Source organism: Stigmatopora argus, chromosome 7, assembly GCF_051989625.1.
Source record: "Stigmatopora argus isolate UIUO_Sarg chromosome 7, RoL_Sarg_1.0, whole genome shotgun sequence".
Taxonomy (NCBI): Eukaryota; Metazoa; Chordata; class Actinopteri; order Syngnathiformes; family Syngnathidae; genus Stigmatopora; species Stigmatopora argus.
This window is the reverse complement of record NC_135393.1, coordinates 17,964,819-18,253,176: the sequence shown is the minus strand read 5'-3', so window position 1 is coordinate 18,253,176 and position 288,358 is coordinate 17,964,819. Positions and strand designations below refer to the sequence as shown.

General features: G+C 40.6%; 9 protein-coding genes across 32 annotated transcripts in view; 4 read left to right on the top strand and 5 right to left on the bottom strand.

Moving 5' to 3' along the window:
• LOC144077528 (uncharacterized) overlaps positions 1–109,681 on the top strand; it is a 178,492-nt gene extending 68,811 nt beyond the window's left edge. For 6 of the 14 annotated variants that reach the window (XM_077605330.1, XM_077605331.1, XM_077605327.1 and 3 more), the window contains 15 exons: positions 6,917–7,050; positions 10,428–10,510; positions 15,059–15,244; positions 24,485–24,611; positions 56,011–56,105; positions 64,815–64,981; positions 92,164–92,222; positions 93,470–93,590; positions 103,531–103,683; positions 106,689–106,744; positions 107,703–107,829; positions 107,894–107,977; positions 108,037–108,108; positions 108,295–108,444; positions 109,208–109,681. In XM_077605330.1, the coding sequence (XP_077461456.1) occupies positions 24,521–24,611; positions 56,011–56,105; positions 64,815–64,981; positions 92,164–92,194 (384 nt within the window). In that variant the 5' untranslated portion in view covers positions 6,917–7,050; positions 10,428–10,510; positions 15,059–15,244; positions 24,485–24,520 and the 3' untranslated portion in view covers positions 92,195–92,222; positions 93,470–93,590; positions 103,531–103,683; ... (4 more) ...; positions 108,295–108,444; positions 109,208–109,681. Of the gene's footprint in view, positions 1–6,916; positions 7,051–10,427; positions 10,511–15,058; positions 15,245–24,484; positions 24,612–53,480; positions 53,704–56,010; positions 56,106–64,814; positions 64,982–92,163; positions 92,223–93,469; positions 93,591–103,530; positions 103,684–106,688; positions 106,745–107,683; positions 107,830–107,881; positions 108,109–108,294; positions 108,445–108,629; positions 108,784–109,090 lie in introns of those variants that run through there. The other 8 variants (XR_013301034.1, XM_077605332.1, XR_013301033.1 and 5 more) reach the window with 8 other exon arrangements.
• Positions 7,153–10,272, bottom strand: pou4f2 (POU class 4 homeobox 2). 2 transcript variants are annotated; one of them, XM_077605322.1, is made up of 2 exons: positions 9,570–10,272; positions 7,153–9,409 (listed from the first exon to the last, which is right to left on the bottom strand). In XM_077605322.1, the coding sequence occupies exons 1-2, from the start codon at positions 9,834–9,836 to the stop codon at positions 8,363–8,365; spliced, it is 1,314 nt and encodes a 437-aa protein (XP_077461448.1). In that variant the 5' UTR covers positions 9,837–10,272; the 3' UTR covers positions 7,153–8,362. The 2 variants fall into 2 exon arrangements, with proteins under 2 accessions (XP_077461448.1, XP_077461449.1); XM_077605323.1 differs by having other exon boundaries at positions 9,576–10,272.
• On the bottom strand, positions 107,440–116,780 carry LOC144077527 (uncharacterized). Of its 3 annotated transcripts, none has more exons than XR_013301031.1 (10): positions 116,748–116,780; positions 116,143–116,214; positions 115,045–115,124; positions 113,985–114,046; positions 113,345–113,431; positions 111,096–111,158; positions 110,956–110,986; positions 109,819–109,887; positions 109,546–109,646; positions 107,440–109,444 (listed from the first exon to the last, which is right to left on the bottom strand). XR_013301031.1 is itself a non-coding variant. In XM_077605324.1 (10 exons), exons 1-10 carry the CDS (start codon positions 116,768–116,770, stop codon positions 109,642–109,644), a joined length of 582 nt encoding a protein of 193 aa, XP_077461450.1. In that variant the 5' UTR covers positions 116,771–116,780; the 3' UTR covers positions 107,440–109,641. The 3 variants fall into 3 exon arrangements, 1 of the variants encoding a protein (XP_077461450.1); XM_077605324.1 differs by adding an exon at positions 112,193–112,288 and having other exon boundaries at positions 107,440–109,646; positions 110,956–111,017; positions 111,133–111,158; XR_013301032.1 differs by lacking the exons at positions 110,956–110,986; positions 111,096–111,158 and having other exon boundaries at positions 113,990–114,046.
• A 2,092-nt stretch (positions 116,781–118,872) lies between these two features.
• lsm6 (LSM6 homolog, U6 small nuclear RNA and mRNA degradation associated) lies at positions 118,873–120,703 on the bottom strand. The gene is made up of 4 exons (XM_077605338.1): positions 120,594–120,703; positions 119,306–119,404; positions 119,132–119,245; positions 118,873–119,016 (listed from the first exon to the last, which is right to left on the bottom strand). Exons 2-4 carry the CDS (start codon positions 119,397–119,399, stop codon positions 118,982–118,984), a joined length of 243 nt encoding a protein of 80 aa, XP_077461464.1. The 5' UTR covers positions 119,400–119,404; positions 120,594–120,703; the 3' UTR covers positions 118,873–118,981.
• A 12,670-nt stretch (positions 120,704–133,373) lies between these two features.
• znf827 (zinc finger protein 827) lies at positions 133,374–192,801 on the top strand. Of its 3 annotated transcripts, none has more exons than XR_013300853.1 (15): positions 133,374–133,881; positions 154,945–156,156; positions 160,756–160,928; positions 162,218–162,671; positions 170,208–170,453; positions 180,121–180,372; positions 182,805–182,859; positions 182,945–183,045; positions 184,373–184,510; positions 186,275–186,449; positions 186,796–186,962; positions 187,063–187,245; positions 188,130–188,316; positions 189,252–189,304; positions 189,444–189,507. XR_013300853.1 is itself a non-coding variant. In XM_077604439.1 (15 exons), exons 1-14 carry the CDS (start codon positions 133,839–133,841, stop codon positions 189,298–189,300), a joined length of 3,426 nt encoding a protein of 1,141 aa, XP_077460565.1. In that variant the 5' UTR covers positions 133,374–133,838; the 3' UTR covers positions 189,301–189,304; positions 189,444–189,592. The 3 variants fall into 3 exon arrangements, 2 of the variants coding, with proteins under 2 accessions (XP_077460565.1, XP_077460564.1); XM_077604439.1 differs by having other exon boundaries at positions 188,130–188,307; positions 189,444–189,592; XM_077604438.1 differs by lacking the exon at positions 189,252–189,304 and having other exon boundaries at positions 188,130–188,307; positions 189,444–192,801.
• Positions 190,323–212,539, top strand: smarca5 (SNF2 related chromatin remodeling ATPase 5). Its single transcript, XM_077604440.1, has 26 exons — positions 190,323–190,459; positions 192,813–192,831; positions 200,430–200,624; positions 201,569–201,688; positions 201,773–201,939; positions 202,736–202,836; positions 202,916–203,016; positions 203,100–203,279; positions 204,200–204,355; positions 204,871–205,002; positions 205,080–205,148; positions 205,225–205,334; positions 206,148–206,374; positions 206,469–206,590; positions 207,582–207,734; positions 207,816–207,948; positions 208,337–208,485; positions 208,574–208,696; positions 208,776–208,883; positions 208,970–209,083; positions 209,709–209,831; positions 209,929–210,061; positions 210,143–210,261; positions 210,526–210,738; positions 210,802–210,912; positions 212,189–212,539. Exons 3-26 carry the CDS (start codon positions 200,550–200,552, stop codon positions 212,252–212,254), a joined length of 3,105 nt encoding a protein of 1,034 aa, XP_077460566.1. The 5' UTR covers positions 190,323–190,459; positions 192,813–192,831; positions 200,430–200,549; the 3' UTR covers positions 212,255–212,539.
• Positions 212,540–213,610: 1,071 nt separating this feature from the next.
• Positions 213,611–241,040, bottom strand: frem3 (Fras1 related extracellular matrix 3). The gene is made up of 24 exons (XM_077606179.1): positions 236,057–241,040; positions 234,761–234,850; positions 227,074–227,220; positions 226,771–227,001; positions 226,542–226,667; positions 226,224–226,475; positions 223,903–224,052; positions 223,628–223,837; positions 223,350–223,547; positions 223,082–223,246; positions 222,816–222,998; positions 221,414–221,544; positions 219,942–220,100; positions 219,562–219,865; positions 219,360–219,491; positions 218,943–219,274; positions 218,601–218,793; positions 218,433–218,537; positions 217,652–217,779; positions 217,425–217,559; positions 216,602–216,728; positions 216,349–216,536; positions 215,440–215,586; positions 213,611–214,212 (listed from the first exon to the last, which is right to left on the bottom strand). Exons 1-24 carry the CDS (start codon positions 241,038–241,040, stop codon positions 213,697–213,699), a joined length of 9,333 nt encoding a protein of 3,110 aa, XP_077462305.1. The 3' UTR covers positions 213,611–213,696.
• Positions 241,041–244,264: 3,224 nt separating this feature from the next.
• On the bottom strand, positions 244,265–253,047 carry LOC144078014 (uncharacterized). Of its 3 annotated transcripts, none has more exons than XM_077606188.1 (10): positions 252,887–253,047; positions 252,089–252,256; positions 250,995–251,084; positions 250,877–250,924; positions 250,709–250,788; positions 249,468–249,564; positions 249,272–249,358; positions 247,564–247,692; positions 246,763–246,850; positions 244,265–244,755 (listed from the first exon to the last, which is right to left on the bottom strand). In XM_077606188.1, exons 1-9 carry the CDS (start codon positions 252,918–252,920, stop codon positions 246,795–246,797), a joined length of 789 nt encoding a protein of 262 aa, XP_077462314.1. In that variant the 5' UTR covers positions 252,921–253,047; the 3' UTR covers positions 244,265–244,755; positions 246,763–246,794. The 3 variants fall into 3 exon arrangements, with proteins under 3 accessions (XP_077462314.1, XP_077462315.1, XP_077462316.1); XM_077606189.1 differs by having other exon boundaries at positions 246,763–246,847; XM_077606190.1 differs by having other exon boundaries at positions 246,763–246,821.
• Positions 253,048–276,142: 23,095 nt separating this feature from the next.
• hhip (hedgehog interacting protein) overlaps positions 276,143–288,358 on the top strand; it is a 38,520-nt gene continuing 26,304 nt past the window's right edge. For 3 of the 4 annotated variants that reach the window (XR_013301144.1, XR_013301145.1, XR_013301143.1), the window contains exons 1-4: positions 276,143–276,903; positions 280,807–280,999; positions 284,515–284,659; positions 285,878–286,079. Coding sequence is in view for 1 of the 4 variants with exons in the window: in XM_077606181.1 (XP_077462307.1) it covers positions 276,574–276,903; positions 280,807–280,999; positions 284,515–284,659; positions 285,878–286,079 (870 nt within the window). In the remaining 3 variants the exon portion in view is untranslated. The remainder of the gene's footprint in view (positions 276,904–280,806; positions 281,000–284,514; positions 284,660–285,877; positions 286,080–288,358) is intronic. The other variant, XM_077606181.1, reaches the window with a different exon arrangement.

Below are 288,358 nucleotides of genomic sequence, written 5' to 3'. Positions count from 1 at the left end.
ATTGACCTAAAAAAGTGTTTAAAAAAATGTACTTTTGTTATTCTGTTCTTAAGGAATCATCCAAAAAGTCAGTTTTCACCAAAATGGCATATTTTGCAGCGGGGAAAAAAAACTATCAGTGCATTGCGATTCCTCGCCGAGGATGTACGCCGTTTAACTTGTCGTTTACGAACGTCCCGCCTCGTTAAATGTGACCGCGCGCTCTTCAGTGATGTATTTTTAATCGTGCTAATATTTTAATTAGCCCCAGATCCCCCCACCCCCTCCCTCAAACCGCTCCCGCTGCGCGTGTAATCTCAAGAGTATGGATGATATTTCATGTGACATACTCATACACAAACTTGCGTCTTTTTCCACATTGAGAATATTATCTTTTTTTCTAACAAAAAATAATGGTGGTAATTTTAAATAATTTAAAAAAATGGATGAATACATCATAATTACTTGCAAAACAAAATGATTAATCAAAACAAATACATTAGAATTAAAAATAAAAATGACAAGATGAAAAAAAGGGGTGAAAATTAATAAATATGTCAATAATAATAGATCAAATGAACAGTCAATATAAAAGAAGAATACAAAAATCCAATCTTACGTTTATTATTATAATAAAAATGATTGGTGTAAAATATATGTTTCAATATAAATCTTTGGCTCTAATAGGAAATCTGAAAATAACCACCAAATAAAAATCTGTAACAACCCAAATTAAAATCTGTGACGTTCTGGGGTCGCTTTGCTGCTTCTGCTACTGGCCGACTCGACTTTTTACAGCGTGAACCAAACTCTTGAACTCATCGTCTTCCATTGAAGGCCATGAAAGTCAAATCCTTAAAGCAAACCTAACCCGCCCTCCCTTCGTCAAAATAGATTGGACATCTATCGCCGTCAGTAGCTGCCAATGAGTGGAACTGCCGAGCATTCTAGAGTAATGATTTATTTTTCTTCTTTTTGGAGAATAAAACGTGGAGGGTGTGTGACCTCGGCGCCCCATCCCTCACCACTGTCTCATTCTCTTTATTTACATCTGTCTTTAGCATTCTAATTACTGCCTTTATTGCTTTGGCCCGGAGGAAGCCGTTACACGGAGGCGAGGGGGAGGGGCACGTGGGGGAATCGAGGCGGGGAGGGCGGGATCGAGTCGAGGGGGCCGAGGACGCTGTCCTGGCACAAAAATTGGAATAGAATACCTTAAAAATACTAAAAATAAATGTAGATCATCTGAAAAATGCTGTAGTTTTTGACCTTTTGACCCCTTAGTATTAAATTGTGTTCTGAATGATCGCGTCGAACCAAAAATTTGACTTTTCCGGCTTTTAGTGACATGAAATCAGCAACTACGTCATCAGAAATTTGCTAGAGTGAAACAAAGGTTGGATTTTGCTTTGGTTTTAAATAGTTTCTCTTTGATTAGACTATTTTGGGGGTCGAAAACTTTTGGGGGGGGTGGGGGACCCCATTCCAAAGACCAAATCTGTTAGTTGGCCTTAACCTCTATTGTATTTAATAACGTTTAGGCCCAAATATTTCACTGTAATCTCATTTTTGCTCATTTTTGGTGCACATGGTTTTGCCGAAAATTGCCGAAATTTAATTTTAGGAACTTCTTACAGCAAGTTGATTTCTTTGCTAGAATTTTAAAGCAAAAATGGATTTCAGGACCATTTTTCTTCCCCATACCTGCAAACGTCAACCTTTTCTCACCTTGTTTTATTTGCATATTTGACTATTTACTGTCCAAAATGCCTTTATCAAGTTAATTTAATTTAATTTTAGGAACTTCTTATAGCGAGTTGATTTCTTTGCTAGAATTTTAAAGCAAAAATGGATTTCAGGCCCATTTTTTCTTCCCCATACCTGCAAACGTCAACCTTTTTCTCACCTTGTTTTATTTGCATATTTGACTATTTATTATCCAAAATGCCTATATCATCCAATCCACTTTAACTTTGCACCCAACGTGACACTTCATTTGCGCTAACCTTCTTGAAATATTCCCCTAACTGTGTTTACCTCCATTTTTAAGCCCAATATTGAGTCATTTTCTCCAACCTGGTAACCTCGTGCACCCCCAAAGTTAAACAACAACTTTAGAAGACATTGTCCTCTCTCTCCATGGCAAAATACTTAACACCCCCCCCCCCCCCCCCCCCTGAAATGACGCTGGGAAGGGAGCGCCGCAGCCTTTTTTAATGAGCTCTCAACTTTAAAGACTTGAAGGATATTAACAAGCCGCTTGACAAATGGCACTTAGAAGCACATTAAAGACACGGCTAATGGCGCGCATAATGACGGCTAATTTTCCATCAGATATAAATTAGAGCCCCCAACAGTTATTTGCCTTAAGGACTTTATGTAAATGATCCCGCTCTGGATAAACTGGGTGTGTGCGCACACACTCGCTTGTGTGAAAAGCAGAGAGAGCGCCACTCACCCTTTCACTCACCCTTTTACTCACCCTCTCACTCACTCACTCACTCACTCACCCACTCACTCACTGATGATTAATTGAGCCGCAATAGAACATTGAACATTCAGCGTGAGGCCTATTTTTACTGGAATCAGGGGTGTCAAATGTGCGGACCCTCGGGCCATAAACTGGTCCGCTAGGGGGTCCGATATGGCCCGTTTGGGTTATTTTGCCGTACAGATTTTTTTTAGAGGGGGACAAGAGGTCCAAAAAAAATGGAAGTTTGTGAGTCGTGTGATCAAGTGCAGCAGAAATTGACAAACGGACAAGAAAGTCGCTTAAAAATAATAGGAATTGAGACAAAATTTACCGTAAGTACCCTAAAATGACAAAGAAGTGACACAAAAATTGTCTACCTGCCTGCTATTGACATTGATAGATGTCCATCAATGAGTTCATTATTATAATTATATTAATAAGTGGGTTTTTGGGGGTTACAGTGTGCAAGTTTTGTCACCTAAATGTCTTTTTTTAAAGTTAGCATTTCAAATTTTGAGCATAAGTGAAAATGAATGAATTGTAAATTTTGTGCAGTGACTGTCAATCAAGTTGTTTTCACATCAAATTACATAATTAGAATATTGCGATCACAACCGTTATTCAAAATACATTTTTTAAAATAAATTAAGACATTCAAAATGGCGTTTGTTGCATTAAAAAAAAATAGCACAAAGAAAAAAATATATATACACTGATGTTTTTCTTAAAATGTCTTGTTTTATTGCATTTTTAAAAAGAGGCCTTAATTACGGCGGAAATTATTTTTACATGAAAATATCAAATTTCCTCAATAGAGCCAAAAAATGTACACGTCACGTTGTCATTATTTTCGCGATCACGTGTTAATAGTGACGTCACTGGTTTTATAAACCGTCTAATCTCGCCCTCGGGCTATTTTATTTATTACTATACTAGGGTATATTCATTCCGTTTCACACAATTTAATAATTATAATATGTGAAGTAGTAGTAGTAATAATGTTATTCAGTTTATCCTGCTTTTTTAAATTTGGGAAATCCTCCTTTCTTTCATGTCTTTAAAAGCATCGAACTCATTCATTTTTAATGTCGACGAGTCAGGACTCGTCTGCGCCTGCGCGAGCAGGTGGTCACACGCGACGATTGTTTTTGAAAAATGTTTGGGGGGGATTTCCCAATCGAAATTAATATTAATAATTAATTACACACTTTTCTTTCTCCGCTGTCAAACGCCATTTCGAAATCTGCGGCAGATAAATAATTTCTAATATCAAGAAATCACGTTTGAAAATAAAACGGGAATGGGGCGGAATTAAAGGTATTTGGAGGCCCGTTCGTTTACTTCCGCTATAGCGGTGTGTGTGTGTGTGTGTGTGTGTGTGTGTGTGTTTGTGTTTGTGTGTGTTTGGTGAGGAGGGGTAAACACTTAACACACTAACTGATACATTAATATTTAGGCGGTTATTAATATTTTACTAGAAAATGCTAACAACGAGCGTGGAGGCCACGTGTTCGCGATGACAAATCAGCTTGATATTTTTTTTTTGGGCTACGTCTAATTCCTGCGACGGCTCTTTTCTTCTTCGCCTCCGTTTGAAAGGAGGACACTTGGCGTAAATGTACAGTTAAAATATTCCACTCGTGCCTCCCCAAGGCAGTCCCTCACTTCATTAAAATTTCATCACTAGCCCCTGCGAGAGAGTGTGTGTGTGTGTGTGCGTGTGTGTGTGTGTGTGTGTGTGTGTGTGTGTGTGTGTGTGTGTGTGTGTTTGAAGGAGGGGTGATGTTGTGGTAGAAATAGTACAAATACAATTTTAAAAAAAATAAGGCGTAATTATGACCGAGGGAAAAACGGCTGGGTTTTTATTTCCTGTTGTACGTTAAGTCGGTTGCGTTTGCGTGACGTGCGCATGCGTGCTGGTCAAATTGCGGGAGGGGGAGGGGCCTGCGCTTGTCTTGAAATTCTAAAAAAAAATGTTTGTTAATAATTTATGAAATGAGATAAGTAAAATTATTGTTTGCTGGATAATAATAACACCACTTCTTTAGGACTAAATAATTTTACTAGATTTCTACAGCACAATTTGTTTATTAGGTTTACGTGTAATCATGTTTTGTTAAGAACATATTTTTTAACAACGCATCATGTTATTTTCTTCTGTTTGACAATTGTTACATTATATAATTTTTCTGAAACGTGCACAGCTATAGAAACTATCTACAATATTACTATTCTATCATTTATTCAGCAAGTGTACATCGGATTATCTTCTTTTGTTAAGAACATATTTAAAACACCAATGAATTTTCTTCAATTTGGCATTTATTACACCAATAATATATTGTCTTTTTTTCTGAAAAGTGCACTGCTATAGAAGGATTTTTACTAGATTGCTATATCATATATTATTTTGCATCCAATTTTTTAAAGAAAATTTGTAAAACATCCATTTCCTCTTTTTTTGGCAATTTTTACCCCAGAAAATTAATCTTCAGTTTTCAGTAACATGCACGACCATAAAAACTTATTTTACAAAATTACAACACTATCATTAATTTCCCAGATATCCATGGGATTATCTTTCTTTAAAAAAAAAAAAAAACATCTTTTTCCATTTTAGATAAGTGCAACTTCAGCCCTTATTTTGAAAATCTCTACCTTTTCGCTAACATCCGGCAAATTGATTTCTTTTCTAAATTCATACAACATCATCAGTTTCTTCTTTTTTTTTTAACAAAATACAACACCACTACTTTTTCCTTTCCTTTATTCATTTTTTTCAGAATACTATCATTTTGAAAACCCCACTTCATACCTGTCAACCTCTGCCGATAACTGCCCTTATAAATGATTATGATTCCCCTTACAAACCCCCCAAAAAACCTTACAAACACCGTACGACTCGTCGTACGGTGTTTGTAAGGTTTTTTGGGGGGTTTGTAAGGGGAATCATAATCATTTATAAGGGCAGTTATCGGCAGAGGTTGACAGGTATGCCACTTGGATCCCTTAGTTCCTTTCTTTTGAAGAATTTGGTATGCTAGCATTTTTTTTTCAGCAAAATAGCCCATTTCCTTCCATCTTTGAAAATGTGTATTCCGGCGTTTCCCATTCGTCAGACGACCGCCAAAGCAGAAAGCGTGCCGCTTGTCATCATTGTTAATTTGCCGTCCCGATGAGACACACACACACTCAACACACACTTAACACACACACACACACTTAACACACACACACACACACACTCCTAAACCCTCCCTGACCAGCAGTAATTAAGCTTTGTCGCTAATGACTCCTTAAGTGGCGCTTCATAATGATCTTCTTTTCATAATTTCTTGTGTAATTGAATAATTCCCCCCTTATTAGCTAGCGTATTAATAAGCCAATGGATCGTTTAGGGAGGACCAGAAGCGTCTTTTCATTGACGGCTATCTCTTTCTCCATCAAATCACTCAATGTGTCTATTAGGAAGATGACATATCAAAAAATTTTAATTATGTGGGAGGTTTTTTTAAGTGTTTTGACGATGCATTGTGGGTATTGAGTTTAAATATTTCAGGATTGACCTTTTAAAGGTGAAATGTTTTGTCAGATTGCCATGGAATGCTCAGTTTTTAGTTAAAAGTGGGTGTAAATGTTTGTTCTCTTGTTTTAGGTTGTGTTAAACAGGTTTAAAGAAAAAAAATGGCATTGGATTTGTAAAAGTTACATTTTTTTTAGGGTTAGTATATACATTTGGGATTGGTAATAGGGAAAAAAATCTAAATATGTTTGATTTGATTTTAGGTTTACATTTGATTTCTTTTCTAACTGGTGTTACGTGTTTTTTTTTAATTATAATTAGCCTAACAATGTATTGTGTGAGATTGCATTCATATTTTACAGCACCATTTTTTTGTTTTTTCAATTCTTAATGAAAACTGCAATTTGATCTCTTTTTCTATGCCAAATACTAAATAATATGCTAATGTGTATGTTATATATAAACACATATATGCACTTTCCAGGCCTTAAATATTCTTGTATTTCCACAAATCCACAAAGTAACATTTCACCCAATAACTATTTTTTGGTTCTCCGTTAATCAAAATAAAAGGCAAATTCCATTCTACAAAATACATATGTACAGTAAATAACTTTAATAGCACAGACCAATCAATCACCAATTTCCCCTTAAAACTCATTTTTCTAGAAATTCATTTTTTTGTGTGAAAAATCGACATTTTTTTCCACGCTAAAAAAAATGTGTTCCCGAGTGGCGAATTTGCACTAAAATCTGGACTCCGCCTCCCAAAAAAAAAATCAACTAACATCTCGTCAGGTGTCCCCAAATAAATGTCCCAGCATGCAAAGCGCTTGTAACGACTTCCTTAGGCCGCAAACTCCTTCTTAATCCTCGTGTAGATCCTTCAAAGTGTGCAAAAGGTTGACAAATTTTTTTCTCTCTTTTTTTTTTTCTGGCAGGCGAGCTGTTTTTCTGGCGTGGTGACATCTGGCACCCCCCCCACCCCCCGCGTACCTCCCCCCCCGAAGCGCTCCGGGGAGCCTCCCAGGCCTCCTGATTAAGCCTCTAATAGAATATTAGCATTTGCTCTCAGGTAAGCACGAACTAAGGGCGTCAATCACCCCATTTTTTTGTGGTTATTGCAAAGGGGGCGGGGCAAAAATATGAACAAAAAAAAAATCCAAAAAGCAGCGTATGATGGAGCCCAGTGATAAATTTATTGATTTTTTTTTATTGTAGGAGTTTGAGCATGCACACTGCTGTGTTGCCGTAAAGCGTTTTCTCCTCCTACTTTATCAATAAATAAACAGATGAATTCATAATCAAAAATAACATTAGCATGTCTGGAGGGATTTTTTTTTAATTTTTTTTTTTTTTTTGGTCCTCCGTTTGTTCTTTAATGAAACACACATGACGGAATTTTTAAAGAAAATCCATAAAGCAATGATTAAAAATAAGTTAAAAGTCATTTTTTTTTTAGGGTTTGGAAATGAATCAACGTTACATCATACATAAAAATACTGGCGCTAAAACAGCAAATACAGAAATGGGCAAAAAATGACCAATCATTGTGCCATCGAGGACATTTTTGTTATTTACATCGCTCGCTCGATTTGAAAGTAATCAAAGAAGGTGATTGGTACAAGCAAAAAAAACGACGCATCTATTTATACAAATCAATCCATAAATAACAAGGGGGTGAAATAATAATATCTCTCTATATATTATATCGATTGTATCACCTTAAAATGTTTGGGGGAGGGGGAGGGGGGGGGGCGATAAATATGTAATGAAGTAAACATGGCCTGGCTCCATTAATAGTTCATAAAGGGGGGCAAGACCATAGATTGTAAACAGTGGGGGTCACAAAACAGTTCATCAAAACGTGGGGATCCCTGCTGACTTTCAGTCAAAGTCATTAAAAGCCCCCCCCCACGGACCCCCCCGAAAAAAGTGGATTTCATACCAATAAATTGCACGTTTAGACACGAAAACGAAAGTGTAAATGAGGCATTTACAAAGAATATTTGGCAGTCACGCGACGATCAAGTGCTGTTTTTATTTTTGTTTGTTATTCTCAACCTCTCCCGTAGCCCCCCCCCCCCCAAATCCCCCCGCTTCAAAGCCCCCACCAGACCACTTTGGGTAAAATTGCAAATCGAATGGAAAGTCTTACTTGCACGCTCCTTCCCGTCCGTCCAAGTGGAGTCCATTTTTTTTCCTTCATCTTCTTCATATTTACAACAGGAGGGAAAGTAGCGCCTTCTTCTTCGTATATACAACAGGAGGGAATAGCGTTTTTATTTATTTTTTATTTTTTTGGGGAGGGGCGGCCGTTTTTTTGTGTTGTTTTTTAGTTTTTTGTTTGTTTGTTTTTTTTTCCTCATGGGCAAAGTTGGACAAGTTCAAATGCAGGCCGAGTACTTCATCCGTTTCTGTTTCTGCCGCTGGTTGCAAAACCAGACGCGCACCACGTTCTTCTTGAGGTCCAACTTCTCGGCGATGGCGGCGATCTTCTCCGACGACGGCCGCGGCTGGATGGCGAAGTAAGCCTCCAGCGAGCGCTTCTCGGGCGCGGCGATGGACGTGCGCTTGCGCTTCTTCTCGGCGCCGTTGAAGAGCTCGGGCTTGCTCAGCTTCTCCCGGTGCGACTTCTCCGCCTCCTCCAGCCACGCCTGCAGGATGGGCTTGAGCGCGATCATGTTGTTGTGCGACAGCGTCAGCGACTCGAAACGGCAGATGGTGCTCTGGCTCAGCGAGCCCACGCCGGGGATCTTCAGCGAGGCCAGCGCCGAGCCCACGTCGGCCTGCGTCACGCCCAGCTTGATGCGCCGCTGCTTGAAGCGCTCGGCGAAGGCCTCCAGGTCGCGGGGGTCGGCGTCCACGTCGCTCATGCCGCCCATGTGCGGCGGCAGCCCGTGCGCGTGCGCGTGTGCCTGCGCTTGCGCCTGCGCGTGGGCCTGCGCCATGCTCAACGCCGCCTGGTGCATGTGGTTCATGCCGGCCATGTGCGCCCCGGGCGTGGACACGTCCGGTCCGGCCATGGCACCCAGCGACAGGCCCGGCGTGATGTGATCCAGGAGGTCGCCCTCCAGCGACTGGTGCGGCTGGTGGTGGTGGTGGTGATGGTGGTGGTGGTGGCCACCGCCGCCGTGGCTCCCGCCGTGGTTCCCGCCGCCTCCCCCGCCGCCGCCGCCTCCTCCGCCGCCGCCCCCCAACGCCGACGGGTGCGAGATGGGCACCGACGACGACGTGGCGGCGGACGACGACGTGCAGGGCAGCGTGTTCATGGTGTGATAGGTGGCGTCCGGCTTGAAGGGGCTGTGGTGCGGCGGCGGGTGGTGATGGTGGTGGTGGTGCAGGTGGCTCTTGCTCTGCGAAACGATGTCCACCGCCGCCAGCGCCTCAGCCCGGGCCAGAAGACTCTCGTCCAAGCCGCCGAATATATTGCTCTGCAACGGCAAACGGAAGGCGCACATCGCGGCGGACCGTCAGTTGGGAATTGGACCAAGAGAAAAAGAAACAAGCCAAAAAAAAAAAAAAAAAAAAACAAGGTCATCAAAATTCACGAGGGGGGGCGGGGAAGAAGAAGGAGAAGAAGCGAGCGCTTACACGTACCGGTGGCGTGGGGAGGCACGCACGCCGCATCGCCTCGGCGCTGGTGCTGATGATGCTGCTGTGCCGGGAGGAGGCCGAAGAGGAGGACACCGAGGAGGAGGACGAGGAGGAGGAAGACGCCGAGCTGGAGGTGGCCGAAGACGAGGAGGACGACGAAGGGCCGCCCGAGTTCGAGTGCAGCGACGAGTACTTGGCTTCCGCCAGGCCGGCGTGCGCCATGGCGGAGAAGGGCTGCTTGCTGCTCAGAGACATCATCATCATGGTGGCGGCGGCGGCGTCCGAGCCAGGCGAGCGTGCGCCCCCCGCTTTTTAACAACAACAAATTGGGGGGTGGAAAAAAGCCTCGGCTCCGCCTCCCCGAGATGCTTTCTGGGGACTTGGATCAATGAGGAAGAGGAGGGAAAAAAAAAATTAAAAAAAAGTTAGCGAGTTATATACTTAGTTTCTAGATCGGCTTCCCATGCGTGGAAAAAAAAATTGAGAAAAAAAAATCCAAATTGGACTCCTGGTTGGGGGGAAAATGCGAAAAGGAAAATTGCAGCCAAAAAAAAGAGTCGTTTCCGTTCGTTCGCCAGGATTGAATCTTTTTTTTTTTTTTTTTTTTTACGAACGGAATATAAAGTTTCCAAGTGAGGTTCGGTTCCGAGGCTCCGCCACGATGCCGAATGCTGCTGGGACCCCGAGTGCATGGCGACGCTCTGAGGCGGAGGGCAAACTGACTCGCTAGTCCCCGCCCACTTTTTTTTTGCTCGCCCCTTTCTCTCGCTCTCTCTCTCTCTCTCTCTTTCTCACACACACATGCGCATAAACACACACCTGCTCCCTTTTTCATGATTTATTATTCTTCATTAGGCGCCGCATCGTTGACGCCGCGGGGAGGATTCTGCGCATGCGCGGGGTGCCGTGACCGAGGCTCGACGTTGTGCTCGCTCGAGGTATGACGTTTGGATCCGTTTGGATTTTTGTACATTGTTGTTGTTGTTGTCACTCAATGTAATACATTTCGTTTCGAAATATTACTTGAGTGACAAAATACATATTTTTTTAGTCATGTGTATGATTCAACCCCCACTGATATTTAGTTTTATCTCATTAAATAAGGAATTATTACCCAAGTGTGTTACAGGGAAATATTATTGTTGATTTGGCAATGCTTAATCAGAGCTGATTATGAATATGATTTTAAAATGGAAATGTCATACCATAATATTCTACTGCAGTGGGAGTTGAATTATTTTCATTTTTCATATTATTGTGTTTAATTTCTATTACATTGAGGTGATTGGCTGTGAGAGTTTAGTTCTTAATTGTTTGTAAAATGATAATACAATATCATTTTTGTATTTTAATTCTAATTTAATACCAATTTTAATTCTAATTTAATACAAAATATTTTTAAAAAAATTACAGGCACTATATATAATGCAAAATATTTTTTAAAGATATTTACAGGCTCAAAATATAAGTTTCAGGCATATTTTAGGACAGCAAAATCAAAACGATTCTTCAACCATCATCATAGTCATCTATATGTGACAGTTTAGTTCTCAATTGTTTGTGAAATGATAATATAAAATCATTTTTGTATTTTATTCTAATTTAATATAGAATTTAAAAAAATACAGGCACAAAATATAATACAAAATATTTTTTTTAAGATATTTCCAGGCTCAAAATTAAAGTTTCAGGCATATTTTAGGACAGCAAAGTCAAAATGATTCATCAACCTTCAAAATAGTAATGTATATAAGTTGATAAATATTTATTGCAATCATAAAAACAGATTTTTCACATCCTTGACAGCAATGGACGTCCTATCTTTTTTTGACTGGGAGGGTTGGCAGCGACCATTAACATATTTCATATCATATATTGAAAAAAAACACCCTGATGAAATTATGAAACACATTTTTTGGGATCTAATTATGTCATAATTTTGCGACAGCATGACAAAAATACAAAATAATCTCCAATCATCCTATTTATTAGTATTAAATTGCTCTCTTATGCATAAATCTACAAAGTAATCTAGTCAACCGACGTGTAAAAATGAAAAAAATAAAAAAGAGCAAATGGAATCATCAAAAAATCATGACAGCAGGTTGTCATTTTATATTAAAACATCAAATAATGATGTCATTAGCCCGCAGCTCATTTGTGTAATTTATGCATCATATATGTGGAAGGGCGGCATGGATGCAAATACACAGGAGGTGCGTGCCTCCCCCAGTGAGACAGGGGGCGCTGCAGGCGTGCCCCCGCCCGCTTTTGACGTATATTTACGCCCGGCCGGCTCATAAAACTTGAAAGAACGCATTTATTTTTCACCGCCGCTAAATCACCCGTATGAAATTTTCATTAGCGATGGAAAAATGATACAAATGTACACCTGCGTGTGGCGCTTTTAAAGTAGTATTTATATATCACTTATTCTTTCTTTGTGTTTGTGTGTGTAGAAGTTTCACAAATTGCACAAAAAATATTCTCAAAAGGATTGAGTTCGTAAAAATATGTTTTTGTAGGAATGATATTGTAAATTGTGATTTTTTTCGAATTGGCCCAAAAATTAGGTTGTTAAAAATGTACAGTAATCCCTCAAATATCGCGGTTAATGTGGACAAAACATGGCCGCGATAATTGATTTTTTTAATTATATTAATTATTATATAAATAAAAAATATTATAACTTTTTTTCTTCAGTGCTGAATCCTCGTAAATGTTTTATGAATTTAAAAAAAATATTATTTTGTAGGAATGATATTGTAAATTGCGGCTGATTATGCGATTTTGGGGGGGAATTGGCCAAAAAATCGGTTATTAAAAGTACAGTAATCCCTCGAATATCGCGATTAATGTAGACCAAACATGGCTGGGATCATTGATTTTTTTTAATCATATTAATTAATTATTATGTAAATAAAAACTACTATAATTTGTTTTTTCTTTAGTGCGGAATCCTAGTAAAAATTTTATGAATTTAAAAAAATATTATTATTTTGTAGGAATGATATTATAAATTGCGGCTGATTGTGATTTTTTTGGAATTGGCAAAAAATCCGGTTATTAAAAATGTACAGTAATCCCTCGAATTTCGCGGTTAATGTAGACCAAACATGGCCGGGATAATGTTTTTTTTTTTTTAATGTAAATAAACACTTATAATTTGTTTTTTTTTGTGCGGAATCCTAGTAAAAAAAAAATGAATTCAAAAAGTGATTATTATTATTATTTTTTAATAATTAATAGCGGAGAAAAATCGCTAGGTTGTGAATTTGCGATAAATTAAGACGTCATAATCGAGTGTATTTATTTTTAAGGATGCCTTTGACGGAGATAGCCGTCCAATCCGTTTTGATTAGTGGAATTGAAGTTTGCTGCCAGACCTCCCATCCAAAATAAATTGGACGTCAATGGCACTGGAACATTACGGTTCACTACCAGTAATGAATAACTAGTCTTTAATTGTCAATCATTTTTATTTTTTATTTCAATTGGAGGGAAAAACTGATGGGCCCGCCCCCTTTTTGGCTAGGCAAAAATAAGTCCGCAATTAATTAATCAAATCTGAGACCAAAAATGCAGGATAAAATGCTTAAATGCTTTGGTGTTTATTTCAAATCGATTGGACGTCTATTCCCGCCAATGGCACTGATTTATAAGCGTTCCCGTTTCATCCCTCCCAGTTTAGCCATTTATTTTTTTGGGGCAAAAAGGGCCTCTTTGTTTTCTTAAAACGCATCTTTGGGTGACAAATAAATGTGAAGACTTAATACAGTTAGTTGTTGAATAATACATTGCGCTTTTGCGTAAGGATTCCCGCGAGGATTGACTCGGATTTTGCACAAAACAAAAGGGATTCGTAGAAAACAGACTTGAAAACACAGAATCTTCTAATATGGGGCGTTATTGGATCGACGGTTCGGTGGTCTCCGGAGGATTTTGGGGGATTTTGCGGTAAAGCAACCAAAAAAAATGGATTCATGGAAAACTAACTTTTTACAGCCATTTAAACATTGGATTTTTTTATAATGTAACGTTTGCGTGGAACCTTTTTGTAACTCTACTGATTCATTTTGGGGCATTTTCGGGTCAGGTCTCGTATTGGCTGCCATTGATAATGATAGTCGTCCAATCGGGTGTCAGACTCGGGTTGGTTGGCGGGCCGCTTTAACGTCAACTCGGTTTCGTGTGGACCATTTTAGATATAATATTTAGATTTTTTTTTATAAATGGAGTAAAAGAACTGGATCAAAAGCCCTGAATATTCAGTTTTTTTATAGATCTAAAACAATGTTTATTTTAGCTTTTTTAAAATATATTTTTAGATTTTACAAAATGATTCTTGAACTAAAAACACAGAAAAAAATGAGTTTTTTTATAGATCTAAAAGAATGTTTATTTGAGTTTTTTTTCTTAGTAAGGCAAAATCTCTTTTAATCATTATGTTCCATATTAAAGTGGAAAACAGAAAATATTTTTATATTTTTTTAGATTTTACAAAATGATTTTTGAACGAAATGGAAAAAATTGATTAAAAAATGACAATTATTGATTTAAAAGTGGGAAAATCAGGAAATGTAATATACATCTATACTCTTCATTTGAATTTGATCCTAAAAAAGAAAGTCGGCACTCATCATTTACTTTCCCGGGCCACACAAAATGATGCGGCGGGCCAGATTTGGCCCCCGGGGCGCCACTTTGACACCAGTGTCTTAAGGCGTTATTTCGATTAACGTTCATTCATTTTCCAACCGTCTATCTTCACAATGGTCGCAGGGGGGTGCTGGAGCCTATCCCGGCTGATCCCAGCCAATCACCGGGCATAATGAGGCAAACAACCAATCATAGCTAGACACAATTTAGAGTTTTCAACCTGCTAGCTTAGCATGCATGCTTTTGTGATGTGGGAGGAAAGCGTAGTACCCATAGAAAACCTACACAAGCCCGGTTTGTTTTTTTCTAAACAGCGACTCCGCTTAAGACGTTATTTCAATTAACATTCATTCATTTTCCAATCACTTATCTTCACAATGGTCACGGGGGGTGCTGGAGCCTATCCCAACTGACTACTGGCACCCCCAACCAATCACAGGACACAATGAGGCAACAACAACCAATCATAGCTAGACACAATTTAGACTTTTCAACCTGCTAGCTTAGCATACATGTTTTTTGTGATGTTGGAGGAAAGCGGAGTACCCCTAGAAAACCCACACAAGCCCCGAGGACAAAACGCAAACTCCTCACAGTTAAGACCGACCTGGGATCGAACCCTCGACCCCAGAACCACGAGCCCGACGCTCTAAACTTTCCCCCCACCTATCGATAACTTCACCATTTATCCCAATTTCAATATATTGTGGTCCCAGCACTACTTATCGTCCTTTCCATGCAAAAAAAAAAATCCTGCGTGTGCGTTCACCACCTCCAGTAATTGCGACTTCCCCGTTTTTATTTATTTCTTTTTTTTTTTGCTGCAGGTGCATCATCTTTCTTCAAAAAAAAAAGCTTTTTTTCAAGTCAAGCCTCTGTGGAATTCTCTGGGTAAAAAGACAAAAACGACACAGCGCTGACTTCAAGGCTCCCCGGCAGCGGAAAAGTGCAGCGCGTGGAAATAAAAGTCAAACGCAACGAACGCGCGAACCAACGGCGCTCCGACAACTCAGGTGACTTGTTTGCTTTTTTTTCTTTTTTTTTTTTCTCCGCTTCCCTCTCTCACTTTTGGCTCGCCGCTGTATGCTTTACACAAAAGAAGCTCGCTCGCTCGTTCGCTCGCCCGCCGCCGCCGTCGTCATCGGCGCGTCCCCCAGGAGCTCTCCGTGTTAACAATCCCAATTACACGCGAGACCACCAGAGACGGCTGTTTTTTTTTCTTTCTTACCGAATCGAAGCGTGTTGAGTTTCTCGTCTGCTTTCCGGTTCTTTCTCACGAGCAGGGGGGTCAGGAAGTAGAGTCGTTATTTGGATTGGACCGTCTTCGCCGTACCGGAGACCCCCGCCGGCCCTCAACGCGTTATTTAAAGTCCCAACATCGTCTTATTTCAAGGGAGTCAGACTCGGGTTGGTTCGCGGGCCGCTTTAACGTCAACTCGGTTTTATGTGGACCATTTTAGATAAAATATTTAGATTTTCCACCCAATGAGAACTGACCTGCGATCGAACCCTCGACCCCAGAACTGCGAGCCCAACAGCAGGGCACAACTTGACAAACAACCAATCATAGCTCAGGGCTATTTACAAACAACCAATCATAGCTAGGGGCAATTTAGTGCTCAACCAGCTAGCCTAGCATGCATGTTTTCGGGATGTGGGACAAAACCGGAGTACCCGGAGAAAACCCACGCAAGCCCTGGGACAACACGCAAACTCCACACAATGAGAACTGACCTGGGATCGAACGCTTGACCCCAGAACTGCGAGCCCAATAGCAGGGCACAATTTGACAAACAACCAATCCTAGCTCTGGGCGATTTACAAACAACCAATCATAGCTAGGGGCAATTTATAGTGTTCAACCAGCTAGCCTAACATGCATGTTTTCAGGACATGGGACAAAACCGGAGTACCCGGAGAAAACCCATGCAAGCCCTGGGACAACACGCAAACTCCACACAATGAGAACTGACCTGGGATTTAACGCTTGACCCCAGAACTGCGAGCCCAACAGCAGGGCACAATTTGACAAACAACCAATCATAGTTCTGGGCGATTTACAAACAACCAATCATAGCTAGGGGCAATTTAGAGTGTTCAACCAGCTAGCCTAGCATGCATGTTTTCAGGACATGGGACAAAACCGGAGTACCCAGAGAAAACCCATGCAAGCCCGGGGACAACATGCAAACTCCACCAGGCAGAGCATAATTTGACAAACAACCAATCATAGCTAGGGGCAATTTAGTGTTCAACTGGCTAGCCTAGCATGCATGTTTTTGGGATATGGGACGAAACCGGAGTACCCGGAGAAAACCCACGCAACATGCAAACTCGGTGAAGAAGAATAATTAATAAAATCAAAATCGAAAAACTGGTCCGTTTTACCGATACCCATTGCGACGGGTACCCAGGATCGAACCCTCGACCTCAGGACTGCGAGCCCGACACTCTAACCACATACCAAATTTACGCATTTTCACGTAAATTTCGACATCGCCGGTCTAGGATGGGAAGTCTGTTGTTAATTGGAGGATTCCCCGAATACGGACCAGTTGTTTGATTTTTATTGTTATTTTATTTTTAATTTTTTCATAGCGCCCGCCATTTGAGTCCACATGCCGCATGGCCACGGGCTGCTAGGACAGCGGATGATAAGGTCAAGTCTCATAATAGCGTCACATGGCTGGAGGTAGTACGGATCAATATGGAAGGGAGAGAGGGAGGGAGAGGGAGAAGGAGAATACCTGACGGACCATCAAATAAAATCCTCTCTGGTGGGGGAACCAAAAAAAAATGAAATGAAATCTTTTCTTTCACTCACAATGCTTTTGGCAGCCGTCATATTGCCTTTGTGAGAAATGGCCTCTGTAGTAGAAAACACCAAAATTGGCAGCTCTATGTTGGGAGCATCATCTAAATAAGCAAAGAATACGTATGTTTTGGGGTGTGTGACTATGATGCAAGAGTTATTTGGAAATTGTTTTGTGGATTGATAGCGGCATTGCGTTTTGGGTTTAAAAATTCAGCCCCGAAGCTGTTTTCACCTTGGATTAGAAAACGGGAAAGGTGGATTCGTTGGGATAGAACTAGAAAAAATAGGTGGAAAAAAGCCGTGATCAGAAAAAAAGGAAGTCTGCTATAGTGTTTTTTTGTTTTGTTTTTTTACTGGTGTTTTCTGGAGTGTTTTAATAATTCGGCCCCTTAAAATACTAGTCTTGGGTGGCAACATGAAGTTTGGTAGGATAAAAAAATATAGAAAAAAATTGCTGTTGTGGTTTTAAGTTGTCATTTTACAGTGTTTTTCTAGCATTTTTTTTTAAATTCAGCTCCTAAAAACCCGTTTTAGTCAGGAACATGAAATTTGGTCTAAAAAAACATGAAAAATATAGAGGAATTTGTTTAAAAGTGGTCATGTACGTATGTTTTAAATTAAATATTAAATTGAATTTTAAAAAATTAAATTAAATTAGGTAGGGATGGGAGTAGCCCTGCAAAAAAGTAAAAAAAAAAAAACATAATATAAAATATAGAGGAATTTTTGTTAAAAGTGGTCTTTTTACATACGTTTTTAATTAAATTAAAAATAACATTTAATTATTTTTTTAATTATTTGGTAGTGATGGGAGTAGCCCTGCAAAAAAAGTTTAAAAAAAAAACAATATAAAATATAGAGGAATTTGGTTAAGTTGTCATTTTCTGTACGTTTTTAATTAAATTAAAAATTAAATTAAATTTAAAAAAAAAAATTAAATTTGGTAGGGATGGGAGTAGCCCTGCAAAAAAAGTTTAAAAAAAATATAAAATATAGAGGAATTTGGTTAAAATGGTCATTTTACTTATGTTTTAAATTAAACTAAAAATTAAATTAAATTTAAAAAAAAAATTAGTAGGGATGGGAGTAGCCCTGCAAAAAATAAAAAATAAACACTAAAAAATATACAGGAATTTGGTTAAAAGTGGTCATTTTAGGTACGTTTTTACTTAAATTAAAAATTAAATTACATTAAAAATTAAATTTGGTACAAAAGTTCAGCCTCTAAAACCAGACTTGCATAGCAACATGAAATTTGTGAAGACCCACAAAAAAGTCTGTGAACACAGGAAATATGCTATTGTGCTTTAAAGTGGTCATTTTAGAATCTTTTCCAGCGTCGTTTTCTAAAATTACTCCCCAAAACCCGTCTTTTGCAGCAACATGAAATTTAGCATCAAGCACGGACCCCCAAAAAAGCCCAAAAATCACAGAAAGTCTGCTACTGTGATTAAAGTGGTCATTTTTTGGTCAAATTCAGTCAATAATAATGACCAACAATTCCTTATAAACCAAACGGAGCTGTTACATTTCTCTCAAACGCACGCTGAAAAAAATGTCCTCAAATTTTCTTTTCCTGTAGAAAATCTCGGCACCTTTGACAGTCGATAAACAAACGCGGCAAAGCACGCTAGTTGGCGTTCGCTAGCGGCGGAAGCCAAAATGATCATTATAGCTGATAAGGTGGCGATGACAGCGTGACAGGCGAGAGCTTTTTAATTTGTCGGATCACATGGTGACACGCGCCATCACAGGGCGGAGGAAATCTTTTCATTTGTGTAGAAGAAAGGGGGAAAGGAGGTCAATTAGCATCAAGCCGCTGACAAGCAATGTATTACCGCGCGGGACAGTCAAGCTAATGAGGGACGTTGGCCCGACGCCTACGCGACTGCAGTTAATCACTTTGCGCGCCTCTTGACGTACGCTTGGAACGCCGAGTGAGCCAGGTCCGAGGCCCTACTTCCGCCGTCGCGTTCCATCCAATCCGTGGAAAATTTCGTTTTGCAACCCGCAACGTGACTAATTTTGAAAAGATGTTTTCATACCTGTTAACCTCGGCCAATTGCTCCTCTTGTTAAGTTTTGCAATTCCCCTTATTAAGCGATATTAAACCGTACAAATGCAACGCGGCACATATTTACTCATTTAAAAGGCTAAAAATGTTACAGAAGTGGACGTTGCGCCCAATTACTCGGTGCGCCTTGTGTATGCATTTAATTCAAGATTCTTTAGATTGGATTGGATAACTTTATTCATCCCGTATTCGGGAAATTTCATTGTCACAGTAGCAAGAGGGTGAGAATACAGACACAGGCATTTTAGACATAAATAGATTGGTAATAAATAAGTTAATAAATAAATAAATGCATAAATAAATAAATAAATACACGTGTTGCTGAAATATATATATATATACATATATATATATATGTGTGTGTGTATATATGTGTATATATGTATACATATGTGTATATATGTATACATATATGTATATAAGTATATATATGTGTATATATGTATGTATATAAGTACATGTATGTGTATATATGTATACATGTGTGTATATATATATATATATGTGTGTGTGTATATATGTATGTATATGTGTATATATATATGTATACGTTTATATTTGTATATATGTATGTTTATGTATATATATATATATATATATATATATATATATATATATATATATATATATACATATATATATACATATACATATACATATATATATCAATATATATATATATATACATACATATATATCTCTATATATACATACATACACATAGACTTACATGTATACATCCGGTGTCTGTCGCTGACAGCTTGACTGTCATTGAACATTGGTACATTGCTTGTTGACGCGCTATATTTATATAGTGAAAACGATCCGGATTAGAGCTCGGTTTTACAAAAAAACATACTTCAAAATATATATTTTATCCCGTAAGGAAAGTTGTTATACGGCGTACACAATTCGAAGCGATCAAAAAAACCTATAACATAAATTGACAGGTAGGTGTTTGCACATGCTACTTTTTTCTCGGTATCGAATCGGGACAAAATGTCAAATCGAGTGACTCGGACTGTCGTGTAAAAATACGCTATCGGGACGTTCTTGTCGTGAACATATTGAGACAAGCAGGTTAGCGCCCTCCCTTTAGTGTGTGTGTGTGTGTGTGAGTGTGAGACCACACCCTTAACCGTGCCCGCCTTTCTAAGCAGAATCCCAGCGGGACCTGCCACGCTCTCTTCCCAGTCATTAATTCCTGCTTTGCATCTCCACACCATGTAATATTTATGGGTCACCGCGGCTGCGTATTCACAAATGGAAACGCCGGGAGAGCAAGGAGGAGGAGGAGGAGGAAAGGGGGAGGGAAAGGGGGAGGGAAAGCACACGGATACCTCAATCCGTCCCGCAAATAAGCTCCGCCACGGCTGCTTAGGCGCCGTACTCGCTCGGCTCTGACCTCCAAACAAGTGTTTTGGAGGAGGGGGCGGCGGCCTTTGAGGGGGAAGCGCCGCTTTAAAACGGCAGCGATGGGATGGAGTGATGATGGCGGCGGAATTTGGGGGACGGAAAAAGTGGGGAAAAAAAATGGAGACCGTGTCGAGAGGAATGGAAGTTAAAATTCTGGAATGGTCCGCCATCTAAACTGTTTTTGGGGAGTTAGCCATGGAGTTAGCTTTTCATGCTAGTAGAGTTAGTGCATCGGCATTTTTTGTGATTGTAATGGTCAGATTTACAAAGTGTCGCCATTTTTGTAGAAAGGATTGATTAAGGTTTATCTCGTAAAAGATTCAAATGGTTATTGACGATTCAAAATTAAGATTAATCGTGTTTGGTTAGTGATGAGATTCATTGGGATTAATTAAAGGAATAAATGTGTTTTTTTTAACTATATAACTCAGTTAAAACTGCGGCAAATTGTTATGATAGACACTGATTAATAATTAGCTCATATATTTAATATTATATTACTATGTAGGATTGTTTTCTAATGTGTTATTTTGAAATGAGTTTTTTAAAAAAGCAAAAAAAGATATTTTGTAGTTTGACTATTTTGATAAATATTTGTAAAAATAATATATATAAATAAATATGCACTGATTCATAATTAGCTCATATATTTAATGTTATATTACTATGTACAAATGTTTTCTAATGTGTTATTTTGAAATATCAGTATTTAGTTTTTCTATTTAATTTTAAAAAAAGCTATAAAAATATTTTGTAGTTTGACTATTTTGATAAATATTTTTAAAACGATTATATATAAATAAATAGTCACTGATTAATAATTAGCTCATACAGTTAATGTTACATCACTATGCATGATTGTTTTCTAATGTGTTGTTTTGAAATATGAGTATTTAGGTTTTCTATTTAATTTAAAAAAGCTAAAAAAAATATTTAGTTGTTTGACTATTTGGAGAAAAAAATTAAAATGATTATATATATAAATATAAATAGATATTTAGAATATTTTTCCTAATTAAATGACAAATACAATAATGAAAAATTAACAATAGTCCAATACAATACATTAATAAGTAAATAGCTTTATTAAAATAATATGTGCTATACCAAAATACTACACGATTAATTCAACATGGATTAGTCGATTAATCGTGCCAATGAAGAAAAAAAATCGGTGATCAACAAGCCCCCCCAAAGAGTCGCCGCGGACGTACCCGTCCAATCGGCCCAATCGGAGCCCCGTCAAACCCACGGGGGCGTCGCCTTAGAGCCCGGAGGAACTCCCGGCCGAGCTCCTCCCCCCCCCCCCGGCCCTCCTTTGGAAATGTACGATTCCGCTTAGGAGCCGAGCGGGGGTCCCGTGCCAGGAACCCGCCGTGTCACCAGAACGCTCTCCCGGGACCTCCGTCAGCCAATGACAACAAAGTAGCCAGATGTCTGACGCTGGCATGGTCCCAGCAGCCGAGCGAGTCGCCGCGGGCCGCACATCAAAGCTACCTGAGAATCGAATCCCGGCCGCCAAAAGCGGTTGGAAAAAAATGTGCCTTGCTTACTCCACACTTCCCATTAATAACAATCTGGGAGAATTTGTATTTCTAATTAAGTCCTTTCTCCGTAGCACGCGGGCTAACAGGAAGTCGGATGGGGCTCTGAAGGAGCAGCATCAGCTTTAAACACCTCCTGACTTAAGCACCCCCCCACCACCCTCGTAAACAAACAAACACGGGGAAGATGTCAGCACATTTTCCTTTGATCGGGACTTTTTACCATTTTTTCCAAAGCTTTTTATGCCTTGACCTCCTCTAAAAGGTAATAAAGGACGGAAAAAAATGTTATCGAGATAGGTTAACATATGTGCTAACTTTTTTTCTCTGAGGGACAAAAATAGGCTGCAACATGAAATCATCCTCCTTCCATTTGGGATCTCAATTGGGTAATTGTTCCCCCCAAATGGTTTATTTTTATTTGATGAGACAAACAACCAATCACGCTCAATTTGGAGCGTTCAACCAGGTAGCTTAGCATGCATGTTTTTGGGATGTGGGAGGAAACTGGAGTACTTGTAAAAAAACCACAATAGAATAGGTCAGAACTCCACATGGGAACCCACCTGGGATTGAGCCCTCGATTTCAAAACTGCGAAGCGGGCACGATAACCACTTATCCACCGTACTGTCCCAAATGAACACAATTACGAAACAGGAAAAATCTGTCAAAAACAACTGTATTCCTACTTTTACATAGTATCTAAAATAAAATATGAATGACTACTGGAGCAAATATGCTAAAATGCTAACCACAAGACCTGCTAGCATACTTTTGCTAACCTTTCATTGCTTAGCCTTGCTTTGTTTCCCCACCGCTTTTGTTAGTTTGACTTTTTTGCCCTCTTTTCTCTCCATTTTCTATCATGTTTCCCACACAAATGACAAAAAACGACAAATCAGTCAAAAAAAAACAACTGCATTCCTACTTTTACCAACTAAATAAAATAAAATATGAACGACTACTCGAGCTAATATCCCAAAACGCTAGCCACAGCCGCTATTAGCATACTTTTGCTAACCTTTCATTGCATAACCATTCTTTGTCTTCCTACCGCTTTTGTTTGTTTGCAATTTTTTCCCCGTTTTTCTCTCCCTCCATTTTCTGTGACGTTTCCCACGCAAATATTAAAAGTTAAATCGCCCACTTGAGTTTTTCCATCTGACATTCCAGCGCACTTAGAAATCACCAACACAATGGACGCATGATATGCAGCCATGCTGTATTATATTAATTATTAAGTAGAGAAAGTGTTGCTTCCCCCTCCCCAGCTCTCCAATTATGTATATTACCTTTCCTGGCGCACAGTTCACGCTAATGCTCATTTGCATTGGTCTTTTTTGGAGCGCACCGTCTCTTTAAGGCCATAGTTAACATCGCAAATCCCGGCTGACCTTTTCTCTCTATTTTTTAATGAATTTCTTTTATTTTTTGCGCCGATAAAGATATCGATTTCAACGCCGACGTATGTTTTTCGTGTCGTGGAAAGACTGGATTTTCTTTGCCTGAGCGAAATTCCCAGACTCTGAGACTGTTATTAATGTGTGCTGAATTATTGAACAGGGTAAAATTACCATGCTCTTTTTGAACAAAAAAAACTATTTTTTTACTCCTTCTTTGCTATGTTATTAAAGAGATTTTTCTTTTTTACTAGAGTGAGTAGTAACTATAGAAGATGCCACACATTTTATTTTTGGATAATATTTTGGCAGTCAGTTGACTAATTAAATGTTATATACTCTAATAACGTATGACTTCAGGTGTTAGATTTTGGCTGAAATATGATGAGAAAAATTGGACTGCTTTCAATGCAAAAGGATATTTCCAAATATCTTATTTGCGTTTAAAAGAGGACTAAAAAAAATCTGTTTTTCCTTTTTTTTACATGAATAAAAATAAAATCAATAAATATTTGAAGCAAATCCTTAAGGGCTTTTGTGTTTTCGCTTTTTGCCTAAAAATACAAATGAAATTTAAAAAAAATCTATTTTTAATTGAATATTTCCTTTTCACAATTCAATAAATTAAAATTATATTTCGTTTAAAATTAATTATGACCACAATGACAACAATATCACCTATCAAAATGGCTGCCCATGAATTAATATTATAAAATGTATTTTTTACTGTTGGTGTTTTCTCTTAAAAAAATATTTTTAATACAGACATTAGAAATAGACTACAGTATGTTTTTATTGTATTTTTATTTTTTAAAGGCAAAATATCCAACCCAAAAAAAAGTGTGGATTCCTATTACAGTCTTTAAAAATCTACCTAGCAACAAGTGATCATCCATCCCCAAAATACATTTGAGTCTTTTTACTTTACTTGAATAAATTCTAAATGTTTGTTCACCCCTAGCTCTCCATTCCCAGCCAATGACACCCCAATTGTTTTTTTTAGGTCCTTTCATGAAAAAAACTTTGATCTGGGGATGTCATGAATGAATTTCCCAGTGGCCGCTGTCCCGATCAAGACGTGGCCATTTCTCCGCCGACCTCCGCCAGGATCCCGGCGCTCCCAAACGCGGGTGAGTGGGGATTTCTCCCAGCTAATGCGCCACGTGGCCGCGGGGTTCGGCTCAGATGATTATGCTAATGCGGGCGCCTCCTGCCCTCTGCCGGGTCCCAGCTGGCCCGGCCGTCGTTAGGAAGTGCTTTGCTCTGACAGACCAGTAATATGCTCCGTGATTGAGGGGGGGGGGGGGCAAAAGATCCAGTCGCCGATAAGTGTAGGATAAAAGTGCCATTGTGGCGGGTGACCCGGCAATTCCGATGGATTTGGCGGAGGAGGGATTCTTTTTATTTGCCTTTGGTTGTACATGCTAGCGGTACCGCTACGGTAAGTGGAGTTTGTATTTGAATTGAATTGAATGCTTTTATGGTCAATGTCCAAGTAGAATGAGATTTAAAGCTTGTGCACAAGTACATAATCAATAAATAGGTCATAAATAAAATTAGTTGTCAACAACATAGATAGGTAGTCAACAACATAGATAGGTAGTCAACAACATAGATAGGTAGTCAACAACATAAATAGGTAGTCAACAACATAAATAAGAAGTCAATAACACAAATTAGTCAACAACATGTAGTCAACAACACAAATAAGTAGTTAAAAACACAATTGAGCCAACAACACAAATTAGTGAACAACACTAGTAGTCAACAACACTAGTAGTCAACAACACTAGTAGTCAACAACACAAATTAGTCAACAACACAAATTAGTCAACAACACAATTAAGTAGTTAACAACACAAATTAGTGAACAACACTAGTAGTCAACAACACAAATTAGTCAACAACATAAATAATTAGTCAACAACACAAGTAGTCAACAACACAAATTAGTAAACAACACAAATTAGTCAACAACACAAATTAGTCAACAACTCAAATTAGTCAACAACACAAATTAGTCAACAACACAAATAAGTAGTTAACAACACAAATAAGTAGTTAACAACACAAATTAGCCAACAACTCTAGTAGTCAACAACACACGTAGTAAACAAAACAAATAAGTAGCCAACAACACAAATTAGTTAACAACTCAAATTAGTCAAAAACACAAGTAGTCAACAACACAAGTAGTAAACAACACAAATAAGTAATCAACAACACAAATTAGTCAACAACACAAATTAGTCAACAACACCAAGTAGTCAACAACACAAATAAGTGGTCTACAAGATAGATAACGGCTCTTGGGTAGAAACTGTCTTTGAGTCTGTTTGTTTTGGTTGTTATGGTTCTGTAGCGCCTGCCAGAGGGCAGCAGTTGGAAGAGGTGGAAGTGTCGCGATGTCTTTTGGCCTGTATGATGGATGATGCTCTTTGCCCTTCCTAGGCTTTTCCGGGATTTGTAGATGATGGACAGCTGATGATCTTTTGTTTGTTTGGTTGGTTTCACTAGTACTGGGGAAAAAAAATGTCATTTGGTGGATATGTTTGGAGTGTGTAACAGAAGAGGTCATTCCATTTGGGGTGATAAGGTCAAAGGTCATGGCACCCAGTTGAAATTGTTTGGATTCAAAGATAACTCAAGAAGGAAGAATGTGTGTGTGGCATAAATGTTGGATACATGTATCTTATATATATATATATATGTTTGGCGTACATAACTAATTATACACTTTGGGGTGGTGGGGTCAAAGGTCATAATGTTGTTCTATCCAACACAAATGTATTGCTTTGCACATGCAATCTTACATTTGTTTTTTTATACACCTTACCATCTTTACTGATGAATTTAGGGTTAGGGCTAATATATTATTAGTAAATTTGTACCACAATTAACCTGACATACAAGTTGAATAATGTGGCGTATTAAACTCGTTTCTCAAGGCAACACTCCGTATCAACTAACAGGCGTGACATACTTGTTTGTTTGTTTTTTTACATAAACGATCTATAGTTAAAAGCCGCGTCGTGAGAACTCGGCATAAAAACAACCCCGGCAGTTTAAAGACTCTTTCTTTTTCTTTTCTTTTTTCTTCTTTCTCACCTTCAATTCCAACAAAACAACACCCGCGTTGCTCTCCGATGTGGAGTTTTACTATTTACCTTCCAATTTAGAGCTTGGCAGAGAGTCAAGAAAGCCTAGCAAAACACTCCACATCTTAATCGGGTTGGACGTAAAAACGCGGCTTGACGGAGGTGGAATTGAACAAGATGACAACCCAAACAAAACCCACCAACGCAGGTCGTGAACGGAGATAAAAACGTTTTTTTGACATGTTTGCACACAAACATAAGAAGTCAATCGAGACCGAAAACTGTCAAAGTGGCGGCCCGGGGGCCAAATCTGGCCCGCCGCATCATTTTTTTGCGGCCCGAGAAAGTAAATGATGAGTGCCGACTTTCTGTTTTAGGATCAAATTAAAATGAAGAGTATACATGTATATTACATTTCCTGATTTTCCCCCTTTTAAATCTATAATTGTCATTTTTAATATTTTTTTTCTGTTTTTAGTTCAAAAATCATTTTGTATAATTAAAACATATATGAAAAAAGCTAAAATAAACATTGTTTTAGATCTATAAAAAATGGAATATTCAGGGCTTTTAATCCACTTCTTTTAATCCATTTATTTAAAAAAAATCTAAATATTATATCTAAAATAGGTGAAATCACGTTGACGTTAAAGCGGCCCGCGAAACAGCCACATGTTAGCCATTGGTTAGCCCACAAATTTTAGTAGGCGATAGGTCACATGTGTCAAAGTGGCGGCCCGGGGGCCAAATCTGGCCCGCCGCATCATTTTGAGTGCCGACTTTCTGTTTTAGGATCATATTCAAATGAAGAGTATAGATGTATATTAAATGTCCTGATTTTCCCCCTTTTAAATCAATAATTGTCATTTTTTAATCCATTTTTTCTGTGTTTTTAGTTCAAAAATCATTTTGTAAAATCTAAAAATATATTTTAAAAAACTAAAATAAACATTGTTTTAGATCTATAAAAAAACTGAATATTCAGGGCTTTTAATCCAGTTCTTTTAATCCATTTATAAATAAAAAAATAATAATATATCTGAAATGGTCCGGCCCACGTGAAATCGAGTTGACGTTAACGCGGCCCGCGAACTAACCCGAATCTGACACCCCTGTTCTAAACGTTCACTGTCTTCCCGCGTAAAAGCCACCTGGTGAAGTCCATCTGAGTTGCTCCGCCCTCGCCGTTCACGCCAGGCCTCGAATACGACAAAAGCGGGCCTTTCTAATGAGCCAGGCGAAGAAAAAAAATGTGGTGATATGATTCTGTCAAGCAGGTGACAGAAGCACCCCCATTTTGCAACCCGCTTTCCCCCCCTTCCCGCGCAAACCGGGGGTGTAAATATGCCAGCTCTGCCGTTTTCCGTGGCGCTAACGCTCCCAGTTCAAACAATGTCTCGGGGAGATAAGTGTGACAGCTCGGCAAAATTCCCAACAAAATCTCCGCAGCGACCAGGAATAGCGATGATAGCGAGGATAAGCGCCTTCATCCACACATGAAGGCGGAAAAGATGCCGCTGTTCTTTTAAGGGAGGGAGGCTGAAACTTGCGCCACTCGCGGGGGTTTTGTTTTCCATGTTTTCGCTCGCGATGAGGCCGCGGTTTCGTCTAGGTTTTTTTTTATATTTTGCGCTGCCTTGCGGAGGAAAAAGGGCGCTGACTAGCTAGTTTAGCCAAATTAGCATCGCTTCATCCCGAAGGAGTTACGAAAAAAATACAGCGTGAAACTACCTTGATTTTATAATCGTTAGTGTGGGGAATTTTTTAATCATAAGATAACATCAAGGCTTTTTTTCTGGTAGTATTGCGACTTTAAAATATTAAAACAAATAAAAAAAATAGAATAAAATAATTAATTGATAAAATAAAATAAAATAATTAGTTGATAAAATAAAATAAAAAATAATTGATAAGATAAAATAATAATTGATATGATAAAATACAATAAATAATTTATAAAATATAATAATTAATTGATAAAATAAAATTTAAAAAATAATTAATTGATAAAATAAAATAATTAATTGATAAAATAAAATAATTAATTGATAAAATAAAATAGTTAATTGATAAAATAAAATAGTGAATTGATAAAATAAAATAAGAAATTTAATTGATAAAATAAAAAATAATAATTGATAAAATAAAATAAAAAATAATTGATAAAATAAAATAACAAATTAAATGATAAAAAAAATGATAAAATAAAATAACAAAATATGAAAACAACAAAAACTAAAAAAAATCTTATTATGTAATATTTTGTCTTTTTATGGCTTTTTATAGTATTGGGACTTATTCTCATATTATCATGATTTTAATCTTATGACATTATGTAAACATGACTTTTTATTGTATTGTTATGTAATATTTAATCCCTTTCCTCTTTTTGTAATATTATGACTTATGGTTATCTCATAATCTTGTAAAATGACCTAAAATTAAATGGCATTATGATTGTTTTTTGTTTATATGAAGTGAGATTAATTTGTAACATTACATTTTTCACAAGATATTACGGCTTTATCGTTCGAGGATCACTATTTTATTACCATAGTAACACTGCATTATTTGAATATTATGTAAAGTTAATTAACATTACACTTTTTTTTCGTAGTACGCAATTTAGGACATGCTCCGGCACCCCCCATGACCCTTGTGAGGATAAACAGTACGAAAAATAATGACTTTATTCCCGTAGCATTACCACATCTGACTTAATTCTCGCCCTATTACAACATCAAAACCACAATATCACAACTTTATTAGTTTTTATGGTCGTAATGTATCATTAAATTCCCCAATTCTCCACGGTAGACCCGGCCCAAAAAAAAAGTTTTGAAAGCAACTGCAACCCTCTTAAACTCTTTAAAGCGGCAGCGGTAAATTGCTAGCGCCGGAATCAGGAAGTAACATTTGTGCTCAGGGCGGACGTCCGTTTTTTTGAGTCGGCGGTCACTCACGTATGCTTTTTAAAGTCGTGCGGTTGCGCGAGCGTGTCGGCATCAGTAGTCCTGCCTGCCCCTCGCATCTGACTGCCGATGAATAATTGACCCCGCGCTGGTCCGGGCACCGGCTCATTACGTGGGAAGTGTCCACCCGCTTTCGCCAACGCCGCCCCCCCCCCCTCCTCCTCGCCGTCTCCTCGGTTTCTTTCCCCCTGCCCGTCCTTCATCTTTAATGGCCTCGGCTGTGATCCCACCTCTCGGCCTCTCCACGCCATCCTCGCTTCATCTGGCAGATCTGCCCGGCGATAGGCAGGAAGCGTCCGCTTGCTTGCCAGGGAGGGCTTCTTTAAGGATTCTCTTGTGCATCAAAGTCGGGGAAGGCGGGAGGGTGAATTGTGACAAGCAGGGGAAAGTTGCACTCCAACTAGAGCAACACGCCTTGACTTGACGACGTTTTTGTTGCCCAAGTCCAGGCCTGAGAAAAGTTGGACCGGGTAGGTCAGAAACTAGCACACCAAGTCCGATATTGTGGATTTAAAAGGGTTTTATTGCTGGTGGGCGTCCGATCCGTTTGACGCGGGAGGGTTGGAGGCCGATGCCATCCCTCCTATGTCAAACGGATGGGACGTCTATTGCTGTCAGTTCGGGCCTCCAGACAAAAAAAGATGCTAATTTTAAAATAAATTTGATTTTAGGAATTAATCTCAATAATTTGGGGTCAGTGTGAGTCTTGGAAATTATTTTTTTGAATAGTCTTTGTGTAATAATTCATCCATTTTCTGAACCGCTTATCCTGCATGTGTCAAAGTGGCAGCCCGGGGGCCAAATCTGGCCCGCTGCATCATTTTGTGTGGCCCGGGAAAGTAAATCATGAGTGCCGACTTTCTGTTTTAGGATCAAATTCAAATGAAGAGTGTTTGATGTATATTAAATTTTCAGATTTTCCCCCTTTTAATCAATAATTGTCATTTTTTAATCATTTTTTGTTTTTATTGCAAAAATCATTTTGTAAAATCTAAAAATATATCAAAAAAGCTAAAATAAACATTGTTTTAGCTCTATAAGAAATGAATATTCAGGGATTTTAATCCAGTTCTTTTAATCCATTTATAAAAATAAAAAAATCTAAATATTATATCTAAAATGGTCCGAGCCACGTGAAATTGAGTTGACGTTAAAGCAGCCCGCGAACCAACCCGAGTCTGACACCCCTGGCTTATCCTCACAGGGGTTGCGGGGGTGCTGGAGTCTATGCTAGTCAACTATGGGCAGTAGGTGGGAGACGACACCCTGAATCGGTGGCCAGCCAATAGCGGGGCACGAGGAGACAAAAGACAACCCATCATAGCTAAGGTTAGGCAATTTGTAGTCTTTTATTAGCTTAGCATGCATGTTTTGGGGTGTGGGTCAAAACCAGAGTACCCAGGGAAAACCCAACCAAGCCCGGGGAGAACATGCAAACCGACCTGGGATTGAACCCACGGCCTTAGAACTGTGAGGCCGACACGCTAACCGCTATCGCTAACCGCCCGCCTGTAAATATGACCATCATTTATTATACATTTGCTTTTAAAAGGACAAACATGTTGCTTAAATTATTAAGATATATAAAATTAAAATAATGTTTACGGTCAATCACAAGGAATTTGAAAACAAGGACATTATTAACTTAGATATTTTGATCACTCAATGTTTTCTTGTTCTTAGTCCGTTTTCAGTCTTTTTTTTCCCGTCCGCCAAACTATCAATTATCGGCCAAAGTCGAGATCAAAACAGAGATTCCCGTTCTATCCCCCAATTGCAAGCCCCTCCCTGTGATCATAGACCATAAACATCCATCAACATCCCATAATAGCCTCCGCCAAGAGTGAAAACACACGTCGAGAAGATGCCCCCTGTTTATTATCTGGCAACATTCCCCAGGAAGGGACGGGCAAATAAATGGCCGCCGCCCCCTCGGGGCAAGAAGCGCTTCCCCTTTTCGAGGGTCTCGGGGATGAAAAATCATCCCCGGCGTGAATGCAGATCCGACCTGGGCCGTCATTCGTCACTGTCGGCGAGGCCGCCTCTCATTAAGTGAGCGAGATCCAGCCGCAACTTAATTTCCTTAAGAGGAGCGGACACCTGATTCAATTGTGGGGCTATTACGCACTTGTTTTGCGCCCGGGCCGCCAGACCCTCACGCCACCCGACAAAAACGCCGCGCAGCTAGATTAAATGCGGCCGACATAATTCCCAGACACATGATTCATGTCTGGCCCACGGCGGCCATCGCTCACCGGACGGGGGCCGCGTCCGGGGTCTCGTGTCATCGCGCTCTTCTCGCGCCGACGGCCTATTCTTGCCGACGTTTTGACGTCAGGTCGCGGCGCTCCGCGATGGAAGTCGTCGATTGATTGGTTCGTTCAGTCCAGTGATCGGCCAGTGGGTCGTGGGAGATGTAAAAGTATTTATGAGCTAGTCAGGAGCGGGTAATCGCTACGCTATGCTAGCAGATCCAGTTCATGTGCTAGGTACCTTTCTGAATGCTAAATGCACATTTAGTTATGGCAATGTGCTTATTTTTTTGGCATGATGGGGTTATACCATCATTCTTGAGTCAATATCATGCTAATAAGTGATTAGCACAAGTTTAGCGCTAGTTGTGAGCGGTTAATCGCTACGCTAGCAGATCCAGTTCATGCGCTAGGTACCTTTCTGAATGCTAAATGCACATTTAGTTATGGCAATGTGCTTATTTTTTTGGCATGATGGGGTTATACCATGATTCTTGAGTCAATACCATGCTAATTAGCAATTAGCACAAGTTTAGCGCTAGTGGTGAGTGGTTAATCGCTACGCTAGCAGATCCAGTTCATGCGCTAGGTACCTTTCTGAATGCTAAATGTGCATTTAGTTGTGGAAATTTGCTTAATTTTGGCATACTGGGGTTATACCATCATTTTTGAGTCAATATTATGCTAATTTGCGATTAGCACAAGTCTAGCGCTAGTTGTGAGTGGCTAATCGCTATGCTATCAGATCAAGTTCATGCACTAGGTACCTTTCTGAATGCTAAATGTGCATTTAGCTATGGAAATTTGTTTATTTTTGATATGCTGGTGTTATACCATCATTCTTGAGTCAATATCATGCAATTCAAAAGATGTGAACATGGCTACTATTAATGCAGTTTTTGGTGAAATGGAATTGGACTTTGCTTAGAAATTGTTCCAAGCTGCCATTCAAAATGGATTGGACGTCTTGCGCCGTCAGTAGCAGACCACAAGAATGGGATTAGAGAAAATAGGTATAGTTTTTCCGCAGTTTTTTGGGATCAAACTCGGAGATGTCCCTAGCCACGGTTGTCACTCCAGCGCGTAGATTAATGCCAAAAGCGATTTAGCAAGCTAACATCCGCCGTCGCTCGTCTCGTCTTTGCGAGGATCACAAGACTTAAGATGTTTTCCTTTTGTCCGTTTGACGGCAGGTCTCCGCGGTTCGTTTTCACTCACCTGCCAGTCGAGTCGTTGCCGTTGGAGACGGCTAACTGATAGCTCGAGTCATTCTTTTGTCGCAGCTTTAGCGGATTTTGATGCCAAAAAGATTCACATTTTTGTCTTAGGAGTCAAATGACATCTTTAACCCTTAGCATTGAATAAACAGTATTGGGGAAGACACAAAGTATTTAAATATAACCATTTAAACCGCTTATCCTCACAAAGGTTGCAGGGGTGCCGTAGCCTACCCCAGCTAACTTCAAGGGACACCCTAAATCGGCGGCCAGCCAATCGCAGGGCACCTGGAGACAAAGGACAACCCATTTAGGCCATTTCTAGCCTTTAATTAGCTTAGCATGCATGTTTTGGCGATCTGGGTGGAAAAGGAGTATCCGAAGAAAACCCACCCAAGGCCAGGGAGAAACTCCAAACTCCACAGAGTGATGACCAACCTTGGATTCAACCCACGACCCCAGAATGACGAGGCCGACATGCTAAACCAAGGGTGTCAGACTCTGGTTGGTTCGCGGGCCGTGTTAACGTCAACTCGATTTCCATTTTAGATATAATATTTAGATTTTTTTTAAATAATTGGATTAAAAGAACTGGATTAAAAGCCCTGAATATTCCGTTTTTTAATAGATCCAAAACAATGTTTATTTTAGCTTTTTTTATATATTTTTAGATTTTACAAAATGATTTTTGAACTAAAAACACAGAAAAAATGGATTAAAAAATGACAATGATTGATTTAAAAGGGGGAAAATCAGGAAATTTAATATACATCTATACTCTTCTTTTTAATTTGATCCTAAAACAGAAAGTCGGCACTCATGATTTACTTTCCCGAGCCACCCAAAATGATGCGGCGGGCCAGATTTGGCCCCCGGGCCGCCACTTTGACACGTCTGCTAAACACTTGCATACCGCGCCACAAAAATGGGCTATTCAAATGTATAGTTAGGCTTTCCCACGATGGCACCATGGCCAAATGTTCCTCTCGGAACGCGGCCTTGTAGGGAGCGAAAGGTCGCCGACCAAACAGGAAGCGGAAGATTGGTCGAGGAACGACAATACGCGGGCGGCGGCTACAAAAGCAGATGAGAAGGCATCTCCTCCCGCCTGCGTGGAGGCGGCTGGCTTTCCAGCATCTGCCGCTTCACCACCCATCGGGGAGCCTCGGTGGGCTCTTCAAACACCCCGTGTGGCTCCTCCTCCTTTTGATGCTCCTGGAGAGGGAAGAGGACGAGCCGGGGCGGAGGGTGGGGGACTCCTCCGACGGAACAGATGGATATCAAAAAAAAAATATGCCGAAAAGAAACGGCAAGACGGGGAAATAGGAACAAAAACATCGGATGGGAAAGAAAAAAGCGCCATTGTGATGGAGCGAAGACGACAGCAAGTGACCCAAATCCAAATGTTGATGATGTTGTTCTCCCTGGGCTTGGGTGGGTTTTCTCCGGGTACTCCTGTTTCCAGGCAGATCCCCAAAACATGCATGCTAAGCTAATTAAAGACGACAAATGCGGACCAAATAGGACGTTTCCACGGACAAAATGGTCAAAATGCATCTCGTCCGCCATTTTCTTTTTGGTCTTTTTGACCTAAACGTACCAAAAATCGGCGAATTGAAAGCATACAAAGCAGCATTCATTTCCAAAAACGTTTAAAATTTGGTAATGTATCTTTTGCTGTTCTTTTTTAAATCCAGTTCATGTAATTTAACATCCAAAAATTCAGGAGAGAGTGAGTGTGTGAAAATGTGAGAGAAACTGAGAGTGAGTTTGTGCGTGTGCGTGTAAGAGAAACAATTATGCTAATTAGAGCTGCCAAATAGTACAAATTTTCCATAGTTTATTATGTCACTCATTACCAAACTAAATCGGAAAATTCTATTTACTCACTCCGAAATAAGATTTTTGACATTTGACAGTTCTGGTGCAAATTCATTGTCAAATATGTCTGTACTTGAGGAAAAATCCAATTTCATCATTTATTTATTTATTTTATATCACTTTATTTTCAATGGCCCCATTCATTTCCACCCCTCAAACAAAATAAGAGAAAAAAATGAATTGATATCAACAGGAAGTGACATAAAAAAGGCCTAAAATCAACAGGAAGTGACATAAAAAGCCCTTAAATCAACAGGAAGTGACATATTAAAACCCTAAAATCAACAGGAAGTGACATAAAAAGCCCTAAAATCAACAGGAAATGACCCTAAAAAGCACTAAAATTAAAAGTAAGTGACATATTAAAAAGGCCCTAAAATCAACAGTAAGTGACATAACAGCCCTAAAATCAACAGGAAGTGACATAACAGCCCTAAAATCAACAGGAAGTGACATAACAGCCCTAAAATCAACAGGAAGTGACCCAGAAAATTCCTAAAAAAATCAACAGGGAATTATCCAAGTAAAAGTCATCCAAAATGAACTTAAACCCCAAATTCCTTTAAACTCTCTGTGAAAGTTCATCTTTAACCACTAAGAGTAAAACTCCACAACCCGAATAGTCTTGTTATAATGCCAGTTATGACCTATTTTTACGCGAATAAAGCAACATTTGACACATTTGTTTCCCCCGCCGCACGCCATCGCACGCAGGGATGGCCCTGGCGTTTATTTGTGAAGTCTCAATTAAAGGCGGCCTGAAGCTCCGCCCACCCTCCCCGATCTGGCTTCCCTCCATTTTGCTGATTAAATAGCAGCGTTTCACGCGCGGACACAATGCTATTAATTAAATCATTAGACGAGCGCTGGGCTTATGAGCGTTGGGAGCAGCGAGGAGGCACATGAGAAGCTCGCTGCAATAACTACTGAAATATTCATTAATAATGGAAAAAAAAGCCTAAAATCGTCGACAAGGATTACATGTGTAGAGACTTTGACGGGGGTCGCTTTCAAATGGCGACGTGAGGGGGATCGAACCCGCAAAAAAACTACAATATTAACGTTGTTGAATTTTAAACTAAACTTGTTAAATTCTACAATGCCTGCGTTTACATTTAATAAATGTACATAAAGCATTAGAGGGATACGAGTACATAATTAAAGTGGTAAATACAAAAAATAGTAAGTATAAAAAATTTGAATGTAAAATACAGGTGAAAAGTAGAAAAACCTTGAATTAAAAAAAAAAAAATTACCATCAAAAAATAAGACCCTACATTGAGATAAATATTAAATTGAGATACATATTAAATACTCTAAATACATCACAATAAATATAGATGTAAATGGCAAAATATAGTTAAAAATGTCAAAATGCTAGTGAAAAATAATAAATAAAAATTGTAAATTAAATAGTACAGATTATATGATATAGATACATTTATTGTCAATAAAAATAACATGAAAATTACCACCAAAAAATAAGACCCTACATTGAGATAAATAATAAATATTCTAAATAAATCACAATAAATATAGATGTAAATAGCAAAATATAGTTAAAAATGTCAAAATGATAGTGAAAAACAAATAAAAATCGTAAATTAAATAATATAGACGGATATATTTATTGTCAATAAAAATATCATCAAATATATATATATATATATATATATATATATATATATAGCTGTAAATAGCAAAATATAGTTGAAAATGTCAAAATGCTAAAGTGAAAAATAAATAAAAAGTGTAAATTAAATAATATAGACGGATACATTTATTGTCAATAAAAATAACATGAAAATTACCCCGCCCCCCAAAAAAATATAAATATATTTAGATAAATATTAAATACTCTGAATAAATAACGTAAATAGCAAAATATAGTTAAAAATGTCAAAATGCTAAAGTGAAAAATAAATCAAAATTATGAATTAAATAATATAGACGCGAACATTTATTGTCAATAAAAAAACATGAAAATTAGCGCCAACAATATCATCCTACATTGAAGAAAAAAAATCCTTCAACCTGACCTTTGATGACCTATGACGCAATCGGTCCGAGTTAAGTAAAGAAGTGCCAAAACAAAACAAAAAGTGGTAAATGAGGCCTGTTTTCGACTTTTCGGCTGAAGTCACGAACTAGAAAAAGAGATGAAAGATAAAAAAAGGTGCATATACTTTTTTATTTTTTTAATTGAGAATAGAATCCAATGGCAGGTCGTACTTTTTTTTTTTTATGTGGACGTGATGAGAGCGCATGGCTAATGAGTCGGCGGGCGCTCCACTCTTGACTCCGCAGAGAGATCCCCTGCCTTTTTTTATTCCCATTCATCATTAATTCACCAACGTTGATCATTTCATTAGCTCTTCTTCTTCGTCTTTTTCTTCTTTTACCATTTTTTTTTACTTTACGCCGCGTTTTCCACAGGGCCGTCATCAATAAATTAATGGCCGACGGACGGAGGGCCGCCCCAGCTTAACTAAACATCAGCTCTTAACTCTTTTGATTCGGGCTAATGTGACCGTGTGTGTGGGTGTAAATGGAAAACACTTGACCAAAAATGTGAGACTATTTTATTTTTTAAAGCAGGGGTGTCAAACTCAGTTAGCTTGGTGGGCCAGCTAGCTAATATGGGCTGCTCTAGTTTATTTTTAGCCATAAAAAGGTAACTTTTGATGGCGCTAGATGTCTTATCCATTTAGAACTTGCTTCGTTTTGTAGCCGCAAACACTTAGCTTTATTTTGCCGTCAAAACAGGGCCTTCAATGGCAGCCAATGGGTTAATAATGAACCCTAAAAGCTCCCAAAAATCAATAATGAACCCTAAAAGGTCCCAAAAAACAAGAATGAACCCTAAAAGGTCCCAAAAAACAATAATGGACCCTAAAAAACCCAAAAACCAAGAGGAAGTGACCTGGAAATGCCCAACAGGGACCAACAAATGAACAAAAACCATCCCGGAAAGTCAAAATCAACAGGAAATGATCTGAAATTTACAGGAAGTGACCTGTAAGTTCCCCAAAATGACAAGGAAGTGACACAAAATGGCCACCATTGACTTCCATAGAGGTCCAATTCGCTTAAACTGCTCCTTTTTCGGAGCTAGAACGAACGTCCATTCGCCCCTTATCCTCGCAAGGGTCGCGGGGGGTGCTGGAGCTCATCCCCACTGACTGACACCCTGAATCGGTGGCCAGCCAATCACGGGGCAATGATACCAATCATACCTAGTGGCAATTTAGAGTCCAATCAGCCGTGACCGGACGATTCGCCGAAAGATGTTTTGCCGACGGACGTTTCACCGACGGACAGTTCACCGAACGGACGTTTCGCCGAAACGGCATTCGCGTGCTCGCCCCGCCCCCGGATCGAGTGTGTGTATATGTTTTTCAACCTCGGCACAAAAAACGACACAATGAGAAACATCCCCACTTTTATTTGTTTAATAAAATAATAAATTAAACACTTTAATTTTTTCGACGAAACGTCCATTCGTTGAACTGTCCGTCGGCGAAACGTCTTTCGCCGAATCGTCCGAGTACCCCAATCAGCTAGCCTAGCGTGAATGTTTTTGGAGAAAACCCACGCAAGCCCGGGAACAACATGCAAACTCCAGGACCAACATGGGATCGAACCCTCGACCCCAGAACTGTGAGGCGGACGCACTAACCACTAACCCCTCCCAGTCAAAATGGATTGGACGACCAGCCCCGTCAATGGGGGCCTTTTTACGACCTAAAATAATCCTTTCACCCGCGTGGCAAATGTCCGGGTGTGGGTGGAGAATCGCATTTAATATTTGAAATGACTTTATCGTCAATGGAAAAGCCCCCTTGACATGATAATCTGATTTGAGGGGGGGTCCATTATTTACTGGGGCGCTTTTCCAGCAAATTGTCGACCGTGGTCACAGGTGCCTGTCGGACCCCCGCTTTTCCCCCCCCCCCCCTGTCCTCAATTGATCCTCACCCAAATTAGGTGCGTCCTCCAAGGGTTGCGTCAATACATTGACTCCTTTTATGAGGGTCATCAAACAGCCATTAGCAGGGTGGCGAGTGTGTGGGTGTGTGTGTGGGGGGTAGTGATATGCCGCCGGAGGTGACTGATGAGCCGGGGGGGCGGGGTCGGGGCGCTCATCTGAGGGGGAGGTCAATTATTGAGTGTCCAGGTCATTAGTTAAGCAAATCGCGGCTAATTTGCGGGTGAACTGAGCGACTTGGTTCTAAAAATAACCCTGTGTCTATTATAGGGAGGGGAGGAGGATGCTGGGTATACTTGGATGTATTCATTGCGTTCTTATGTTCAATTTCTTGGTTAATATGTTTTATATGTCTTGACTATAAATGAATGATAGCAATTATTTTACAGGCAAATTTTACAGACAATAAGTCACACTTTTTTATAGGTTGGCTAGGCCTGTAACTCAAGTGAAATTTGTCCTCTTTTTTTTTAACGCCGGCCGCTAACGGCTGGATATGCTATATCATTTTTAGGCTATAGTTATATAAAAAAAACTCTTAATATATGACATTAACAGATGCTTATTTTGACTGTTGTTCCCTATTTTTCTATTACTTAAGCGTTCTATAACTTATACTCCAGTGCAACTCATTTAACTCTTGAGTAGCATTAGCGCTAGCCACAATCCAAAAGTAATCCGGTAATTTCAGGGATGTATCTGAATCGGAACATTATCCATTTTAGGCTAAGCGGCTAATTTATTCACCCAAATTCTTCCCGAATAAATCTAACATTTGTAACTTTGGCCTAAAAAACTAACTCTCAGATATTCCATTAGCGATAGCCATAATCGAAAAATAATCCGGTATCTTTATGGATACATTTGAAACGAAACGTTAGCCATTTTCAGCTAAACTGACAATTTGTTCACCCAATCGTTCCCGAATAAGGCCACAATATTTATAACTTTGCTCTTTTCTTTAAAAAAACCTCTAAAATATTCTATTAGCCATAGTCAAAAAATAATCCGGCATCTTTACGGACACATTTGAATCGAAACATTAGCCATTTTCAGCTAGGCGGCCATTTTTTTCACCCAATCGTCCCCAAATAAAGCCACAATATTTCTTAACTTTCCTCTTTTCTTAAAAAAAACAAACTCTAAGCTATTCCATTAGCGCTAGCCACAATCGAAAACAAACCGAATTCGGACGATTCCCCCTGCCTACTCGATTGTCCCTGTTATTAAAGCACCCCCTCAATCCCCACAACAAAACGCGCTTGAAACGAAAAAGAACAAACAAAAAAAAAACATACCAAATACCAACAACAGGCAGACGATAGCGAAAAAGGCCCCGGGAGAATTCCCGGCGGTATCTGGCAGGTAATCGCGAGCGAAGCTTTTTGAAAAAGCCACGGCAACGCGCACGGCAACGCGCACGGCAACGCGGCGGGGGTGCAAACAAAGCGTCAGCCACTTGTCAACAGTTCACTCTCTGTCAATTACCTTTCCCATCGCGCATCCCGGGCCTGATTAACATGCGGCGTTTTAAGTCTAATTGTTGCGCAAAAGCGTGTTTTATGTTGCCGCAGTGGTAATAGGCCGCCATAGACGCATCCAATTTGCATACATTTTCCCCCGGACCGAAATGGTTGCGCCACAGAGAATTGCTCCAAGTTAGTGGAAGTTAATTTCATTACCTCCTCCTCCTCCTCCTCCTCCTCTTCCTCGTCTTCCTCCCCGTCGTCGTTTAAAAGCCTCGCCACTTTGCAATAATTGCAAAACAGAATAAAAGATTAGCCGGGGACGGCGTGACGGGCGTTAATAAAGTGTGATGGAATGTGAGCCTTCCAGAGCGGGAAGCAATTACGCCCAGACCGTCTCTGGCGAGGGAGAGGAGACGCCTTGATGAAGATGCCGGTTCGATTTCGGGCTAACGGGAGCGTGCTAATTGTACCTGAGAGGACGGCACACCTGAGCCACTTGTTGTCCCCAAAAGAAGGCAAACTAAAGATGTTGAACTTTTTCCAAAATTCTTAACCCAAGGGTGTCGGACTCGGGTTGGTTCGCGGGCCGCTTTAACGTCAACTTGATTTCACGTGGGCCGGACCATTTTAGATATTTTTTCATAAATGGATTAAAAGAACAGGATTAAAAGCCCTGAATATTCAGTTTTTTATAGATCTAAAGCAATGTTTATTTTAGCTTTTTTTTAAATATATTTTTAGATTTTACAAAATGATTTTTGAACTCAAAACACAGAAAAAATGGATTAAAAAATGACAATGATTGCTTGAAAAGGTGGAAAATCAGGAAATTTAATATACATCTATACTCTTCATTTGAATTTGTTCGCGGGCCGCTTTAACGTCAACTCGATTTCACGTGGGCCGGACCATTTTAGATATAATATTTAGATTTTTTTTATAAATGGATTAAAAGAACTTAATTAAAAGCCCTGAATATTCAGTTTTTTTATAGATCTAAAACAATGTTTATTTTAGCTTTTTTTATATATATTTTTAGATTTTACAAAATGATTTTTGAACTAAAAACGCAGAAAAAATGGATTTAAAAAATGACAATTATTGATTTAAAAGGGGGGAAATCAGGAATTTTAATATACATCTATACTCTTCGTTTTAATTTGATCCTAAAACAGAAGGTCGGCACTCATGGTTTACTTTCCCGGGCCACACAAAATGATGCGGCGGGCCAGATTTGGCCCCCGGCCCGCCACTTTGACACGTGTCTTAACCGAATTTGTTGGCCTGCGGAGTCGAACCCAGATCCAAAAAAAAAGTCATTCTTGGGGCCCCCCTTATTTTAAAAAAATAAAAAATATATATATATATATATATATATATATATATATATATATATATATATATATATATATATATATATATATATTTTTTAAAGTCATTCTTGGTTCCCCAAAAACAAGACCTGTTAATATGACACTTTCCTAAAGAAAAAGAACATACTTGACAATTGGGCGCAGTTTGATGACATCACTTCCTTATTTTAAAAAAAATAATTCATTCTTGGGCCCCCAAAAACAAAACCTGTTAATATGACACTTTCCTAAAGAAAAAGAACAGTTGACAATTTGGCGCAGTTTGATGACATCACTTCCTTATTAAAAAAAAAAAGTCATTCTTGGGCCCCCAAAAACAAAACCTGTTAATATGACACTTTCCTAAAGAAAAAGAACAGACTTGACAATCAGGCGCAGTTTGATGACATCACTCCATCGAGACAGGTCCTTTCCAAAAACAAACAAATAAATCCTTCTCATCGGAAATCCCTCCGTTAATTCCGACAATTCTCTGCGCAATGAATGAAAACCGTCGCCGGCCCTCCCGCTTGGAAAGCGCGGTTTGGTTTCCCGATGCGCGTCCGTGGCAGCCAACGAGTTAATTGGACATGATGACACATGTAAGTAGGTTAGAAAGGTAGAAAGCTGGCAACGTGGCCTCATCAAAAACAATGCGCCGCTTCCTTTGTTGTCAAACTCTTCATGGCGTCATTGCATATTCATGCGGGTGTATTTAAGCCATTTTTGCTGGCATAAGCATGCAAGCGCAGCGGCTCGGCTGTCGCTGCTTCCCGCGTTTCGTGCCACTTAACCTAGCTTTTTAGTTTGAGAACATGGCATTTTTTTTCGTCTGGGGGGGCCCAGGTACCCATCCCCCCCATCCGGGAAGTTTTCATGCTAGTTTGCAGGCCCGGAAAGGCACTAAAAGCTTCGTTGTTGCTTTGGGGGAGTGACTGACGCTATTGGAGATGCTAGCTGTAAATTGAAAAGTGGGACTTTAGCGGCTAGCTAAATTGGTCGGATTCCGAGATTGGTATTTTTTCTGTTAAATGTTTTATGAGTATTTTTTTTATTGGGTTTGTAGTTTCGTTATCACGAAATAATCATGTGCAACCAGTACAGTAATCCTTCGATTATCGCGAATTCACTACTGTTCTATTTTTCTTTTTTCTGATATTAATTATTATTATTATTATTTTTAAAGTTCATAAAAATGTGAAAATACATGCTGTAACTATCTTGCTACTAGGACTCAGCACTGAAGTAAAAAAAGAAAGAAAATAATAATTTTTTAATGCAGGTGACACCACTTTGCAATTTTTCAATTATCACTGCCATGTTTGGTCTCCAATAACCGCAATATTCGAGGGATTTGACATCAGTCATAGTGAATTATCTATTGATTTTTGGTTTGTTTTTATCTGTGCACTTTATGGCGAAGCTTTAAATCTCATTATACTTGTATAATGAAAATAAAAGCACTTGGCCGCGTTAACGTCAACTCGATTTCATGTGGGCCGGACCATTTTAGATATAATATTTAGATTTTTTTTTTATAAATGGATTAAAAGAACTGGATTAAAATCCCTGAATATTCCGTTTTTTATAGATCTAAAACAATATTTATTTTAGCTTTTTTAAATTGATTTTTAGATTTTACAAAATGATTTTTGAACTAAAAACACAAAAAAATGGATTAAAAAAAATGACAATTATTGATTTAAAAGGAGGAAAATCAGGAAATTTAATACACTTCTATACTCTTCATTTTAATTTGATCCGAAAACAGAAAGTCGGCACTCATGATTTACTTTCCCGGGCCACACAAAATGATGCGGCGGGCCAGATTTGGCCCCCGGCCCGCCACTTTGACACCTGTGTTCTAGAAGGACTTTGAAACGCGTTGTTTGTTGTACATTTCTGAAATAGCCGCAACCCGAACCCCGATACATCACCGTACGTATAATTGTCGCACCCCTACTTTGACGTAATAGCATTTAGCCTAGCCGCCCCGCCATGAATTACCTTAATTAAAAACATCCCCCGCAGCCGTTTCTATCGATCCCGCGCCACGGGAACGCAAAAGTAACGTAACGGACAGTTAGCGACGACCGCCGAACACGTCGCCCCCCCCACCAAAGGGGGTCCTGCCATCCATCCCCGTCTTCCTTTCAAGCCTGACGTTTTTTTGTATTTTTAATCGGGTATTTTTTTCTCGTCTTTCTTCTCCCTTAGAGCTTTATTTGATGTTTTGTAACTTTTTCATGCTTTGCCAAAGACGGCCCCCGTTGCAAAAAAAAAAAAAAAGGAGACGTTTCCCGTCTCGGGGTGGCGAGGGCGCATCGGAATATTTTCCGATTGATGAACGCCCGCTTTGATAAGTCCTGAGTGATGTCATAATGGCGGGACGCCGGCCGACCCCGGGCAAAACATCCCAAGCCGCAACGGTGGGGAGTAAAGTTGTTTTTATTTATTTTTTTTGGAAGGTTTTCGGCATTGCCTGTGTTCAATATTACAAGGATGTTTATAAAGCTAGTTTGGATGTTGAGGGAGGGGGGCGGGGCCCCACGGGGGTCGAGGTTTGTGGTCAAGATGTGGCGTCTGTCGAGCTAGTTAAGTCGGGATTTTTGATCACTTGTTGTTTTGACTGCCGTTTTCATTCCTGGCCAAGACTTTATAATGTATGAAGACATTACGCAGTGATGAAGAAGCTTGGCAGGCGGGTGGAGAGGCTCGCAAGAACTTTCCGGGGTGAAACTTGGCGCTTTTTCAGAGACCGTCTGGTAGAGTTTCACGGTTTTTCGCGGGGTGGAAGTTGGGGGGTTTGTGAGTGGTAAATAGGAGGTGATGATCGGGATTTGGAGAGATTGTTGTGGGTCAGGATGGAGGTTTTTGGGTGTCGGGTTGAGGACGATGGTGTAAAAATGTTGTCAAATTTGGGCATTTTGGACACAGTGGTCTTGTTTGTTTGAATGTTTTAATTAATTGTTTTACTTTAGTTGTAATTTACATTGGTTTTTTAAAAAAAGGGGGTCTACTGTTATGATTTTGTTGGGGGTATTTGCATGTAAAGTGCAACTCTACTTACAAAAAAAATTAATCATGCTGTGAAACTGCGGGTCGCCGCACAAGTGGTTAGCGCGTCAGCGTCGCAGTTCTGGGGTCGTGGGTTTGATCACAAGTTGGTCTCCCATTGTGTGAAGTTTGCCTGTTCTCCCGGGCTAGGCTAACTGGCTAAATGTCTAGGTCAAGGCTGTCAGACTCGGGTTGGTTCGCGGGCCGCTTTAACGTCAACTCGATTTCATGTGGGCCGGACTATTTTAGATATAATATTTAGATTTTGTTTTATAAATGTATTAAAAGAACTGGATTAAAAGTTCTGAATATTCAGTTTTTTTATAGATCTAAAACAATGTTTATTTGAGCTTTTTATATATATTTTTAGATTTTACAAAATGATTTTTGAACTAAATACACAGAAAAAATGGATTAAAAAATGACAATCAAATTAAAATGAAGAGTATAGATGTATATTAAATTTCCTGATTTTCCCCCTTTTAAATCAATCATTGTCATTTTTTAATCCATTTTTTCTGTGTTTTTAGTTCAAAAATCATTTTGTAAAATCTAAAAATATATATTAAAAAAAACTCTAAAATAAACAGTTTTAAATCTATAAAAAACTGAATATTCAGGGCTTTTAATACAATTCTTTTAATCCATTTACCAAAAAAATCTAAATATTATTGTATTTTTTTAATAAAAAAAATCTGTGTTTTTAGTTCAAAAAACATTTTGTAAAATCTAAAAATATATTTTAAAAAAAGCTAAAATAAACATTGTTTTAGATCTATAAAAAACTGAATATTCAGGGATTTTAATCCAGTTATTTTAATCCATTTATAAATAAAAAAAAATCTAAATATTATATCTAAAATGGTCCCACGTGAAATCAAGTTGACATTAAAGCGGCCCGTGAACCAACCCGAATCTGACACCCTTGCGCTAGGTTGTGTTAGCGCAAATGGTTGTCCCCTAGCTATGATTGGTTGTCTTTTGTCACCTCGTGCCCTGCGGTTGGCTGGCCACCAATTCGGGGTCCCCGATAGGCTCCAGCACCCCCCACGACCCTTGTCAAGATAAGCAGATCAGAAAATGAATGATGCGAAACGACTTCAGGAATGAATTATTCTTAAAAAGGTAACATTTGCCTTAAGCTAAGTTGTCACCACTTTTAACCTACGTGTCATTGGTCGCATATCTCACACGGGTCGGCCATTTTTATCCGTTTGAAAGTCAACCTTTGGCGTTTCCTGTTGCGGGTACTAACTCGACGGAACAAAAGGTTAAGAAGGAAAAGAGGAAAACTTGTGTCCTGGTTTCCCGACTCGATAATGATGACTTGAAAGTGTATTTTTTCTTTCTTTTTTTTTTTTTCCTCCTTTGCTCCCCGCTAACGGCACGCAGGAGATGAAAGGTAGTTCCGGGGCTAGCGCACCGTCGGCGCGCATCTGACTGAGGCAGGTGTTAGAAATGGAGATGGCTGGCGGAGACTAAAGACAATACAAATTTGAAGTGAAACGCTACCGGCACGCCTCCTCTGTTCTTAACGCGTGGAGCCCCGGGCCCATCCATTATTCATGGCTTTTGTGCGTGTTTCGTCGCCGAGGTGGAGGTGTCTGTTGCACTTAAAGAGGCGAGCGCCACCACCTCGTTCGTAGACCTTCCGAAAAAAGGAAAAAATAAAAAAAGAAAGACCCCCCGTCCCCCTTACTCTTGTCTGCCCGAGTCTTTTTTTTAATGATGGGATCAGGGGGCGAGAATTGGTGGCTCAAGAGGAGGGAAAAGTGAGGATGAGGAGGATGAGGATGATGAGGATGGGCCGGGTGAAGAGGTGGTGGTCGGGGGAGGCGGGGGTTGGTTGTACACTGGGGGTATTTTTCAAAGCAGCGCCGAGTTGAAGCCATTGGGAGACTCCTTTGACTTTAATCTTGGGCTTTGCTTCTTTGAAAATTACGACCGAGGACCACGGTTGCTTCATTAAAAGACACACTGGCTTTCTTGTGTAGTTTCAGCCAGATTTTTTTTTACGCGTTTCTTTTTTTTTTTTTTTTTTTTTTTTTGATAGATATATATATTTATATATTATTTTTGTGCACGCGCTGCTGATTTCGGCTTTCCGACTCGGCTTAAGGAGACTCCGTTTCGGGAAAAAATCGGGGCCCGGATGCTAATTGTCAGCTTTTTGGTGGAGATGGCCATGTTTCGTTAGCGCTAAAAATAGAAGCTGGATTTTATGAACTTTTTTGGAGTTGTGCAATGTTTTGAACTAAGTTGAGGTTTTTCTGAGTAGGTTGCGTGAATAGGAAGAAGAAAAAATATGTGGTGTGTAATTTGTGAGCTTGTAGTTTAAAAACTAAAAATCTTGAGTTGCCAAATACTATCAAAATTCGTTTTTTTTTTTTTACTAAACCAGTTTTTATATAAATTTGACCAAAAAAAATCCTGAATATGGGATGAAATACATTTCTAATCTAATCTAAATACACATCAAAACGACCCCACAAAAATTCAGCAGTCTAATTTTTTACTAAACCAGTTTTTATCTAAATTTGACCAAAAAAAATCCCAAATACGGGATGAAATAACATTCTAATCTAATCTAAATGCGCATCAAAATGACCCCAAAAATTCAGCAGTCTCATTTTTTTTTACTCAACCAGTTTTTATCTTAAATTGACCAAGAAATTCGTATCGCTTGTCAATGTCGCTTGGAAAATGGCTCACAAAATCTGAAAAATTATTCTTACCCACTACGAAATATGATTTTTGACATTTGGCAGCTCCATGAAAGTCCAGAAGTTCCTTAAACACCAAGAAAAGTGCATATTTTTATGTAATTCTTGAGCGTGTAGTTGTAAATAAAATATTCTGGGGTCGGCAATCCGTCATAGATTTCTAGTTAATACACTGCTTTGACATTTTGCTTTGTACGGAAAAGATCATCAGGTCGGAAAAACAAGCGTTGTTGCGACGGAGTAAATTGATTATTAATTGTCGATGGTGTTGCGTTTGAGTTAAATTAAAAGGAGCGCTGACTTTTAAAAAGTGACAGGCAAGACTTATGGCAGGAAAAGGTTACTCTCTCAATTCCCTTCGTTCAAGTCGTGTTATGTGCGCTTTTATACTGTCAAGGGAAAGTACTGTACTTTATATAAAAATGTACAAAAATATGAGGGTTAGCAGCGCTAACTAACTGACACACCCACGTAGTTTCCAAGTGCAGCGATGGGAAACGACGGCGTCTTTTAACGAGAGTAAATGGTCTCCCAAATGTTGCGTTTTGACTACGCGGGCTGAAAATGGCAGTTTTTTGTTGTTCTTTTTGGTATTTCCAGGCTGCCGCTTCATAAAAGAAGGCGAGAGTGGCTGGCGTTCGCACATGAAACAAACAAAGAGACACGCCGAGCACTTTGATCAGGCGATCCATAAACAAAGCCTCGCTTCGCCTCGCCTCGCCTCGCCTCGCTTGGCGCAAAGGCCCGGCAATGCTCGCTCTTTGGCTCTGTGTGCACATCAAACTGCGTCCAATCATCAATAATACGCTGCCGTTCCTCTGAAAGCCGGCTGTCGCAAGGTGAACGTCGTTCGGTCTCCCAGTCGTGCTTTTAATTTCTTCTCGATTGAATCGAATGCCTTGATTGTCATGATAGAAGTCCAGCGATTTTCCCCACAAATGCCCGAAAATCAACAAGTTGAATGCGATTGACTAAAAATCAACAGGAATTGACTGAAAATCAGCGGGGAAATACCCTGGCATGCCTTCAAAATCAACAGGAATTGACTAAAAATCAACAGGAATTGACTTAATCAGTGGGAAATAACCCAACATGCCTTCAAAATCAACAATAATTGACTAAAAATCAACATGAATTGACTAAAATCAACAGGAAATGACTAAACATCTACAGGAATTGACTTAAAATCTATAGGAATTGACTAAAAGTCTACAGGAATTGACTTGAAATTGACAGGAATTGACTTAATCAGTGGGAAATAACCCAACATGCCTTCAAAATCAACAATAATTGACTAAAAATCAACATGAATTGACTAAAATCAACAGGAAATGACTAAACATCTACAGGAATTGACTTAAAATCTACAGGAATTGACTTAAAATCTACAGGAATTGACTAAAAGTCTACAGGAATTGAGTTGAAATTGACAGGAATTGACTTAAAATCAATGGGAAATGACAAAATCTACAGGAATTGACTGAAAATCTACAGGAATTGACTAAAAGTCTACAGGAACTGACTAAAAATCTACATTAATTGACTAAAAATCTACAGGAATTGACTAAAAATCTATGGGAAATGACTAAAAATCTACAGGAATTGACTGAAAATCTACAGGAATTGACTAAAAATCAACAGGAAATAACCCATCATGCCTTAAAAATCAACAGGAATTGCCTAGATATCAACAGGATTTCATTTAAAATCAGCGGGAAATAATCCAACATCCCTTCAAAATCAACAAGAATTGACTTCAACTCAGCAGGAAATGACCCGACATGTCCGAAAATGAACAGGAAGTGCCACGGCCTTCCACTGACAGCCATTGACGTTCGAAGTGGGGACGGATGGCAGAACGCTAGAACGTATCGCTAACTATTCCACCGTAGCGTGAGCTACTCTGAGGTCACCACCCTCGCCGTAAAGCGCAACCGCCTTAGCCCACCTCCGTCCATTCATCACGACGATCGGTCGCCAGGTTTGGATGATTGAGAACGGTGGTCCGTTGAAGAAGTTTTCAACGTTTCCCCCCTCCTCGAGCGAGCGAGCGAGTCTGTTCGTTCTTGTTAGCGAACGCCTCACTCTGTGCACCAGAGTATTAGCCTCAAACAAGTCTGTCCTCTTTGTTTGGAGCTCTTTTGGGACCCCTGCGCGCCCCCCTCCTCGAATTAAGAAACAAAAAAAACTGTTTTGGAAAGGCGCGCGTGCGGGGGAGCGCCCGGAATCAATACGGGCTTCTTCTTCTTCTTTTTCTGACTTGATTTAAATGAGGGGCTACCGGCTCTGAAGTTGCTCCTCGCCACGCTCATCATGAAAAGAAAAGTATTTTTTTTTTATTTTTTTGCGCCGACTCCAAAGCCCAGCTCGGTTGCCATGTGCATATTAATAATTTAATGCAAATAATCATTGCCTATGCGCTTTGACGCTCGGCTTTTTGGAGCCGGGAAGACAAAAGTAGGAAAGTCGGCGGCGGAAAATAAAACCAGACGTTACGACGGGCCTCTTTTGCGGCGCCGCTGTGGGGCCCGTTCATAATTTTAAAAAAGCCCCGCCCCCTAGGGCTTATCTCATTTTTTTTTGACGTTAGGCCTGTCGCGATAACAAATTTTAGTAGGCGATAGGTCACAGGTGTCAAAGTGGCGGCCCGGGGGCCAAATCTGGACCGCTGCATGCTTTTGTGCGGCCCGAGAAAGTAAATCATGAGTGCCGACTTTCTGTTTTAGGATCAAATTCAAATGAAGATTATAGATGTATATTATATTTCCTGATTTTCCCCTTTTTAAATCAATAATTGCAATTTTTATCCATTTTTTTCTTTTGGTGTTTTTAGGTCACAAGGCATTTTGTAAAATCTAAAAATAAATGAATAAAAATATTTTCCGTTTTCCACTTTAAAATTGAATATAATTTTTTTTTTAAATTGTTTCCATTTGAAATGAAAAACAAATGACTAGTAGATGTTTTCCCTTACTAAGAAAAAAAGTTCAAATAAACTGTTTTATATTTTTCTAGGCTACGCTAGCTGGTTAAACACTCTTGCAGCGACAGTATCTCAAGCCGAGCGGTTCGCGCATCGGCCTCGCAGTCTCGGGGTCGAGGGTTCGATCCCAGGTGAGTCCTCACCGTGTAGCGTTTGCATGTCCTCCCTGGGCTTGTGTGGCTTTTCTCCGAGTACTGCAGTTCTCTCCCACCTCCCAAAAAACATGCTAATTGAAGACTCTAAATTGCCCTCGAGCTATGATTGGTTGTTTGTGGCCTGCGATTGGCCGGCCAATCAGAGTCCCCGAAGCCGTAGCTTCTTACGTGGTCTACCAAATCACAGTTTGATTGACGGCTCGTCACTTGAGCCCGGAAATAAGAAAAAAAATGATATGAAAGGCGTCGTCCGTCCCCCGGGTGCTTTGGTGATGGGAGCGCTCTGCCGACTCTCCCGGTCCCCCTCCGCCGCCTCAATAATTCAGGAGGGGGATTGAGCGGATACTTTTGTCCAAATGGACGGAGAATTGCTTTTATTTACAGGAGGCTTATGGCCGTCTTTGCGCTCACAATGGCGGCTAATTTCGGGGACAAGCTGTCATTCTTTCTTCACCCGCTCGCTCATAGCTTAACACGTGTCCAAACAGGTCAAGAGATGTTATTTGAAAATGTTGTTTTTTGTGCAACTGAAGGCGGTCGGCATCAGAAAAATTGGAGTTGGGGGTTATTAAACATTTTCAGTTTTTTTGTAGAATTTAAAGTGTAAAGATTTTTTTTGTCACAAATTCCAGGCAAAAGACTGTTTTAAATCCTATTTTTGTTTTAAAAATGCTTAAAATTGTAACTTTTTTATATTTGGTGGTGCAATTTTTAGATTGGTTGTCTCATTTGTTTTGTTTGATTTAATGAATTTTCGTTTGTACCAAAATCTAATTTTTTTTGAAACTATTTTGGAAAATAATTGAAAAAAAAAATTAACTGAATGTCACTCTTTTCCTTTTTTATTTTTAATGTAAATAATCAAATATAATTTACAAAAAAATATTTAATATGAATCTTCAGCAGTTACTACAACAGTTTTTACCAAACTACTAAATACACTTTTTGGATGAAAACTACAAAAAATCAAGCAATTTACCTTAAAAAAATGCTGAAAATTTTGTTATTTTGGTTCCCATGACGATTCATTTTGAAATTTTGCATTTAACACAATGTCAAAACATTCCATTATTTTGAAAGTCCGTGCACACTTCCTTCTCATCAGTTATTTCAATCAGCGTGGACGTGTTACCTGAAACCAAAAAGTAACATAGTTAATTTTTTTTTCTTTGCAAAAAAATAGAAACTATTTAAAAATAAGATAACACCAAGCTTTATTTTTGTACCCGTCGCCGGTCAATGCCCCACAAAATCTAAAACCCATCCTTACCCCCCCCCCCCCCCCAAATCCGACTTTAAACATTTTGCATCTGCGCTAACATCTCCCCACTAGCTCGCGCGCCCTTACCATCGAGCTAAACCCCCCTCCAGCGAGTCCGAGGTCTATCTCGACGTAAAAACAGTCGTAAAAACCCTCCCAATGAGCAATTTAAATACAATATGCAAAGTACACCCACTCGCTAATGCCAAATGAATCAGCCCGCGCCCGTGGACATTGTCGCACGGACGCATTAGCGCCACCTTGAAACCCCTCTCTTGTTTTATGTGGATCGTTTGGCACCCCCAAATCGGGATATTTAGCGTGTGCGCGTATTTGCGCGATGGAGAGAAATGGACGGTGCGCTAAAGAGAGAAAAAAAACGAGGAAAAAAAGGTGATGTGGAAGGATGAGGGGAGGCCCAGACAGGAGAGAGCTGCCCCCAGTAATGAGGCCCTTTTATGGGCTTTAATTTGTCCCGCTCCCCTGGGAGACTGATGGATGGCTCTCTTTATGCCCCCACCTCACACACATCTGTGATACAGAGGATTTATTTATACCCTGATATTACCTCTCTCTAACAAGTGCCGCCTTGCCATTAAGACCCCCCTCCCCACCCCGACGGATAAACTGGGGGAAAGGAAGAAATATATATATATATTTTTTGTTGTTGGGTTTTTTTTTTTGCTTGTTTGTTTGTGGCTTGTGCGTCTGAATGAAACCATTTTGTCTCGGGGCAATTCGGCGCAAATTCCGGGGAGGGGAAATTCCAAGCAAGTTGAGCAGTAGTTGTTGGCGGTGGGTGAGAAAATGGCCGGCAGGAAGTGGCGCGGCGGCGTGATGGCTTTTGTTGTGTTGTCGTTTTGAAGGAAATGTTTTGCCAACTTGGGATTCAATGTACATACATACTTGTTGCATAGGTGATCGCTCATTCATGTTGGCTACTACTTATTTAATATGTTAACTACTACTTATTTATTATGTTGACTACTTATTTATTGATTATTTATCTGTTTATTTGTTTTTGTTATTTGTGCTCTTCACTACCAATTTATGTTGTTGACGACTTATCTATGTTGACTACGACTTATTTAGTATGTTGACTACAACTTATTTATTATGTTGACTACTACTTATTTATTATGTTGACTACTTATTTATTGATTATTTATGTTTGTTTGTTGTTATTATTTGTGGAGGTCCCTACTTATTTATGTTGTTGACCACTTATCTATGTTGACTACGACTTATTTAGTATGTTGACTACAACTTATTTATTATGTTGACTACTACTTATTTATTATGTTGACTACTACTTATTTATTATGTTGACTACTTATTTATTGATTATTTATGTTTGTTTGTTGTTATTGTTTGTGGAGGTCCCTACTTATTTATGTTGTTGACCACTTATCTATGTTGACTACTACAGATGCTCCCCTACTTACGAACAACGGTACATACGAACATGTCTGCAAATTGCGTTTAAGTCCAAAAATGTTCGCAAGTCCAATTTTGTATTTCGCGCCTTTTTCGGAGTAGTACTTCTTTCCGCCGCTAATACCGACGCCTGGCGCTGTGAGAGCTCAGCTCACCCAGCATCTACCTTCTTCGTTGCAATGCGGAAGTGCGTGAATGTATCTCCAGTGTGCAGAGAACCTTTTTCATTTGTATCATTAAATATCTCATGCATCCAATATTGAATATGGTTGGTAAAAAGCTAAAGGCTTCTATTGAGGGAGTTGCAATGAAGAGGCAAGCCATTTCATTTGAAACGAGTGGCAATAATAACGAAGCTTGATGCGCGTCAGAAAGTGGTAAGCGTTTCACGGGCATTGAATCGTTCGACCGTCAGTACCATTTATAAACAGAAAGATCGAGCAGCAGGACCCAAATATTGAACGTTGCACAAAGTTTGCAAATCAATTGAATGATGCCATACAGTGCTACTGCATCATTTATGATGAAAAAAAGAAGAAAACTGTGCAATCGTCATTAGGTCGCTTCTTTTGGCCAGTTTCTAATACAAAAATCTCTCTCTCTCTCTCTACAGTACTGTACATATTCTCTCCATTTTATTAAATGTTTTTTTTTTCAGTACAAACCAATGCGTGTTACTTATACAAGCCTTAAACATACAAATGCACTTATATAAACCTTCAATATACTTATATCGGCCTTAAATATAAATTATAATACAAAATATAGCACTGAATCAACTTACAAACAAATTCAACTTATGAACAATCGCTCGGAACCAATTGCGTTCGTAAGTACTTATTTAGTATGTTGACTACTACTAATTTAGTATCTTGACTACTACTTATTTATTATGTTGACTACTTATTTATTGATTATTTATCTGTTCGTTTGTTGTTATTTGTTGACTACTTATCTATCTTGACTACTACTTATTTAGTATGTTGACTACTAATTTAGTATGTTGACTACTAATTTAGTATGTTGACTACTAATTTAGTATGTTGACTACTAATTTAGTATGTTGACGACTTATTTATTTATTGATTGTTTATCTGTTCCTTTGTTGTTATTTGTTGACTACTTATCTATCTTGACTACTACTTATTTAGTATGTTGACTACTAATTTAGTATGTTGACTACTAATTTAGTATGTTGACTACTAATTTAGTATGTTCACTACTACTTATTTAGTGTGTTGACTACTTATTTATTTACTACGTATTTATTGTTTATTTATCTATTTGTTTCTTATTCATTGTGCACTTTGTGGTGAGGCTTTAAATCTCATTTTACTTTTATAATGACAATAAAGTCATTCAATTCCATTCAATACTATGTCATGTACTACAACAGGGGTGCCGAACACGCAGCTCTAGAGCCACATGTGGCTCCAGGCCAAAATGAATGCGGCGGCTCTTTTGTATATACGGTGACTCTTTGCCTCGTTTCATGTTTTAATATTTTTTTTTATACTCTCTTAAAACACACCCAAATTCATCAGGGCCCATTAAAAACAAATAATACATAATATTTAAAAAACACTTTGCCAGATTGAAACTTTGTTGGCTCTTTGTTTCTAACTTGTTGGCCAACCCTGTACTACGAGCCGCCATTTTGGATCTTTGCTGGGTGCGTTTTTAAGCTTTTTGACACGGAAGTAAGCACCATTTCAATCACATTTTAGAAACATTAACTCTTTTTGTTCCCATTTTTCATGTATTTTGCGACTATTGACATCAACACCAGATAAATTATTTAAAATGGAGCCACTTTTTGCTAATGAAAACTTTTAAATGGAGACACTTTTTGCTAACGAAAAATTTTAAATGGAGCCACTTTTGCTCACGAAAAATTTTAAATGGAGCCACTTTTTGCTAACAAAATGAGCCACTTATCGCTAACAAAAATGCTTACCGCCACAATTTGGGCCTAATTTAACTTTTGACTGAAACGTGATCAAAGTAACAATTATGCCAGTTTACGATGACATTTATCGGCGTCAATGGCACTGAAATACGATTCAATGACTTTTGGTCTCGGACAAAAGCAATCGAACAAAGCAAAGCGCACACATCCACTCCAATCAAAAAAAAAAACCACCCAACAACCCCCGCCCCAATATTAAAACCCCGTCTCGGCTCTCATATGAAGCCCGCAAACAATATCTATGTATTTCTTTATGCAATATGCCTTTAATAAACAGAGGGAAACCAAATCACGGGCGGCTCCGAGTATGTAAAAAAATCAATTAAAACGAAGTCAGCGAGCTGGCTGCCCAATTGTCTCTGGCACTTATTTGATATAATATGGTTAATACTACTGGCTGGCTAAATTAACACAATTTCACCATGGTGTGTGTCTGCCTATTTTTGTCGGGGTGAGGGGGGGAGGGCACTTGGCTGCAAGGGGACCTCTGGGAGGGAGGGAGATGAATACACGGCACTCCCAGGCAACAATAAGGCTGACCGTAGAGAAAATCAGATGGACCGAAAGCCCATTTGGGGCGTCCTTAAATCACAAAAAGAGGCGGATTTGAAGCTTCAAAAGTGGCTTTAATGAACTGGAATGAGTTGCGAGGAAGCAAATGGTTGATCGTTGGGCCTAAAAAATGTTAAATTGTTGGCTTTTCATTGGGTTTCAGGTCACCAGATTGGAAGTCGAATGGTGAAACGGCACGGCGGAAGAGTGGTTAGCGCACCAGGCCTCACAGTTCGAGGGTCGAGGATCCAATCTCAGGTCAGTCCTCACTTATGTTCTTTCCGGGCTTGCGTGGATTTTCTACGGGTGTTCCAGTTTACCCCCCCCCCCATACCAAAAACATGCTAGGCTAGCTAGTTGAACACTCTAAAACACTTAACAGTCCCAGGGTCGAGGGTTTGATTCTAAGTTGGTCCGATCCCATGTTCTTCCTGGGCTTCTGTGTTTTTTTCCGGGTACTCCAGTTTTCCCCCCACATCTCAAAAACATGCTAGGCTAGCTAGTTGAACACTCTAAAACACAGTCCCAGGGTTAAGGGTTTGATTCTAAGTGTGTCTGATCCCATGTTCTTCCCGGGTTTGTGCGGCTTTTCTCCAGGTACTTCAGTTTTCCACCCATATCCTAAAAACACGGATGCTTGGCTAGCTAGTTGAACACTGTAAAACACAGTCCTGTGGTCGAGGGTTCGATTCTATGTGGGTCTGATCCCATGTTATTCCCGGGTTTGTGCGGCTTTTCTCCAGGTGCTTCAGTTTTCCACCCATATCCTAAAAACACGGATGCTAGGCTAGCTAGTTTAACACTCTAAAACAGTCCTGGGGTCGAGGGTTCGATTCTAAGTGGGTCCGATCCCATGTTCTTCTCCGGGTACTCCGGTTCCCTCCCACTTCTCAAAAACATGCACGCTAAGCTAATTGAAGACTAAATTGTTCTTTGTCTCCTCGTGCCTTGCGATTGGCTGGCCACTGATTCACCGCGCCCCCCGCCTGGTGCCCGTAGTTAGCTGGGATAGGCTCCAGCACCCCCTGCGACCCTGCGGTTCACAAAATGAACGAATAGTGAAACTAGTAAATAGTTTTTGAGATGTTGTCGTTGGTTACATCGGGAAAATTTGACGTGGATTGATGAAACGGTTAACGACTAATGATGGCTTTTGCTTGGGTTTTTTCGGCACGAGTCCCTTTACCCGCACTCTGGAGTCACATGACTGGTCATTGTTGGTGGCGCCGCGTGTGTAGTGATGCATGGGTTCCACCGGATCGTTTGTATGGCGTCGCAGAGCAATTGATTCAAAGGGAAGGGGGCGGGGCCACCGCCGCCAGAAGGCCTGCTGGGAGTTGGAGCTGCGGGGTGTTACCGTCCAGGGTCACCAGGCATTGTTCACCGCCCCCGCCCCGACCCGCCCCGCTCCTCTAATGCCGTCTGGAAACTGTCACCAGTGTGTAATAGATGGTGAAAAAAACACCATGAGGGGGAGAGAACAAAAAAAAATAGGTGAGGTTTTTTGGGGTGTTTCCGATTGGTTGACTTTGACGGATGGGACGGAAAAATAGCAACTAACGGAATTAAATGAGGCCCTAGAATTATTGTGGTTGCCGTATTTAAGACACCGATGGACGTCCATTGTCGTCAATGGCGGTCATTGCTTGGGTGAAAGGTTGGGAAAGTATTATTTTATTTATTTTTATTGTTTTATAAAAGTAAAAAGCATTCTGGAATGTACTTTTCATCCCCACAAAAAAAACTAAGTCTTATTGTGTTATTGTCCCAAAAAGAAAAAAAATAATTTGTAGTACGCTCCTAAAATAAAAGGAAAATAAAAAAATAAAAATAACGACCAATCATAGGGGTTAATTTTTCTCAAAAACAAACATTGATGTTGTTATTTCCTTAAAAATAGACACTTGTAGTTGGACTTCTCTTTTAAAAAATGAGAATTTTGATGTCCAACTTTTGTAAATAGACGACAAACAATTAAAGTTTTAATTAAGTTAATTAAATTAGTTAAAATATTTTTTTTCTAGTACTTAAAACTTGTCACATGCATATTCCTAAAAAAAATACACACATTTTCAGAGAGAAGAGAAAAAAACGTCACTGTATTTTCCCAAAAAAAGACAAACTACTAAAGTACTTTTTCATCAAAAAATACTTTTCCTAAGAAACCTTCCTAAAATGAAGACAATTTGGCCCCTTCCAAAAAAGAAGCATGCTTTAATGTTCCTTAAAATATAATATAATAACCTTATCCAAGAATAAAATGCAACAATAATTGAATGTTTAGTTTCATTTCAACATATAAAAATGAATGACTCATTATGCAAATCTTTAGTTTCGACTCACATATCCGTTTATTCCGATTTCTTTCATTCCATTAGCGCTTTAACACTTGCCATTTTATTTCATTACTCTTCCAAATATGAACTAAGTTCATCCATAGACCGTACATAGTACATTATAATACATCCATTATTCATCTATTTTAAACAGGCGCTTTTGCTGTCTTTTCGGTCTCCAAAACGTTGTTGCCGCTGGCCAAAATCTGCTTTTATTCGCTAAAAAACGCGTCTTTTTGGCCCCCTCTCGCGTAAAAAAATCAAACGCACCCCAGACGGAACCGAGCCGGCTTAATGAAGACGCTTAAGCGGGCGATCACAGCGGGCACTTGGCTTTTGGTGGCGCGCCTGGCCGACTTGAAAGGAAGCGCCAAAGGCGGCGCCGCCAGTGGCCTTCCATCGAGGGCGGAGGGTCAGCGGCGAGCCGAGCCGGGCCGGGCCCCGCCAATCAAAAGAACTCGGGGAAAACGCGCACCCGCGTCTTGTCGGACGGGATGGAAACGCGGGGAAAGCTTTAGAAGACGGGCGGGCGGCCTTGGGATCAGAGGATTATGTAAACCGGAGGCGGCCGGCGGCGAGGAGCCACTCCAAGGTGCCGTTTGACAACGTACGTGTCAAAGCCCGACCGCCACCGCCGACGCTACCGTATCCGGAGGGGGCGGCGACAGTGAAAAGCCATATTTTTTTCTTGTTTTCGCGGACTCACTGTGTTTTTTTTTTGCTTTTTCAATTGGACAGAGACAGAAAGACATGAAACTGGATTTTTTTTTCACAGGCATTCGTGGGGCCAAATAACCAAAATACATTAATCCCTCGAATATCGCGGCGTCACGACATGGCAGATTTTTTTCGGGGGGAAATTTTTTTTTTAATTAATTATTTTTTGTAAGATCATAAAAATTGAAAACTCATGAAAGTAAATGATGAGTGCTGACTTTCTGTTTTAGGATCAAATTAAAATGAAGAGTACAGATGTATATTAAATTTCCTGATTTTCCCCCTTTTAAATCAATAATTGTATTTTTTCATCCATTTTTTCTATGTTTTTAGTTCAAAAATCATTTTGTAAAATCTAAAAATATATTTTAAAAAGCTAAAATAACCATTGTTTTAGATCTATAAAAAACTGAATATTCAGGACTTTTAATACAGTTCTTTCAATCCATTTATAAAAAAATATCTAAATATTATATCTAAAATGGACCGGCCCACGTAAAATCAAGTTGACATTAATGCGGCCCGCGAACAAATTAAAAGTGAGTAGTATAGATGTATATTATATTTCCTGATATTCCTCCTTTTAAATCGATAATTGTCATTTTTTTATCCATTTTCTTCTGTGTTTTTAGTTCAAAAATCATTTTGTAAAACCTAAAAATATATTTAAAAAAAGCTAAAATAAACATTGTTTTAGATCTATTAAAAAAGGGATTATTCAGGGATTTTAATCCAGTTCTTTTAATCCATTTATTAAAAAAAAAATCTAAATATTATATCTAAAATGGTCCTGCCCACGTGAAATCAACTTGACGTTAAAGCGCCCACGAACCAACCCGAGTCTGACACCCTTGGTCTAGATGGTCTTGTCGTGAGCAATGTCCCCGCAAAGGTTAAGCATCTCTTATCGCAACAATTTTCCTTGGCAATCCACGTCAAACGGTTCCTTCCCTAGACAAATCTGTCCTCTTCTCTTCGGGCTTATTGGTCCAATTTCCTGCCAGTGTATAATGTCCCTTTCTTCTGGAACATCTTTTACCAGCTGTCTGGGTCTTAAAGGCATGCTGTTCAGCTCAGGAGAAAATCCCCCTTAATCATCTTTTTGTGTTCAAGAGGCACAATATGCTGAAGCAGGCAAACATACACACACACACACACACACACACACACACTCGTATATAGATATATACGAGGGCTGCCAGCTCGTCGCCGCCCTCCCCGAGGGCGAAACGGAGGCGGGGTAGCGCCGAGTGTTGGCGGTAATCACTTGTTAGAAGGTCTGTCAGACGGCTCTGCCAAACACGCCGCCGATTGACTGACAGTTCCTCGACCCTTCGGTTAGCCGATAAAATTTCGTTTCGTTGTTTAGCGTCGCACCGATACGTTTTTTTTCATATGAAATGCCTTCACTCTCGTTGGACCCTAATTGTACCTACATGGCCCTTAAATTAGCTAATAAATTGGTATTGGTGCTATCAAAATGCTCCTCTATCTCTATCCTCATGTAGCATTAGCATTAGCATGCATTCAAGACATTACGCTACTACATCGACCAATGGGAGCGTCGCGTTTTTCTTCTTCGTTAGACTCCCTTTCTATCAAAATGTACAATTTGATCATACTAATTTCGAACTGGGTGATACGGCGGATGAGTGGTTTCCGTGTCTGCTTCGCAGTGCCGGACTTGGGTTCAAATCCAGAGTTTGCATGTTCTCCCGGGCCCTGCGTGGGTTTTCTCCGGGTACTCCAGTTTCCTCCCACAGTCCAAAAACATGCATGCTAAGCTAATTGAAGACTCTAAATTGCCCCTAGCTGTGCTTGGTTGTTTGGCTCATTGTGCCCTGCGATTGGCTGGCCACCAATTCAGGGTGTATTGAATTGTATGCATGAAAATATATATTTTTTATTTTATACAAAATAAAATTTTAATAATAATGGGAAAACTAAGAAATCGATAGCGACGCTAAAATGTCATCATTATGGGAGAGTGCTAACATACATAACATGCCAATCTGGTGCAACTGTCGGTCGTCCTCCCCAAGATGGCCGCCAACTAGGCACACCGCCGTCAAAATCATGGGTTAAGTCAAGGGTGTCAGACTCTGTCGGGTTGGTTCGCGGGCCGCTTTAACGTCAACTTGATTTCACGTGGGCCGGACCATTTTAGATATAATATTTAGATTTTTTTTTAATAAATAGATTAAAAGAACTGGATTAAAAGCCCTGAATATTCCATTTTTTTATAGATCTAAAACAATGTTTATTTTAGCTTTTTTATATACATTTGTAGATTTTGCAAAATGATTTTTGAACTAAAAACACAGAAAAAATGGATTAAAGAATGACAATTATTGATTTAAAAGGGGGAAAATCAGGAAATTTAATATACATCTATACTCTTCATTTTAATTGGATCCTAAAACAGAAAGTTGGCACTCATCATTTACTTTCTCGGGCCACACAAAATGATGCGGCGGGCCAGATTTGGCCCCCGGGCCGCCACTTTGACACCTGTGTGTTAACCAATCATCCTTGGGTTGTGAATTTCAATAATTTCAACACTAGTCGACCTTTTATCCCTTTCAGCTGGGCGCGCTGACATATTTTTTTTAGGTAGTGTACGTAGATGTCGGCCATCTTGGCTCGAGCCACCAGGTGGAAACTGGTTCTTAAAAAATAAGATTTCTTAGCATCAGCAATTTATTTCTAGCCTTTTTAGTGCGTATCGGTAGCCACGCTAGTACTTTTCGGGTCAATTCTTGGATTAAATGTTTTGTAAAAATACTAAAAAGTATAATAAGACAACATAGCAGAAAGCTCAGGTACCGACGTTTGGACAGGTTCGTCATCTCGCCGTATTATTTTCATCCTTTGCATCGCGGCGGGAATGAAAACTGGCATGGGTATGTTGTTACCCCGTGTTCTCTCTCCCGGGCTGTATATCACATCATAAAGAATACATAAAGCTCCTAGAAAAGAAAAAGAAGGCGCAAAAAAAGAGGGAAAAAAAACACGGCGGTCTCCAAGGCATCGGCGCTGAGCTGCAAGCCCGCGTTCTCAAACTCTGAACAGAAACAAAAGAAGTTTCCTCGTAAGGAATGGGGGTAAAAACACCAAAAAAAAATCTTGTGGTGCTGTGAGGGGAAAAGAAAGACTATGTTGATGCTTATAATCCTAATAATAAATCGAAAAGAACATGGAAATTGCTGACAATTGCATGGGAAGGATTTCTTAATGTGCGCAGAAACTGATTATGATATGGATTCACTTTTAAGTGATTTTATTTTTATTTTTTAGGGGGGACTTCCTGTTTTTATCTGTTCCCGTTCTGTTCATTTTATTCCAGATTAATTAAGGAGCTAATCCGAGTCCGTTCCGGAATTTATGAGGGGATTCTTACGGCAATTACTTGGTAGTTTCGAGTTTTTTTTTTTCATTTTTTGTTATTTTTGCAGCCATTCTGGATCACTTCTTGTCTATTTTATTTGAATTTAAGGTCATTTTAGGCAATTTTAGGTCACTTTCATTTGATTTTTGCTGTTGCTTTTTTATTTTAGGCTAATTACAATGCTAATTGGTATCATCATCATCATCATAAGAGTAACAAATTGAAACTTAAGTCCAATAATATAAAGATAAGACGTGAGAATGAAGTTGGAAGGTTCAGAATGAACAATTTATTGTCATAAATGTGTCATTTTTTGGACTATAACTCGCACAATGAAGAGAAAAAAAATATTATTTAAGTCGCATTTTTGGGAGGGCATTTTTTTAAACTTTATCGCAGACCAAAAACTGCCATATGCCTAAAAAACAATAATAAAAATAAAGAACAGCAAGCTAAATCTTAACAAAACTATTTTTCCACATAACTTTAGCCTAAAAATAAAATATAACAAGCAATCAGAGAGAGAAAAAATACGTATATAAGTCGCAGGCCCCGTCAAACTGACCAAAAAGTGCGACTTATAGTCCGGGATATACGGTAGCTGTGATATAAATGTTGAAAACGAGACGTAGAATGTTTGGAAATTGGTGCAGAAGTGTGGAAATAGAGCATAAAAGTGTGTTTTCAGCATTCCCCGACATATTTGCAAATGCGCCGAGAGGCGACCCCCCCCAAAACAAAAGATGCGGCGGACAGGAGGTGCTTTTGCCTGCCAAGCCCGGCCGGCCGGCGCGGCGCTCTGGCCGCCCGCGGCACGCCCCGAGCTCGCCTTTGACTCAAAGCCCACGATTGGCTTCTTTTAGCCTCAATGGCATGTGGCGCATCCGCAGGTGAATGTTTATCATGCCGGCTAATCGCAATTTGGAATGAAAATGGCCTTTGGTGTCTACTGAAAAAGTCTTAGATCTGGATTTTGTTGCGCTAAAGTGCCATCTTTGAATCAAAGTTAAATTTGGGATATTATTTTTATGCTATGCAAGTATTTCATTTGATTTGACTTTGTTTTGATGAGGTTTCAGAAGCCGATATTTTGGAAAAATGTATTGATGCTTGGTCATTAAGTTGCTCCTCTATCCTCATGTAGCATTAGCATTAGCATGCTTTTAAGACACTGAGCCGCTACATCGACCAATGGGAGCGTCGCGTTTTTTTTCCGTTAGACTCTCTTACGCGTGTAGCCTGTACTCATTGATTAGCAACAGCGTATCAATGTTATTAAAAGAATTTAGATACTTATTGTGCTTTAAATGACGCGTTTGTTTTGGCTTTTAAATTCTGGGCATGGCTCTTAAAGAATGATTTTTAAAAATGGGCGGAGTGTTGATTTTAGTACTATTAAACGCATTTTAGTAGTATTAAATCACTATTTATTTGTTACTTTGTTTTTAGATGGCCAATTAGTACAAAAAAATGTTTTTTCCAATCGAATATCCTGTTTTTGGTGTTTTTTCAGAGGGTTGGAACGATTTCATTTGTTTTTAGTTCATTTGTATGGGAAACCTTCATTTGAGTTATGAGTAAATCGACATACGAGCTCAGTCCCGGAAAGAATTAAGTTCGTATCTTGAGGTACCACTGTATTTTGAAGGAAAGACAAAAGCAAACAACCCTCGATAGGTTGCATCTGAAATTCAGGGTGGAGGCGGGGCCAATAGAGCCAAGAAAAGTATCAAATTTTAAACCAAAATTAGAATTAAGTTTAGTGTAAGGTTAGATTAAAGTTATTTTTGAGTGTGTCTCCATCATAATCCAAGTTCATTTCAATTTGTTTATGTTATGTTACGAGCGCGTTGCCGTGCAAAAAAGTCTGATTTTAGTACTGTTAAACACATTTTAGTAGTATTAAACCACTAGTTATTTGTTACTTTGTTAATAGATGGCGAATTAGAACAAATAAAAATGTTTTTCCAATACAACATCCAGTTTTTGGTGTTTTTTCAGTTCATTTCAATTTATTTATGTTATGTTACAAGCACGTTTCCATGCAAAAAAGTCTGATTTTAGTACTATTAAACACATTTTAGTAGTATTAAAGCACTAGTTATTTGCTACTTGCGCCAGGACCGGGACCGCCCACCGTCCGAGGGGGGACGATCTGAAATCTATCTTTAGTGACAGCGATGCCGGGACTTTTTCCAAACACCTCGTATTTAACGTCCCCTCGACGCCGAGGTCGGGGGACCTATAGGCCGTCCTCTGGCCGCCGCCGCCGCCGCCAGCCGAGCGGAAGCCGAGGAGGTCGCTTTGAACGTAATGGCTTTTGACTGACGCGCGACACACGCTCGGGCGCGTCATCGATCGTGCGTGGGCTCGGTTCCGGCGGAAAAAGCGGGACGGCGAGCGATCCGATGGGCTTTGAATCGCGGCGGTGGCGGCGTCGTCTTAGCGCTTTGCAGTTTTTTTTTTGCCCTCCGCGGACACTTGGCCTAACACCCTTCCTCCCCCCCTTTTTATCTCCCCCAACAGGCACTCGCCGGTGTTCCAGACATGCTTTTTACAGCTCGGAGAACGTGGGAGATCTCGCTGTCACGGGTCAATGTCACTCAAGCAGATGTTTGCTGGGGCACACGCACAAACGAGGACGGCGGAGACGGACGGAACGGCCAGATGTTCTCCTGCGGCGACCTTTCCAAGTAAGTTGATTGGTTTAAAAAGCCCGCTCAGAATAAGAATGATCCGAGAAAACGTGGGTTGGGATTTGGGTTGGTGGGAAAATGCCGGAAATTGAGGTCATTGGCTGGAATTGAAGGCCAGGGGTGTCCAATTTGTTTTGACTAGAAGGGCTGAAGGGATCATGTTTATTGTGTAGAAGTTGGACGTCAATAGAAATTCGGGTTTTTAAAATCCAGAACAAATTTAAAAAAAAAAAATAGGGGTAAAATGTCAACACATTTTTAGAGAAGCATTGAAATTTGGTATGAATTTTAAAAAAAATAACAACCAAGCAATGGTTTTTTTTTGGGTCAAAAAATTAAAATATGCTCTAAAATATTTAGCATTCATATTTCAACATCATAATTATCAAAGTTTACTTCATGTTTTTCTATTTACAGCAAGTACTAGTTTTTCTCAATTGAAGTTGGACGTCAATTGCCGTCAATAGAAATCAATTAATTAAAAAAAAAAAATTTAAAACTTGGAATTTTAGGGCTAAAATGTCAACACGTTTTTATATTTGGGGTATATATATAAAAAAAATAACCAAATTAGTCCAAAATTAAAATACGCTCTAAAATGTTTAGTATTCATATTTCAACATCATAATTATCAAAATGTACTTCATGTTTTTCTATTTACAGCAAGTACTACTTTTGCAATTTTTTTTCATCCCCCAAATCCTTCATTTTCTCAATCGCTTATCCTCACAAGGTTCTCGGGGGGTGCTGGAGCCCGAATTGGTCACCAGCCAATCACAGGGCACAATGAGCCAAACAACCAATCATAGCTCGGGGCTATTTAGAGCATTCAACCAGCTAGCCTAGCATATTTTGGTAATGTAGGAAGAAACCGGAGTACCCAGAAAAAAACATGCAAACTCCACACAGGTGGACCGACCAGGAATCAAACCCACGACCCCAGAACTGCGAGCCCAACACCCCAAACACTTTATCCGACAGTTCCCAAAATAATAATAATTGTATTTAAACTGCATACATAATATTTCATAAATTTCCCCTTTCTTTTAACCCATCTTATACCCATACGTAGCATCTCTGTTCTTATTTTAAGGCCATATTATATGATATCATATTATTATATTAAGGCCCACGACAGCTGGGATTCATCATTATTATTTTGATCATTTATTTTATTCCGGGTGCTTATTCCTCTTGACAATGGCGAGTAAACAAAAGCGCGTCTCTCCGCAATGAGGTGAGCGATCACACTTTGATCTGATATTGATCCCCCCCCCCCCCCCAAGCCCCCCGGCCCCCCTTCTTCAATCACTCCCCTGTTAAAACATTGGTGACGGCCCGAGGCGTTGTAACATAACGCTCGGGTTAATTGATACCCTCACCGCGCTCTACAAAAAAAGGGGGGAAAAAAACATCATAAACAGTATGCTAGCCTGGACTCCATTGGACTCGCTAACAAGGTACGCTTAAACTTTTTGTTGGGAAAGCGAATGTGCGCCTGTTTAAGGGGACTTATTCCCGTTGGGAAATGGAAAGGTTGATTTATTAGGATTTCCGTGGGGGGTTTTCTGAATTTTTTAAGTCTTGCGTGTCCAAAAATAGTTTTAAAATGGAATTAAATTGTCCAAAAAATGTCCCTTGCTCAATTAAATGTTGCTATTTGATCACTTGCGCTATAAAATGTTGCTATTCGATCACTTGCGCTATAAAATGTTGCTATTCGATCACTTGCGCTATAAAATGTTGCCATTCGATCACGTGATCGGAAATCAGATCCGCGGAAATTCATAACCGAGTAAATAAATTGCATTTGTTTACATTTTTAATGACTCATTATCTGCCATTGACGTTGAAAGACGTCCAATTCAATTTGACTGGGAGCTTGCTAGCGATTGAACGATCTTGCTATCAATTTCTATAACAAAAAATAATAATAATAATCCATACATATAATGCAAAAAAATTCGACAGCAAATTGGGCAGTAAATTTGCCTATTTAATCTATTTCTTCTGGGTTTATTTGCCTCAAATCACTTTAAAAAAATGATAAACATATATAAAATTACAAGCTAATTAATAGCAATGAACTCAGATAAATTTCTGTCCCAGTCAAAATAGATTTGACATCTATGGCCGTCAGTGGCAGCCCATAAATTGACCAAAACAGTCTAATTTCTCTTAATTTAGTTCACTTCTGGAGTTCAAAATTGTCTTAATTCACTGATAGATTAATCGCGATTAACTCACGATTAATTGCAGCAAACGTACATTTCTTCTAGATCACAGGTGTCAAAGTGGCGGCCCGTGGGTCAAATCTGGCCCGCCGCATCATTTTGTGCGGTCCGGGAAAGTAAATCATGAGTGCCAACTTTCTGTTTTAGGATCAAATTAAAATGATGAGTATAGATGTATGTTAAATTTCCTAATTTTCCCCCTTTTAAATCAATAATTGTCATTTTTTAATCCATTTTTTCTGTGTTTTTAGTTCAAAAATCATTGTGTAAAATCTAAAAATATATTTAAAAAAGCTCAAATAAACATTGTTTTAGATCTATCAAAAAACCTAAATATTCAGGGCTTTTAATCCAGTTCTTTTAATCCATTTATTTTTTTAAAAAGCTAAATATATCTAAAATGGTCCGGCCCACGTGAAATCGAGTCGACGTTAAAGCGGCCCGCGAACCAACCCGACCGAGTCTGACACCCGTGTTCTAGATTATTCCTGTGAACAAAAGTTTTGGGACACTTCAACATTGAGTTATATGAGCAAGTGTCCCAAAACATTTGCACAAATGACGTCAGTCGACGAGTTCATGATGTCATAGTGGCAAAAATAAATTGAATTGAATTCCTCAATACAAATACGATAATGACATCATAGCATTCTTTAAGGGGTGAAAAAGTTTATTCGCGGGTGTTTCATTTCTCTCCGCGCGGGGAAGCGAGGGTCCAGATGATGAAGTTTCAGCGTTCAGGTGGCGGTGTCATCCATTACGGCGGACAGGAAAGCGGCAAATAAATCACCTTATCGCACCCGGGCCTTCTCCCCGCTGAGTTGAGGTGGTCCGGCGAGGCGAGGGGGGCTGGGGGGGAGAATCCATCAAGCGCCGCAAATAGGACACGTTTCCGACATGGACGCGTTTGTGTACACGGGCGAGGCGCGGCAAAAAAACGCCGCACTGCGCCTCCTCAAGGGGGCGGCGGCCGGGAAATCCGGGATTTCCTCGCTCGCACGTCATCACCGCGTTCGCGTCGTGAAGTAGAAAAATGGCCTTGGCACGGTTGGGTCGTACCATTTTTGGTTTGCAGATGGGGGGGGGGAGGTGGTTTCTATGGTTGAGGTTAGTTGGCCAGAAAGCCTTTTTTATTCAAATGTAATTGTGTATTTTTTAAAAATAATATTGTAGTTGCATTAAAAGTCATATTGAATATCAAAATTGAAAAACTAATGGTTGGTTTCTTCTATTTTTGCAATTTTCATACGACAACCATAAGTTGGTTTCTTCTGTTTTTGCAATTTTGATATACAATGACTTCCAATGCAATTACAATTTTATTTTAAAAAAATACACAATTAAATTTTGATTAAAAAAAGGTTTTCTGGTTGGCTCTTGACATTTTTTTTTGTAAATTTTGCCAGAATTTAGTTTATTTTATGTAAATTTTCCCAGAATTGTGTTTATTTTTTTGTAAATGTTCCCAGAATTTTGTTTATTTTTTGTAAATTTCCCAGAATTTTGTTTTTTTTTTTTTGTAAATTTTCCCAGAATTTTGTTTATTGATTATTTTTTCCTCCATAGCAGTCAACAATAATACATATATGTTGGTTTTTAACTTATAACATTTAACAAAATTAAGGTGCAAAAGTAACTTTTTTTTTTAAACCTAAATGGTTTTGACTTATCTGGATCACTGGGGTGCCGGAGCTCAGCTAACTATTCCGAACTAGTTGCCAGCCAATCGCAGCACAAAATTCAAAACGGGTCAAATTTTTTCAAAATTCATTCTAATTTAAAATAAAGTTACATTTCTTTCCTTCAACCATTTTTGCCAATGACCAAGTCACGGAACAAAATTAATTAAGAACTCAAACCCCAAATTTTACAAATTGTGATCCCCAACATCATATGTTAAACAAATTTGATTTAAAAAAAATAGCTAATCAGTGTCCGCCTCCCATCCAACCAGATCGTCCGTCAATCATCTTTCCCCAGCCGTCGATAAAACACCCGATTGTCACCAGCCGGTGGCCCCTCCCCCCTCTTACTGTACACTTCTGTCTTCTCCTGGCTGGTTGCCAGGCAACAATAATGACAGTGACCTTTCGGGAAGTCAGTGGGATACGTCTCACTTGTGGGCCCATCGCTACCGCAATCCCGCTAACATGAACCCACACATGGCGGCAAATGAACAAAACGGATTGGACGACCAATCCAAGACTTTTTTTGTAACTTGAAAATTTCGTAAGTAGAAGTGTACTTTATATGTAAATTCTCTAATTCATTCCACGGTTCTCACACAACTACCGATTAAACCCTTTAAAATTGGTCAAAATGACCCAATTTTGTATGAAAAATGTGAGAAAACACAAAAATGAGAGAAAATTATAATAAAATGATTAATTAATGTCTTAATATAAATAAAGCATATGAAAATGTTCCCTGCACCACTAAAAATCTCCCTTTGCGTCCGTTATAGATGTAATACCCGTGTTTGTCCGCCAGGTGGTTGCCATAGCCCGTTCTACCCAAGGAAAAATCCGTCCACTTTGTAGTACATTTTAGACTTTTACGTGTGCCCTGTGTGTGTGTGAGAGAAAATATGTGCCATGTTGCATTTATAGTTTTTAATTGCTTAATAAGGGAAATTTGAAATGAAATAAGGGTTAGGAAATGTATTTGCTTTTTGGGAGATTTTGTAACTTGGATATTTTTCGTAATTCGAGCCACCTTTTGCATAAAAAAAATTGTAACCTGAAACTTTTGTACCTAAAGGCATTTGTAAGTAGAGGTATGACCGTAAAAAAATGCCCCTAGCGGGCCACTTCCGACCCACGGGCCGCCCATTCGACACACTGTTTTTAGCGCTTTTTCCCCCCGGAGGAAACCTGCAGGAGTTAGCGCCCCGCCCCCCCACCGCTCGTCACCGAGAGCCGTCTGTTGGTATTCGGCAGGTACGTTAAAAGAGTGGGTGGGGGGGTTCTTTAAACATCTTAGCCGCCGTTTGTTCCGTCTCCGGCGGGGGGCTCCCGGTGTACGACACCGGGGCGCCTTGGGAATAAGACAAGCAGAATTGCAAATTTGTTATTCCGAGGCGACACGTGTTTTCTGCGTAAACACGCTCAAAGGTGCGTTTTGTTTAATTTCCCTACGTTTTATTTGGCTGCCGAAGGAAGGGGGAGGGATTATTTTCAGGAGAGACTCGTTTTAGCGATAAGTGGAGGTTTGGAATTATTGACTTTTTTGAATGGCTTTTGTTGTTCAAAAAAGTGAGTTTGAAGGACGTTATTTGACCATTTTTAGACCGATAAAGAATTGAAGGACCCAGCCGGGGGTCGAACCTTCGACCCCAAACCGTGCGGCCGACGCGATACCCACTCATCCACCCGTATATAGACATGTGTTCATATATTGAATTAATTTTGATGTTCTTATGAGAAATAACAACAACTGGCGCCCAATATCTTCATACATTGGCCACCTTTGTCGCCATTAGCCGTCTAAACCGCGATAGATAGGAGGCCCGGCATCGTTCCCTGAGGTACACCGCTCCAAATTGACTGCCCTTCCTGTAAATGGACGCCAAGTCCCCCAATCCCAGCGCTCACCATTTGTAACAGCGTCCGATTTAAGCCGGACGCGAGCGGTCGGAATAAAATGGAGGCAAAGTATCCCCGGGCGTCGATCGTGGACGGAATGGCGATTCCGTTTGTCTCTTAAGTCAGTCGGCGTGCATGCGAATGACCAAAAAAAGACGTGTCTGTCGCCCCCTTTTATGAAATCTTTTACAAGGGGGCCGACCGACCGACCGACACCGGGGCCGCTACTTGGCGCGGGCTGTATATGTCGATTCATAATTGATGGGCGGGTCGCAGACGGACAGAGCGCTACACATGTAATATGGATTGCTTCTCGGTTAGAGACGGGCGTGTGGACTCATCCGGATTTGTCTCTCGGATGGCGTCGTGTATTTGTGTGGCATCAGTGTAGCTCAGCAATTACTGATTTAATTTTTATATTTGTTTTTTTTACTCGAAAAAGTATTCCGTGCAAGCTTATTGCATTCACCTTAAAAGTAATTTTTCTGGTTGTTTTCTGAATTATGATTTTTTTTCACTGTTTCAAATTAATTGTTAGGAATTGTTATTTTTTAGAATTATGTTTTTTAAATTAATTTATTTTCTGGGGTTGTTGTTTTTTTTGTTTTTTTTTTCTAATTAATTTGAAAAATTAAGAAGAAGAAAAATCCCCCCACTCAGGTTGTTTTCGGAATTATAGTTTTTTTCTTTGTTTTAAATTACTTTTTTAGGGGTTGTTTTTTGAATTTGTTATTTTTGAAAACTTTGTTTTTCTAATTAATTTATTTTCTGGGGTTGTTGTTTTTAAAAATATATATTTTTTTTAAATTTATTTTCTAATTAATTTGAAAAATGAAGAAGAAAAATAATCCCCCCATTCAGGTTGTTTTCTGATATTTTGTCATTGTTTTAAATTATTTTGGGGGAGTTATTTTTTGAATTAGTTATTTTTGAAAACTTTTTTTCTCATTAATTCATTATCTGGGGGTTTTGTTTTTTGATTTTTTTTTTCTTCTTTTTTCAACTTTTTCTAATTAATTTGAAAAATAAAGAAAAAATCCTCCAGCTCCTATTAATTTATTTCTTAATTTTTTTCCCTTTTTAAAATTAATTTGAAACAATTAAGAAAAATCCATTAAAAAAAACAACCCCAACAAATAGATTAATCTAAAAAACAGAGTTTTCAAAAATCACTAATTCAAAAACCAACTCCAACAATAAATTATTTTAAAAAACTGAGTCATCAAAATTATTCATTCAAAAAGCCACCCCAAAAATGCATTAATTTGGAAACCCCTAGTTTAAAAAAAATAATTCATTCAAAACTGAGTTTTCAAAAAAAAATAATTCCAAAAAACAACCCCAAAAACTAATTCATTTGAAAAATGGAATTTGCAAAAATAATTTCAAAACACCCCAGGCGTTTTTTTTTAATTTCTAAGGTGAATGCAATAAGCTTCCATAGTATTCCACAAAAGTAGTATTAAGAAATAAAGCCAAGCTGCAGCTCACTGACTCAGTTTGTGAGCACGCGGGAAAATCGTTGTATTGTTTTTGAATCAACCCCCACTAGTTTGGACAAAGCCGCTCCAGAGAGAGTCGTGGCCTCCACCTGTTTATTTATTCATTTGTCCGTTTGAATCCTGCCCAAAAAAAAGACTTAAGTGACATTTTGGCCTCGGCGGAGCTTTACACCCGCTAGCATTTTCTAGCTTGAGGGCGCACACCTCTGTTGTGGATTTAAAAATTTCATCCGGATCGCTCACCGATGTCACAGTTTCCGTATTGAACTTTTGGGGGAATCGCTTAACTCACATATATGTAATGTCAAATAGGTTTTATATTATTTTTGTTACGTGACATACAGTATATTTTGTGCACAATAAAAGGGGGGAAATTTATTTATTTATACATCTTTAGTTTAAAGACAAAAAATATTATATATATATACTATTTACTGTTTTTTAGATATCTATAATGGTAAAGCATTTGCCAATTTATCAACTATAAAAAAATAATAATCCCAATCCATTTGCCAATTTATCAGCTATAAAAAAATAATAATCCCAATTCATCTGCCAATTTATCAACTATAAAAAATAATAATCCCAATTCAGTTGCCAATTTATCAACTACAAAAAAAATTATAATCCCAATTCACTTGACAATTTATCAACTATAAAAAAATAATCCCAATTAATTTGCCAATTTATCAACTATAAAAAAAAATATAATCCCAATTAATTTGCCAATTTATCAACTATAAAAAATAATAATAATCCCAATTCCTTTGCCGATTAATTGTGCCAGCCCTAATTCACGGTCTTACTTCCCCAAAGTGAGAGAGTTCATTGTCCACGTTGCCATAGCGACAGCAAAACAGCCACTCATTCTGTCCTCCATAATGGCATTGACCTTTGACCCTGTCTCCCAACTTGAACTCCATTCCCCCCAGCGTGAACAAACTGCCCCTGACCAACTCTCAAAACCCATCCCTCGCCATTTTGAACCTCAAAATTGGACGTCAACGGCAAAGGATGAGTTGAAAATCGCTAACACTCACCAGTCAATCACCTCCTCCCGCTAAGCTAGCTCGGTGCATAATTTATGAACGCTAATCAGGATCCCCCCCCCCAGCTCCGGTCTGCTCGCTACCCTACCGCTAACACGGCTTCCCTGACCTGACCCCGCCCGTTTCCCCGCAGCGTGTTTACGCTAACGCCGTCTCGTTAAAGGCTGGCCGCGCCAGGTTAGCGCCGGCTAGCTTTTCAAACCCGCGCCGAGCGGCCAAAACCGTCCGCCGACGGCGTCGCGAACTAATCTAGAACAACAAACGAGACACGGCCCGCCAAGATCGGCGTTACGGCGCCATTATTGTCGTAATTACTCGCCGCTGCCGGCCAGGTGAGCTCGCCGCGGGAGACGGCGAGAGGGCGGAGGGCTCCGGGCCTCTGTTACCGACACAGATGTTAGCTCAGCTGTAGCCCAGACGGGGGAAATGTTTCTTTTCTCGCATCCAAAAATGTTTCGCCGTGCCAAAACACTAGTGTCCAAGTGTAATGGAGGGTAGTTGACATGTAGCCACTTAGCAATTTTGCCTGGATCCGGTTTGAGTTCGATTTCTTTAATAAAAGGAGAATACACATTAATGAACATATTCAATAATATGTAATGTAAATATGTAAGATTGTCGGCCTCACATTTGGGGTCCTGGGTTCGAATCCAGTGTGCTTTATATATGGAAATTTTTTTTAAATGTCATTCATTGAGGGTGCGCCTTTTAATGCAGTGCGCCTTATAGCTGTGAAAATACGGTATGTAAGATTGTCGGCCTCACATTTGAGGTCCTGGGTTCGAATCCAGGTCGGTCCACCTGTGTGGAGTTTGCATATTTATGAACATATTCAATAATATGTAATGTAATGTAAATACCATATTTTCACGACTATAAGCCACACTTAAAAGTCTTAAATTTTCTCCAAAATAGACAGGGCGCCTTATAATCCAGTGTGCTTTTTATATGGATTTTTTTTTAAATATGTCATTCATTGAGGGTGCGCCTTATAATGCGGTGCGCCTTATAGTCGCGAAAATACGGTATGTACTATTGTCCTGGGTTCGAATCCAGGTCGGTCCACCTGTGTGAAGTTTGCATGTTCTCCCCAGGCCTGCGTGGGTTTTCTCCGGGTACTTTGGTTTCTCTCCAATAGCTTGCTTGTAAACAGTTTCAATTGGTTTTAGTCTTGCAGGCCGATGGCAAACTTGTTAGGCAGTAAGTCCTGTGTCATATGATCATTGTGTCAAAATACTTGGAGTATTTTGGAGATGGAGTCTGAAGGCTAATTTCCATCTAGCTAGTTGAGGCAGGTAGCAAAAGGCAGCGGTGGCGGCGACAGGGCAGCTGGAGGTGGAGGTCCCGTGAAGGACGCCACTCCCTGCGGGCGGCCTCGCAATGAGCGCGGAAGCGTGAAGGGCTTCCGTCGCCGCTCTGGCTTAGCTAGCTTTTTTTTTTTTTTATTTCGCCGCGTGGACAGAAATGACAGGAGGAGTCTGTTATGGCCTACAATATTTCCGTCTTGTACACTTCTGGGATCTCGATAGCCTTTTCTTCATGTTGTCCGTCGATAGCACGTGTTTTAAAATTAATATACCGTATTTTCTCGCATATAAGCCGTATTTGTAACAAAAAAAATGACTGAATCAAGGGTATGGCTTATATGCGCAATGCTATTAGTTGGCATTGATAATAAAAGAATTCAATTCAAGTGACCAGTAGATGTCGGCAAATTAATATTTACTATTTGTTGGTTATTTTCAGTTTTGCAGTAAGAAAACAACCATTACTGGATGAATAAATTCCTTATGATATTGACCCTAATAATGTGCTTTTGATTCATATAGTATCTCAGAAATACCACGTGCAATGATTTTTTTAAAGATTTTTCCTTAAAAGTAACACATTTGTACTCCCTATTAAAACCACGAATATGGAGATGAAAATTGTAAATCAGGGGGCGGCTTATACACGAGAAATTGTCAAATTCGACGATTTTAAGGGTGCGGCTTATATGCGGGGGCGACTTATATGCAAGAAAATACGGTACAATCGTATTGTTTATATCGCTGAATTGGCTATAGTTCAGACACTGGTGAGGATAAGTGTCCAATCTTTTGGAAGTGGGAGAGTTGGCAGTCAATAGACAATTGTTTCCTAGCAGAAGGATGATTGGATGTCTATCGTTCTCTCATTCTCTCAAGGAGGGACTAAAAAGTGTTGTTTATATTTTTTATGATGTAGCTGGTGGCCATCTTGGGTGGGGCGACCAAGGGACGGGAAGTATGTTGCAATATTACTTTTTATTTATTCAATATATATATATAGAGTTGGATTCTTTAGGTCAATTTTGTCCAGTGCCAAGTCTATCCTCATTATAAATGTCTATATGAAATTATGATCTACTACAGATCTTTTCTAAATGTATTAATAGACTGTCTGGCATGAATAAATTGATGAATAATCCTTTATCAATGTTTCAGGGAAAATGAAATTTGCCCGTGTCCGTGCACTCCACGCGTTCAAAGTATGAGGAATTGCAAGAAGATGATGTAAAGTTGGTCAAGTGGGCACTCACCCGCGTTCGCTGGGATCTTTTTTTTTAAAATACATTAAAGATAAGAATTGTACGTTCAATCAATTAATATCTATTTGGGGAAAAATGTAATTGCAAGTTTTCAGGCCGATGTGATTTGGATTCAATTCAGCATTCATTCAGTCATTTTTTGAACAAACCACTTATCAAACACTTGAATGTAAAATTAGATTAAATTAGATTAGATAACTTTATTCATCCCGTATTTGTGAAATTTCATTGTCACAGTAGCAAGAGGGTGAGAATACAGACACAGAAAAAGACACGCTAGACCAAGGGTGTCAGAATCGGGTTGGTTTGCGGGCCGCTTTAACGTCAACTTGATTTCACGTGGGCCGGACCATTTTAGATATAATATTTCAATTTTTTTTAATAAATGGATTAAAAGCCCTGAATATTCAGTTTTTATAGATCTAAAACAATGTTTATTTTAGCTTTTGTATATATTTTTAGATTTTACAAAATGATTTTTGAACTAAAAAAATGGATTAGAAAATGACAATTATTGATTTAAAAGTGGGAAAATCAGGAAATGTAATATACATATATACTCATCATTTTAATTTGATCCTAAAACAGAAGTCGGCACTCATCATTTACTTTCCCGGGCCACACAAAATGATACGACGGGCCATTATTTGGCCCCCGGGCCGCCACTTCGACACATCTGCCCTAGACCTAGACATAAATATAGGTAATAAATAAGTTAATAAATAAATAAATATGTAATAAATATATATATATATAACTTCATATTTAAATAAATATAAAAAAATGTGTATATATAAATAATTAAATACATTTATATATATAAAAATAAATAAATATTTTAGAAATAAAAAATATATAAATTAATTAATAGATAAATAAATAGATAAAATTATGTGTATATATAAATAAATATATAAATAAAAAATAAAAATAAATATATATATATAAATAAATAAAAAATATGTATGTATATAAATACAAAATGTAAAGTAATTGTTATCACGGCTTGGCCAGACACTGCTTTAACTCATTAGACATCCGATTCATTTCAAGTGGGAGGTTGACGGCGAATGAAAATGCTTTCTACTCGCGATAAACGTATTTAAATCCACAGCAGAATAATCGATTGCTCCTTTATTTAGAGCGATATGCCATGCTGGCGGCCATCTTACTTAGGTCTCAAAGTTCCACGTCCTACTCTCTTCTCTACTGTATTCTAAAATACTCTAAAGTTTGTAAGGCCTTCCATGTGACTAGATTTCATCTCCTTGCAATCAGAGCCACAAGTCAAGCACGAAGGGGGGGTGAAAAACTGATTTCCATTCTTTGCAGTTAACAAGAATGCTCTCCAAATGTGTATATTTTGACTGGAGACTTTGGCGGTCGGTGTCAACGCGCTCGCTCCATGAAAGCAGACGTATGCATAATTCACGCACAACGGCGAACGGCTACAGCGTGTCGGATGAATAAACTAGAATGCTAAATATTTGACAGAATGCTAATAATTGCAGAAAGAATTCATTAGGATCCGCGAGGCATCCTTATGAATAATGGACCTGGAGGAGTAGGCCAACATCACGCCCGATCTTCAATACCTGATCGCTTCATTCGAGCTAGCGTGGGAAGGGCAAAAGCGCCATCTGGTGGTGATGGGCAGTAGTGTAGTTTGTTGCATCAATGAGAAAAGTTGGAGGAAAATGTTTTGTTTCATATTTTTCAAAGAAAAATGTGTTTGGAAGGAGAAGGAAAGATTATTTTAATTTTGGGGAAGCAATATTGATTCAAGTAGAAGAGAATTCATTTTTTTTTAAATAGGTTGGCGGCCTTAGAGAAGCAGAATTATTAATATTAATGTATATGATTATGTACCCTTGTGTGGTCCGATATATGGATAAAAAATGTTAATACTTTAATAGGGCAAGTGACTAATTTGGCTCATTTTAAAAAGACTTAAATATGATTTTTTATTTATGATATTGTTTTGTTTTTGTATATTTTTTAATTATTTTAAATACATTTTTGGAAATTAATATAGTGGGAATACAAAGGAAAGTAATGAAATTTAAGTGAATAAATATATAATAGACACTTTTTTATGACACCAAGTTTAAAAAGTAGTTTTATTTAAATATATATAATACTTTGCATTCACAAACAATCGTTTTTTGGTATTTTACGCTGGCATTTTTTTATTATTATTATTTTATTTAGTGCTGAGTCGCAAAAGTGGCTTCTGCTAATGAGTTTCAGTGTGGATTTTCACATTTTTAATAACTTTAAAAATAATAATACTTAATAGCGGAAAAAATCACAAAGTAGCAAATTTGCGATAAGTGAAGACACATTAATCGAGGGATTACTGTAACTGCATTTTCCTGAAATTTTAATATTATTATTCCAATCCTCTAGGTCACATGTGTCAAAGTGGCGGCCCGGGGGCCAAATCTGGCCCGCCGCATCATTTTGTGTGGCCCGGGAAAGTAAATGATGAGTGGCGACTTTCTGTTTTAGGATCAAATTCAAATGAAGAGTATAGATGTATATTTAATTTCCTGATTTCCCCCTTTTAAATCAATAATTGTCACTTTTTAATCATTTTTTTCTGTTTTTTTAGTTCAAAAAATCATTTTGTAAAATCTAAAAATATATTTTAAAAAAAATCTAAAATAAACATTGTTTTAAATCTACAAAAAAACTGAATATTCAGGGCTTTTAATCCAGTTCTTTTAATCATTTATTTAAAAAAAATCTAAATATATCTAAAATGGTCTGCCCCACGTGAAATCAAGTTGACGTTAATGCGCCCCGCGAACCAACCCGAGTCTGACACCCTTGCTCTAGGTGGCAGTAATGAGTTTCCTATCTCCTTGTACAGTGAGTTTTTAACTTAGTCGCAATAGTGAAAGTCAGTTCGACAGCTTTTGTGTTCATTCTTGGCTGACAACGATTTGATGTGCGTTTTCCCACTATTTGATTCCTCTGAAGCGCCGTACTTTTTCCGAGTTAAGTTGCCGAATGACATTTTGGGCAGAGGTGTTTATTCCGTTGTCAAATTCTTCTCGTCTCCGTCGGCTTGATCAAAGTTGACGTCTGCGCCCTCCCGCCTGTGTTTTCTTGTGAAAAAACAATGTATATTTCAAAGAGTTGACTCCCCTTTTTTTTCCTTTTTATCGCCCCCCTTGTCAGTGAAGACTTCTCTTTGGCTTATTAATGCATTTGCAGATTTATTTATATCGGAGGATGCCGCAAAAAGCCACGAGTGTCTCGGGGAGGGCGCTCGGATGGCTTTCGGGCACGAGGTGCAAATGTTTGAAAAAAGGATTTCTCCCAGGAATTGTAAAGCCTCGCGTTTGTTTGGTCACTCATTTCAACCATGTATTTATTTTAAAAAAAAACAAAGTCAATAGTTCGGGCCTCAAACATTGTTACAAATACAGTATTTTCAATTGTTTTTTTTCCTCAAAATGGTCATGTATAATTCATTCATTCATTTTCCCAACCGCTTAACCTTGCAAGGGGTGCCGGAGCCTACCCCTATCTGACTACGGGCACCTGAATCAGTGGCCGGCCAATCGCAGGGCACAATGAGCTAAACAACCAATCCGTTTTAGCTAGGATCAAGCTAGCATACAATTAGCTTAACCTGCATGTTTTGGAATGTGGGAGGAAACCGGAATACCCAGTTAAATCCCACGCAAGCCCGGGGAGAACATGCGAATTCCACACAGCAAAGACCCACCTTGGCATCGAACCCCCGACCCCAGAACTGTGAGGCCGGTGCCCTAACCTCCCTCATAGCTAAAAACAAGGGTGTCAGACTCGGGTTGGTTCGCGGGCCGCTTTAACGTCAACTTGATTTCACGTGGGCCGGACCATTTTAGATATAATATTTCGATTTTTTTAAAATATAAATTGATTAAAAGAACTGGATCAAAAGCCCTGAATATTCCTGTTTTTACAGATCTAAAACAATGTTTATTTGATCTTTTTTATATATTTTTAGATTTTACAAAATGATTTTTGAACTAAAAACAGAAAAAAAATGATTAAAATATGACAATGATTGATTTAAAAGGGGGAAAATCAGGAAATTGAATATACATCTATACTCTTCATTTTAATTTGAACCTAAAACTGAAAGTTGGCACTCATGATTTATTTTCCGGGCCACACAAAATGATGCGGCGGGCCATATTTGGCCCCCTTGCCGCCACTTTGACACATGTGGCTAAGAACGAGCTAGCATCCAATTAGCCTAGCATGCATGTTTTAGGAATGTGGGAGGAAACCGGAGTACCTAGTTAAATCCCACGCAAGCACCATGCAAACTTTTAACCCACCTGGGATCGAACCCTCGACCCCAGAACTGTGAGTCCAACGTGCTAATCACTCATCCGCCACATTATTATTATTATTTTTTTTTTAATTTCCAGCCTTAAATTCTCTCTAAACTACATCCCACAACTAATTAAGTCGCAGCACGACGCCCAAGCCAACACGATTCCCTTAATTAATCCGATGACATCACCGGGGACTTCATTTTTTTTTTAAAGACCCCGCATCTCATTAAAAACCCCATACAGACCACCCGGGCTCCCATAGACCTCTCCCCCTGGCCAGAACCCAAAATCCCCCCCAAACAAAACCCCGAACATCCCTTAAAGAACGTCCTCGGCCTGGCGACCCAAATTTCCAACGGCACTTGAAAGCATCACACGACAAGCCTTGTCATTTTCCCCCGCCGGGCCCCGTAGAGCAAGAAGCGTAAATAGAATAAAAGAATGTGTGTAAATGAATATTAAAAGCAATCTTCTCATCCCCGGTCGCTATTTTTTTCTTTTCTTTTTTTCCCCTCCCCACCTTTGGCTTTCCTCCCCGAGGCCACCGAACGCTACTTTTACATATATTACCTTTTGATTAATGGAGCCGTATTCATTATTCCGCCCCGTCGCTAATTAGAAAACGCACTCCGGCTAATGATATACAGTCGGAATAATACTTGCCCACCAGGCATTTCCATCGCGTCGGCTTTTCGCGCTCGAGCGCTCGGTCCGGGTCGGCCGCGGAACTTTCGGCGAGTCCATTAGCAAAAGAGTCACGGCGTGGTTGTTGTCTGGCGTAACGAGGCCCCGCCGTCTCTCGAGAGCGGACGCTTGATGAGGTTCGAGTCGGTCTTAATCAGAGCGCGTGACTGCGTTCCCGCGTTCCCGTGTTCGTGCGTGCGGTCCAGGCCCGAGTCATGTTTCGCATTTTTATTTTGCCGCACTGTTCGGCCTTGTTTTAAATGTTGCGATATGGGGGAAGATTGCTGTTGTACATTTCTTTATTTTCTTTCCTATGGCAAATAAAACGTTCAATTCGATGTTTTAGTGCAAAGGGGTAGGGAACCTATGGCTCGGGAGCCACATGTGGCTCTTTTGATGGGTGCATCTGGCTCTTTCGCGAACCTGTGAGCTAAAATATGGAAATCGCTGGTGACCGAACTGAGATATTACAAATAGAACTGCTTTAATCTTCATTTTTTTTGCAGTAGACTCTTCTGGAATGCATCCTCTCATTGATTAGTAAAGGCATAAGAATCTTTTAAAACATATTCCGTTTTTTCCACTTTAAAAGTGGTGAAATTACAAAAAAAAAATGAAAAGGAACTCGTTTACATGTATGTATTTGGACTTTTAAATTGGTAGTATGGCTCACAAGGAATAACATTGGAAAATATGAATTGTTTGTGGCTCTCTTCGTCAAAAAGGTTCCCGACCCCTTTTTTAGTGGGTCGGTGAGGGAGTGGTTAGTGCTTTAGCTTCCTAGTTCTGGGGTCTTGGGTTCAAATCCAGTCCAGTGTGGAGTTTGCATGTTTTCCCTGGGCCTCCGTGGGTTTTCTCTGGGTACTCCGGTTTCCTCCCACATTCCAAAGACATGCACAACAGGCTGATTGGACACTCTAAATTGCCCCTAGATCAGGCATGTCCAAAGTCCGGCCCGCGGGCCAATTGCGGCCCGTGGACAAATTTTTACCGGCCCGCGGCCTCTATCATGAATGTTTTTTTTTTTTTTTTTTTTTAATATTATTATTATTTTTTTTTTTTTTTAATATTTTTTTTTTTTTTTTTTTTTTTCATCATGAAATCAATAATATGCGGCCCGCCAGCACTGTTGACCACAGTATAAAATACATGTGTACAAAAAGCTATTTTTCATATTTTTCATTTCACCAGAAGATGGCAGTAGCCCTGTGGCCGCACTCTGGCCGCCGTGACCCTTGACCTTGCGTGATCGTTTCAGCCCAGCACATTTCTAACATGGCGTCTGTAAACAAAAAAAGGAAAGTTGACCGCGAGGGCCGCCGCTTCCAGGACAAGTGGAAATTTGAGTATTTTTTCACTGAAATACGAAACAACTGTGTCTGCCTAATTTGCCAAGTGACTGGCTGTTTTCAAGGAATTCAACATCAAGAGGCACTACCAGACGAAACATGCTAGCTACGACAAGCTAACTGGGAACAAACGCGGTGAAAAAGTGAAGCAACTGGAAGCTGTTTTAACGGCACAGCAAAGCTTTTTCACAAGAGTCCGTGAGTCAAATGAAAATGCCACAAAGGCAAGCTACGACGTGGCAACGCTGATTGCAAAGCACTGCAAACCTTTCACTGAGGGTGAATTTATTAAAGACTGTGTAATGAAAATGGTTGAGAAAATTTGTCCCGCGAAGAAGCAAGAGTTTGCCAATATTTGCCTGGCTCGTAATACAGTGGTACGGAGAATTGAAGACGTTTCATTAGATATTAAGAGACAGTTAGAGGCAAAAGGAACTGAGTTTGACTTTTTCTCGTTAGCGTGCGATGAAAGCACGGATGCGTCCGACACCGCTCAGTTACTGATCTTTTTAAGAGGAGTGGACAATGACATGAACGTGAGTGAAGAGCTTCTGGACCTCCAGAGTCTGAACGGCCAAACAAGAGGAACGGATTTATTTGTTTCTGTTTGTTCCACCGTAAAAAAACCATAACGGTCAAATTTCCATGGTTAGTTACTACTACTACATTCAAAGAATGTCAGGCTAAATAGTCGGCCCCCACACATTTTCACCTTACCAAATCTGGCCCTCTTTGCAAAAAGTTTGGACACCCCTGCCCTAGATTGTGGTTGTCCTTTGTCTGTTCGCGCTCTGCGATTGGCTGGGCCCCAATTCTGGGTGTCCCTCGCTTGAATTCAGCTGGGATAGGCTCCAGCACCCTCTGCGACTCTATTCCAGACAACTACACACTAACTTGGTAGCCAGGAGAATGTCACACAAAAAAATTAATTGATTTAATTTGTAAAAATAATCATATGTAGCCCCAAAAAACATTTTAAAACAAATTTTATCATATTTTTTACGTTTCTGACTTTGTCTATTCTATCTCATTATTATTATTATTATTATTATTATTATCATTATCATTCTGAGTCTGTGTCTGAGAATGAGAATGATTATGATTATTATCAGTATCATCATTATTATTATTATTGCTTTTTTTACTTTCTATTTTTTAAAAGAAGTTAATTTAACCCTTACTGACCCTCCCAGTCAAAATGTTTAGTTAATCTATCACCGTCAACGGCATTAAAATTAACACCATGAGCTACCAGATTCCCATTTTAAAAGGGATTGGACACCGAAAATTGACCATTCCCTGCCAGTCCTCTTACTTCAAATTGATTGGACGTCCATGCTCATCCACAAGTTCAAAGCAATTGAACACCTGCCAAAATGAATCCCCCAAACCAAAGTTATAGAGATCCAAAGAGAAAGCAAGTCCATCAATTATCTGCCGTCCCATCCCCCTTTCGCGGGTGGGCCGACCGACCGAGCGACCGACCAACCGGCACGCTTCTAAAAGCGAAGCCCATCCAAATCACACCTCGGCACTAATGCAGGCCATTCCCTTCGGACCCCCCACGACAGAAGTAATGGCTGGGGCGGCGTGATGGATGGAGGCAATGGGTCGCGGCGTGTTAGCGACAAGGTTACAACAACTTTAATACCGTGGGGCGCTACGGGGGAGGGGCGGAAATGCGTATTTTGGAGGTCTAACAACCCGTGGTGGAACATCAGGCTCGAAAAACGGTTAGAAATGGACTCCACGGGGGTGCCGTCATCTAGTTTTGGCACGTTTCTGCTCCCAAACTGGGATTGTGTAGCCTCAAAACCAGTTGATTTGTCTTTACAAGCCAAATTTGCACGGGTCTTGAGATACTTTTTAAGTATTCATTTTCTGGAACCAGGGTCGCGGGGGTGCTGGTGTGTATTCCAGTGAACTATGGGCACCCTGAATCGGTGGCCGGCCAATCGTGGGGCACTAGGAGATAAAGGACAACAAATCAGAGCTAGGGTTAGGCAATTTGGGGGCTTGAATTAGCTTAGCGTGGATGTTTGGGGGAGGTGGGAGGGAAACGGAGTACCCGGAGGGAACCCACGCAAGCCTGGGTAGAACATGGAAACTTCACACAGCTGGGATAAAGATTAACATACAGTAAAAATGAAGTGAGGTAGAACAATGGCAAAATTGGTTAGCCACATGTTAGCCATTGGTTAGCCCAAATGTGTCAAAGTGGCGGCCCAGGGGCCAAATCTGGCCCGCCGCATCATTTTGTGTGGCCCAGGAAAGTAAATCATGAGTGCCGACTTTCTGTTTTAGGATCAAATTCAAATGAAGAGTAGAGATGTATATTCAATTTCCTGATTTTTACCCTTTTAAATCAATCATTATCATTTTTTCTGTGTTTTTACTTCAAAAATCATTTTGTAAAATCTAAAAATAATTTTAAAAAAGCTAAAATAAACATTGTTTTAGATATATAAAAAACGGAATATTCAGGGTTTTTAATCCAGTTCTTTTAATCCATTTATTTTTTTAAAAATCTAAATATTATATCTAAAATGGTCCGGCCCAGGTGAAATCAAGTTGACGTTAAAGCGGCCCGCGAACCAACCCGAGTCCGACACCCTTGCGCTAACCACATGATAGCCATTGGTTAGCCATGTTGTTTTTGAGCAAGATGAAAATTTGCAGTGTTAAGCCAATGAATGAATCAAAAATAAATAAGTGGGCCGGCCTAAATTGTCCATAACAGTATTGACATTCTCATTTGGCTTCAATTCCGATATTGTCGTGCATTTAAACCAGCCCGATTTGGTCACGCGACGACGCTGACAAATCACAAGCGACAACTCGTGGTTTTTTTTTGTCGCCTCCCGTGGCTCCCGTCAAGCGAAGGTTGTGTGATAGAAACCCGCTTTCCCCCCCTCGCCGCCTCAGAAGTGTTTGAAAGCCGCCACATTTGCGAACGGCGTCGGCTTAAAGGCGAACACGGGCAAAGTGACAAGCCCAAAGCCGCCTTGGTATTCCCCATCCCTTTTTCGGCGTGTCATCCGGCTTTCTCTGGACACCTGATGGATGGTGACGGCCTATATCGCTCGGCTCCTCGCTATGAAAGAGAATTTAGCCATGAAATGTTAATGAGGCGCAATTTCTTGCCGCGCTTTTTTTATTACAGGCCGCCGCTTTTTGAACATTATTCAAAGCCACGTGCACAAATTCCGCTGTTTGCCATCAATGAATCATGCGCGCTTGTCACCCGAGTCGCGCCACTTCTTTAATCAGGAACGTCGGGAGGTGTTTCTTTACCGTCAACAAAAATTAGCACACTTAAAGGAGGTTATTCTATTCCGTTTCTCCACTTGTGTCACGCCGGAGGCGGAGCGGGACGTCCCGTAGGCGGGCACGTGACAAATAACGCGGGGCAAATGTCTGTTCCTTCCCGTTCATTGGTTTTCCCGACCGCCGAGGGTGCTGGAGCCTGTCCCGCCGGCTGACTCTCAATAGGTGACCGGCAAATGGCAGGGTACGAGGAGACAAAGGACAACCAATCGCTCGTCAATTTAGAGCAGGGGTGTCAGACTCGGGTTGGTTCGCGGGCCACTTTAACGTCAACTTGATTTCACGTGGGCGGGACCATTTTAGATATAATATTTAGATATTTTTAATAAATTGATTAAAAGAACTGGATTAAAAGCCCTGAATATTCCGTTTTTTATAGATCTTAAACAATGTTTATTTTAGCTTTTTTTAAATATATTTTTAGATTTTACAAAATGATTTTTGAACTAAAAACACAGGAAAAATTGATTTAAAAATGACAATTATTGATTTAAAAGGGGAAATCAGGAAATTGAATATACATCTATACTCTTCATTTTAATTTGATCCTAAAACAGAAAGTAGGCACTCATGATTTACTTTCCCGGGCCACACAAAATGATGCGGCGGGCTAGATTTGGCCCCCGGGCTGCCACTTTGACACATGTGCTTTAGAGTCTTCAATAAGCTTAGCATCCCTGTTTTTGGATTGTGGGAGAAACCGGAGTACCCGGAGAAGACCCACGCAAAATGGATTGGAGGTCTATCTTGAAAAAATCTTAAATATGGCCTTTTTCTTTTCATATAGATCATACTTTAATTTATTAACTTATTTGTGACCTATTTATTTATGTCTAGGGTGTCTTTTGCTGTGTCTGTAGTCTCACCCTCTTGCTACTGTGACAGTGAAATTTCCCAAATACAGGATGAATAAAGTTATCTAATCTAATCTAATAGAAAACATGTATTGAATAAAAATAAAAAACTATCCCCCCAAAAAATAATAATATATATTTTGGAGCTTTCATGAAACAAAAAGTGGAATTCGGCCACTTGATTTAGTTTGAGGGCACGTAACTGCGAACGAAGCGATCGATTCCGAGAAAGCGCCATGTTTTTTTATTTTTTAGGATGCTGGTGCTTCTCAATAAGTGATGGGCACGGTTGCCAAGACGCAAGAGTCTGGAGGAATTTCAGGGTCCGTCTAATTAGTTCCCATCAAAAATGTAATCCCGGGAATAACGCCACGGGGCGAGTAGCCCCGAGCCAACGTACCTGGCCCGGGACAAAAAAAATCCACGCCAGATAACGAATGAAAATCTTGTAACCCGGAGCCATGAGTACATTTATATGCTCGACACGAAGGCGCCGTCCGTCGATGTCGGACACCCGCCACTAATTGAATCCCTCCGACGTAGCACGTGTGGATGTGTAATTTTGCCATTAATATGAAAGGCGGCCGTGCTTAATATTTCACGCTTGGGCTGGATATTGTGAGCGTCTCATACATCCTTTAAAGGCCTGTTCATTAATAAACTTTTTTAGTTTGGGGAGATTTAATAAGCAGGTGAGAAGGAGGAGGATGAAGATGATGTAGTATGTTGGGAAGTATTTGTCATGTCAAGGGTTGGCTGGGTTTTGGACCGAGATACAATTTTAGGTCTTGAGAAAGACATTACTTTGAGTTTTAGGGATGTTTATTGTCAGTTTTGATGTTTAATTTAGCAAGGGATTCTTAGCCAAATCCCAAAAAAGTGCTTTTGTTGCATTTTTATACTAACCACATTTCAAGAATAATGTAACATTATAAATGTAGTTTGATTTTTTTTGTTTACTTTGGTTAATATCCAGTAATTATCAAAATAAAAGAAAAAACATCTCTAAAATGTAGGCATAATAATTATCGATAGAATCAATATGATTACAAATACCACTTGAACAAATCAGATACATATACATGTATTACAATAATTAGCAATCTATATAGTACCCCAAATGACTTTTTAAAAAGTATTTTAAAAAATGCAGGAACTATTTCATCATGGCAACCCATCGCAAATTATTTTCCATTAAATTCAATGAAGTCAAATCAATTTTACTACAAATAACCCTTAAACAAATCAGATAAATATAAATGTCTTACCATCATTAGCAATCTATACAGTATCCCAAATTATTTTTTATAAAATATAAAAATAATCAAAAAAGAAAAAGAAAATTGGCAGGAAATATTTAATCATGGCAACCCGTTACAAATTATTTTCCATTAAATTCAACCAAGTCAAATCAATATGATTACAAATGACACTTAAACAAATCAGATAAATATATGTCTTACAATCATTAGCAATCTATATAGTATCCCAAATTACTTTTTAAAAAGTATAACAAAATGTGCAGGAAATATTTCATCATGGCAACCCGTTGCTAATTATTTTCCATTAAATTCAATGAAATCATATCAATTTTATAACAGATGACACTTAAACAAATCAGATAAATATATAATATGTATTCCAATAAATAGCAATGTCTTACAGTAACCTCCAAAACATATTAAAAAGTATAAAAATAATCCCCCCCAAAAATTGGCAGGAAATATTTAATCATGGCAACCCGTTGCAAATTCTTTTCCATTAAATTCAACCAAGTCAAATCAATAATATCACAAATGACACTTAAACAAATCGGATAAATATACATAACATGTATTGCAATAATTAGCAAAATTAGCAAACAGTACCCCAAAAAGTACATAAATAATCTAAAAAAAAATTGAGAATGCAAATTATTTTCCATTCAAATTCGTAGTCAAATCAAAATGACTACCATCATTGCCATCCCTCCCAGTCCAAACAGATAGGACGCCCACAGCATAATTTTTTGAAGCTCCACCTCCCGACTGTACTGACTTTTTTTTTTAGCGCCGCTTAATTCGTAGCTCGTTGGGTCTGTCTAGATTTGGACCTTGACGTCCCCTCCCCCCTCCCAGACTGGATCCCGTCTCGTTCCCCGGGAGCCTAACCCACAACCCCCCCCCCACACCGTACCCCCAATAGAGATGTAAAAAGCCCCGTCGCAAGTGCCATTTGTCTGCAGGTTAAGAGAAAGATGAGATATGGGGCGTCGCTGAATAATTCAGGCTCCCACAACACGTGCACTTTTTGCTTTTCAAGCACGACTTATCATTTAATTAGCAACTTCTGCCGGCCTATTTAAATATTCAAAATCTTCCGCCGATCACGTCGGATTAGCCGGCGCCGCCCCGTTCCCCGACATGTCGCTTGTCGTCTCCGTCGACGAGCGTCGGGGGCCCCCGTCGCTCTCGCTTTCGTCTGCGTTCCTTCGACGTCGCCGGCTGGTCCATTAGAGGTGGAAGTGGGGGGGCCGGGGGGGGGGGGTTCTCGGTGGTCCATCGAGACCCGGGGGTGGAGGGGGATGTCGTTAGTAGAGTTAGTTACTCATTGGATTGCAGGTAAATCATGTTTAACTCCTTTAGAGTGACCTGTAAGTTCCCCTAAATCAATGGCAAATGACCTAGAACTGCTCCAAAATCAACAGGAAATGACCCGCAATTGCCCTAAAATCAACAGGATGTGACCTGTAATTTCCCACAATTCGAGAGGAAATTGCCCCAAAGTCTATTTACGAAAAAAAAAATGGAAGAGACAAAAAAACAATAGGCCGTGACCTGTAATTAATCAAAAATCAACAGGAAATGACCCATAATTGCCCTAAAATCAACAGGAAATGACCCGGAATTGCCCTAAAATCAACAGGAAATGACCTGTAATTTCCCACAAATTCAGAGAAAATGACACGAAATTTCCCCAAACTCTTTTTACGAAACAAAATGGAAGACACAAAAAATTAATAGGAAGTGACCTGTAATATCCCGCAAATCAACAGGAAATGACCCGGAATTGCCCTAAAACCACCAGAAAGTGACCTGTAATTTCCCTCAAAATCAACAGCAAATGACCCAAAATTGCCCCAAAATCTATTTACGAAAAAAATGGAAAAACAAAAAAATAAAATAAAATAGGAAGTGACCTGTAATTAATCCAAAATCAACAAGATGTGACCTGGAACTGCTCCAAAACCAACAGGAAATGACCCATAATTGCCCTAAAACCACCAGAAAGTGACATAATTTCCCCCAAATCAACGCAAAGTAACCCGGAATTGCCCTAAACTCTTTCTACCGAACAAACTGGAGGACACCCAAAAAAAATCAACAGGATGTGACCTATAATTGCTCCAAAATCAACAGGAAATGACCCGTAATTGCCCTAAAACCAGCTGAAAGTGACCTATAATTTCCCCCGAATCAACGGGAAGTGACCCGGAACGACTTAACTTAATGAACGATGGCGTCGCGATAGCCGCTGAATATTTCAGGCCCCCTCCCGCCCACCGATCGCTCGGGCGTGGAAAAAGGCGCCTGCCGGTCACGAGGAGACCCCCCCACCCCGAAGACCCCGCGGCGAGGGGAGCGCCTTTTCATCACCGAGCCGGATCGGCCTCAAATGGTTTGATGGGGAAACATTAACGGCCTTTAAATCTCGCGCCCGCCCAAGATGGCCGGCCTTAATAATTGAAGGCGGGCGCGGCGGATTAATGGCGGCGGCGGCGAAGCGACACGCCTTTTGACGTATTTGCGCCGACGAGCTCATCGCCCGCGGACACAGAAAAGACACGGCTCGTGCCTTAATGGGAAAGTGTAAAAAAATAATTAGCTCCAACACCCCAATGGTCCAAAATGGGTCCGCTTTGGGACGCCAAAAATTCAATGGTGGAAATTGGGATTATTATTTTTTGTATTTTTTTTTAAATTGTACATTTAAGATTAGTTCTTGATTTTTTTAACCATAAAAACATACATAAAAAGTCACCTTCAGATTTTTGTTTGTAAAGTGACATCCATCTCCAAGTTTTGTAAAAAAGAATGAATGCAAAAAAATATTTTTTTTTTTAACTGTACATTAAGTTTTTTTTTTTTAACAAACGTGTATTTAAACAAATACACCTAAAAATTACCTTCAGATAGATAGATATATTTTTTTGCTTTTAGATTAAATTTGTTTCACTTTCACATATTTTGGCTCTATTAGACGTGGGGGCGTGGCCTAAAAGGCATTCCCAAACGGTTATTGTTTTTTTAACAAACTTGTATTTAAATAAATAGACCTAAAAATTACCTTCAGATAGATAGATATATATATTTTTTGCTTTTAGATTATTATTTTTTCAGTTTTACATATTTGGGCTCTATTAGACGTGGGGGCGTGGCCTAAAAGGCATTCCCAAACGGTTAGTTTTTTTTTTTTAAACAAACTTGTATTTATACAAATACACCTAAAAATTAACTTCATATATATATTGCTTTTAGATTTTTTTAATTTCAATTTCACGTATTTTGCCTCAATTAGACGTGGGGGGGCGTGGCCTAAAACGATGCCTTCAGTAATCGTGGGTGCTTTGATTGATCCGGACTCCAAATTCTTCCTTTTTACTTTATACCTTCATATAGAAAAATAAATAAAAACAGTAAAATATATCTATATCCCTAACCCACCTCTGCCATCCCTCTCCCCTCAAACAGATCGGACATCCACACTTACATGCACACCGCAACCTGAACTCCCGCTAGCTCCGCCCCCGTCCTCCACGGCCCCGATCACGCAAACCGCCAAAAGAATCAAAAGCGTAACCTCTCCTCCATGTTTTTTTTTTCGACGCCGACACACCCGAATAGCCCAAACGTCTAAAAAAAAAAATGTCACGGGCGAACGAGCGACCAGGCGTGACGAGCGCCGGCATTATAGCGACTGTCCCTTTAAATAATTAAAAAGGCACTTTTGGTGTTGCGCATCAAGCGCACCTATGGAGGTCAACGCGGCGGCCATTTTTAATGTATTCGTAAAAAAAAGAGGCCTTCGCGGCTGGTAATTAGGAAGCGGCGGCATTTCCGCGGGGCGCCCAAGTTTGCGCCCCGCGTTAAAAGCGTAATTCGACGACAAAGCCGTTTTAAGGGGGAAAAGCTAATGTTATATTAAAGGCGGGTTCATGGACGCCACTTCATTATGCGACGCAAACGCTTTCATGTGCAAAAAAAAGGGACGGCGCCGCCCGTGATTATTATTGTTATTAGTATGACGACAGGTTAATAAAACTTTTGCTTTCTTAATTTTTCATACGGGGGAGTAGTGTGCGTTAATGTTTCATGAGCTCCGTATGTGCCAAATATTCCAGCAAAAAGGTTAATAAGACCAAAGATATGATAATGCACCCGCAATAAAAAAAAAAGGGGAATAATAACTCGACTGTGCTTGAATTTGCGTTTCACGCTTTGTTCGCCATTGACGATGATGGGCGTCCAATCAGGTTTGGTCTTTTGCGGTGAATTGAGATGACGATTAATTTTTTTTAGATTTTCGTATTTATTTAAAGTAATATTTTTCATCAGATTTCTGTATTTTCTTTTATTTTTTGGTGTATCTCAGCCTTTATGTCGTATTTTTCTACATTCATTCATTTTCCATATCGTTTATCTTCACAGGGATTATTGGGGGTGCTGGAGCCTATCCTAGCTAACTACAGACCGCCAATAAGGAATACGTAAGTATTTTTTTAGATGTTCTTATTTATTTTAACTCCTATTTTTCATCAATTTTTTGCATTTCCTCAACTTTCTATTGCATTTTTCTACATTCATTCATTTTTTTCTTAACTGCTTATCCTCACGAGGGTCCCAGGGGGTGCTGGAGCCTATCCCAGTAACTCCAAACTGCCAATCAGGAATACATAATATTTTTTTCTAATTTTCTTATTTATTTTAACTAATATTTTCTTTCACTTTTTATGCATCTCAGGTTTGTGTTGTATTTTTCTACAACCATGCTTATCTTCACAAGGGTTTGCAGGGGGGTGCTGGAGCCTATCCCAGCTAACTACGGACACCCTGAACCAGCAAATTGCCTATTTTTCTACATTTTTCAATTTTTCATATAATATATACAAATACTGTATCCCAATCCAAATCAATTGGACATCTAGCACTCAACCATGAGTGTTTTTTATTGTCATTATACAAGTATAATGAGATTTAAAGCTGCACAAATAACAACAATAAAGAAAGATTTCTGGCCCGCACGTTACTTTAACAACGCCAAATAACACGAGCGGCCCAAAAGTTGCGTGAGCCCGAATTTACGCCAAATATGACGAAAACCATCCAGTCGCGGGTGTTAAACTTTCATGCCTCTTTGCGAGCGGTCCGAGTAACAATTGCGCGGTAGGAGTTAAAAAAAAAAAGAGAGATGGCGGGGGAAAAAATACAGGGGGGGTGAAAGGTCATCCATGATTTAAGAACGACGAGACGAGTTGCGATCATCGGGTCTTTCGCCCGGTTTCGTCATGGCGCTCCTAATGAGGCCCGGCCGGCCTGCTCGGGGGGGGGGGGGGGGGGGGGTTGTGGAAGGGGGGGGGGGGGGCAGCACAAGTAAGTGGGCTCGTCTTGGAAAGAAAGGTAAAACGGGGCGACTTGTCGCTCCGGGGCAAGCCACTTTGTCCCGAGGCTGTGTGAAAAGGTCACCGGCCCTCAGGACTCACCACGGGCAGCAGCTGGAGGGGGGGGAGGGGCAAGAGGAGGCGGAGTCCCAAAAATAAAAAGGCTTTACATCAGGGGTGTCAAAGTGTGTTGGGTTGGCGAGGCCGCATTTTGACATTTGTTCATTCGTCAAAGTGGATTGGACGTCTATTGCCGTCAATGGCGCTGAAAGATAAGCATACACAGCCAGTTGAATGGAATTGGACGTATATTATGGTCTGTATGTTCATTTTGTGTCGCTTCTTTGTCATTTCAGGGGAGGTACGACGGGTGACTTGATGGAAATTTTGGAGCATTTCCTATTGATTTGGGGGTGCTGGAGCCTATCCGTGCGGACACCCTGAATTGGAGGCCGGACAAAGAATGACCAATCATAGGTAAGGTTAGCCGCCCGGGGAGATCAAACTCCACATAACACGCTGGGATCGAACCCAGAACTGTGAGGCCAATGCTCAAACCACGTGTACACTGGACCAATTTTTTTTTTCTATACATACACTGAAAAAAAAAGTTTTTTTCTTGAAATTTTGGTTTGGAATTCGAAGTTTTTAACTTTTTTACACTAAATGTGGATTTTTTTTTTATCCGTAGTGGAATTTCTTATATTTTGGGGGGCAGCAGCCTTTTATTTTTCGTAATTAACGTCTCGCATTGGCGCTTTTCAAATCAAAATATACGACGGCTTAACTGGAGCGGACATGGGTCACGAGTAAAACAATCCGTCCGGAGGACAAAGAAGGTCCGCCTTTCATCCGGCAAAGTGACACCAAGTCTTCCGTGCTTTTAGAGGCACTTTGAGACCTCAGCCGAGCAAAGAATAATCACGCCTTTCTACTCCGTCGCGTTCCATATCACCTATAATTTATTCATTTCTTCGTGGGAGAGGAGTGGTGGGGGGGCCGGACGGGGCTGTGGGGGTCTCCTCTAAGGTGCCCACGGAATGATTATACCGAAATAATGGATCCACTATATTTTTGGTTAAGAAACATTTAGAATCCATGTCAGCAAACGTAAATATCACCCAAAGTTTGCACTCCAATTTTGGCCTAAAACTTGAAATTTCCACATGAAATTGTCCCAAAATTCGAGCCATTGATTGCATTGTTTTGGTTGAAATATTTCAGAAATGCTAAAAAAAAATGCCACTTTTCTTGTCGTAACTAGCTTAGCATTTCATGACTCAAAAACTCCCCAATTATTAAAAAAATGTTAATTCTACCATAAATTCTGGGAAAAATTGACCCAAAATTGCAGGAATTTCACCAAAAAAGAACCTAATCACAAGCAAAAATTTCCACCAAAAGTCAATTTGTCCACTCAAAATTGCTCCATCAACATAAAATAACCTAAACAAACCAAACATGAACCCAAAACAACGTAACATTTCACCAAAAAGTTAAAAATATTTCTCAATTTCCCCTAAAATCTCCCCCAAAATCCGCATTGGCAAAGGCACTTATACACATTGAATTAAGCTAATGCTAACTTTTGATCATTGTAACGGCGACTGTGCGCCAAAGGGTTAAAAACTGCTCCTAAATCCAAATGCTGCCCAAAAACTGGCCCCAATTTTTTTGTAAAAATCCTAATTTTACCATATCTTCAAACCACTTTACATTCCGACTTAAAATTTAAGAGGCCAGTCCGACATACGCAACCTAACCCTGCCAAAAACGGCAAATTAGCACAAAATGGATCCCATTCTCATTCAACAAAAAAAACAAAGCCCTATTTCTTCTTTTTTGCGTGTCACCCCGCTCTAAACAAAAGCCAAAGTCTTCCGTGTCCGCCGAGACGCTCGGATCCGGCGTCTGAGCGCGCATCTGGTCCCCAACTGGCGCCCGATTAAAAACTCATGAGGTCGGCGCTCGTTAGTCGACGCGGAGGATAATGCGCTTTGCGTGTCACCCCGAACTTTCAAAGCGCCTATGAATAATTAGCGAGGAGCGCTAAATAAGACGACGGAAAGCGGGACGAGGGGTTGCCACGGGGCCGCCCTTAACGGGAAACGGCGTCGTTATCGGCGCCGACAAAGTCAACGGCGCTTTTTTGGGGAGGGACACATGCCGGATTTGGCTGGACGGATTTTCCTCCGGGCGACATGGCCGTTTAAAATCTCCGTTTTTCGGCATATTGGGCTCCTTTATGGCACGACAGCCGTACCTCTACTTACAAACGTCTCTACTTACCAATACCTCTACATACAAAATATTCAGGTTAAGAAATGCCCAAATGTGAAAATCTGCTCTCAATTTACAAAAAAAGTGTTGAAAATCCGCCTGATACATTTTATTTATTCATATTTACCTCTTTTATGGTATCATTCCGATGATAAGTTGCCAAAAATGGGATAAGGGCTATCAAAAAAGGCAGACATTAGAAGGGAAAAAGGTTTTTTTAATTAAAAACACACAAACACAAAAATTTTAAAAATATTTTAAATATGAATAAATTTAAAAAAATATTTTAAATATGAATACATTTCAAAAAATATTTTAAATATAAATAAATTAAAAAAAATATTTTAAATATAAATAAATTAAAAAAAATATTTTACATATGAATACATTTTAAAAAATATTTTAAATATGAATATATGTAAAAATAATATTTTAAATATAAATAAATTTTAAACAATATTTTAAATATGAATACATTTAAAAAAATATTTTAAATATGAATCATTTTTAAAAAAATCTTCCACTTTTGAGGCCAAAAGTAGCTTTTTGTCTTTTAACTTTGGAAGTTGTTTTTCAGGACTAAACATTTATCCTTAAAAACTAAAATCAAGCTGGATATTTTAAATAAAAATCAATTTATTAAAATATATAACACTTTTGAGACGATTAGATCAGATGATTTTAGTAGTTTTTCTACTTTGTTTTTAATTTTAATAGACTAGACTCCTCCCTCATGAGAGGCGTCTCCCTCCAGTGGATCGGAAAAAGTGGGCGGGGCAACCTACCAACCGCCCTTTGTGCTGAGTTAATGACACCGCTAATATAATTCGCGTTTTTTTCGTTACGAACAGTTAAAATTCAATTTTTGTTTGTTTGTTTATTTGTTGCTTGTTTTTTTGGTGGGTGAAATCCAACACAGAGCGACTCTCACTTGTCCGTGCCCCCCGGGAGGGGCCCCGGATAAATAAATGATGTTTAAATTACACGCGGACATGCGGTATTTTACGCCGGGCCCGCGCAAATTACACTTGTTTACAAGAGGCAGGCTGGTTTTTAGACAAGATCATGTCAATAATTTACTCGCCATGTGTTGTGTGTATGAGTGTGTGTGTTTGTGTGTTTTTAAAAATGTAAAACAGGCTGTGTGACACAACACTTACACAAGTTAATGCACAAAGTCCCCCCGAGAAAAGTTTGTACAATCTGTTTGAAATTGGACTGAGTGAGTGATCGTTTTTTAGAATAATTTAAAAAAAAGTTGGATTGCAAATATAAAACTTGATTGAGGCCTTTTTAGCAAGTATTCAACTTTTGATGTAAAATATTCAGGTGTGTTTGGTTTGTTTTTGAAAATGCTTAAAGATTTATGTCCGTCCCCCCCAGTCAAAATGGATTGGACGCCCAACCAAACTGAGTTTGACAGCCTTGATTATGAGTCTTTAATTAGCTTGGTGTGTGCAAGTGGTTAGCGTGCCGGCTACATGGTTTTGGGGTCGAGGGTTTGATCCCAGGTAGGTCCTGACTGTGTCGACTTTGCGTGGTCTTGGGTTTTCTCCAGGTACTCTGGTTTCCTCTAACATCCTAAAGACGTACATGCTATGCTAACTGTATGCTAAATAGCCCCATAACGATTTATTTAAAATTTATGACTGATGTATTGATTATTTATTTGTCTGTTTGTTTGTTCATATTTGTGCACTTTGCGGTGAAGCTTTTAATCTCATTATACTTTTTTTAATGACAATAAAAGCATTCAATTGGCTAGCCACTGATTTATGGTGTTAGCTGGATAGCATTAGCTTAGCATGCATGTTTTGGGGATGTGGGAGAAAACCAGAGTAGCTGGAGAACAGGCAAAGTCCAGCTAGGACGAGGAAAAAAAGCCTTACTATTCTATGTCGTTTTTTAAGAAAAAAAGCTTTACTATACTATGTAGTTTTTTACGAAAAAAGCCTTACTATACTATGTCGTTTTTTACGAAAAAAGCCTTACTATACTATGTCGTTTTTTTTTAGTAAAAATCCTTACTATACTATGTTGTTTTTTAAGGAAAAAAAGCCTTACTATACTATGTCGTTTTTTAAGGAAAAAAGCCTTACTATACTATGTCAGGTTTTTTAAGCCTTACTATACTATGTCATTTTTTTAAAGCCTTACTATACTATGTCGTTTTTTAAGGAAAAAAAGCCTTACTATACTGTGTTTTTTTAAAGGAAGAAAAGCCTTACTATACTATGTCGTTTTTTTACGAAAAAAGCCTTACTATACTATGTCGTTTTTTTTTTGTAAAAAGCCTTACTATACTTTGTCGTTTTTTTTTTTTAAGCCTTACTATACTATGTCGTTTTTTAAGGAAAAAAAGCCTTACTATACTATGTGGGTTTTTTTAAGGAAAAAAAGCCTTACTATACTATGTCGTTTTTTAAGGAAAAAAGCCTTACTATACTATGTCGGTTTTTTTTACAAAAAAAGCCTTACTATACTATGTCAGGTTTTTTAAGCCTTACTATACTATGTCATTTTTTTTAAAGCCTTACTATACTATGTCGTTTTTTTACGAAAAAAGCCTTACTATACTATGTCGTTTTTTTTTGTAAAAAGCCTTACTATACTATGTCGTTTTTTTTTTTTAAGCCTTACTATACTATGTCATTTTTTAAAGAAAAAAAGCCTTACTATACTATGTCAGGTTTTTTAAGCCTTACTATACTATGTCATTTTTTTTAAAGCCTTACTATACTATGTCGTTTTTTAAGAAAAAAGCCTTACTATACTATGTCGTTTTTTTTTGTAAAAAGCCTTACTATACTATGTCGTTTTTTTTTTTTTAAGCCTTACTATACTATGTCATTTTTTAAAGAAAAAAAGCCTTACTATACTATGTCAGGTTTTTTAAGCCTTACTATACTATGTCATTTTTTTTAAAGCCTTACTATACTATGTCGTTTTTTAAGAAAAAAGCCTTACTATACTATGTCGTTTTTTAAGGAAAAAAAGCCTTACTATACTATGTGGGTTTTTTTAAGGAAAAAAAGCCTTACTATACTATGTCGTTTTTTAAGGAAAAAAGCCTTACTATACTATGTCGGTTTTTTTTTACAAAAAAAGCCTTACTATACTATGTCAGGTTTTTTAAGCCTTACTATACTATGTCATTTTTTTTAAAGCCTTACTATACTATGTCGTTTTTTTTAGTAAAAAGCCTTACTATACTATGTCGTTTTTTTTTTAAGCCTTACTATACTATGTCATTTTTTTAAGAAAAAAAGCCTTACTATACTATGTCAGGTTTTTTAAGCCTTACTATACTATGTCATTTTTTTAAAGCCTTACTATACTATGTCGTTTTTTTTAAGGAAAAAAAGCCTTACTATACTGTTTTTTTTAAAGGAAGAAAAGCCTTACTATACTATGTCGTTTTTTTACGAAAAAAGCCTTACTATACTATGTCGTTTTTTTTAGTAAAAACCCTTACTATACTATGTCGTTTTTTTTTTTAAAGCCTTACTATACTATGTCATTTTTTTAAAGCCTTACTATACTATGTCGTTTTTTAAGGAAAAAAAGCCTTACTATACTGTGGTTTTTTTTAAGGAAGAAAAGCCTTACTATACTATGTCGTTTTTTTACGAAAAAAGCCTTACTATACTATGTCGTTTTTTTTTGTAAAAAGCCTTACTATACTATGTAGTTTTTTTTTTAAAGCCTTACTATACTATGTCATTTTTTAAAGAAAAAAAGCCTTACTATACTATGTCAGGTTTTTTAAGCCTTACTATACTATGTCTTTTTTTTTAAAGCCTTACTATACTATGTCGTTTTTTAAGAAAAAAGCCTTACTATACTATGTCGTTTTTTAAGGAAAAAAGCCTTACTATACTATATCGTTTTTTTTTTTACAAAAAAAGCCTTACTATACTATGTCGTTTTTTTACGAAAAAAGCCTTACTATACTATGTCGTTTTTTACGAAAAAAGCCTTACTATACTATGTCGTTTTTTTTTTGTAAAAAGCCTTACTATACTATGTCGTTTTTTACAAAGAAAAAGCCTTACTATACTATGTCGTTTTTTAAGGAAAAAAGCCTTACTATACTATGTCGTTTTTTTTTTACAAAAAAGCCTTACTATACTGTCGTTTTTTTTTTAAAGCCTTACTATACTATATCATTTTTTTAAGAAAAAAAGCCTTACTATACTATGTCAGTTTTTTTAAGCCTTACTATACTATGTCATTTTTTTTAAAGCCTTACTATACTATGTCGTTTTTTAAGAAAAAAGCCTTACTATACTATGTCGTTTTTTAAGGAAAAAAAGCCTTACTATACTATGTCGTTTTTTAAGGAAAAAAGCCTTACTATACTATGTCGTTTTTTTACGAAAAAAGCCTTACTATACTATGTCGTTTTTTTTTGTAAAAAGCCTTACTATACTATGTAGTTTTTTTTTTAAAGCCTTACTATACTATGTCATTTTTTAAAGAAAAAAAGCCTTACTATACTATGTCAGGTTTTTTAAGCCTTACTATACTATGTCTTTTTTTTTAAAGCCTTACTATACTATGTCGTTTTTTAAGAAAAAAGCCTTACTATACTATGTCGTTTTTTAAGGAAAAAAGCCTTACTATACTATATCGTTTTTTTTTTTACAAAAAAAGCCTTACTATACTATGTCGTTTTTTTACGAAAAAAGCCTTACTATACTATGTCGTTTTTTACGAAAAAAGCCTTACTATACTATGTCGTTTTTTTTTTGTAAAAAGCCTTACTATACTATGTCGTTTTTTACAAAGAAAAAGCCTTACTATACTATGTCGTTTTTTAAGGAAAAAAGCCTTACTATACTATGTCGTTTTTTTTTTACAAAAAAGCCTTACTATACTGTCGTTTTTTTTTTAAAGCCTTACTATACTATATCATTTTTTTAAGAAAAAAAGCCTTACTATACTATGTCAGTTTTTTTAAGCCTTACTATACTATGTCATTTTTTTTAAAGCCTTACTATACTATGTCGTTTTTTAAGAAAAAAGCCTTACTATACTATGTCGTTTTTTAAGGAAAAAAAGCCTTACTATACTATGTCGTTTTTTAAGGAAAAAAGCCTTACTATACTATGTCGTTTTTTTACGAAAAAAGCCTTACTATACTATGTCGTTTTTTTTTGTAAAAAGCCTTACTATACTATGTCGTTTTTTTTTTAAAGCCTTACTATACTATGTCATTTTTTAAAGAAAAAAAGCCTTACTATACTATGTCAGGTTTTTTAAGCCTTACTATACTATGTCTTTTTTTTTTAAAGCCTTACTATACTATGTCGTTTTTTAAGAAAAAAGCCTTACTATACTATGTCGTTTTTTAAGGAAAAAAGCCTTACTATACTATATCGTTTTTTTTTTTTACAAAAAAAGCCTTACTATACTATGTCGTTTTTTTACGAAAAAAGCCTTACTATACTATGTCGTTTTTTACGAAAAAAGCCTTACTATACTATGTCGTTTTTTTTTTGTAAAAAGCCTTACTATACTATGTCGTTTTTTACAAAGAAAAAGCCTTACTATACTATGTCGTTTTTTAAGGAAAAAAGCCTTACTATACTATGTCGTTTTTTTTTTACAAAAAAGCCTTACTATACTATGTCGTTTTTTTTTTAAAGCCTTACTATACTATATCATTTTTTTAAGAAAAAAAGCCTTACTATACTATGTCAGTTTTTTTAAGCCTTACTATACTATGTCATTTTTTTTAAGCCTTACTATACTATGTCATTTTTTTTAAAGCCTTACTATACTATGTCGTTTTTTAAGAAAAAAGCCTTACTATACTATGTCGTTTTTTAAGGAAAAAAAGCCTTACTATACTATGTCGTTTTTTAAGGAAAAAAGCCTTACTATACTATGTCGTTTTTTTACAAAAAAAGCCTTACTATACTATGTCGTTTTTTTTTAAAGCCTTACTATACTATGTCATTTTTTAAAGAAAAAAAGCCTTACTATACTATGTCAGATTTTTTAAGCCTTACTATACTATGTCATTTTTTAAAGAAAAAAAGCTTTACTATACTATGTCGTTTTTTTATACGATGTCGTTTTTTACAAAAAAAGCCTTACTACACCATGTCGTTTTTTAAGAAAAAGGCCTTACTATACTATTACTATACTACTCAGCACTCCTCCACCGCCCCGCCAAATAACATCATTATAACAAAAAAAATTCCCCGTTCGTTTCAAGTTGTTGACCAGCGACACTAACTTTTAAGCCAAATCCGGCGGCAGTCCGAACGGCACTCGAACGCCGCTCGCCCGCTGCCATGCCGACCCTCCCGTCCGTCCCATCTTCTCGCTAAAATGACTGCAGTCAGTGAGGGGAAGAATCCATTTCCAATGTGTGCTTTATGAGATCTTCTTGACAATGCAGTAGTGGATTAGAGACATTTGTGATGAATGTTTGATAAAGACCCCCCACCCCAGCGACCCATCGCCCGCCGCCGCCCGCTCGCTCTCCCTCCATCATCTTTCGTCTCCGTGTGTACCCGTCGCCGCCGCCACCACCGCCGCACGTGTCTGTTTGGATGTCAAAGACAAAGAAAAGAGGAAGAAGGGCGACAAAGAATTGTCAAGAGTGGGGCGAACATTAAAATTCATCGGCGCCAAAGTCGTCTTTCCCTTTTTCCGACGGCGCTCTGTCCTCATCAATTCTTCACCGCCATTTTGACACCCGCGTTTCTTTTTTTTCCGAGACGCCGGCGAAATAAATAAATCAAATAAAACACGCCCCCTTTGAAAATTAATGCGGGTCGGAAAGGAGGGGAAAAAAATAAGAGGCGCGCGCGACATGTCGTCCTGTGTTATTCCCTTTGAAAAGCCATTTTGTTCCGCGGGAAACGCTTGTCGGGTCCGGAGACGCCAGACGTCTTTCTTCGCCGACCGATGTTTGTCGCCGGGCGAGATTTGGACAAGTGGCGAGGGCCAACAAACTTTGATTTGCTCGCTTCGCTGCACGTTTCATACTCGTTTTTTATTTTATTTAGCGCTGATTTCAGACGATGGGTTGAGAAAATATTGAGATTGTGCGTTATTGATCCTCTGGAAGGAGAAATTGGGGGGTTGCGGCAGTGCGAGTACAGCAGGGGTGTCACACTCGGGTTCGCGGGCTGCATTAACGTCAACTCGATTTCATGTAGGCCGGACCATTTTAGATATAATATTTAGTTTTTTTTTTAAATAAATGGATTAAAAGAACTGGATTAAAAACCCTGAATATTCAGTTTTTTTATAGATCTAAAACAATGTTTATTTTAGCTTTTTTAAATATATTTTTAGATTTTACAAAATGATTTTTGAACTAAAAACAGAAAAAATGGATTAAAGAATTACAATTATTGATTTAAAAGGGGGAACATCAGGAAATTTAATATACATCTATACTCTTCATTTTTATTTGATCCTAAAACAGAAAGTCGGCACTCATCATTGACTTTCCCGGGCCAGACAAAATGATGCGGCCGGCCAGATTTGGCCCCCGGGCCGCCACTTTGACACAGATGGAGTACAGTCAAAAGTACGAAAAAAAACTATTTGGAAATTTTAAAAAAGTAGTACAATTGGATTTGTGATGATAAGTGAGATTAGGTGTTGTTCAATTTTTCAGTTTGGTGGAGAAATGTTTCATTTTTTTTAACTTGAGCAATTTTATGTTGAATTTGGGGGTCTAGATTTAGATTAGATTAGAACATTAAATGAATGAAATAGATGAAATAAATTTCATCAAAGATTTGCTCGGAATTGAATTTTTTGCTCTCTTGAATTGAATTTCAGCTTTCAAAATTGGCGTTAAAATATTTATTGACTTTAACACCAACTTTTTTTTGTTCCAAATGTGATTTTTCATTTTCCATCATCGAATATTAGCTTTTCAGTGTGACTCCAATTGACTGAACTTAACTTCCTGCATTGTTTAGGTTGAAATATCCCACAAATGCTAAAAAAAAAAAAAAAAAAAATTTAAACAGCAAGACCAACTTTTATGCAATTTCTCCTCCAATGTATTTTTTCCACTTACAACTGAACTGAATGAAGTTGAATTGCACTTTTACGCATCTTACTTTGACTGCATTTTTTTTGTTTTTTGTGACCCTACCAGCGTCCAGATTTGGCGGAGGAAGAAAAAAAGGGGGAAAAAAAGAGAACGGCACGGCACGCATGGGAGAAAGCGGAGTGGAGCGCTCGTGGCAAACGCAAACGTCGCACGGGAGATGAGCATGAAAAATGGATGGGCTTTCCATTTGAATTGAAGGTAGGCATCACTCTGCCTAAGTAGGCCTGTCTCTTGAAATCAGAGGAACTGTCGCCCGTGTGACTGCCTGTTTACAAAATAGCAGGCTGAAAATGAGACCTGCTCCCCGCGGACCAGCTAACTTGTCTAAATATAAATAATGGAGCCCAGATAAATAATTCCCGCCCTTTAAATAATGCAAGCCGCCGCGCAAATTCACTTACACCGACCGGTGCGTCGGGATTAACTTCAGGTAGCCGACGCCGTTTTTGGGAACGTCGGGGTTGACGGGAGTTGAGTCCCTAAGCGGGGGTCGCCAGCCCGGGATTTGCGGGAAAAACTCATCGTGCACTAAACAGGTCGAAGTTTTGCTTTTGCTGAAATTATAGGTGCTACGCTCGTGGTTCTTAAACTTGCTGGAGCTACCGAAACGCATTTACCGAACGATACTTAGTGTAAAATTAAATAGCCTTACTATACTATGGCGTTTTTTAAGAAAAAAAAGCCTTACTATGTATTTTTTTTCTTCGAAAAAAGCCTTACTATACTATGTCGTTTTTTTTTTACAAAAAAAGCCTTTCTATACTATGTTGTTTTTTAAGAAAAAAAGACTTGCTATACTGTGTCGTTTTTTACGAAAAAAAAAGCCTTACTATACTATGTTGTTTTTTACAAAAAAAGCCTTGCTATACTATGTTGTTTTTTACGAAAAAAAGCCTTACTATACTATGTAGTTTTTTACGGAAAAAAAAGCCTTACTATACTATGTCGTTTTTTACGGGAAAAAAAGCCTTACTATACTATGTCGTTTTTACCAAAAAAAGCCTTACTATACTGTCGATTTTTAAGAAAAAAGCCTTGCTATACTATGTTGATTTTAAGAAAAAAGCAACATGGTATAGTAAGGCTTTTTTCGTTAAAAAAAACGACATTTTTTTTTGTTAAAAAAACGACATAGTATAGTAAGGCTTTTTTCTTTAAAAAACGACATAGTATAGTAAGGCTTTTTTCTTAAAAAAACGAGATAGTATTGTAAGGCTTTTTTTTCATAAAAAACGACATAGTATAGTAAGGCTTTTTAAATAAAAAAAGACAGTATAGTAAGGCTTTTTTCTTTAAAAAAATACATAGTATAGTAAGGCTTTTTTTCGTTAAAAAAAACGACATAGTATAGTAAGGCTTTTTTCGTTAAAAAACAACATAGTATAGTAAGGCTTTTTTTCTTTAAAAAACGGCATAGTATAGTAAGGCTTTTTTTCTTAAAAACGACAGTATAGTAAGGCCCTTTTTATAAAAAAAAAAGGACATAGTATAGTAAGGCTTTTTTTAAAAACGACATAGTACACTAAGGCTTTTTTTTTCTTAAAAAACGACATAGTATAGTAAGGCTTTTTTCTTAAAAACGACATAGTATAGTAAGGTTTTTTTTCTTAAAAACGACATGGTATAGTAAAGCTTTTTTTCGTAAAAAACAATATAGTATAGTAAGGCTTTTTTCTTAAAAAACGACATAGCATAATAAGCCATTTTTCTTATTTTTTTTCTTAAAAAACGACATAGTATAGTAAAGCTTATTTTCTTAAAAACGACATGGTATCGTATGGCTTTTTTTTTCTTAAAAAACTACATAGTATAGCAAGGCTTTTTTTCTTAAAAAACGACCATGTATAGTAAGGCTTTTGTTCTTAAAAAACGACATAGTATAGTAAGGCTTTTGTTCTTAAAAACGACATAGTATAGTAAGGCTTTTTTTTCATGAAAAACGACATGGTATAGTAAGGCTTTTTTTCTTAAAAAACGACCATGTATAGTAAGGCTTTTGTTCTTAAAAAACGACATAGTATAGTAAGGCTTTTGTTCTTAAAAACGACATAGTATAGTAAGGCTTTTTTTTTCATGAAAAACGACATGGTATAGTAAGGCTTTTTTTTACTGAAAAAAGACATGGTATAGTAAGGCTTTTTTTCTTAAAAAACGACATAGTATAGTAAGGTGTTTATTTCTCAAAAAACGACATAGTATAGTAAGGCTTTTTTTCTTAAAAATTAACATAGTATAGTAAGGCTTATTTTCTTAAAAAACAACATAGTATAGTAAGGCTTTTATTTATTAAAAAACGACATAGTATAGTAAGGCTTTTTTTCTTAAAAAACGACATAGTATAGTAAGGCGTTTATTTCTTAAAAAACGACATAGTATAGTAAGGCTTTTTTTCTTTAAAAACGACATAGTATAGTAAGGCTTTTATCTCAAAAAACGACATAGTATAGTAAGGCTTTTTTTTCTGTAAAATAACGACATAGTATAGTAAGGCTTTTTTCTTATTTTTTTCTTAAAAAACGACATAGTATAGTAAAGCTTATTTTCTTAAAAACGACATGGTATAGTATGGCTTTTTTTTCTTAAAAACTACATAGTATAGCAAGGCTTTTTTTCTTAAAAAACGACCATGTATAGTGAGGTTTTTATATTAAAAAACGACATAGTATAGTAAGGCGTTTATTTCTTAAAAAACGACATAGTATAGTATGGCTTTTTTTCTTAAAAAAAACAATATAGTATAGTAAAGCATTATTTCTTAAAAAACGACATAGTATAGTAAGGCTTTTTTTCTTAAAAAAAGACATAGTATAGTAAGGCTTTTTTTTCGTAAAAAAAAACGACATAGTATAGTAAGGCTTTTGTTCTTAAAAAACGACATAGTATACTAAGGCTTTATTTCTTTAAAAAACGACATAGTATAGTATGGCTTTTTTTCCTTAAAAAACGACAGTAAACTAAGGCTTTATTTCTTAAAAAACGACATAGTATAGTATGACTTTTTTTCTTAAAAAACAATATAGTATAGTAAGGCATTATTTCTTAAAAAAACGACATAGTATAGTAAGGCTTTTGTTCTTAAAAAACGACATAGTATAGTAAGGCTTTTTTTTTTCATGAAAAACGACAATAGTAAGGCTGTTTTTCTTTAAAAAAAGATAGTATAGTAAGGCTTTTTTTTCTTTTTTTTTCCCCCTTACCCCCAGACCCGGACCCCAGACCCGAACCACGGACCCGAACCCCGGACCCGCGACCATGTATAGTAAGGCTTTTTTTCTTAAAAAAACAACATAGTATAGTAAGGCTTATTTTCTTAAAAAACGACATAGTATAGTAAGGCTTTTTTCCTAAAAAAATGACATAGTATAGTAAGGCTTTTTAAAATAAAAAAATGACACAGTATAGTAAGGCTTTTTTAAATTAAAAAACAACATAGTATAGTAAGGCTTTTTTCCAAAAAAAACGACATAGTATATAGTAAGGCTTTTTTTAATAAAAAAAAAAAAAACGACATAGTATAGTAAGGCTTTTTTCGTAAAAAAACGACCATGTATAGTAAGGCTTTTTTAATAAAAAACAACATAGTATAGAAAGGCTTTTTTCTTAAAAAAACGACATAGTATAGTAAGGTTTTTTTCCCCGTAATAAACAATATAGTATAGTAAGGCTTTTTTCCTAAAAAACGACATAGTATATAGTAAGGCTTTTTTTTTAATTAAAAAAAACGACATAGTATAGTAAGGCTTTTTTCGTAAAAAACGACCATGTATAGTCAGGCTTTTTTTTTCTTAAAAAATGACAGTATAAAAAACGACATAATATAGTAAGGCTTTTTTTTTCTTTTAAAAACGACATAGTATAGTAAGGCTTTTTTTTCTTTAAAAAATGACAGTTTTGTAAGGCTTTTTTTCTTAAAAAACGACCATATATAGTAAGGCATATTTTCTTTAAAAATGACCATGTATAGTAAGGCTTTTATTTATAAAAAATTGACCATGTACAGTAAGACTATTTTCTTTAAAAATACAAAAAACGCATTGTGAGGCATTTGAGAAATAATAGTCCTATTTGACTTTATTTAATACATAATGAATGAATCTTGGCTTCTGGCTCATCCTCACAAGGCTCGTGTACGTCCAAGATATTTGTTGAATGTAAGTTACAGCATGGAGGAAATGTTCCCCACAAGTTACCTAACGCCTTGCCTTGTTTGTTGACAGACTCGTACCGGCGCACCCCGGATTGCGCCTCAGTGAGTGGAGGCTGACACGTTCATGCTTTTGGACGGCTCCCGCAGATGCAGGCGGACGACGACGACGCCGCCGGAGGGCAAATCCTCACTGATCTGTAAGTCCGCTTGTCGTCGTCGTCGACATTATCACTTTGGTCACGTGACCTTTGTCATTCACAGCGGCGTCCAGTCAGGAAGAGCTCGCTGACTGGCCGCAGGAGCAGTTGGGACAGATGCACGTCGACACCGTCTTCGTCATGCCAGGTTGAAGACCGTGTCGCGACCGTCATATATGTAAAATTTATTTTTTAAAGTTTTTTTAGTCTTATGTCGCAGAGAGTACGTCCGCGGGATGCGCGGGATTCCACTAAACCTGGACTGCCTAAGTATTTTCGGTAAGAGGGCGCTCAAGTAATTTATCTAAGTGTGCAAGCCACCTCCCTCACTCAGCATGGTCGTAATTTGGCTAAGTGTTTTGATTTTTTAGACTAATTATTTTAACAAATTTTGATGTAATGATTATATGTAAAATTTATTTTTTTAGGTTTCTTTAATAAAAGGTAATTTATCTTATGTCGCAGGTGTCTCTCCCGCCGAAGGCGGGAGAGGCACCAAGAGTACGTCTGCGGGACGCGAACCAGCTTCCACTCGGTGGTAGGCGCATACTCTACTGTGTGCGCCAAGGGGCCCACCCACACACCCACTAAACTTGGACCGGCCAAGTATTTTCGGTAGGATGGCGCTCGACTCAATTGACTAAGTGTGTAAGCCACCTCCCTCACTCAGCAGGTTCGTAATTTGGCTAAGTGTTTTGATTTTTTAGGCTAAGTATTTTAACAAATCTGGATGTAATGATTAAATGTAAAATTTATTTTTTAGTTTTTTTTAGTAAAAGGTAATTTATCTTATGTCGCAGGTGTCTCTCCCGCCGAAGGCGGGAGAGACACCAAGAGTACGTCTGCGGGACGCGAACCAGCTTCCACTCGGCGGTAGGCGCATGCTCTACTGTGTGCGCCAAGGGGCCCACCCACACACCCACTAAACTTCGACCGGCCAAGAATTTTCGGTAAGAGGGAACTCCACTCATTTGACTAAGTGTGCAAGCCACCTCCCTCACTCAGCATGGTCGTAATTTGGCTAAGTGTTTTGATTTTTTAGGCTAATTATTTTAACACATTTTGATGTAATGATTAAATGTAAAATTTATTTTTTAGGTTTTTTTTGTAAAAGGTAATTTATCTTATGTCGCAGGTGCCTCTCCCGCCGAAGGCGGGAGAGGCACCAAGAGTACGTCTGCGGGACGCGAACCAGCTTCCACTCGGTGGTAGGCGCATACTCTACTGTGTGCGCCAAGGGGCCCACCCACACACCCACTAAACTTCGACCGGCCAAGTATTTTCTGTAGGATGGCGCTCGACTCAATTGACTAAGTGTGTAAGCCACCTCCCTAAAAAGTATGGTCCTGCCCACCGGGTTTTTATTTGACCTGAAAAGTGAGAAGTTGGAGGAGGCGGGGAATCCAACCGATGACCTTTTGTATGGTAAGTTGGTGCTCTACTATTGAGGCCAAGTATCCGTTTGAGCTGAAGAGTGAAAACTTGAAGAATGTGGGAATCAATCCATGCAACTTTTGTATGGTAAGTGGGCACTATACCTCATTTTTGGGTAAAAATGAAGAAATCCTGCGTGTGGTGGATACGGGATCCAGTTTGATAGAGACCAAGAATATGCCTGAATTTGGGGGGAAAAAGTGGCGATTCTGTAAATAAAATTGCTTGTCTGAAAAACATTTTTTTTCTGCACGGCAACATGAATGTCTCTTTAAAACTTACTTTTTTGTCTTCAGGTGTCCTCGCTCATCACGCGTTGGGAAACCTTTTCGTTGGAAGATTGTCCATCCCACAAGTGATCCATTTTTGCCTTTGTCACTAATCTGAAAAAATAGAAATAAAAGTTGACAGCAAAGTATCTCTTGTTTTCTTATGTGACCTTGACTTTTTTATTCATAAGAAATATTTTTATCATTCAAAAAAAATGTTGTAAGGGGATGTGGCTATGCACACGCATGGACTATGATCGCTGCAACAAGGCGAGACATCACATACCGAGCCAATACGAAGGTGACCGGTCGGGGCGGCGCTTCATCCGCAAGCTGCTCCCAAACCTACTCCATCCTGTAAGAGAGACCACAAGAAAAAAGCCTTACTATACATGGTCATTTTTTAAAGAAAAAAAGCCTTACTATGTCTTTTTTTATAAATAAGGCCTTGTTATACATTGTGTCATTTTTTTACGGGAAAAAAAAGCCTTACTATACTATGTCTTTTTTTTATAAATAAGGCCTTGTTATACATTGTGTCATTTTTTTACGGAAAAAAAGCCTTACTATACTATGTCATTTTTTTTAAAGAAAAAAGCCTTACTATACTATGTCATTTTTTTTAAAGAAAAAAGCCTTACTATACTATGTCATTTTTTTTAAAGAAAAAAGCCTTACTATACTATGTAATTTTTTTATGAAAAAAGCCTTACTATACTATATTGTTTATTACGAAAAAAAGCCTTACTATACTATGTCGTTTTTTTAAGAAAAAAGCCTTTCTATACTATGTCGTTTTTTATTAAAAAGCCTTACTATACATGGTCGTTTTTTACGAAAAAAGCCTTACTATACTAAGTCGTTTTTAAAAATAAAAGCCTTACTATGTACTATGTCGTTTTTTTTTATTTTAAAAAAGCCTTACTATATACTATGTCGTTTTTTAGGAAAAAAGCCTTACTATACTATATCGTTTATTACGGGGAAAAAAACCTTACTATACTATGTCATTTTTTAAGAAAAAAGTCTTTCTATACTATGTTGTTTTTTATTAAAAAAGCCTTACTATACATGGTCGTTTTTTACAAAAAAGCCTTACTATACTATGTCGTTTTTTTTATTTAAAAAAGCCTTACTATATACTATGTCGTTTTTTTTAGGGAAAAAAGCCTTACTATACTATGTTGTTTTTTAATTTAAAAAAGCCTTACTATATTATGTCATTTTTTTAGGAAAAAAGCCTTACTATACTATGTCGTTTTTTTAGGAAAAAAGCCTTACTATACTGTGTCGTTTTTTAATTTTAAAAAGCCTTACTATACTATGTCATTTTTTTAGGAAAAAAGCCTTACTATACTATGTCGTTTTATAAGAAAATAAGCCTTACTATACTATGTCGTTTTTTTAAGAAAAAAAGCCTTACTATACATGGTCGCGGGTCCGGGGTTCGGGTCTGGGGTCCGGGTCCATGGTTCGGGTCTGGGGGTTAGGGGGGAAAAAAAGCCTTACTATACTATGTCGTTTTTTTAAGAAAAAAAGCCTTACTATACATGGTCGCGGGTTCGGGTCTGGGGTCCGGGTCCATGGTTCGGGTCTGGGGTCCGGGTCCGTGGTTCGGGTCCGGGTCTGAGGGTTAGGGGGAAAAAAAGAAAAAAAGCCTTACTATACTATCTTTTTTTAAAGAAAAAAAGCCTTACTATACTATGTCATTTTTTTAAAAGAAAAAAGCCTTACTATACTATGTCGTTTTTTATGAAAAAAAAATTACTATACTATATTGTTTATTACGAAAAAAAGCCTTACTATACTATGTCGTTTTTTTAAGAAAAAAGCCTTACTATACCATGTTGTTTTTTAATTTAAAAAAGCCTTACTATATTATGTCATTTTTTTAGGAAAAAAGCCTTACTATACTATGTCGTTTTTTAGGAAAAAAGCCTTACTATACTGTGTCGTTTTTTAATTTTAAAAAGCCTTACTATACTATGTCATTTTTTTAGGAAAAAAGCCTTACTATACTATGTCGTTTTTTAAGAAAAAAGCCTTTCTATACTATGTTGTTTTTTATTAAAAAAGCCTTACTATACATGGTCGTTTTTTACGAAAAAAGCCTTACTATACATGGTCGTTTTTTACGAAAAAAGCCTTACTATACATGGTCGTTTTTTACGAAAAAAGCCTTACTATACGATGTCGTTTTTTTTAATTTAAAAAAAGCCTTACTATATACTCTGTCGTTTTTTAGGAAAAAAGCCTTACTATACTATATCGTTTATTACGGGGAAAAAAAACTTACTATACTATGTCATTTTTTAAGAAAAGAGCCTTTCTATACTATGTTGTTTTTTATTAAAAAAGCCTTACTATACATGGTCGTTTTTTTACGAAAAAAGCCTTACTATACTATGTCGTTTTTTTTTAATTAAAAAAAGCCTTACTATATACTATGTCGTTTTTTTGGGAAAAAAGCCTTACTATACTATGTTGTTTTTTAATTTAAAAAAAGCCTTACTATACTGTGTCATTTTTTAATTTTAAAAAGCCTTACTATACTATGTCATTTTTTTAGGAAAAAAGCCTTACTATACTATGTCGTTTTTTAAGAAAATAAGCCTTACTATACTATGTCGTTTTTTTAAAGAAAAAAAGCCTTACTATACATGGTCGTGGGTCCGGGGTCGCGGGTCCGGGGTTCGGGTCCGGGTCTGGGGTCCGGGTCCGTGGTTCGGGTCTGGGTCCGTGGTTCGGGTCCGGGTCTGGGGGTTAGGGGGAAAAAAAGAAAAAAAGCCTTACTATACTATCTTTTTTTTAAAGAAAAAAAGCCTTACTATACTATGTCATTTTTTATGAAAAAAGCCTTACTATACTATGTCGTTTTTTATGAAAAAAGCCTTACTATACTATATTGTTTATTACGAAAAAAAGCCTTACTATACTATGTCGTTTTTTAAGAAAAAAGCCTTACTATACTATGTTGTTTTTTAATTTAAAAAAGCCTTACTATATTATGTCTTTTTTTTAGGAAAAAAGCCTTACTATACTATGTCGTTTTTTAGGAAAAAAGCCTTACTATACTGTGTCGTTTTTTAATTTTAAAAAGCCTTACTATACTATGTCATTTTTTTAGGAAAAAAGCCTTACTATACTATGTCGTTTTTTAAGAAAAAAGCCTTTCTATACTATGTTGTTTTTTATTAAAAAAGCCTTACTATACATGGTCGTTTTTTACGAAAAAAGCCTTACTATACATGGTCGTTTTTTACGAAAAAAGCCTTACTATACATGGTCGTTTTTTACGAAAAAAGCCTTACTATACATGGTCGTTTTTTACGAAAAAAGCCTTACTATACTATGTCGTTTTTTTTAATTTAAAAAAAGCCTTACTATATACCATGTCGTTTTTTTAGGAAAAAAGCCTTACTATACTATATCGTTTATTACGGGGAAAAAAACCTTACTATACTATGTCATTTTTTAAGAAAAAAGCCTTTCTATACTATGTTGTTTTTTATTAAAAAAGCCTTACTATACATGGTCGTTTTTTTACGAAAAAAGCCTTACTATACTATGTCGTTTTTTTTAATTAAAAAAACCCTTACTATATACTATGTCGGTTTTTTGGGAAAAAAGCCTTACTATACTATGTTGTTTTTTAATTTAAAAAAGCCTTACTATACTGTGTCATTTTTTAATTTTAAAAAGCCTTACTATACTGTCATTTTTTTAGGAAAAAAGCCTTACTATACCATGTCATTTTTTAAGAAAATAAGCCTTACTATACTATGTCGTTTTTTTAAGAAAAAAAGCCTTACTATACATGGTCGCGGGTCCGGGGTTCGGGTCCGGGTCTGGGGTCCGGGTCCGTGGTTCGGGTCTGGGTCCGTGGTTCGGGTCCGGGTCTGGGGGTTAGGGGGAAAAAAAGCCTTACTATACTATGTCATTTTTTATGAAAAAAGCCTTACTATACTGTGTCGTTTTTTAATTTTAAAAAGCCTTACTATACTATGTCATTTTTTTAGGAAAAAAGCCTTACTATACTGTCGTTTTTTTAAGGAAAAAAGCCTTACTATACTATATCGTTTATTACGGGGAAAAAAGCCATACTATACTATGTCGTTTTTTAAGAAAAAAGCCTTTCTATACTATGTTGTTTTTTATTAAAAAAGCCTTACTATACATGGTCGTTTTTTTACGAAAAAAGCCTTACTATACTATGTCGTTTTTTACGAAAAAAGCCTTACTATACATGGTCGTTTTTTACGAAAAAAGCCTTACTATACTATGTCGTTTTTTTGGAAAAAAGCCTTACTATACTATGTTGTTTTTTAATTTAAAAAAGCCTTACTATACTGTGTCATTTTTTAATTTTAAAAAGCCTTACTATACTATGTCATTTTTTTAGGAAAAAAGCCTTACTATACTATGTCGTTTTTTTAAGAAAAAAAGCCTTACTATACATGGTCGCGGGTCCGGGGTTCGGGTCCGGGTCTGGGATCCGGGTCCGTGGTTCGGGTCTGGGGGTTAGGGGGGAAAAAAGCCTTACTATACTATCTTTTTTTAAAGAAAAAAAGCCTTACTATACTATGTCGTTTTTTAGGAAAAAAGCCTTACTGTGAACTGTCGTTTTTAAGAAAAAAGCCTTACTATACGTGGTCATTTTTAAGAAAAATGCCTTACTATACATGGTCTTTTTTTAAAGCCTTGCTATACATGATCATTAAAAAAAAGCCTTACTATACATGGTCATTTTTTTAAAGCCTTACTATACATGGTCATTTTTCTAAAGCCTTACTATATACATCGTCATTTTGTTTTAAATGCCTTACTATAAATTGTCATTTTTTTTAAGAAAAAGGCCTTCTTACACACGACTCTGGTCAGGCCGGGAGTCCCGAATCGTTCCTAAGCTTACCTACGTCAATTGCAATTTTTCTTTTCACTCTGGGCGACCTCCGCTAAAAAAAATCATCACGATGAACAGCTGGTGACGAGAAGTGCCGAGCATTCAAAGTGCAATTAGCCCTAATTGGCTAATTGCGCAACGTGGTATTAATCGGCGGCTCGCTTTCGTTTCAAAGCCACATCGAGTCTGAGAGCGCTTTGGCCCGGCGGAGGAGGCCTTTTTTTCTTTTCTTTTTGACAGCGGATCATGCAAACATCCTCTACACGCGCCGCCGAGCATGCACGGCGGAGTGCGCCGCTAATAACTGGGTGTCGGATTCACGCCCTCTAAATAGGTTAATGTGTTTTGGCCCTCAGGGGTCCTTCCTTCTGTACCTGCACGGCCATTAAGCAACAACGCTGTTAGCGGCCTGCCACTCAAAAAGTGGCGTGCCAACCACAAAGGCGCTTTGTCACGACCGAAGATGCGACGAGCAGAGGACGGTCTGCTCTTTTGCCTGAATGAAAATAATAATAAAAATTTATTTGTTTGAAGTATTGATTTATTTTTATTTTGGGGACATAATTGAAGAAAGAAAATAAGGAGCGAACGGTTGTGTGTGTGACTTACACTTGACTGGCAAGCGGTTCGGGGTGTCGTATGCCGTACGCTCGAAGTCGGCTGGGATAGGCTCCAGCACCCCCGCGACTCTGGCAAGGATAGGCGGTACAGAAAATGAACAAAAAACTTTTTTATTTAAAGATCGGAGAAAACCAATAAGACAGCTAAGGCAATCTTGACTTTTGCATATAGAGCATATTTTTTTTTATTGTAAAATCGACTTAGATTGTTTTTTTTAATATTTTCTTTTAAAAATATATAAATAAATCAATATTGCACCGATTCATGGATCTAATCAGACGACTTGCATAGACAGTTACTACAAAAATATGAAGTTACTTATTAAATCCATAGATTACAAAAGCATTTTCGATATTTAGGAAAGAAACTATAGAAAATCCGGAGCGTTTATATTTTCTGGCATGGCTACAACACTTGATCAGATTTAGTGTTTGCCTGCCCTCTAGTGGCGCTGAACTACACTGCATTCATCACTACCCGAAAAAAAACAGACAAGTAAACAAAAACGTGCTTTTTGGGGGCGATTAAGAAATACAAATCCAAAAAAATAACCCTTATTCTATTCCGCTGTATTAGTGTACACGGTATGATTTGAATAAAGCCATTATCATTATTATTTAAATGAAACTAAATCGTATTTTTTTTATTGTATGATGATCAAGTTAATTAGCTGAATTATTCTTTGGGGAATTTCTAATTCGGACTATTAGGAGGACACAAGAGGCCAAAGTTAAGCGCAAGGATGACGTCAAAGTCATGCGACGACGATATTAGCCGCTAGATGGTGGAAGAGGTTCAATGTTGAATATATTGTGGAGCGCGCTTAGTTTTCTTCGAAAAACATTAAACATATACAATACATACGTGTATATATAAATTTAATAAGTAAAAGTGCAGTTGAAAAATAATGCCCCTGAAAATGAATGTTTTTGTAATTATAAAAAAACATACGCAATATAATCAAAAGGACTTATACGATACGAGGGCAATTTGGCCAAAGGACATAAACCCAATTAATGTGCACAAATAAAAACTCTGAGGGAGGTTAACATTTAGTAAGTAAAAAATTAAGAGATAGAAGCTTACATTTTCGGCTGAGTGGTTAGCGCGTCGGCCTCACCGGTGGGGGACTTGGGTTCAAATCCAGGATCGGTCCATCTGTGTGGAATTTGCATGTTTTCCTGGGCTTGCGTGGGTTTTCTCCGGGTACTCCGGTTTCCTCCCGCGATTGGCTGGCCACCAATTCAGGCTCCAGCACCCCCCGCGACCCTAGTGAGGATAAAGCAATTCAGAAAACGAGATGAGAACAGAAGTTTACATTTTCTCCAGGTTCTCTGGTTACCTGGGTTAGCTAGAGTAACCCCAAAACATGCTAAGCTAATTAAACACTAACTCACCCCTACATTTGAGTGATTGCTTGTTTGTCTCATTGCGCCCTGCGATAGGCTAGCCACCTATTCATCTTTTTGATATATTAAAGATGCACCAACTACATCATTTTAGCACGAAACCCTGCAAGCCTTGATAAGTATACGTACATTAAAACGCCATATTTGCATTCCCCATTAATAACGCATCCATTTCCATGTGTTTTTTCTTTGTCTTCTTCAGTCTCGTGTACGCCATGCTTTAATTAAAAGGGTTCGGCGCGAGGTCGCGCTCGGCAAAAGCTCCACTGCGTAAATATTTACCTCGCGCTGTCGCCGTGCGCCATTTAGATTCTCCGTTTACCGCACAATGCGTTTGTGTGTGTGTGTGTGTGTGCGTACATTAGTCAATGCCTACGGTTTCCTGTATAGGCGGCCGCCCTCCATCCCTCCCTGCACTCTGCTGATTTTTTTTTCTCTCTCTCTCTCGCTCTCTTTACAGCTGTAGCTGTACACGGTTTGATCAATAACGTGTCCTTCATTGTCAAGCCGGGCCGGCTGACCTTGGCAGCCTTTTGTCTTCAGCCAAGGGGCTAAAGCACGCACGTACACGTTGTGGCTAAAACGGAAAAAGTGTGTGTTTCAACTGCCTCTTGAGAAATTGCACTTGCCTCCATGGAGAAGGAATGACGAGAAAGGAGGGCTTTGTTTACAAGATTTTTGGTGCAATGCTAAAATGGTTAATGGAACGATGTTGGTTGGTAGGATAGAAAATGTTAAGGATTTTTTTTGTGTAATATTTGTCTAGAATTGAAAAAAGTTATTTTTTTTTACTTTTAAATAAAGTCAAGTTTATTTTAAATTGTCTGATTTTTTCTTTTTGGTGCAATTAAAGAAAAAAGAAAATCCAGGGATATTAATCTGTGGTATAACATTTTAATTTGGTCTAAAATTGAGAGAAAAATTTTTTTTTGCTTTTCAATAAAGTCTAATTTAAGGAAAATTGTGGTCTAATTTTTATTTTATTTTGGTAGAATGAAAGCAAAAAGAAAATGCTTCAATTTAAAATTTAGGGATGGAATCTGTGGTATAACATTTTAATTTGGTCTAAGATTGATTAAAAAAAATGCTTATAAATAGTCTAATTTATAGCAAATTGTGGTCTGATTTTTTTTAAATTTTGGTAGAATTAAAGGAAAAAAATGCTTCAATTTAAAATTCAGGGATGGGAATCTGTGGTATAACATTTTAATTTGGTCTAAAACTGGGAAAAATATTTTTTTAACCTTCAAATAGTGAAATTTATAGCAAAATGTACTCTGATTGTTTTAATCAAATGAATATCAGTTTCAAATTTTGGTGCAATAAAAATGTAAACGGACCAAATTGGAATTCAGGGATAGAAAATAAGGAGTCTGTAGTATAAAATTTGAGTTTGTCTAAAATTGTGAAAAGGTTTTTTGTTTAACTTTACCCTAAAGTAAAATTTATAGGCAATATGATCCAAAAAAAATTTTTAAAATGATTTCTGAGTATATTTTTTGTTAAAAATTGGATCAATTTGAACCAAAAACTGTCTTTAAAAGTAACACTACGTACCAGAAAACAAAACTGGACGTCTATAACAGTCAATGGCAGCCAATGACTTAAAAACATATTTCCCAGCTGTCCACGTGATTACTCGCACTCCAGTTTTTCTCTGTTCCATCCATATTTCCTTGCCCAACCCAATACAAAAGGTCATCCCATAATGAGTCTACCATTGAGAGCAATTAGCACAATATTATTAGCTTGTAATCCCCCCTCTGAAGCCTGGTGGTTAAAACAGGAGCAAGTTTTTATTGTTCACTTCGGGGATAAACTGAAGGATTGTTTCATTAGGTTGCCAGGGGCAACGGCATATTAAGGAGTTTCATCTAAAATAAACTTTTTACAAGTACAACCTAAACCGATACTCAAAACAGAGGTTATTATTAGCGTTACACTGAATTTTTTGGGGCTACCAATACTGATTTCAACGTTTATTTTCCAAATATATTTTTAAAAAATGTATTTATTTTTTTTACAAATTCTTGGCTCAATTTTGGCACCTGGCTGAGTGTTTTTTAAGTTTTTTTTTATTTTTTTATTTAAATAGTAAATTACCGCAAACTCAATTTAATTTAATAGCTAGCTTTAATAGCTAACATGGCTTAGCTTAAATGGATTGGACGTCGACTCGTGATAAACTAATTGTTAGGAGGGAAGGTGCATCTAAGCCAGACAAAAAAATGTATTTACTATTTTTTTAAGTATCCTAGTATCGATATTGAAATGTTAAAGTACACGTTGGCACGTTATTTTGTCGTTTTCCCCGAAACCGAGAAGATAAACATTACATTTTAGTCCCATTATGAGTGCAATATTAGTTGTTATTTAAAAAAAAAACAATGAGATTTTCAACTTCATCTTTAACTCAAAACCCAGGATTTATTCTTAATCCTCCATTTCCAAACACAAAACTACTCCACAGTATAAACTAAACAAAAAATTGGACAAAGGAGAAAAAAAAAGCAGCGCTAGACTTTCCTCTTCTGCGTGCTGATATAAAGAACTGTGGAAACACGAAACAAATATTTGAGGTTTTTTTAGGGCTTGTCTGTGTTTTTCTCTTCCCAAATTCAAATAATATACGTAAAAAGAATATTTATAATAAGGGTACGTCTTACCATTGTTACCGCGTAGAAAGGCATCGCCGTATTTGTTTTTGAGCTGTCCGTTGACGTACTCTTCAGTCTGCTCGATGGCGATGTTCATGTAACCGTCCAGGCAAGCCAAAACTCCTGAAAAAGGCAGACGGTTACCGGTTGGTCCACTGGTGGATCAAAAAGTTCAACGGGTACCTCTGTAATCGACCCCGGAGTTCAGCTTGACCACCACCGGTCTGCCGATGATTTGCTTCAGGAAGTCACTGGGGGTCTGCTTTCGGAGACTCATTGTGCCTGTGGACGAAGAATAACATTTTTAATTGATTTAATCTCATCAAAAAAAAAATTCGGGGGCAAATTTATAAAGGCAGAAAATAGGGTGAAACATTTTTTTAATTCAGTTCTTGGTTTTTTTCCCCCCTCAATCATATGTTGGAAATTGCTTTCCAAATTAAGAGCAGGTGTTTGAAAATGTGATATTTTGCATAAGCAGAGTCTATTTTCATAGAGGACTATGAATATTTGGCTTAAGTTCTAAGGAATTAATTTAAGACCAGTCTAATAGCTATGGAAACGAAATTAATTAATTTATTTTTAAGTTGAACGTATTTTTTGCCATACATTTGGTTCATTTGTCTCATGTAAAAAAATGCTTAGAACGTGTACAGTAAAGTTTAAACATTGAAAACATACGCTGTAGCAAGTTTTTCTTAAATAATGATGCTTACTCATATTTATAACCGAACTTGTTTAAATGAACTATTTAATGTGTGTACATTATCGTAGGTGTATTGTCTGGAAGCATAACAAATAAAGTTACGTGGAATGTTAATGAATAATTGAATTGTAAATAATGTACAGTAAAGTTAAAACATTGAAAACAAACACTACAGCATTGTTTTCTTAAATAATGATGCGTATTCGTATTAATAACTGAGCTCGTTTAAATGTACTGTGTAAATTATCGTAGGTTTATTGTTTGGAAGTATAACAAATAAAGTTACGTGGAATGTTAATGATTACTTGAATTGTAAATAACAGAACAACAAGTAGTCGCTGATGTTAAAGTGACACTGCATTATTCGAAACTCCCTTAAATGTCATTTATCGGTTATTATTCAACCGTTTCGTTTGAGCTCATTCTCACGGTTATCCGGAATAGCAGCTAATAAAGCTAACCAAACACCCCGTTAGACGCCAGCCAGCTATACGCGTTAGCTTCATAACTTATTGAGTGTTTATTCAACGTCGAATTCATTTACGTAATGAAATAACACGTAAAAATTGATCGGTAATCAGCTCATTCCACGCTCTTAACGTGGCTTGCTAGCTAGCGGCTAATCAAATAAGATAACAATTTCGGAAAACTTGAGAATTTCATTTAGGCAAATGCTTCCTTGTAAAGCATACACATGCAAACTGTAAAGCATGAAATATTGTAGTCGTAATATGATGTAAATATTACAAAGAAGCATCGAAGTACCTTTTAAACGTTGTCCAGACAATGCGTAATAGTGAAGAGAGGAAGTGACGTCAGTATTTTTGACCAATCAGATGCGAGTATTGTACGGCAGCAAAACATGGCCAAAATGGCGACCCGGCAATAATACACGAATTGCAAAGACATGATAAAATAGTCGGTTTTTTTTTTCAGATTATCAATGTCCATTACTATTCCCACACCTAAAAAACGCAAATTATTGCTTACCGTTGAGTTAAAGTATTATTCATGGTGTATATGTTTAATAATTGAAACCATAAAATGACTGTATAATAGACAAATATGTTAAATAAATGAATATTATACACTGTAAACCTTAAATATGTCACATTTATTCATTCTAATAACATACTTTGTACACAAACTTGGCCTAATTGTGTACCTAACTAGCTAGCTAATACACTTTTTTATTCAAAATCATAGAAGTTAAAAATGTACAACAATCAACTGACAGTCACAAGATGACAACAAAAAGTTTATTTGCTTTTGACCCATTTTTTTCATTTAAAAATATATTTTAAATATATTTAAATATCTCTAATGTATTTAGTACAGGCGCATAAAGGTTTAGTAAAAAAAGTGTCAGTTCAAATATATCTATTTATTTTTTCCTTTCCATTGTTGTTGAATGTGAGTAATCACAAATTTATGAAACTACATATCATTAATGTTTATATTTTTTTAAAAATAGCAATAATTTCCATCCTGAAAAACTCATTTCTCCCTCGGGGAAAGAGTCAAACACCATCAAAACGAAGAAAAAAAACAATAAAATAAACATTTGTCAGCTATTAGTCTGCCTAGCGACCGTTATAAATGATAAAAAATGGCGCAAAATGTCTCCTCAGAGCACCTTGAAGTTTTAAGTCTGCATTTTTTTTCTACTGTCAGCGTCGGGCGAAGGTTAAGAGAAGGTGTCACATCTGATAACGGCGCGGTCGGCCGGGGCGTGTGACCCAAATGGCGCGCAGCTTGGGCGCTACATGAAAAACGATGTCACGGGATGGAAAAAGGGTGAAAAGATACAGCGAGACGGGCCCGGGAGTCGCCGTTACAACGGCGAGAGAGCTAATATGCAGACAGGTTGCTTGTTAGCGGGGCACCGCTAGCGCCGTCGAGGCTAGAGGTTAATTTGCTAGCTGCCGTTCCGTTCAAATCGGGTCAAACGCAATCTTTTGCTGATAAACACCCGGGGGCGAGAGGACAGACATGAATGTATATTGGAAGTTTCTTCGGCATTTTTTAAATGAGAGGAAAAATTATCCTGAGTGGTTAGCGCAGGGTTGGGAACCGATGGCTCGCGAGCCATACGTGGCTCTACGCCAAGGGTGTCAGACTGGTTGGTTCGCGGGCCGTGTTAACGTCAACTTGATTTCACGTGGGCCGGACCATTTTAGATATAATATTTAGATTTTTTTTAATAAATTGATTAAAAGAACTGGATTAAAAGCCCTGAATATTCCGTAATTTTTTTAGATCTAAAACAATGTTTATTTTAGCTTTTTTTATATATATTTTTACATTTTACAAAATGATTTTTGAACTAAAAACACAGAAAAAATTGATTAAAAAATGACAATTATTGATTTAAAAGGGGGAAAATCAGGAAATCTAATATACATCTATACTCTTCATTTTAATTTGATCCTAAAACAGAAAGTCAGTACTCATGATTTATTTACCCGGGCCACACAAAATGATGCGGCGGGCCAGATTTGGCCCCCGGGCTGCCACTTTGACACATGTGGGTTAGGGCATCGGCCTCACAGTGCCAAGATCGAGGGTTCGATCCCATCTTCGAACCTTCCTGTATGGAGTTTACGTGGGTTTTTTCTGGTTACTCCGGTTTCCTCCCACCCACGTTAGGGTTAGGGATTATCAATAAATGAACTACGGATCCTTCTAAAAAATACCTCAAAGATGGCAGCCATTTTGACCGAAGTTCAATCTATCGGAGCAATAAAGCGTGATTGTACAGGCTTTGTAACGATTAAAAAAAAGTGTAGTATCGCTGGCCAACTGGGATAAGACTTATTGGACAGAAAGCGTCACGCCATCCGTCGGCGGACAAATCCCCGCATCATCGGCGAGCCCTCGTCACCCCGCGGTGAAATTGAAAGATTACCTCCATTGTCGACGCCATTGTAGCTGGGAAATGGGGAAGCCCGTAAAGAGACGGGGGGGCGCGGCGCCGCGTATCCTAAAGCAATAACCGGGCCGCAGGTGGCGGTCGGCGACGGCGCGAGACGAGGCGGCGGGCCGGACCGCCGCGACCCCTCCGAGGGCGGCTTTTCTTCGGAGGTCGAGCTTGATATGGAGAGGAGAGTGAAAAGGCTCGGGGGATGTTTTGAAATGTAATGGAAAGTGTGCTGCCGCTTCTGGGAAATCTTTCAACTAAAAAGTCATGTGTGACATCCTACAAAGTCAGTCCTCCCAGTTTAAATTAATTGGACAGGCGATATTGTCAATGGTAGGTAATGAGTTCATTTTGGGTCAACTTATTTGGGCATTTTGGATCACTTTTTGGACATTTTGTACAGTATGGGATCACTCTTGGGACATTTTGGACAGTATAAGATCACTTTTTGGACATTTTTGACAGTATGGGATCACTTTTTGGACATTTTGGACAGTATAAGATCACTTTTTGGACATTTTGGACAGTACAGGATCACTTTTTGGACATTTTGGACAGTATAAGATCACTTTTTGGACATTTTGGACAGTATAGGATCATTTTTTGGACATTTTGGACAGTATAATATCACTCTTTGGACCTTTTGGACAGTATAAGATCACTTTTTGGACATTGAATGTTCCGTTTTTTATAGATCTAAAACAATGTTTATTTTCGCTTTTTTAATATATTTTTAGATTTTACAAAATTATTTTTCAACTAAAAACAGAAAAAAATGGATTAAAAAATGACAATTATTGATTTAAAAGGGGAAAATCAGGAAATTTAATATACTTCTTTACCCCTCATTTTAATTTGATCCTAAAACAGAAAGTCGGCACTCATTATTTACTTTCCCGGGCCACATTTGGCCCCCGGGCCGCCACTTTGACACATGTGCCTTAATACTACAAGTATCACAACACGTAACTTCATTTTCATAAAATGCAATTTCTATCCTAACAACTTCACCCATCCCCGTTTTTTTTCTATCTTTCCTTGGGTGGCTCTCATCCTCCCCCGTAATTTCAACTGTACCACAATGAAATGCCACTAAAAAAAAACCACTCTCCAGCACCCCAACCGTTTTCCCACTTTGTCAGTCTGCCACCAAGTTGTCAGAGTGACGCGTCGGCGCTTCCCCCCTTGATAGATGGCGAACGGTGCTTATACAAGAAGCCACTCCGCCGAGCCCATAAATATGCATGTTGACATTTGGAACAAAGCCACTCGTCCTCTCCTTCCCTGATGAGACGCGCCTGCGTACTATAACGTATCGCCATACTGTCCCACCTTGTGTTTCATGGCCCATCTCTCTGTTCATCACGTTGGCAGATAACCTCTAGACGCTGACAGATGACGAGGATGCTAACGTTATTTCTCAAAATGGATGCTAATACAAGTCATTAACGGGCCGCGCGGGACGAAGACGACGCCTTTGTCCAGAAGTGAGGACAACGGTTTAGAGACGTTGTGGCAGTGGCGGTCCGTCAGGGCCTTCAAGGCCTTCTCTGCTGGCCTAAGAAAATATCTGAATCATATATTATATTTTGTCCATCAATACTTATGAAATAATTCCAAATGGTCTGTTAGCTTCCTTTCATTGATTTCCCCCCTGGTTGAACTGCTTCCAGATGTGTGTTTTCATATTGAAGCATTTAACCAATCACATTTCAGCCATTATTTGTTGCCAGGGTCAGAAATCTGCCTCAGGGCCTTCACAATCAGTTCTGCAGGCTCTGCTGCATTAAACAAGCGTCGATAAGCTTTAACAAATCAGATTTCGAGTTGGCAACACCACCATGCCTTCTCGCAGGCGTAGGGATACGTCATCGCTTTCACCAACTATGATTGGCTAGTGATTAGCCAGAGCTACCAAAGTGTATCTGGAGCGAGCTGCACAAGCAAATATATTGTTGTGTTGATTTAAAGCCATTTTCAAGACAGACTTTTCAAGAAAAAAAAGCTGGACATCATTAAGAAAGGTCGGACAACTCCAAAGCAAGCAAATCTGTCACAACCGGGAACGAACATTTTCAGCACTAAATCGAATAAAAACGTATGCCAGAAATACGACAGGACAGGCTCGACATTAGCATTAGCTTCGATGGCGATAGAAAAGAAGGAAGAAAGAAAGGAGGATGGATATTGTGCACAGTTAAAAATGATTTTTGGTGAGTAAAATATGGCTACATTCCTAAATAATATTTCAATTGTATGTGGTTATTATTGATGATTTTTTTTATGTGTCGCAGTTGTAGCTGCAGTAGAGGTTTTATAGACATAAAATAGTTTTTGAGAGTTGGATTGATTCGCTGAAGGCGTCGCTAGAAAATGCACGGACCGCTACTGCGTTGTGGTATCAATGTATTAACTTACAAGTGTGTGACTCATTTGCATATCTGGCAACCTCGGCCAATTGTTCCCCTTATTAATGATTGCAATTCCCCTCATTAAGCGATTAAAAAAAATGCAACGCAGTACATATTTACTCTCATAGCGCACACTTAAATATATATAGCTTATATAGCATTATATAGCTACCACTGACCGAGACGACCCAAATTACAGCCGAAATGGGTAAAACGACATCAGTTTCACAAAAAAACGTACTTAAATTTAAAAAAAATCTTAATTGAAAAGTGGAGAAAAAGCGTGTTTTTTTTCTCGTTTTTTTAGATTCATTAAGTCTGCGGCATTGGCCATAAATCAGCTGGGATAGGCTCCAGCACCCCCCGGTCATGTTTTTTACATCCTTGAAGGTTTTCTTCCCGAAAAAATAACTGAAAATAAAAATAAATATCCGATTTTTAGTATATTAAAAGTCTATTTATTAAGAATATGTTTTTTATTTAAAATTAAAATAAGTTATTTTTTTTAGATCCTTGCAGGTTTTCTTCCCAAAAAAACTGAAAATAAATAAATATCCTATTTTTTTTTCTTAAAAAGGGGAAATGACACAATAAAACTCTTCATTCAAACGTCATCTTAAAACACAAAGTCGACACGCACGATTGACTTTGGCGGGCCGGACGTGCCACCGGCGTCTTAAAACCTTGCGGCAATCTTCCCTGACGTCGTTACCTCGTGAATATTCATAGCCCCGAAAGAATCTATGAAAGTAATAGAAGATCTTAAAATGGCGGACCAGGAGCGGCGGCAATGTTTTACACTAATTCCCTCGTCCCTTTTGGACACCGCGCCATGTTACAAGAGAATTCCTGAGGCGAGCCAACGGGCCGATAAATCTCCCTGAGTGGCGCTCTCTCTCAATTTGTCTCTGCGGAATGTCAGCTGGCCGCCGTCCAGACAACGTAGCGGCTCTTTTTCACCGCGCGCCAGTCCGGCAGAAGCCCTCTCCGTGAAGTACACGTAAATATAGATCTGGGTTTTGGGACAGTGTGTCCAAAAAACATTGAGTTGGGTTCCCCTGTGCCATTTTTTAAGCGATTCGGCATCGTACGCCAGTCCCAGCTGAAGCAAAGCGACCCCGGTATTTCGCAGTTGGGACGCTCTTCTCCTATTGGATTGATTTGATTAATAAATGACCGCAACCTTCACTCATTCGTTGTCATTAGCGATATATGAAGCTGAGTATAGCTAAAAGCTAACTCTTTTGAATGGAGCACACAGAAACTATTAGCATTTTGTTTACACTCATTCTAAGAAAACACATTGACAATCTTCTTATTGTTTTTTTTAGTGTATACTTTAATTTTATCGTAGTTTTTATTCTTTTAAAAGTTTCATCTCTAAAAAAATAGATAGATGAAGCAGAGTATTGCTAAAAGCTAACTGTTTTGAATGGAGCAACCAGAAACTGTTAGCAAAAACCTTACAAACACCGTACGAGTCGTACGGTGTTTGTAAGGTTTTTTGGGGGTTTGTAAGGGGAATCATAATCATTTATAAGGGCAGTTATCGGCAGAGGTTGACAGGTATGCCATTCGATTTTTCAACTCCAATCCAAAACCTTATATTAAAAAAAGCCTCTTCATCTGGTTGTCCCCGGAAGGCCGGCGTCCGGTAACAGAGCAGGTCGACGCTAACAGAATGTACCAGTAAAAAAAATAAAAAATGAAAAAACCGAGGCAGCAGCCGCGGTACGGCGCACAGATGCCGTGCCAGAATCGTCTTGGAGCGCGGCGTGAAACGCAAAATGGTCGTGTTTGCTGTCGCTCCCACATAGGACGGCGGTCCAGGTGGCGGAATGGCAGAGTGGTAGAACAGACCATGTTTGTGTGAAGATGCAACAACTCTCGCTCTCTTTTTCTCTTTTTTTTTCTTCCCTGAGAGAGTCTCTGGCCAATCCCCTCCCTCCCTCCATCCCTCCCTCCTCCTCTCCTCCTTCTTCTTCCGATCTCTCGTCAAACCGTCTTTGTTCTCAATTGAAAAGTTGGAAGCCAATAGCAGGGCCGGTTTTTGCTATGGGCAATGCGGGCGACTAGCCAGGGCGTTCTCTATTTGGGGGTGCATGAGAGCCCTCTAACCCCTAAAAATCTTTTTTTTAAATTTAACTTCCACTTAGCTAGATTATTATCCTTCATTTTCACGTCAAATTAGTGATTCCCCCTAGCGTCAGTAAAGTGGTACTACATCCGGTCTAAAGTAGGGTTGTAAAATTTCATTCTTATTGGAATTTATGATGACGTCATTGATGATTTTGCTCTTAAAGAAAGCTAGAAAAATCCAGTTAGAGGTTCGTTCCAATCAGACGTCACCTCAATTTATTTTAAAAATGAAAATGTTGGTTGCCATTGACGACGATAGACGTCCAATCCATTTTAACAATCACTGCCATTGACGGTGCGACAAGGTCAATCCCTTTTAGCATTTAGCTTTTAACATTTAATGCTAATGACTTAATGCTATGCTAACATTTAATGCTATTGACTTAATGCTAGGCCAACATTTAATGCTATTGCCTTAATGCTAGGCTAACATTGAATTCTATTGACTTAATGCTATGCTAACATTTAATGCTATTGACTTAATGCTATGCTAACATTTAATGCTATTGACTTAATGCTATGCTAACATTTAATGCTATTGACTTAATGCTATGCTAACATTTAATGCTATTGACTTAATACTTTGCTAACATTTCATGTTATTGACTTAATGCTAGGCCAACATTTAATGCTATTGACTTAATGTTATACTAACATTTAATGCTATTGACTTAATGCTATGCTAACATTTAATACTATTGAATTAATACTATGCTAACATTTAATGCTATTTTCCTAATGCTATGCTAACATTTAATGCTATTGACTTAATGCTATGCTAACATTTAATGCTATTGACTTAATGCCATGCTAACATTTAATGCTATTGACAGTGAATGTTCCTTCGCCGCTCCCATTCAAAATGGATTGGACGTCTATTGCTGTCAATGGTAGCCAACGAGTTCCAATTTTTTTTCTTCTTCCTCAAAGTATGGAGGATTCGCCCCGCGGCGACCCGACAACAAGCAACCACGCAAAGGCGCCGGAGGGGTTCATGTTACTGCGTGACAGTTGGCACGGGTGTCAAACAAAGGCCTCTGCCAAGCGGCGCTGGCAGAAACTCAACGTGCCCGCGCTGAATATTTCAATTGCCCCTCGTGTTTTTCCCCGAAAAAAACCCACCAGATTACCGCCACGAGCCCGCCTGGCCGCTTATCGGTCCGTCGCCTAGCGACAGATCCCTGACCTGGCTTTGACCTCTGCCGGATAAGGTCACCACCTGAAGGCGCGCCCAATGGAGGGCCGGCTGAGAGGGGGGAGGGGCTAGGGGCTTAATATAAGGAGACACAAAGCTTTATGCTATTCATAATAATTATATTTTGAATGAAACTAATCATATAACTATTTTGGTTGTCCAATTAGCTTAGCATGCACATTTTTTTGTCACAAGAACATGCAATAAGGTCAAAACTCATCTGGGGGGTTGAACCCTGATCTCAGACCTGCGAGGCAGATACGCCAACCACTTTACCACCGTGCCACCTATAAAATGCCAGATGACAATGGTTCTTTTTCAGCATTTTGCAGTGTATAAAAAAAAAAAAGGAAAAATGTGATGAGAATTGACCCGCGGCCTTTGTGTGGATAAGCAGTCTGGAAATTGAAATGATTTGAGTTGGAGAAAATGGCAATTGTTGAAAAAATATGGTGATTTATATTGATATTTATATGAAGCGTTGTCCTGGTGTCACTTCCCTGCTGCCGGCCTTTCTCCAGACCTCTGGCCCAGTTCACCCGGGGCAACCTAGGCTCCTCCTCTGTGTGTCTGTCTGTCGGTGTGTATCCCTGTGTGTGTGTGCATGTGTGTGTGTGTATGTGTGTGTTTGACAGAGAAGTGGTTGAAGGTCAAAGGGCAGGAAGTTGGCCACCTGCCTCTGTCACACAGGAGGGAGAGAGGAAGTGTGTTGTGCAAGACTGACTGCGACTTTGGTTGTCTTCGCTAAGACTGGAACCAGGAAAAAAGGACCAATCAAAAGCAAGGGCTCACAATTTGCCATAAAATTTAGTTTCACTTTGAGATAAATGCGAAAAAAACATGCATTCTTAGTGGAATCATTTTTCCCTTTCATTTTAGTTAGTTAAAATTTGAAGTGAAATATGTAGTTGCTATCATTATTCTTTCAAATAATGTAATTTTTTTAAACAATTTTTCATTTACAATGTTTGTGAACTTGAAAAATGAACGTTATTTAATTTTTACAATGTGATTTTGATTGTCGTTAACTTTTAATGCTAACTTTTAATGCAAACTTTTAATGCTAACTTTTAATGCAAACTTTTAATGCAAAATTTTTATGCTAACTTTTACTGCAAACTTTTAATTCTAACTTTTAATGCTAATTTCTAATGCTAACTTTTAATGCTAACTTTTAATGCAACCTTTTGATGCTAACTTTTATTGCTAATTTTTAATGCTAACTTTTAATGCTAACTTTTAATGCTAACTTTTCATGCTAACTTTTCATGCTAACTTTTCATGCTAACTTTTCATGCTAACTTTTCATGCTAACTTTTCATGCTAACTTTTCATGCTAACTTTTCATGCTAACTTTTCATGCTAACTTTTCCTGCTATCTTTTCATGCTATCTTTTCATACTAACTTTTCATGCTAACTTTTAATGCTAAACTTTAATGCTAACTTTTAATCCTAACTTTTAATGCCAACTTTTAATGCTAACTTTTAATGCTAACTTTTAATGCTAACTTTGAATGCTAAATTGTAATGCTAACTTTTAATGCTAAATTTTAATGCTAAATTTTAATGCTAACTTTTAATGCTAACTTTTAATGCTAACTTTTAATGCTAACTTTTAATGCTAACTTTTAATGCTAACCTTTAATGCTAACTTTTAAATCACATTAAAACCAGAATAAATCTTTAAAAGCTGACTTTATTCTCCCAATTCTGATTTTCAAGTGACTTCACTCTATTCTCAGAATTCAGATTCCAGAATTTAGACTTTAAAGTCAGAATTCCGAGAATAAAGAACGATGAAACGATTGAGGGCGGCCATCTTGGTAGGGACAATTCAAGCTCCTTTCATGCTTCCTACCTTTAACTCAGATGAATTTGTCACTTGCAGACGTCCAATCCATTCGAACTGGGAGGACTGGGGTCAACGAACGAATGTTCCTCAATTGCTGCCAACCCTCCCGGATCAGACGAATTGGACGTCCATGAATGACAAACCATCTTCGCTCATGGTCGATGGCGCTGAAAATTTCAATCCAGCGGTCAAGATGGCCTTATTTTAATTTGAGCTGTTGCAGACGGTTACTGGAAATGAGCAAGTAACCAGGTGGGGTGAGTATAAATCTTGGAGTAAGACATCCAGTAATTATCCTGTCTCTGAGTTTTTTTTTGTCTTTTCACAGCTCAGGTTGTAACCGCCCCCCTCGTGACAAGACCGGTCGCCGCGGGCCTCCCCCTCGTCCCAGCGCGTTCTTTCACACCTCGGCCTTCTCCCTCCCTCCCTCCCTCCGTCCGTCCGTCTCTCCTCGCTTCCCCGCCTCGGCCTGGCACCCCGCCTCCCCCCTCCCTCCCCCGCCTCCCCCGCCCGGGCGCGGGAGGCTCGTTACCGTGGCAATTAGAGGGAAAAACTCAAATTAACCCTCTTGGCCGCCTGTAGGTGACAAAGACACGTCGCCTTTCCCGCTAATTGGGAAATATGACGATGTGATAAAACCAGGCGAGGGGAGGGGCTTACTGGGCAGGTTGATTCGCGCCATAAAGCGGCACTGGGATCGTTCCAGTTCAGAAGGATTGGACGATTATTGACGTTCGGGGCGGACATTGTGTTCAGATTTGATGTCTGTTCTCTGTCAATTAATATTATATACATTTATTTTATTTAGCCTACTGTCCTCATCTGGGTACTTTTTTAAAACTTATAGGACTACATTATTTGTAGTATAACTATTATAGTATTTTTTTTTAAATACAGATCATTGTTACTATTTTCTCATGAATTACTTAGTTTTATGGGCAAATAAAAGTTTGTTTGCAACTAGATATAGTTTAGTACAAAGAGTGCAGACACATTTTCTTTTGTGTTTTGAGTTTTAATGTCATGGCAAAAAAATACGTTTAGACGATTTATTTTAAATTTTAGTTATATTTAATGACACAAAAATATATCCATTAGATATATAGTTTGCATAGTTATCATGATGAGAACCTGATTTTAATATACTTGTAATTGTTTTGTATTTATCATAATTATTGTTTTTTTACTGCTTGATTTTTTTGCACAAGTACGTTTTTAAATATTTACTGTTTTATTATTTTTATTTGAAAAAAAACAATAACTTTTTTGTAATTTTAAGTGTATTTAATTACACAAAAATATTACTGATCCAGATGCATATTTTGCCTTTTTTGATTACCATATTATTTAAAACATAACCATGATTAATTTTTATTATTTTTATTATTGTATTATATTGTTGCTACTTTCTTAACATTCCTCTTGTATGACAACATTTGCAATTATAAATTGTAATGCTCTAAATTAGTCTTCACATGATATAGATTTATATAATAACTACATTATATAAAAATAATGCAATTTTCTACAACCTATATCGTAGTTTTTTACAATGACAACATTTCCGTGTGCATTATTTTTAAACTGCACATATTTGCACTCATTAAATATACCTTTTAGGCGTGTCAGCAGTTTGCTGTCTGATAGTCGCCATGGCAACGGCACCATAACCTCGCTCGGGGGGCGCACCTAAAGGTCACCGGTGACGACTCCCGGGATACGCCAGCGTTGACGGGCCTCAGATTTCCCAGCTGGAAGACAAACACCAGCTAATGAGGAAAAGATGGCACTAAAATGAAGAAAGGGAAGGTCAGGTGAGTTCAAAAAGGGAAACTTGACAAAATGTAACGACTCTAATCCGACATACCTTTCAGTGTGAGTTCGCAAAGTATGATCGCTGCCATCTACTGGCAGTTCTGCTTCATTATTGTTGTTTACAAACTTGAAAGTCCCAGTGGCGATGCAACAAAGGCTTCCAGATGTTGCGGTAAATGATGTTTCTTGTTAAAGTTAGTTTAAAAAGATGATTATATTTTAATTCGATTTAATTCAAGGTAAGTTCATTGACCTGGGGATTTTACCGAGATATTTTACATTTTTCTTTAATTAGCCGCATTGCCACCTTTTATTAACAGGGGGCAAAACAAGACAAACAACAAACAAAAACAAAAAAACATAATTATATTACTTTGGGTGACCTTGTGAGTTGATTAGTGCTTAATTAAAATCAAGTTCATTTCATTGACATCTAATTTCATCTCCCAAATGTGAATAAAAATATTGACTGTTTTGATTAGAATCATTTTTCAAAACGTGTACCATTAATTACATTGCCTTGTTACATGAATGTAATTGTATGTATGCTTTAAAATGCTATTTCATTTTATTTGATTTTAAAAAAAAGTTACTACAACAATAATTCTGCAATTAAAATGGTTCAAAACAGTATTAAATTTACATTTGTCATTTCCTTTTAAATGATTTCAGTTACCAAATATACATATTTAATAGATATTCATCTTTCAAACATAGCGTATATGTAGTTAGCATCCCTAAATCACTAACTGGACTTGGAAGATTGGACGTCTATCCCTGTCAATGGCAGGAAATGAGATAAATACATCAGTCAAGACAAGTACTGATGAATAACAATAAGGGTCAGAGGGACACATTCAGATATTGAAATTGATATCCATCATGAAAATTGATTTAATAAACTAGTTTGACAACAAACTCAAGCTCATCCCTCTAAAACTGACAGCCAGATGATGTAAGAAGACGAAAATAAGAAAAATGTCATCAATAGATGTGTCCACTATAGTTGAACTACGCTCTAGTGATATTTCATTAAAAAAAATATGACACGTCTAATATGGTCTCATTTGCAATCCAGCCATTATGTACATTACAATATGGTGTCTGCTGTTCTGGGGGGCACCTTGCCTGTCGCGGGGGCGAGCACCTAAAGCGCTGTCCGCGTGCGTGCGCGCGCGCGAGCTCGGGCAAGCCAGGCCGGCGTGCGCGCGCGCGCGTGAGAGCGAGCGAGCGAGCGCGCGCGCGCCCGTCTGCTCTGCTGTTGCTGCCCTTTGATCCCCCGCATTAGTGTTAGTTAGGGGGGCTCCGAGGCGCACAGCAGTCAAGACAGCCGAGCCGAGCCGAGCCGAGGCGAGCGAGCAGGCAAAGCGGCCCAGGCGGCGCCCCCTCCACCGCGGCCCGGGCGCCCCGATATCCCCCCTCGCCATTCGCCGTCTCCCCACTCCGAAAAGAACCGAGCGAAGGCAGCCAGGTGGGAGACCGAGAGAGGAGTAGCGGTAAAGCAACCCAGCCAGGCAGCCGACGAGCTCCAGCGACCGACCGACTGAGCGACCAACCAACCGCCCGCCTTCCGACCGTCCCCTCCGGTCTCCTTCAAATGGGAGCGAGCCTCTTTCCTTCCGTCTCCCCGCACCAGGACGAGAATGTGATTTAAAAACAAGCGTTTTGGGGGGGAAAATGCCAAGGAGGAAGCAGGAGCAACCCAAGCGCCTGCCTTCACGTAAGTCTTGCGGCTCGTGTGCGCCATTCTCGGCGGGGTTAAAGAGGTGAAAGAGACAAAAGAGGCTAGGTTATATTCCTCCCCGGGTTCTTTTTTTTGCGGGTCCGAGCGAGGCAGCCATGTTGTTGGCGACGCTTTAGCCAACCCCCGAGAGCAGCGGGAGGAACCATAAGCGAAGCGAGACGTTGCTAATCGATTTTTCCTCTCCCCCACCACCCCCGAAAAAAAAAGCACACGGCTCGGAAATGGTTGAGGCTAGTATTCGCACGGAGGGCAGCGGAGGCGGGGAACGCCACCGCGGTGTTTTCGCTAACATGTCCGCCTGGTTAGGTGGCTTCTCCGGGGGTGGAGGGGGGAGGGAGGACCCGGGGAGTGTGGCCGCAATAAAAACGAAGGGTCAGCCGGCTCAGACGAACCCAAGTCTGGGCTCGGGCTCCTTCCCACACGCACGGAAGCTCCATTAGCATTAGCTTGTAGCTCAACTTCATCCCCTTGGAAGAAAAAAAAAGTATGGAAAGATTTGTTCTCCACCATTTTCTCGCTACCCGCCTGTCAAGAGTGGCCATGGTCGGTCACCTGAAGTTCATGGTCCCCCCCACCCCCGTTCTCCCAGCGCCCTCCTCCTTCTCCTCCTCCGCCGCCGCCTCCTCCTCTTCTTCTTTCTCCTCCTCCTCTCCTTTTTCTTCCCCTTTGCAGCCATTCATTGCAGACAGACTTGGATCAATAACGCGGTTAGGCGAGGGGGAAGCGACACAAATGCCAACGTCGTGCCGCAGTAGCCATCTTTTTAATAATAATAACAGCAGCCCCCTTTCTCCCCGTGGGTTTCCCCCGCGATTTGGACTCGACATCATACGTTTAGAAGCCTTTATGTCACTGTTTTGTTGTCCTCGTTTAGTGTTCTGACTCACTTGGGCAAAGGAAAGCACGTGTGGGGCAGAATTGGAACCGAGAACCAGCCATGGTGCTGATATACAATCTTTTTTTAAATTACTATGTTGCAATGATACCGATTTTTAGCTCCCAAGCTGCGTGCTATTGGCTGATGATGATGTAGCAATGCCCTGTTTAAAAAATGGCTCCCATTGACAGTGCTGGACGTCCAATCGATTTGAAGTGGGAGGGTTGGCAGCATTGGTGTTTACTTGTGATAATTTGGTGGGGAGAATGATGTTGGCCAGAGGAAGAGTAAATTGTATTTTTTTTTGTTTTTGGCTGCCATTGACAGAGCTAGACGTCCAATCGATTTGAAGTGGGAAGGCAGGCGGCTAATTATGAAATGTTAATTTATGCTTGGACTGGATTGGATGTTGGATAACGTCATTGAAATTCACAGCAGAAGGACGATTGGACGTCAGTCATTCTGGCAAGTGTGACAAATGCTCCCTTTGTGCGTAGCTGGTGGCCATCTTGGGTGGGGCGACCAGTGGTTGGAAACAAAAAAAAAATCACAGATTAGCCGATGCTTGCTGTTGCACACGCTGGTTAGCGTTAGTGGTTAGCATTTGCCAGCATTAATGTTATAGCAATACTAAATGGCGTAGTGCTAATGATTAGCATCAACATAGCGTAATGCACATGTCAAAGTGGTGGCCCGGGGGCCAAATCTGGCCCGCCACATCATTTTGTGTGGCCCGGGAAAGTAAATCATGAGTGCCGACTTTCTGTTTTATGATCAAATTAAAATGAAGAGTATAGATGTATATTAAATTTTCTGATTTTCCCCCTTTTAAATCAATCATTGTCATTTTTTAATCATTTTTTCTGTGTTTTTAGTTAAAAAATCATTTTGTAAAATCTAAAAATATATTAAAAAGCTAAAATAAACATTGTTTTAGATCTATAAAAAACTGAATATTCAGGGATTTTAATCCAGTTCTTTCAATCCGTTTATAAAAAAAATCTAAATATATCTAAAATGGTCTGGACCACGTGAAATCAAGTTGACGTTAAAGCGGCCCGCGAACCAATTATAAAGTAGTCTTTGAGTTTGACACCCTTGGCGTAAGGAATCACATTTTGGGTGGAGAACAGCAACTGCATTAGCATACGATTAACATTTGTGGCTAATCGCTATCCAATTAGACTTGAACAAGGAACAAAGTGAGCAAAGCTACTTATTTCTCGTGAGATCGTCCTTTTCCTTCTACGACGACATACTTTTGGCCCGTGTGATCAAAAAATAAATAAAAGTAACAAATATCAGTTAGCCGATTTTTGAAAAAAAAGTCTGGGGCAGATATATCGCTCGACCTTTATTATCGATCTAATGTAGGAAAGTGGAATAATGTCACCTTGACTACTTGAGAGGAGTTGTGACTCATCTCATTTCCGTGATGCTTTTTACAACGGCAGTAAGACTACCAAAGTACTTAACAAAACGACAATATTTCTCTATTTTTTTTGTTCTTTGGCAAACTAGGGAGTGGCGACCAATCCGTTATATGTCCCGCATATGTAAAAAGAAATCATATTTTAACAGACGGTGCTTTGTAATTGAGAAATTTTGTTTGATGAATATCAGCGTCATGATTTCTGAGCTAGGAAATGAAAAAAAAGAAATGAGTCTGGTCCAGAGTTAATTTGTCTTGCTTGTCTATCCTCTTTTTGTCTGGTGTTTGTCCTGGATTGACTTTTTAAAACGCGCTCTTGCCCGATTTTGAATGACGAAAAGCCCAAAATGATGTGGCGGGTCAAATATGGCCATCTTTGACACCTGTGTATCTCGTAGACTTATTATTTATTAATGTTTCTACCCATTGCCATTTATATGGTACATCCATCTTTGCTCATTATGATCCATTCTGCTCATAGTTTCTTAGCACGTCCCAAAAAATAGTTTCAAAATACAGCGGTCGGTCTCAAACCGGTCCTCAAAGGGCCGCGGGGGGTGCAGGTTTTCATTCAAACCGAACTAGCGGGCACCTATTTTGCAAGTGTAATTAGTTGATTGCAGCCATGTGCTACTTATTTTAGGAGACCCCTCCTCATTGGTTAAACCAGGGCTGGGGAACTTTTTTGATGAAGAGAGCCATAAACAATTAACATTTTCTAATGTTATTTCTTGAGAGCCATACTCTGAATATAAAAGTCAAAATACATGTAAATGGGTGTCTTCTTTTTTGTAATTTTACCACTTTTAAAGTGGAAAATACTTTTGACAAAATTCGTATGCAGTTGCTAATCAATGAGTATGCATTCCAGAAGAGTCTAATGCAAAAAAATAAAAATAAAAATTAAGATTAAAGCAGCTCTAGACGTAGTATCTCAGCTCTGTCACCAGCAGTTTCCATATTTTAGCTCACAGGTTAGCGAAGAGCCACATGTGGCTCCCGAGCCATAGGTTCCCTTACCCCTGGCTTAAACTGTCGACACTGGATCGGTTGAAACCAAGACCAGGACCCACTGTGGCCCTTTACGGAATCGGTTTGAGACCCCTGCTCTACAACATAACTCATCTCAATTTCCAGCCAGTCATAGTGTGACATCATCAACATGCGCCGAACCCGTCAAGTATTTGAGCACCACAACTCATTGTGTACCTACGCTAATAGAATCCATGTTGTTGTTGTTGTAGTAGACAACAACTGGTTGTCTTTGTCAGCTTAGTTGAATTAAGACGCTATTTAGTAGTAATAGATACTGTAAAATTACTGTCTTTATTTGCTATTGGGTGTTTTTTCTTTGAATTGAGTTTTAAAATGTCGTACCATTAGCTTTATTAGGGATGTCCATGATCTGCCTGACGATGCTTTTATTTTTTTTACAATAATACATGATGATCTGTTACCATCATTAATTACTAAAAGCCTAAAAGTACAACAGCACTGAAAACACTAGATCAAGGGTGTCAGACTCGGGTTGGTTCGCGGGCCGCATTAACGTCAATTTGGCTTTGTGTGGGCCGGACGATTTTAGATATAATATTTAGATTTTTTTTTTTAATAAATGGATTAAAAGTACTGGATCAAAAGTCCTGAATATTCCCGTTTTTTATAGGTCTAAAAAAAGGTTTATTTGAGCTTTTTTTCTTAGTAAGGGAAAATCTTTTAATTGATTTCAAAAGGAAACCAAAATTTTCTTTATGTTCCATATTAAAGTGGAAAACAGAAAATATTTGTATATATTTTTAGATTTTGAAAAATGATTTTTGAACTAAAAACACTGAAAAAAATCATTAAAAAATTGCAATTTAAAAGGGAGAAAATCTGGAAATATAATATACAGCTATAATCTTCATTTTAATTTGATCCTAAAACACAAAGTCGGCACTCATGATTTACTTTCTCGGGACGCGCAAAATGATGCGGCAGGCCAGATTTGGCCCCCGGGCCACCACTTTGACACTGGATCGTAACCGATACTCCAAAAATATTCGAATCGGCTGCCAAAATCAATACAAATCATCAGATCGCGGCCTCACTAATTGTGAAAGCTGACATCAAGTGATCAAGTTTGACTGCCATTGACAGCAATCGATCAAAGAATCGTGGCTTATTAATACTTAAAAACTGAAATACACTTTAAAAACCTAACCACAGGATCTTGGACATCTCTGCTTTTCTTTGTTGTACTTGTGCAGCAACTGTTTTTTGTGTGTGTGTGTGTGTGTGTATGAGCGCATAAGCCAACTATGGAGGTCACGGTACAGTATGGTGCCGTCACTCCTGACAAGTAAACATGACCTTTGTTGCCGCTGTGAAAACTGCTCTTCCTTGGTGACCTTGCGGCGCTTTTTTTGCGTCGTATTTACTTCCTTATTACCCGTCCGTCCGTAAATTCCACGAGGGACGCATCAAACAAGGACGCCACCAACCACGCAACCGGAAAGGGCAATGCCTCGTGTTTGCTGGAGACGGTGCAGCACAAAAAAAGATGGCTAAAATATCCCTTTGGTATTGTTAAACCTGCATGAAGTATTTTGGTACTTTTAGCGAACTCATACCGCCAAAATAAAATCTTAAACACAAATATATATTATTGAGTTTTCTCGAAAACGTGGTATGAGAAGACCACTGACGACTATGGATGTAAAATGATGATAAAGCCGATACCAATCTGATACTAATATTTTTTGACCAGTAAAAATAAGATAACCTGTAAATAAAAAATCTTATTTCTTGTAATGACGTGAGCGCTTTTGCTACCTTCTCTGTTTACAAATATTACACCATGCTTTCTTACTATAAAAAATGTATAATTTTCTTTCAAATTAGCAAACATGTGCACTTTAATGACATTCATTTAAGATCAAATTAACATTTTTGGAGGGTTTCTACCCTCACCCAGCTTTCAAATGACGTTTTATGGATTGCAATTAAAAAAATATATATTATTTTTAACATAGTTTGTGCACTTTATTAAAGAATAACCATTCATTGCATTCAAATTGAAATATTTTCACTACATTAGCAATTAAAATGGCTCATTTGTTTTTTTTATTGGACAATAATATCGCGTATCAGCAACAATGTATCATACAATACATCACATATTGAACTTTTTTATTGGGACTGGCCTATTAATCCTGTTTTTTTTATTAAAATGATCAATGGTTTTGATGGCCTTAATGGTCAATGGCAGTAAATGAAGGGCTTAAAGTAACAAAATAATCCAGTGGTAAAATAATAATAATAAAATGTTCGATGATGTCATTGGATATCAGATCAGGTAAAAAAAGGGGGTTTAAGATTCTTTTTTAGGCCTACAAATCAACAAAACAACTTTTTTAAAGATATCGTCCCAAAAGAACATTATTGACTAAATTCCAGAACTATCTTTCGGTACTGAAAAAAATCTGGTGAATCAAACCCGGGTGTCAAAACATGCACTCCTTGCAACCCTAGTATTTGATGACAATGTTTTCCTTTCTTGTATTTCTCTCAGGTATCAACGGCGTTCACGATAAAGATTTTCCGCCGATTTCTGATTATTTTTCTGCCAATCGCGCTTCCCTTTTGTCAGCCCGCCGCCGTCTACTCGGTGTCGCGGCGGGCGGCTCGCTGGCCGTCTTCCACGCGCTATGATTCTAATGACCTTGCCGCGGCCTGGACTTGAAAACGTTGGATTAAGAGGAAAGAAAACCGAGAGGCGGTTTCCATTTCACCCTTGGCGGCAAATTTACGTGGAAATTTCCGCCCAGAATCCCCCCTTTTTTCCTCCAGACCGATGCCCGTTGGGGTCTCCTTCGGCGCTGAGCCATGATACGCTAGCTTGATCTGGGAAATGAATTCGCCGGGCGGCTTTCGCGGCGGTGTTGCGCTTTTGTGTGTGTGTGTGTGTGTGTGTTTTATTTGATAGTACCTGAAATCACCGGAGCTGATGAGGATTAACAGTTGGCGGGGTAAGGTTTAATGGGCTAGCTTTCACCAGAGTAGCAAGGCCCCTATGTTTGGATCGATGGCGGCACATAAACGTTAACCTCGTTTGCGACGCGAGACGAATGATAGCGCACGCCGCGCTTTTTGTACTTGAACTTGAAAGTGAGCTTTATGCACTCAACTAGTTGTTTTACGGCCGGAATGTTGGGTGCCAGGGGTGGGACGCTTTTCAGATGCTATGTGTTTAGCTTATTTCATCACCAGCTTGTTGGAGCAGAGATCGCTGCCAAAAGGCTTGCTGATTTAGCGCTCGCATTTCGCTCTTAGAAAGTCGCTAAATGTCCCTGTAGGAGGGAAAAAAAGACATTTTAGTTCAGTGGTGTCAAAGGCAGTTTGGTTCGCGGGCCGCTTTCATGCCAACTAGGCTTCATGTGGGCCGGACTGGTTTATTTTTGGCTCCAGAAAGTTAGCTTACAGTGTTAGCTCGCACTTTAGCTAATTTCAGCATTATCGTTTTGTTGTTATTGTTTTTTCTTGGCCCAAAAAAGAACTTACTTGCCAATATTACGGCGCTAGCTCGCGCTTTAGCTCGTGCTTTAGCTCATTTTGTCACCGTCTTCTTGTTATCCTTTTTTGGGGGCCCAAAAATGAACGTACTTGCTGCCATTACGGCGCTAGCTTGTGCTTTAGCTAATTTCATCACCGTCTGGTTGTTGTTCTTTTTTTTGGCTCAAAAATGAACTTACTTGCTGCCATTACGGCGCTAGCTTAGGCTTTAGCTCATTTCATCACCATCTTGTTGTCATTCTCTTTTATTTGGGCCCAAAAATGAACTTACTTGCCACTATTACGCCACTAGCTTGCGCTTTAGCTCATTTTGTCACCATGTTGTTGTTATCCTTTTTTGTGGCCTAAAAATAAACTTAGCTGCTGTCATTACAGCGCTAGCTCCCGCTTTAGCTATTTTCCTCACGGTCTTGTTGTTATCCTTTTTTTTTTGGCCCAAAAACGTACTTACTTGCCGCCATTACAGCGCTAGCTCACGCTTTAGCTAATTTTGTCACCGTCTTGTTATTGTTAAATACTTCTACGAGTTGGCCACCATTGTAAAAAAAAACAACAACAATAACAACAAGATGGTGACAACATGAACCAAAGCGCGAGCTAGTGCTGTAATGGCGGCAAGTAAGTTCATTTTTGCTCCAAAAATGAAGCGGTCCTGCCCACGTGAGCTCTACTTGGCATGAAAGTGGCCAGCAAATGTAAGATATATTTTGTATTTGCCTACCAAGTGACTTGGCGGCTTTCTAGGAGCGAAAGGCGAGCGCTAAATCGTCAAACGCCACCTCCTCTGCTTCCTCGCGCTCTCCATCCCTGGTGCCTGTTAAAGGCTTGTCCTGCAGGGCTTGGATGCACTTGTGTGCTACGACAACAACAGAGAAAGCGCCCAAAGCTCTTAGCGGCGCTTCCTCTCCACTTCCTCCCATCCCTCCCTCCCTCCCTCCCCATCCCCACCCTCACCCTCCTCGCTCTCGCTCTCTCCTCCGCCATCGCTCTGTCTTTCCCAGCTGCACCGGCGAGCTGTTCCGTGTGAAATGCTGCCAGCCGAAAGCCTCGCTACTCCTGCGAGAGTGCGGCTAAGCGCCAAAAAGGCCCGTTCCGCGAGCTGTACATCTCCGTGTTGCGACTTGTCAACGCGGGTGGGGGGTGGGAGTTGTTGGGTCATTAGCCAAAACTCGGGCGTTTTCCATTTCCTGCCGAGAAGTATTACAGTCTTCGTGTGCTTGCTTCTGATGGATACCTGAAAACTTGCAGTTTTAGTTGGCATATTTTTTATGTAAATAAGGGGAAATTAGCGCATCTAAATTCCCCAATTTGAACAAAGCTACCCAAATTTGGAGACTTATAAGAGGGTTATGAGCGAAAATGTCATTTTCCGAACCACATATTCTCAAAAAGGTCGCAGAGGGTGCTGGAGCCTTATCCCAACAAACTCCAAGGAAACTGTGGGCGTGGGGAGGGAGGGGCACAGGGAGGGGAATTGGTGGCCAGCCAATCGGAGGGGACAATGAGACAAACAACCAATCGTAGCTAGGGGCAATTTAGAGTCTTCAATTAGCCTAGCATGCATGTTTTTGGAGTGTGGGAGGAAACCGGATTACCCGGAGAAACTCCACGCAAGCCCATGGACAACATGCCAACTCCACACTTGGGATCGAACTCTCGACCCCACAATTGTGGGGTTGACGCGCTAACCACTCGTCAACTGCGCCGCCAGGTTACGGAAAAATGACATTTAAATATTTAGTTTGTAGAAATAACTTTATATAAAAAAAATAATCAATTTTGTCATATTGAACTTTCTCGATTGTGATTTTTTTTCACTTTTATGCTGTCTTTCATAATTGTTTCATTCATGCTAATATATACTGTGTTACTTTACATGTATTTTTTAATTATTAATATTTTGTTTTTAGCTTTTTTTTTAGCTGCCATTGACGTAGATCACATGTGTCAAAGTGGCGGCCCGGGGGCGGAAATCTGGCCCGCCGCATCTTTTTGTGCGGCCCGAGAAAGGAAATCATGAGTGCCGACTTTCTGTTTTAGGATCAAATTCAAATGAAGAGTATAGATGTATATTACATTTCCTGATTTCCCCCCCTTTAAATCAATAATTGTAATTCTTTAATCCATTTTTTCTGTTTTTGTTCAAAAATCCTTTTGTAAAATCTAAAAATATATTTAAAAAAGCTAAAATAAACATTGTTTTAGATCTATAAAAAACGGAACGGTCAAAATGGATGGGACGCTGAAAGATGAGCGTCCGCTGCACGTTAGCCTGCCAAGCGCACATTAAAACGGGCCTTGAATCGAGACCGCGTTGTTAATCAAGAGCTGTTTACCAAAGTGGGAAAATAGAAGTCTCTAAGTGGAGGTAATCAGCATATGTATATATTTGCACGCTATTTAAAATGGCCGCCGGCCAACACGTTGATCTTTACCCCCGCGCGCCGAGCGAACACGTTCCACTTGGCGCGGTGTTGCGCCGTGACCTCACTTCCTGTGTGGGTTGACGGGCGCGGGAGTGCGGAGCCTGCCTCTATTTAGCCTTTAATGCAGCACCCGGGCTAAAGCGGCTCTCCTTCCTTTTAGTGGCTTTTCACGCCGCAGTCAAGAGGAAGGGCTAATGTCTTTTTAAATGGGGGACTTTGCTAAAAGAAAAGAAAAAAATACTAAGGGTGAAAGTGTTTTGATGCCGGAAAAGTTTCAGTGGACGTCCAAGAGAGCAACATCGGAAAATATCTTCAAATGTTTTGCGATTTTTAGTTCATTTACGATTTGGTTAGCTCTAGCTAGGCTAGCATGTTGGGTTGATTGGTTAGCGCAAGGGTGTCAGACTCGCGGGCTGCTTTAACGTCAACTTAATTTCACGTGGGCCGGACCATTTTAGATATAATATTTAGATTTTTTTTTAATAAATGGATTAAAAGAACTGGATTACAAACCCCGGAATATTCCCTTTTTTTATAGATATAAAACAATGTTTATTTTAGTTTTTTTAAATATATTTTTAGATTTTACAAAATGACTTTTGAACTAAAAACACAGAAAAAATGGATTAAAAAAATACAATTATTGATTTAAAAGAGGGAAAATCAAGAAATTTAATATACATTAATACTCTTCATTTGAATTTGATCCTAAAACAGAAAGTCAGCACTCATGATTAACTTTCCCAGGCCACACAAAATGATGCGGCGGGCCAGATTTGGCCCCCGGGCCGCCACTTTGACACTAGTGGGTTAGCGCATCCACTTTACAGTTCTTAGCTGGTGGCTTTCGCTGGATTTGTATGTTCTCCTCGTGGCCGCGTGGGTTTTCTCTGGGTACTCCGGTTTCCTTCCTAGATTGCCCCCTAGCTATGATCGGTTCTCCTTTGTCTCATTGTGCCCTGTGATTGGCTGTTGACCAATTCGGGGCTTCTCCTGCCCGGTGCCTATAGTTAGCTAGGCTCCAGCTCCCCCGTGAACATTGGCGGTAGTGAAGATAAATGAATAAGTGACTTAAAGACTCGTTTTTTTCACCTGATTTAGACCGAAAAATGATTTCCAAAAACGTGATCTCTTCCCATTCGAAAAAATCACGTCCTCCGGCCTGGTGTCCAATCACGTGATGGGATCGGAAATGAAAGGGAATTCATTTCTACCAACCCTTTCATGTTTACACCACGGGTTTGTCCCGTGTAGTGACTTACGACTCTTTGTGGCGACCATTCCGTACTACAGTCGATGAAATTGGAGTGTCCTTTTCACTATGTGCGGCCGTTGCATTCTTTTCACCCTATTAGCACGATCTGGTAATTGTTTGAGAACTCCACGTCGTCCTCGCGTTGACCTTGTCGTATCCGTCCTGGCGGGAATGAGATCATCGGCACGGGAGACGAGAAGCCGACGCATCTCGTCCGCCCGCGGCTCCGACTGACGGTCGTCATAGCGATCGGTACGCTGCCGCGGTGAAGGATGGCTTTGAATGCGGCAGCCTGGGGTCGCGACCCGGTTACGGAGAGCGTCGGGGAGCGCCGTTTGCGGACAGTAAACAAGCGCGCGTCGTCCGGCGGCGGCGAAGATTGGAATCGCGCCTCGGCCCACTTTTCCCGCATGTAAATTAGCGGTTAGCAATTTTCACCTCTCTCGCTTGCTGGCTCGCCAGGGAATAAGGACCAGGACACATTCTGATTAGTGTTCTCGTCGTCCTTTAACGGCGCCCGGGCCAAACGTACTCTATTTTCTCGCCTATAAGCTGCATTTGTCGGACAAAAAAATGAAATTGGACAAATTAGACTTAGACATAGACGAAAACGCCATAATGCAAGAGTGTCAGACTCGGGTTGGTACGCGGGCCGCATTAACGTCAACTCAATTTCATGTGGGCCGGGACATTTTAGATATAATATTTAGATTTTTTTTAAATAAATGGATTAAAGGAACTGGATTAAAAGCCCTAAATATTCATTTTTTTATAGATTATTTGAGCTTTTTTTCTTAGTAAGAGAAAATCATTTATTTATTAATTGGTTTTCATTTTAAAAGGAAACTATTTTTATTATGTTCCATATTAAAGTGGAAAACAGAAAATATTTTTATATATTTTTAGATTTTGCAAGATGATTTTTGACCTAAATACACAGAAAAAAATGATTAAAAATTGCAATTATTGATTTAAAAGGGGGAAAATCAGGAAATATAATTTACATCAATATCTATCATTTGAATTTGATCCTAAAACAGAGTTGGCACTCATGATTTACTTTCCCGGGCCCCACAAAATGATGCGGCGGGCCAGATTTGGCCCCTGGGCCGCCACTTTGACACCTGCGCCATAATGCAAGACAATGCGGCCGATACGGTCATTTAATTCAAAATAGAGAAAAGATAAACAGATAAAACTTAACAAAAAATTATTTAGACGTCTGTGAATAAAATTCTACAAAAAACGACAGTATTTTGCATAAAACATGAAAAAAAACTCACTTTCTTGCCACTATCTTACCTAGGGATGACAAACCATATCACTTCCTGGTTGTACTGCTCACTTGACCTCCTTTTTGAAAAAAGTGGGTGCAACTATTGCCCGTTTTTTGCACACAACCCCCCCAAAAAAACTCATTCTTCGCTCGACATCACAAACCACATCGATTTTCCGTAAAAGCGCCTTTGCCAACCTATTTTATGATTTTTTTTTTGTATTTTTACATCCCGACGTAAATTGGCGCCCCGCTACCCCTGCTTTGTATCTGGCGGCGGCGGCGGCGGCTCTGAATAATGACACGCATCGCCCGCCGCTGACGAAAACACATCTTAATTCATTCACAGCAGACACGGGTGTCAAAGTGGCCATCTCGGGAAGACAGCCTGCAATTCTTCGGGAGGGAAAAGTGTGAAAAGAGACGGCCGTCACCCCGCCGTGTCGTTTTCTGGCACGCCGAAGCCGCTCGCCGAGGTGACGCCGTTTGTGTGTGTGTAGAAGAGAAGTGAGAGCGAGTAGGAGTAGTGTGGAAGGTGGGAGTGTGTGAGGGTGCCGTGTATTGTTTGTAAATCGCCATATCGGCAGAAAAAGGGACATTGGACTCTTATGGCTGTCAGTCCACTCGTGGGAATGCCAAGTGTATTCCACAGGGAGATGTGTGTGTGTGGATGGATATGTATATATTATATATGCATAAATGCATTATTTTTGCATTCTATTATACGGATGTGACGGGGTGTCAGAATGTTGGGAGAAGCTGAAATTCGTTTATTTGCGGTTGGAATTGATTTGTTCGAAACTGGTAGTGAGAGTGAAGGAACAGTTTGGGTTTGGGTTTATTTTTTTTAATGAGTGAAGAAACGGTTCTAGTTTTGTTTTATTTTTTATTTTTTTTTCAATGAGAATGAAGGAACAGTTTGTGGGTTTTTTGTGTTTTTTTCAATGTGAGTGAAGAACCAGTTCGTGTTTTTTTTTTTTTTTGAGGAGTGAAGAAACCGTTCTAGTTTTGTTTTATTTTTTTTCAATGAGAATGAAGGAACAGTTTGTGGTTTGTTTTATTATTATTATTATTTCTAATGCGAGTGAAGAGCCATTTTTTAATTTTATTTTTTGACAGTGAAGAAACAGTTCTAGTTTTGTTTTATTTTAATATTTTTTTTCAACGAGAGTAAAGAACCAGTTTTGATTTTTGAATGAGAGTGAAGAAACAGTTCTAGCTTAAAGCTAGCATGGTTTCGTAGCAAAACAATGCAAAATCCCAATTACATTTTTTTTCAATGTCGTTGATCGTTAAAAGTACTTTCACTTATGTTCATTAGCATTAAGCTAGCATGTCTTTAGAAGAAAGGAATGCAACGTTTCTTTAGAATTTTAATACTTTTTGGGGGGGGCGGGGTTATAGTTTGACAAAACATTTCAATTGTACCTCTATTAGCAATTAGCAAGCACGTTTTTCCGTCTTTTGCTTTATCGTTTAGCTCAACTAGAGTATAACGAACGCCTCAAACGGCATCCACGCGGTCTCCGTTCGCTAATTGTTAAATTCTCGTCATTTCAAATCTCAAATACGTCACAGCGGCCCCCCAAATCAACCTCATTTTACGCCCTAGCCGGCGTACGACCTCAAATTTGGGCCACGAACGCAACCCGCCACCCCGTACCCTCCTCGCCATAAATCCAAATATCCCGTACGCCGTAGCTCGCATTGATTATTTCCGTCCCGAAAATAGAACGCCAAGTCCAAGCGAGTCCGGAGGTTCCTGACCCTTGACCGCCGGCGGATACTTTACTTAAGCCCCTGGCGTGGTAGACGGGCGGCGCCACACATCTCTCCCGCGGCCATGTCTTCCTCGTGGGCGGGTTAAGAAGGTTAGGGCAAAGGCGGGGAGAACGCGGGAAGCCAGGCGGCCGCCGCGGATGTCGTGAAGAAGGAGACGCGGCGGTAATTAAGTGTCCGGCTGGGCCGCGGCTGCGGGCTATGCTAATGAGGTAGCAGCCCGATGGTCGGGACGGCCTTATTAGACAATACGGTGGGAGAGACGTTCGGCCGGCGAGTCTCGGCGAGTGACTAACGGTTCCTCCCGAGGAGGAAGGTTGGTTTGTGTTAATTAGGACGTGGCGGATCTCCACGGTTTCCTTCGCTCTCGGTTTTTTAGTGTCGTCCATTTCGTTCGGCGGTGGATGTCGATGAAGACAAAAATGTGCTTGGTGGTGACTTGTTGTGATTGATAGGTTTTGCGAGGAGGGGACTAATTAGCTCGTTTGTTAATCAACTAAATGCGTCTGCGAGGAGATTTTGGACGGTGATTGCGTGTGTATAAAGAATCGGAAAAGAGGGAGAAATGGCTTTCTTTAAGGGCTGTGATAATTCAACTATAATCTGTTATTTTAAAATATTGTGTTGCTTTGAAGTTGTAGATTTGTAAAACAAAATGAATGGTCATAAAATGGTCATAAAATTTACAGATAGCGAATATTTACTGCTGTTTACCCCGACTTTTTTAATAATATAAAAAATAAATACATACATGCACAATTTTACTTTTTTTTAAACCTTATTTGTTATTTTAACATATTTGGTTGCTTTTAATTTGTGCATTTGTAAAACTTATTTAATACAAAAAATGGTCATAAAACTTAAAGCTAGGGAAAATTTACTGCTGTTTAACCCATTTTTTTAATGATAAAAAAATTAAATACATACATAGACAATGTTACTTTTTTAACCTTATTTGTTATTTTAACATATTTGGTTGCTTTTAATTTGTGCATTTGTAAAACTAAATGAATACACAAAATGGTCATAAAACTTATAGCTAGTGAATATTTATGCTGTTTACCCCGATTTTTTTAATAATAAAAAAATAAATACAGTGTTACTTTTTTTTAACCTTAATTGTTATTTTAACATATTTTGTTGCTTTTAAATTGTACGTTTGTAAAACAAAATGAATACACAAAATGGTCATAAAACTTTCAGCTAGCGAAAATTTACTGCTGTTTACCCCGATTTTTTTAATAATAAAAAGATTAACTAAATAGACAATATGTTACTTTTTTACCTTATTTGTTATTGTAACATATTTTGTTGCTTTTAATTTGGACATTTATAAAACTAAATGAATACGAAAAATGGTCATAAAACTTACAGCTAGTTAATATTTACTGCTGTTTACCCCGATTATTTTTAAAAATAAAAAAATTAAATACATAGACATTTTTTTTAACCTTATTTGTTATTGTAACATATTGTGTTGCTTTTAATTAGTACATTCATCTGTATATTTTTTTAGCATTGTTTTAGCCCATCTTTCAAGAAACACTCGGTAGCCCGCCAGGTTTATAAAACCCTACCCTACTTTTAAGCCCAGCAAAACCCCATAAACAATAATAATAATGTTTTCTGATAAGTCATAGATATGAGGCGCACCTCATTGAAGTAGAATTGCACTTTTGTATGATAATTACACGTTCTCGTGAGGTTTTTTTTCGAGGAATATGAGACCGACCATTTTGTTGAGATATTCAAAACGACGTGTTACTTAGAAACCTTTATTTCCTGGTATCTTAAAAAAACAGGATTGTGACAAGTTGTTAATATTATTCTAGGATGTTTATACGTGCAATGTGTCATAATACAATTCCACAATGCCTCCATTTTGTGCCTGGCTGCAGCTATTTCAATAAAAATAGCTCTTTAAGAGGGTCAAAGGCTAATTTACATCTTTTGCCCTGTTGCAATTCATCCTCTTATTCGCACAAACCCATTTGGACTAATATTTTCTCTTTTCCCGTGCTCGGGTAATGGTGTCATCCTAAAATAAAACGGCATTTAAGTCCAAAACGGGAGGCCGATTTGTCAGCGCCGTGACTCACCGCCGGTCGGCGTTAGCCTGCCAGCCGCCGTAAAATATTCGGCGAGGCTGAAAACACATTTCAGAGGGGGAAGTGTTTTTTGATTGACCTTCTTTGCAGTCAATGACTTGGTTTAAAAAATCCAGTATTTTGAAGTGTTCTCGTTGGGGTTTAGATCTGGGGAATGATGCTCTTTTGGTTAGCAATCTGTTCTACCCCTACTTGTTGTGTTTCAGACCACCGTGAGGAAAAATTTGGATAAAAAAATGAACGTTATGTCTTTCTTAAAATGGCCGCCAATGCGGGTTTATCTTGCGACTCTTCCTTTTCGACATGACGGACGGAATTGAAGCTACCCAACAAACCCCCCCACCCCCTTTTCCTCCCTTAATCGGCTAATGGCCTCCTCTTCTTTCCCGCCCTCCCCCTTTTTTCATCCCGCCATTCGTGGCTTTCGCCTGGCCGGCTCCTCCCACTCCACTCTTCGGGGCCTCGAGGTCAGGCGGGCCAATTTTCATGCCCGGCTAAGTGGCAGAATGGCTTGGCGCGGCGCGTTTACGTGCCGAAAGCAAGTCGTGCCGGGTGACCTCCCCGCTGGTCCGCCTACCTTTTTTAGGTCCACTCCTTTTTTTTTCTTTTTTTTCTCCCCTGACTTGAACTGTTCTTTTGTTTTTTGTTTTTTATCTATAACGACAGTCGCAAGACGGAGCCAGTCGTCGCCGCGTTACGTAACGTGGAGGTGTCCCAGATTCGATGGCGCCATGGGAAATGGGGCCGTCATTTTCGGAGCATTGGAATCGGGTCAAAACTAGTTTTTTTTTTTTTTAAATGTATTGATTTAGTTTGAAGAATTAACTCTTTGGCTGAAATTGACGCTGATAGACATCCTAAATGCGCTGAATAAACCTCCTTCTTAGCTCAAAACACCACTTGACTATCATTTTCCATTAGAAAAACTACAAATTAAAAGACTGTTAGCCTATAATTGTAGCATATTTAAAAAAACATTTTTTTTATGTTTTTGTTTTAAACAAAAACCAAAAAGCAATGAATTTTTTGTTTTTGTTAAAAAAAACCGTGGTATTAGGACAGTTTCCCCCATAAAATTTGGATTATCTGGACCACCGGTAGTGAAGATATGGCTCGCGAGCCCTTTGTGGCTCTTTTGATTGCTGCTAGCTAAAATGTACCTCTATTTTAGATATCATATTTAAAAAGAAATGGATCAAAAGCCCTAAATATTCAGTTTTTTAAAATAGATCTAAAGATATGTTAATTTGAGCTTTTTTCGTAGTAAGGGAAAATGTCTTTTAATCATGTTTTTCATTTCAAAAGGGACCATATATATATATATATATATTTAATTATGTTCAATATTAAAGTGGAAAACAGAAAATATTTTTATATATTTATTTTTAAATGCTTAAATTTTTAAAATGCTTTTTCAACTAAAAACACCAAAAGAAAAAAAAATGATTACCAAAAATTGCAATTATTGATTTAAAAAGGTGAAATGAGGAAATATAATATACATCTATAATTAGATATCTAGAATTTGATCTTAAAACCAAAAGTCGACCCTCATGATTTAATTTCTCGGGCCACACAAAATGATGCGGCGGGCCAGATTTGGCCCCCAGGCCGCCACTTTGACACCTAGATTTTTTTAATCATATTTTTTTCATCAAACTCTTCTGCATGCATATTCTGATTGACTATCAACAGCATTACAATGAATTCACAGACTTTTTCTACCTTAAAATTGATGAAATAACTAAAAAAGGCATATTTTTGATCATCTTGTTTTACTTTGAAATTCTGAATATGGCTCTCCAGGAAAACCATTTTGAAAATAGCTGCCGAATGGCCGGCATATGTTTGCGGCGGAGCGATAAGACGCCCCGCGGGCAGTTCGCCGCAACCGAGCGCTAAACGCTAACCTCTTTTCTATAGCAGACGGCCGGGGCGCCGTCCCGCAGGCTAACCGCTTGTATCTGTCGTAAATGCGCCATCCGCTTTGAATCATCCGTGTGGCGGTGTCGCGCGTTCGCGGGGGTGCCGCGCGCCAAATGTCACGCTTTGGACTTTACGGGGGAGAGGCAGTCGGCCTTGAAGTTTGCAACTTGTAGTTAGCTTTGTTAAATCAGAATACCAGCCAATCTACCCAATGACTAAAGACACATTTTGTATCAAACTACGAAAATAACAATTAAATGAAGCAAATGTCAATCACAAAGTCTGAATCTCATCTTTAGCCACGACCAAATGTGTTTTTTTTGGCAGTGCTGTTCATTGCTGTTTTTGGATATGTTAATATCAACTAGATTCTGCTGAATGTTTTTTTTTTTTTGGGCTGTGAGGAATATAAGCATATATTTAACATTTAATGCTGTTTTTTAATTTTAGGGCAATTACAGGTAATTAATTTCTGTCATTTAATTATTTTTAGTATTTCATGAATATTATTATAATTTTTTAATGACTAGCATATCTGAAAAATACTACATAGTATGCAGTCAGAGTGAGAAATAAATGATTTAATAATATTTAAATTTTACTGAAGAGTCGAATGACAGTTTTAGTCAATTGGGCATCTGTCGTTGTCAATTTTGCGTCATTTTAGGGTTCTTCCAGATGACTTTCTATGAATTTTGGATCATTTTCAATAGATTTTGAGGTTCTTTCTATAAAATTTGGATCAGTTTTTATTGATTTTGAGGGACTTTCTTCTTCGTTTGTTAGTTCCTGCTCATTTTTGGCCCATTCCCAGGTGGCTTCCTATTGGTTTTGGGGTATTTCAGGGTTTCCTATCTACGCTTAGCTACAGTTACAGGCGGCGTTTTGACAGCAGGGGGCGAATGAATGAATGAATCAATCTAGAGCAGGGGTGTCAGACTCGGTTTGGTTCGCGGGCGCTTTAACATCAACTTGATTTCATGTGGGCCGGACCATTTTAGATATAATATTTAGATTTTTTTGGAAATAGATTAAAAGAACTGGATTAAAATCCCTGAATATTCAGTTTTTAATAGATAAAACAATGTTTTTTTTTTTTAGCTTTTTTAAATATATTTTTAGATTTTACAAAATGATTTTTGAACTAAAAGAAAAAAATGGATAAAAAAATGACTAACTGATTTAAAAAGGGGAAAATCAGGAAATGGAATATTCATCTATACTCTTCATTTTAATTTGATCCTAAAACAGAAAGTCGGCACTCATGATTTACTTTCCCGGGCCACACAATAGTATCCGGTGGGCCAGATTTGGCCCCCGGGCCGCCACTTTGACACTGGTGATCTAGAGGAAATGGAGCAAAGTGCAAGACTTGATTACACGACTCCCAAACTTTGTTGTCAAAAAACATAATTCTGTACGTACAGTGAAAATGAGCTACAAAGTCCCCGTCAACAACCCCACCTGGGGCCCAAATATGACCCCCTGTCGGTCCACTTCCGGCCCCCCTACCGCGGCTTTGACACGCCCGCTCTCGCCTTTTATTTGGTCATTCTTCAACATACATTTCCAGTTTCCGATGAATACTGGAAGCATTCCAAAAGTGAAGCCTGGCGAAAGCCACTTGCGGGTCGCCGACCGCGCCGGCCTTTCTGCGACTCCGGGGCGCCGAAGCAACTCCCACGATCCCCAGCGGCCGCCGAACCTCCGTTGCCTAGCAACGATTTAGCTTTAGCCGGTAAACAGGTGAAGGCGTTTTCTCAATTGGTTTGATCGGATGTTTATTTTTTATTTTTTTGGGGCCGAGAAACAATCCCGAGACGATAAATTTTTGAATATGTATCAGCAACGCTCGCTCCTCTTTGTCCGCCCTTGTCGGGCAAGCTGTAATATTTTGCTTATGAATATTGATACGGCGAGTGTATATTAATGACCCCGGCTGACCTTAACCCTATCCTTATTGGCTCCCCGTCGGTATCTTTCGGGCTCATGAATATTAATGGGGTTCCGTCACCTCCATTACCCTAATCTTTGCCGTCTAGCCTTCCAGATGGATGGCGTCGTCATGGTAACGCCGTTACTCCTTGAGACCGAAGGATAGGATTTTTAGGTGCCCGGCAAATCAACATTATTTCAAGCGTTGAGACGACAAACGCCGAGAAGAACTCAAAATAGTTTTCGGTGCGCTCGCCATTGACCAAGTGAAAAATAGCCGTTTTTATCTTGACTGGTGATGGTTATTTTGTTGGGTATTTTCCAAAATGGTCGCCGAAGGGTGATGGTGGTCATTTTGGGTGTCGTTCTAAGGAATAATGTCGGGACAAAGTATTTCTGTGGCTAACCAAAAGTGCATTTTTTTTCTGTGTGGGAGTTGGAAGCAGTTTGTTTTGAATGGAATGGCTGACAATGATGGTGGTTTTTTTTGAACTGGGATGGCTCAAGTCCAATCTTGCAATGTAGGACTTCCTGGAATTTGCCGCGCCACATTGGTTGGGAAAAATGGAATTTTATGAACTGAAATATGCAGAGCTGCCAACTTTATCGGAATTTCTGGAGTTTACTCCTGACAACCTCCATAAAATGTCCCCTAATTTTTTAAAAATACCAAATTTCCAATTTAAATGTCTCAAAATTAATACCATCGCTACGGCTTCCGCCATCTTGATACAATGGCACTATAAATTAACACGAGTGCTTTGTGAATCATCCGAGCATGATAATAACAGTTAGATTTAAATTGTCCTTTTTTAATTTTATATTGAATTTGGGCGAATCACATTCACCCCTGATGAAAACACAAAACTCCTGTGTATTATATATATATATATATATGTATGTGTGTATGTGTGTGTGTATATATATATATGTATATGTATATTTATATATATGTATAGGTGTATATTTGTGTATGTATGTGTATGTATATATATATATATATATATATATATATATATATTTATGTATATATATGTATATATATGTATGTATATGTATTTATGTGTGTGTATGTATGTGTATATGTGTGTATATATATGTATATGTGTGTGTATGTATATATATGTATATATGTGTGTATGTATGTGTATATGTATATATGTGTGCATGTATGTATATATGTATGTGTATATGTATATGTATATATGTGTATGTATGTGTATATGTATATATGTATGTATATATGTGTATGTATGTGTGTATATATGTATATGTATATATGTATGTATACAAGTGTGTATATATGTATGTACGTGTATATATGTATATGTATGTATATATAGATATATGTATATGTGTGTATATATATATATTTGTGTGTGTGTGTGTATAGAGATATATAGATATAGTGAGAGGAAAATGTCATTTGGACGTCCGCCGTTTCTGATCGTTCCATCTCAATCATTTGCAGATTTGGACAGCAATGACGAAGGAGGGCCCGACGGCGCCGGTTGCGGCGGCGGCGCCGACGAAGAAGGCTGGTTCGGCAACGCGTCGGACACGCGCTCCGAGTCTTCGTCCTACGGCGACGCCCAGGACGAGTTCCTCCCGCCCCGTGGCTCGTCCCCGGACGGCGAGCGGCGGAGCCCCACGCCGGTTCACCGCTCCTCCTTGGAACTCCTGGGACTGGGCGGCGGCGCCTTCTCGCCGCAGGACGCCGTCTCGTCGGTGGTGTCCTCGCTGTACGGCGAGGCGGCCTCCCGCGCCCTGGGGAAGCCCCTCAGCAGCAACCTGCGGCGCCTCCTGGAGGCTGGCTCCTTCAAGCTGGACTCGGGGGAGCCGCTGGGGCGGGCGTCCCGGGGCGGCGATTCCCCGCCGATAGGCCTGGCCTCGCCCCTCACGCTCTCGCCGTCTTCGCACCACGCTCAGCAGCTGAGCGCGCTGGCCCGCAAGCTCGCCAACAACAACGGCGGCTCGGCTTCGCCGGCGCTGGCCGCCAAACAGGAGCCGGCGGACAACTTTAACCCGCAGAGCAACGGCAACGGCGGCGGCGGTTTCGTGTGGGCGGGCGTGGCGGCGGACAAATGGCCGCCCACCGGCCGCTCCACGCCCCGCGGCTCCAGCCTCTCCCCGGACTCGGCCATCCAGAAGTTAAAAGCGGCGGCCAACGCGGTGCTCCAAGACAAGAACGCCGTGTCGGCCGGCGGCGGCGCCGCCCCGTCGGCCGGCGTTTCCTCGGTGGCCCCGCCCCTCGCCAGGGGCGAGGACGTGGTCCGCTTCGACGCCTTCAACTCCCCGTTCAGCCCGCAGTCGGCCAGCTCCACCCTGGCCGCCCTCTCCAAGAAGGTCAGCGAGCGCAGCCAGGGCGCGTCCACGCCCGGCACGCCGGCCGCCGATCACCAGAACTCGCCCACGTCCTTCCTGTCGCTGGTGTCCATGACCTCGTCGGCCGCCTTGCTCAAAGAGGTGGCGGCCAGGGCGGCGGGGAACCTGCTGGCCGAGAAGAAGGACGGCTCCCCGCTGCCCGGCGCCGTCCTCCAAGAGGACGTCAAGCCCGTGCTGGTGGACAAGAACCGCAGGGCGCCCACGCCGTCGACGCCCACGCCGTCGACGCCCACCCAAAGCCTGGAGATGATGTTGCCCTCCACGCCCAAAGGGAGAGGGAAACCCAACAGCCAAGCAGGTGAGTCTACGTCACAATCCATTTCGGGGCACGCTGTGTTTTAACTACCGTATTTTGGTGTTTAATATGCCCGGGTATATGACAGGATTTTTGCTTTTTTGAGCCTTCCGTTTGTGCGCCATTTAATATACCCCTGCCGTTTAATACAGTGGTACCTCGACATACGATTTTAATCCGTTCCGGGACTGAGATCATATGTCGAGCTTTTCGTAACTCGAGCGGACGTTTCCCATTGAAAACAAATTAATTCGTTGCAACCCTTGGAAAAAACACCAAAAACAGGATATTGGATTGGAAAAAAATGTTTTATTTCTTCTAATTTGCCATCTATTAACAAAGTAACACATAACTAGTGGTTTAATAGTCATAAAATGTGTAGTTTTAACCTGAGCAGTAAGTAGTTTTAGTCTGCAAAACGTTAATCCACCCCCGGTGGAAGAGTGGTGACCGTGTCGGCCTCGCAGTTCTGAGGTCGAGGGTTTGAGCCCCGGTCAGTCCTCACTGTGTGTGGTTTACATATTCTTCCCGGGCTTGTTTGGGTTTTCTTCCGATACTCCAGTTTCCTCCCACACCCCAAAACATGCATGCTAGGCTAACAGTCTAAATATCATTAGCGTGAATGGTTGTCCTTTGTCTCCTTGTGCACTGCGATTGGCTGCCATTTTCTTTCTGAATATTCTATTGTATGACTTCTTGCCATTTCCCGTGGCACACTTGTCCAATTTTCAAGGAGCGATAGAGCTATTTTGGAGCTAAAAGTCCTGTTCGCGTAATAGCTAGCTAGCAACGTGGCCATGGGATACTTAGATTCGGTATCGGCGCCCGCAAAAAAAAAATGAAAACGCACTTGTTCCAGCCACTTTGCTCTTATTAATGACCTTCCTGGAAAGACACTTGGTTGTCATCTCAGCCAGCCAACGTCCCAAAAGGCCAGCGCGCAATCTCCGGGGTGCCGGCGACCGAGGCTTCGCCACTTTCCCCCGACCGACGTTTGCCCCAAAAAAAAACAGCGGGTGGGAAACCCGGGCGGAACCCCGCTAACCGTCGAACGGCCGCTTTTGACGGATGGCGTGGCCACCCCGAGGAAAAAAAATTCTGAGAATTGACCGGAGACGGCGCGACGTCATATCGCGCCATCTGCATGTTAAAAAGGCGCCACGTCGCCGTAATCCGGCGAGCCGTCAAGGTCGAGCGGCGCTGTAAAAAAAAAAAAAAAATGCAGGTATGTTGTTTGGTCGCCAGACTGAAAAATGCGACCTTGATTATTGACGGCCCTGCCTTGTTTTTTATTGGCGTCCTCCCGCCGTAAAAGCCGTTGAGTGCTCATTTGCTCCGACGCTTTTTCCACCAAGAGCTCCCCTTTGGGGGCTTTTCGCCGGGTTTTCACCGGGGTTTTCGTCTGATTTTGCACTCGCGCGAATGCTTGGCTTTCAGGCGTCCAATCCGGTTGGATTGGGGGAAGGATTTCAATATGGTCTTGTCTCGTTCAGTCATGGGTGGCAAAGATAAGGCTCGGGGGGCAGAAAAGGGCCTGGCGCATCCTTTTTTTGTGGTCCATGAAAGTATTGAGTTTAGGTTTTTGGCTAAAAATATGTTTATATATACCCTACCCCTTTTCTCTTTGTTGTTTTTACATTATGATAAAATCATTAAAAATTGAATATACCTGTGTAGAAAAATATATATAAATACACAGATTAGATTAGATAACTTTATTCATCCCGTATTCAGGAAATTTTATTGTCACAGTAGCAACATGGTGAGAATACAGACACAGTGAAATACATTTTAGACATAAATAAATAGATAATAAATAAGTTAATAAATAAATAAATAAATAAATATATAAATCAATCAATCAATAAATATATAAATCAATCAATCAATCAATAAATAAATAAATCAATCAATCAATAAATCAATATATAAATAAATAAGCGTATATAAGACATAACTGTTTGTCCTTTTAATCACAGAAAATGTAATGTACATTTTCCAGTTTACCCCCTTTATTTTTTAATTGAAAATGATACATCAATAAAAATTACATTATAAAAAGGCTCAAAAAGAGGATTTGGGCAATTTTGAGGTCAACCAAAACAGCTTTTATTTCCCAAAAAAATGTAGAAGAGGACAATTATCATGAGAAAAAAAAGATAAATACGTTCTTCATTTAAATTGGGATTATTTCGTAATAAGAAAATGTCGTCGTAATACATGACATCATTTTTAACAGAATGTGACAAAATCTGAGCTTTTGCATCATTCCCAGACTCTAAACAAATGGAAATAATCAAGCGTTAAGTCGTCTCGCTGCTCTGGCGTTGTATTGATTTACCACAGCAAATCCACGTGTATGCGCGTATCTATTTATTTATTTATTTATGGCAACAGCACATTTTTCGCTCGGGCTAAACGGAGCTAAACAGAAAGCCCCGAATGATCAAAAATGACCCCACGCTATAAAAACTCCAGTTTTCATCCCCTTTTCGGCCCAGAGGCGTCCGATTTAATTCACCTCCGTTTTCCGACAGCTTGGGCGGCGTTGTTAGCAGGACGCTACGCCACGCTATGCCACGAGAGTCTTTTAAAAGGTTGCTGGCAACAACATGATATATTTCACGCGGTCTTTTACCTTTGGAAAGAAGCTTTTAAGACGGCGTGGAAGTGCGGCGCTAGCTTGTAAACAGCCAGCTCTTAAAGACGCCTTTGTTCGTTGACAATGCTCGTGCTTGAGATTTAACCCGTTGGAAAAATAAAGCGGAATTTCATGGTTTTGCCAAGTCATGATAGAGAAAAAGCGAAATAAAAGGCTGGATTTTCAAGAAGTGGCCACCATTTTGCTAGCTAGCTGACATTTTAGCGATGGTCGTGCTATTTTAGCTAATTGAATGTGTTTGAGATTCAACTCGTTGAAAAAATAAAGCGGAATTTCATGTTTTTGCTGAGTCGTCGGGGGAAAAAGTGAAATAAAAGCCTGTATTTTTAAGGAGTGGCCGCCATTTTGGCTAGCTAACATTTTAGCAATGGTTGTGCTATTTTAGCCAATCGAATGTTTTTTATGTCATTAATACACACGTAGCACATTGTATTTGTGGTATTTGTGTGATTATTGTGGCAGCCAATGAGTAAAAATTAGTAAATACATTTTAATCTTTTGGCTGTTGATGCTAAGAGAATTTATGCTTCTGAAAAATAGCATTTTACTTATTTACGAAGGTACTATTTCTTTTATTTGCTTCATTTTCTGATCTTATAGCATCCAAATTTACCAATATTAGGCTTTTGAAATAATCCATGTATTTATTAGGAATGTTTGTTCTTGAAAAATGAAAACTTTTTGTAGTTTAAAAGCCGGAAAAAGTAACATGTCCATGTTTTGTTTACATTCGAACGTTTGTTTTGCTTTTTTTTTCAAGCTGCCACAAGATGGCAGCACCCAAACTCCAAACTTGATTGATGTATTTAATTTAACCTTTTTTGGGCTGGAATCCGTTGCATTTTTTGCTATTTAATTTTCACCAAAACACACTTTAGGCAGTCTTAAGGGTTAAAAAACGATCTTTTTATTCGCCCAATTTCAATCCTTTACAAATGCTACCATCGGTCTCGACACGTCTATCCTTAAACCAATTCTTTCAGTGAGAAAAATCCGCAACGGGGGCGTCCCTGATTAAAAAGCTCTCAAGTGTGTCACAATCTAAGTTTTGGGTGTCAGAGCCATCTGGGCTTTGGTCTGCAACACGTCGGACAATAAATCTTACTTTCCCTCTCTTAAACATGACAGCCAATGAATTTTTATCTCCTCTAAAACACGTCCGTGGATAAATCTCCCTTCTCCCCACCGCGTTTGCATATTAATCACATATTTTTTACTCGTCCAAAATCGCACGTTTCTTTGCGGTTCTCCGTTTCGGAGACTTTTTGGGGGGAGGTTTGGGGGTCTTTTCTGGCCGCAGATGGCCATTTATTGTTGCAAATCGGCAGTCTCCAGCTTTTTACACCCCGGGTCAATGAATGGCTGAGCGCAGTCATTTCGCCAAACACTGATTACCAGATGTTTTTTTTTTTTTGCGAGGAACGCGGACGGAATACTTATGAAGCCGTGTCCAATTTGTAATGCCATCATGTCTCCTTCTAATAAGAGCAATAAAGCCCTAATGGATGCCGGATACAAAGCTAACAACAGTCATCGAGGTGCTTAAAAAAAATATATATATATATATATACCGTATTTAAAAGAAAAAAATGATGACCGAATCAACTGTACGCCTTTTATGCGCAAAAAATAGACTTGACAGGCACAAAAAAATGCGACAATGCGGCCGAAACTGTCATTTATTTCAAAATAGAGACAATATAAACAGATAAAACGCTTATTTTGACGTCTATGAAGGAAATTGAAGAAAAAAGTATCCTGGATAAAATGTGAAAAAACTGATTCGCTCATCTCCGATTATTCGGTTTCTCACGACGCTCTCCTAAAATATTTTAATTCTGTTTCTTGACGGGAACAAAGCAGCGCCTTTGAAAGCGCAGTCCATAAAGGTGTCTTTTAATTGGTGGGTTGTAAATGTCACCTTAATGTTTCCCTTTCAGGCTCGCCAGAGGACGGCGGTAAACCCTTCCAGTGTCCCGTTTGCGGCCTGGTCATCAAGCGCAAGAGCTACTGGAAGAGACACATGGTCATCCACACGGGCTTGAAAAGCCACCAGTGTCCGTTGTGTCCCTTCCGCTGTGCCCGCAAAGACAATCTCAAGTCCCACATGAAGGTGAACACCCCCAAAAATGGGATTTCATCTACAAACGGGGTGAACAAAAATGCCCTTTTTACACCACACTGACTTTTCTAGAACAACATTGGCACATTTACCACTTCACTTGAGCAGAATGTCATTTCTAACTCTGATATTTTGCCAAATATTGACGTGGATGGATGTTAACCCTCCCAAAATCCTCAAATTTGGGTTTTCCAAAAAGTCTCGGACTTTTGTTCCAAATAACAAAAAAATTATTGGCTAAAGCACGAGTGCAAAGAGTGAAAACACGACGTTGGCGGCCAGAGTGAAAATAAATAAAACACAAGTACCACTTGAATATTGACTCGCAAGCCCAGCCAGGGTGTCTTATAGTTCAGAAAATACGAAATGCATTTTAGATTTGAACTAAAAACAAAAAAAAGGATACAATATTACCAGGATTTTTTTTTTTTTGCCAAGCGTCAATTCTATTAAGTAGACTTAAACCCAATAGAGCAAGGGTGTCAGACTCGGGTTGGTTCGAGGGCCGCTTTAATGTCAACTTGATTTCACGTGGGCCGGACCATTTTAGATATAATATTTAGATTAATATTCAATTTTTTATAGATATAAAACAATGTTTATTTTAACTTTTTTATATATTTTTAGATTTTACAAAATGATTTTTGAACTAAAAACACAGAAAAAATGATTAAAAAATACAATTATTGATTTAAAAGGGGGAAAATCAGGACATTAAATTTGATAAACTTCTATACTCTTCATTGTAATTTGATCCTAAAACAGAAAGTCACAAGGCACTCACTATTTACTTTCCCGGGCCGCACAAAATGATGCGGCGGGCCAGATTTGGCCCCCGGGCCGCCACTTTGACACGTGCAATAGAGCATTGGTGTCAAACCTGCTGGTCATCCCACAGTCAAAATGGATTGAACATCAATGGGGGCCAGTTAGTTCACTTTTTAAACCACCCCCCAAAAACTTGGCATAATTATGGGCACCCCAATATGAGTTTGGCACCCCTAGATTAGCGGGCAATTCAAGTAGATAGGACGACCCTCACTCAAACCTGCTGGTCGTCCCAGTCAAAATGGATTGGACATCAATTGGGGTCACTTTTAACCCCCCCTCCACCCAAAAAAACTTGGCATAATTATGGGCCCCCCAATATGAGTTTGGCACCCCTAAATTAGCGGGCAATTCAAGTAGATAGGACGATTCTCACCCTAAACAGCATCTGCTGACTAAATGGAATCCCGAACTAAGGACTAAAAAACTGAAAAAAATCCCACCCTGTGCAGGTCCACCAACACCAAGACCGTGGCGAGACGTTCCAGTGCGAGCTGTGTCCCTTCACGTCCTCGCGCCACTTCAGCCTGAAGCTTCACATGCGTTGCCACCAGCACTTTCCGCGAACCGACGTCAAGGTCAAGGAGGAGCTGGCCGCCGACGCCGAGGGGGAAGGCTCCCGGACGGGCGACGGCGGGGGGGACGGCCGGCCTCGCTCGTCCCCGACGCCGGACGATGCCGCCCCCGACGGCGTCCGTGTCAAGGAGGAGCCGCTGGAACGGGATTTGTCGCTGCTGTCGCCGTTCGGCGCCGGGAGGGAGCGGCCCGCCAGCAGCTCCAACTCTTTGGACTTGTCGGGCGTGGGCGTGGGCGTGCGCTCCAGCCCCGGGATTCTAACCGCGGCCTCCCTCTTCAGTCCGGACATCACCACCAAGACGGCCACCGACCTGCTTATGAAGCTATCGGGTGAGTACGCAACTCGGGCAAAGGCACAAAATGGCGGCGCGGAAACTCTTCATTCATTTTCTGAACCGCTTAAGGGTGTCAGACTCGGGTTGGTTCGCGGGCCGCTTTAACGTGGGCCGGACCCTTTTAGATATAATATTTAGATTTTTTTTTTAAATATAAATGGATTAAAAGAACTGGATTAAAAGCCCTCAATATTCATTTTTTTTATAGATCTAAAACAATGTTTATTTTAGCTTTTTTTAAATATATTTTTAGATTTTACAAAATGATTTTTGAACTAAAAACAGAAAAAATGGATTAAAAAATGACAATTATTGATGTAAAAGGGGGAAAATCTGGAAATTTAATATAGATCTATACTGTTCATTTGAATTTGTTCACGGGCCGCGTTAACGTCAACTCGACCTCATGTGGGCCGGACCATTTTAGAAGAACTGGATTAAAAGCCCTGGATATTTATTAATATTTTTATAGATCTAAAACAATGTTTATTTTAGCTTTTTTAAATATATTTTTAGATTTTAAAAAATGATTTTTGAACTAAAAAACACAGAAAAAATGGATTAAAAAAATGACAATTATTGATTGAAAAGGGGGAAAATCAGGAAATTTAATATACATCTATACTCTCATTTGAATTTCATCTTAAAACAGAAAGTTGGCACATGATTGACTTTCCCGGGCCACACAAAATGATGCGGCGGGTCAAATTTGGCCCCCGGGCCGCCACTTTGACACATGTGGTCGTGGGGGGCGCTGGAGCCCGTCACAGCTAACAACGGGGTAGGACACAGGGTGACCAATCGTAGTTAATGGCAATATGGAGTGTTGAATTAGCTTAGCATGCACATTTTGGGGATGTGGGAGGAAACCGGAGTACCCGGAGAAAAGCCAGGGAAGCCTGGGGAGAACATGCAAACTCCACCCAGCCGCCGAGTCGCAGTGGTCGACAAAATTGGGGACATTTGCGGAGATAAACAGTAGTAGCTGCTAAATGCTAATTGCCGTGGTGAAATGGATTGGAAAAATAGAATTTGAGTGCTAGTTGGCTAAAGTAGAGCTGTCAAATACTGCCAATTTTCCATGGTTTACTTTGCCAGTTTTAGCAAACGACCAAGTACTCATTTGCAAACCTAGCTAGCGTCATGACACCCAATGCGGTTTCAAAAACACCGGCGCGCCGTTAGCGACACGGCGCTCCAGTAGATTTAATATGCGGCGCGCATACTCTGTTTTAGCGAGACCTTCACAGTGAACTGCCGAACATCCTTTGTATCAAGACAAATTCATATCGCGCCATTCGGGGGTCCGTCCAGCCGCTGGGAATTCTCGCTTTCTCGCCCGCGTATCCCGCGCATAAAAAGAAGCTACTTAAAATGATCCATGTGAGAAATAGGAATTAGAATTTAGGAGAAAGACAAGATAGTTTTGGGGTAAAAGATGAAAGTTGACTTGCATTATGAGCATCCATAACCAGTTTCAGTCATTTTTGGGGTACCGTATTTTCACGACTATACGGCGCATCGTATTTTTAGCCGCAGTGTCAGTAACGAGTGCTATTTCTGTATTTTAAACACACAAAGGACGCACCGTTTTTAAAGGCGCATATATTATATATGAATATCGAACCGCAATAGCGCTGGCTACCCGGAAGCAGCCCCAGACTCAATTTCCGGGTTTCCGGTGCGTAGTGACTGCTGGGATATATAGTTCTTTTGTCAATACACCCAGGATGACGGCGAGCACACTAATTTGGTGCTCGCCGTCATTTCGGCTAATTTGGTGCTACATACACCAAATGCACGCTACACCCACACGCTAAAAACACGTTTTTAAAAAGGCAACAGAAGCAGAACTGAGTTCGGTTGTACTTTATTTAGCCATTTTACAATGTACTTGCGTCATCATTTCATTTTGGTGACTTGGTCGCTTGACATACGCCTCACGTAGCCATAATCTCATGTTGCGGTTCGATATTCCTCCGTATACGTATAATATATATACATATATATACGTATAATATATATATATACACATACATATATATATATACATATATATATATATATATATATATATATATATATATATATATATATATATATATATACACATATATACATATATATATATACATATGTATACACATATATTTATATATTTACACACATATATATACACACACACACATATATATATATATATATACACATACATACATATATACATACACATATATATATACATATATATATATATATATATAATTAATATATTAATATAATATAATATATTAAAATGAAGAGTATAGATGTATATTACATTTCCTGATTTTCCCCCTTTTAAATCAATAATTGTACATTTTTTATCCATTTTTTCTGTGGTTTTAGTTCAAAAATCATTTTGTAAAATCTAGTAGTTGTCCTATCGACTGATTTATTTTATTTTATCTTGATAACAATTTTAGTATTGGTCCATATATAAAGCGCACTGGATTATAAGGTGCCCTGTCTCTTTTGGAGAAAATTGAAGACTTTTATGTGCGCCTTATAGTCGTGAAAATACGGTACTTTGAGGTCACTTCCTGGAGATTTTGGATCATTTCTTGTTGATTTTGAGAGTTTCGTAGATGCTTTTTGTTCCTTTTTTTGGTTCTTGCTGATTTTGGGCTATTTACAGGTGACACCCCTCGGTTTAGACGGCTTTTTTTGCACCCGGTTGTTTGCGGAAAATGAAAGGAAGCACTGGAGACAGGTAGATTGATGGGAAAAGGTGAGCCCAGGTTGGGCGGCGGGGTGGAGGCCACGGCTGCCAATCTTGCCTTTAATGCTGCGTAATTAGATTGGGATCTTCCAGGGTGTTAAAAAAAACAGGAACATTAGATTAATTAAAAATGTATGCATAATTCATCATTAAAGAGGAATTTATAATTTGGAATGATTAGCGCCTTCGGCTCGGCATCTTGTGACCCAGCCAGGATGCGCCAAGGGGGGGCGGGGCTTGGGACGCCTCTGTTCCGGGCCCCCCGACTCCAAACGGACGACCCCCGGTGCACGAGCGGACTGCGCAATCGGGCTGGCGACCGATCACTCCTTCCAATGTCACGCCAGTGTCAGCGGCGGACATTTTGACGCAACTCGGCTGCGGTTGATTGACGAATCGGAGCATCCGAAAATGAGATGTTGTCAAAATGGCCGCCGCACACACTCAATTAAGGCAGCAACTTTGGATTTTAAAAGTATATTTATCTGTTTTTTGATGAAGGCGGATCTTCAGGCCAGTAGTCAGCGCGTCGGCCTCACAAGTCTGGGGTCGAGGGTTCGATCCCAGGTGGGTTTTCACTATGTGGAGTTTGCCTGTTCTCCATGGGCTGGTGTGGGTTTACTATGGGTACTCTGGTTTCCTCCCACATCTTCAAAACATGTATGCTAAGCTAACTGGTTGAAGACTCTAAATTGCCCTTAGCTATGATTGGTTGTCTGGTTGTGCCTTGCGATTAGCTGTCCACCAATTGTGAGTGTCCACCGCCTCATCCACGAAAAGTCAGCTGGGATAGGCTCCAGCACCCCTGCAACCCTATGCGATACAGAAAATGAACAAAGCCAATTAAATCTCACAAATAAATATTGAACACTAACTCTTCCCTAGGAACGAATGTGTGTGGATGTCGAGTACCGTTAATGGCCGCCAATGAGGTCAAAGGTTAAAAATACATTTCAAATAATTGGTGGACAGCCAATCGCATTGCACCACGAGACGGATAAGCAATCGTCGCTAAGGGAGATTCAGAGTGTTCAACCAGCTAGCCTAGCGTGCATGTTTTTGGACCGTGGGATGAAACCGGAGTACCCGGAGAAAACCCACGCACGCCCGGGGCGAACATGCAAACTCGACCGACCTGGGCTCGAACCCAGAACCCCAGAACTGTGAAGTCGACGCTCTAAAACCAAAAATGCACCCCCCAAATATATGGCGCCCGTGACGGTCGCTCAGATTGCCCACGACAAAACCCGCCCCCAATTTTCAGGGGGTCTCGAACAGATAATGTCATTTCCAATTGACACCCACAATAGAATTACAAGCTCGCTCAATGAATGAAAATCACAAGTCAAGTCACGCCAGCGTTTAATATCGCCGTCGTCTGTCGGATGACCTAAAATCACCGCGCGCCAACGGACAAAAGGTCAAAACGCGCGCGCCGCCGCCGCCGCCGTCGCCGTCGTTCATAGTAGAGTGGGCGAGCGCCAGCGAGTGGACGTACGCGCCATATAATGAAAACAGTCTGTCCTCGGTGACATTGTACTTGATATATTTGGAGTCCTTGTCTCCTTTGTCGCCGTCTATATAATACGCCCGCCGCGCTTTTCCGTGGCCTTCCCATTTGCGCCGCTCGCGTGGGAGGCGTGACCTATCTCGTTCCACGCATCTCCGCAGCGACCATCGGTATCGCCGTCCGGTCGCCGACAGGGTTCCGGCGTTTTCTTCCCGCCGTGTAAAACGGCGCCCAATTGTCAGAGGGAGAGCGGGCCGAAGTGACAGAGGTGGAAAGCTAATGAAGTTATTCGACGGCCGCCGAGCGAGAGGTGAGGCGCGGTCGACGGCCGGCCGCCCGCCCGCCCGCCGGCGAGACGGATGAGTCGCCAGGCGAGGGAAAAAATAACGACCGGCCGCCGCCGCCGAAAAGAACACCCGCGCTGGCAGGTGTCAGAGGGCCGCGATAACACGCGGACAAAGCGATAGCGGCGAAAAGGGAGCCGACTGACTTTGGAGTGGGAGATGGTCGCTCACCCAGAAAGACGCCAACCCCCCCCGTCTGTTTCCCGGCTCGCTGCGCAAAATGACGAGACGGGGAAAAGCCGACGGTCTTTGCTGGCTTTGTTTGGTTCTGAGTCGTTTCGGCTAAAATGGGGGTGTCAATGGCAGCAGATGAGTTCATAAGGAACCTTGAAATGCCCCTAAACCAAGGGTGTCAGACTCGGTCGGGTTGGTTCGCGGGCCGCTTTAACGTCAACTTGATTTCACGTGGGCCGGACCATTTTAGATATAATATTTAGATTTTTTTTTATTATAAATGGATTAAAAGAACTGGATTAAAAGCCCTGAATATTCCGTTTTTTATAGATCTAAAACAATGTTTATTTTAGCTTTTTAAAATAAATTTTTAGATTTTACAAAATGATTTTTGAACTAAAAACACAGAAAAAATGGATTAAAAAATTACAATTATTGATTTAAAAGAGGGAAAATCAGGAAATTTAATATACATTTATATTCTTCATTTTAATTTGATCCGAAAACAGAAAGTTGGCACTCATGATTTACTTTCTCCGGCCACACAAAATGATGCGCCGGGCCAGATTAGCAACCGCCTGGTTAGCTTAGCTTAACCGAAGCGGCTTCGGCCTGTCCGCGTTCGCTAGCTTAGCTTCGGTTTGAGATGTAGTTACAGATAGACAGATGGAATAGTCAAACGGCGCCATTTGGAGCGCCATCTTTGATGCTCCAGCGTGCCACTCTAAATGATTAATAGCATATTGTTGCATAGATTGGATGCGGACGGGGGCCCACCTATTTATAGCGGAAGCCTGAAAGGTCGCGACACTTCTGGGACTCGCCATCCTTGTCCTTTGGCGCAGTCCCACCAAATTGTTACTGCCATTTCATCCACGTATTAATAGAGTCGGGCTGCTTCCGGTAGCCAGCGCTATTGCGGTTCGATATTCATATATAATATATATGCGTCTTTACAAACGGTGCGTCCTTTGTGTGTTTAAAATAGAGAAATAGCACTCGTTACTGACACTGCGGCTAAAAATACGATGCGCCATATAGTCGTGAAAATACGGTAGATTGCGCCATGGGCGGTCGCCCACTTTGCACGGAGCAAAAACTGGCTCCACGGATTTGCGTTTGGGTTTGGCTCATGTTTTTATGTTTTATTTTTTTTTGCAAAATAGGGGCGCTAATGTCCTGTCCCCCGACTGATCCGACATGGCCCGACACGCTTCTAATTAGAGGACGTCCTTCCAGGTGCCTAGCAGGTTATATTTAGCCCGCCCGCCGACATCCGTCGATGTGACATTACCAGCTGGTCGGGGCTGCGACCCCGCCGCCCGTGAACCGGAAGGTCGGCGTAACGTCGGGCGCCCATCCCCTCCCCTTCCCTCCTTTGCTCGGATTACACGCGCCGCCCGCCGCGGCGTGGCAGCGCTCGTCCGGAACACGCGGACCTGTAGCCTTTTTGCCGGCCCTCCGGCTTGGACGCTCATTAATCAGAGTCGCCGCAGATGGCGGGCCGGGCCTGTGGCGCCCAGGGATGTTTAGGCCAAATAATGGCGGGTGGGTGGATGGGGAAAAAAAACAAAAATATATATAATAATGATAATTAAAAAAATGGAATTTAGTGCAATTTTTCCTTCAAATTGATTTTTTTTAATGAGTAAACATGAAATACCGTTTTTATTTTTCCATTTACATAAAAAAATATAAGCGTAACAAGGGAAATATTCTGTTTTAATGTCTTTATTTGTTATGATTATATTAATTCCCTCTTTTTTTGTATTGCTTATCCTCTCAAGGGTCGCAGGGGGTGCTGGAGCCCATCCCAGCCAATCCCAGGATACAAGGAATATGATTATATACTATTATTTGTTCATTTTGATATTTATTTCTAATGTTTTTTTGATCAAATTAAATACAAAAGGCCAAAAAAATGAAATAATGTCTTTATATCTGGAATCTTCACTTGAATTGAATTATGAAGTCGACATACGTGATTTCTTTTTGCGCCACTTTGACACCCGTGTTTTCCGCTATGCGTAATAAGACGTGACCGGAGATAAAAAAAAAAGCTGGGTTCTTTGGGAGGTTATTCCGTGGCTAATTTTTAATTATTCATCTAAGGCGGCTCAGATGTGGCCCAGTTTGTCTTGAAGACACAAGGCTGCGTCCTCCAGAGTTTTTGCTCGTTTTTTAAGCAAGTAAGGATGTCACCATGGCATTTTTTACACGCTAGTTGAGTCACCTGATTTTGTAGATTTGACAATTCCGCATCCAGGGGAGGGAAAAATAGCACGTTTAAATGTCTTAATATAAAAGCCATTATTAGCGGAAACCTTTTTGAAGGGAAATCAGCAAGTGAACAAATATGTAAATGATATAAAACTAGCCCAATGTGATCAATTCAACTCTCTTTATTGTGATTTTTTTCTTTTTTTACCCTTTTATCATCCATTTTGTTCTGCAAAGTTAGTTTCTTGAGTGTCATTATAATGATATGGTATAAAAAGGTACTTTATGACTTTTTTTCTTCAATAAACCTCATGGTAGATTTAAAAATAATGCAGTCTTTTTCCCCCCACTAGTTTATATATATAAACATATTGTGTAGTACTCTATATGTATTTTTTAAAATCCCAGACTGTATGATCCCCTCAAAATAGCCACAGCGAGCAAATGGTAGAAAATGGCGGTCTCCACTTTTTAGTTTCATTTTGCTTGGTTCTCAAAGACAAATTTTTCTCTGTTCCACAGCGGCCAATCAGAGGGAAGCGTTGAAGTCCCCCTTCCACCTGAAGGAAGAACCCAAAACGGAGGAAGAGTCCAGTCCCAGGCCCGCCTCCCGCTGTCAAATCCCACCCAGCTTCCCCGGGACCTTCTGCCCGGACGAGCTGACGGGGTCCCTGAAAACCAGAGAAGGGAGCCCCTCGGCGGCCAACAGCTTGCTCAGCCAAGACATCAACGTCAAAGTGGCGTCCGAGTTGCTCATCAAACTTTCAGGTAAGGCTCCGTACGCGCCCGGGGCGACCGTTCGCGGTGGTGTCATGTCGAAATTCAAAGGGCCCCCAAAAATCTAAACAAAGCCGTATTAACTCATTCAAAAAGATGAACGATAACTAGGTTTACAAAGAGAACAAAAATGTAAATATCGTGTGCGGTCGGTCGATTGGTCGCCGGTCTTTTGGTCGCCCCGACCTCGACAACGGGCGACCAAAAGACCGGCGCCAAAACAAGGTAAAACAAGACGGTCTACGCATGAATAAAAGGCAGCAATGGCCATGAGCACTTTCACTGAGCTGACGTGTGAGTGTAGAAGAAGAGTTTGTATGTACATGCGTTGTCCCTTTAAGAAGGGACGTACGTCCGTCAGGGTCTTAACAAGTTCTCCAACAAAAAACAATAAAAATCGATGATTGTTGGTGATTCGTATGTGAGTCGATTCATCGATGACCGATATAATGAATCGATGAGGACAACAATTAGAAATTGAAAATATGATTTAAAGTCAAGCTGGACTTTGCCCAAGAGTAGTCAGTCGGTAATTGTGCAAAGTGATTTGGCCCATGTCGTCGCTAAACGGCGCCCCCGCTCTTTGTTTTTGTCCAAATTGAACGGCGAATGCCAGTCGTGCTTGGAGTGCCTTGTTTGTCAGTCGCCGCCGCCGGCGGCCGAGTGACTCTCGGCCAATTTCAAAATGTCAACGGCGTGCCAACCGAGCAAAGTTCACAGTTAAGTTGATATTCGGCAAACGGGACCATCAAATACAAATGTTTGGGCCGGGCGACGTCTTTGCCATGAACTGCGGGATCGACGAGAAGGGACAGGAAACGAGAGGCGTCTGTATCGACGACGGTAGACGTCTAATTTTGGACTCATGCTAACGCTATCATCCAGCAGAAATTGTTGTCCGACAACAGTATGTATCGAACTGTTTCTAATGGTGTAACTTATTTAAATCTATTCCAGTATTTCATTAGCTATTAACGCTAGCATCCATTAGAGATCATTACACGACGTTAGCCACGAGCGCTATCGTCCTGTAGAATTTGTCGCGTCATGGTAGCCGATCGTGTTAGTGGCGAGCGTTATCGGCTAACGATATCGTTCATTCGAGGTCGTTGTGCGGCGTTAGCCGCTAGCTAATGATGATTAAATGATATCTTTCGGGCGCTACTATTTTAGGATGTCAGTTATACCCCGAAATCAGACACGCTCACAATGGATTGGACGTGTAGTATTTTATTAGATGTTAACATTAGTATCCATTGGAGATCATTATACGACGTTAGCCGCGAACGCTAGCATCCTGTAGAATTTGTTGCATCGTGGTAGCCGCTACTGTTAGCGGCTAACATTATCGGCTAACGTTATTGGCTAACGTTATTGGCTAACGTTATTGGCTAATGTTATCGGCTAATGTTATCGGCTAATGTTATCGGCTAATGTTATCGGCTAATGTTATCGGCTAATGTTATCGTTCTTTAGAGGTCGTCGTGTGACGTTAGCCGCTAGCTAATGATGACCAAATGACACATGTTTTGGGCGCAACCATTTTGGGATGTCAGTTATACCCAGAAGGGATTAGACTTGTAGTATTTTATTGGATGTTAACATAAGCATCCATTAGAGATCATTATACGACGTTAGCCGCGAGCGCTATCATCCTGTAGAATTCGTTGCATCACGGTAGCCGCTAGTGTTAGCGGCTAACGTTATCCTTCTTTAGAGATTGTCGTGTGACGTTAGCCACTAGCTAAAGATGACTAAATGACACATTTTTTTTGGGCACAACTATTTTGGGATGGCAGTTATATCCAGAAATGAGACACACTCACAAAGGATTGGACGTGTAGCGTTGTCAGTGGCAGCCAACGATGTAAACGAGTACCCGTTAAGGCGTTAAAATCACGAGGCAAGCGTCGCCGGATGGACTCGGGCGAGCGGAGGAAAAAAACGACAAAAACGCTCAGCCGACCGTCCTCGGAGCACGGTGCCTGCGGTTGCCACGGCGACGGCCCGGGTGGATGGAGACCATTGTGGAGAGTGACAGCCTTGACAAGATCTGGACCCTAGAGTGACCCCGGGGTGGGGGAGGGGTATGGCTGAGGACTAGGAGAAAGGTCGCCGCGTTCGCAGTCACATGCGATTACAGTCACGGGGTTCAAGGGCGTCCGTTCCTCAAAGGTCGGCGGGGGGTGCCGTGTAGAATGTGCAAATCCCGACCGGAACGCGCTCAAAGTGGGGGTGTCGAAGTCATGCTCGGAGTTGATTGGGGCATTTTCCGTGTAGGTCTGCCAAAAAAAAACGATTTAATGAATTGACATTTGTCCAAATCCTATTATTATTATTCTCTTTTTTTCTGGGGTGGAAATTTAAGCTTATTTACATTTTTCCTTCTAAAGGTTTATTTCTCTTGGTCTTTAAAAAAAATAAAAAACATTTCAAATGCTTTTTATGTTTTTTTTTTGACCCAAAAATATATATATTAGATTTTTGGAGACTGCATTTATTTGATATTTTTCTATTAAAAAGGGGAGTGACACCAAAAAAAATCTATATATTTATAATCTTCATTGGTATTTTAACATAAAACACTAAGTCGACATGCACGATTTACCTTTGCGGGCTGGACAAAGTGATGCGGTGGGCCACCACTGGGATAAAAGTGCGCTAAAGTGTCTTCTCGGCGTGCGAGAAATGGACGCCACCCGCGTTGTCATCATCATCACTGCGCACGGTGCGCTAACCTGCGTTGCATCATCCCTTTTTTTGAAATTTTAAACTAGGTCATTCTTCTCCCCGCGTCCCTCGCGCCGTTTTCGCTCCTTTTATCAAACATGGGGCGGTCACGCAAAGCGAGCCCCGCCCCCTCCCCCACATCTGTTAAAGGAGACAAAACAGGCGGACGGTATCGAGGGGCTAATTACGCCGGGCTAAGTAGTCCCCGGCGCCGGTGGCTAAAAGCGAGCCAACAGATGGACGGCGGCGTGGCGAGGAGTGGGGGGGGGGGGGGGGGGGTACCGTCGGCGTCCGGGGGCGAGCGCCATCGACGCGGGCAACAGCCGCGATGACGCCGTAGGTGTGAAATCACACGTCGCGCCCGCCGCCTTTTTGAGGGTATTGCGTCGGCAGTGGGAAAATTCAAAGCCGGTCGGTCTGCTGTTTGAATACAAAAGACTGGAACAATCAGATACGAGACATTTTATTGGCTCGTGTTAAATTCAAGGATAGGGAGTGAGACCTCTTGACAATTGTGGATCTTTGGAAGGACTTTTCTATGGTAGGATTTCAATTATCGATGATTTGGAAATTGGCTCGTGTTAAATTTTAGGATAGGGAGTGAGACCTCTTGACAGTTGTGGATCTTTGGAAGTACTTTTCTATGGGAGGATTTCAATGATCGATGATTAGGAAATGAAGGGCGATTTCATTTATCTGTCAAAGGTGGTGGACTTATGTTGGTTTTGCCCTTGACGCCCACATTTATTTTAAATTAGGGTTTGGAAACTTTGGGAAATGCAGGAAACGGCATCTCCATGACGAAATGATGTTAAAAAAAATCATCATGTAGATCAGGGGTCCCCAAACTTTTTCCTGTGAGGGCCACATAACTTTTCCCTTCTCTGATGGGGGGCCAGGCTTTTTTTCCCTTGAAACAATTTTAAAGTTGTTTAACAATCGCCGCCAGTGTCTCCGTCAAGGCAAAAAAAATAATTTCTGCGTCATCATACATTTTTCCCTGACCATTTATTTAACCGTATGTCCGCAATATGTATGGATTGGAGATCTGTCATGTAAAGTTAAATTGAAAAAGGTCCTTGGCGGAGGCGATTGTTGTTGTTTTTTTTGTAAGAGGTTACTCTAAAAGTATTCATCCTGAAATGTTCCATGATATTTTTCTTCCCGGCTGGGATAATCGTTTAGCGTTTACATAGTGCTTTTTCATTTGCCATTTTTTGGGACGGATCGTAACGATCACCTCCTCGCCGTCACCAATTAGCTGGGGGGTGGGCAAAGGGTTTGTAGAAGCAACGGGGGTTGGGCAAGAGAAGCACCTGACGGCAATCCACTGATTGCACTGGTAGGACACTAGTATTGTGGAAAGCTTGCTCTTTATGAAAACCTACATTTTGTGGAATAGTTTGTAATGAAAGCTTAGTTTTATGGGATGCTATGCCTTTACATCAAATCAAAAGCCTTTAGTGTCATCATACACCGCTGCATATAATGAAATGGGTAAAATATCATTCAACAAAGGTGCTCTTAAATGAGTCAAAATGGTCAAAAGTCTGCATTGTGATGGCCAACATTTACAATAGGTCCAGAAAAAGACTTGGACTGGCTTGGAGAGTCTGCAACAGGGGTCCTCGAGGGCCGCTGTGGGTTGGGCCAGCATTTTGTTCCGAAACATCCAGCACAGACTCGGTCGGACTCAGTTGAAGCAACGGGGGTTGGGCTGCAAGAAGCACCTGACGCCGATCCACTGATTGCACTTGTAGGACACTAGTATTGTGGAAAGCTTTGCTCTTTATGAAAACCTACATTTTGTGGAATAGTTTGAAATGAAAGCTTAGTTTTATGGGATGCTATGCCTTTACATCAAATCAAAAGCCTTTAGTGTCATCATACACCGCTGCATATAATGAAATGGGTGAAATATTCAACAAAGGTGCTCTTAAATGAGTCAAAATGGTCAAAAGTCTGCATTTTGATGGCCAACGTTTACAATAGGTCCAGAAAAAATACTTGGACTGGCTTGGAGAGTCTGCAACAGGGGTCCTCGAGGGCCGCTGTGGGTTGGGCCAGCATTTTTTTTTCGAAACATCCAGCACAGACTCGGTCGGACTCAGTTGAAGCAACGGGGGTTGGGCTGCAAGAAGCACCTGACGGCAATCCACTGATTGCACTTGTAGGACACTAGTATTGTGGAAAGCTTGCTCTTTAGGAAAACCTACATTTTGTGGAATAGTTTGAAACGAAAGCCTAGTCTTATGGGATGCTACGCCTTTATATCAAATCAAATCAAATGTACGTATGTATCAAAAATACGACCAAGTAAGGCTTTTTTCTTTAAAAAAACAACAAATTATAGTAAGGCTTTTTTCTTAAAAAAAACGACAGTATAGTAAGGCTTTTTTTAAATTAAAAAACGACATAGTATAGTCAGGCTTTTTTTCTAAAAATACGACCATGTATAGCAGGGGTCCCCAAACTTTTTCTTGTGAGGGCCACATAACTTTTCCCTTCTCTGATGGGGGGCCGGTGTCAGTTTGTAACAGAAAAAGTGTGACGATCGTAGGGGAGCTTAATTTTTTTTCATTGTTTTCCAGAAAGCCACACATAACTAAATAACCCTTTCCAGGGGTGCAGCTGGGCATATACATTACTCCCGATTTCTTCAACGCATCTGGTCATTGTACTCACTGACAGACTTACGGCATTAAATGCATCTTTCTTCTCGGGACACACCTCCTCCGCGACACTATCCATACATTTCTTAACAAACTCTCCATCAGTGAAAGGCTTACCGCTGCTTGCTATCAATTTAGCAACCCAAAAGCTGGCCCGAACGGATGCCTGGTTCTGCTGAGATAGTAGTCCACTTTTTCGCTTTGAGAGTTTGTCTGCTCGTATTTGGCCTTGCAATCTATCGTACTTGTCTTTGTGACGGGATTCATAGTGTCGGCAAAGATTGTATTCTTTGAATACCGCCACCGTCTCTTGACAAATGAGACAAACAGCCTTTTCTTTGCATTGAACAAAAAAATAATCGTTTGTCCACTCCAGGTTAAATACCCTGCATTCTGAATCAATTTTTCTCTCACCTAACTTTTTCGCCATTATTCCGTTCTCAAACAGGTTGCAGTTTTAATATGCTTGAATAGTCCGCGATGGTCCCAGGGCTTCGCCCTCACCTGCGATCGTCCAGATGTCTCGGTAACACTGCTCGTGCATGCAACGGTGGACGTGCCCGCATGCATCAAAGGGAAACACTCTCCCCGCGCGTGTCACCAAAGAAGCAATGCGAAGCCCCGCTTCACTGGGATGATTTGTGGGCTCAGCAGGGGTGCAATGAACCAAACACAAGATTAAAACGTCCCAGTCTTCAAGGCCAAATAGGAAAAAAAATTCGATAGCGTCTCTGGTATTGTTCAGAGGGCCGGTCCAAATGTGCCGGCGGGCCGCATCCCCCCCCCCAAAAAAAAAAAAAAAAAAAATCCGATAGCGTCTCTGGTATTGTTCAGAGGGCCGGTCCAAATGTGCCGGCGGGCCGGATACGGCCCGCGGGCCGTAGTTTGGTGACCCCTGATGTAGATGCAGCTTGCTCCTAGCCAATGCGAGGCCAGCAAGTTGACATTGACTATCATGCCAATTTCAAAATTAAATACCGAAAGTATATTTACGTTTCAGGGAAGTTTGAATGTTCCAGAATTAGCTTGAAATTCCTTTGCATCCAGAGACCCAATGTACCCATTGAGGCATTTTGTAACTTGAATATTTTGTATGTGTATACATTTGTAAGAAGAGGTCCCACTCTGTATTATATATTCATCGTAAATATATGGAATAATCAATCTGGCATACCAGTTTATCATTCCGTAGCACCTTTTGAGTAGATAACAGACGCTTGACTTTGACGGCGGCACACAGATTCGGCGCGACGTGATCGCCAAACCACGTAAAAGGACAACAATGGTGTAATCTGCCATGGCGAAAGCCGCGCCCGGCTTCGGGCGGCTGTCCTCGCCGTGCCCCCATCGCCGCTCCCTCACCCCCTTTGCCCCCCTTACCCATGCCCTCGACCTCATTTAGCGACTTCTGCTTACCGTCGTTTGTCGATGGACGCTAGCCGCCGCAGACGCGCCAGAAGTCCGCGGGCTCCCACGTGACACGCGACCCCGTTTGAAGCGCCGTGAACTCTTCATCCCCCCCCTCGTCAGATCGGAGGAAGACGTCGGTCGGGGGAGGCGGAAAAAAATGCGGCCAGGGCGGGGGGAAAACCAAGAAGTAGTGGTTGTCATTTTGAATGGAGTCATCCTCCAGGTGTTCTTTTTCTGGTGTTGTTGTTTTTTTTTTTTTTCCCGCGGACTCCCACGCCGAAACGCGTTTTTTTTTTCCGAGTTGCGGCCAGCGACTCCAGTTAGACGCGCGCTCGCCGCACTTGAGGGAATTGTTGTTGACACCAGGAGTCAAGAGCTTATCGCGTGAAAACACCAAACAACCCCAGGGTTTTTTCACTTAGTTTTAAGGGAGAAAATGGTTGGTTTTTGTTGTTGTTGTTTTTTGTGGATAATGTTTGTGGAATGTGATGCGTGGACAAAGTGAGGGGTGTTTTTTTATTATTATTTTTTAGTTTCGCCCACATCTCTTTCGTGTATAACTACTATATCTACGAGCACTGAACGATTTATTCAGACGAGTTTCGACCGGGAAACGCACAACACGCATGCGTAGGCAAAAAGAGGGCTTTCTGGGTAATGAAAGCGGCCGTCCGTATAATTCCCATTTTATGTGGTGACAAGTAGACTTTGGCCAGGTGCTCTCCAGTAGATGGCAACCGACCCACCCACCCACGCCTCGCCTCCCCTCGCCATCTCCGGGTAACGCCGGTAAACATGTTTGTGTCGGCCAGGCGTGGGAGTTCAAGTTCACGGCCGTGACATTTAGCGCGTGGGTTCCCCCCACCCTTTTAGTCGTTAAGGTCGGCGATCCGGTGTGGCTTGCTCAAGCGTCCCCTCGTTGACCCCCCGGGACCCCCTTAAAGCTTACCAAACAAGGCCCCCCCCTTTGAGAGCAACACCGGCACCTGATTAAGGGATTAGGGGGGATTGTGGGGGGGTTATGATGGTTGTCCTAGTCCACGATTGTTGTCCTGCCCTCCCATCAAAGTGACACCCAGACTTTTATTAACTGCCAAAAAGGCTGGTTTTGTCAAGAGTAACAAAATGTGGGTAAAGAAAATATCATGGTTTTGATTGGTTGGTTGTTTTGGGGGGTTTTGACGGAATTGTTTAGGATAATGTGTGGTTTTGTCAATGGGTTTGTATGATTTAGGACATTTCTGGCCAAGAATAATTTGGCGGTTATCGTATCTTTTGGAATTTAAGCCGCACAAGCCAAAGAATGAACAGTAAATATATTTTTTTATATATATAGATGAGATGCATTGGATTATAAATCACATTTTTGGGAGGGTAATTTTGTATTCTTTTTTTTCCCAGAAAGAGCTAACATATTTGAATTTTATTGTCATTATACAAGTATAATGGGATTTAAATATATGAACTAATTATTTACTATGTGTTTTTTGACTATAAGTAGGAGATATTTGCCATTTTAGTCAAGTGACTTTCTTTTTTGGTCATCATGTAATCAAAATATTATATTTAGTACTTTTAGTTCACTTTTGGCATTTTTTTCTTTTTTAATTTTTAGAACAAACAAGCTTTTTGGGAGACTTGGGCGTAAAAAACACACATTTTTGTAACATTATTGTCTAAATTAAGTGGAACATATTTTGAGTCTACTATTTATTTATTATTTTTATTAGATATTTTTTAAATTACTCAAAAGCTAAGTTAGTTTAAATGCAGTTTATTTTTGTCACTAGTTCTAAACTGACGATTTATTTGATTTAAATAGGAGCCATTTTTATGACCCCCAAAAATCTGCTCTAAAACATATATGCTTTTTATTAGTTGTTTCAAAAGCACTTTATTTTAATTAGGTAATTTTCCTCTTTCACATAATCTCTCAATTCCTTTCTTTGCCAAACAAAATCTTTGTAATATTTGTACTAAAAACCCCATTTTCTCCCGCCCAAAACAATGGAGCAACTATTCCAACACCCAATCAGGGCACCCCAAACCCGCATAAAATGCCCTAATTAAAAAAAAAACCTCCCATATTTATTACCCCCGTTTAACTGTCGCAATCTGTTTGCCCCCAAATTCAACTCCCCAAATTGTCATGAAAATGCGCGACAGAAACGGGATCCTCGGAATTAAAACCGGCGGCTTTTCCACCTGTCAATCCTATCGGCGCAAAGACATCAAACGTGATCCGGCGTGAGATTTTCCCGAGGGTGAATGAGTGGAATTAAAGCTTAAAAAGACGGAAATCCGCCGAGCAGTCCAAACACTCTGGCTGAGCCGTTTAGCGCGGCGCTGTGCGTTTATGAGGGCAAAAGGCCGCCGCCGGGTCACGCCTTCGTCTCAAGGGGGCGGGGCCAACTGGCTAAACGCTCGCCGTCGATGTTTACGCTGACCGCGACGTCGAACGCCAAAGGTGACACCCGGTGGGCGCGCTAAAAATAGCGGCGTTGCGAAATGTGGCATCCGATAGGAATGTTGTTACCAGGTGGTGCGTCGCAAGAGGAGACTTTGAATTCGTAGGATGCCGTCGACGGGTATAGACGTCCAATCTGTTCGTTTGGTGTAACCAAGAAATGGACTTTTCATAGTGATAGTGGCTTTTTACACATGGGCCCAGCTGTAGCCACACCCCCTAACCCCCAAATCCCTGTTAAAGGGTATATAGTAATCCCTCGAATATCGCGGGTTCACTACATTGCTGTTTTTGAATGAGAAGTTTTGTCCGTGCTAGTTTAGCTAGCGTTCGCGACTATTGACGTTGTGAGATGAACAATGGTGTCCTTTTGTCGCAGAGAACAACAAAGATGGCCTCTTCCAGAAGGTGAAGGTAAAATGTGAGCCCATGGAAGTGGACCCGGCCCCCGCCGAAGCGGCGCCAGCCGCCGCCGCCCCGTCCGCCGTTCCTCCTCACCTGCTGGCTTTGGGCACTTTGGGGGCGCGCGAGAAGACGGAGCTCCCGGAGCCTCTGGCGCGCCCCCAGAAGGACCTCTTCTCGCAGGACATCTCGGTCAAAATGGCCTCCGAGCTCCTCTTCAAATTGTCAGGTGGGTCTTCTCATTAAAAAAAAAAAACACTAATAGCTATTAATATGTGTCCATTGCGGACGACAGTAGCCCGATAATACTTTTTATTTAATAAGAAAAAAAGGAATTAAAAGAATATTTAAAAGATAGTTATGTTATTGTAATATAATTAATTTCCTATATATAAATGTAAGACAAATTCATTTCAAGATTGAAATATTGACTGGAAAAAAATATGGGAAAAATAATTGGACTGGTTTTACTGGTTCTCAAAGTGGACTACCTGTACCACCATTTGTATTGTAGTCTTGTGCATAATATTTACTGAATTAAATCATATTTTAATCATCCATAAAGGTCCAGCTGTATATACATTAAAAACCAATAATTTTGTTATTTTTTTATTGGACTTTTTCTTTTCAAACACTTTTTATTGATGTATTTATCAAACCGCACCAGTAGTTGAAACCTACAGAAGTCAGAATTCACCTTCCAAAATCAAATGAATGCGCTGATTAAATGTTGGGGTCATGGGGTCAAAGGTCACAGAGGTCAAATAAGCAATTTTGCCATAACATCATCACCGATTGGCCTATTTAACTCAAATTTGGAGGGTAAGTCGACACGAGGAAAGACAAGAAATTGACGACATTTTGTGGCATGTGGGTACTTCTGCAATGCTTTGAATTTGGCTGCTTAGGCTGAATGTGCACTCTGGTTTTCTTGGAACATTCTGTCCATTGAATGTTTGGGAAATGACTTCTCGGAACGATCCAAATGTCTAAACAGTCGTCGATGAATGGTGCCCCCCCCCGACCCATCGAGTACATACTGTACCCACGTATCCGTGGCGGCGTCCCCCCCCCTCATTCCGTCTCCCTCCACTCTCGTTTGCAGACACGCTAGCTGAAGCGCACTCTGCCGCACACGCTTTCCGTCCGCCGCCTTTACGTTTCTCTCGTGCGGCATCGCCATGGCAACGTGAAAAGAGACCTCTGTCCTTGGCGAGCCGTGTGATAAAAGCGGGGCGGGGTAGGCAGGCGAGGCGTCGGGGGCGGGGGGGAATTTCCGGAGCTAGGCGTACCGCCACCACCGCCACAAAGGAGGGACTAAAATGGCGCGGGGAGGCCGGCGCCGCTGTGCGATGAGCAGTCGCCGTCAACGCCGCGGGGAAGCTCGGACGCTCGGGAGAGGCTCCTCCCCCTCCTCCAAAGTGGCTGCTTCTTCTCCTTCCCCGATGTTTAGGACGGGGAGGTTGGCGACAGGCGTCCATTCCCTTCCTAGTTTGAAACGTTAGCAATTGAGAACGAAAAGTGGCGTATTTTACGGACTATAAGTAGCAGTTTTTTTTGTCGATTTTGGCTGCTAGTGCGATTTATACTACAGTACCACTTAAGTGTTGAATTATTCATACAATATTGGATTGGATAACTTTATTCATCCCGTATTCGAGAAATTTCATGGTCACGGTAGCAAGAGGGTGAGAATACAGACACAGGAAAAGACATTTTAGACATAAATAGATAGGTCATAAAAAAGTTAATAGATAAAAAAAAATACTTAAATAAATACATACATACATTTAAAAAAAAATTAAGTGTGTTGCTAAAATATGTATATATATAATATCAATTATATAAGTTAAATAGGCCAATCAGTGATGTCATGGCAAAATTCCTTATTTGACCTCTGTGACCTTTGACCCATTACCCCAACATTTAATCACCTTGCTGAAATATGTATATATATACACACATACATATATATATATATATATATATATATATATATATATATATATATATATATATATATATATATATATATATATAAACTGTTTACCCCAGTGGTGGACCGTCAGGGCCTGCAAGGCCTTATTATGTTTTGTCCATGAATTCCTAAATAATATTTCAGTTGTACTAGGTTATTATTGATACTTTTTTATATGTGTCGCCGCAGCAGTAAAGGTTTTATAGCCATACAATAGTTTTTGAGGGTTGGATTGATTCAGACATAGCACTGAAGGTGTCGGTTTGAAATTCACGGCCCACCACTGGTATACCCAAAGACGGGTTTCTTTTTATCAGACGAAATTCCCCCAAAATGCAACTTTTATGTTATTTTTCTTTTTTGGGCTAGTGCGACTTATACTCAAGTGAGACTTATAGTCCAAAAAATATGATAATCACGTTTGTCGTATTTGTAAGTCGTGGATAAGAAAGGGTTTGAGTTAAATAATTTTTTCCCGAATACGGGATGAATAAAGTTATCTAATCTAATATTTTAAAATATTGCTACCAGATTAGGACCCAAAATCGGGTAACACGGACTCGACTGGGCACCCGGACAATTCCGTTATGGTCCCAAATCATCACAATCGCCGCTAACGTCAATGAGCTAGCATAACGATTTTTTTAACGGCCCAATGGGCATTGCCTATTTCTCTTTTCCAGAAAAAGTGAGCAAAGCCAACCACCACAAGGACGGCAACATGGCGGGACTCCACAGGTGAGCCTCGCCGTCGAAAACCGGTCCGTCCATCCGTCCGTCAATCTCGCCCCTCCCCCGTCTGACACACGGGCCTCTTTTGCAGTCCCTTCTTGGACGAGTGCTTCGGACAATCACCCTTCAACTCGCGCTCCAAAAGCTCCTCCCCCGCCGAGGCCGGCTCCTCCACCCGCCCGCCTTTTCACGGTAAAAACTGGGGAAGAGAGACAGGACGAGAGCCCGGGGGCGTCCCCGACCGAACCTCCCTCCCTCCCCTTCGGTGGCCGCGGGTTAATTAACCCGCGTCGGCTTTACCTGTCCCTTTGCCGGTTAATGGAAATGGGATTGGCTCCTGGGTGTCAAAGAGTGGCCGCCAGTTAATTCGAGCCAGCACCCCCTAATACGCTGGCATTTTTCCCTGGCGCGTTTGAACCCAGCGCCGTGACTCCCTTGAACTCGTCTTTTAATCGTTATCTGCTCTCCGTGCGCTTCCTCCACTCGTACGTTTACGCCTCGCCGCCACCGCGGGTCTTAAGGATTTTCCTGCCGTCGCAGAAATACAAATATCGGGCAGGAAGTGGCTCGGATTGGACGAAATAAGAAAGGGAAATCGTTGTCGTTCAGCGGTTTGTTTATATGGTTAGTATCATTTTAATGAGGTTGGAGTGCAAAAAAATGATGTTAAAATACACAAATAATAGGTAAAATGTAAATGTAGGGTTTTTTTTCAAATAGAATATGATAATTGAAAATGCGCAAGTTTTTTTATAGGTAGTAATATTAGAAAAATAAAGAAATGTGGCAGGTTTTTTAAAAGTGAGGCATAAATGAGATGGAAAGTGTTCAGAAAAAAACTATTATACAAAAAAATAAAATATAATAAAAATGTTAAATGAGTAAAGACAATGTTTGCCATAGTATAAAAATCAAAAAGAAAAATTGAATGTCGTTTTTTGAAGATTAGATTAAAAAAAAATTGGGAAGATATGACATCAAAATAGACAAATATCAGAGGAAAAAAATGTTAATTGTTCATTTTGTTTCTATTTAGAAAAATGTTCTAATGCAAGAAAATGAAAAATTCAGATAAAGAGCAAAAATATTCAGAAAAACTTAGTTATTGGGCAAAAATATTGGAAAAATACTCAAATATTACAACAATATTTGCTAAAGTCAGGAGAAAAATACATGACAATTTTGTTGGAGAAAATTAGAATGAAATAGACCAGAAAATTGGTTTAAAAAAAAAAAATATATATATATATATCTTCATAAATGTTGCATCTGATTCTCTTATATTTTACAGCCATGCTCAAATAGATGAAATATTTTTAATATTATGAGCGTGAAATTCCGACAATGTGAAGTAAACTCTCGTATCTGTTGCCGCTCTGTTAAATGAAGCCAATTAGTTGAAGCTAACCCTTTAATAGGCTCAGACCTATCAAAAGGTCCGCCAACGGCACCCCATCTGCCCTTAAGCCTCCCCCCAAAAGTTTCTCACCAGTGAATTAAGTCCGTCTTTTTTGGGCAGATTCGGAAAAGGACCACGGCGAAACGGGCAACGGCATCGCCCGCTGGCGGCTCAACGACCAGCTGTTCCCGTGTCCCGTCTGCGGTAAAGTCTTCGGGAGACAGCAGACGCTATCGCGACACCTGGCGCTACACACAGGTAACCTGTCCCCAAAAATACCGCTTGTATCCACCGGCGTCACCAAAATCTCTGGAAACTAAAAGATACATTGACTTGTAGACCAATTCAATTGAATGTTTTTTTATTGTCAGTATAATGAGATTTCGACCTTTCACCACAACTCAACAACAAACAAATCAGTGGCGGGCCGTGAATTTCAAACCGACGTCTTCAGTGCAATGTCAGAATCAATCCAACCCTCAAAAACTATTTTATAGCTATTAAACCTTTACTGCTGCTGCGACACATATAAAAAAGTATCAATAATAACCTCGTACAACTGAAAAATTATTTAGGAATTCATGGACAAAACATAATTAACATTAGTCTATGATTCAGATATCTTTTTTAGGCCTGACGGTCGACCACTGAAACAAACATAGATGATCAATATATAGTAATGATAAATAAATCATCAATAAATAGTGATAGATAAATAAGTGGTCAACCTAATAAATAAGTAGTAGTAATAAATCAAGTAATACAAGTAGTAGTATTAATAATAATAAGTCTTGATTAGGTCCTAGGTGCAGAAATCCAGTTGAGTATGGGAAGAAACTGTCCTTGACTCTGTTTGTTTTGGCTGTTATGGCTCGGTAGCGCCTTCCAGAGGGCAGCTGGTTGAAGTACTTAATGGTACGTGGTAGATTAGATTAGCCTTCTTTTAACGAGATTACAAAGCGTGTTGACTCTCACCAGGGAAATACGAAAATCCGTTTGGTGGCCGAGTGAAGTATTACACATTTGTGTTCTATGCAAATCGGCATTTGCTTTCCAAGTTAGAAGCGGGACATTTCAAAAAGCCAAACACGTTTTTTTAAGGGGCTTAAATTTAAGCAGGCCGGACGCCGAGCGGCGAAATGGACACTTGTGTGGAAAATGTGGGAAAATGTCCCGCTCTCATCTCACCCTCGCGATGGCGATGGCCATCTGAGCACATTGGCCGCCAACAGCTTGGCCGCACTACAGAGAGCAGAAGCTGGGGCATATGTCACTCGCCGCTCTTTTTGCTCTCCTCGCCGACATGAAGGTTGCCGGCTTCCTGTCCTCGGGGCACGTCCAATTTGCGGGTTGCAATTTAGTCCTGTGCAGATCCGCTCTTAGATTTGCCACAATGAAATGATGCGTTCCTCCATATTAATAAAATGTCGCTTATTGGTTGGCGACAGAAAAAGAATGCTTTCCCCTCCTTCAAAAACTGATCAGTGTTTAAATTTGACTAAAACAAAACAAAACCAAAACACCAAAAAACAAAACAAAAAAAACTTACCAAAAACACCCACAAAAAACCCACAAAAAAACTCACAAAAAACACACAAAAACCACACAACCCCACACAAAAAACACAAAAAAATACACAAAAAATATACAAAACACCTAAAAAAAATACACAAAACACATAAAAAACACAAAGAAACACACAAAGAAACACACAAAAACCCCACAAAAAACTCAAAAAACTAACAAAAAATACAAAACACAAAAAACCCAAAACCCACAAAAAACTAACAAACACAAAAAACACACAAAAAAAAAAACACGGAGAGTTGCTGTCGGGAAGCCAGCAAAATTGTCAAGCAGAACGCTACGCTACCGTGACAATTTCAAAATAAAATAATGGCCTCAGTAAATGTAGGTTTTACTTTGGGGGATTTGGTCACTTGGATCTTGTTTTTGTATGTCGGAAGAGTTCTTTGCATATGGAACCTGAAAATGGACTTTGTGCTTTTTGTTTTGCGGCAGAGGAGAGGAAGTACAAGTGCCACCTTTGCCCGTACGCCGCCAAATGCAAGGCCAACCTCAATCAGCACCTGAGCATCCACTCCGTCAAGCTGGTCACCACCGACGCCGAGCAGATCGTCACCGCCGTGGCGGGTGCCGACAACGGCGAGCGCAAGAGCTCCGCCTACTACTACAGGTGATTGGGGTCAAACAAAACGCCATATTATTTGTTGAAATGAAAAAAATAAATAATATTTAATATTAAGAGGCCAAAAGATCATGTGTAGCATTTCTTAACTTAATATAATCAATTAAGAGGTGATTTGAATGTAGGAAAAAAATACGAATATTTTTAAATAAGCTGAGAAAATATTTACTAATAACAGGCTAAAAAAATTGCATTGTCAACGGTTAACACTGTATCTTAAAAAAACAACTATCATATTTACCAATGATATTTGCAAATATTCACTTTGTTCAAAAGTCTGTATTAGAATAATTTTGCTGACCGGTTTGACGTGTCTTTTGTCTTTTGTGGGCAGCTGCCACGTTTGCGGCTTCCGGACGGAGTTGAACGCTCACTTTGTGGGCCACATGTCGCTCCACGTGGACAAGGACCAGTGGATGTTCTCGCTCTGCTGCGCCACCTGCGACTTTGTCTGCGTGGACGAGGGCGACATGAAGAACCACGTCGGCGCCGGACACGCCGGTACGTGCCGCCCGCGATTTGCGACCTTATTTTTTATTTTTTAACGTTACCGAGTGGTAGTCAGTAATCCCTGGAATTTCGAACCCGGTTGTCTTTCCAGGCCTGAGCTCGCGGAGTCCCCTGAGCGAGACCAAGAGCACGTCGTCGTCGCTGTCGGCGCTCAGCGACTCGCTCAACAGCTCGGAGGCCGAAGAACTCAAGGGTCTGCTGGCCCCGCCCTCCTCGGCCGGCAGCCAATCCAGCTCCGGGAGCCACTCCGGCTCGGAAGACAAGTCAGAAAAAGGTACGGATATTAGGGAAGACAATTCTTCCTTTTCACAATAATAAACTTCCAAAGTATTGAGATGGGGAAAAATAATTCTCAAAAGTATTGAGATGGGGAAGAATAATTCTGAAAACTGGTCTTAATGTTTAGACTTTGGATTTTGGGATTCTCAAAACAAGTCGTAGAATTTAGATTTTGTTTTTCGGAATTGTCAAAACGAGTCTTAGAATTTAGATTTTGGTTTTCGGGATTCTCAAAACGAGTCTTAGAATCCAGACTTTTTTTCAGAATTGTCAAGACGAGTCTTAGAATTTAGACTTTGTTTTTTTCAGAATTGTCAAAACGAGTCTTAGAATTTAGACTTTATTTTTCGGGATTCTCAAAACGAGTCTTAGAATTCAGACTTTGTTTTTCGGGATTCTCGAAACCAGTCTTAGAATTCAGATTTTGGTTTTCGGGATTCTCAAAACGAGTCTTATAATCCAGACTTTTTTCCCCGGTATTCTCAAATCGAGTCTTAGAATTTAGATTTTGGTTTTCAGGATTCTCAAAACGAGTCTTAGAATTTTTATATTTTGTTTTTCGGGATTCTCAAAACGAGTCTTAGAATTCAGACTTTTTTCAGAATTGTCAAAACGAGTCTTAGAATTTCGACTTAGTTTTTCGGGATTCTCAAAACAAGTCTTAGAATCCAGACTTTTTTTCCCCGGTATTCTTAAAACGAGTCTTAGAATTTTTATATTTTGTTTTTCGGGATTCTCAAAACAAGTCTTAGAATTTAGACTTTGTTTTTTGTGATTCTCAAAACAAGTCTTAGACTCCAGACTGAAATTTATTCCACTTGACGAAAAAGCTCCTCCTTAATTGACGTCCACTTTGTCGTCCCGTTTCTTTGTGGCCAGGCTTCGAGTGCGTGTTCTGCACGTTTGTGTGCAAGACGCGCAGCATGTACGAGCGCCACCTGCAGATCCACCTGATCGCCCGCATGTTCGAGTGCGACGTGTGCCACAAGTTCCTGAAGACGCCCGAGCAGCTGCTGGAGCACAAAAAGTGTCACAGCGTCCCCGCCGGAGGACTCAAGTAAGGAAAGCAAGTACAGTCACACCTTTCCTAAACTCCGCCCATCCTCCCTCACCCATCACGCCACTAGCCCACGCCACGCCACGCCACGCCCACACGCATTGCGACGTTGCTGACCTAAACTCATTTTTAGCCTCGGAATAGTACATTTGCATTTTTTTTTTAAATCCGAAAAAGAGGGTGGGAGCAGATTAATTTTTTAAAAATATAAATATTTTAAATTGATTCATGTGGGACCGTCCTGATTGCATGAATAAAATATACAAATAGAGAGGGAAAATGATTTTTAAATTATTTTATTTTTTTTGACTTTTTTTAATTGGCTTTTTTACTGGAATTTTTATTTATGTAAGACATCCCTGATTGCATGAATAAAATATACAAATAGAGGGAAAAAAAGATTTTTTAATTAATTAAATTAAAGTTTTTTTTTTATATTGACTTTTTTTAAATTAAAGGGTTTTTTTTCTTTTCTTTTTTTTAAATTGGCTTTTTTAATTGAATTTTTATTTATGTGAGACAGTCCTGATTGCATGAATAAAACATAAAAATAGAGGGAAAAATATTTTTCTTTTCTTTTTTTCAATTTCTATTTATTTTTTTAAATTGGCTATTTAAATTGATTTTTTATGATGATAAAAAGCTTGGTGACTTATCATTTTTTTCCTATTTAAATTTTGAGATTAAAATAAGGTGCAAAATATGTTATTTTTATCTTATCTTATCTTTTTTGCACTTTTTAAAACTCACTCAAAAAATGAAATTCCAATAAAAATATTAATTCTTCACACATTCAACACTTAAAATGGCCAAATAGTCCATCGACAGCACACGTCTATTTTTCACACGACCTTACACGACGGTTCGCCAGGGCCTAGCCTGAAATTGTTGGCTCCGCCCACCCCCCGGCCCCTCCCAACAAACCCTGTGATTCTGTTCCGCAGGGTTTGTGAGGCGTTTTGGGGCCCCGAGCAGATGAAAGGTGCAATTTAAAGATGTAAGTGCCGCTCCATCGCTCCCCCGCGCCACCCTCCCCCCTATCCTCGCCATTTCAGCCGACCCCCCTCCCTCCCCCCATTCAGCCGGCCCCCCGGCGGTGGGCCGCCTTCATCCGCGCTCTGCCTTCCCGCCGCCAGGTGCCCCTTGTGCCTGTACTCCAGCGGGCGCCCGGCGGCCATGGAGTGCCACCTGAAGACGCACCTGCGGACGGAACACCGCTGCCGCATCTGTCGGGGTCTGTGGCCCGACCGGCCCTCCCTGGAGGCCCACGCCCGCGCCCACCGCTTGGGCAACCACTACCGCTGCGAGCGCTGCGGCTACCTGTCCAAGACGGCCAACAAGCTGATCGAGCACGTACGGGTGCACACTGGCGAGCGCCCCTTCCTCTGCGACCGCTGCCCGTACCGCTGCAAGCGCAAGGACAACCTCAACCTGCACAAGCGGCTCAAGCACGCGGCGGTGGCGGTGGCGGGGGCGGGGCCAGCCGCGCCGCCCGCTCCCCGTCGGCGGCCGGGCGCCGGCCCCCGCCTGGCCCGCCCCCCGCCGGAACCCCGCGGGAACGGCGAGCGGGCGCGCCTGATCCCCCTCACCACCTTGTTCGGCCGCCGCGACCTGGCATTCCGGGCCCCGCCCCGCCTACGGGCTCCCAAGCCCCGCCCCTCCCGCAAACACTCCTTCCTGGCCTACCTGGGACTGACCGAGCGGGCCCGAACTCCTTGAGCGACTCCGCCTTTTTCCAAGATTTTTGAGAGAGGCGTGCGAAAGCTGCTTGCCCCGCCCCCTCCCCATCCCCCTTCAAACCTCAGAATTTCGCCACGTCGGACGGGCGCTGGGCCCCGCCCCCTTTTTTTAGCCTGGCCTGTTTTCGGGCCGCGCCAACGGAACCGATGCAACGGACTCCTTTCCAAAGCAGACGCCTCAAAACACGCACTTATTTATCATTCTTGTACATAGTTTTATAAGCCCCACCCCCGCCTGTCTTTTGATTTGATTTTGGCATTTTTTTAAATGTTTTTTTTTTTTTTTTTTAAAGCAGGTTAACCCTTAGATGCACCAGTGTGGAGCCGACACGTGTCAAAAATTCCATGGAATCCAAAGGGAGCGTTTGATTTTTTTAGCCATGGTGGCTGTAAAAAGGTACACATGACCTGGGGTAAGTGTCTTTTTGGTTTTTTGGGGGGTTTTTGAGGGGGCCCAAGTCTTGGTCCTGAACACCAGGTTTGTCCAAATTTGGCCCCTGAGGCATTTGAGCTGGAACGAGCGAAAAAAAAATCTAATTTGATTGTTCAAAAAGTTACAAAACTGCCAAAAAAGGGTAAAAAAAATCAGGAAAATTGAAAAACTGTCTAAACCATTTCAAACCAATTATATTATATATTTATAAAAGCCACATAACCAAGGGCTGCAAACTTTAGAAGCACCTGATGTAAAAATTTTTTTTTTAAAATCATGACTTTAAAAACAAATTATGTTACATAGAAAATGCATACGGTTCAATTTTTTTTTAGCATTTTTTTGTTGTCATACAAAAATATTTTAACATTTCAAAGCTCATTCCAAAACATGTTTGGAAAGGAATTTGATAAAACGATTAAAAAAAATTCAACAAATAAAACATGACACACTTACGCATCTAAGGTTTAACAAAATGGCCGCCATTGACGGCGATAGATGTCAGATTCGTTTGAACTTGGGTCGTTAACTGACTAGTGCTAAATTAGGCCACACGATTGGACGTCTTTCGTCGTCAATGGCGCTGAAAGAGTTAAACCCGCCCGGCCTTTTTTGTTCCTGCTAAGCTATGAGACTCAAATCTACAAAAAAATTGGACAAACAATATTTTTTTTTTGCACTCGCTCTTACTCGACGACAACGTGAAATGATACATTAGCGTGCTAACGGGTTAGCGGATGGTGGATTCAAATGGTGCTTTTTGGAGCTTTTTGTAATTTTTTGTGTACAAAAGAAAAGCTAAATAACTACAGAAACTGTTCCAAAATGACTTGAATGAATGTATTTTTGTTGATGTAAAAAAAAAAAGTGTGAACAGGGACATCATGTGTGCTGGTAAAGACAGGAAATTGCCTTTTTTTTGCGTTTTTTGATGTTTTTTGTTTTTACGAAGCCTTTAATTGTCATCAAATGTGTTTTGACTAACAACCGTATTTGTCAAAAACTCCTCGAAATCCCGAATAATCAGCGTCAGGAACTCGTTAGCAATCGAAAACTCGACCAAAACTCAAAATTTGGGCACAATTCGGTGTTTTAACGACATAAAATGTCAGGGTAAACCACACGGTGTTGTGCAATTGGTGACTTCAAAATAAAAGTGGAGCTCAGATTGAGCCTTGTGGAACGCCGCTAGCTCGTTATGACGAATATGCTAAATTTCACAAGGATATTCTTGCCTGAAAATGTAGCTTGTAGCGCTAAAACCCAAATTAGCACATATTTCGATGCCGTCTCAAACTCTTTGACTCCCACCCTTATCGGTAACGAACTGGCCCCGCCCCCAAAATGACTTTTTGCACTTAATTTCACCAAGACGTCGATTGCAAAAGCACTTAAAAAAATAAGTGCTAACCAAAAATAAAATTAAAAAAAAATAATCAAGCCTCCGCTCAGAAATGGAGAAAAATTGTATTTCAAAATAAAATAAAAAAATTAAAAAAGCTCTTCCTGGGGGCTTAAAGACGCCCAGGCTAAATTTATAATCAGCGGTTTTTCATTGTTTTTAAAAAATAAAATAAAAAATTGCACAACGCTGCACTTTTATTTCGCGTCGGAATTATTCGACCATTAAAAAAATACTTTTGTTTATTCCAAAAAGCCTGTTTTTTTATTTTGTGGCCTTTAAAGCCAATTGAAGTGTTTTTCAGACCTTTTTTTGTATGATTTTATTTTTCTACATAAAATGATGCCAGCAAAAAAAAAAAAAAAAGAAAAGAAAATGGCGCCGAATGTGATTTTAGGATGGAATCCCTCACATTCTCATTATCAGTTTTTTTTTAATACTAAAATATCAAAACGAGTCCTCCCAGAATACAAAATATGAATAATATTTTTTTTTTTTTTAGCATCGCATACACTTTTGCACTCCTGACTTTGCTGGCGTCTCAAATCTTTTTTTGTCCTCGATTATTTTGGCACTTCTCATTTGACGGCGTTTTTACGATGGATTAAAAACAAAAAAATGAATAAATAAATAAATACAAAAATAGGCTCAACCCGACGCGTATCTGCTTTGGTAACAACTGCTATATGCTGTACAAAGCTTTTTTTATATGATTATTATTATTACTCCATGGTTAAGGCTGTACAGGGTTGTGACGATAACTGGTAAATAGATCATTTGTACTTTTTTTTTCTTTTATTTCTTTTTTTTTTGGTATTTTCTTTGGTATTCTTTTTTTTTATGTTCAACTTACCAGATCTAAATGTAACGGGATTTGAAAGTAAAGCTTACATCAAATATTAAAACCATTTCTTGTTTTCTGTCGTTTCAGCATTCTTCGACTTGAAAAGGTGGGCAATTAATTTATTATCAAATTAATTGATGATATTAATTTATTATCCAGTGAATCAACCATTTTCAGAGTTTAATTTTTTAAATATAATTGTTCAATTTTCAGTTTTATAGGCTTCTTTAAAGCCATTTATTTTAAATAATAATTTCTAATTAAAAGATCATTTAAAATAATTTAATTTTAAAAATAGATTTTGTTTACATTACATTTTTTACATATTTTTTCACCAAGTCAAAAAATGAAAACAATTATTTTAAAGTCGTTTTTTCATGTTATTGTGTTTCAATTTTTTGCTTACAATTTGAGAAACTTAATATTCTCTTCCCTATTTTTTTTTTTTACTCGTTCCTTTAGCACAGGTCGCAGTTTTTTATTTTATTTTTTTAAACAAAGCCGTCGTGAGAGAGCGCGACTCGCTAATCCCGAACGCGGCGGGCCGAAGGTCGGCGCCGTCTAATGAAAACAGATGAAGCAGAGATAAAGTGTTGCGCCACGTTAAGGGAGTCGTCGATCAGCGTTAGCGTTAGCGTTAGCCGTCGCCTCGGAGACTTTCAATTGGCGGTCGCTCCGCGACGATGATTCACGACTACCTGCGAGCGGTCGTACCGGACGATTAGCGTCCGGTCACCATGGATTTTTTATTTATTTCATTTTTTAACGTTTGTTTTTGGACCATCATTACCGGCAATGGCGCACAATACATTGAAATTAGATTACATTAGATTAGACTAGATTATATTAAAATTTTATTTCATCCCGTATTCAGGAAATGTCTTGGTAAAAAAATGCCAGGAAATTTACTTCTGTAGTCCGGAAATATATCCGGATATTAAAACTTTTTTTTTCATATTTGCTAAAGACAATGTTTAAGTTTAAAAAAAAAATGAAATCCAAGAATCATAATTTCCTTTCATTATTTCTTTAAAAATGTAGAAATAGAGGATAAAAAATGAAAAATGTATACAAAAGTAATTAGTTTTTCTTATTTTAAATAAAAACAATTAAAATTAAATAAAAGTAAATATTTTTCATTAAATCCCCAAACTGTATATGCCCCGCCCCTTTTTTTATTTGCAGGATAAAATAAAAAATATTTATATATTATAATTAGGAAAAATATATTCTAAAATCTACCTTTCTTTAATGAAAAAAACAAGATGAACATCAAAAAAATATTATATTTACTGCCCCACAATTTTTTTTAAATACGAGAATTATGGATTTGAACAATTTACAGGCTAAAAAATGACTTTCCACGCAGAGCAGAAAATCTGGAAGAAATCTTTGTGCTTTGTGTACCAAATGATTTGTGATTAATCCAGCGCTTAAACGGCCCACCTCGGGGTAGCCGGGTCATCGCCATGGTGACAGCCGTGCGGTGGGCCGACCCCTGTCGATGGGTGGGCATTTAACGACGGGTTAAAGTCAAACCCCGCCCCTTTTCGATCCCCTCAGCCACCCTCGCTGGCCGGCGCCGCCCGCCATTTGCGTCCAACGCGGCCCAGGACGTTCCAGAAGAGATTAACGGAAGAGTCCGAGGTCAAGACCGGCTAATGGAGCTCCTCGTTTTCCCGCCCTCGCTAATGAAGTGGAGCGGCGGACTCTCCCGGCTGTCGGAATCCAGCGCCAGCCAATCACGGAGCAGGAGAAAACATTGTCAAACGGGAAGGCCAAAACAGAAGATGAGCCTTCTCACGATTTAATCAACGCTAACCGAGTTAGCCATCTTCCATCAATTCAAGGGAAAGACACCCGGTTGTCCGTCTTCCAATCAGGCAATGGCTCGTCCGTCCTCGTTCGACGATGAAGCTGGATCGCGTCCATCAAACGCCGACCCTCCACGTCCTAGCGTTAGCTTCATCAACATGTTCCTTACCGATCCGTGAGACCGAGAACTTTGTGACCTGTAAAGCCAAGACAAATTGTGAAGACTTTTGTAGTCTGGATTGAGAGGAGCCCCAGTCCAGAAGACCAGGACTTTGCGAGATATAAGACAGAAACAAAAAAATGAGACTCCAAGGAATCCTGATTGGACTTTTGGAGATCCAGATTGAGGCAAGACGTATCCTTTTGAGAGTCAAGACAAATATAAGACCAACATTTTTAGAAGTAGAGACAAGACCAAGACTTTAAAAGTCTGATGAGTGCAAGAATTTTGTCAGCTAGAAAGCTAAGGCAAGTTCTGAAGACTTTGGAAGTCCAGATTGGACTAAGTCATGAAGATCAGGACATTTTGGGAGATGAGACTGAGACAAAAGTGAGATTTTTAGGACTTTTGGAGATCCAGATTGAGATAAGACTTTTCCTTTTGAGCGGCAAGACCATAGGACCTTTGGACTCCAGACAGATAGGAAACCAAGATTTTTTGGGGCTAAGGCCAAGACCAGTTGAAGACTTTTGAAGTCCGGATTGGACCAAATCAAGAAGACCAGGACATTTGGGAGATGAGACTGAGACAAATTTGAGATTTTAAGGACTTTGGGAGATCCAGATTGAGATTTTGGCCAAGACCAGTTGAAGACTTTTGAAGTCTGGATTGCACCAAAACTTTTGGGAGAAAAAACTGAGACCAAAGACTTTAAGGAATCCTTTCTGAGACAAAAAGACTTTTTGAAGATCCAGATTGAGACAAGACTTATCCCTTTGAGCGACAAGACCAAGACTTAGGGACTCCAGACAGATACAAAAACCAAGATTTTTGGGGGGCTAAGCCCAAGACAATTTGAGGACTTGAATAGTTTTTTTATTTTTCTTGCTCTGGCATCTTAAAAAATGAGTTTTGGCATCCGCAAATCCAGCGAAAGAAGCAAAGTAGTCCCTCCGCCGACGCAGTTAAGACATCATCCTGCGCTAATTGGAAGCTAATCGGGCCACGAAGCCAGCCAGGAAGCGCGACGTCTGGCCGACAGTTGGCAGGGGCCAGCGGTGTCTGGCGCGGACGGGAAGCCCATCTGCCCGACAAGTGCCCGCTACGGCCGCCAAATGCGCGCCGCCCATGACCGAACTCGCCCGCCGTCCTTCAAACGGAGAGCCACCGCAACGGACCACCGTCTTGTTCCGGGCTAACCGGGAAGGCCACCGAGTGACAAAACGGCCAATTAACCAGACAGCTGCTGTACAGGGGCGGATCTAGAAAAATGTGACTGGGGTGGCCAGAGGGGGGCGGGGACTATTTCAGAGGTGGTAAATATTACATGATAGTATCGTACTTTATCCAATCATTTTATTCAATTCATTTTCTGAACTGCTTTATCCTCACTAGGGTTGCCGGGGGTGCTGGAGCCCAGGGTGAACACCCTGAATTGGTGGCCAGCCAATTTCAGGGCACGAGGAGACAGGTAACCAATCATAGCTAGGGGCAATTTAGAACATCCAATTAGCTTAGCATGCATGTTATGGAATTTGGGAGGAAAGCAGAGCGACCTGGATTCGAACCCAGTACCCCAGAACTGGTAGGCCGACATGCTACACACCGCACCACTACACTTTTATGAATTTTTGAACAATTAATTATACATTTTCCTGCAACAATTTGACTCAAGGGCAGTCAATACAAAATTTTGAACACATTTTAGAGCACATGTGTCAAAGTGGCGGCCCGAGGGCCAAATCTGGCCCGCCGCATCATTTTGTGCGGCCCGAGAAAGTAAATGATGAGTGCCGACTTTCTGTTTTAGGATCAAATTAAAATGAAGAGTATAGATGTATATTAAATTTCCTGATTTTCCCCCTTTTATAATTGTCATTTTTTAATCATTTTCTGTTTTTAGTTCAAAAATCATTTAGTAAAATCTAAAAATGTATATAAAAAAACTAAAATAAACATTGTTTTAGATCTATAAAAAACTGAATATTCAGGGCTTTTAATCCAGTTTCTTTAATTCATTTATAAAAAAATATATATAAATATTATATCTAAAATGGTCCGGCCCACATGGAATCGAGTTGACGTTAACGCGGCCCGCGAACCAACCCGAGTCTGACACCCCTGTTTTAGAGTATCCAATTAGCTTAGCATGCATGTTTTTGGAATGTGGGAGGAAAGCAGAGTGACCTGGATTCAAACCCAGTACCCCAGAACTGTAAGGCCAACATGCCAACCACTAAACCACCGCACCACTATACCTTATTGAACTTTTGAACAATTAATTATACAATTTCCTGTGACAATTTGACTCAAGGGCAGTCAATACAAAATTTTGAACACATTTAGCGCCTCTTTCCTGTGATTGGCTGCCCATCAATTCAGAGTACCCATAGGCTGACAATCTTTTAAATGGGCACCTGGTGGATCCGCCCACGCCGGCAACCACAGTGAAAAAAATCGTAACAATTTGAACCGTAGCGGCGCTCGTTGTAACCATTCAAATCAATTCAACTTTGCATTCGGTCAAAAAAAAAGGTCAGCGCAAATTGACTGGTAGGACAAATACATATTTCCTGCATGATATATTTTCTTTCGGCGCAAGGTTATGAGCTAGTAGAGCGCTAATCGATAGCCGCCACCTTCACTTGCCTCTTAGTTTGTTGGAGTATATTAACATCCACACATACTCTACACAAATATATTAATATATGCTAATCACACTGTCAAAAATAAATCATATTTGCCAGGCTAAGTAGAAATAAGGAATTATTAAGTCTCTTAACTTAGCTTAACTTTGATGTGAATTTACATTTACGAAAATACATCAGTGCACTTGATGGTGTAGTGCAAGGGTGTCAGACTCGGGGTTGGTTCGCGGGCCGCTTTAGATTTTAGATATAATACTTATATTTTTTTAAATAAATGGATTAAAAGAACTGGATTAAAAGACCTGAATATTCAGTTTTTTATAGATCTAAAACAACGTTTATTTTAGCTTTTTTAAATATATTTTTAGATTTTACAAAATGATTTTTGAACTAAAACACAGAAAAAATTGATTAAAAATGTACAATTATTGATTTAAAACAGGGAAAATCAGGAAATTTAATATTCATCTATACTCTTCATTTTAATTTGATCCTAAAACAGAAAGTTGGCACTCATGATTTACTTTCCCGGGCCACACAAAATGATGCGACGAGCCAGATTTTGCCCCCAGGCCGCCACTTTGACACGTGGTGTAGTGGTTTCCTCGACTGACTTTGGTGCATGGTGTCCGGGTTCGATTCCTGCTCGGTGGGGGTGTTATTGTGAGTGTGAGTGGTTGTCTGTTTCGTTGTGCGCTGTGATTGGCTGGCAACCAATTCGGGGTGTACTCCGCCTGCTGCCTGTGGTCGGCTGAGATAGGCTCTAGCACCCCTTGCAACCCATGTGTGGTTAAGGAATGAGATGAAATCTTGATAAAATTATAATTTTGTATTTACAGTCATTGTTAAATCACTTTTATTTTTACGTATTTGTTCTACGTATAGTTTTCAGATGCCATTGGCAGCGATAGACGTCCAGTTATCAACTCAGTGATTTGACATTTATCATCGTTAAGGGCACTGAAAAGGTTCAAATTAGCGTTGTCTAGCTAAATGACATCAAAATACGTATATTAAAATGGGCCAATCGATTTTTGCGACTCGGCAAATTCCGAATGTCTTGGAGAAAGACAAAAAAAATGGAATCTCGATCTTGTCTAGGGGGAGACGTAGCCAGGCCTGGGCCACTGGGCGGCTAGAAATAATAGAGACTGGCAAGAGGGCAACGAGGGGTCACGCACAGCCGCGGAGGGGGAAAGGGGGCGGGGCTCCAGTGACAGGAGGATAAAGACGGCGAGGGGTGAGAAGAAGGTTAGGAACAGAACAGCAAAATCAGGGCTCGCTCTTGTGGAGCTCACTTATTCCATCTTTTTGGGGGACGGTCATCAAATTGTGTTAGCATGGCGCAGCTATTGAGAAAATTCACGTGATTTGTCATTTGACGTCTTTAGTCTAAGCATCTTTTTGATGAGACGGCCAATCCAAAATGGTTTTGGTGTCTTAGTTGGATGTTGTTTTTCTTTCCTGTGTGTTGCGTTCAAGTGCGACTCCAAAATATCGGTCATACCAGAGATGCCACAATTAATTGGCTAATCAACATCTAATCGATTAGCACATTTTTTCCCTATAAAATGGAGTCATGTTTTTTTTTAGCCTTTTAATAGCATAACATCTTAATTTAAAAAGGGGAAGCTTATTTTTGCAATCAAGATTTTTCACTTATCTTTTATTTATTTACATTTTTTTTAAGACTGCAAAATCTTGTTTAAGAAACAGGAAAGCACTTATTTTTTTGTATGACATGACAAAATAATAACCAATAATCTCAACAAATATAGATTTTTTTTTGTAAAGTGCAAGACATCTTAATGAAGGATTTTCCTCCATAAATCAAGATTTATAGCGCCACCGCTGTTCATAGTGTGTAGTTTACCCTGGCCTTTTTTGTACCTCAGTGCCAGTAATTGGGCTTCGGAACCGATTGGGGGGCTCGGTGGACCCCGGGTAATGGATTTGAGAATATAATAAATTGTAGTTATGGTTACGAGAGGCTCATCACCCCTGCGATGCTGCTGCCGGCCCTCAATTAAAGAAATTGAGCTGCTTGGGCAGCCCGCGGCATGCACAAGTCACGTTCCAGCCACCAGTAGCCGATGGTAGTTATTATAAAATCTTGCCTAATCTCAGTATGAGACATTAAGCCATTTTGCCCCACTGGGGACAATTGTTAGCAAAGTTTCAGTAATTTTTTTCATGATAAAGAAAAATCTGAAAGGTGCTAATGCAACTTTTTCAAATGTTATGCTAGTAGACAATCTAGACAGAGGTCATTGCGTTTTAGGAAGGTCAGAATCGAGTAAAAAAAAAGATCAAGATTTTAAAATTGTTTTTTAAGATTAACTTGTTGGGATAAAATGCCCTCTGGTGGCTGAATATGTTTATGTGAGTGTCAAGCTAGTAGCGGCCCTGGATGTGAGCATAAAACTTACACAGTGAATGTATTTTATTTTTTGCCTTAGGTTTTGACACAAATTTAAATCAGCAAGCACATTATGTAGAGTTTTGTTATTCATTGCAATTTGATCAGTTTGCGTTTACTTTTACGCATTTATAGAAATCAAGATGTCATAATTGTTGTTTCACTTTTTCGAATGCATTCAATGGCTACCCTGGTGTGGGAACTTTATTAATTATTCTATTTACAACTTAACCTTTTGATAAATTTGATGCTGAAAGATGATTCTGAAAATGTACTAAAATGTATTTTACAAAATATGTTACTGCATATCGTTACCATAAAAGCCATGAAGTACAATGCTAAATATAAAGTAACACTATAATGTACTGCCTGTCTTTTCTTACGTATCACAGCTGTTAGTAGTTCTGACGTCTTTATATTCTACATGTGAATGCAATAACGTGAATCAAATTTTATTCATTTATTCCATGAAAGTAGGGTTTTGTGTAGCATAAATTCAACTTTTTGATCAGAGAAGCCAGACGTCCTTTTTTTCTGAACGTAACACGGTCCACACTCGCGAGAACACAGCAAAATCACGTTGTGAGAACGCGGGTGTTCATGAGGGGAAAACAGTAGTAAAATACCGCTAAGACTGTTGTGTCTTTCATTCCCCAAAACAGGACATTTCCGGACAACGGCGATAAAGTTAAACTCCAAAATATCCACAGAGCAGCTATACTACACACCACGCAGGAACAGAGTATATTTGGCCGATTTTAAGACGAAATAGTCGTCCAATAATGTCGGAAATTCTTAGCAGCTTAGAACCGGAGCGGGAAGAGCAGCCCGAAGTGGAAGAAGCCGGGGGAACAGAGGTAAGACGGTTATAAAATGGCGCAGTATTTCCAATTTCTGCTCGTTATATTCATTTTGTGTACTTGGGAATATAATAGTAATAATTCTTCATTTACGTCAACGTCAGGTTTCCACTCGCTTTTAACCGTTAGCGTCAGTTAGCATGTGGCTAGCTAACTGGGGCTTCACTGACTAGCCGTCGAGGCCATTGTTGTTCCGTAAATGCCGCACATTAAATTGGCACAGTAGAATTAACTTAATAGTGTTTTGGACTTTTTGGGGGGATACATTTTGGCACATTTTAGCCTGTCAATAGGAAAGTAAAGCCCGTCTTTGTTTTCAAAGACGCAGAACCCAGGTGATGATACGAAACATGCTTTAATTGGATTTTTCATTGGGCTTTAATACGCCGAATAAAACATTGCGTGTGTATAATTTGAGCAACACAGGGTTGTTGAGTTTTGTCGTAAAACAAAAAATATTTCGGAAATGTCAATCCCATTCGGTTCAGATGAAGTTGAGTGACAGGGAATATCGTTTTAATTTGTAAAATACGATGGTATGTGTGGATATAATATGGCTTTTTTGAAAAATGAATTAGATTAAAAACGTGTTTTTTTATTTTTTGTTTATTTAAATTGTTTTTACATATTTAATTTGAGTTGGAATTTATTAAGGACATTTAAAAGGGAAAATATATTTTCTTTTTCGTTTTTGGTATCCACCTCTGCATAAAAATAAAATAAAAATATTATTTTAATAATAAAGTATGCTTAAAAGCTGCAGTCATTTAAAAAAATAGATTCAATTTTTAATTACGAAAAATAGTGTAAAGTGTATTATTTTTAAATATATAGATAATATTTTAACTGCTTTCAGAAAGAAAGCTGAGCAAATGCAAATTTGGCGCATTCTTACATTTTTTAAAAAAAATGACTCTGATTTTATTTTTTATTTTTTTTAGGAGAAGTCTGACTCTGACGCCGGCAAAGAGTCGTCCTCGGATGCAGGACCCGATGGACAGGATGCGTCCTCTTCCTCCACCAAAACCAAAGAATCTGCTCCAGGTTATGAAGAGAAAGTGGTGAGTGTTTTTTCTGTCCACCACATGATTAAACAGTCTTGTTGTTCCGGGTTACGAATCCACATCTGCCCTGTACCCCTGCAGAAAACGGACCGTACCAACAGATTTGACTACCTATTGAAGCAAACCGAGCTGTTCGCTCACTTCATCCAGCCGGCCGCTCAGAAGACCCCCACGTCCCCCCTCAAGATGAAGCCGGGACGTCCTCGTATCAAGAAAGATGAGAAGCAGAATTTATTGTCAGCTGGAGAGTGAGTAGGCGTTACCTCGGACATCTATCACCGTCAAATAGATATGTTCTTTTCCGTGAGGGCTGTGAGATCTGCCCAAAAAGTCAGCACAATTGTTCTTATATTTTTTTCTTTTAGTTTACATATTTAAATGTTCAGATATTAACGTGTGCAGTTGATTGGTCGCCGGTCTTTTGGTCGCGGCGACCAAAAGACCGGCGACAAAACAAGGTAAAACAACACGTTCTACGCATCAATAAAAGCCAACAATGGCCATGAGCAGTTTCACTGAGCCGACGTGTGAGTGTAGAAGAGTTTGTATGTACATGCGTTGTCCCTTTAAGAAGCTACGTCAGTCAGGGTCTTAACAAGTTCTCCAACAAAAAACAATAAAAGTCCGGGAAATTTGGAGCTTTTCTTTAGCGTAATAATTATTAGGGCATTAAGTATGACTAAATAGTCATTCACAGTTTGTATTTAGGGAATTTGAGCAACAATTTAAATTATCACTTACCTTCCGGGTGACCAAAAGACCGGCGACCAATCGACCGTTTACCCATATTAAGATGTGATGGGCAGTTTTTGCATGATTTGAATGAGGCAAAATAACATGCTTTTCCTTTCCGGATATATTGTTAGAATCATTTGTTTCAGATGTACGTCATTATTTTCGGTCTAGAAATTGAATTTGGTGTTAAAAAAGTTATTTTCAAACTAGTTTTTTAATTTAAAAAAAGAAGGGGTCGTCTTATATTCAGGCCAATACGGCTAACTCCTAAGTAGTACTTCCAAAATAACCACTTTTCTTCTCCAAAAGCAACCGTCACCGCCGCACCGAACAGGAAGAAGACGAGGAGCTGTTGAGCGAGAGCACCAAGACCACCAACGTCTGCACCCGCTTCGACGACTCGCCTTCGTGTAAGCGCCCGTCCACTGGCGGTGAAAGACGGCGACGTCCGTGGGTAGGTTTCTACTCAAGGTTCGCCTTCTCGAGCAGACGTCAAAACGGGGAAAATGAGGGACTACCAGGTCCGCGGCCTGAACTGGCTCATCTCGCTGTACGAGAACGGAATCAACGGCATCCTCGCCGACGAAATGGTAAGCAAACGCAACGCGTTTGTCGCCCCGGCGTGAATTTTGGCGATTGGGCTCGACTTGACTTTCTGTTGGGATACCGCCAGGGTTTGGGAAAGACCCTCCAGACCATTTCCCTGCTGGGCTACATGAAGCACTACAGGAACATCCCCGGGCCACACATGGTGCTGGTTCCCAAGTCCACGCTGTACAACTGGATGAACGAGTTTAAGCGCTGGGTGCCGTCGCTGCGAGCCGTCTGTCTTATCGGAGACAGAGCAGAGAGGGTCAGGCGTCTTGATGTCTTGTTATTGATAGTTTTGAAATCAGCATACCTGTCAACCTCTGCCGATAACTGCCCATATAAATAATTATGATTCCCCTTACAAACCCCCAAAAAACCTTACAAACACCGTACGACTCGTAAAGTAAAAAAAAAGACATTTAGCCTTAATGTTTTTTTTTTGACAATCTTTCCTGGTAATGTTCATTATCATGAGGTGTCTATTTTTAGTTTATGGAACAGGTTGACTTTGAATATGAAAATCTACGGCTATTTTTGTAAAATAATATTATTGCTCTTTGTTATTGATTAAGCTTTAAAAACGTAATTGGTTTAAAGTGATCATTTTTGATGGTCGATTTACAACTACCTTCCTAATTTTTTTGTAAAGTGGCATTTTTTGTCTTATAAATTTAGATGTCGTAAAATTAATACTGAAATTCGGAATTCTATGACTTCTATCAATGCGTTCATACTTTTACCTTTAAGCCTTTTATACATTAATATTAATTGTTCAGTGTTCACAACAGTCTTTCCTAAAAGATGTGAGTTATTCTTGTAATTTAGATGTCGTAAATTTAATACTGAAATTCGGAATTCTATGACTTCTATCAATGCGTTCATTCTTTTAAACTTTAAGCCTTTTCCACATTAATATTAATTAAGTGTTCACAACAGTCTTTCCTAAAAGATTTGAGTTATTCTTGTAAAATTAGCATTTAAAAAAAAAGTACCTTTTTATATGACAAATGTATTTATCTTTGTCTCGTTACATTTACCTGTTGCAATTGCATACAATTCTCGTTAAATTATGACCTTTCAGTGCTTCGGAATATTTTCATTAACACAAAGGAGGAGTTCATTAAATTGAATTGCATTTTGTTGTTTTGAGCAATTCTCAAAGACCCCCCATCTATTTTGCAGACGGCTCTGATCCGAGACGTCTTGCTTCCCGGCGAATGGGACGTCTGTGTGACGTCGTACGAGATGCTCATCATCGAAAAGGCCGTGTTCAAAAAGTTCAACTGGCGCTACCTGGTCATCGACGAAGCCCACAGGATCAAGAACGAAAAATCCAAAGTAGGCTCCGCCTCCCTCCCTCGCTCACTTTTTCTAAGAACCTCTAGTCCACGGGTGTCAGACTCAGTCAGACTCAGGTTGGTTCGCGGGCCGCTTCAACGTCAACTTGATTTCACGTGGGCCGGACCATTTTAGATATAATATTTAGATTTTTTAAAATAAATTGATTAAATGAACTGGATTAAAGGGCCTGAATATTCAGTTTTTTTATAGATCTAAAACAATGTTTATTTTAGCTTTTTTAAAATATATTTTTAGATTTTACAAAATGATTTTTGAACTAAAAACACAGAAAAAATGGATTAAAAAATTACAATGATTGATTTGAAAGGGGGAAAATTAGGAAATTTAATATACATCTATACTCTTCATTCTAATTTGATCCTAAAACAGAAAGTCGGCACTCATCATTTACTTTCCCAGGCCACACAAAATGATGCGGCGGGCCAGATTTGGCCCCCAGGCCGCCACTTTGACACATGTGCTCTAGTCTAACAACGAGCCTTTCTCGCCAGCTGTCAGAAATCGTGCGAGAATTCAAGACCACCAACCGCCTGCTGCTGACCGGCACCCCGCTCCAGAACAACCTGCACGAGCTGTGGGCGCTTTTAAACTTCCTGCTTCCCGACGTCTTCAATTCATCAGAGGTAAGCGCCTTCTTTTTAAATAACACTGACGATACCGAGTACCTCATTGGTCGCGTATGTCCGTTCGTTCCTGGCAGGATTTTGATTCCTGGTTCGACACCAACAACTGCTTGGGTGATCAGAAACTGGTGGAACGTCTCCACACGGTAGGTACAACAGGGGTGAATAAGGTGCCTTTTTTTCATGCCTGTTTTGAAATTGTATTTTCAATGTTGCGACTAGGTGCTCCGCCCCTTCCTGCTCCGGCGTATTAAAGCTGACGTGGAGAAAACGCTGCTCCCCAAGAAAGAGATCAAGATGTACGTGGGCCTCAGTAAAATGCAGCGAGAATGGTAAGTAAAGTTGGGCTACTTAGCTGACAAATACTCTATTTTCTCGCATATAAGCCTTATTTGTAACTCATAAAAATGATGACTGAATCAAGGGTACGGCTTATATGCGCACAAATTAGACTTGACATGCACGAAACTGCAAGGTTACAAAATGAAACGTCATAATGCAAGCCAATACGGCCATTAATTTAAAATTAGAGAAAAGATAAATAGATAAAATGCTAGACAAAATTTATTTTGTATATTTAAGATTTTCCCTTCAAAGTAACACATTTGTACTCCCTACTAAAACCATGAATAATGGAGGAGAAATTGCGAATCGGGGGCGTCTTATAAGAGTAAAATTCAACAATTTTAAGGCAATTTTAAGAGTACAGCTTATATTCGAGAAAATATGGTAAATGTTGAAAACTAAAATCAGATGCTGGTTTTAATGAAATAAATGCAAGTTCCTTTTTTGCAAATTGCAAAAGAAGTACAAAGTCACAAAAATAGCCAAATCATTATGTTGTTAACACTTCTTTCTCAGTTAGTGTAAAATAGTCGCTGAAGATTTTAGGACCCCCTCAAAAATGAGATGGCTAATCTCAAGGGGCTATCCTTAATAAAATTCAATTCAAGATGTTACATGAGTTAAGCCACGTCTCAAAGTGGCGGCCCGGGGGCCAAATCTGGCCCGCCGCATCATTTTGTGTGGGCCGGGAATGTAAATGATGAGTGCTGACTTTCTGGTTTCAAGAGTGGAAAAAGTCACAGAACTCTGAATGACAAACTGACCAATCTATTTGAACGACTGCCCCCCCCTCTCACAAGGTACACCAAGATTCTGATGAAAGACATCGACATCCTGAACTCTGCCGGGAAAATGGACAAGATGCGCCTTCTCAACGTGCTCATGCAGCTGCGCAAATGCTGCAATCACCCGTACTTGTTCGACGGCGCCGAGCCGGGGCCCCCTTACACCACCGACCTCCACCTGGTGGTCAACAGCGGCAAGATGGTGGTGCTGGACAAGCTGCTACCTAAAATGAAGGAACAGGGTAAGAGGGAGGGAGGTTGCACAAAGCTGTACGGATTATGCTGCTGTTGTTGTTTTTTTGGCGGTGGCACTCAGTTTTGTTTTTGTCCTGCCAGGCTCGCGTGTGCTCATCTTCAGCCAGATGACGAGGGTGCTGGACATCTTGGAGGACTACTGCATGTGGAGGAACTACGGCTACTGCCGCCTGGATGGTCAGACGCCGCACGAGGAGCGACAGGTTAGACCAAGGGTGTCAGCTTGCTTTAACGTCAACTTGATTTCACGTGGGCCGGACAATTTTAGATATAATATTTAGATTTTTTATAATAAATGGATTAAAAGAACTGGATCAAAAGCCCTGAATATTCCGTTTTTTACAGATCTAAAACAATGTTTATTTTAGCTTTATATATATATATATATATATATATATTTAGATTTTACAAAATGACTTTTGAACTAAAAACACAGAAAAAATGGATTAAAAAATGACAATGATTGATTTAAAAGGGGGAAAATCAGGAAATTTAATATACATCTATACTCTTCGTTTTAATTTGATCCTGAAACAGAAAGTCGGCACTCATGATTTACTTTCCCGGGCCACACAAAATGATGCGGTGGGCCAGATTTGGCCCCCGGGCCACCACTTTGACACTGGTGGGTTAGACCGTGGAGCCCTTAATGTGTGGGTTTTTTCCGGGTACTCTGGTTTCCTCCCACATCCCAAAAATATTCATGCTAGCCTAATTTAGGTTGAATGGTTGTTTGTCTCCTTGTGCCCTGCGATTGGCTGGTCACCAATTCAGGGTGCCCCCCTGCCTCTGGCCCGAAGTCAGCTGGGAATGGCTCCAGCACCCCCCGCGACCCTAGTGAGGATAAAGCGGTTCAGAAAATGAGATGAGATTACATTTATAACATGAATAAAAACAAATGCACTTCACTATAATAGTATTAAACTCTTTGGCCATTGATAACAAATGTTTTAAATGTAATTTGAAATACGTTTTTAAAAAATATCAGATTTTCCTTTTTTTAGTTCCTTAAGTTTAAAAAAAAAATCTGATTTTATTTATTTATTTTTATACTCCTTTCAGACTTTGTCTTAAGAAGCCAAATTCAAACATTCGCAATATGTCTGACCTTTGACCCTTTGTCTTTTGGTCATATCTACCTCATAAATTTGGGCTAACTGAAAAGCACCGCAATAAAACACGTCGGCCTTTCAGATCTCCATCAACGCCTACAACGAGCCCAACAGCAGCAAGTTCATCTTCATGCTGAGCACCCGAGCCGGCGGCCTGGGGATCAACTTGGCCACCGCCGACGTGGTCATCCTCTACGACTCGGACTGGAACCCGCAAGTGGACCTCCAGGCTATGGTGAGTTCTGGGCGAGCTCCTTTCGATGCGGTGGGTGGGTGGTCGAGCCGAAGCCGTTTTAACCCTCGGCCCGCCACGCAGGATCGAGCGCATCGGATCGGGCAGATGAAGCAGGTGCGAGTGTTCCGATTCATCACGGAGAACACGGTGGAGGAGAGGATCGTGGAGAGGGCCGAGATGAAACTGCGTCTGGACTCCATCGTTATTCAGCAAGGTAGTGTTGTGTATTTGATTTTAAGCAAAAGAAACTAACTGTGTTTTCTTGTGGAAATAGATTGTGTAATGGGGGAAAAACAAAAGCAGGTCACTAGCTACCAGTGGCGGTCCGTGCATTTTCTCGTAGCGCCTAAGTTTTTTTTTTTCATTTAAAAAGAAACATTACAAAAACAATCCCCAATTCATTTCCATCTTGTGATTCCGTTTTTTTAAATATAAAAAAACTATTTTTTTTAGTTGTTCAATTCTACAACTTTGATGTTCGAGCAAGTGAACGCTTCAATTAAGTATGTCAAATTAGCCATTTAAAATAACGACACTTCTGCATAAATCACGGCGACGTCATTACTTCTCAATCTCTTACTCGCACCCGTTTCTTTCTCCAGGGCGACTCGTCGACCCGAGCGCCAACAAGCTGGGCAAAGACGAGATGCTGTCCATCATCCGGCACGGCGCCACGCACGTCTTCGCGTCCAAGGAGAGCGAAATTACGGACGAGGACATCGACGCCATCCTGGTCTACGGCGAGAGAAAGGCCGGTCCCTCACGCCGATGCCAAAGTCCTCCACGTGCTAAAAAAATTGCAACGCTTGACTCCCCACCTTTTATCTCCCGGCCTTCAGACTATGGAAATGAAGGAAAAGCTGTCCTCCCTGGGCGAGAGCTCCTTGAGGAACTTCACCATGGACACGGAGAACAGCAGCGTCTACACTTTCGAGGGAGAAGACTATAGAGAGAAGAAAAAGGTGCGCAGGGAAAGGAAGCAACATCGTAAGATGTCGTTGACCTTGTTGTTCATCTCAATTTCTTGGATCGCTTCTTCAGGTCATCACCAACTGGATCGAGCCCCCCAAAAGGGAGAGGAAGGCCAATTACGCCGTCGACGCCTACTTTAGGGAAGCGCTTCGAGTCAGCGAGCCAAAAGCGCCCAAGGTGGGTCCAGCCAGGAGTGTTTCGTCTTTTGGTTCGAACGAGCCGTGGCGTATTCATAACGGTTTTCAACCGCTTGTTCTCTCCAGGCTCCTCGTCCGCCCAAGCAGCCCAACGTCCAGGACTTCCAGTTCTTCCCTCCGCGTCTCTTTGAGCTCCTGGAAAAGGAAATCCTCTTCTACAGAAAGACCATTGGCTACAAGGTACTGTATTTTTTCGCATATTAGCTGCCTCCACGTATAAGCTGTACCCTTAATATTGCCTTAAAATGGTTGAATTTTACAATTTCTCTCGTATAAGACGCCCCCTGATTCACAATTTTCACCTCCATATTCTTGGTTTTAATAGGGCAAGGGGTGTCAGACTCGGGTTGGTTCGCGGGCCGCTTTAACGTCAACTTGATTTCACATGGGCCGGACCATTTTGGATATGATATTTTGATTTGTTTTTTATAAATGGATTAAAAGAACTGGATTAAAAGCCCTGAATATTCAGTTTTTATAGATCTAAAACAATGCTCATATTAGCTTTTTTTAATATATATTTTAGATTTTACAAAATTATTTTTGAACTAAAAACAGAAAAAAATGGATTAAAAGATTACAATTATTGATTTAAAACGGGGAAAATCAGGAAATTTAATATACATCTATACTCTTCATTTTAATTTGATCCTAAAACAGAAGGTTGGCACTCATGATTTACTTTCCCGGGCCACATAAAATTATGTATCGGCCGCATTGTCTTGCTTTTATGGCGCTTCGACTTGCCTGACTTTGGTGGACTCTCTGGCGGTGGGGTTTTCATGACTTCCGCATGTCCATTTAGGTGCCACGCAATCCGGAAATGCCCAACTCCGCTCAAGTCCAGAAGGAGGAGCAAAGCAAGATCGACGAGGCAGAGGCCTTAACAGAAGAGGAGCTGGAGGAAAAAGAGAATCTCCTGCAGCAGGTACAATCGGGGTTGTTCGGTATTCTAAATCAAACATTCACTTAATGTATAAAAAAGAAAATATGACTGGATTTTTTTTACTTTTTACCATTTGTAGGGGTTCACCATTTGGAACAAGCGCGACTTCAACCAGTTCATCAAAGCTAACGAGAAGTGGGGACGCGACGACATCGAAAACATCGCCAGAGAGGTGGAAGGGAAAACGCCGGAGGAAGTCATCGAGTATTCCGGTAAAGTCCGATCTCCCTTTAAAACTGGAATGGCAAACCCACTTTTGTCCCGAGATTAAATCCCCGTGTCGTCGTCTTTAGCCGTCTTCTGGGAACGCTGCAACGAACTGCAAGACATTGAGAAGATCATGGCTCAAATCGAGCGAGGAGAGACCAGGATCCAGAGGAGGATTAGCATCAAAAAAGCACTGGACTCAAAGGTAGCTGCCGTAATTGTTTGACCAAATGATGACTCATTTTGTTAGCAAAGCAAATGAACCGATAACGTTAGCAGACGATGATTACATTGTCTAAATTCTCCTGTTGGTCAGTCATAAAAAAGTTTTATTTTTATTTGAACTTTAATATAAACAAAACAAGGAGAAAATGTATATTTTAAGTCAATACCTTACCAAAACTACCAAAAAAGTCTTAAATCCAATAGTTGAAAGTTGACAAATCGTTTCTTGGCCTGCCATTTCCAGATCGGCCGCTACAAGGCGCCCTTCCACCAGCTTCGCATCTCCTACGGTACCAACAAGGGCAAGAACTACACGGAGGAGGAGGACCGCTTCCTCATCTGCATGCTGCACAAGCTGGGCTTCGACAAGGAGAGCGTCTACGACGAGCTGCGCCAGTGCATCCGCAACTCGCCGCAGTTCCGCTTCGACTGGTTCCTCAAGTCCCGGACGGCCATGGTGAGCCCAAAACCGCTCCGACCCGGTCTCGGCGTCCGCTCACGCTTGGGGATTTGCTGGCAGGAGCTGCAGAGGCGCTGCAACACGCTCATCACGCTCATCGAGAGGGAGAACATGGAGCTGGAGGAGCGGGAGAAGGCCGAGAAGAAGAAGAGGGGACCCAAGACGGGTTCGGTAAGTCGCGTCAGTCCGGTCGAAGATTGGACGTGATCACTCAATGCTAGCTGTCCAAGTTGAAATTTATTTTGATCTCGTCTCCCACTTGAGTTGCATTGAATGAGTTCAGTTTTTTTTTTTTTAAGTACTGGTACAATTACCGTATTTTCACGACTACATGGCGCATCGTATTTTTAGCCGCAGTGTCAGTAACGAGTGCTATTTCTGTATTTTAAACACACAAAGGGCGCACCGTTTGTAAAGACGCATGTATATTATATATGAATATCTAACCGCAATAACGCTGGCTACCGGAAGCAGCCCCAGACTCCTTTTCCGGTTTCCGGTGCGCAGTGACTGCTGGGATTTATAGTTCTTTTCACGCTACACCCACATGCTAAAAACAAGTTTTTAAAAAGGCAACGGAAGCAAAACTGAGTTTGGTTGTACTTTATTTAGCCATTTTACAACTTACTCACGTCATCATCACCCACAAATCCATCAAAGTCCTCATTTTCTGTGTCCGAATTGAACAATTGTCCGAATGAGTCATCGAAAACGCTGAGTTTTATACGTTCGTCCAGGTGGCCACAATCCATTCGCAAATAGTAGCTAGCATAACTTTTCCAACGGTGCTTTCCATGCTTTGTCAAGCTGTATTAATGTCGATGTATACTGGCCACAATCCATTGGGTGTATTGACAAAAGAACTATATATCCCAGCAGTCACTGCACAGTACTTTTTCTACGGGAAAATAGTAGTCAGTGTACCCTATCAACTGATTCATTTTATTTTATCATGATAACAATTTTAGTATTGGTCCATATATAAAGCGCACTGGATTATAAGGTGCCCTGTCTATTTTGGAGAAAATTTAAGACTTTTATGTGCGCCTTATAGTCGTGAAAATACGGTAATTAAAAAAAAACTATTGATACAACCCAAGTAATTTTTTCGACGAAAAAAAAGAGACAAAACATTTTATAGGATGAAACAAACCAGAAGCAAAGGAAACAATCGCTATGTTTTCATTTAAAAAAAAATAATAATTTGGAAGACATTTTAGACCCTCAAAAAATTGAGTTTGTAATTTTTTTTGTCTTTATTTAAATTTTATCCCGTTTGTTTTTAATTACTGAAGTATTTAGTTTGTGTAAAAATAGTTTAAAAGTACTATTGATAAAATATGAAAAAAATATCATTTTAATTCAGACCATTCTGATAGGACCCAAAACATGTCATTGTTTTTCCCAATGATTTAATTTATGAATAACCCAAAAAATGTCTCCTCAGGCCCAGAAGCGAAAACCCGAAGGAACCCCGGACGGTCGCGGGCGTCGGAAAAAGCTCAAGTTATGAAGCGGGCGTCCATCATGAATCACCGTAAGCCCGAGTCACGACCGCAATATAGACTTTACATTTTTTAGGTTCTAGAAAGGTCTCTCTGCCTTGTTGTCACTTTCTCAAACACTGCTGGTTTTCGTAGATTTTTTTTTTGTTTCCTTTTGTATAAAGTAGTACTTCAAATGTATTTATGCTGTTGCTTGTCCCACATTCCAGTGTACCTTTTTAAATCCCGACAAATTAGTCCCAACTTTCTTGAATAAATCCTTTTTTTAAATAAAACTGGAATCCAAAAATACAGTCATGCTGCAATAAGACTACAAAAATATTTTCCATGTGGTTTCAACCACTGTTTGAACAGTTTTATTCAAAAATATGAATTCTCCACTTTTGCAAAAAAAAAAAACAGAAGCTACAATATCTACAAACCTTGATACTGCGAGTGTGTTGTGACATCAAACAATCGTGTATCACATTAGCATTCAATGACATCATCGTCTTCTAACATTCACTCCAAGTCACAGTCAAATGATAATAAACTTTAAAAAAAAATTATAAACTTAAAAATTCATGTCAAGTAACGGCTGCCTGAGCTGATTACGTACGCTTAGCGTTTCTTTTGCCTTTCATGCATTCGCAAAGGAAATTAAATAAAAAGAGCGACAAACTTAAACGGGGTGACACTTGTGGATATCAGGGTATGCGCCTTTTCCAGCCCCCCCGAGTCGTAAAACTTAACCCCAAAAATGCTCAACATTATATACATTGAACAGCTGTTCGATTCCATTTGAAAAATTCGCCTATTTGCAGTTCCTTGTGGGAGGAGCTTAGTTGAAGGAGTTGTCAGTACTCATTTTCAAATTGTCATTTTTTTTCGTTTTAGTGTTGCATCGCTACCGATAGTATTTGTGGGAGGGGCTACGATACAACATCGAAAACGCAGGTATCCGTAGCGGCTAATGCTAAAAACAATAACACTACCACTGGTCGCCCTTCTCAAGATGGCCGCCATTTACTCCCCTTTTCCAGTGAGACAAACCCCCACACTCATAGCTAGGGGCAATTTAGTGTGTTAAATAGATTAGCATGCATGTTTTTGGGATGTGGGAGGAAACGGAGCACCCGTAGAAAACCCACGCAGGCCCAGGAAGAGCATGCAAACTCCACACAAGAAGATCACCTTGATCTCAGAGTTGTGACGTGCTAGCCTCTTTGTTAGCAGATATTTTTCCTTAATTACGGAGACTAGTGTTTAGTTATGTAGTCATTTAGTACCCAAAGGCGAAAAACTTTTGTATGTTTTTTTTTTAAAAAACATGGTATTTGTGCGGGAGCGCAACACTATTTTTTTGGACTGCTTTTATCTAGTGCTTTCCAGGTTGGGAAATGAAGGCACGGTGGTGGAAGAGACAACCATAGTCAATAGACGGCGGCGGCGGCGGTGGGTGAGACCGCCTCTAGACCTCGGAATTATCCGAGCCGCCCCACCAGGGTGGTCCCCGGTTGTAGGCGGTGGACGACGAGGTGGCGTAGGGTGGGAATCGCTGCTTTTGCTTCTTTCTGCGCCGCAACAGCGCCACCACTACCACGGCGATCAGGCAAGCCAGGACCAAGAGGCCCACCGTGCCAACGATCAGAGGCAAGGTCACGCCGTCGGAGTTCTCCCCGCCGGACCTCCCCACCAGGGGCCGCTCCAGCGCGGGCTCGCGCTCCGGGCCGGAAAACCAAGGCCGACGCTGGCTCACCGCCACGCGGTCGGCGCGCTCCAAGGCGATGTGTTGGATGTTGGTGCCGCGGTCGTTATCCACGCCGATGTCCCGGGCCGCCGTGGGGGCGGCGCGGCGGTGTCGAGGCGCCGGGGCGGCGGATAAAGTGTGGTGGAGGTTGTCCGCGCTACGTTTGCCGCGGTGGGCGTTCTCTCTGGATTGGACGGTGTAGATGGTGTGGATGTACCACTCGCGGCCGGCGGCAACCTGAGTGCGAGACAAACGTGCTTTTCAGGAATTGCTAACAACAACAAAAAACCCAGAAGGGACAAAATCTACCCAAAATCTACCATTTTCACTACTACTACTTATTATTTTATTTATTTATTATATTTTGTCTTATTTGTGCACTTCCCTACTTATGTGACTCCTTATTTATTTATGATTTTTTTTGCTATTTATTGTTTTTTTTTTGTTATTTGTGCAATTGGTGGTGAAGCTTTCATCTCATTATACTTGTATTATGTCAAAATCAATCCAATTCAATGAAGGTAGTTCCCAAACACGCCACCGGAGGGCGAACGCGGTTCCAATCACAAAAAAAGTAATTTGTAATCCACAGCTGCAGGTGTGCATCCCAAATTGGCCTTTTCGCTGCGTGTCTTTTCCTGTATCCTTTACCTATATGGACGCCTGTACAAAGTCGACTTTTCAGCTCGTCTCATCTCATCCTAAACCCCCACTGACTGTGAGTAACGTTATTCTTAAATATTCTAATGTGTCGCTATGTCAGATTCTTCCAAGCATCACTTGGTTTAACGGTACAATGTGTTTCTTGTCTGCGTCTGCGTTGTTAGCATTAGCATTGAAATGCCGTATTTAACGCCAATGGCTGTTATGAACATGTAGCGTGCTTTTCCTGCTATTGTTATCACCTAACGTCAGCTAGGAGACACTATTAAAAATTAAATACTCTTATTTTGTAAGGAATTATTAACTCTTGCCATGTCAAAGTGGTTTCATGTCATTTCAATGTGTTAAAGGAAAATACAAACAAAGCGCTACTAACAAATTGAACGGTTTGTTATGAATTTGGGGGAAATTTCGCAAAAAAAACAAAAATGTGTTTCTAACAAGACTTGGATGGTACTGGTTTTGTGGGTAGATAAATATAAATAATATGCTGCATTGTTTATGAGGGTGATGGGGAATTAATTTGAACGTGTTGAAACAAAGTAGTTAGCAATAAATAGATTTGCACTAATACCCCTTTTTGGGTTCTGATTCCTGGCTGTAGTCGATGTAAATAGTGTACCAACACAATATTTTTCCCCTTTTCAGTACTATAGTGAATTCATAAATTTTCCGCACAAGTTAAATCCATAACCCAAGGATGACACGTTCAGAGGTCAATCACTGTCTTGGGAAGGTCAAAAGTACTTAAAAACTTTTAAGTACTCCCAAATATGAGTAACGCTATCAAGAAGCCTGTACCTGGAATAAAGGACTTGAGGATAAGGTGAAGCCATCGGATCCCGGCTGTTTGACTAAAGCAAGAGCACCTTCTGTATCATAAGCCAGCGTGGCCTCGAAGGCAACATCGCCAAAGGCCGTCGCCTGAGTCTCTGGTTGGGCCCGGTCCTGAAAAAAATCAACGTAATGTCATTTAAACTGATGTCTGTATGTTCTTTCAGCTTTTTTTAAAAATGCTTCCCTTAATTTATACTACATAAAAAACATCAATAAATTATTTCTCTTATAAATGTTTGTGATTGGTGTTTCTCATTAGTGGTCTTTATTTTTTGGACCAAAAAACTTGCCCTATAGCACGTGTCAAAGTGGCGGCCCGGGGGCCAAATCTGGCCCGCCTCATCATTTTGTGTGGCCCGGGAAAGTAAATCATGAGTGCCGACTTTCTGTTGTAAGATCAAATTAAAATGAAGAATATAGATATATATTACATTTCCGAATTTTCCCCCTTTTAAATCAATAATTGTCATTTTTTAATCCATTTTTTTCTGTGTTTTTAGTTCAAAAATCATTTTGTAAAATCTAAAAATATATTTAAAAAAGCTAAAATAAACATTGTTTTAGATCTATAAAAAACTGAATATTCAGGGCTTTTAATCCATTTTATAAATAAAAAAATCTAAATATATCTAAAATGGTCTGGCTTACATGAAATCGAGTTGATGTTAACGCGGCCCGCGAACCAACCCGAGTCTGACACCCTTGCCCTATAGTGACCCAGGAATTCCATCAAATCATTGAGATGACCCAAAAAGCTGTCAATTCATTAATCGATTAATTTTGGCAGCCTCGTTGGAAGACAACGGCCTTCTGGATTGGATGAAATCGAAACTACGACGTAGTACTCCGGAAAGACCAAAATCAAGTTCTTACCAAGATCTTAAACCGGTAGAGGAGAGAGGGGGAATCGGCCAAGCAGCCGTACTCCCTATCGGTGGGATTGTATTTTGGAACGTAGCCATCGGCGCCAGTGCACAGGAACACTTTCTCGATGCTGCAGGAGAAAGAATCGCCCAGGTTCTGCACCGGGTCCACCATCACTCTGCCGTAGATGGACGAGCCTACGGGGGGTCCGTTGGTGCTCAGCCGCAATCCAAACTCCATCCACGAGAAGGCGGTGTTGTACCTTCTGAAAAAGCCGCGTCGGACCCTTCCCCGAAGCCCATGGAGCCATCGGACAACCACAGCTCCCTCTTGGACAGGAGGAACATCTGCGTGTTGAGGCTGAACTCGGCCGCTACCGGGTCGCTCACCTGCAAGTAAAAATCAGTGGTGGGATTTAGGTTAGGCCAATGGAAACCAAGGGAGGGTTTAAGGTAGAGCTGGGCGATAATGATAATTATCATTAAATCATTTTTGTTACCGGTATTATTAAAAAAGCGATAAAATTTCATCATTTCCAACTGTAATTACACCTCCTGACCACCACGGAGAACGGAGGTGCTGTTGCGAGATGAATGCTAGTTCCAGATCAAGAAGAGGATGGCAAAAGTGTTTTTAGCCTGTTAGCAATCGAGGCTAACACGGATCATGAAGGCAAAAGGACTAACACAGCCAAAGTAAATGATTTTGAGATGCAGGACAGCATCGAGGTGACCCAAATTTATAAAAATATAGATGCCTATCCAAATTCTGCAGGTTTTCTTATTCATTAATTTTCATAGTGTATGGAGGGAGTTGTCTTATCTTTATTTCACAGCAGAACGACAACATTTAAAAAAAAATCATATTCTCTTTTCTTATAAAGTAAGGTAACATAGTTATTTTCATTTTTAATGAGGATAATCATTTATTTACTTTTTCACTGAATTTGCAAGTTTTAAATTTGAAAATAAAAATAGTTATTGTGATAATTATCGTTATCGACTAATAGTTTTTTTAATCGTGATAACACTTTTTGTCATATCGCCCAGCTCTAGTTTAAAGTTAGGAGAATTCAGGCGGTCCACCTGTTGGAAGCGAATGTCCATATCGAAAGTCAGAGGCTCTCTTGGGTGACACACGGGTGGGATGCTAAACTCTCCGTTGGGGGACGCGATGCAAGGGACCAGCTTCACCGTGTAGGTCCCAGAGTAATCCCGCACCTGGAGGGTCGGCAAATTGGTCAGGTTTTGTACAGGACTCAGTCCAAGAGTCCCAGTTTTGTGAAGGACGTTTCGGTACGTTGCGAACTCACGGCAAAATCGGAGACAAAACTCCACTGTTGCATGGGCTGATTGTGGGTGGGCTCGGTCCTGACGAGGGCCAAAGTGAACGTCAATCCCGGGTGGTCAGCGCATATCACCATGGAAGACACGCTGGTGGCTAAAAGGTAAGAGGTGCAAAACTTTAAAGGACTTGTATTTATAACTTGACCTTTTATATTGTTTTGGCCTCTTGGATTGTAAACGCTAGCTGACATTTGACCCCGTGACACCTGGTCCTGTTCATGCCGGAAGGTCTCTTTAGTCTTTGCCACACAAGTGTGGAAGTCCAGAAATAAACCCTAGGAAGGATGTAGGGTAATTCAAGGAGCAGTGTTGTTGTTCATAGGAGATTGGTCTCGGTTCCAGACCACATTTAGAAGGTCTTGGACTCTGTGTCAGTTTGGTTTTGGTTTGGATTCCTTGTTTGGGATTTCAGTTTTTAGATAGGTCTTGGTCTGTGCAGGTGATCTTGATCAAAACACTTGTTTCTTGTCTGCGTTGTTAGCATTAGCATTCCAGACCACATTTAGAAGGTATTGGACTCTGTCTCAGTTGGGTTTAAGTCTGGATTCCTTGTTTGGGATTTCAGTTTTTAGATACGTCTTGGTCTGTGCTGGTGATCTTGATCAAGACACTAGTCTCAGTTTGGTTTTGGTCTGGATTCCTTTGGGATTTCAGATTTTAGATATGTCTTGGTCTGTGCTGGTGATCTTGATCAAAACACTAGTGTATATGCTGGTTTTGCAGATTGACCACTGAGGATGGCCTTACCTGGGTGTGTCATAACAAACTGTCCCCTGAATCGAGCTTCGGTCTTGAAGTTGACCACCAGTCGGCCCTCCTCGTTAATGCGCATGCTGGTCGGGTACACGGCTCCTGCAAAAAAATGTCAATAACGCTTTCTGGATGCTGTGAATCCCCATGAGGATCGCGTCTTACCTTGCAGTTCTGACTCGGGTGGACTACCGACGCCGTCCTGCCAGAGAATAGCCGTGTCGTACACGAAGGTGAGCTTGAGTTCTGATTGAAGGTCAAAGTGCTGCCAGCCACCCACGGCCACCGGGGAGTGGAAAACGTAGGACACGAAGAGGGGCACGCGGAGGGTGACGTAGGACTGGACCAAGTTGAGGACCTGGCAACACAACAGATTTGACAGTGTCTGAAAACTGAAGGACTGAAGACGGTTTAGGTTTCTTCGGGACTTCTCGCTCAGCTCCTGCCTAGTTCTACGCGACACTCGGCAGCCAGGGGACCGGTCATTGGTTAATGGTTTTTTCCTACCTGTCCATCCGTGGCGATAGAGCCGCCGCAGTCATTGAGCAATTCCGACATGTCGTAGTAGCTGGTGAACTCCCAGAGACAGGCCTCCAAGTTGAGGTTCCGGTAGAAGCGTAGCGAGTTGGACGAGCGCATGTCACTGCTGTACTGGTAGGGGGACGTTTCGCCGATGATCTCCGGGTTCTTGGTGGTGTCGGTGATGAAGCCGTGGCCGGTCTGGATCTCGTTGAAGTCCAGCAAGTTGGAGCAGCGGTGGTTGCCCACCCGGGTGCCGTCGGGGCTGAGGGTCAGCTCAAAGTTGGACAGGGGTCTCGTGGAGATCACCGGTAGCATGCCTGTTGGAAGTCAACGGTTCGGGTGTTAAGAAGGACCGATTTGAGGTGGTGGCGAATTCCGTAAGATATTAGGGTGTTCCCTCACCGTCCATATGGGGCATGTTGATGGTCAGCTTAATGAGGTTGGGGAAGTCCGGGTCGTCCGGGCCCGTGTAGCGGATTTTCGCAGAGAAAGGTTCTGCTCCAACGGTGCCTTGGATGCGTGGTTGACACATACCTGCATAGATGTTAAGGTGGGTGAACGATATTCGAGGGATTACTGTAGATTCTTCGGGCGATCCGTTTACCTTCCTGCCTGCTGATCACAACGATGGCACTGGAAAGCTCAAGACCGGCGTCCCCGTTGGAAGTGAAGGCTCTGGCGGCGCACTGGACTCTGGAGCCCGCTTGGAAGTAGATGGAATCCAAGGTGATGGATTTGGTGTTGGTGAAGAAGGTGTTGGTGTCCACCTCCCTCATGGGACTGGTCACGCCGTCGGAGCCGGTGGGGGCGCTGACCAACCAGCGGTAATGGGTCAGGGTGTCGTTGATGTTCTCCGCCGAGCAGATGGAACCGGTTTTGTCGAAGTCGTGGTTTTTAGGGTTGCAGGCCTGCGAGAACGGGAAGCACCAGGTCATATATTGACTAGTCGGGTGGTGAAGGTAACTCGGGGAAGGCCACGCCTACCGTTAGGCACACCACCGGATAGCCGTTGATGGGGTAGGGATTGTCTTTAGTCTTGGACGTGTCATCGTAGGCCAGAAGGGAAACCACGTGGGGCACGGCGGGGAAAGTCACGTCCGCCACGCTGTCCATCTCCTCGATGTAGACGATGGCTTTGTTCATCTAGATCAAGGGTGTCAGACTCGGGTTGGTTCGCGGGCCGCGTTAACGTCAACTCGATTTCATGTGGGCTGGATCATTTTAGATATAATATTTAGATTTTTTTCAATAAACGGATTAAAAGAACTGGATTAAAAGCCGTGAATATTCATTTTTTTATAGACCTAAAACAATGTTTATTTTAGCTTTTTTTAATATATTTTTAGATTTTACAAAATGGTTTTTGAACTAAAAACACAGAAAAAATGGAAAGAAAAATGACAATTATTGATTTAAAAGGGGTAAAATCAGGAAATTTAATATACATCTATACTCTTCATTTTAATTTGATCCTAAAACAGAAAGTCGGCACTCATCATTTACTTTCCCGGGCCGCACAAAATGATGCAGCGGGCCATATTTGGCCCGCGGGCCGCCACTTTGACACATGTGCTTTATAACAGGGGTGTCAAACTCGGGTTGGTTCGCGGGCCGGAATAACATCAACTCAATTTCATGTGGGCCGGACTATTTTAGATATAATTAGATTTTTTTTCAATCGGATTATAAGAACTGGATCCCTAAATATTCAAATTTTTTATAGATATAAAACTGTTTATTTGAACTTTTTTTCTTAGTAAGGGAAAACATTTAATAATCATTTGTTTTTTTCATTTCAAATGCAAACAATTAAAAAAAATAAAAAATTCAATATTAAAGTGGAAAACCAAAAATATTTGTATATATTTATTTTTAGATTTTACAAAATGCTTTTTGACCTAAAAACACCAAAAGAAAAAAATGGATAAAAAATTGCAATTATTGATTTAAAAAGGCCAAAATCAGGAAATATAATATACATCTATGCTCTTCATTTTAATATGATCCTAAAACAGAAAGTCACAAGGCACTCATGATTTACTTTCCCGGGCCACACAAAATGATGTGGCGGGCCAGATTTGGCCCCCGGGCCGCCACTTTGACACCTGTGATTTAGACTAACCAGACAAGTCTTTATTCGACAACTGTTAACTTTGAAGTGGACCGAGCTAAGGTAAACGGGAGGAACTGAATTTTTGGGATGACATTTGAAGTCTTCCATGTTTTATCCGTTTTAAAGCCTCGAATGGGACACGGTCCACAATTTGGTGGGCGCTGCCTTCCATTCTGTTTTTAGCTCCATCTAATGTTAACCGGTCCAGCCCACCTCCTGCCTCATTCCAAAGCTTTTTATAAGGCGTAGTAGTTCCGGCGCGCTGACAGCAATGCCAGCTGTTGCCGGGCTATTTCTGCATGTTTGTAGCTAAGCGCCGTCCGTCCGTTTGTCCGTTTGTCACCTGTATCTCGGCCACCATGTTGTCATCGGGCTTCATGTGGACCGTAAAGGCTTCCCTCATCTCCCGCTGGCCGTCGTACAGGATCTCGATCTCCACAAAATGCTCTCGCTCGCCCTCCTTGAACTCCACGTCTACGGAAAATAAGCAAAAGGACATTTCGGACATGGGACATTATTTCAGTAGTGGTACCTTGACTTGGATATCCTTGACCTTTTCATTTAGGGCACTCATTTACAGTAAATATTAAAAATAAAAGTAAGTAGTGTGTGATTGAGGTTCTTAAACTATCGATTTCTCATCAAAGTGACTCAAAACGGAAGGAAGTGACCCACCACAAGTTGCTATTTCTTTTTTCAGTGTTTTTTTTCCCGTTAGTAAGTGCGAATGGCAGTGCTTGGTCGCTAATACGAGAGGAGTACATACTACTTCTCATTGGCAAGTGGTCGAGCGTTATCCTATTGTGAGGACATTTGTGTGCATCATTTTGGGAATATTTTCAAGGGAAGACAAAAGCAAACAACCATTGATAGGTTGCATCTGAAAGCCAGGTTGGAGGCGGGGCCAATAGAGCCAAGATAGGTATCAAAATTTAAAACAAAATTGGAATTAAGTTTAGTGTAAGGTTAGATTAAACTTATTTTTGAGTGTCTGCATCGTAATCCAAGTTCATTTCAATTTGTTTATGTTATGTTACGAGCGCGTTGTCGTGCAAAAGTCTGATTTTAGTACTATTAAACACATTTTAGTACTATTAAACCACTAGTTATTTGTTACTTTGTTAATAGATGGCCAATTAGAACAAATACAAATGTTTTTCCAATCCAATATCCTGTTTTGGGTGTTTTTTCAGAGGGTTGGAACCAATTAATTTGTTTTTAGTTCATTTGTATGAGAAAAGCTCATCTGAGTTATGAGTAAATCGACATATGAGCTCAGTCCCGGAACGAATTAAGCGCGTATCTCAAGGTACCACTGTATTTTGAAGGAAAGACAAAAGCAAACAACCCTCGATAGGTTGCATCTGAAAGTCAGGATGGAGGCGGGGCCAATAGAGCCAAGATAGGTATCAAAATTAGAATTAAATTTAGTGTAAGGTTAGATTCAACTTATTTTTGAGTGTCTGCATCATAATCCAAGTTCATTTCAATTTATTTATGTTATGTTACGAGTGCGTTGCCGTGCAAAAAGGGTAATAATTGCTACCAAGAATGTTTTTTTTCAAATGTCCTAAAATATCCATTTCCATTGCAACCCCTACAAAAAGGTTAAGAGTAGCGTGTCAACCCTGAAATTTGACCTCAAAGTAAGTGTTAGTTAAGTTAAATACCAAAGCATTTCCCACAAACAGCATTCTGGAATAGAGCTGGAATCTAACATGATATCAGAAGACAGCAAGCCGCACCTTCCGACAACGGGTTGTAATCCTCCCCGGAAGTCGCCGAGCCGTCCTTGGTGTGCACCCTCACCACCGACAGCTTGGAGGCGTCCCCCGTCCTCAGGACGGGGATCTTGACGAAGGCCGCCTCGCCTTTAACTTGTGGCTCTCGCACGCTGAACTTGATCTCAGAGAAGCGAATGATTGGTTCTAGAACAGCAAGCAGACGCAAACTAAAGTCCGGCCATCCAGTTGAGCTTTCCATGGTCTCCATCCAAAGTCCAAACACCTACTATCTTTAGTATCGGTAATTTTGATGGTGGCTTCCTTCCGTTCCCCGAGCCTGGCCCCGTAGGGCGACTTGCTCTTCGGCGTCCCCAAGACCAGACGGAACTCCTCGTCTTCCTCGTGAACCGAGTCGTCCTCCAGCTGGACCACGCAAGCTTTCTCCGTCTCCCCTACGCAAACAGTTTTGCTACCGTGTTTAGAAACGAGAACGAAGGCACCGGCGGTCTAGTCGACTCCTGGACTAAGTTCCCGATGGGTCGAAGACGGTCGGACCTGGCAGGAAGTCGATGATGGATGCGTTGGTGTTGGGCCTTTCACTGTAGTCCATCATAACCTGAGCCGTGCCCTGTCGGGTGTAGCAGCGCACCGTGGACCCGATCCCGGCGTCTCCGCTGCGGTAGACCAACGCCTTGACCTCCCCGTCGGCTTCGTCCACTTTGTAGCTTCCCTCCTTGAACTGGAACTTTGGCACTGAAACCACAAGAGGTTTTCGAGACCGTCACGCCAAGAAGTATGACTCCCGAATACGGAGATTCGCTATCAGGCCCTACCGTCTGTGAGCGTGTCGTCGATGGTGATCGTGGTCTTGCCGGGTTCCCCCAGCACGGCGTTCATGGGCATCCTGAGCACCAGATCGAAGGTCTCGGGTCCCTCCAGTTCGGGCTGACCCAGGTCGTCCAAGACGGTCACTCGAAACGTCTGCATGGTCACCCCGGGAGCAAAGTCCAGGTTGCGGCTGATGCCCACGTAGTCCAGGCCGGCTGCAACGAGTCCAAAATGTGGGACTAACGTCGGGTTGGCGAGCCAGCGTCGCGCAGAACGGTACCTTCGGCCGAGACCGGCTCGCTCTTCCTGGAACGAACGGTCACGGTGGCCGTCTTGGAGAGATCGGTGCCGGTCCGCCATACCTTCACCTCCACGTAACCCGAACTCTCGTCCGTGGAGTACTCGGGCTCGCCGAAGTACAGCGACGGCTCTGTAGGGGCGTAGGAAATAAAGTTTGAACGTCGTTGAGGTTTGGAGCCGTATCGTGAAGAAAATCGAGCAGAGATGTCGCAATCGCGGCCTGTAAGAAGTCGCTCAGTTTCGCTAACGGTCTACATTTTCATAGCGTATGAGTAGTTTAATGTTTACAACAGTGAAGGGCCGTCAGGGCCTTCAAGGCCTTCTCTGCTGGCCTAAGAAATATCTGAATCATATATTATATTTTGTCCATCAATACTTATTAAATAATTCCAAATTGTCTGTTAGCTTCCTTTCATTGCTTTCCCCCTGGTTGCACTGCTTCCAGATGTGTGTTTTCATATTGAAGCATTTAACCAATCACATTTCAGCCATTATTTGTTGCCAGGTATTTGGTTACAATGGTAGGGGGGGAGCTAAGAGTTTTTGGAATTCGAAAAACATTTCTGAAGCACCTGTAGAAAGTCCGCCAGGTGACTTAACACGTGTTAGCGCCGTTCATCCCGCGTACCGATGATAGAGGAGCTAATTGGCGACGAGGAGGGGGGAGGGGCCTGTGGAATTCCAAATTCCGACCGCGAGAACATCAATTCATCTCTCTTCACTTGTGTATAAAGCAAACGTTCTTCGCACCGACGAGCTTTTCAGGAGATTCACCGAAAAGGTTCCCGACTCGAGTCGAATAAGCGCTAACGCAACAAGTTCAATTTATACGCATAAAAAAGAAAACATGGTGTTTACAGATTTTGAGAAGTTGTCATTTAAGAGGAAATCAGAATGATGAGCAAAATTGTGTAATTTACATTGCTGTTCATATATTGGAATCTATTAGTTTGTGTTTAAAGTGTTTACTTGATACCTCAAAAAGATCATTTGTAAGGATTAGGGTGATTGAATACGTTTAGTGTGTGTGTTGGAGGGTATTATCTATCGTTCCACGGAGTCAACGCATCATACTTGATGGTAAAAAGCCCCTCCAAAGACCCCGAGTTCACGCTAGCATGTTAGCCAAAGCCGACTTAAGCGCCTGCCTATTCTTATCTTGTTCCTACATGCTCAACGCGCGTGAAAGCGGTAGCAGCGCAATTGCACAAAGACATGAGGGAATGGAAATAATCAGCCGTTTGCTCACAACACCTTTTGGGTTCATTCGTCGTGTCTGGATCCTAAAATAGCAAAACGGGAGCTTCAAAGGATTAGCCGCATTCTCTTGCTCATCGCTCATGTCGCCGGATGAAAAACCTTTTCACGTTGGTTGCCATTGTCTCTTTTTAAAACATACACGTGTCTTTCTTCTAGCTCAAAACTCTGTGTCAATCTACAAAAAGACTTTTGCACGGCAACGCGCTCGTAACATAACAAACTTATTTAAATGAACTTGGATTACGATGCAGACACACTCAAAAATAAGGTGAATCTAACCTTACACTAAACTTAATTCTTATTTTGTTTGAAATGTTGATACTTATCTTGACTCTATTAGCCCCGCCTCCACCCTGACTTTCAGATGCAACAAATCGAGGGTTGTTTGCTTTTGTCTTGGCTTCAAAATATTCCCTAAATCAAGGGTGTCAGACTCTGGTTGGTTTGCGGGCCGCTTTGACGTCAACTTGATTTCACGTGCGCCGGACCATTTTAGATATAATATTTAGATTTTTTTTTAAATCAATGGATTAAAAGAACTGGATTAAAAGCCCTGAATATTCAGTTTTTTTATAGATCTAAAACAATGTTTATTTTAGCTTTTTTGATATCTTTTTAGATTTTACAAAATGATTTTTGAACTAAAAACACAGAAAAAATGGATTAAAAAATTACAATTATTGATTTAAAATGTGGAAAATCAGGAAATTTAATATATATCCATACACTTCATTTTAATTTGATCCTAAAACAGAAAGTCGGCACTCATGATTTACTTTCTCGGGCCACACAAAATGATTGTTGCGGGCCAGATTTGGCCCCCGGGCCGCCACTTTGACACATGTGCCCTAAATGATGCACACAATTGTCCTCACAATAGGATAACGCACGACCACTTGCCAATGAGAATTAGTATATACTCCTCTCGTATTAGCGAACAAGCTCCGCCATTGGTGTCGATCAGAAATGTTGTTGTTTTCAGTTATTCCACCCAAAAAAGCAGTTGTAAATCTAATTCCGAAAGACGGACGGACGTCCTACCGTCATTGGCATCGGCTAAGATGGTGACCTTGGCGACGGGGAAGGCGGCGCCCACCCGGCCCCCCATGGGCACGCTGAGGGTGACGTTGAAGCTCTCCTCGTCCTCGTACAGCGAGTCGTCGATGACGATGATCCGGCAGGACTTCTCGCGCTCGTCTCTGTCGAAACGCAGGACGCTGGTGTGGTCCTCGGCCCGCGTGATGTAGTCCGAGTAGGACAGCACGGAGGTGGGCGTGGTCCCCGTGGCCGTACCTGGGACAAAAGACGGGAACCGTTAGCCGCCGACGCCCGGCTTAGTCGGTTCGGTGATGACGTCACCTTGTTGAGTGGAGCAGATGACCATAAGTTCATGACTGGCGTCCCCGGACCTTCGGACTGGAATCAGGAGTTCTCCGATGTCTTCTTCGATTTGGAACTCGGATTGAGGGATGAACACGGTCGACTCTGGTTTTGTTTTTTTTCCCCAAAAGGGAAGACATTTTCAATTGAAGACGTAGATCTGATTTAATCAAAGTCCATTGCCTTGGGGCTAGAATTCTAGATTTACCATCCCCCGGGTCCACGATCTCTACGGTGGCCACGTCCGGGAACTCCAGCACGGCCATGACCGGGTCGGACAGCTGGATCTGGAAGCTCTCGGACGTTTCGAACTCCCGGTCGGTGAAGATCTTCACCTTCCAGGACGCGGTGGTCTGGCCCGGGTTGAACTGGACCTGCTTTTGGGATTTCCCTCGGAAGTCCTTGTCCTTCTCGGCGCTGCCGTCCTCGGTGGCGATGCCTAAGGGCGGGGGAACAGGCGTGAGTCGAGATCCGGCTTCTGGCCGGACTTGGTAAGACTGGCGCCACTCACTGACAAAGGAGGTCTCCCCCAAGTACCCCCGGCGTTTCAGGGTCACTTCCAGGAACTTGGCGTCTTCGTCCACCTGGTAGTAGTCGGTCTCCAGGGAGATCCAGGCCCAGTTGAGGCGGAACGGTTGCGGCTTGAGTTTGTTTCCGCCTGCCCGAAAAGAATAAAAAAACAAAAACACGGGAAACGATCCGTGAGCTTGCACGCGAGCTCGCCCAGGCGTGAACCCGGGCTATAAAAGGGGGTTTTGTGTGGGTAACCCGAGGACTCCATACGTTTCCTTATCTGGCGTCAGGAAGGCTGGACTCGCAGAGTCCATACGTTCCCGGCTCGGCTTTTTCCAGCCGAGCAATGACGTTTTGTTCACAGTTTTAGGTCACTATTTAAAAAAAATAATAATAATATTGGGCGAAAAAGTCATTAAATCAAGAGATTTAAAAACGTTACGTTAGTTGTTGGGGAGTTTATTTGATTCCCGGTGATAAAATCTTGGTGAGAACAACGTTATATTTTTATTATTATATTTTTTTGTATTTGATATCATTGTATTTTAGTGATTTAGTTTTGTTTATTGTATAGATTTTATATTTGTATTATATTTTTTGTATTTTATATCATTATATTTTAGTGATTTAGTTTTTTTAAATTGTATATATTTTTTATTATTATAGATTTTTTGTATTTTAGTGATTTTGTTTTTTTTAATCGTGTATATTTTATATATATATATTTTTTTTTTGTATTCTCGTGATTTAGTTTTTTTATCGTATATATTTTATATTTTTATTATTATATATTTTTTGTATATTTTATATCATTGTATTTTAGTGATTTAGTTTTTTATTGTATATATTTTATTTTTTATTATTATATTTCTTTGTATTTTATATATTTTATTTTTTTATTATTATATTTTTTTGTATTTTATATTGTATTTTATTGATTTAGTTATTTTTATCATATATTTTATATTATTAAATACAGTGATCCCTCGCTATAACGCGGTTTACTTTTCACGGTTTTGCTACTACATGGATTTACATAGTGTATTGCGTTCTGCATTCTGATTGGCCAAAACATCACTCCGCTTCTTGTCTACCTGTGTGTCAATAACGTTGCAGTTTAATATGTACGCATACATGATAGGATAGTTCAACCTGCGATATTCGAGGGATTACTGTATATTGTTATGTTATTATGATGTAGTTTTTTAAAATGGGAAAATTTTCAGATGCCTTGTGAAAAAGTGTGCCACACAAAGTTGGGACTTTTAAGAGAAAAGAGCTGGGGAAAAGCGTCTTAACTCACTGATGTAATCGCTTACGGCCACGGAACGCCAGAGATTTAAGATGATTAGGCCCCGCGGGAATGAGAAAGAAACGAAAAGACGGGCGAGTGGGGTGACTTTCTGCGTTTGATGTGAAAGAGGTCACGGTCAGCGGCGTCTTTGGCTCAGCCAGGTTAGGTGGGGGTCACCGCCGCCACTGGCCTGGTTTTAGTCGCGCGTGGCTGCTCGAACTGACAACGGAAGCAGCCAATGACGCGCCATTTTCAGCTCATTTCGCCGTCTTAGTCTTTGTAGTTATGTGAAATCAATTTACCATTCAGGTTGCGCCCGTAAATAAATTTCCCCCAAAAATGCGACTTAGACTCCAGTGTAAATTATAAATGTTTTTTTTTCATTCTTAAGAATGCATTTTTTTGGCTGGTGCGACTTATACACCGGTGCGACTTATAGTCCAGATAATACGGTAGTTTTTTTTTTTGTGGCGGCCTGTATTTTAAAATACTTGGTAAAAGATATACATATTTATTGGCAAAAATAGGTATATATTTAATGGAGAAAAAACAAAACTTTTTGTGAATAAGTCTTGATTTTAATGATTTGTTTTTTATTGTATTGTTGAGTGGGGGACTGTTTTCAAATAATTTCATGATTTATTTTTTATGTTACAGGGGAAAATGGATCATTTTACATTTGTAGGAAAACTTTTTTGATGAGGAAAAAGAGAATTTGACATGAAGAAAAATGGATCTTTTTTTACAAAAGGTAAGGCCATTTATGATATTCTATTCTAGAGGAAAATATTTTAAAGGAAAACAGTATTTAAAAAATGAATCATTTTACAGTATAGTAGGCAAATGTTTTTGAGTGGGCAGAAAAAGATAATTTTACATGAAAAAAACATGTTTTTTTTTACAAAAGGTAGGTCCATTTATGTATGCATGCAAACTGTATGGTAAAAAAAAATGTTTTAAATGAATAATTTTATAGTAGTAGGCAAATGTTTTTGGGTCGTGGGAAAAACACAATTTTACATGAAAAAATGCATTATTTTTTACAAAAGGTAAGTCCATTTATGCATGTGTGCCAATTCTTCAGTAAAACAAATCTTTTTAAAGGAAAATAATGAGTAATTTTATAGTGTTTTGCAAACTTTTACATGAAAAAAATACTTGTTTTCTGAGGAAAAACTGTATTTAAAAAAAGGTGGCCTCATTTTGCCAGAAAAAATGCTAATTTTTGAATGTTCATTTGCTGTCAGCCTCCCAGTTTAAATAGATTGGACGTCTAGTTAAGTGCCACATGATTGGTCGCTTTTCGCGTCAATGTCGGAGGAAAAAATTTAAGGAAACAAAACTGCGGTCTTTATGCAAAGTGAAATTGGACAATTAATCATTGCCATAACGACGCTGGTATGTAATGTGAATCTGAGGGGCACATTTAATGTCGCCCCACCAAGTCTGCCTAGCAACAGGAGGCCACAAGTCCGGAAAATCAGCAAATCGTTGGTCCCGGTCCAACGTAATTACAATATAGAGTGACAGCTGTACTCAACACCCCCGCAGTGTGGGTGGGCCGTGTTTTTGTGGGTAAGGGGGGGTGCGGCGGGGGTCCCTGGAGGAGTTCCTCCCTTTTTTCCCGTGACTTCTTTTGTGGTATTTTGCCAGAATGAGCGAATTCCCACGAGTAATGAAGGCGAAATTGTTGTCGAATGGACAATTTGGGGGCGGTCGCTGTGATTTCCGCCCAAGGTTCTTTCGGTTCAAGTGTCTCACCTTTCTGTATACGTGACAGTTTTACCCGTGGCGGCATTGGATGTCACCGCGCCCCTCGCCACCGATACGTACGGAGAGCGCCGCGTAGCCTGCGGTGGGTTGTTCAAGTGCATCTTAAGTTGTGACCTTTGCACCGAGCGCCGATGACATTTCATAGGAAAATGCTAATCTGTGCTAGCGATGGCTATCGTAGCATGTCTTCGGTCGGGGGTCTTAAACTTGGGGCTAGGGAAAAATAGGGGCTCGCAGTACTGTTATTTATATATAATCATTTGCAGCAACTTATTTGACGTTTTTTTGTTTAATTAATCAGCCATTTAATACATTTTAAATGAACTAAACTATTTTTTAAATGGGGAATATATAAGCAAAATAACTTTTTTTACTATAAATTATTTTTACAAAATTAAAGGTCATTTTTGAAAACTGCCCAAAAAGTTTAAATGAATATATTTTTGTCAGATTTTTTTAAAATTATTTGTTGTTATGAAACTCAAAACATAAAAATTATTGCAAATTATGTTAATATAACTAAAGGTCATTATTGAAAAAAATGCTAATAAATCATTTAAAATTATTTTTAACAAATGAGTTTTAATTTTTGCTATTACGAAACTCAAAATAGACAATTTATTATAAATTATTTTAATATAACTGAAGGTCATTATTGGAAAAAATGCAAATAAATAATTTAAAATTATTTTTTAAAATGATTTTTAAATTTTTAAATCATAATATTTGCTATTACAAAACTCAAAATAGACAATTTATTTTAAATTATTTTAATATAACTGAAGGTCATTATTGAAAAAATGCAAATAAATCATTTAAAATTATTTTTAAATGATTTTTAAATTTGTAAATCATCATATTTGCTATTACGAAACTCAAAATAGACTATTTATTATAAATTATTTTAATATAGCTGAAGGTCATTATTGAAAAAAAATGCAAATTAATAATTTACAATTATTTTTTAAACAATAATTTGGCCATTTTTTTTACTCCAATGCTTGGAAGCAATGCCATCGATGGGCGCTGGTCATCCCTAACTAAAATCTACCTAGCAACAATCGTCCAATCACATACAGAAGCGCGAAAAACCTGAGGGAAAAAACAAAAAAAAAGACCCAACGCATACCGTACGATACAGAATCGCCCACGGCGACGGACACGCGAGCGCGGCGTCTCGGTGCCGAGTCGGCCACATGATCGTGGACCAGAATAACCCGGCGGGCATAAATCCCCTCGCGTCACCCTCGATAAATCAGGCCCGCAGAAGGAAAGGATGAAAGTTGAGCGTAGCGAGAGGGAAGAAAAGGTGAAGAAATGAGAAAGAAGGATGGCAGCCCGAGGTGGCCTTAGGAGAGCTCTAGTGGGGGGGGGGGTGCTTTTTTTGAAAGGAGATCCCCAGGGAAGAGTGCTCCATGGGCTCTACTCCGTCTGGGGGTCTCGGAGGGAGGAAGTGCATTCCTCTAGGAGTTTTCCGTCATCACATGACAGCACGCGGACCCCTCTCAACCCCCTTCGACCTTCTGCTTAGCTAGCTAGCTAGCTAGAGTGGGGACCAAATTCACGGCTTAGCGTATTTTCCCGCGTATTAGCCGCCTTCGCGTATAAGCCGCAGCCTTAAAATTGCCTTAAAATGGTTGAATTTTAGAATTTCTCTCGTATAAGCCGCCCCCTGATTCAAAATTTTCACCTCCATATTCATGGTTTTAATCGTGAATACAAATGTGTTACTTTGAAGGGAAATTCTTAATAAAAATCATCACGTGCTATTTCTGAGATAATGAATAAATTGATTGCAGGATTGCACATTCCGAAAGGGTGTTGCCAGCACGTAGATACATTATAAAAGGAAGTCATGTGAGCAGTACAATCAGTAAGTGTGTCCGTAGCGGTTGAGTTTGTCATCCTTAGGTAAGATGGCGGCGCCCTGAGCGAGCAATAGCAGGCATAAGTAAGTGTTTTTTTTCACGTTTTATGCAAAATACAGTTTTTTTTCTTCTTGAATTTCATTCATAAACATCAAAATAAATTTGGTTTAGCATTTTATCTGTTTATCTTTTCTCTATTTTGAAATAGATGCACGTATCGGCCGCATTATCTTGCGTTATGGCGTCTCGTCCTTGTCAAGTCTAATTTGTGCGCATATAAGCCGTATCCTCGATTCAGTCATCTTTTTTAAAGCTAAAAGTATGCCGTATATGCGAGAAAATACAGTATATTGACAGTACTGAACCAAGCTTTGCCGTTATTTATGTAACACAATACTGAAATTCTACAGTTTATTGTGGTGGCATGTTAAAAATCCTCAGCTATGAATGCGGTTTAAGTGACTAGCTCACGTTAAAGACGAGAAGTGCAACCTAATGTCGACTGAACTTAAGATACTTGTTTTAATCCTTCATTGCGAGCTAATAAAATCTAGGCAGTGGACCAGTGTTGCCCCCTCGGGCCGTAGTTTGGACACCCCGGTATTGAACCAATAAACCTCCCAAAGTCCAATAAAAATCAATCACCAGGGGGTCAATTAGCCCCCATTTCTGCTTTGCTTTTCGCCCTGCGGCCAAGGAACCAAGTGGGACGTAAAAAGTGGGGGGAGTACGAAGGACCAGGTGTAGAATTGCACAAAAAAACAGGTATAGAAAAAAAAAGAAGACCTAAAACAAGGGTGTCAGACTCGGGTTGGTTCGCGGGCTGCTTTAACGTCAACTTGATTTCACGTGGGCCGGACCATTTTAGATATAATATTTAGATTTTTTTAAAATAAATTGATTAAAAGAACTCGATGAAAAGCCCTGAATATTCCGTTTTTTTTTATAGATCTAAAACAATGTTTATTTTAGCTTTTTTATATATTTTTAGATTTTACAAAATGATTTTTGAACAAAAAACACTGAAAAAAAATGATTAAAAAATGACAATTATTGATTTAAAAAGGGGAAAATCAGGAAATGTAATATACATCTATACTCTTCATTTGAATTTGATCCTAAAACAGAAAGTCGACACTCATGGTTTACTTTCCCGGGCCACACAAAATGATGCGGTGGGCCAGATTTGGCCCCCGGGCCGACACTTTGACACATGTGGTGTAGAGCAAGGGTGTCAGACTCGGGTTGGCTCGCGGGCCGCTTTAACGTCAACTTGATTTCACACGGGCCGGACCATTTTAGATATATTTAGATTTTTTTTATATAAATGGATTAAAAGCCCTGAATATTCAGTTTTTTATAGATCTATAACAATGTTTATTTTAGCTTTTTTAATATATTTTTATATTTTACAAAATGATTTTTGAACTAAAACACAGAAAAAAATGATTAAAAAATGACAATTATTGATTTAAAAGCGGGAAAATCAGGAAATTTAATATACATCTATACTCTTAATTCTAATTTGATCCTAAAACAGAAAGTCACCACTCATCATTTACTTTCCCGGGCCACACAAAATGTTGCGGCGGGCCAGATTTGGCCCCCAGGCCGCCACTTTGACACCTGTGACCTAGATCATTGAGCACCTTAAGCAAATAAACAAGGACATCCGGCAGATAGGAGATAAAAGGGAGGGAGTGGTCGCAAAGGAGCTCGGACGGGAACGGACACGTCGTCGGTCAGAGGGGTTTTGTGGCTAAAGACCCTCATGGGGAGCTCAAAGGGAGCCAGAAAATCTGGGGAGATTTGGGGATTTGTGGGATTGGTCGCTCCCAATTTTCATGATCCAATCAACTAAGTCTGTGTTAAAATATACTTTGACGTTAGAAATCTTTGGGAAACACTAATAATTAAATGATTGATGTCATGTCAGTGTGGAATGTCCCAAAGATGATGTGACGACACAAAAAAAATGAACTAGTTCAGATCATCACTAAAAGCAAACAAAATCCTCCATCTACACTGGAAAAAATGCCTGCACAAAAAATGACACACCGTATTTTCCGCTCAAAAAAATGATGACTGAATCCAGGGTACGGCTTCTATGCGCACAAATTAAACTAAACGAGACGCCATAACGTAAGACAAAGCAGCCGATATGCGCATTTATTTCAAAATAAAGGATAAACAGATAAAACGCTTAACAAAATGTATTTTGACATCTAGGAATGAAGAGAAAAAAAACTGTATTTTGCATAAAACGTGAAAAAAACTTAGGGTTTCATATTATTTTTAGGTCAAGTAACATTTGGGGTGATATCATATTTTTATCTATTTATATTGTCGGCACGAGAGCAGCTAATAGTCCTAAATTCCACATTTATGGTGATTGTTTTATTTCTATTTCTTTATTTATACATATTATTGTTTTTTGTTCTCAGCGTGGCTGAAATGGAGAAGGGCAGCTGTCGCTTTTTTTTAATGCCCGGCCTGTGCTATATATGTATAATCCATATCATTTATGGAGGGATATTAATGTCACTTTAAAGGCTTGAATGACAACATATAGAGAGGATAGTGTAACTGGTAAAAGCCGGACGGGACAGCTAAGTTCAAAAAAGTAACGTGATCTGCTGGAATGTTTTTAAGAAAAAGGAAAATACCGTCATCTTTTTTAAAGGCAAAATAACTCGTGTTAGAAGATATTTTTGGACTTTTTGGCATAAAAAAAGTGAAATGGCTCTTACCGTTGTCTTCAATTGTGAAGTAGAAGATGTCACTGGTGGCGTTGCTTCCATCCAATAAGACGTAGCAGATCTTCATGTCGTTGATGTCGGCTGTTGGCGATAAACAAGGGTTAGCGCGGAGTTTGGTCATTGAAGAATGGGAAATGGGTTCTTGGTTTTTTACAGTGGTTTTCTATTGGTTTTTATTTTTATTATGATCTAGTTTGGTTTATATTTGCGTTATATTTTTTTGGCTAGGAATTTTTTTTAGGCTTGTGGATACAAATATCAATTGCAAAGCGATGCTAATTTCTGTCAGCGGTGCTAATTAATGTCAGTGATGCTAATAATGTCAGCGGTGCTAATTTCTCTTAGCGGTGCTAATTTCTCTTAGCAGTGCTAATTTATTTCAGCGGTGCTAATTTATGTCATTGGTGCTAATTTCTGTCAGGTATGCTAATTTATGTCAGTGATGCTAATTTCTGTCAGCAGTGCTAATTTCTCTTAGCGGTGCTAATTTATTTCAGCGGTGCTAATTTGTCATTGGTGCTCATTTCTGTCAGGGATGCTAATTTATGTCAGTGATGCTAATTTTTGTAAACGATGCTAATTTTTGTAAACGATGCTAATTTCTGTCAGGAGTGCTAATGTCTGTCAGTGGTGCTAATTTATGTCAGTGATGCTAATTTCTGTCAGCAGTGCTAATATCTGTCAACGATGCTAATTTATGTCAGTGATGCTAATTTGCCAGTGATGCTAATTTCTGTCAGCAGTGCTAATGTCTGTCAACGATGCTAATTTATGTCAGTGATGCTAATTCCTGTCAGCGATGCTAATTTCTGTCATCGGTGCTAATGTCTGTCGTTGATGCAAAATTCTGTAAGTGGTGTTAATTCTTGTCAGTGGTGCTAATTTAAGTCAGTGGTGCTAATTCCTGTCAGCGATGCTAATTTCTGTCATTGGTGCTAATTCCTGTCAGCTGTGCTAATTCATGTCAGCAGTGGTAATTTATGTCAGTGATGCTAATTTATGTCAGCAGTGCTAATGTTTGTCAACGATGCTAATTCCTGTCAGCGATGCTAATTTCTGTCATTGGTGCTAATTCCTGTCAGTGATGCTAATTTCTATCAGCTGTGCTAATGGCTGTCATTGATGCTAAATTATGTCAGTGATGCAAATTTTTGTAAACGATGCTAGTTTCAGCGAGTGAATGCCGTCTTCTATCGTCTATTAGCATTAAGCTAGAGAAAGATGGCTGCCGGCCTTCCAATTGGAAATGGCGTGAGCCTGGCTAGCTAGAGCAAGTAGCGCCGGTACCTTGCGTGAAGGTGTCGATGCTGTCGTTTCCCCGGGCCAGATTCACGATAAACCCGTGGCGGGGCGCTTCCGACACGGTGTACTTTAAGACGTCCTGCCGGCTGTCCCGGTCCTCGGCTCGCAGGACCTTGCCGGTGATCGGGAAGCCCACGTGGCCCGAGGGGAGGAGTCTGAGCGAGGCCGCCGCCTTGTTGACTACGATCTGCGGCACGCCGTTGTCCACCGTGTTGACGCGGATCCACATCACCTGCGGCTTGCGCGTCTCGTAGACCGTGTCGGGGAAGACGTAGAAGTCGCTGTGCGTCCCGTCGGTCACCGTGAAGGAAAAGCTGTCCTCCGCCGTCTCGGTCCCGTCGTGCCTGTAACTGATCAGGTTTTCGTTCAGGTCTTGCTTGCTGAAGGAGGTCACGGGCCGGGAGTTGTTGAAAATCAGCTGTCCGTGGACCGGGACTTGCGTGACCACGAAACGTAGCAGGCGGTCCGGCGTGTCGCGGTCCTCCGCCGTCAGCTCGAAGGGGGTGATCAGCTTGACCTGACCCTCCTCCACCGCCAGCTGGCCCACGCTCAAGACCGGCTTTTTGTTGTCCACGTCGGTGATGGAAACCCTGAAGGTGCGGAAGACCGGGTTGTAGCCGTCCGTCACCTCGAACTCGAAGCTGTCCATCTTCATCTCGTCGTCCGACGTGTGGATGTAGTAGATCTTGTTGCCGGCCAGCTGCAGTTGGGTGAAGGACGAGATGGGGACGCCGGGGTAGTCGGTGCACTCCAGGTGGCCCCTGCTGGGGGCCCGCGTGATGCTGAAACCCAGGAACTCGTCGGGGCTGTTGATGTCGCTGGTGCTGAGAAGGTCGGTGGTCAGGGTGACCTTGCCGCCTTCCCGGAGCGTCACGCCCTTGTTGACCACCTCCGGGTAGACCACGTCGATGCCGCCCACCGTGATGTAGAAGTAGCGGTCGATGAGGGCGTTGACGCCGTCGGTCACGTCGAACTTGAGGAGGTCTCGGATCCCCTCCTGGCCCGTGTGGACGTACTGGATCAGCTGCCGGTCCACCTCGTCTTGGGTGAAGTTGGCGCCCAGGGTGATGTTGCCCAGGACTTGGCCCAGTTGGTCCACGCGCCGAAGGTAGCCCTGACCCGGACCGTACCGCAGCACGTACGCCAGCGAGCCGTCCTCGGAGTCCAGGTCAGTGGCCTTCAGGACGCGGTCGTCGATGACTTTGGTCTCGCCGATCTCCACCTCCAGACCGTCGTTGACGGCCATCCTGGGCGTTTCGTCGTCCACCGGAATGACCGTGACCGACACCTTCTTCTCCACCGAGTTTTTGCCGTCCGAGAGCCGGATCACGAAGCCGTCCTCCACCGTCTCCGAGTCGTCGTGCTCGTAGACGATGTCGGAGGCCTCCCGGATCCGTTCCAGGTCGAACCTCCCCGCCGGGACGGCGCCGGCGCCCAGCCGTTGCAGGACGGCGCCGTGCTTGGGCTTTTCCACCACCTCGAAGTACAAGTCGTCCTCGGGGACGTCGGCGTCGACGCCGTCGAGGATGGCCGTGTCGATGACCAGACTCATGCCCTCCATGACCGTGAACTGGCCCACGAAGATTTCCGGTTTCTCGTCGTTGGCGGGCGTCACCGCCACCGGGAAGGAGTGTCGTTCGGAGAAGTTGACGCCGTCCGAGCAGCGGAACGTGAAGCGGTCTTCCACGGGCTCCACCCCCTTGTGGATGCTCTGGACGTAGTAGATGTGCCCGAGGGCGATGTCTTTGACGGCGAAGGCCGTGACCGCCGTGCCGGACCGCGATTTCTCCGAGCCGGGAGCCGGCGAGATGTTCTCCACGTAGCCGGACGAGGGCTGGACCACGATGGTGCACAGGATGTCCCCGAGGTCGGTGTCCACGTCCTCGGCTCGGATCTGGTCCAGGGCGATGACGTTCTTCTGGCCTTCCACCACCACGAAGCGGCCCCCGACGCTGACCACGGGCGGGACGCTGTCCACGGGCAGGATGGTGACTCGCACCGTCACCCCCTGGACCTGGTCGCCGCCCACCACCCACCGCTCGGACAAGTCGGACAGCGTGAGGTTGAAGGAGTCGTGCGCCTTGACCGCGCCGATTTCCCCCGACGTGTGCACGTAGACCACCGCCCCGTTGATGACGTCGGCTTGCGTGAACCTCTCGGCGGGGGCGCCGTGGACCAGGATTTCGCCCAACGTGGGCGGCTCCTCCACGATGAACATCAACATGAGATCGTCCGTGTCTTCGTCGCGGCCGCGGATCACGTCGCTGGTGATTTCCGCCGCGCCGTTCTCCAGCACGTCGATGGACACGCTAACCACGCCGGAGGGGAGCGCCAGGGCGGGGGTCTCGTCGTCCACCAGGGTCACGGAGATCTTCACGTCCACGGGGACTTGGTGGAAACCGTCGCTGGCCTCCAGTTTGACCACGTCGTCCGGGGATTCCTCGCCGCCGTGGACGTAAGCGATGCGACGGTTGGCCACGTCGTCCAGACCGAACGTTTCCCCGACGGACATGTCGATACCCAGGTACTGGAGTCGACCGTGTCGGGGGACCTGGCTCACGGTGAAGACGATGTCCTCGGTGTCCGTATCGGCGTCCGTGGCGTGGAGGTCTTCGCCGCCCAGGACGTACGAGCCCCCCTCCGTGACGGCCAACCCCGGGTTGGTGATGAGCGGGGGTTTGTTGTCCACCGGCTGGAGGAAGATGGTGAACAACCCGTCCGCCGTGTTCCCCGAGGCGTCCTCCACGATAAACGAGAACTGCGCCACTTTGGGGGTGATGCCCAGCTCCTGGTCGGGGGGCTTGTACGCCACCTTGTGGTGGTTGACCTGAGCCTGCGTGAACTCGCTGACCACCACGTCGGGGTCCTCGGTCAGGACCACGTCCCCCAAAGGCACGGGGTTGTTGTCGTCGGCGTCCCGCGGGGGCTTCACCACGGTGTACTTCAGGTCCCGGTCGTCCGAGTCCAGGTCGGTGTAGCATAGGAAGGACTTCCTGAAGTACGTCAGTTCGTACTCCCGGACCGTCATGTGAAGGGTGGTCCCGGGGCTCAGCTCCGGCGGGAGGTCGTCCACTGGCTGGATTTTGACGGTGAAGAAGTGCGGGCCGGATCGATTGGGCGGGTCATTGTCGTCCTGCACCCGGAAGGCGTGGCGTTCCATCACGGCGGTGGCGCTGTGGCCGCCCACGTGGCGGTAGAAGAGCTTCCCGTCGGTGATGTCGCGCTGGAGCCACTCGCTCGCCACCCGCGTGAACGTCTCGTCGGTCGGGCTGAAGCGCCACAGGGAGGGCTCGGTGGGGGTCTCCACCTGGCGGAGCAGGAACTCCCCCAGGACGGAGAGGGGCTCCTCCAGGACGAACCGGACGGCGGAGTCCTCCGAGTCCACGTCCGCCGCGCTCAAGACGAACGGGGAGATCTGCATGATCTCGTTCTCCAAGAGGACCAGGCCGGTGTTGGCGTTGACCACGGGGGGCTCGTCGTCGCTGGGGACGATGGTGACGGGGAACAAGAACTCCACTTGGTGGCGCCCGTCCGTCATGCGGAAGACGATGTTGTCGCTGTAGGTGTCGCTCCCGTCGTGCTGGTACACGATCCGCCCGGCGTCCAGGTCGGCCGGCGTGAAGAACTTCCTCCGGCCCCCCAGCACGCTCAGCTCGCCGTGCTTGAGGCCGTCCACCACGGAGATCCTCACGTCCTCCAGGTTGTCTTCGTCGCTGATCTCCAGGTTCTGCGAGCTGGAGAGCGCTCTGGATTGGCCCTCGTACAAGAGCTGACCCGTGTTCCTGGTGGCCACGGGGGCCATGCTGTTCATGGGCTTGACCACGATCATGAAAGCGAAGGGCTCGGACGCGGCGCCGTCCGTGTCCACCACTTCCAACTCCAGCTGGAAGATCCTCTCCTCCTGGGAGTCGTCCGAGGGCGGCTTGTAAGCGATCTTCAGATCTTTCACGTCCCGCTGGTAGAAGGAAGTGATGGGCACGTTGCGGTCGTCCGTGCTGATGATGTAGCCCTGCCGGGGGCCCAACGGCGAGGTCACGTTAAAGATCAAATCCCCCGCCTCCGACTCGGCGTCCTCGGCGGCCAGCATGTCGCCGGTGATGGCGGTCATCACGAACTGATCCACCTCCATCATCATCATGGAGACGAAACTGGGTTTGGGGGCGCTGTTCTCCGCCCCTTCCTTGATCCGAACCATGATTTGGAAATGCTCCCGGATGATGACGTTCCCCTGGACGTCCTGAAGTTCCACCACCATGGGAACGTAGTCCCTGTTGGGCGAATCGGTCCCGGCTGTGTGCTCGTAGCGAACCCCCCTCTTCACGAAGTCGTCGCAGTCCACCATCTGCCCGTCCTCGGGGTGGTTGAGCAGCCGTCCGTACCTGGGTAAACCCCCCGCGCCCACCAGGGCGGCGATCTTGCACTGCGTGACGCCGTCCTCGTAGGAGAACTCCAAGGTCTTCCCGTCGACGGGACCGCTCTGGCCGCGGAGCTTCTCCACCACGATGGGCATGTTCCTGATGATGACCTCCAGCTGCTGGAAAACCACCTCCACTTCCAGCACCAAGGGGATCACCAACGTGGACGTGGGGGAGTCGTAGCGGAGCTGCATCTTCACCCGGTCCTTGCTGGGGCTCCTGGAGCCAAAATGGCTGTACTTGACTTGATCGGCCGCGAAGGAACACGGGAACTTTTTGGGAGTCAGCGTCCCCGGTCTCTGAGCCAGGGGGTCGTTGTCCAAGACCGTCACGTGGCAGCGGTCCCCGGGCCGGACCTCCGTCACCAGGTCCTTGAGGGGGTCCACGAAGACGGACTTCCCCAAGGGAACCCGGATGCCGTTGTTGGCGATCAGGACGTTGTCTTCGTCGGGTCCCGCGTTGTACTGGTAGAGGCGCGCTTGGTTCAAAGGCTCGGACCGGACCAGGGACGCGACCAGGACCAATAGGAGGCAGCGTTGCAGACCGGCTGCCATGTTTTTCTTTGAAAATGGCACTCGTTTGGGAACAAAAATGGGCTGGCAGTTTGAATAAAGACAAAAAAAAAGGAGACGCTTGGCTTGCTTTCCCTCCGGCGGCGTCCTCAGTGTGAGGAGCGCTGCGAGTGGCGCGCAGGTAATAATGAAACTGAAGACGGGGACCCTTTGCTGGACCCTCCCCCCTGTCAGCAAAGGGGATCGAGGGGGGGAGCAAGGGGGAGTATCCTGCCCCCACGGCTAAATTAAGAAAGACCATTGGAGGAGCTTGTGAAAGTGCTCCTCCAACCAAGAGAAGTGACCAAATAGACCAAAAGGGAAAAATAATATTGCAGTTTTGTTTCATCACTTGTATATTTAGAATAGAATTGTAGCAAAATACATGTCATTTTTTGTGGGTTTTTGAAAATTCAAAATAGAAAAATACCCAACAGTATTATTGTCTTTGCATTAAGTAAATCTGTGTGTTGCAAATAATGTACTTACTAACTTCAATTTATTCCATAAAACAAACCAAATGGACATTTTTTTTTCAAATAACTAAATGAGCTATTTTCATGATGTTTTCAAATTTTCTAAATAGAAAAATGCAAAACAATATTTTACTCTTTCCGTTAAGTAAATCTGTCTGTTGCAAATAATGTACTTTTACATTTATTCCATTAAAAAAAAACAATAAGGACATTTAAAAAAACAAAAATAACTAAATTAGATCTTTTCACGCTTTAAAAAAAATACAAAGTAGAAAAATATTAAACAATATTTGACTGTTTCCATTAAGTAAATCTGTCTATTGCAAAAAGGTACTTTTAAAAAAAAAAACTAAATGACCTATTTTCACATTTTTTTTAAATTTGACATAGAAAAATCCAAAACAATATTTGACTGTGTCCATTAAGTAAATCTGTCTATTGCAAATATACTTTAAAATTTATTCCATGAAAAAAACAAAAAAGAACATTTTTTAAAATAACTAAATTAGCAATTTAAAAAAAAAATTCAAAATAGAAAAATACAAAACAATCTTTAAAAATGGACGCATTTTTAAAATAACTAAATTAGCTATTCGACTTATGTGCCCCCATGAATAGAGTTTACTTCACCCGACTCTGGGGGCGGGGCTAACTATATGAGGGCACAGAGGTCATGTCATCGGGACGTCCCGGCACCACCGTGGCGCAATACCGCGGGTATCAGCTGGTGAGACAGGTGGGCACCTGAGAAAATAAAAAAAAAATCAAGACAATAGATGTCCAATCCATTTGGACAGGGAGGGACAAATTGGACTCTCATTTCGTATCACGCTTTTCCAAAATAAATCTGTCGGCCTCTTCACTTGAGCGGACGGAAATAAAAGCTGGCTGGGGCGGGGCGGGGCGGGGGTGTAACTATAGAAACAAGCGCACCAGGGGTTTTATTTATACTGGCTCACTCCTGGATTTCACCCGCATTCCCGTTGTGGTGGAAGACACCAACTGTACTGTAGTCTAATGTAGGACAGATTATTTGGACTTTAAATATCACCAGGTTCTTTAAAAAAATAAATAAAGAGTTTTTCAGGATGTTTGAGTGGATCTGATAGTGTACATTTTGTGGCTATTATTTTTCTATTTTTTTGTTTTTAGGTGTGGATATTCAAATTGTTTTGGTTTTAATTGGAGGTTAAAAAAAATGTATACGTTTTTAAAAAAAAATGGGGGTACACTCAATTGTTTTACTAGTATGAATTTAATTTTTTGTAGTTTTTTGCAATATATTGCTGCATTATTTTTATTAAGAAATATTTAATTGTGGTAAAACGAGGTCTCTAGATTGGGAGTTTCTTGACTTTTGTGCTGTATTTGTTTATTTAATTTTTTTTTATTAATGTAAATATATAAATTAAGAAGTAATGTATGTTTATTTTTTGCAATATACCTCAGAAGTATTATTATTATTTTTTGTTTGTAGCCCTTACCGCTTTGACTGCCTTTGATTGACATTTCATTCAATTTCCATTGGCTTATCCTCCCTCACAAGGGTTGTAGGGGTTGCTGGAACCTATCCCAGCTAACTATGGGCACCGGGCAGCCATTTCAATTTGTAAAAGCTAACATTGAGTGATCATATTTACTCCCATTGATAGGCGTCCAATCTAGTTTGACTGATTTTTTTTTATCGCTGCCAGTTCTCCCAGTCCAAGTGGATTGAAAGCCTCTTGCATTGCTGCCGAGGCGGCGTATCGATTGTCCTCGTCCGACTTCTGCGTGGATACCGTAGCTGGACATCCGTCCCGTAAATTCATGCCACGTATAAATAGCCAGCCAGATCGGTTCGGTAGGAAGAAGCGGTTCGGGTTCCGCGTGGGCGCGGGCCGGTCGTGACTGCGGTCGGGTGCTTCCGTCATAGATGCCCCTGCCGACGCACACCTGCTCAGGGCTCGCGGAAACGCGTTGCTTTTATCCGTCGGTCACGGGGGAACAAATTGGATTTTTTTTTAGATTTGTACTCAAGATAAGTCGAGAATGAGGAAGGGATTTATTAAATTTGCAGAATGTATGGATACTGGGCAGCTGAAAACATTTTGGGGTCATGAGGTCAAAGGTCACAGAGGTCGGAAAAGTACACTCGACTTAAAATGTTGGGATTTAAAAAAATCTTTGTGTTCATGATAACTCAAGACGGAGTAAACTGATTATCATGAAATTTGCAGAATATATGGAAGTTGAAGAGCTGAATACATTTTAGGGTCATGAGGTCAAAGGTCACAGAGGTCGGAAAAGGACTCGAGTTACATGGGAATTTTTCAAATTTGGGTTCAAATTCAATCATGAACGAGTATCGTGAAATTTGCAAGATATATGGAAACTGAAGAGCTAGAAACATTTTGGGGTCATGAGGTCAAAGGTCACAGAGGTCGGAAAAGGACTCGAGTTACAACATGGGAATTTTTCCGATTTGGGTTCAAATTCAATCATTAACGAGTATCGTGAAATTTGCAAAATATATGGAAACTGAAGAGCTGGAAACATTTTGGGGTGTCATCAAGTCAAAGGTCACAGAGGTCAGAAAAGTATGCTCGACTTCAAATGTTGGGATTTTTAAAAAACAACTTTGTGTTTATGATAACTCAAGAAGGAGTAAAGGGATTATCATTAAATTTGCAGAATGTATGTAAACTGAAGCGCTGAATACATTTTGGGGTTATGAGGTCAAAGGTCACAGAGGTCAGAAAAGGACTCGAGTTAAAACATTGGAAATTTTTATATTTGTGTTCAAATTAATATAAGTACAAGAATGGGCATTATCATCAAAATTGCAGAATATATGGAAACTATAGAGCGGAATATATATTTGTCAAAGGTCACAGAGGTCAAAAAAGTAGCCTCGACTTAAAACATTGGGATTTATTATCTTTTTGTTCATGATAACTCAAGAAGGAGTAAAGGGATAATAATAAAACTGGCAGAAGTTATGGAAACTGAAGACATTTTGGGGCAAAGGTCACAGAGGTCAACAAAGGAATGTCATATTATTTAGTTTATTGGACAGTGACAGCCAAAGTAGGATCCAAGACTAGATAAATATTACATATCTTTCATCTCATCTAGCAAATATTTTACAATGACCAAAATTAATTTGCCACAAAAATTGGATATTCACCCTTTTAATTTTTTTGCATTCATTATTACAAAATAAAAACTGCCTTGCTTTCTGGAGTCACCGCTCTCTTAACCTGGGAACAAAAAAATGGGTGAAAAAAATGTAAAGCAGGGGTGTCTTGATTTCACGTGGGCCGGACCATTTTAGATATAATATTTAGATTTTTTTATAAATGGATTAAAAGAACTGGATTAAAATCCCTGAATATTCCGTTTTTTTTTTTTTTTTAGATCTAAAACAATGTTTATTTTAGCTATTTTTAGATTTTACAAAATGATTTTTGAACTAAAAACACAGAAAAAATGGATTAAAAAATGACAATTATTGATTTAAAAGGGGGAAAATCAGGAAATTTAATATACATCTATACTCTTCATTTGAATTTGATCCTAAAACAGAAAGTCGCCACTCATGATTTTCTTTCCCGGGCCAAACAAAATGAAGCGGTGGGCCAGATTTGGCCCCCGGGCCGCCACTTTGACACATGTGATGTAAAGTAACCACATAATAACCAGATAAAATCGATGAATAAGAGTTAAAGACAAACTTTTGGAAAAACTCGGCTGATTTTAGTGCGCAAAAGACAAGCTGATTTCCAACACCTGGAATATTTGTCAGATCCGTGAGAGAACCAATCCGTGGACTCCTTTCTGGGATGGCCCACCTGGTTTTCCAGGCCGACCCCCCCAAAACAAAGCCAAAAACCAAGTTGAAAGCCCGTTCGTCATCGGGGCGCCGTCGACTAATTCTCGTCTGCTGACAAGTCATAAACTACAGCGGCGTAATTAGGGAAGGGAGGAAGCGCGACGTGTTATTTTCCCGTCAGCGCCGCCGGCCTTTCATGTTTGACGGCTCGCGTCCAAGTCGGAGGGGGGCGAAGGGTCGGTTGACTACGTTTTTGGACTTTTGCGGACAGAACGGTTGTTTTTTGTTGACGGACAGGTGGAGGATTTTGGATTTTAACGGTGCGATTTGAGGTGAACCAATGTTTGGGTAGCGTGGAAAACGGCGACAAACCAGGATAGGTCGCAGTGCAGCTGGAATGGAGGGTCGGCGAGTGGCCGCCCCTCGCGAGAGAACAGCTGCTACTTCGCTACCTTTCGCAAACAGCAGGTTGAAAAAGAATATTTAAAAGGGAGGAGAAACCCTTTATTAAAATTATTATTTTTGTGTAGTCATAGTAGTTCTTTCTTTCTAGTAAATCAGTAATTTTATGATTTTTTTTCTTGAATAACACATTTTTTCCCATTCTCCAATTTTTTTATGATCGAATCTGTTTTTTTATTTTTTATTTTTTATTTCGTCCAATCTGATTTGTCATGATTATTTTTCCTATGATTATTTTTCCTATATTTTATTAGTTATTTGTGTACTTCCATACTTTTTATGTTGTTGACTACTTAATATATTGACTACTTTTATTTATTACTTATTTATTGGTTATTATTATTTATTTTGTATTTATTGGTTATTATTATTTATTTTGTATTTATTGGTCATTATTCTTTATTTTGTATTTATTGGTTATTATTTATTTTGTATTGGTTATTATTTATTTTGTATTTATTGGTTATTATTGTTGATTAATGATAATTTATTGTTCATTATTATTATTTATTGATTTCTTTCTTTTTTGTTGTTATTTATACATTTGGTGGTGAAGCTTTAAATCTCATAATACTTGTATAATGACATTAAAATCCAAATTTGATTTGTATTTGACATTTTGAGACTCGTCGTGAGTGTCTTGATTTTTTTTTAAAATCAATGCTGATTATTACTTTTAGTTATGGCGTGTTAGCAGTTAGCTAGGCACATTAGCTCTCCCGGCAGATGGTGTCGGCTCGAGTTAGCACGAGGGTTAGCGCTCACTAATGGGCCTTCTATTTGGCTTGAGCTAGTGCTTTTGGCACCAGCTGTTGCTCGTTTTCTTTCGGAATGTCGTGCCGAAAGATGCCGGAGAGTTCCGCAATAATGAGTAGCCGCACTCTGTTGGGTCTGCAGATCAAAGTCGCCAAGGCGGACAAACGGACGGACGGACGGACGGACGGACGGACGGACGGAATGCGGTGCGACTTACCGGGCAAAGCGACTAGGCGGGGACGGCGGATCTCACACCTGGCTGGTCAGGGAAATGTCCTGGAAGACGTGGGGTGAGTTGGATTCTGCTTTGTTGTTGACAGATGAAAATCGGGTTAAATTGTGGGAGGGCTCCAAAGTGGGCCTGGCCGGCTAACAGTTCTGGCTAGCTAACTGACTCAATTGGCTCGGGCAGAGTTTAGTTTTGCCGGAATTTAGTTTTACCAACATTTGTTTCGCCAGAAAGTAGTTTTTGTCATTTTATATTGCCGGAATTTAGTTTTGCCAGAATATAGTTTTGACATAATGTGCTTTTGCCAGAATGCATTTTTTTGTCATTATTTGACTTTGCCACAATTTAATTTTGCCTTAATTTAATTTTGCCAGAATGGGCTTTTGCCATGATCGAGGTTTTGCCATAATTTAATTTAGTCATAGTTTAATTTTGCCATAATTTGCCATTTTTTTCACCCAAAATAGATTCGGTCAATTCCCCCCAGGCCCACCGCCCCCTTACCAGACCGCCCCGCCCCCTTACCAGACCGGCCCGCCCCCTTACCACACCGCCCCTTACCACACCGCCCGCCCCATAACGCCCCGCCCCCTTACCACACCGCCCCTTACCACACCACCCCGCCCCTTACCACCCTCCCCCCCACCATCTTCAACCACTTGTTTTTTTGTTTGTTGACGAGAGCCGAGAACGCAATATCCTGTGGCGCTTGAAAGAAGGGAATGTCAGTGACACGATGATTGGTACTGAATGAGTCGACTCGGTTTTGAATGTAAACATTTGTGCCACCTTTCGCCGAAGTCGGGTTGTCGCCGCTGTCGTTCTCGTTCTTGCCACTCTCGACCGCCTGGTCCGATTTCCCCGGTTTGCCGTCTTCGGCTTTCTCCGGCGACGCGTCCGCCGCCGGCGGAGCCTCGGCTGCGAGGCGACAAAAAAACACCCGAGAAACGTCTAATTAGTGAACAGCTGTGGGATGCTGTGGGAAAGTCGCGAGGTGAACCAGTGGATCGGCCCAAGGGAAAGCGGAGATTAGCGCCACAGTCATTACGCCCAAAATCGCCCCGGCTTAACTCGTTCGCCACCGTCCGAGGGTCGCCGAGGTCACCTTTGATGCATTGCGGACTCTTTAGCTCATCAAAAGATAGCCTTCACCTAAAAATGCTCCAAATTCTCTTTATTTATTATTATAAATGAGTAAAACTATAAAGTTCATGATCATTATAGTTATTCGTTTATTTGTTTTATTCATGGGTATGGTGAATGTGTGTCAACCAAGCAAAATGTGCTCTGTGAATTTTTGGGAAAATAATGTGTTTTAAGTTGGAGTTCGAGTGGTTAGCACGTCGGCCTCACAGTTCTTGGGTCGTGGGTTCGATCCCAGGTGGATCCTCACTGTGCGGAATTTGCCCAGGCTTGTGTGGGTATATTTCTGGGTACTCCGGTTTCCCCCCACATCCCAAAAACATGCATGCTAGGCTAATTGTATGCTAACTTGTTCCTAGCTATGAGCGATTGGTTGATTGTCTCCTTGTGCCCTCCGATTGTACCCTGCCCGTATTTAGCTGGGATAGGCTCCAGCACCCCCCCGCGCGACCCTTGTGAGGATAAGCGGTTCAGAAAATGAATGAATGGATTTTAAAATTGACTCACTCTAAAAAAAAATCATTTTTCACTTCTTTGTATGAAAAAAAAAAGAGATTTGGAAGAACAATATGGCAAAAATGGTGGCCTACATTGTGCGTTTTGTCAAAGTTTTGCCTTTAGTTGAAATATTTGAAAGTGGAGACAAGGTTAACTCGGCATGGGAAGGAAAAATAGACCAAAAGAGAAATAGCACAGGCTCCCTCGTGTGGTTAGCAAGGTTACTGCAGTTATTGCATGACAGTGTGACGTAAGAACTAAAATAATTTAAAAATGTATTATTCAAGAGCGTTGAAAATCACGTCGGATTACGACTATATATATATATATATATATATATATATATATATATACATACATATATACATATATATATATATATATATATATATATATATATATATATATATATATATATATATATATATATGTATATATGTATATATATGCGTATATATATACATATATATATATATATATTTACATCTTTAGACATTCTGTTCATGTGAGTATTGGGGGACAAGAAATGACAACAAAACTTTAAATGCAAAATATTTACATTTCGGTGCAGCTATATATATATATACATATATATATATATATGTGTATATATATGTATATATATATGTATATGTATATATATATATACACATACATATATATATATATATATATATATATATATATATATATATATATATATATATATATATATATATATATATATATATATATATATATATATATATATATATATATTTACATTTCGGTGCAGCTGTTGTACAGTTACGTGTACTTCCCTTTTTTTGAGGCTCAATCTTAAGAAAGAGGAAGAGAAAAAAAATGACTTTCCCACCTTTTGGCTCACTTTCAGCTTCCATTTTTGCTTCTTCTTTTTCTTCTATTTTGGACTTTTTGTCTCCAAATTCAAATGTCTGCAAACCTGCAAATGTCATTGCGTTACTGTACACACTTAGAAATTGACACCATTTGTATTGTCATCTTTAACGAAGAGATATGTCAACTAAAAATTCGTTTTTTGGAGAACCCACCATTTTTTGGCGCGTTGTCATTGGCTGAAACGGGCTCCACGGGGCTGAGCGGGATGTTGGCTTCGTCCGCCCTGGTCATAAAGTCCATGGTGTGACGCTGAAAAATAAAAAAATAAAAGACTTCAAATTGGGAAAGGATTGAAAAACAGGAGAAAAAAAACACATTTTTTTTTTGTACTTAAAAACCTCATTTTATAAGCCTGGTGGGCTGCCGGCCTGAAAACTCCGTTTGGTGACATATTTAAGTTATTAATACGTGAACAATTACTACTGCTGATCCGCCCCTCCCACTCAAAAATGTTTTGGAGGTCCATGTTAAATGATAAGGGTTCAAAAAATAATAATTTGGGCATCAAAGGGTGAAAAATATGAAATTATTCATCTCAACTAATTCACCGCCATTGACAAGAATCGGCTATGAAGGCTCATGTTTCAATACCATTGACAGCAATAGACGTCCAATATGTTTTGGACGTCCGTGTTAAATGATAAGGGTTCAAATAATAATAATTTGGGCATCAAAGGGGTAAAAATATGGAATTATTCATCTCAACTAATTCACCGCCATTGACAAGAATCGGCTATGAAGGCTCATGTTTCAATACCATTGACGGCAATAGACGTCCAATCCATTTTACGCTTTCTACATGCTATGAAAAGTTTCGCAATATTTTAATCATATTTAGATTAATTTGTTTGTTTTGTTGGTTTAAACCTATTCCTATCCTGATAGCACTCACTCCGAATGTAATTCAGCCATGCACGGATGGATGAATGAATGAATTGGGTTGTTGTGTTTATGGCTACATGGCTACCCTGGTTTATGACATTTAACATTAACTGATGTACAAATATTGACAGAATTTTGAATTACTCAAAAATATGAAATCCTTCATGACAATGGAGAAACTGACAAAACTTAAAAAATGAATTATCAATTGTCATTGCATTTTCCCTCAGAAACGCTCATTGGCAAACAGATTTGGAAACTGGAAGGTGAGTGAGAATAATAATAATAACAACATACACACACATTAATAATAACTATACTACATTTTTTACCTTTTCATAACTTAATTTCATCTTAGCTAACTGCCCAATTCATTTTTTTTTTTTTTTTTTTTACTGAAATGAGCTTTGAATGAAGTTTGGTTCCTTGCGGTCAAAATGGCGTCGACGTCTATTGCCGTCAATGGCAGACAAAAAAATGTCGAATTTTTCTTTTGTCCTTTTGTACCCACCCTCGCTCGCCTCTTGGAGATGTAGCAAGCGATTATGAATCCAATGGCAACGACGATGATCAATACCAGGATGATGATGCCTTGGAGGAATCGGACATTTTGAATATTTCATATTTCATATTCTTTTCATTTCAAGTAGAAGAGCGGAAGAGATTAAAAGACGCTCACCCGTGTTGTCGTAGCCGGTGGTCGTGTACGGTTTTGCTGTGGTGGTAGCTGTTCCAAAAAATATATTCATATTAATAATGTCATTCATATTAATGCAAAAAATATGGAGTTGCCTTACTTTCTATTCCATGTTCCTTCATTTTGGTGCTGGAGATGGAGGAAATGCTCATAGCGGTGCTAGACCAAGTTGTGCTTTCCATTGTGTTGCCTGAAATTAAAATAGATTATAATAATTCATTCATAAATGACGATGTCAATACGGGCGAGAATAGGAAGTTGAACGCAAAATCTGGGAGTTTCGTCTTCAAATCTGAGGCTAAATCACAGCTTTTGACCTCAATGTTCTCAAGAACATAGAAAAAAAGGCAATTTCTTGAAAAATTTGCCGGACTATAAGTTGCATTTTGTTCACATTTGAAACTATTACCCAGATGCGACATGTGTTTTTTTTACGCTATAGTTAGCATAAAAAAAAAACTTCTTGTTAACATGCCTTTTTGATCTCTTGTCAATTTCACTATTGTTACTTTAACTTTTGCTCTTGGTTTCTGAACAAACATAAAAATAATTTGACTTATACTCCAGTGATTTATATATATTTTCCACTTCTGGCAAGTGAGCAAGCTAGTTAGCTAGCTAGCCTTATTCTCTATTACCCAAGTGCGACATGTTTTTTAGGCTATAGTTAGCATAATTCGCTACCGGTGTGTATTTTTTGTTGTTGCCTGGTGCGACTTATTGTCCAAAAAATACGATAGGTCGCTTCCTGTAGATTTTGTTAATGGCGTCCAAAGAGCAAGTGAGCTAGTTAGCTAGCTCGCTCGCTTCCTAGCCTTATTCTCTATTACCCAAGTGCGACATGTTTTTAGGCTATAGTTAGCATAATTTGCATTTCACTATTGTTACTTTAACCTATGTTTGGTGAACAAATATAAAAAAAATGTGACTTATACTCCATATATTTTCCGCTTCTGGTGTGTATTTTTTATTTTATTTTTTGCCTGGTGCGACTTTTGTCCAAAAATACGGTAGGTCGCTTCCTGTAGATTTTGTCAATGGTGTCCAAAGAACCAGTGAGCTAGCTAGCTAGCTAGCTGGCTCGCTTCCTAGCCTTATTCTCTTACATTAATTCCTATAGTTTTCCTTATTACATTTTTGTGCGGAATCAGAAATGTAGCAACATAAATGAAGCATTTTTTGATTTCTATTTACCTTTTTGAGCGGGCCGTGGCGTAACCGTACCATGGGTGTTATTCGGGTTGCCGCTCGTGACGTTGTCGTTTTGGGTCGTTCCGGACACGCCATTTGTGGTGAAGTTGAAGTCTGGGGGCGCCGTGGTCATGCCGGGGGTAGTCATTTGCCCCGCCCCCAAAGCGACGCCTGCGGAAGTTTCATTGGACAAAATTATGTCTGTTAAACTTATCCATTGGATTGGACGTCTATTACTGTCCATGGTAGCCCATAAATTGAATTTAGAAAGTCAATCTAAATCAGAACAAGCAAATTCAATGTTGTTCCTCAATGACAAGGCATTTTTGTCGAAAAGTCATGAAGGTTGGGCTAGAAAATACGGGTAAAATACCCAAATAAAACCATAAAATGGCAATGTACAACTAGAATTGAAAATGCCAATGTAGCTTGTCATTTTTAATTAAAGAATGTAAATGGATAATAGCAATAGAATTAAAAAATATATTAATAGAAAGCAAAAAAATGAATAAGTAAATATATAGTTAAAAATATCAGCTGGGATAGGCTCCAGCACCCCCCCGCGAGCCTAGTGAGGATAAAGCGGTTCTGAAAATGATTTTTTTTGGCTTTGGAATGTTGTAACTAGATATTCATTACTTTAGAATACAAAACGGATAAAATAAATATTACAAATATTTGAAAAGTGACTCTAAATACCTTAAAAAATGCTAAAAATATATTTTTTAAAAAACCAGTACATTCCAAAGCACACAATTGTAAAATAGTTCATTTTAGCATCATAACTTTTGATTCACTCACCGAACGTAAAGAAGGACAAAGTAAAGGCCAGCATGCCGAAAAGGATAAATTCAAAAATAAAAATAAAAAATCTTCTTTTTGTTGTTGTTTTTTTTGTTATATTTTTTTGCGGCGTACGTCGACTCGAAGGTGCAAAAGAGACGACGGAAGTCAAAAAGAGGATGAAGGTCGCCAGCGGACGCAACGCAACGTCTGCCGTCTTGCGTCAACTTTTAACAGCTTGAAACCGGATCAAACCGGTCGCCTGTCTGTCATAGACTTTACATTTCATTCTAATAATAGTCTCAATATGTATTTCATTTATTAGTTTGAAGATAAAATGAGCTTTTGTGAACATCTTCCAATTGGTTTCAAAAATACTACTTTTCTCTCAGTAGGTGTCGCTGTAGTTTAGGCTAAGGATGACCCACTCATGGTTGTTGAATCATATTAAGATTTATTGTTTTAATACTTACATCATGATGTAACCATAACTAACTATTCAGGATTTCTGTTCAATCATAATAAAACAAAATGCAGTCAATATTTGAGTGTGCTATAAAGCCATTAGCAAAATATAATATATTTAAAAAATGTTGTATTTATTTAGAATGTACTTATATTGACTATTTTGCCCAATTTTAGTATAATTGTTTTATTTACATGTTTAATATTTACATCATTATGTTGTGTATTCTGTTCGACCACCAATTCAAGACGTGGTTAGCGCGTCAGGCTCACAGTTCTGAGGTCGAGGGTTCGATTCCAGGTGTGTCCTCGCTGTGTGGGGTTTGCACATTCTCGCCAGGCTTGCGTGGGTTTTCTTGGGGTACTCTGGTTTCCTCCCACATCCCAAAAACATGTATGCTAAGCTAATTGAAGACTCTAAATTGCCTAACGCTAGCTATCATTGGTTGTCCTTTTGTCTTTTCGTGCCCTGCGATTGGCCGGCCACCAACTCATGCTCAAAGTCAGCAGGGATAGGCTCCGGCACCCCCTCCGGCAGCTTGAGTCGGAGCCCCGAGTAGCGGATGAGCTAATCGAGTAGAAACGGAGGAAGAGGAAGAGGAGGAGGAGGAGGAGTGTGTTTCTATGTGTGCGAGCCGGACCACCCACCCGGCGGATTCCCAGCCCATTCTGTTGACCCGGCCGGCTCCGGGCGAGACCCTCCCCGATTGTTTCCGCCGCCGTGTTTCTCCCCTCCGGCCGCACAAAAGGCGTCCAAATTGCGTGGCCCGACGGGCCCCGGCCGCCGCCGGAATCCCGCCTCCCGCCTCCTGCCTCCTGCCTCCCGCGCCGACCTGAATGAAACATCTGCGTGCGGGAATCCCGCTTCTCGTAGCGGCGGCGGGGAAAACCCGCGCGGAAGCCACGAACGGGAAAACCTCGGTCGTCAAGGGGTGGCGTTCGTCGTTGGGGTGGGAGATTGGAGGGCCGACATTCGGAAGACAGCGGATGGTTCATTCATTCATTTTCTGAACTGCTTTACCCTCACTGGGGTGGCAGGGGGGTGCTGGAGCCTAGCCCAACTGACCCTGAATCGGTGACTAGCCAGCCAATCGCAGGGATGCAAGGAGATGGAAAACCATTCACTCTCACACTCATAGCTAGGGGCAATTTAGAGTGTCCAATCAGCCTACCATGCATGTTTTTGGGGATGTGGAAGGAAACTGGAGTACCCAGAGAAAACCCACGCAGGCCCGGGGAGAACATGCAAACTCCACTCAAGTGGACCGATCTGGATTTGAAGCCAGGACCACATAGCCGGGACACAGGTTCTTTCCAAGGAAATAAAAATATTCTTTGCAAAAACCTGTTAGCTGAATGCTAATGTACGTTAGCATAGAACACGTGTCAAAGTGGCGGCCCGGGGGCCAAATCTGGCCCGCCGCATCATTTCATATGGCCCGGGAAAGTAAATCATGAGTGCCGACTTTCTGTTTTAGGATCAAATTAAAATGAAGAGTATAGACATATATTACATTTCCTGATTTTCCCCCTTTTAAATCAATAATTGTTATTTTTTAATCCATTTTTTCTGTGTTTTTAGTTCAAAAATATTTTGGTAAAATCTAAAAATATATATAAAAAAAGCTAAAATAAACATTGTTTTAGATCTATAAAAAACGGAATATTCAGGGTTTTTAATCCAGTTCTTTTAATCCATTTATTAAAAAAAATATTATATCTAAAATGGTCGGGCCCACGTGAAATCAAGTTGACGTTAAAGCACCCTTGGCATAGAAAATTGAAATTTTGTGAACTCTTTAGTTTTTGGTTTCGAAAGGGATAGGGACAGGATACTTCATGTCATAAATATTATTATATGTCATAATCATCCCAGTATCTAAAGAATCATTCAAAACCCCGCCATGATTTTTTTTCAAAAAATGTACCCGAACTTTTATTTTTGTTGTTGCTTTTAACTTATGACATCACATCGGCTAATCTACGAAACGGACGCCTGCCTGCCTGCCTGCGTCTCACCCCGCTAGCCACTATGGCGACTCCATCCATCACCCGCCCCCTCCCACTTCCCCCTTTTGGCTCCGCCCCAATGCAACCACTGAGAGATTTCACTTTAATTGAAGTGGAAACAAAGATCCTTGACATGCTTTTCCTGGTCACTCTTTCCCTTTAATCAATTTCCTCCCTTTTGGCCTTTCTATCATCTGTAATGACTTTGCCTTACCCGCCCCCTTGTGGGGTCCTCACACACACACACACACACATATATACACACACACATATACACACACTTACACACACACACGTAGACGTTCCAGACAGGTGGGCCGCCGTCCCGACTAATTGGCGGGAGAATATTCATGGGGAACGTGTTTCCTGTACGTTGATATCTGACAAAGTCCGGAACAATATGATAATAATATTTAATTTGGCTGGCGGTAAATGCGGGTGACGCCTTGATTGCATTTGCAGCGTGTTGGGTTTTACGTCCAAGTGGCAGGTGCCTCGTATTTCATTTACATTCGCGGAAATCGGCCTCCATGGCGTCGTTTTCTGAGGATCGGAATCGGGTGAATAAGATTGTTTTGAAAACTGGAAAAAAAATGGACTCCGCCCCCAGACAAACCCAAAAAAATCTGAAATAAACTGAGGTTATAGTTGCTACTAATATTTAAAGTACAATTTATTTTTAAATGAACGGATAAAAATTATAGTATATTTTATATACGAACTACTTTAGGTGGCCCGGGCTTGGTGTGGGTTTTCACCGGGTACATTGGTTATCTCCCACACCCCAAAAACATGCATGCTGGGCTAATTGTAAGCTAAATTGCCATTTGCTAGGTTTCATTGTTTGTCTCCTTGTGCCCTGCGATTGGCTGGCCACCAGTTCAGGTTGCTCGTGGTGAGCTGGGATAGGCTCCGGCACCCTCTGCGACCCTTGTGAAGATAAACGGTTTGGAAAATGAATGAAAATGAACCAAACCACTTCATTTCAATTGGGGGAATATCTGCCATTGTTTGCTTTTATTGATACGTAGACCGGGCTGTTTTAACTTGTTTTGTCGCCGGTCTTTTGGTCGTCGGTCTTTTGGTCGCCCGTTGTCGCGGTCCAGGCGACCAATCGACCGCACACAGTTTCATTGTTAGTCTCCTTGTGCCCTACGATTGGATGACCAGTTCAGGTTTCCTGTAGTGAGCTGGGATAGGCTCCGGCACCCTCCGCAACCCTTGTGAGGATAAGCGGTTTGTAAAATGAATGAATATTAACCACTTCATTTTAACTGGGGGAAATATCTGCTATTTTACTTTTAACGATCGTAACCACAGTGACATGCGGCCAGTATTCGGGTTACAAACCCGAATTTTACATTTAAAATAATCCCCGAGCTATATACATCACTCCGCATATTTAATCCTGGTGTGGGCTAAACTTTTTGACCGGGATTTCCGTTCCACGCCAAACAAACGCTAATGAGAATCCGCCATGCCTAATGGCTCTAATGCGGGGAAAAAAATGAGACGTTTGCCGTGTTTTTTGTCACGCGTCCACAAAATTAGCGAAAAGGGGGGGGGGGGGGGGGTGCGGCGACCGATCACAGATGGACCACACCGACTGCCTCACTTTTTTGGACTAAGGCGGACATTTTCTCTCTCCGGGGTCAGATATTTACTCCTAATTAGCCGCAGGAATGCGACCCGCGAGAGCGGAACGGATACGTTACCGTTTTTACCCGAATTTTCTCCCCCCTTTTTCACGGCGTGCTTCGCTTTAACTTGATTAGTTACGGCATTTATCGGGGAGGGGGGGGGTGGATAGGGGGGGATGAAAGCGGGATCGGCGGTGCGTTAGCGGACACCCGTTTTTTTTCTCCCGCCGTCCCACGTTTTCGCCGCCCGTGGGGTCAAAAGGGTCGGCGTTCTTTCCGCGAATAGCGACGATCCGTTTTGGCGAAGGGGGGGGTCCAGGTGAGATAAACAAGTTATACGAGGTGAGAGAAGGGGCACGGCGTTGTCGGGAAATGAGCGCATTTACGACCCGCGTTTTGGTTCTTTGCCCGTGGCTAGCCACGAGTGCAGCTCGCTTTTTGCGGGAAAAATGGTGGGATGAATCGGAAGTGTTCACGTTTATCGGATGACTCGCCATTAACCGCAGTCTTTAATGCCGCGGGATGCCGTATTCGGGTTTTTTTTTTTTCCCGGTGCTCATCGTCTCCCGCGTTTGACTTGCGAATTGTCGTGTTGCAAAATGTAATATTGTCATTGAGATTTATAGATTTGCCACAATTAATGTTGTTTTTAAAGAATACACAAGGAAGAGGTTGAACAAAAAATAGAGTATATAATAATTGGATTGGAAATAAAAGAACAAACATAAATCAAAGTAATAATTTTGTAATGGAGAAGAATATTTCTTACATCTGGCACTTCATAAAAAATTTATTTTTAAATCTGAAAAAGGAATATTTACTATTAATTATCTTTAGGTCAAGATTGAATGAAAGATATGAAAGACAGAATATGAACTTTTTACGTGTCATACATTTAAAATGAATATCAAAAAAATTTAAATTTTTAAAAAAAAATGCTAAATATTTGTTAGATCTTCCACTTAATGAAGAATATATATTTTTTAACTCTAATGAGGGAAAATGTGCTATTAATTATTTTTAGGTCAAGATCAAATCATTAAAATGAAATAGAGAATATACATATACATTTAAAATTAATACATGTAACAATTAAAAAAACAAAATATTTGTTAGATTTTCCACTTAATAAAAAATGTATATTTTTTTTATCTAATTATGGAAAATGTACAAGTAATTATTTTTTAGGTCAAGATCAAATCATTACAATGAAATAATACATGAGAGAGAATATACTTATCATACATTTAAAATTAACACGTAACAATAAAAAAAAAACCCTAAATATTTGTTAGATTTTCCACTTAATGAAGAATATATATATATTTTAACTCTAATAAGGGAAAATGTACTATTAATTATTTTTAGGTCAAGATCAAATCATCACGATGAAATAATACATGAAAGAGCGAATAGTATAAACATTTTACTTGTAATACACCTAAAATAAATAGATGTTAAAAAAATTTAACAATTAAAAGAAAAATCTACTTAGTTAAAATATCTAATCAAAAATCTAATCACGTAAACAACATATTTTTATGACGGCAATTGATCCAAATAGCTGTCAATGTATTTTCTAATTAAATGTGGCGCCATTGTTACTGTCGCTTTAAGGTGGACTCGGCTTACGTCATTGATTATTGATTGACGCGGCGCCAATGGCCCGCACGGCGAAGAGCGTAGCATCAAAAGGAGCTCAAATTCCTGAGGGTGCGCAGCTGCAGGCGCGAGGTCGCCGTGACTTGGGTTACCTGCGCGGGACCACCTGGCTTCACACACATACACACACAAAACACACACACACACGAACACACACACACACACACACGTACACACACTCGACCGGCGCCGACCCGTGTCCACGGGAGGAAGTCGGGAGGTGTGGCGGCAACGCTTCTCCAATGTCTGGCGTTCCGCGCGACCGCGGACGCCGTTTGAAAATCGCTCAGACGTCAACTCGGGTGCATTTGGTCCCGCGTGGAGACGGAGGACAGGCCTCGATCGGTGGCCAGCCAATCACAGGGCACGAGGAGACAAAGGGATAACCAATTATAGCTGGGGGCAATTCAGAGTGGCCAATCAGCTAGCTTAATATGCATGTTTATGGGATGTGGCAAGAAACCGGAGTACCCAGAGAAAACCCACGCAAGTGTGTGTATAAGTATGTATGTATGTATATGTGTATATGTATATATACATATATGTATATATGTATATATACATATATGTATATATGTATATATCTGTATATGTATATATACATGTGTATATGTATGTATATGTATGTATATATATATATATATATATATATATATATATACATATATGTATATATACATATATGTATATGTATATGAATGTATGTATATAATGTGTACATGTGTGTATATATATACACATACATATACATATATACATATAGATACACATACATATATATGTATATATACACACATATATAAATATATATACACATATTAATATATATATACATATATATACACATGTATGTGTATACATATGTATATATATCTATGTATATATGTGTATATATACATATACACATATATATATATATATATATACACACATTTACATATATATATATGTATGTATATATAAATATACACATTTACATATACATATATGTGTATATGTATATATACATATATATGTGTGTGTATAAATGTGTATATATACACACATTTATATACATATATACATATATACATATATAGGCGTGTGCGTGTACATGTAAAAAAATATATTTGTTAGATTTTCCACTTAATAAAAAAATGTATATTTTTTACACGTACACGTATATGTATATATATATATATATATATATATATATATATATATATGTATATACGGAGTTTAAAATTAGCATGAGTTCATAAACTCCTTCATTAATTGGAATTGTACGACAAAAGCCTTCCCAAAACAGCCCCCCTCCTATTTTTAGCCCAAATAATATGTCCACTCCGAACGTCCCGAGCCATAATTTGCACTCCCATTTTCATTTTCTGTTTTTTTTTTTTTGTTGCTTTTTTGCAAAGCACCCCGAATCTATCTGGAAACGTTTAGCGTTTTGTTTTGGCTCTGCAACGACTTAACGTGCGGTTGACCACACGGGAATAAATAGGGTTTGATGATCAGCGTGCTAATTACTTTCTGTCTTTTCTTTTTTTAAGAGTGTAAAAATATTGTGAGCCACCCTGCTGTAAATGCTAGCTGCTCAACGCGTCGTGTGGTCTTTTTTTGGGTGTGTGTTGTCACAGTGGTGCGAGTGGACCGGAGGGTTTTTTTTTTTCTTCCTTTTTTTGCGGGGGGTCCCGTAGCACGGTGGCGGCATCCACGAATACGCCAAGGACGACCGTGCGCTTTGAAAAACGTCGCCGGCTCCGCCCCCAATTGAAGTAGTGTACTACTATGAGATATATTTGTGTTTGAATTATTAAAAACATATTTTGCAGATCATAAAGAGCATAAAAGTCAAGAAAATCACAATCAAAAGAGCTCTATTTAGCACATTGCTTTAGTATAGGTCCCAAAATAAGTATAAAATGATACAACCTTTGCAAAATAAAGATTGCATCAAAATCAAGAGAGCTCAAGTTATTACATTGGACATTTTTTAAAATAACTTTACTCATATTTAATTGTAAATTGTTCACAACCTTATTTTGTGCTGTACAATTGATTTGCAAAAATGTTTTTTGGGTAGTAACCCTCATGTGACTTTAATGTTGGCTATTTTTGTTCAAATTGGGAAAAAGTGTTATTTTTTTTCTTTTTAATTTATCGGTAGATGAAATGAAATTATTGAATTAAATTCCTTTATTGAAATTATGCAAATAAAATGAGATTTAAAGATTCACCATAAATAAGCAGACATAAATAAGTAGTCCTAAAAACATGTATTCAATAAAAATGAAGTGAGGTCAAAGTGGCTAAAGTGGTTAGCATTAGTGCTAACTAGCGCTAGCGCAAGTATCACAGTGCAAGATCACATTTTGTGGCGCAAAGACTGCGAAATTTCCTTATATATTTGCATCTGGTAGTGTTGTGGCATTTTTTACGTATATTGTATTGACAGTACTTCATTGGGTCTAGGTCAGGGTCGAGCTTAACGCCGTCCAATTCAACTCTTATCTTTTGATGTTTGCCACGTGGCGGCTGAGGCGGGCATCGTGCGGGTTGGCGTGTTTTGCCGAGGGATTGTCTGGGATCAAATACCCCATATGAGTTCCACTCAGTCCGAAGGCGGGGGTCCTTCATACCAGACAGACATCTTCACCCCCCGGGCGTCCAGGTTGGAGATTCTACCAGGTGCATTTTGGGCGGGGGGGTCTTGGGGTGTCTCGACAGGCCGGGCCGGAACCTTAGTACAGACGCTCCCCTACTTACGAACGAGTTAGGTTCTGAGCGATTGTTCATAAGTTGAATTTGTTTGTAAGTTGATTCAGTTCTATATTTTCTATTATAATTTATGTTTAAGGCCTATATAAGTATATTGAAGGTTTATAGAAGTGCATTTGTATGTTTAAGGCTTGTATAAGTAACATGCATTGGTTTGTACTGAAAAAAACATTTAATCAAATGGAGAGAATATGTACAGTACTGTATAGAGAGAGAGAGATTTATGTATTAGAAAGTGGCCGAAAGAAGCGATCTAACGACGATTGCACAGTTTTCTTCTTTTTTTCATCATAAATGATGCGGTAGCACTGTATGGCATCATTCAATTGATTTGCAAACTTTGTGCAACGTTCAATATTTGGGTCCTGCTGCTCGATCTTTCTGTTTATAAATGGTACTGACGGTCGAACGATTCAAGTTTTACATATATGTGCAACGCTCACCACTCTCCCGCGCATCAAGCTTCGTTATTATTGCCACTCGTTTCAAATGAAATGGCTTGCCTCTTCCTTGTACCTCCCTCAATAGAAGCCTTTCGCTTTTCACCAACCATATTCAATAATGGATGCACGAGATATTTAATGATAAAAATGAAAAAGGTTCTTTGCGCACTGGAGATACGTTCACGCACTTCCGCATTGCAACGAAGAAGAAGGTAGATGCTGGGTGAGCTTTAATATACATCTATACTCTTCATTTTAATTTGATCTTAAAACCAAAAGTCGACCCTCACGATTTACTTTCCCGGGCCACACAAAATGATGCGGCGGGCCAGATTTGGCCCCCGGGCCGCCACTTTGACACATGAGATATATATCAATACCGAAAATGCCAAAAACAACGCCGCTCGTAATGCTAACTCCCGGTCGCGCAATCTCACAGCTAAAAAGCACCACACCAATTCGCCGGGCTGGGGGGGTGGGATTGGTCTTTGGTGGGGGGGGGGGGGCGCTCTCTTGCGCAACGCGATTAGCCCCACGCTCCAATCTTGACTCCTCGCCGCAAATCCCCGCCAATGACATCAGCGCCGGCCCGTCGGAAAAAAGTGGACGCGAGCGGGGGACGACCCCCGTGCAACCCCCCCTCCCCCGTCTCCCCTACAATTACACAGCCCCCCCCCCCCCTTTCTCTATTATTCTCAGAAGCTCGGTTACATCACCCACGGCGTTTCGCTAATGGAGTGGACGCAAAAATACGTGATAAAGGACGGCAAATTTCGAGCGAGGCTAGAAAAAAAATGCTTCCAAGTCGTAGTGGCGCACCCTCACGCTCCCCTGAAGTGGTGGGGGGGTGCATATGGGGGGGCGGGGGGCAGCCATAGCAGACATTTTTGTGGTGAAATCATTAAACCCACGTGCAGCTCTCCCTCTGTGGTCACTGGGGGTCGTGCTCCTCTGCCTTTAGCTGAATAAATCATAAAGTTTGCCGGGCGGACCACACAAGAAGAAGAAGACGGCGGCGGCGGCGGTGGTGGTGGCGGCGGGCCGCGAGCACACACGCTCGCCGGCCCCCGCCCCGCCCCGGACCCTTGTTATGTTGCCCGACGGCTTCCCCCGGGGCAGGAGAAGGGAGAAACGTGTGGCGTGGCCGATCGGGGGGCTCACGATTGAGCGCCGTTTGGCGACATCAAAAGACGGTCGGTGGACTTCAACCGTATTTCTGGGTCACGTCCTGTTGAATTTGGTTTGCTCGGTTAATTGAGGTAAATTTACAGGTCACTTGAGTTGATTTTGTGTGCAATCTTGGGTGATTTGGGGTCATTTCCTGGGCAGATTAGGGCAAGGGTGTCAAACTCGGGTTGGTTCGCGGGCCGCTTTGACGTCAACTTGATTTCATGCGGGTCGGACCATTTTAGATATAATATTTAGATATTTTTTTTAAATGGATTAAAAGAACTGAATTAAAAGCTCTGAATATTCATTTTTTATAGATCTAAAACAATGTTTATTTTGGATTTTACAAAATGATTTTTGAACTAAAAACAGAAAAATTGATTAAAAAATTACAATTATTGATTTAAAAAGGGGGAAAATCAGGAAATTGAATATACATCTATACTCTTCATTGTAATTTGATCCTAAAACAGAAAGTCGGCACTCATGATTTACTTTCCCGGGGCACACAAAATGATGCGGCGGGCCTGATTTGGCCCCCGGGCCGCCACTTTGACACATGTGTATTAGGGCCTTTTGGGGTCGATTCCTGTTGATTCTGGGTCACTTCTTGTAGCATTTCCTGTTGATTTGGATGCAAGGTTGCTAGTTTGGCTAAATTAATTACTTTTTTCCTTCCTGTTTTCATTTTGGGTCACTTCCTGTTCATTTGGGCCATTATTGGGCCACTTCATGTTGATCTTGGGTCACTTCTTTTTAGGCCACTTCCTGATTTTAGTCTTTTAATTTCTATTTACACCCCCCTAACAAAACTCCCATTTTTTGTATCTGTTAGTCGTTAAACATAAAATTGTCATTAAGTAAACAATTTTGCCATGGCAGTTATTACCGCAAAGCTCACGTAGCCTCACGCTAAACGTCCAAACAAGTCATTTTTGGTATGACGCCATGACGTCATCCACAGACTTTCATTCTTGAGGAATGTCCCAAAAAAAATCGACCCCCCACCTTCTTCGCAACAACTGATAGCATCTCCAGGTAATGGCGGCCTCGGGCGCCACCGGCGTGGTCACGGGGGCGGGGGCAAAGTTCACACGCAAGCGCGTGGCCGCCCAGAAGGTCGATGGACGGCGCCGTCTTCGGTTAAGGGCGATTTCACGCAAAAATATAGCCCCAAAAAAATAGATACACTTCACTAGTTTTACCAAATTGGGATAATGCGGCCGATACGGTCATTTATTTCAAAATAGAGAAAAGATAAATAAATAAAAATTAATTTTGACGTCTATGACTGAAATTCAAGAAAAAAAATGGTATTTTGCATAAAACGTGAAAAAAAATTATTTGTGCCTGCTACTGCCATCTTACCTAGGGATGACAAATTTAGACCACTTCCTGGTTGTACTGCTCACCTGACTTCCTTTTTGAATTTAACTTCCTTATGATATTGACCCAAATAATGTGCAATCCATCAGACGATCCTTTCAGTTCATAAAGTATCTCCGATCACGTGCGATGATTTTTTTTTAAAGATTTTCCCTTTAAAATAACACATTTGTACTCCCTATTAAAACCATGAATATGGAGGTGAAAATTTCAAATCAGGGGGCGGCTTATACGCGAGAAATTGTAAAAAGTCAACAATTTTTTTTACCTAGGTCTACAATGTCTTGTGTGTCTTATGTCTGTCTTACTACTGCAACTGAAATTTCCCGAATACGTGATGAAATAAATTCTAACCTAACATTTTAAGGCCATTTTAAGGGATACTTTTCTTATGCGCGAAGACGTCTAATATGCCAAAAAATACGGTCCCCGTTCCCAGCGATCACGATTTTCCCCCAAAAGAATCGTGTGCGGTCGATTAGTCACCGGTCTTTTGGTCGCCTGGACCGCGACAACGGGCGACCAAAAGACCGGCGACCAAAAGATCGGCGACCAAAAGACCGGCAACAAAACAAGGTAAAACAACACGGTCTGCGCATCAATAAAAGCCAACAATGGCCACGAGCAGTTTCACTGAGCCGACATGTGAGTGTAGAAGAGTTTGTATGTACATGCGCTGTCCCTTTAAGAAGTGACGTCAGTCAGGGTCTTAACAAGTTCTCCAACAAAAAACAATCAAATTCCGGGAAATTTGGAGCTTTTCTTTAGCCTAATAATTAATAGGGCATTAAGTATGACTAAATAGTAATTTGCAGTTTGTATTTAGGGAATTTGAGCAACGATTTAAATGGTAATTATCACTTACCTTCCCGGCGACCAAAAGACCGGCGACCGTTTACCCATGTCACTGTGGTTACGATTGTTAAAAGTAAAATAGCAAATATTCCCCCAGTTAAAATGAAGTGGTTAATTTTCATCCATTTTCCAAACCGTTTTTCTTCCCCAGGGTCGCCGGGGGTGCCGGAGCCTATCTCAGCTCACCACCGGCAACCTGAACGGTACTCAGACGTTTGGTCGAACGGACGTTTGGTCGCCGGGTTCGCTCCCTGTCAAATTATGACGGAGATTTTGCTGTCGATATTTTGATATTAGATATTTAGATATTAAACTCACTCTCATGATTATAATTTTGAGAGCTGGTTTCAACAGTAACAACCCGGCGACCAAACGTCCATTCTACCAAACGTCCAGGGACCAAACGTCTTTCGACGAAACGTCCGGTCACGACCTGAACTGGTGAAATGGTAATTATCACTTACCTTCCGGGCGACCAAAAGACCGGCGACCAATCAACCGTGTACCAAAAAATCACCGGAGATTATTACTTATGACCTATCTATTTATGTCTAAAATGTCTTTTTCTGTGTCTGTATTCTCACCCTCTTGCTACTATGACAACGAAATTTCCCGAATACGGGATGAATAAAGTTATCCAATCCAATCCAATCCAATATTACGACAGTAAGGCTTAGCAGTTGAGTCACCCCTATTTTTTTGATTTTTTTTTCCAAAACAGATCCCTCTTTATGCTGTTGTTTATTATGGCGCCCCCCCCCCTCGCCATGCCTGGTGCTGCGCAGATGTCCAAATGGTACCCGTGCTTTCCAAACAACTGATAGGGTGCACTGAACCTTCCATGTAAACTTTAGAAAACACACATGCAGCGGAACTGTAATTATTTACCGTAGCTTAGCTCAGGAGTGTTTTTAATGGGGGGGGCCGGGTGGGGACCGGAGGGGGAGGGGGGGCTTTAACTGTTGGATCATGTTAAATGAAAAAAAAAATGATGCTAGCTTTGTGTACGTCAACATTTTTGGTGTTTTAGCCGTGGAACCGTTACGCTAAAAAAAATGGAGTCCCACCTTTCCTGGCGTTCCGGGTACGAGGGAGCTGGTTACAAAGTGTGCGGGGTGTGTGTGTGTATGTGGGGGGTGTGGGGGGGGGTGACTGAGCACCCCTACAATGCTCCACCTGTGCTTCAGCCATACCCCGCAGGACCACCCACTTAGGGGGAGAGAGAGAATCCCCATAACCTCGTTGGGTGGGCAATAAGGCCTCGCATTGAAGCGTTTTGAGACAAGTGAAAGAGTGAGGAGGACCCCTTCCCAGAAAATAGCCGCCAAGAATTGGCAAGCGGTAGTTGGGGAATTAAAGAGGTTGCCGCCGCCGTGAGGGTGACGCTGGAAAAATGGGGGAAAGGGACGCCGCGGTCGCGTTCGGTTTTAAGGTGGGGTTGTCCAAAATGATCTTTTGTGGTCATTTTTGGGACAAAAAGTTACCGTGCGGGTTGTTAGGTGGTGACGGAAGATGAGCATTGGCGGACTGATGAAAGGAATTGGACATCTGGTATTGTCGTTGGGGTCATTTTTGGGGGGGTGCTTAGTTATAGGGTACTTTTGGTAGATTTGGGATCATTTGCTATTGGTTTGGAGGGATTTTCTTGTTGGTTTCTGCTGGTTTTTGAGGACTTGCAGGTGATTTGTTGTTGGTTTTGGGGGTTTTCAAGGTTCTTTATTAGTTCATTGGTTGCCATTGGAGGCGCTGTTTTCTGTCACTTCTTTTTGGGGGGTGCTTAGAGGTCACTTTTGATGAATTTGGGATCATTTTCTATGGATTTGGAGGGATTTTCTTGTTCGTTTGTGGGCTGCTGCTGCTTTTTGGGCATTTCCAGGTGAAATGCCGCATATTAGGGTTCCTTTCAACTCATTGAAGCCGTCGTTTTGACAGCAGGGGGCGAAATAACAAAAGTGATGGCGAATAGAAAAGTGCAGTAGTAGTACACACACTTGATCACACAAATCACAAACATCAGGTTTTGCGACATATGAATTTACTGTATTTATTTGCACATAAGCCACCCCCTTAAAACTGCCTTAAAATGGTTGAATTTGACAATTTCTCGCGTATAAGCCGCCCCCTGACTCACAATTTTCACCTTCATATTCATGGTTTTAATAGGGAGTACAAATGTGTTACTTTGAAGGGAAAATCTTAAGAAAAATCATCACACGTGATATTTCAGAGATACTGTATGAATCAAAAGCACATTATTAGGCTCAATATCATAAGGAAGTTAGTAAATCATCCAGTAATGGTTGTTTTCTTACTGCAAAACAGAAAATAACCAACAAATAGTAAATCTTAATTTGCCGACATCTACTGGTGTAAAAGAGTATAGCAACGCTGTAAGTCTTGTGCGCATATAAGCCGTACCCTTGATTCAGTCATCATTTTTTTAGTTACAAATACGTCTTATATGCGAGAAAATACGGTCATTTATTCTGTACGTGCAGTTTGAATGAGCTGATAATGTGGCTGTCAGGTAGCTTAACGGTGCTATTCCGGCCCGCGGGCCGCAGGTTTGACACCGACCCCCCGCCCGAGAGCATTTATACGACACGACCGTCGCGACAGTAACGCTAACTCAGTGGGACGAGGCTGTGTTTACTCGTATCCGTCTTTGCTTATGTGTACGTGAGTGATTGATGGGGCGCGGCCGGGGCCTCCATCCCGGTGGTCCGACCGGCCTGCCGGACGGACCGCTAGGCTCTTAGCCACTGTGCGATGACCCTCCGCTAAAGTCGCCACGGGTCTCCCGCCTGCAGTCGCTACTTTTAGCGCGGCTGCGACAAAACTAAAAGACGCACCCGTGTTTTTGGCGTGCGTCACTTTGCCCGTGGAGCTAAATCAAGGACAAAAGTATTATTTTCTGGAAAAAAATACTAAAAAAATTCATGTTCAGATTTTTTTGTTTGTTTCAAAATGGTTTTTTTCGGCATTGAATTTTTTTTTTTCAATTTCAGATCAGTTTTTCAGCGTTGAACTGTTGCCCTTCATTTGACGTGGGGGCGTGGCCTCAGAACATTAGCAATTATCCCTAAATAATGTTGCCTTCAGGTAAAAAAAGACAAAATATATAACCGTGTAACAGAAAAAAATAAGACCTGAAAGTATAAAAAATGTGGAACTGAAACAAAAAAGACCTGAAAATATTATAAAAATGTGTAATTAAAAAAAATAAGACCTCAAAGGATAAAAAAATAACCAAAGAAATAAGACCTGAAAATGTAAGAAAAATTGTGTAACTGAAAAAAATAGGAGCTGAAAGTATCCAAAAAATATTTAACTGAAAAAAAAGACCTAAAAGGTTAAAAAAATGTGTAACTAAAAAAATATGACCTGAGAGTATAAAAAAGTGTAACTGACACAAATAAGAGCTGAAAGTATAAAAAAAATGTATAACTAAAAAAACATAAGACCTAAAAGGTTAAAAAATGTGTAACAAAAAAAAGACCTGAAAGTATTAAAAAATGTGCAATTTAAAAAAAATAAGACCTAAAAGGATAAAAAAAATAAGAGCTGAAAGTATAAAAAAAGTGTAACAAAAAAATAATACCTGACAGTATTAAAAAAAGTGTTACAGAAAAAACCCAAGACCTGAATTATTATTTATTTTGCTATTTTCAAATAACCAAGACCAAACTTTAATCATCCAAGCCATTTTTGCATTCACCCTTTTTTAGACCCAAACACTTTTTATCTCCAAACATTGTCACCGCTGCCAAAACCGTCTCCCAATCTTACGCACGCTAAGTGAAAAAGCCACCGCGTCGCCGAGGGGTCGAACACTAACCCGCGTTCAAATAAACAGAGGCGTGTGGGGTCCGGCGTGCAAAAAAAGCATTGGTGGGGTGTCTCCTCCGCCGCTAGCCATCTTCCCAATTAGAGCATCAAACGACACATGTGACCCCTGGCTCCTCCCCCTCGGGCCAGTTTACGCCGTTCCTGTTTACCCCAAAAAGTCCGCTGATGGATCGCATTGTTTGGCCTTTGGCGGCCATAATTGCCTGCCTTGTATAGGTTAAAGCCGGGGATATATTCTGCAGACCCTAAACATGCCACGCCACGGCCTCCGGGTCAATAACACCCCTAAATGGTAAAAGGGTCACCAGTCAGCGGCGGGACGGTGGCAACGTGGTCGCCCCCGCGTCAGGGACCGCCCCCCGATAAATATTTACCGGCTAGTCCAAACATGTCCGCCGAACTGTATACGGCAAAATCTGGATATGTTATTTAGTTGCCGCGTGTCAAGGTCCAAAGTTAGCGGAGTCGAGTTAGCAAATTAGCTTTGGTGTTTAGCCTAGCCCAAGGGTGTCAGACTTGGGTTGGTTCGCGGGCCGCTTTAATGTCAACTTGATTTCACATGCGGCGGACCATTTTAGATATAATTAATTTTAAAAAAATTATAAATGGATTAAAAGAACTGGATTAAAAGCCCTGAGTATTCCGTTTTTTATAGATCTAAAACAATGTTTATTTTAGCTTTTTTATATATTTTTAGATGTTACAAAATGATTTTTTGAACTAAAAACACAAAAAAATTGATTAAAAATTACAATTTTTGATTTAAAAGGGGGAAAAATCGGGAAATTTAATATACATCTATATCTATCATTTTAATTTGATCCTAAAACAGAAAGTCAGCACTCATTATTTACTTTCCCGGGCCACACAAAATGATGCAGCGGGCCAGATATGGCCCCCGGGCCGCCACTTTGACACCTGTGGCCTAGCCAAATGATCGAGACCAAAATATTGGCCTCTGGTTCAAAGTTTCCGTCTCGTTACGAGCCGTCGAAGTCGCCGGATTTACGGTAGTTTGCGGACTAAATGGAGCTCCCGAGCCATAGGTTCCCTACCCCTGATCTACATTTACCATCAGTGTTAAGCATTCGCTTTAACGATATCTGTTGCCATCTAGTGGTGTAATGTGCAGACCCTGAATGTAAGACGACCGACACTTTTCCAATGCAAAAAACAGTCTTATATTCGGGCCAAAATGGTAAATGCAATTATGTTTAAGACTTTTTTTTAGCCGTCAATGTTCCCTTTTTCTGTCTTTAGCAGTCGTGCACCCGCATTTTTGCATTCCCAGTCCCGAAAATAGACCCACTGCGTATTTTTGTCGGAAAAATTGACCGACGCCGAGCGGGTATTTGCTACCTCGACATTAGCATGAAGTCCACGCAAAGCGTTTTTCCTTCCCCGACTTACAAGGTGGTCCCCGGACGCCGTCGGCCGGGACGTCGGTCCGACGACTCGGTCCGGCGCCGCGCCAAAACCCCGGGCGAGGTCGAGTTTCACTCCGGGGTCGCCGCGGGAAAGGATTTGACGGAAGCTTTTGACGCGGAATCCGAACAGGGTTGCCAGATTGGTCACCGCCCGCCGGTTTGGTTTCCTCTTCGGTCCGACGTCAACGCCTCCCGCCGTTTATCTCGTCGGGGCTCGCCGCCATCGTTCCGATTATTGGCGGCGTGTCCACCGACGTTCGGCGGTCCGACGCACGGCGCGCCGTAAGGTTCTCATTAGGGGCCGAGGAAGGAGGGAGGCGAGGCCGGGAATTCTCAAGGTGGTCCGAGTGGCTTTTTGAGCATGTGCGCAGGTTACGGCGAGGTTATCGGTTCAAACTCCAGTTGGATTTGGCCGCAACCTACCACAGTCGCGATGGTTTCCCACTTTTTAACCACACGTGTTGCAGCCAAAAAGGAATCGCTACTTTTCTGGTTTGGGATGTTTTGCTAGGGATGTTCTCATTGGATGAGTCGGGGAAATTGCAGTTTTTTTTTATTTACACAAAATTATTTAAATTGGCTTATATGTGGGTGTTGAACATTTTTACCGAGAAATATGTGGGTGTGGAACTTTTCATGGGTAAAATGGGGGTGTTGAACCTTCTGAATTGGTCTAAGTGTGAGTGTTGAAGCCTCTGAATTGGCTTAAGTGTGGGCGTTGAACGTTCTAAATTGGCTTAAGTCTGGGTGTTGAACATTTTTAGCAGGAAATATGTGCGTGTGGAACCTTTCATGGGTAAAGTGTGGGTGTTGAACCCTCTAAATTGGCTTAAGTCTGGGTGTTGAACCCTCTAAATTGGCTTAAGTCTGGGTGTTAAACCCTCTAAATTGGCTTAAGTCTGGGTGTTGAACATTTTTAGCAGGAAATATGTGGGTGTGGAACCTTTCATGGATAAACTGTGGGTGTTGAACCTTCTAAATTGGCCCAAGTTTGATTGTTGAACCCTCTAAATTGGTGTAAGAGTGGGTGTTGAACATTTTTAGCAGGAAATATGTGGGTGTGGAGCCTTTCATGGGTAAAATGTGGGTGTTGAACCCTCTAAATTGGCTTAAGTCTGGGTGTTGAACATTTTTTGCGGTGCTGGATCCTGTCTCAGGGAACTGCAGGGGGCACCCTGAATCGGTGTCCAGCAAATCGCAGGGCACTAGGAAACAAAGGACAACCAATCATAGCTATACTTAGGCAATTTAGACTCTTCAATTAGCTTAGCATGCATGTTTTGGGATGTGGGAGATAACTGGAGTACCCGGAGAAAACCTACGCAATGCAAACTCCACACTGTGAGGTCCTACCTGGGATCGAACCCTAGACCCCAGAACTGTGAGGCCAGCATAGATGTCCAATTTCCCAACACCTGACTCCAGAATCGGGCCACTTAGCATCCACATTTTTCCTCCATGTGAAACAAGCCAACATTTCTCTCCTTCGCTGATAAGAAGACCCTTTGACTCCATCCACTGAGGCCGGGGGGGGGGGGGGCTACGGGGGGGTTTAAAAAGTCACTTGAAATGGGGTCGCTGCACGATATGACACCCCACGACAGGAAACGCCGTCGTCCTCGCCGCCATGACACAAAACAGCCGCGCATACTGCAAAGTCACTGACCGTAAACACGGCTTCTCGTGGGAAACATTTGCGGACCGGGTCCGCCAGAGTCCGGGTCGCCCGCTACTAATTGCCGACTCGCCGGACGGGACCTTCCCGGGACCACCAAAGATCGCCAGAAGATGTCTCGATAAGATACTTTTCGCTCAGGGGTATTCCGTCCCAGGTCGCCCCCCCCCCCGTCCGTCTCTGTTCTCGTTGGGATTGATAAGGACGGGCCGGCCAATGAGAGCGACTCGGCGTCGCTGCGAACGCGGGTGAGCTTCGGTGGTGGTCTTCGGCGAACAAGCGTGACGCAGCTTGGCCGCTAATACCTTGTAAAACGCGTGCGCTTGACTCAGACTTTTGGCAGGCGCCGAAGGGAGCCGAGCGGGGTGGAATCAATCAGGGTTCCTCGGATCGGACGCCGTGTCCCCGATTAGCGCCGCTCGTTCGGGTTTTGGAGCGCAAGATGGAATGTTTGTCGTAGGGATGTCCCGTTCACGTAGCTGTCCACCCTGGCCAATTTCCCCTTACTAAGCAATAAAAATGCAACTGGGGTCGGTGCATGAACTTTTTAATTTATATTTTATACACTTTCTATTTTTTTAAATTACTTATTTACTACCTATTTCTCAGTGGCGGGCCGTCAGGGCCTTCAAGGCCATCTCTGCTGGCCTAAGAAATATCTGAATTATATATTATATTTTGTCCATCAATACTTGTTAAATAATTCCAAATGGTCTGTTAGGTTCCTTTCATTGCTTTCCCCCCTGGTTGCACTGCTTCCAGATGTGTGTTTTCATATTGAAGCATTTAACCAATCACATTTCAGTCATTATTTGTTGCCAGGGTCAGAAATCTGCCTCAAGGCCTTCACAATCAGTTCTGCGGGCTCTGTCGCTTTAAACAGGCGTCGATAAGACTGTTGCTTTAACCAATCAGATTTCGAGTTGGCAACACCACAATGCCTTCTCGCAGGCGTAGGGATACGTCATCGCTTTCACCAACTATGATTGGCTAGTGATTAGCCAGAGCTACCAAAGTGTATCTGGAGCGAGCTGCACAAGCAAATACTATATTGTTGTGTTGATTTAAAGCCATTTTCAAGATGAACTATGCCAGAAATACGACAGGACATGCTCGACTTTCAGCATTAGCTTCGATGGCGATAGAAAAGAAGGAAGAAAGAAAGGAAAATGGATATTGTGTACAGTTAAAAAGGATTTTTGGCGAGTAAAATATGGCTCTATTCCTAAATAATATTTCAATTGTGGGCCCGGTTCGAGAGCATCGTGTTCGCCACCCCTGCCATACTACATTATGTCAATACGTCAAATCCGATCCGATTTTCTTGGCCGTCTCGCTAACCGAAACCTCGCGCGAACCGACAGGTGCGGCGTGTTTTTGGCGTCGCGCGTCCATGTTAACGTCCCGCGACGGGAACACGGGGAGCGCTGGCGCAATCAAAGTCGCCAGCGCGAAACCGCGGCCGTTGAGAAGACGGAACGGATCCGACCTCGCCAACGCTCGTTCAACTGAGCGAGTATTTGGACTAAAAAACTAGCAAGCTAATGTAATACCACGTTAATTTTTTTGGGGGCGAAAACAGAATGCCACTCTATGATGCGTATTACGTTTATTTATTTTGAAGTAATGAGTCATTGACAAGGTAGCCCGGTGGCTTGAGTGGTTAGCACGTCGGCCTCACAGCTCTGGGGTCCTGGGTTCAAATCCAGGTCGGTCCACTTGTTTGGAGTTTGCATGTAGGTTTTCCCTGGGTACTCCGGTTTCCTCCCACATACCAAAAACAGGCATGGTAGGCTGTGAAGTGTGGGTTTTTTACCCTTCTAAATTGGCTTAAGTGTGGGTGTTGAACATTTTTAGCCGGAAATATGTGGGTGAGGAACCTTTCATGGGTAAAATGTGGGTGTTGCACCCTCTAAATTGACCTAAGTGTGGGTGTTGAACATTTTTACCAGGGAATATGTGGGTGAGGAACCTTTCATGGGTAAAATGTGGGTGTTGCACCCTCTAAATTGGCCTAAGTGTGGGTGTTGAACATTTTTACCGGGGAATATGTGGGTGAGGAACCTTTCATGGGTAAAATGTGGGTGTTGCACCCTCTAAATTGGCTTAAGTGTGGGTGTTGAACATTTTTAGCCGGAAATATGTGGGTGAGGAACCTTTCATGGGTGAAATGTGAGTGTTGAACCCTCTAAATTGGCTTAAGTGTGGGTGTTGAACATTTTTACCGGGGAATATGTGGGTGAGGAACCTTTCATGGGTAAAGTGTGGGTGTTGAACATTTTTATATCGGAATATAGGGTTAGTTGAAACCTTTCATTGGGTCCAATGGTTAGTGATTGAACCTTCTAACAGGGAAATGTGTGGGTGTTGAGTCCTTTAATTGGATAGAGAGTGGCATTTGTAACTTTTTACCTGAAAATACGTAGGTGTTGAACATTTTGCAGTTATTGTACCCTCTTACTGGCTGAAGTTGCGGGTGATATAACCTTTTTGTGGTGAAATCTTTTCTAAATTTAAAAGCATACATTTTGTATCACACGATAAACACAACGAGTATCATGCGCCCTCTGCTGGATCCGATCCTCCCGTTACGTGATCGTTACATTCACAATTTCGCTATTTATGGATAGATTATGTTTGAGTACTCTGACAAGATTCTTTCATTTAATTATTGTGTAAAAAATTGTCAAAATACCTCGTACCGACACGCCAAGTGACGTGGCTCGCCATTGGTCGGAACGGGAACGCGGGAAGGAGGCTTCGGAATTCCTTCGCACGTCGCAATTAGAGCGCTAGATGACAACGCGGAATGAGTGGACTTTGGAAACGGAGTTTTGCGAGCGCCGTGCACGCGTGCGATGATCTATTTCGCCGCAGATGTGCGCCACAGCTGCACTCCACATGTTTTTTTGTTTCCCCCCGCGCACTAACAAACTTGAGCGGATCGACAAGCGGGCGGGCAAAATGTTGTGAAAAAAATTAGCATGTTTTCATGTTTTATTTACCGGTTGTTTTATAGAAACAAGGATGTGACAGGTTTTTGTTTAGAATGCAGAAGATACGGGGGACGGTGTTTTTTTATTTTTTATCTTTTAATAAAAAATCACCATTTAGGGATGTTCCCGATCCAATCGGAAACGATCGATTGATTTTGAAGAGGTTTGGAATCATAAAATAAAAAAATTATGGTTTTTTGACTATTTTAGGTCTCTAAACAATTAACTATCAAAATACTGTAGTATAGGTTTAGATATTTTTATTTTATTTCGATGTGAATAATAATAATAATGATAATAATAATAGCAATACTACTACTAATAATAATGATAACAATAATAATAGCAATAATAATAGCAATAATAATAGCAATAATAATAGCAATAATAATGATAATGATATTCATATGAGTATTAATATTATTAATATTAATAATATTAATACTAATAATAATAATACCAATAATAATAATAATAATAATTTTTAAAAAAGTAGAAATAGTGAAATATTCTGATTTTTATTACATTTATTTTTCTTTTGCTTCTAATTGGAAAAAAAATAGATCATCTTAAAATTAATCACATTTTAAAAACACCACATATTTATCAATTAATCCTGGCATTTGACCATTTTTGAAATGTATTAAGGTCTTTTTTTCACTTCATTCGCTTCCATTGAGTGCAACAGACGTCCAATCTCTCTCCCAATTCATATAGAATGGACGTCTATAGCCGTCAATGGCAGCCTATGACCAAACCCCCTAAAAATTCCACCTTAATTCGGTCCAAATGCCATCCTAAAATGAAATATATCCATGTACACAGCCTTGCCCGCAACCAGGTGACCGTCAACCTCGCGCGTGCGCGTGCGCGCGCGCGCGTCTCTGTGTGTGCGTGCGTGTGTGTGTGCTGCGCGCGCCCCCGCCGCACGTATACGTCACGCCACTGGTTAAAAAGAAGGAGGGAAGCGCTCAGGCAAAACATGTGAGCGCTCCTGAGGACTCGCACAAAAGAAGAAGGAACTTTTATTGGCTTTTTGGGCTTCCCCCCTACACAACGAGGGATTATCATCGTTCTTGTAATCTCCGTTTTTCTGGATTATCCACAAAACTATCACTTTACTCTCGCCGTTTTCTGGAAAACCGTCATTCTTAGGAGACACCTGCAGCATGCGTGTGCTTGGAAACGCCACGAACTCGCACGTATTTGGCTTTTAATCTCACAAACCTCTTCGTTTTGCATCTTTTTTATTACATCGCCAGCCCCTGGGAATATTGTGGAATTATTTGTTTGGATTTTTCGGATTTTTGGTGCTGTTTTTGATCGTTCTTTTCTAAGAAAACGGACCTTTTTTGGCTCGAATCATGAAGCACTTGCAGTTCGTGCTCGTGCTGGCCATCGCTGTCAATGTTTGGGAATGCGGCGACGCTAAATTCGGAGCCGAACGCGGCGGAGAACTGAGCGCCAGGCGGCGACGCTGCTACGACGGCAGCCTGCCCAAGCGCCTCAAGAAACGGGAGAGGAAAGTGCTCTTGGACGGGGGAGGCTCCAGCACCACCAGCAGTACCACCACGACCACCAGCACCTCCGCGAACGCCGCTCCAGGCGAAGTTTGCCACCGGCTCTATCCGCGAGTGTCCTGCTGTCCCACCCGGAGAGCCGCCTACCAAATCGCACACCGCAGGGATGCACGGGTAAAGATCGGAGGCTTTTATTTTTTATTTTAACTACCCTTTATCACGCTGTTTTTACGGTGGTTTTGGAGGCTGGCTGATCGCCCCCCACCGAGGTCGTAATCTCGATTTGGACCGTAAAACGACTTTTGAAAAACGTTTGTTTACGTCACTCCGGGACCGTTTTACGATACCTGCCGCTTGGCACGTGGGTCAGTTTGCCGCAGCTGGTGACAGCTCGTCCGGTTCACAGCGGGAGTTTAACGGCGAAAGATAAACGAAACATGAGGTAAACGACGCCAGTTTAACAGTTTGGACGGTTCTTTTTTGGGTTGTTTTGTGAGTTTTTCAAGGGTTTTCGGTGAGACGGTACAAGTGCTAGCAACAGTGTTGTCCTTGAACGCACCGCGATAGTGGTTTCCCTAAAGAGACTGGTGACCTGGCTACTAGCTAGCATAAGTATTTGCATAAGTTATTATGTTTTTTTTGCATTTAAGACAACGTTGTTGTGTTGTATGAGGTTTTTGGCCCTGTGGGTAAAGAAAAAAAATCGGGTGGATTAGAAACATTAGCTACGCAGTGCTCGTGTAATATGCCGTTCTTGAATGCATCTTTACTTTGAAAGTTAGCAATGAGCTAAACGTTCTTGAATGTTTAACGTTGTCCGTATCGTAACTTATTTTATCAGTTTGCAAAGTTTACGGGCTGTAAAGCGGAAAAAAACTGGCGAGACATCAATGGGATGTTTTTAAATGCGTCACACCTGCTTCCACGTAAAACTTGATTAATGCGACCTGTACTGTAAAACAGCGTTTTTTTTTCGAACCGTTAACTTGTGACATTTTCTTACCGAAATAAGTCATATAACTGGAAAAAACACCGACTGTAATCGTCCTAATTTTATGTTAACTAAAAATTTTGTGAAGAGAAACTATTTTAAAATAAGTTTAAAAAAAAACATTGTGCTCTCGAACGTCTCAACGACATAGTTCACGTAAAACTTAGTTTGTTAAGCAATTTTGGCAATACCACATCTGTTATACTACGTGTTTTACCAAACTATTTTAAAAAGAAATATCTGCTTGAGTTGACACAATGTAAACAATAACAAATATTGTTTCTGAAAGCTCCCACACCTTTTTTTTGAACCTAAAATGTTGGAACGTAACCTGACTTCATTTTAAAACTGCCCCTTTTTGTCTAGTAAACACTACTAACTAGTTTTATAACTCATTCACTGCAGCAAAGCAATTCAGGTAACATTTGTGAAATATGTCATTCCTGAATGCGCCGTCACCCTCCTTTTTTAGCCTTCTATTTTAATGTAAAACCATTCATTCAGGCGCTGCTGGGTGGTAGTGGGGGGTAAAGAAGAAGAGGGGAAAAAAGTAAGGGAAAAAAGCCATATTATTGCATCATTTAATTTCCTCAAGTCATGCAAATAAGAGAGGAGGACGTCTAAAGGGGTTGAATAAGTCGACTTCTCCTCCCAGCTACACTGCCCACACACGGAGCCCATTCTGATTATAGCCAAAGAATAACAAGGCCATTGTGTTTGTTGGTTTCACTAATGGGAGAAGCTGGAGAACATCACCCCCACCTCTTCCCTCCCAGTCATCAACCCTGTCCAAGTGTTAATGCCTTTGGGAGAAGCCCCCCCACTTTGGCCAACCTACATACACCTCGTCCTATGAGGAACAAGTGTTTTGTTGGAGCTTAGTGTCGCTGACGCCACCGAATGGCAAGTGTTCTTTTTGGATGGCTGGTCGGCAGATCCAGAAGGTCATGGAAAAGTATATTTGGGTAGAACATTTGAATGACGGAAGATAGGGGGGGCAACCGTACTGTTCAGTAGTATTTGTCGCAAGAGTATCAATAACAGCAATGTATCTGTACACGTAAAAATTACTCTTATGTAGTTTTTAAAAATACTTTATTCCCACTTGCATTCTATTAAAAAAATGTGCATCCCGACTGCTAGTGCAACAAATTTTGACCTATATTTAAAGAAGAAAAAAATCCACGTATGTGTTAGCATGTTTGTTATATATAGCTCCTTTTTTGAAATTTCAATTTGATAATCTGTATGTGATATATTATTTGGCTATTTTAAATATAATGCAAAAACTTCATTGATTTTTTTTATATATTGCTACTTAACCATACTCAGAGCAAAGCAATATTTCTGACCTTTGACCCTTTCTTCTGCGTCCAATTCATGTAAACAGGTGGATTTACCTGCCCTGCAATTGGCTGGCAACTAATACAAGTGGTCACCCAGTTGGCTGGGATAGACTCCGGCACCCTCCGCAAACCTTGTCAGGATAACCGGTACGGAAAATGAACATAGGAGGCGGATTAACCTTAACTGTATTAAACGTCTCGAATACCCCCTCGACAAAATCCTTATATTCTTATCATTTTTCCAAGTTAACAAAAACATTAAATGTTATTTCTTTACTCCTACCAGATAAATCTTTCTAAATAATCATAATACATATTTTTTTATTGGAAAAAATGCACTTTAAGTGTCAAAAAGTGAAAAAGAGTGAATTCCTATTCACTTATTGGCCGCCGTTGACATCACGCGATGTCTTCCGACCCCTCCCCCAATCCAAACGGATTGGACGTGTATATGGCAGTTAATTGACCTCGACAGACTGCTAATTTGTTGATAGCAAAGCGAGGGAGCGATGTGCCTGTCTATCTATCTCCCCGTTTGTGTTTACACGCAGACCTCACACGGAGAAGCCAAGTACTGCCAACCCGCCTGCTCTTGACCCAAACCAGATTACCTTGTGTTTTATTGCCGCTAATTTGCTACATAAATAATCCCAACGCTTTTCTTTTTGGATTAACTCTCATGCGGCTAACGATACCTCCCGAATTCGAGCGCTTAGTTTTTGCCTCCTACATGTCACAGCAAATTAAAAAAAGGTCAATATAGCGGTTTTGCCTACCAAAATAGCGTATTTTCTCGCAAAAAAAACGCCGTATTCGCCCTTTTGCAAATCCAGCAAACGATGTTTTCGATTCATACAGTATCTCAGAAATACCAGGTGCGATGATTTTTCTTCAGATTTTCCCTTCAAAGTAACACATTTGTACTCTGTATTAAAACCATGAAAATGGAGGTGAAAATTGTGAATCAGGGGGCGGCTTATACGAGGGAAAATGTCAAATTCTACGATTTTAAGGCTATGGTTTATACACAGAGGTAGCTAATATGTGAGAAAATACAGTAATTTCCATGCTAATTTATTGGCTAATTTTACGTGGAAGACGGCAAGGCTAACGGTAAGAAACGAACAGTTTGCCTTGTACTTGCATGTACTGGCACTTAAGTTGCGTTGTACCTCGACTGTGCATCTATTTTGGCTGACTTGTGGCCACTTATGCTAGCTTGTACGGTTTTCTATTGATGGCTTGGTCAAAATTCAAGTCAAAACTACACATTTCATGCACTACTTACTATTTTGATGGATGATGCGGTCTGGGAAAGTTATGCCAAAGCACTCATTTTGTTCACTACTTGTACAAGGTGTGTATTTTTGGTGAGGCGTTTAGTTATTTATTTTAAAGTAAAGCACCAGATGTGTATTTTTGGTCAGGTCTTTAGTGGGAGAATGTAAAGAGATGTCCGGGGGAATGGTGTCAGTTTGATTGACGGCTGTAAAAACTATTATTTATGCAACGATTAAGTTTTAGGATCAATGTTTTTTTTATGAACGTGGATCGAGACTCTGTATGGACGTTTACCTGGTGATAACAGCCGTTTGAACGGCAAAAGATCAACTAAAAATGTACTCTTCCTTTCATCCTAGGATGTTCACGGACGCCAAGTAGCGTGCTCCCGATTTTTCCGAAGTGACGCAATTAATCAAGGCCAAACGTGAGTGACGTTGCGTGTGTGGTCTTCTCCAGATCTTCTCCACCAACGACACGGAATGCGGCCGCCTGCTGGAGGAAATCAAATGCGCGCGCTGCTCCCCCAACGCGCAGGCGCTTTTCCGACCGTCCGACCCCGGCAGGACGCCGCACAGGGAGCCCGACCTGCCGCAACTCTGCCGGGACTTCTGCAGGGAGTTCTACTACACCTGCCGGGGACACGTTCCGGGTGAGTGACCCAACCGCAACCTCCGTCCGGCGTCGTCTTTATTAGTCCGTCCGCCCTCGTCTTTTTTCGGCCGTCCGGACTCGTCTTTATTCGGCCGTCCGGACTCGACTTTATTTATTTTCATTTTTTTTTTTTTTAAATGTGTTTGGCATTAGAATTCCACATTTAATCGCCCAAAAGAGCAAGCTAGTTCATCTATTTATTTCATTAGTTTATTTATTTAAAGCTAGCATAGCGTTCCAGGTCAGCTAGCCAAAAAATTAGATGAATATTATACGATATTAAACGATTCTTTTTTTTGTTAGATTTTTGCGCTTTTTAAAAAACTAAATGTATCCCTCCATTATCAGTTGACAAGATTTTTTGTCCATCTTTTGCCTATCAAACGGAAATTGAGTTTTTCTCTTACAATCATTGGTTTTCAAATTATCATAGTTTTCTAGTAGTTTTTGATCGTAACATTTAGTACCTCTTATTAAATTTTACATCCATTTTGTTTTATTTTTGTAATTGTCAGGTGATTTTTACAAGATAAATTCTATTCCCCGTGAAATTTCTTTTTTTTATGGGTCACTTTTTGATTTCATGTTTAGCCTTTTAATTTCTTCTGTTGACTGGTAAACTTTATTGATTTTTCTTTTCGGTCCCATTCATGACAGTAGATAAATAAATGAATAGTAAATATGTATAATAGTGCTCTGAAGTGGTTAAATTTTTTTTAACACCCAATAACCATGTCCATAAGGCCCGCCCAGTCAAATTGGATTGGACGTCAATGGCAAACAATGAGTTAATCCTTCAAAATCCATTAAAAAATAAAAATATTTTTTTTTTACCTGATTTTCACCGTCAATTTAACAAATAGAGGTTTTTCCCAGATGGCACTCATCCGTTAATTTTTCTGAAAGCGCGCCTCGGGGAGAAAAAAAAAAGTTTGGACACCCCTGCTCTTAATTACACTAATGAATTTGAACACATCATTCAGTGGTTCCCAAGCGGATAATTTAGCACCATGGGTTTCGGGAACTACGTCATTTGTCCTAAACATGACACCTTAACCCATCCAGTGCCATGAATGGCGATGGACCGGGAAGATTGGCAGCGGTCCAACAGCCATATGTCGGCTAATTACGTGGCAAAAAAAAGTTGCCGTTCTCCACCAAACAATCTGAAACTACGTGAGGTTCTTGGCGTAACTACTACAACCATGCAGGTGTTTTTTTTTTTTAGCCAAATGAATCGAGCGTCCGTCACGACCAATCGGTGGCTAGCGGCCGACCGGCAGGCTGGCAGTCAGGCAGGAGCACGCGCGACATTAGCTCATGGCTCGGTCGGTCGGAGCTCACTGCCCAGAAGCTGACGCGCAAGCTAGCACGCACGCACGCACGAGTCCGAACCCCGCCGCTGCCGCAGATCAGCATATGTGGTGACGAATGACACATTTATTTTTCTACAAAGCCAGTGTGTATGCAAAAGTGCTGAAGTGCATCAAGATGTCAAGTACTTGGGCCGGGCCACCCAGGTTGCCTTTTGGAAGGTAACCAGATGGAAGCTTCGGCGCCCTCGCTCGCTCGCTCTCTTTCTCTCTCTCTCGCGCGCTGCTGATGCCTCTTGCCAGCACGCGCTCGCCCCAGTTTTTTTGTTGTTGTTATTTTTTTTTTCCTGAGATAGAAACATTCCAAAACAAGTCATGGAAACACGTATTGACATATACAGTGGTACCTCGACTTACGCTATTAATCGCTTCTGGAAATCGTTAGATTCATGCCACGGTAGACCGGGTTTTGAAAATTTCTTTGTCAACTTATACGCTTTTCCCGTATTTTATAAGTTTTTGATCATTTTAAATTGTGTACAGGATTTTTTTTGTAAAAACCAATCCGGATCGTCTCGGCGGTCACTGTTCTCAGACAAAAACGTCATCGCCGTCTGCTAATATTGCCATGCTTTAAGCATGATATGCGTGCACATATATATGTAATATATGTTTGCTATATAAATATACCGAGGCAGTCAAGCAGTCAGCAACATAGAGCGACATCTACACAAGCTTGAATTTAGTGTGGCACCGACTGATTGGGCACCCTGTCCACTTTGGGGAAAATTTTTAGACTGTGTGCACTATGTGAGTACATTTTATCGCTTAAGGGGAATTGCAATCGTTAAAGGGGAGCAATTGGCCGAGGTTGACAGGTATGAAACTGAGTAGCAGGCGGCCAATCCATTTTGACCGGATGGCTGGCAGCAATCGTTCGATGGTCGATCAGTCGATCCATGGCAGTGAAACAATACCAGATCAAATCCAGATGGCTAACACTGGCATTAAATGATTTCAGGGTCATAAACAGTAAAATAATCCAAAGCTATTGCAAAAAATAGTTCACTTTGTGCTCTATATTTACTCTATTGACACTAGTGGAAGAAACTTTGCCAAACAAAGAGAGCATGAAAGTCTAGAAAATCCCAAACAAGGCAGCTCAGTTTATCTCACTGGGCTATTTTTGTATGGCTTTATTTACGAGAAAAAACGTCATTTGTTTGCACCTTATCTTGTGCCGCGCAACTGGTGGGCTTTCGGCTTATCCCTTCGGGGCCCGTCACGGCGACAACGTACGATTGCCTGTTAGATTTCGCACGGGTTTTACGTTGGGGGCACCTTCTGATTTGCTCCAAAATTTTGCTAATAATGCTCTTAAATGGCGTCTCGCTTGGATACCATTGCTCAAATTGAGGGAAAACGTACACACAGCAATTTTTCAATCCTTACGACATTTCCTCGGTATCGAATCAGAACTTTTAACCCAAATTTATGTGACTCGGACTTGAAAAACGTACGACCGCTCTCATTTTGGTGTTTTATGTCCAGCTCAGGGTCGATAACTTTCCCCAACTGCGTCAATGTTTGAATCCGAGTGCATTTTGTAAATGGCGGAGAGACGTTCCATCGACGGCCGGGGCGCTCTAATCGACCTCCCAGACTGATACATGATCGTTTTGTTTCTAAAGAGAATATTAATATCCTAAACACACGCCGTCCTGTTTACGGTAAGTCCAAGGCCAAACATTTCAGGGCGATCCCGACCGAGGCCTTCTCCGCTCCAAATGCCACCATCGCAATCATAGCAGACTGACAGCTGGTGTACATTGTCAATAAATGTTTTTTCCCCTCCCCAACTCCAGTATTTATATTATTGGATACCAGCAAACACGCATCCCGTGGCCAAAGTCTTGTCAGGGTAAATGACGGTCAAAAACCACCCCTCTCCGTCTCGCAGTTTCACCCTGAAAAAGCCCGCCCGCGTTTTGGTTTGGCCCGCGGTCCCTTTCGCTCGTGGCGGTTTTGGTTTGACCCGACGTACTCGCATGTATCCTACCGTTTTTTTTTTTTCTGTCCGTGACTCGTCTCGTCTTTCTTCTCCAGCAACTGCCAAACGAACGCGCCGCCTTGTTTATAAAATTCGCCCTTCCCGTGTTATATCCGCTGATATTTGGTTTTTTTTTTTCATTTGGCGCAGAGTTGTTCCAAGCCGACGTGGACGAGTTCTGCCAATACTACGGCAGGAGAGACGAGGGCCTCTGCTTTCCAGATTTTCAACGAAAGCAAGTACAGGGCCAAGATTCCAACTACCTGGGAGATGAGAAAATGGAAGATATCAGCAGGTTCGTGGCAACGTGTTTTATCGCATTTTTAGTTTTTTTCCGGGGTCGCATTCACGCACAAAAACGGGCTGACGCAGCAAAAAGCAGAACCTCTTTAGTCAATTTTTTTTTTGTATCTAAATCTTTTTCTGACTACTTATTTACGCATGCACCTTATGAAGCTTTACATTTCATTGTAATTGTATAACAAACATACCTGTCAACTTTTCCCGTATTTTATACGTTTTTTTTATCATTTTAAATCGCAACTTTTCTAAGGGGATTTTTTAACAACTTTTCTAAGGGATTTTTAACAACTTTTCTAAGGGATTTGTTTTACAACTTTCTAAGGGATTTTTTTAAAGTACGTTTTTTGTAAAACCGATCTCGTTTTGCCCATTTCGGCTCTAATCCGGATTCTCTCGGTCACCGTAGCAGATGAAAATGTCCAATATTGTCATGCTTTAAGCATGATATGTACACGGTTCGCCTTTATATATGCATATAGCGTGTCAGCAAGCAATGTACTCAGGCAATCAAGATGTCAGAGTCTTACAGGGGAGTCTACAGAAATTTCCATTTGCTGCATACTGATTGGGCACCCCATCCACTTTGGATAAAATATTAGACTTAAATGTGCCCTATGTGCCCTATCTTTGGGTCTTTTGCCGGGAAAACGCACATTATGGAGAAGCACTACCAATTTCGTCATACGCAGTTTCTGGGTAGGATGACAATTAGGCTTTTGTCGAGTCAATGATGATGACAAAGCCTATGTCCGGTTATTATTATTATGTGAGTAAATATGTGCCGCTTTTGCATTTGCACTTTTTTTTTTAAATTGCTTAATGAGGGGAATTGCAATCATTAATAAGAGGAGCAATTGGCTGAGGTTGACAGGTATGAACAAATGCATTCCATTCCAAATCAATACATCATAAAAAAAGTATTTTTGGGCATTCTGTTCTGAACTAAACTCTCGATGGCTATAGACATCAAAGCCATCTAAAGTGGGACAGTAATATGGAAAGACAGTCAAGATTCTCTCGTTTTTCTTTGAATTTTATCATTAAAAATGTCGGCACGGCCACGCGCGAGGAACTTATTATTGCCAAAATGGCCGAAAGCGTTGAGCGATCCTTTTCAGAGAAAAGGCGCAGGGCGGGTTTGATTTGTCTAGCTTCCGATTGGATGGCGGGCCCTTCTCTCTGACCTTCTCGTGTCTCCGCCATTGCCCAGGAAACACAAACACAACTGCTACTGTGCCCAGGAGGTGTTGAGTGGTCTGCGGCAGCCGGTGGCCGTGGCGCATTGCGGCGACGGGTCCCAGCGCCTCTTTGTCCTGGAGCGGGAGGGATTCGTGCGGATCCTGGGCCCCGACCTGCAGCTGCTCAAGGAGCCCTTCCTGGACATCCACAAGCTGGTGCAGAGCGGCCTGAAGGTGAGCCGTCCGGGATAGGTCTCGCTCGCCGTTTGCGCTCACGTTACGTCATCAGGCCGCGTCGGAGAGGGTTCGGCAAATCACGACGCTATTTTCTGATCATTTAGCGTACGCGCGATGGATTGATGGACCGCCCAATCGATCTCAAATTGCCGGTGAAAGACCCCCAAACGTTACGATTCTACATTTCGGCCAAAAATTTAAAAAGGCAATTTATAAATGATAAAAAAAAATAATACATACATATTTTTAAGGAAAAAATGTACATTTATTGGTTTGTTTTTGTCAAAAGGGCATTTTTAAAGATTTCGATATATATAAAGCAGATTTGTTTTGCTTTTTTTTTAAATGTAAAAAGCTATTTGTTAAAATTTTTGTTAATTATTTTTTAAAATGATTTTGAATATATTTAAAATCTTTAGCGAAAGACCCCCAAACGTCTTACAATTCTACAGTTCGGCCAAAAATTTAAAAAGGAAAATTATAGATGATAAAAAAATATATATACATATTTTTAAGGGGAAAAAAGTACATTTATTGTTCTTTTTTTGGTCAAAGGGGCATTTTTAAAGATTTAAATGTATATAAAGCTGTTTTTTTTTGCTTTTTAAAAAAAAAGTAAAAAATATATTTCTTAAAATATATTTATTTTGTATTAATTATTTTTAAAAAATGATTAAAAATAAATAAATAAATCTTGTTCAGCATTTTAAATGAATTTTATCATTTGAAAGCAGATCTATCTTTGGAATCTAAACGACACATTGATACGATTGCGTAAATGAAAAGTCATCCGTCGCTGATAGTAAAAATAATCTTTTATAGCACCCCTCGCAAAAAAAAAAAAAAAAAAAGCAAAAGCATCTTTTTCGCATCTCTGGCACACTGGCACATTCGATCTTGAAGATCCACCTTTTGAGGAGCGATCGGAAGTGTCTGGAATTCTTCAGATGGCGTGATTAGATGATGCGCACGCTCCCGGACAGGAAGTTTGCCCCCCCATCCCCCTCACGCATGCCTTCATTCACAGTTTGTTTACCGGTAGTCAAAGCGAGCAAAGCATTTGAATGGGGGGGGGGTGGAGAAGTGGCCCCTTGCGGGACGCTGGGCACGCTCGCCGATCGCCGATCCCGCGACTCTGTTTACCGGCAGCGTCAACAGGATGGAGATGCCTTTAGTACAGAACCGTCCCCCCCGGACCCCCAGAGATGGGCTTTCTCATCAGATTGGGATGTCCTGTGTTTCCTTCACGCACGCTCATCAAGCCCACCCTCCGCGTCCCCTCCAGGCGCCAATTAACTCCTCAGTGTAGATCAGACGTGGTCCGGTGGTGTAGCGGTCAGTACTTCTGCCTCGCAGTTTAAGGGTCGAGTGTCCCGTCCCCGGCCGGTTCCGACCTCATCGTGTAGAGCAGGGGTGTCAGACTCGGGTTGGTTCGCGGGCCGCTTTAACGTCAACTTGATTTCACGTGGGCCGGACCATTTTAGATATAATATTTAGATTTTTTTAAATAAATGGATTAAAAGAACTGGATTAAAAGCCCAGAATATTCAGGTTTTTTTATAGATCTAAAACAATGTTTATTTTAGCTTTTTTTAAAATATATTTTTAGATTTTACAAAATGATTTTTGAACTAAAAAGACAGAAAAAAATGATTAAAAATGACAATTATTGATTTAAAAGGGGAAAAATCAGGAAATTTAATATATCATGTACATCTATACTCTTCATTTTAATTTGTTCGCAGGCTTCTTTAACGTCAACTTGATTTCACGTGGGCCGGACCATTTTAGATATAATATTTAGATTTTTTTAATGAATGGATTAAAAGAACTGGATTAAAAGCCCTGAATATTCAGTTTTTTTATAGATCTAAAACAATGTTTCTTTGAGCTTTTTTTATATATTTTTTTAGATTTTACAAAATGATTTTTGAACTAAAAACACAGAGAAAATGATAAAAAAAATGACTAATGATTTAAAAGGGGGAAAATCAGGAAATTTAATATACATCAATACTCTTCATTTTAATTTGATCCTAAAACAGAAAGTCGGCACTCATGATTTACTTTCCCGGGCCACACAAAATGATGCGGCGGGCCAGATTTGGCCCCCGGGCCGCCACTTTGACACATGTGGTGTACAGTTTGCGTGTTGCCCCGTTGCGTGCGTGGCTTTTCTCCAGATACTCCGGTTTCCTCCTACATCCCAGAAACACTAATTGAACACTCTAAATTAGGGGTGTCGAACTGCGTTTGATTGGCGGCGCACATTTAAC

Excerpts from the sequence above, each read along its gene's own strand:
- pou4f2 (XM_077605322.1), bottom strand. The coding sequence starts at position 9,836 with ATGATGATGATGTCTCTGAGCAGCAAGCAGCCCTTCTCCGCCATGGCG. Across the intron at positions 9,410-9,569 it reads TCCCCACGCCACCGGTACGT|AGCAATATATTCGGCGGCTT; the intron begins GTAAGCGCTCGC and ends TTGCCGTTGCAG.
- LOC144077527 (XM_077605324.1), bottom strand. The coding sequence starts at position 116,770 with ATGGCGCACGGCGACAGCGCGAG. Across the intron at positions 116,215-116,747 it reads GCGCACGGCGACAGCGCGAG|ATGGACCGATCCTGGATTTG; the intron begins GTAAATATTTAC and ends AATTCCACACAG. Across the intron at positions 111,159-112,192 it reads GACCCCGGACCCACGACCAT|ACCCGGACCCGAACCACGGA; the intron begins GTATAGTAAGGC and ends CCTAACCCTCAG.
- lsm6 (XM_077605338.1), bottom strand. The coding sequence starts at position 119,399 with ATGAGTCTCCGAAAGCAGACCCCCAGTGACTTCCTGAAGCAAATCATC. Across the intron at positions 119,246-119,305 it reads CTCCGGGGTCGATTACAGAG|GAGTTTTGGCTTGCCTGGAC; the intron begins GTACCCGTTGAA and ends TGCCTTTTTCAG. Across the intron at positions 119,017-119,131 it reads CTTTCTACGCGGTAACAATG|TTCTTTATATCAGCACGCAG; the intron begins GTAAGACGTACC and ends GTGTTTCCACAG.
- znf827 (XM_077604438.1), top strand. The coding sequence starts at position 133,839 with ATGCCAAGGAGGAAGCAGGAGCAACCCAAGCGCCTGCCTTCAC. Across the intron at positions 183,046-184,372 it reads CACCCGCCCGCCTTTTCACG|ATTCGGAAAAGGACCACGGC; the intron begins GTAAAAACTGGG and ends TTTTTTGGGCAG. Across the intron at positions 188,308-189,443 it reads GTCCCCGCCGGAGGACTCAA|GTGCCCCTTGTGCCTGTACT; the intron begins GTAAGGAAAGCA and ends TCCCGCCGCCAG.
- smarca5 (XM_077604440.1), top strand. The coding sequence starts at position 200,550 with ATGTCGGAAATTCTTAGCAGCTTAGAACCGGAGCGGGAAGAGCAGCCC. Across the intron at positions 200,625-201,568 it reads AAGAAGCCGGGGGAACAGAG|GAGAAGTCTGACTCTGACGC; the intron begins GTAAGACGGTTA and ends TATTTTTTTTAG. Across the intron at positions 204,356-204,870 it reads TCAAGAACGAAAAATCCAAA|CTGTCAGAAATCGTGCGAGA; the intron begins GTAGGCTCCGCC and ends CTTTCTCGCCAG.
- frem3 (XM_077606179.1), bottom strand. The coding sequence starts at position 241,040 with ATGGCAGCCGGTCTGCAACGCTGCCTCCTATTGGTCCTGGTCGCGTCC. Across the intron at positions 224,053-226,223 it reads CTTAGCCGATGCCAATGACG|AGCCGTCGCTGTACTTCGGC; the intron begins GTAGGACGTCCG and ends ACGCCCCTACAG. Across the intron at positions 222,999-223,081 it reads AATTACCGATACTAAAGATA|AACCAATCATTCGCTTCTCT; the intron begins GTAGGTGTTTGG and ends TTGCTGTTCTAG.
- LOC144078014 (XM_077606188.1), bottom strand. The coding sequence starts at position 252,920 with ATGCTGGCCTTTACTTTGTCCTTCTTTACGTTCG. Across the intron at positions 251,085-252,088 it reads GCCACGGCCCGCTCAAAAAG|GCAACACAATGGAAAGCACA; the intron begins GTAAATAGAAAT and ends TTTTAATTTCAG. Across the intron at positions 249,565-250,708 it reads TCTCCAAGAGGCGAGCGAGG|CGTCACACCATGGACTTTAT; the intron begins GTGGGTACAAAA and ends TTTATTTTTCAG.